This window comes from Dunckerocampus dactyliophorus, chromosome 21 (assembly GCF_027744805.1).
Source record: "Dunckerocampus dactyliophorus isolate RoL2022-P2 chromosome 21, RoL_Ddac_1.1, whole genome shotgun sequence".
NCBI lineage: Eukaryota > Metazoa > Chordata > Actinopteri > Syngnathiformes > Syngnathidae > Dunckerocampus > Dunckerocampus dactyliophorus.
This window is the reverse complement of record NC_072839.1, coordinates 8,274,527-8,523,941: the sequence shown is the minus strand read 5'-3', so window position 1 is coordinate 8,523,941 and position 249,415 is coordinate 8,274,527. Positions and strand designations below refer to the sequence as shown.

The window sequence follows — 249,415 nt, the reverse complement described above, 5'->3', positions numbered from 1 at the left end:
TTCTAAATGAGCCCGCCGTCATGAGACGGTGGAGGGGGCAACTTTAGGTACACAGGTTGGTTTACAAGTTGGACCGGAAGCTGCGCTGCTTCCGTAGAACCGGAGAAGATTTTTAAAAATAACATTTAAAATATGGGAAACTATTAAAACGGTAGGGTTGACATGTATCCTCTAGTGCAGGGGGTAACCAAAGTGCAGCCCAGATGTCATTTGCGGCCAGCAGCTCATTTTTTATTGGCGCTTGGCACATTATAGAATAACACCAAACAGCAAAAATGGCAAAAAATACAGCAGAAAGGAACAAGAGAAAAGGCTGAAATCTTCTTTATAATAACTAATAATAACACAAAGCTTTGACTTTAAATATCCTGTATACTTATATACTCATGTTCTCCTAATGCGTGTGTGGGTTTGCAGGCTTCCTCCCACATTCTGAAAACATGCATGTTAGGCTAATTGGAGAACCTAAAAAGTGTGAATGTGAGTGTGAATGCTTGTTTGTCTACGTAAATGTGCCATGGGATTGGCTGGGAACCAGTCCAGGGTGTACCCCGCCTAGGCCTGTCACGATAATGGATATAAAAAACAGGTAGATAATTATGATCCCTCGATAAATTGACATTTACGTGTGTGCGTGTCTGCTCCATCTGCTAGTCTCTCTGTGGTACACAGGCTGGATGACAAGAGGGTTCACTCTGCTTGTGTCTGTGCGCATTGGCTCAATGTGAAATCAACACAGAAGAGAGCGAGCATCTTCTCAGCGATTAAGCCTCTTTTTCCCAGCAGTGGTGGCTGGGGCTACGTACATGGAGTGCGAGCAGTAACAAGCAGACGCAAATATGAATGAAGGCACAAAAGTAATTGTTTCTAAGCCGAATGCCACAGTTCCAGTGTGGATGTGAAGCAAAACCTTCTTCAGTCAACGCTTACTGAGGCGTTTGATTGGCGGAGTAAGGAAACAGTGCAAAATGGTGCGCGTTCACAGTGTTGCTCGCTACATTGCAAAAGAAATGCAACCTTTTAATACGGTGGAAAAGCCAACAGTAGGAATTGGGAGATATCAGCAACATTGCATTTTAGCTCACTGCCTTGTCTGTTTTTATCCACCTATTGCGTTGCTGTATGTAGTTCTTTTGACACCATGAGTAGGATTGGTCTGTGAAATGGTGTTCAAGTAGGCGTCTTCTGTGCCACAGGTACATGACGCTTGAGTGCCATCTAGTGATGCAAATGTGACATGACACAATGATAATTAAATAATAAGAAACCAAATGATATCGATTATCGTCGATAAATTTGACCACAATTATCGACAAGCAAAATTTGTTTATTGTGACAGGCCTAACCCCGCCTCTTGTAATCTGGGATAGGCTCTAGCGTACTCGTGACCCAAATGAGGACAACCAGTATAGTCTGTGATGCTCTGAGTGGTCTGTGCTGAACAGAACCTGTTATGAAACATAAAACAAGGCAGATCTGAGCATTTCATGGGCAAAGCAGCGTGATGTCTTTCAATAAGCCGCCTTAAACACCCAGACAGCTGCACACTCAGGCTTTATCATCTCTGAGGTATTTAGGCGCGCGTCAACAGGGTAAATCCCAATTGAACAGCAGAGAGAAGACATGGCCTTCTTCCTCTCTCATCATCAGTCGAAGAGCGGGGAGGAGTGCTTGTGATGCCATCAATTACTCGTCTGATCGTCAATGGGAAGCCGCTCGCTTTGCTCTCTGCGAAACAGACGGACATGTTGTTAATCATGTGACTTTGTCCACTGAGCCAAATTAAAACCCCAGAGAGTAAATGGTTGTTATTTTTGTTTCACACAGCAACCACCTACTTGTCATTTTACCAGTCATCCTTGTAATACAGCATATCATTGTTCAAGTGCGGTCTTGTGGATCATTTGTTGGGCGAATACACAACTGTCACAATTCTTACTCTCAACTTCTCCTTACATGTGGTTTTGGTTTTCTGGGAGGATTGATGTGATGATGTGTAGCAGGAGGAAACAGAAATAGCCATGTCAATAGATGATGATAGGCAGAAAATAGAGTATAATATTTGGTGTTTAAGCGGCTACTTTTTCCGCACACTTTGAACTCTGTGGCTTATACATGTACAGTGATGCGGCTAATTCATTTTGTGACATCTTGTATGCTTCAGAACAGTCATTTTGCGCTTCATGCACACACCTTCATCATGGAATACACAACGAAATGCATATAAGGCAGCTTTCAAGTTCAAGGTGCTCGATCTAGAAACCTTTGCTCGACTGCCAGTGGATCTTGACAGCGTGGAGCAATCCACCAAGGGGTTTTGAAAGGCTGGGCTACCGCATGATGAAGAGGACAGCACAAGCTCAATGGCTAATTTGCCTTGAGACGAAAGTGACACTGAGAGCTACAACGAAAGAGACAAACTGACAAGTGTGTGACGAAGGAATTATGAGTGTTCAATTCCAACACTGAAGAATCAAATCTAGTGAACTGCAGTACACTTGGAGTACTTTCAACGATAGTGTCTGCTTGTGTACAAGTGAAGTGAGGTGATGTCCACTCAGCGCAGGTGTGAAATGTGGTGTTTGTCCAACTGAGGACACAGTGGACAGACACTTGAGACGGTGGAGACACTAAACATCTGTTTCTATGCTGTATTAAGAGTGTGTCTCTTAAGGGCTCTTAAGTTGTCGCCATTGTAAAGTGCAATGTTTCAACAGCTCAGCGTGGCCTTCCCCTCCCTGACAGCAGAATGCTGTTGTTTTGCTTGCTCTCAGATAAAAAGCAATGACCTTGAAGTGACTTTGCGTTTATTGTCGCTTGAACACTGCAGCTCACTTTGAGGAGCGAGACTTGAGTGTCAAGTTTGTCAGTTCCTTTTAGTTTTTTTTGTCAGTGTTCTACCAGCTCCAGTCTTCATCCACTTTTCCACTGTTTTAGTCTCGACTTGCTTTTGTGATGAAGTTGTCATTGAATATTTACGTCTGCCATTGCTAGTGCAGTGGTTCACATATTCGACTTTGATGCAGCTGAAGTCTCGCTGAATGCATCCTTCACAATCGCTTGTAATCCTTTCGACTTGAAGTCTTTCCTGCTGGGACGTTGAGAGACACTAGATGCCTTTGTCTTTTTCACACGTTATGTCTTCCCCGAGTGTTTCCTGCTCTCTCACACAAACACATGCAGAAGATTCAAAGCGGTGTCAGGGAGCGGAGAAATAATGAAGCTCACTTGTTTAGCAGCAAAAGAGACACATAGACCTCTCAGCGGCGGCTGACACTTAAGGCTCGTTATCAGCCGAGGGCAATTCCGTCACTGCAGTCCTGCTGCCTGTGGGATCAGCAGAGGAGTAAACACTTATATCATGTTTACGCTGACCTCAAGTCAGGAGGAATCCAAAGCCTGCTAATACACAGAGGGGGGATGCTCCGTGATAGATCGCAACGAGCTGTCGTTCATCTGCCCCCGAGTGGTGGTCCTGAAATATCTCAGCTGCCTTATTAGCAATTAGAGACGACCTGGCTGTATTTCTCTGCTCCTACCAGAGTTAGAACATTCTCTGCATGCTCTCCCAAAGCACTAATGAGACATGCTGTCAGCTGTGGTGTCATTGTTGCAATTGATGTGGACACAGAGGAGTGAAAAGTCAAACGGTCTGATGCTGCAGTGAGGTCACGTTCAAGGGAAAAAAGCAAGTAGGCCTATAAGTGGGAGGAGCTATACTGATGTCCCATATTTATGGGTGGATATTTGATAACAAGGCCTGTGTTTGGCATGTCGTCAAACACCACGCTGACGAGCACAGTGCCCACCAACTGAGATTTTAATGACTTTCCAAATCAATGAAAAGATCTGGGTTGCTGCCGCAGAGTTCGGCTGGCACAAACACAAACGTGTACAAACGAACCCCAGCATCTGCACTAATCATTGTTTTCCTGGTCAAAGCTTGTTTTAATGCCACTTTCTGCCTGTCGCAGATTTAGAGTGACTTTTCTTGTGTGTTGCGTTCATGCCACCGAGGACCATGTTTTCGCCATTACAGCAGACATGTTCCATTTTTGGCCCACAGCTCATTTTTTTTATACTGGCAGTCGGCATATTCTAAAATAAAATTCATTAATTACTATTTTATTAAATATTATCCTAATTTGCTTTGTCACCTACAGTCTTGGCCCAACATATTGGCACGCAAAGATGCCAATATGTTTGGCCATGGCTGTGTAAATTAGGCCAAAAACATTGGCATCTTTGGTGTGCCAATATTTTTGGCCGTGACTGTTTAACATCAGGTGTGCTGATGGACGTCAGTTAAACGATACAAGCAGTTTCTTTAGCCAATCACATTTCATATTTGCCCGCAATAACGTCAGCATTTTTCCAGCCTCTGACTGGTTGATCAGTGCAATATTTTTCGACAAGCCAGGTTACACTCATGGCTGGCAGAGGAGAAACTGACTGCTCAGGTGAGTAGATGTATTTTGTTGAAAAGTTTGATGTTTTTGCACATTTTTAGACATGCACTCAACAAAAATATAAACGCAACACTTTTGTTTTTGCTCCCATTTTTTATGAGATGAACTCAGAGATCTAAAACCTTTCCCACATACACAATATCACCATTTCTCTCAAATATTGTTCACAAATCTGTCTAAATCTGTAATAGTGTGCACTTTTGCTTTGCTGAGATAATCCATCCCACCTCACAGGGGTGCCATATCAATATGCTGATTAGACACCATGATTAGTGCACAGGTGTGCCTTAGACTGCGCACTCCCTGTCCTGTGCTCTTATTTTGGTGGGCTGTACTTCCTGCAGGGAGGAAGAGGCAGCCCCTTCACTGCTGGTGGCTGCGCAGCTGCCGGCAATTAACATTAGTGGCAGTTAAAAGGCTGGTTCATTGTTGTTATTCCTCGCTGTTACCTAGACATTCTCCTTACCTGTTGCGACCACCTTGGACGGTCCTATATTGTTTTTTCCACAGAGCCTTCCACTATGTTGCCTTTTGTTCTCGTGCTTTTGAGTATCTGCACCATTAAAGATCCTTTATTTTTGCACGCCATCGCCTCGTCTCTGCATACTGGGGGTCAAACATTCGACAGCTGCAACTGGATCCGTGACACAATAAAGAGATAGCTGATGGACATCATCCTTCTCATCCTTGGAACATCGGGGCAGATGTTTCAGTATTCATCCCCAACTTGCAAAATGCCTCTCGTATTGTTATATTGCACTTTTGTATGTTATTGATGGTTTGTATAATCGTGGTGTTCTAGCGGTTGTATTAAGAGGTGGATTAAGTCTGTTTTGTCCCTACTGAAGGCCCAGGTACCAAATACCCTGCATGCCACTGCTTTCTAGCGATTGTATAAATATGCATTTGAAATGACACAACACAGACATTTGATACGCTAAAGACTCTTGCGGTCATTGACAGCAAGCAACTGTTCTGTCAGTGCAACGGGGAGGTTGAGCATGAGGAAGCCAGGGGATGTTGATAAGGGGAAGGAGCGCTGCAGAGTGTGTGGGAATGCGAGTACACATGTCTACTTTCTATTTCACTGTGAGAAAAACACCTTCAAGCCCAGCAGTGGTGCATTCCAACTTCCGTTTTTATTTTTCGTGACAAACGTGAGTGCTGCGTCACTGACATGTGAAAATGAGGAGAGAAAGTCACTTTTTTTGGCACTTCCTGCAAAAGCCCCTAGGTTACTTTGGGTTAATCCACTGTGTGCCTGGGAAAGTCTGCTAATTAGCAGCATGCCGATGACCGCTGAGCCCTCACTCCTGACTGTAATCTGAAGACAAAGAATCTTTTTGTACCGTATCCAATTTAAAACAAGTCAGTCCATTTTTTAATTTGACTTGCGTGACAACATACTATTTACTTACAGTATGAGCCACTTCATTGTAGGTACACCTGCACCATCTAATAAGAGCTGCATCAGGGTAGTAATGTTTGTTTTAGATATACGCTGTTCATACTGGTAAGAGCTTTCAGTATGATGCAGTATAGTTGTACACTGCAAACTACTGCTAACTTGGGGTCACACACATCTCTGCCTGCTATACGTTGCACTTCTAACAGATTGTATTAGTCGGTTGACCTTTAGGACCCAAATGGCCCCCAGCGCCAGCCTCAGAACTTGACACTAAGGGGTACTGTAGGGTTTTAGCATCATGGGGATTGTGGGTGCTCCTGAGTGATAGGTTTGCGGTTGGTCTTTGATGTTCTTGGCGCTTCTTAATGAGGATCAGACTCGCCGGATTTGGGCCAAAGCATCCCCTGGAAGAGGAGCAGTAGAGAGCTCAGCAGAAGCGGACTTCACCTCCCTCGCTTTCATACTTTATCTCCTTCTCCGCCTCGTCTTTCTTCAATCAGCCTTCTTGGCACACACCGCTGCTGTGCGTCATTGAGCCACTTCATCAGTTGGATAAGGACCTCTCGGCCCAGATGAATCACCCCTCTCAAGTCTTTTCATCAGCACCTCCAGGATGCACTGAGGCCAGGTCCGGGAATAACACACCATGGGGGGGCTGAGTTTGGACTGGACACAGACCCTGAAACATGTGTGTACACACATCTGTGATGAGGTCAGAGGTCAGAGCAGATGTCAGATGAGGGGTATGCCAGACTAACCGTTGACCCAGGTTTTGAAATTGAAGTGGAATCAGTAACATATGTGTTCTACTTTTCTACTTGGGTCACTATCCCTGGTGAAGAGACATGTATTGATGTATTAGCGCAGCCAACAAGGAGCTTCTGTGGGTGAAGTGCAGATGTACCGAACTAATGGATGTTATTGTGGTTGGAAGTTTAACAAAACAGACCGAAAAACATGTTTGCTATGAGATGAGTCAACATCGTGGACTTTACTGAAGAATTTTGGCTTTAGTGATTGCCATAATAGTCAACTAGGCAATGAGTACGAGTACGTCTAGAGTTATGGTCATAATTCTCATACAGTGGAACCATGGTTAGCGTCATTAAGCTGTTCCAGAAGGTCCGACTCACACTGAAGCGTACGTGACTTTTGGTATAAGAAATAATGTAAATCCAATTAATCTCTTCCAGAAAGCCAAAAATATTAACACAAGACATGTCTTTATAGTTTTACATGTAGAAAACAATTAGAAATACATATAAATGACGAATGAAAGGGACAAATGAACATTTAAGGTTACTTTTACCTTCAATGATATGTGACTGTTGACAAAGACAGCAATGAGGCAACACCAATAGTGTTTCTCACCTCAAATTTGTTATTCTTTTGTTCACAGCTGCAAAATAACCCACAAAAAGAAAGAAAAGTAAGTTGCAAGTGCCATCATTTGATAAAGAAGGTGAGAAACTGAATTCTAGAAAAAAAACAATAGAAAAACACGAAAGTGGTGTCCGTGTCTCGCTGCCACAATCAAGGTAAAAGTAACCTTAAATGTTCATTTGTCCCTTTCATTCGTCATTTATATGCATTTTGAATTGTTTTCTGCATGAAAAACTTTAATTGTAAAACTGTAAAACGTGTTTGTGTTAACATTTTTGAGGCTTGTGGCCATTCGTTGGCAAAAAACTACCGAGTCAGCTGTTTATGACATCATAAACGGGCAACAGAGCTGACATCCAATTCCTGTTTCCACTCTTTACAAGGTATTAGGCTTCTCACAAGGATGTTTTGTGATTTAAAAGAACACGGTTGGCCTCACGCAGTGTATTAATAACACGACAAGAAACCCGCCATATTGTACGCTAACCGTGAAATGTACGCGAACAAGCTAAATTTGGCAGAAATTTTGGACGTAAACCGAAAAACACACTAACTGGGGCGTACGCTAACTGAGGTTTCACTGTATTATTATTTTATTTGCCCTAATAGTTCTTTGTATAAAATATGTCCATTGCTTGTACAACATTTCAATAACTTAGTAAACTTCCTTTTATTCCAACAAGCCAGTCAGAGATGCTGCAGTGTGAAAATTCACTCAGACTTTGGGTTTCCCCCACCATGCTGCAAAACAAGAGCCTGCAGCTGTTTCTTGTGCCATTTATCACAATCAGCCTCCAGTCAGCGCCATTTCTGGAGCAGGGAAGCGCTCTGTTAATTCCTTTCATTGCCATAAAAGAAAGCCATAAAGGCTGGATCTCATAATTCCTGTTGCAGAACTAGATCATCGCATAATGAAGAGAAGGAAAGTATCTTTTTGTCTCCAGACCAGACCCAAAAAGGCCGGCTTCATATTTTGGCTCACTGGTCCTCCCCACTCAAGTTGCTCATATGTTCCCCTCTGTCTATTAGAGCCTTTTAACCTTGATTTATTTTAGAAGCAGCTTTAAATCTAGTGCTGCGCTGTGTGTCCATCTCCATCAGATGATTATCTGTGTCCCGTGTTGGCCCCGGCCCACACTGTTTGCTCAGCACATCTGAGCTGCTGACCTGTGCGTGTATGTGTGTGTGTGTGTGTGTGCGTGTGTGTATGTGTGTGTGGCTGACTGCTGGCTTGCACTGATTCATACACTTCCTGTCCTGTATTGTGACACTGATGCCCGTGTTTGCTGCCACTGCACTTCACATGTTATTGTATTTGCACTGTTGCTTGTCAGCCGCTGGGAGTTTGGCTTTATCCTTGTTTTTTTTTCCTACCATGCCACGATATGTCTCAACACAACCATTTTCTTTATTTGAACACAGTAATGGTCCCACGCAGGCCTTGTCTAGGATGCTCACTGTTCAAATTTGAAAGAAATTCAACCTCTTGAAGACATTTCATTTGTGGATTTTTGGTCAAAACAGGAATTTTTTTAATTTTTAATTTTTTCTTGGCCATTTTTTCAGCAGAAAACACATCTCATTCACACTGATCCAGTTACGTGATACGTGGTAATACTGGTCAAATGTACAGCATACATGTACTACTGTTAGAAAAGCCCACAATTTTTACATTACATACACTCATCAAAAATATAAACGCAACACTTTTGTTTTTGCTCCCATTTTTTATGAGATGAACTCAAAGATGTAAAATTTATTCCACTTACACAATATCACCATTTCTCTCAAATATTGTTCACAAATCTGTCTAAATCTGTGATAGTGAGCACTTTTCCCTTGCTGACATAATCCATCCCACCTCACAGGTGTGCCATATCAAGATGCTGATTAGACACCATGATTACTGCACAGGTGTGCCTTAGACTGCCAACAATAAAAGGCCACTCTGAAATGTGCAGTTTTATCACACAGCACAATCGCAAGATTTGAGGGAGATTTTGGCATGCTGACAGCAGGAATGTCAACCAGAGCTGTTGCTCGTGTATTGAATGTTCATTTCTCTACCATAAGCCGTCTCCAAAGGCGTTTCAGAGAATTTGGAAGTACATCCAACCAGCCTCACAACCGCAGACCACCTGTAGCCACACCAGCCCAGGACCTCCACATCCAACTTGTTCACCTCCAAGATCGTCTGAGACCAGCCAGTGAAACAATCGGTTTGCATAACCAAAGAATTTCTGCACAAACTGTCAGAAACCGTCTCAAGGAAGCTCATCTGCATGCTTGTCGTCCTCATCGGGGTCTCGACCTGACTCCAGCTTGTCGTCGTAACTGACTTGAGTCAGCAAATGCTCACATTCAATGGCGTCTGGCACTTGGAGAGGTGTTCTCTTCACAGATGAATCCTGGTTTACACTGTTCAGGGAAGATGGCAGACAGCATGTGTGGCGTCGTGTGGGTTAGCGGTTTTCTGATGTCAATGTTGTGGATCGAGTGGCCCATGGTGGCAGTGGGGTTATGGTATGGGTAGGCGTATGTTATGGACGAAGAACACAGGTGCATTTTATTGATGGCATTTTGAATGCACAGAGATACCGTGACGAGATCCTGAGGCCCATCGTTGTGCCATACATCCAAGAACATCACCTCATGTTGCAGCAAGATAATGCACGGCCCCATGTTGCAAGGATCTGTACACAATGCTTGGAAGCTGAAAACGTCCCAGTTCTTGCATGGCCAACATACCCACCGGACATGTCGCCCATTGAGCATGTTTGGGACGCTCTGGATTGGCGTGTACCAGTTCCCACCAGTATCCCGCAACTCCGCACAGCCATTGAAGAGGCGTGGACCAACATTCCACAGGCCACAATCGACAACCTGATCAACTCTATGCGAAGGAGATGTGTTGCACTGCATGAGGCACATGGTGGTCACACCAGATACTGACTGGTTTTCTGAGTCCCCAGACCCCTCCAATGAAACAAAACTGCACATTTCAGAGTGGCCTTTTATTGTGGGCAGTCTAAGGCACACCTGTGCAGTAATCATGGTGTCTAATCAGCATCTTGATATGGCACACCTGTGAGGTGGGATGGATTATGTCAGCAAAGCAGAAGTGCTCACTATCACAGATTTAGACAGATTTGTGAACGATATTTTAGATGAATTGTGATATTGTGTATGTGGAAAAATGGGAGCAAGAACAAAAGTGTTGTGTTTATATTTTTGTTGAGGGTATTTTTATGTCCTTATGCTTCACTGATCATGTTTTTTCCTCAAATGCACTTTTTTGGCAGTCTTTCAATGCACCATAGTTGCTGTGAGACGCAAACGTTAACCGTATATATAGCATGTATACCATACACCATGACTCTGATTCCATCTGTTCATGGATCGTCTTACATTATCATTCCTACCGATACGTTGTATAATTTAAAATGCGCCAAATAAGTGTGGGAGACATATTGAAGATAAAATGGGAAAGGGTTCTGGCACAAAATCTAAATTAATAATTCCAACAGATTTTTGGACGTTTGTCACACTTAAATGTTTCAGATCATCAAACACATTTAAATGTTATTCAATGACAAGACAACTGAACACAAAATGCAGTTTTTAAATGAAACTTTTTATTATGTGTGGAAAAAGTGATTGCCCCCTAAACGTAATAACTGGTTGGGCCACCCTTAGCAGCAACAACTGCAATCAAGCGTTTGTGATAACTTGCAATGAGTCTCTTACAGCGCTGTGGAGGAATTTTAGCCCACTCATCTTTGCAGAATTGTTGTAATTCAGCCACATTAGAGGGTTTTCCAGCATGAAGCGTCTTTTTAAGGTCATGCCACAGCATCTCAATAGGATTGAGGTCAGGACTTTGACTAGGCCACTCCAAAGTCTTCATTTGGTTTTCTTCAGCCATTCAGAGGTGGACTTGCTGGTGTGTTTTGGATCATTGTCCTGCTGCAGAACCCAAGTTGGTTTCAGCTTGAGGTCACCAACAGATGGCCGAAAATTCTCCTTCAGGATTTTTTGGTAGACAGCAGAATTCATGGTTCCATTTCAGGGTTACCCCGAGGATTTTATGAAGCTGTGGGGCTGGGCTGCATGGGACAGCCGCTGCTGTGTGGTTCCACTGCTGCGTCTGAATTTTTTTTTATATGACAAATAACAATTTCCATGACTTAAGTGAGAGTCAAAAAAATTGTTACCTGACCTATTTAGTCCAATAGTACTATGTGACTAGTACAAAAGTACATGTTGTATGATTTGACACAACCCTACATTTAATTTGATGCCTGTTATAGAGTAAAACTAATACATGGGGAATTAATTGTTTCCATAATATATTTTTTTCTTCAAAATAACACAATTAAGAACATTAAATAATTAAAATGTTTGTTGTAGAAATCTGTCCTGTATGAAGAGTACATTAAGAGGCCAGGGTTACGACAGCACAGGTGTATCCAATTTGCAGCATCATGTCTCACTTTATTTCTCCTAAGGCATTTTTTAGGAGAAACATATGAGAAACATTTTACACAAAATGTAATTTACACAAAAAAGTAAGTTAGCATGAAGCCCCTTCTAGCTCACCCTTGATCTATCTAGCTACCGCCAGAGAGGCAGTACAAAATGGGTAAAAGACGCCAGAAAGTGGAATGAGATTTAAAGGTGAGCGATCACACACGCTGGCGTAGATAGGCTTCACATGTGACAAGCTGTCGTCAATTGACTACACATTTTAAAGAGGAGATAATGGCTCTCACTGTGGTTCCCTGGAATCCCAAAGCTTTAGAAATGGCTTTATCACCTTTTCCAGACTGATAGATCTCAATTAATCTCAGTTAAGTTATGTTTTAACAGGGTAGCAATCACTTTTTCACACACGGCCATGTAGGTTTGGATTGTTTTTTCTCCCTGAATAATAAAAAGTTTCATCTAAAAACTCAATTTTGTGTTCAGGTGTGTTGTCATTGACTAATATTTAAATTTGCTTGATGATCTGAAACATTTAAGTCTGACAAACTAAACTAACTAAACTAAACTGCTAAAAATAATAAATCAGTAAGGGGTCAAACACTTTTTCCAACCACTGTATACTGTTTATTTTTTCTCCGTATCAGTTTCAATGGTAAAAACCTTGAGCATATCGGTATGTGAAGTAAATGTTTGGAACAAATTGAGTAAGGAATTCAAACAATGTATTAATATGAGTCAGTTTAGGAAGCAGTACAATATATTACAACGATCCACAACATCAAATAAGAGAAAAACCGAGGACCATACTGAATGATATGATTTAATTAATTAAACTTAATTGATTTAATTAATTAATTAATTTCATTTACCTATCATTACTTATCAGTTTATTGCTTAGTCAAGGGGTGTTCAAACTATTTCCACCGAGGGCCACATACTGAAAAATGAAAGGATGCAAGGGCCACTTTGATATTTGTAAACCAACACATGTAGATATGCTAAGAAGTTATAGGTAGGCCAATAAAATGTTACCACTTTTTAATCATACACAAGTTTTTCAAATGAGAAATCAAAAATTGTACTTACAGATTTGTAACAGAAATATCAAATTAACATTTGATAGCAAAGGTTTCCCGGTTTGGGTTGTTGCAGTACACTCTCTCCTTAAGGTATCCCCACAGGAAGTAGTCTGCGGGAGAAAGATAAGGAGAGTGGGCAGGCCATGGGTTATCCGTGCGCCGTAAGATGAGCCAAGAAAGTACCCGTTGAGGAAACATTTGAGCAATGTTGAGGTGCACCATCCTGCTGGTAAATGACAGTATTCATGTTGGTTCCCTGTTTAACATTTTATTGGCCCACACTGTGTATATACTGTATATATAAAAAAAACAGCTCAGCTCTATGATACAAGTGCAAATTTGTATTATTAATTTGAACTTTGCTCTTTTTTTCCCCATTATATATTTTGTATTTTTTATATTTATTTTTTATTAGATTTTTTTTCAAATATTCCAAATACTTCAACTTTCTTCTGAAGTAAAGTAAATTTTCTTCTCGTAATATTATGCCTTTATTCCCATAATATTTTGACTTTATTCCCGTATTAACTTTTATTACCTACCTAGTTAAAAAAAAAAAAATTAGTTTATTGTTTCTTATATTACGATGTAATTTTTTTTTTATATATTTCAACTTTATGGTACTAAAATGACACTATTTTTCTTTATCTTATGAAGTTATTCTCGTAAAATTACGACTTTTTCTTGTTAGATTGCAACTTTTTCTTTTAATATTTTGACTTTATTCTTGTAAAATTACTGCGGATTTTTCCATTTTTGCTGTTGCGATATTTATTTATTTTTCTTGTTAAAATATATTTTTAGAATGTGCTGCGAGCCAATAAAAACCACCGTGTCGCACTTTGGACACCCCTTGCGTAGCCTGTATTTATTTATACATTATGCAATATTTTGTCATTTTTACTGCTGTATTTATTCATAAATGTGTCTTTAATCACCTTATTTATATTATATTTATTAATTTATCTATTATTTAACACAAACTCAGGAAGTAAACACTCTGTTAGTGATTGTTGGGTAGGTTTAAATAAGCTCTGCTTCTTCCTACTCGGACATGTTGAATTCTATGATGTTCCTAAATGTAACTTGTTGAGAATGTCCAAACAATAAACCATTAACACTGCCATTAAACACATTAAAAAAACACTTTTAGAAATATTTGTAATGAATAAAAATAACTAAGTCAAGAGATGAGTCATAATAAAGTCAAGCTGAATAATTATTTTGATCAAGTTTACGTCAAACCAGTGCATGGCAAACTTGAGGAAGTGGGGTTAATTATGTTGATGTTGTGTGTTCTGTTTAGTTTGGGGGGGCTTGTGTCCATATCTAATGAGGGTAGAAAGCAAGAATGACTCATCAGGCCACATGAGGGCCCCAGAGAGAAAACAACCAGGAGGAAAGGAAGGCACCTCAGTCACTCAGTCTAATTCATTAGAGTTCATGCATTATTCACTGGTTCAAGTAAACACTGTCTCGAATAATAGTGGGGAAAAATATGCCCCTTTATTCGGATCTGCACAAAAATGCAATGGATTCTTCTTGCTTGTCGTAAGAGACCCATTGGTCCAAGTTCAGATGCAGACGCTGTTGTTTACCCGCCCAAAAAATTCCACAGGTCTTATCACTGAGAGTCATGCATTATTTGACTCACTTCTTGCTTCTGGCTTTCATTTTCTTTTCATTCATGACACTTGGAGAATCCCCTCAGACTTATCATTTATCTGGTTTTTGTTCCAGTTTCTGCTCAACTGGCAGGAAGTCACCATCACAAGATTTACATGGAGTGCTTTTCACTTTTAATGTAATGTACTGGCTTTTATTGCTTAATTTAGAGGATTTGACAGTGAATAGCACCACAACAGTTTTTAAGTACACTCCTGAGCAACAATTTTAAGAACAGTTGAAAAATTGCAAGAATTAACATTTTGCAAAAAGAAGAAATGGGTGTGAGAGAACAAAGATTTTGAGTAAGCAATTTGTCGCAAACAACCATTAAAGTGAAATCAGCTGTTCATCAGATGATCAAACGTTTAAGACCATAGCTCAAAAAAACAATAAAACAACCCCCCCCTAAAATAGAAAGAACATTTTCAAAAAAAGGACTTGGTTGTGAGTAGCTGCGCCATTGTTGTAAATCACCTCAAAAATTGTTTTGGGTTTTCTTGATGCAACTAGAAGGCTAGTGGGAATGTTGTTCCAAGCATCCACTGTCTGGAACTGATGTGCATTTTTGTAAACTTCCCTTACCACCCATCCCCAAATGTTCTCAATTGGATTTAGATCATGGGAACATGCAACATGGTCCAAAGAGTAACGTTATTCCTATGGGGAAGAAGTCCTTTGTCAGGGCGACATTGTGAACTGCAGCGTTGTCCTGTTGAAAAAGACCACACAGAGGAGGGCCTTCAGTCATGAGGGATGCCCCCGCAACATCTCCACATAGCCAGCTGCCATTTGACGCCCCTGCACAACCTGAAGCTCCATTGTTCGATTGAAGGAACAATGGAAGGAAAGGTGGGATCTCCTAATCATGCCAGCAACGTTGGAAGAAAGATAATGACAGTGTGAATGCCTGACAGAAAATCCACATTTTTGCCAAGATTTTGGCTTTTAAAGGCTGTGGTCTTAAACTTTTGATCAGTTGATGAACAGCCTATTTCGCTTTAATGGTTGTTTGTAATAAATTGCTTACTCAAAAATGTTCACATTTTTTTCTTTTTGCATTTTGCGGCTCTACTTAGAATCTCCTTAAGATCCAACAGTGCATCATGTCAATTCTTGCAAATTTTCTACTGGTCTTAAAATTTTGATCAGGAGTGTATCAGTGATAGGCAAAGGAGAATGATGTCATGGTGTAATTTGCATAATCAAATAGTCGGCGTTTGTGGGTGTGTCGCTCCTGACTCTCCTGACCTGCAGAAGGAGTTTACTTTTAAGAACAAGTATCTGGGTTTAATTAGCACCATAACCACTTTCTGGACATGTACAGTACTTTGGAGTTTTCTCCTCCTTCATATGCTAGCATTCCTATTGGAAAAGCAGTTACAAAGAGTTGCAGTGATGGGGAGTTTTTAGGCGTGCACTACATTACGAAGCTGCTGATAGAATATTGATTGCTCGTTCTGGTGACAAATTGTTGTTGCTTTGAGGAGTTTGACCGCTCTTGGTGACTATGTTTGCCTTTTGGTGTTACACACCAATGCATAAAATCAACTAACTTGTTTCCTGATGCAGCAATTTCACATAACCTGTACATTCAACATTGTATGGATTTTGTGCTATAATGTGTCACAGAGACTATAACAGTTGCTTTATATTGTGAACACACATGTTGTCTTACGTCTGCGCTGGCCTTGCAGGGTTCCTTCAGTGGCTGATTTGTTGGTGACTGCTGGTGAGTAATGACTAATGATATGATGGGGAGAGAGCCCTTCCATGGAATGTCTGGGAGAAAACCCCCGGTGCCTTGAAAGACACCTTTAATCCCCAGCAGGGCGGTACACCCCCAACACCCCCAGCTGCTTACTTGATGCCCCACACTCAAACTGTTACCTTGGAGTCTCATAGTATTCGTACTTTATAGCATAACTCTGTCTGACTGATGACAACCATGTATGTTACATCTCTTTTACAGCAAAGTATTTCACAAAAACACACTAAAAACAACTAATGATCATGAAGTTTACTTAAGCGTTTCAAGTTGGATAGTGGCCATATTGTACATACCTTGAGAGACCTCGGGCTGTTTTTTGGCTTCATTCTTTCACACAACAATACTTCTTTATATGACGAGTCAGCCACGAGGCGCTCCCCAATCCTAATGCTTATCTTGGCTATTAATCTGGCACTTTCATCATGTAGCATTTTCCCTCTTTGTGTGTACAAACACGAGGTTCGAAGAGTTGATTGGTGTTGTCTGTGGGATTGAGTCACTTGGAAGTGGTCGCCATAATAACTCACAGACTGAAAGGTCAATTACAGAAATACCACAGTGGCACTCTTGACAGCACACAAGCACGTCACCCTAATTAAATATCTCAGTTGCCCTTCTCTTTTTACATCATAAGTATCTAGAAACGAGCTTTGGGGTTTGCTTGTACCATTCCATGCTGTACGTTTTGTATGATTACATATTATGTACAATAAAACAAAACCGCGGCATCTTTTCACAGCTTTTCTAATTGAAAATCCTTGGTGTTACTTTTTTGTACCTGTTCTTGATGTTAAAATCAGCTTTGTTATTTTGTGTGAGATGCATTTCATAATCCATCACAGTGTGCACAAACAATCTTAAGTAGAAAAATGAAATTATAACCTTTGCTAAACTATGCTATTTAAAGCCTTTGAACGGAGATCTGTCTCTGTACTCTAAGAAGTGGCTTAAAGGCGGGGAGGCTTCCAGTCCAGTCCCAACACAGCGCTTTCATTTACTCCTAAATATATACAGTCCAACCATACTGACAGACTTTCAGTAAAACCTATATGCAGTCCTGGTCGTCCTTGTTTGACGTAATCTCTGGTAGCATGTTGCTAGAACAGCAGAACTGAGCCTCACCGGTGACGCACGCCTACAATCCAAAATGTTCCGATATCCAATCACACGCTAATGTCGCTCTCTATCCTCTTCTCGTTTCTCTCGCTTTCCAAAATCCGTCAGACATGCAGCAACTCCCATGCGGTCCATTCGAATCCGAATTTGTCATCAGTGGGAAATTATGTAGGTCAATCTGCTTTGCTTCATCTAAAGCCATTGAGATATGTGGCCATCATATTAATATTTCATATCCATACAGTCCTGATGCTTGTCGTCACTGTGTTGGGCAAGCTGCTAAAATGAGGAGGAGTAATGTGGAAACTGGATCAATCATGCACTCACAAGAGTGCATCTTTTTAATCTTCACATCCTCTCTTTACATTCGTCTTCAGTCACTGGGAATTTTCCCAATGTGGGATAAAAAGTTGATCTTATCTTTTCTTATCTGTGTTGAGAATACAAAGTTTTGAAGTTGAGCAACATCCACGGGGAAACCAAGGTCCACTTGGACTATTACTCTTTTGTAACGTGTTGCGTGGCCACGCTTGATCCCTTGGCAATCTATAATCCATTTTCTGGTGTCCAGTCCGTGAGCACGCAATGGTGACCCCGCGCAATGTGTCACATGCAGCATATTACACAAGTGTCAGTGGCATGGCGATGAAAAAGCTTCTGTCATGACCTGTGTGACCAGAGTTCATGAATTAGAGCCTCGGCAAAATGCACGTTTCCAATCCAGCGTTGGCCACAAAATCCTCTTTGGGGTGGAAAGTTGCCCGACTAGCGACATACTTTGTTGCGCTTGTTTGGCACTGATCACTGCGGTTTTGTGTGTAGGCCAAGTGTTCGCTCCTAGCAATTTGTCAAAGGAGCAATGGAGAAGAAGTCTGTGATCTTCTCTTCCTTGCCGCCTCTCCAACTTCTGCTTCCCCCTCCTTTTTTTTTTCTTGTCACAGCTGATGTTTTTGGGGCAGCAAATCACAGACGCACACAGCACACACGCATGGGCTCTCCTTTTGCGCTCTTTAATCCTCTGTAAATTCCACCCGCTAGTGAGGGGCATACAATTCCTGACTCGGCTAGCCGGATCGTCAGCTGATATGTGAGGAAAAGAGAGCACACTAAGCGGACTACAGGGACGAGAGACGGAGTGAAAGAAAATGATGAATGGAGAGAAGAGGGGGAGTGGAAGCAGCACAAGAACAACCCTGGGGATTGAACTGAAGCGACACCAAGCGTAGCGCTCACATCTGGAACAGCTTGAGCAGCTGCACCTGAAGGAGGACCTTCTCGTCTACCATTTTTTTTGTGTGACCTCTTTAAATTTCTATCTCTCTGGACGTCTGGAATGGTTACTTGCTGAGCAAAGACGAAGCGAAAGAAGAGTAAGTAGAAGAACAATACATTAACATGGAAACCAAACACACAAGGTAGGAATGACAAGCCTACACCCTTATCAGAATGTCAGTCAAGCAGTGCCAAAAGTTAGTTCCTTGAAACTTAGATTCTGTTAGTTTTGGCACAGCTTGTTCTGCCACTCCACAGGTTTATACATACACACACAGTTTGTTTTGGAGGAAGATCCCAGGAGGCCACGCCAGGAGAGGAGAACACCTTCAAAAGAGCTAATCATACCCCACCCCCTCCCCTTCACTCCTAAGGCTCGCCTTCCCAAAAGTGCCCTCCCTCCTTTGGCCTCCCAGCCTACCTGCACCAGTCACAACACGCTGGAGAGCCACCGAGAGCTGAGGGGATCTACAGGACACAGCCGCAGTCGCACCGACTGACCTCTACCTGGCTGCTCCGACGCAGGATGTCAAAAGCCTCCAGGCTGACACGGCCTCCATCAGCCGGGGCCGTATCCAAGCTGCCCTCCCCCAGAAAGGAATGCCCTGGCACAGCTGCTTTGACTGGTCAGGCCCGACTGCTTAGCGTGGGCGAGAAGCTGATGAGGGCGGGCACTGACAGTATGTTGACCAGACAGAAATCGCTACCGGCTGCCGGGCCTCAGGACAAAGCACAGAGCGATGCACTGGGCCCAGGTGAGGCGGGCCCCACCATGGAGTGCAACCCTCCTAAGAGCAGAATCAGCCTACCCAAAGCATCAAGACAGGAACAAGGCTCTGGACAGAGTAAGTCATTTTTGAAATATAACTTGTTTCTACTCATCATGGCACCAGTCCTCGCTAGAGTAGATACAGGTCAGATATTGTGTATGCTGAGAACAGTGACGTGGGTGAGGTTCATGGCTGGTGAGGCACAGCACTCCTTTGGAGTTTTTTAAAGGTTGACACAGGTTGCTCATTAGGAGGATAACAGAAAAAGAAGAGAATAAATAACTTTGGTTAAAAATGTTTTCAAATTGTTTTTAAATACCTCTTAATCCCATGTATTTATTTTTTATTAACTGAAATGATTACCTTTTACCTGCATATGAAGTATGTACCCTATACTTCTTCAGGAAAAGCTCTGTGATACTTTGTTGTAAAGATCTGATCACCTCCTGGTGAGCTTGGATATATAACCCTCCATTTTGGCAGTTACGTTCATTCAGTCATTCAGCAAGGCATGAAAATATCATCATTTGATTTGCTGTCCTGCTGGTGCTGGTGTTGTCTATGGAATGGCGGCAGCGACAAGCACCTTCCAGCTCACGCACACCCCCCCCTTTAGGATGTCGCGAGTATTGCAAGTACCTCCCATGTGACATTTCTGTGTATTTTATTGTCTGTTTAGCAAGAATTAGAAAGTCATGGAAGAAGTAGAAAGTCATGGTGTACAATAAATGATTCTTAAACATTATGTTATTGGCGACATGCTGGCAAACAGAAACAGAGAGGCGCCATGATCCAACTCAGCCGGTAAGCAGGCTTGTGCACTAAGCCGAGAAGAGACACCCGCGGCAGCCTTACTTAGGTTTCCGCCCTGTATTTCATCAGCAAATCAAGAAATTCATTGATTTTTACTTAAGAAAATGTTATTCTTTTTTTTCCGTCATCATGTCACCTGCTTCCCCTGACTGCATGTCACTGGCTGAGAAAATGTCAGCAACATTCTGGGAAAAGGTCTTGTAGCTCTCACTGTTGGTTGTTCAAGGTATTCCCTGCAGGGAAGGAAATGCATTTGTCAAGTATCTATTGTGTCATTATTAGCCTCAAAAACCACACTGGCACTTGTTGCTTCAGGCCCTCCTAAGATACTAATTATAATGGCAAGAGTAGTGTTTTGTTGAGTCTGCAGTCACAAAAATGGCATTACAGCTACTCAGCTAAAGGTCTAAAATGTCTTGTCAGGGGCAGTACAACTACCCCATTCATAAATGACTTCATTAAAATTTATGACGGAGTTTATTCTCTGGTAGAGGCTTATTCATTAGTGTCTCCTGCAGCCCTGTGTATGTTTCCCTGTGTTGCCATGGCACGGGTCTAACAACTGAGAGAGAAGTATTTGTCTCAAAATCTCTCTGCTCAGTGCTGTACTAAGGCTATAGCTGCGCTTGTGCCTCATTGGGACCCTGATTACAAAATTAGGGGGCTGTAAGATGCTGAAGAAAAGAGTCGTATTATTCCCTCTTGGCACTCTCACCAGACTACCAGCTCTGCAGGGTGCCAGGTTTTATGGTTGTGTCGGGTCGCACTCACATCAGGAATTTCAGCAAGTCTGCGTGTCGTATGGTCAGTTGATGTTACAAGTTTGACTGAAAGATTGGCCTTTTTTCACATCGTCCTGTCAGTCACTCTGAAAGAAAGCAGTCATGGAAGGCAGGTGGGTTTGGGCGTTAGGCAGTTGGAGTTGCAGGCGACAGAAAGGGGGTGAAGTAAAAGAGTGACAGAAGGAGGTCAGGAATGCGAGCAAGGCATGCTGGGAAATCAACAGGTCTTGAGCCGTGCCTGTGCATCAAACCCTCCCTGCGTAAAAGTGTGCTTGTGGGTTACAAGGGGGCATGTTTGTACTGGAAACCAGATGTTAGTTGTCTCCTCATGAATGCAAATAAGGACTGTGTCTCTTGGTAAAGGTCTTCACGGAGTACAGTGTTCCCACGTTTATCGCGGGGGATAGGTTCCCAAAATAGCTTGCAATAAGTGACATCTGCGAAATAGCCAACTTTATTTGTTTCGGTTTGGTTTGCTTTAGTTTTATTTGAACACGCATGAAGGTTACAATGGAATATATGAATCATCCTTTCACAGTTCCACATGTCCAAAACTCCACATGTCAATTATATTTGTTTTAAGGCTGTAACACCCCTCACAATACATTTTATGCACTTTTCTCAGACACCAATTAACATTTTCTCACATTTCTCTCCTGTTTAAACACTCAAAGTTCTCAGACTGTGCCGTGTCCTGGCGCCATTTGGCTGTAGCGTTTTTGTATCCTTGTTAAAATGTATTGCTCCTGCCGTCGTATTTTCCTCCTCCTGTACTACTCCTTGAACCGAAGATACATTTATTCCATAATGGCGGCCTAAATCCGGTCAGCTTCTCAGCTGTTTATTGGCAGTTAGCAAGCAGGTAGTTAGTTTGCTAGTGACCATTGACCAAAACAGGAAACAGCACAAAAGAGATTGATTGACAATTGTCAATCATTTGACAGTTATTGTTCCTAATGTAGAGACACATAAACACATACTGAGGCGAGGTGAAGCTGCGCACGTCTTCAACTTGCAGGAGTATACAACACCCTCTACTGGTAGCAGTAGTAAATACAATAATAGACACATACAACAGAGCGATGATAGATTGCTTGAATACACCACAAAGACGCAGAACACAATGCACATTCATACACTGTTAAAAAAATTGTCCTTTTAAAAATGAAGAGAAACTAGACATCAGGGACCAAAGATAAAGACACAAAGTTATTCAATCTGCTTTGTTGTCATTGTGCCATTTTTACAAAAGTCTAGTCCCTGTTCTTTGTCTTGTTGTATTTTGTCAGAATGCACATATGATCAAAACCAGTCACTCTGAATGGGATAAGTGGGATAGAAACTGAATGGACTGGATATGCTTTGGACATTGCCTGCAAATGCACTTCTCCGGTCCAGTTATGACAATCCCCCAGAGTGGGGCGTCTCTTCAAGGTGATGCCAGTTACAGGGCATGATGGCAGCTGAAGAAAAGAACTGCAGGTTCATGTAAAGGCAAAGACAATAAGTGCATGTGACAGGTGACATTTCCACTGTGTGAAAGCTTGCCAGAGGGCACAATTTCATACTTTACAGGAATTTTCCATCCTTAGGAAGTCAAATGAAAGGAGTCTAGGTCTCACAGGGAGAAGTTCATCATGCTTTGGTACATTTGAAACTACATTTCCAAAAGGCCTTATAGATTTACGTTATATGGACCTTGACCAGACATGCTGTTTCAGTATGACTTTTGTTCTTGCTCAACCTGAAAGTAACTTACCTAATGTATCATTATGCGGGCCCTCAGGTTATCGTGCCCCATCATGCAAGGATTTGCTCTCAACCCTGTTTCTTAAATGAACTCATCTTTTGCTGAGTGACTGATATTGTGAGTCAACTAAAGCAGCTGAGAACTTGCTCGTTTCTTACATAGCAAGATTCGTCACAAAGCAAGTCTTGGCACGATTTCATTAGAAGAGTCTTGCCGTTAGGCTGCAGAAGTGCTTCTTTGAAAAAGAAAAGGCCCGTCAGTTTCGCGTAATGGAATCAGTTAAGTATTGGAATACAATCACCAATTTCGTTGGGGTTGAAGTCAGGGGTCGGGATTACAGTAACTACAGCCTCCCTTTAACTTTTATGGTGTCATCCCTTTTAATGGCTCTGACATAACAACAGCTATCAAGAGTATCTTTCTTCAGCCTTGCTGGAAAAGTACAACAAAAGAGACCTTTTCAGACCTTTTTTTCCAAGAGAAGCTCAGTGAGTCATTAGAGAAATGAGATATGTGGCTTAATCGTGCCTTTGTGAACGTGCAGTCTGTGAGTTGATGTGACTCATCCCTCCAAAAAGAAACAAGACATTGGGCCACTGAGCAAGAAGAAAGAGCTTTGCTTGATGATTACTCGTGAGTGTCTACTGTAACGCCCCCCACGATTGTGTCTGCGCTTCCGGGGGTGTAATTTGGGGGAGGTATTTATTCACCAGTAGAGGTGATTGGCTGCAGCTGGATGGTAAAGTAAAAATGTAATTTAAGATCACCTTAGTGTTGACGTTTCACTTTTGAACTGAATTCGTATTTTCCAGTCTGAAACCAAAGTAAAAGGTCTCTGCAAGTGTAAGAAGCCTTAGACTCAGTCTTAGGTGACCATGTCTATCACTTTGCGTCTATGTTGCAGTATAAATTAGGGGCCCTCGATTACATTTGTCCAACGGCCAGAATTTTTCTCAGCAGACACTATTGGGATATTGGATTTTATATTTTAGCCTTTGTCATTGTTAACAGACTTACCTAATTACCTGTCCTGCAGCAAACCAGTAAAGTCTTGTCAGTAGAGTCTTGCATGCGTCATCTGAAAGTGCCTCCTTGGATTATATTCCTTGGAAAGAGTGTTTACTTCGGCTTGAAATGCTTTGGCAGGCCGGTTGTGGCCCATGTGCAGCCAATTGAGCACTTCTGGTATAAATCACCTTTAAAGGGGTCGTTGTGATTTTGGTACATGAAACTGTATGACATCCCCGTTAGCAACAGCGACTTACCCCGCACTTGGTCTATGTGGTGTATGTGAGGAACACACTCGCGGTAATACCGCTCTCCTTCTGCGACGGAGCACCGCGACCTTCTTGTTTACGTATGTGTTCCACAGCGGAAGAAGATGCGAGTGTCTTCATCACACACGGCAAAAGACAAACACAACATCCAGTGTTTTGTGAGACCAGATGTTTTTGAGAAGGCATTTTTGCGATGCAAATGTATTAATTTTTTGAACACATATTGTTTTGAGAAGCCAAACTCTTTACTTAAATGTCCTCAGCAACTAAGTGGAACTCTGTTGTTCATCACCAAAATCCGACTAGGACTGGATTTAGGAGACCAAGTGGGGGGTAAGTCTCTGTTGATGGACTACACTGCTGATGGGGATGTCATACAACTTCATGTCAAAAAATTTGAACTATCCCTTTAAAACACTTTGATGCAGCAGAACATTCTTTGCTTGTCATCTCAAGGTCTGCGTAACATTACTTTTCTTTTCGCTGTGGCCTTTTGAAATGTTAAGATCTGCAATCGCAGATGGAGACTAAAAATGAGCTCGGTGTTCCACTGGGATCCTCACATTAACCTTTTATTTTTGCAAAGGACTTTCGTCTGTGAACATTATTCATGCGTCATATCAAAGCTCAATGATGCACATGGGCTTTTCCATCTTTTCCGGGGGGGAAAAAATGTAAAATGTGTTCATATCACTCTCTGCTTGTGCATCACTTTGCTCCACTTTATGCAGATCCAGCGTGTATCCATTGACGCACAGCTTTCTCATCCAGAGCTTTCACACAAGCAGGATGCATGAAACCAGGTGTGTGTGTCAAGATTTATCCCTGTCGCATTGCACTTTTACCGACAACAAATAAAAGCGACTTTCTGCCCACCTTTGAGTCTCTCAAGTGTGTGACAGCGAGCAGGCTTCTCCGCTGCTTCAGACAATGTTTCCAGCTTGTTTCTTCTACTCATCATTGTGGAGCTCAATAGCGCCCCCCAGCTGTGCAGGTGAAAGAATTTCACACTGCTGATTTGACTTTAATATACTGTATGCTCGGTTGGGTGTTCTCGTCAGCGCATCATGTGACGTCCATTCGTTTTATCCCTCTGGGTACGACTTGTTCAATTAGGCCGTGACTAAGAACTTCACTTTACTAACTTTTACAACTTTTAAACACTAACATGGTTTTGATTCGCTACTTGTCGATCGCTTGGGCGATGTTAAGACACGAATGCTTGTCAACGAGACAGCCGAGACGCATCAGTGACGCAGCAGTTCAGCTCGGCTGCAGCGCTAAGCTGCATGGGAGAGAATGTCACAGCATTTGGGATTACTGCTGTGCTGATGTTAATAGACGGAGATTTAATGCTTTGAGAAAACTGGGATATACACAGCAGTGCACACATTCATTTATTTGTGGCAGCCACAGATAGATTTCACGCTACATATGCAGAAATCACTGCAGATGGGAGTTTTCTAAGACTTTGATATTAGGGCTGGGGATCTCACGGTACCTCACGATACAACACGCTTACTGATACATGGCTCACGATAACAGTGTCTCGATATGGCAACAGGGTGAAACAAAACCAAAAATCGTTTCACACTTTATATTTTGCAACATAATTTCACCATTGGGGGGCGGCATGGTGGTGGGGTGGTCGTCTCCCAACCTGAAGGTTGCAGGTTCGATCCTCTGTCCTCCCGTGATGGTGTCGAAGTGTCACGGCTGTGTCATCAGTAGGTAAATGTGCTAGCGGTGTCAAAGCGCCTTGGAGATGGAAAAGCGCTTACAGTGTTCCCTCGTTCTATCGCGGTTCACCATTCGCTGTTTCGTGGAATGTTTTTAGTGCTTCCTTTTTTTATTACAGCGTATGAACGCTATCACAGGCCTAGCATGGCCCTTTGAGAAGAATTGCATTGTGGGAAGTTGAGTGTCTATCTCTTCCCTCTCTCGTCTGTCTGCACCGCCCATTGTTTTCTGTGTCCTGATTGGCTGCAGACCATTGTCAGTCAATCTCCTTCCTGCTGTCCTGCCATGTCTCCTGTGTCATCGCTAGCTCGCTTGCTTGCGAGCTTGTAAATGAATCTTTGTTTCGTCTGCAGCAATATGTTTCAACAAGGATACAAAAACGCTACAGTACAGCGGAACGGCGCCAGGAAAAAGGCACGGTCACAGGAGTGAAATATAAGTGAGTGACTTCATTGTTTCTTGTGTTGATCATTAAGGTTGATCATTAAAATTCAAACAAAGGTTTGAACATTTTTTAGAGTGTTTAAACAGGAGATAAATGTGAGAAAATGTTAATGCCTGTCGTAGAAAAGTGTATAAAGTGTATGGTGAGGGGTTTTACAGCCTTGTAAAAGTTTGTAAGTTGACTACTTTGCGGATTTCACTTATTGCGGGCTATTTGGGGAATCTGTCCCCCGTGATAAACAAGGGGACACTGCACATGTGAAAGGCCATTTAAAAACAACAATTGTGCTGTTTTAGTGCAACATAACTGTAAACTCTGAATGCGCAGTCTTTTTTTTCAAGTCGATACTGACAACTTTTTGCTTCGAAAGACCGATAACCGATAACTTTTTATATTTATATTTAAAAAATTTTGATTTAACTGTAGTTTGTGCAAACCTGGAGGTAAGAAGGACTCAAAAAAAAGTTGGATTTGACAAACCGAACCTGTAGGTTTGTTGTTACCAAATATGATGACTTCACTATTATTAAGTGAAATAACGGCAGCTCAAAAGCGCCCAAACGCTAACCCACCCACAGCACAGCACAGGTAACCTCACCTCATTGGAGCTTTTTTTTAATGTTATCCCAGTCTTACTGTGCACCCTTACTGTAAGCAGGATATTTTTGTGACACTATTTCAGAAAGCACAGCATCTCATGTCTCTGTCTCTCAAGCAGATCAACTCTATGAAGTAGAAGTTTCCTTTAAGAAGTAAAAAAATATTTAACGTGGTATCGTAGAAGTGACGTAATCACCGTAAAGAGATAGAAAGTGACCCGGATGGGGTTGAGCTGCGTGAGGACAATGTTGACAATAAAAGAAGTAACCTAAACACACGTCTCTTGAATGAACAACACAACATTTTGCATTTGAATAGAAACATGGAGATTTATGGTATTCTCTGAGAGGCTGGTGACGAACGAGGTGGTTGTGCATGTCCGTCGTGCCGCTGTGAGACACTTCTTACATACTGCAAAGTTCTTATCCGGTCCCGTCCACACTGTAAAGCCAAAGTGAGTCCACACTTTTAATTTAAACCATACTGGTGCATCTTTCAGTTGAACGTCCAGCAAACTTCACAGCCTGAGTCCACCGTGGTGCCACATTGTTTCGTGTTATTTTTCTTCTGTGCCTGCGCCAAATTTTCTCCCACTTTCGCGAGGAGCACATCATGGATGACAAGTAAAACGAGGACCGGTGAAAGAAGTTTATACGGGCAAACGGCAAGAGCGTATCGATAATCCATCATAAGGTTAAATATCACGATAGTTCGATATCGATATTTCAGCACACTCCTAATGATGTTTTATGGATGTTCTGATTGTTACGATTGGCGGTTAATGCGGAAGTTGGACCCCAAAGCTTTTAACCATGAAAGTGGAAATCACATAAAACACAGATGACAGAAATGTTGCTGGGAAAAAAAATAACGTCTTTGTTTCCTCCAAGTCTTTCTTGCTGTGTGTGTGCTGAGCTATTCCTCGTCCTCCAGGCCTCCAGGGATAATGATACGTGTAAGAAATGTAGTGTATTTGCCACCATAAAGGCGAGGATTTAGTAAGTCAGAGGAGCAGCTCAGCACCGTGAAGGACATACTTTAGCCGCGCAGCTTGTTGCTCAAATTTGCGTGACAGGCCGGATCCCTTCATCGAAATACGTTCCTGTAGGCCACATTTATGTCGTATATGGTTTAATTCTAGTGAGCAAATGGTGCCAAATCTTTAAAAAAAAGTGCCAAACTGTGTTGAATTTTTTTTTTTTTTTGTAGTGGCACAACACAGATAAATAAATAACTGGGAGACCCTGCTAAATCTTTATTTTATTTTGCCCATCATCCACAATCCTCATGTGAGACATGCACACACATCTTCCTCTTTTCTGTGCTTTCTAAACAGAGAAAAACTAACAAGGCACATTATGGGATTCACTTATTTTGACTAAAGTCCTCTATTAAAACACCTCCAAAAACCTCTAACAAAGTTTTATATACATTCTGGGACCGTGTAGTAACAGGCACATTCATGATAACATTTAACATTGACAGTATTTTGCCTTATTTTGGTCCTTTTAACATGACCAGAACTTTCATCCTGGACCCATTGATTTCACAGAGCCTATAGCAACGATTGCTACTTCCATCAACAACAGTAGTCACTTACAATGTCACTGGGATGCCAACAGATGGGATGCTTTATCTTTCAAGATTTGTGCTCCCTGTTGAACTGGTAAATTCAGCATAGTAATGCCGAACCCAAACAAGCATCTAGCTGAGTCTTCCTCGCTATGTTGAGAGCCAGTATCCACTGCTTCAGTCTGTCCGGATGTTTAGTTGGTAGCGTGTGGAATCTCAAAGTTGACCAACTTTTCAGCTAATTGATGAATTATTCGTTATTGATTTCATAACCTAGCATTAACTTTTCCAAACTCACCGTTGATGCATCAGCAGATCCAGTAGCTAACAGTATCTCTGGGTAGTGGCCAAAGGTGTTGTGAGTAGCGTTGTGAGCGAGGTGCTGTGTCACTACGCCAGAAAAGTAGTTATTCGGTTTTCGCGCTTACGATAACAATGTAATGTCGTTGTAGCTTGGTTAATCTGCAGGTCACTTTATGTAAATGGGACTTTTTTTTTTTGAGGACTTTATAGTCGAAATAGGGGAGTCCTTTTCCGTGCGTTGTTAGCTGCCTCGCGCTAGCTGTTTTTCTCTCTTTAGATTGCCCAGAAAATGGAAAGACGTGTCTTCATGTCTCATATAAGGATTGTGGATGAAACTTGTAAAATGCAGGATGGAAGTAAAATGTTGACACAATTCTTGTACCGAGTGTGTCATTTTAAAGTGCATGTAAAGGTAAACAACTTGACTGTACAGTAATCTTTATTGCAGATCAGCTCGTCTTCTTTTTGCACTCTTTGCGCTGCCAAGGAGAAAATACTGGAGGTGTTTCTCCGCTCTGCATATTTCAAAAGACATTTGTTTGTTGTGGTGTGATTACAATGAGCGTTACTCCCATCAGGAGCGAGTCATGAGGGGCAGCCTGCTGATTGAAGCGACAGCTGGCTGGTAATTTGACGAGCAACCACAATTTGATCAATTATTCATGGCTGAAACATTCTCCGGAGAAGCAATAAAGGGAGTTATTGTTAATCCACTAGTGACTTAATTCTTTATATGCAACCGACATCTGAGTTAGCCATCGCCATAGCAACAGTACGCCATCGCCTATGGAGACAGCTACTATGTTTTAATACATTATCTAAGGCATTCAATAAATGGCTCATTATTTTATGTCACTCTAAATCCATTCTACTAAAACCCGTAACTCTTAAAATGCCCTAGAAAGCACTGAAATCTGCTGATGAAGCAACCTAAATTAGACTAAACATGCTATTTTGCTTAATAGACCACACATCTCTATGACAGCGTCAGTACACTTATTGCCTGCTGGGTTAAAGCAGCAGCCAGCTCGATGAGACTGTGTGATGATTTCTGTACAGTTTATGAACCATTGCCAGATCATCCTCACAGTGCTAAAGTAATTGAAGAGTTTATGTGACATTTTTGTCATATTTGTATAGTAGCTCCGTTGCCGTCAGCTTAAACTTTCCAGTCTCCCAGAGAAAAGATTTTGAAAGTGGCTTTTGAAGCAGGGAGGTGCTGCTCTCCAGGGCTTTGGATGATTTGTAATGATTATGCAAAGGCAGCATTCTCTATAGCAGGGGTCTCAAACTCAATTTCACTGGGGGCCAGTGGAGGTAGAGTCTGGGTGAGGCTGGGCCGCATCAATTATTGGGAGTAGGGCAGGGAATCCCAGGGTACCTCACGATACGATACAATTCACAATACATCCATGTGATAACACCAGTTAGTTCAGTGTTGGTGTTTACTTGCCCCTGTAAGTATGGAAGTAACACTGAGCTTGTTGCGGGCTGCAGTTGCACTACTCTTTGATGTCCAGTCATAGGCCGCAAGATACGATTGATGGGCCGCTAATGGGCTGCGAGTTTGAGACCCCTGCTCTTTAGCAAGGGTCCCCAACCACAGGACGCTTTCAGGTGCAATGATAAAAAAAAAACACTTAAAAAAATACATTTGTAAATAACTACATTGAATTTAATGTAAATGCATATCAATATTGGAAATATGGGCCATTTTTTATTTAAAAAATAATATACAGTCCCATTACTTTTTGCATGTATATGTTGTTTGTTGTGAGTGGCGCCCCGTCCCACTTTGTTCGATGGTCCTTGAACGCTCGGCTTTGTAACAGCATTTATACACTGTAAAAAAAAAAAAAGCACTCAAAATTGCACTAAAAAAATCTGCGAAACAGCAAGTCCGTGAAAGGTGACCCGCAATGGAGCGAGGGAACCCTGCAATCTTCTCTCTGAAACACAAACTCCAGGTTCCCACTGGTGGATGGTGGGTCTGTATTCATTTTGTGCCTGTAATTTGATGCTACTGTCTTAGTTTTACACAATACATACTAAATAAGACACATTAGATCACTACAATGTTGGAGGCTCCGCTCCCAGACCACTGCTCTATGGGGGGGGGGGGGGGGGGGGATCTAGGTGGATGCCAGCCAAGGCATTTTAGGGCTTTTTCTCCCTTCTCACTCGCTTCATATCAGTTGGATCAGTTTACCCTACAAGCCAAAACTAACAAGGTCCAAAACAAATTTGGAAATCCTTTTTGTTGCCATCTTCATGCATGATTTAACTATACACTGCAGACGTTATACAGTCGCGTACCCCTTCAGACATTTGACTTGAAGCCGTGTACCCCCGACGGTGGCCTAGTGGTTAGCATGTTGGCCACGCAGTCAGGAGATCGGGAAGATCTGGGTTCGAATCTCCGTTGGGCATCTCTTTGTGGAGTTCTCCCCATGCGTGGGTTTTCTCTGGGTCCTCTGGTTTCCTCCCACGTTCCAAAAACATGCATATTAGGAATTGGCGACTCTAAATTGTATAGGTATGAATGTGTGAGTGAATGGTTGTTTGTCTATATGTGAGACAGTCCAGGGTCTACCACGCCTGTCGCCCGAAGTCAGCTAGGATAGGCTCCAGCATACCCGCGACCCGAGTGAGGATACGTGGGATAGAAGATGGATGAAATATTAAACATGATTAATTGGTTAATTAATTTTATAGTAAGTAATTCTGGTTAAAAAGTATTAAGTAAGTATTGGTCCTACATATCTTTTATTTCAGACGGTTGTTGGGATCCTTCCCTATGAATGGGTTAACTTGAGCTTCACTTTTGTCATTTGCAATCGCTGTGATTCAAATCTGCATATTAATTTGGTACCAAATTGAAAGAGAAAGTTGAACAAACATGATAAGTAGTACAAAAGTACAAAAATACATACAATCGGCCATAAAACCTCATTTTCAGGGGACTCTCTACTCTCCCATCCTGACACGCACATACTGTACATTGACAGGTTTTCACAGTGCAGGGATTGACCAAGCATTAAAAGTTAAACCTTCAACACTCGTAATGCGCAACATCATCTTCAAACTTACTTACTTATTCATATAACTCACACAATGAAGAGCTTCATGCCGTGTCTCATTCCTTCTTTCTGCTATGCCGTTCGCTTGTGCTATGAGGCGTTCAGGTGCGCTCGTAATTGTGAGTGTCACGTACCCAGAATGACAATTGACGTACCCCACTTTGGGAACATAGTAAGACAATTATACGTTCTTTCATTGTAGACATTATTAAGCATCTTAACATTGATTTGAGTTGCCTTCACCATCATGCTCAGATGACGGTTGAAGCGTCTTCTATTAAGTTTTTATAACCGCCATCTTTGACAGCATGAACCTGCTGTGCTTCGTTCCCTTTTCAGTCTGCTGACATTTGTGTCGCTGAAAGGCAGCCATCTGTCAGTCGTCACAGCCTTCTCAGTGAAATGAGTACGGTTTTGTCTCCTCCAGTGGGCACAGGTGGCTCTTTGACAGCGTGGCTCCCTCAAAAGGCACACTTGGCAGAGGCTGAGGCACCGAAGTGAAGAGCGAGAGGTGTACAGTAATCAGCACCTGCTCAAACCCAAATATGTTGATTGGCTTCGTTGTTTTCATTGTATGAGAGGATTAACTGGATAACTTGTACCTGTTTATTGCTCATGCAGGAAGAAAGTGATGCTGCTGCATTTCCTTCAAGACCACGCAAATATTGTACCCACATCCCTTTTATGGGCTCAGTGCTCTGGGGCGCCATATTTCTCTATTGTGTTATCATAAGAGCATATGCAGAAAGCCTCCACAGGCGCGCTCAACCCACAGAGGGAGTGACAGCGCATATTTCTTCTTTTCATGTTGCTGCTGCTTTATGGTGTTGTGTGCATCTGAGCCCCCAAAACAATGAAGCACATTTACAACAGTCCACATTGCGTCTGTCATTGCGCCTGTGTGCACCAGAGGAGAAGGTCTCTGCTGCTCCGACATGTGGTGCCCAGACTAAACAGCAAGATGAATGTTTCCTCAGTGCGACCTGGCAAAAGAGGCACTGCCGTCAAACGAGTGGCTCTACTGACTCACATTCAGGGGACAATCAGAGACTGTTTCTGGAAAAAAAAGATGACATGTGGATAAAAAAGATAATGTGAGTGGCTTTTTTGGTTTTCCATTATGGCCATTACCACCAGGATAATTTTGGTTCATTTCACGAGGCCTTATTTTCACTGTTAAGCACATTTTCTGAAAGTCTACCTGCGGCCTATTCTTTTCCATTGGCAAAAGGGTACTAGCACGTACTATTTCTAGCAAGTGGCTGCCAAGTGTGCACACACATTCTGTATTTTTATCTATTATTAAAATGAGTGGGTATTATTTTTAGAACTGCCATCAATTAAAAAAATAAGCCTTTGCCCCCTTGAGGGCACATCCACTTCACACTTTTCACACATACTACATTCTCAAAGGTCACACAAGCACACACACACACACACACACACACACACACACACGCACGTACAACATAATCGCTTGGATATTAATGGGTAGATGCTTTTCTAATAACCTAAAATATCTGCTAGTTACATTACTAGTATATGACCAACATTGCCTTTCTTTTTGTACAACATTATTATGAGAACCTGTTCTAAATATGACACAGTTGTCATAGGGTCAAAAGTTTAAGACCAGTTGAAAAATTGAAAGAAATTATATTTTGCGGTGTTGGATCTTAAGGAGGTTCTAAATAGAGCTTTAAGATCCGTGACAAGGAACGCAGTTCCACTTAGTTGCTGGGGCCATTTAAGTAAAAAGTTTGGCTTCTCAAAACCATATGCGTTCAAAAGAGTACTACATTTGCATCACAAAAACAGCTCTTCAAAAAAATCAGACCTCACAAATCGCTTGGCGTTATATTTATACCTCCCGCCGTATCCCTGCACACTGCTGCCCGTGCATTCTTGTGTATGTGATGAAGACACTATCATCTTCTTCTGCAACGGCGCGCCGCAGCCATCTTCTTTACGTGCGTGCTCCACAGCAGAAGAAGATGCATGTAAGCGGAACTATGTTCCTCATCACGGATCTCTGATTAGAACTGGGCTCACGGGACCAATTGGGGGGGGGGGGGGGGGGGGGGGGGGGGGGGGTAAGTCACTGTTGTTGCACTACACTGCTGGATGTCATATGACGTCATGTCAAAAAATCTGAACTATCCCTTTAAGATAGGGGTGTGCATTGCCTATTATCTGGCGATTCGATTCGTATTGCGATTCTTAGGTGATGATTCGATTCAATTTCAATATATCCCGATACTTAAGTGCAAGACAATTATTGCGATTTTTTAAAAAATATATGATTCTGGAAACAACTAATGACTAAACTAGTACACATTCAAAATAAAATTTGTATGAAATATTTTAATATCTGAAATGAACTGTATTTGAACGAACTGTATTTAACAAGGTGCGGACAGTGTTTTAGGTTTCAGTGTTGGGAGAATTGTCAGTAACTACCACAGGATTTTTTGCGCTTACGCCCCAATCAGCCACAACTTCACGCGGCAAAGCCGCAATATTCTCTCCCATGTGACTGTCATACATTGGACGTGTTTGCAACACATGAGAACACATCTTCCACATGTCGTCGATGTGATGCGCTGTTACTGTCATGTATGACTCGGTGGCCCTGGAATTCCAGACATCACATGTTAATGCAACTCCCTCCGCAAATTGATGATCATCCAGCACATCGTTTTTTACTTCTTTGTACAATCGGGGCAAAGCAACGTCAGTGAAGTGTTGGCGGGACGGTATGGAATAACGGGGCTGAATACAGTAAATGAATACAGTGCAATGAATACAGTACCCCCAAAATACATCTTACGTCTTTTGAATCGTGCGACGTAATTTCGCGATATATCGCTGAATCGATTTTTTTTAAACACACCTGCTTTAACAGTGCAAAATGTATATTCTTGCAATTTTTCAACTGGTCTTAAAATTTTGATCAGGAGTGTACTGGCAAGAGAAGTAAAAGCCACAGAGGTGAGTGTCTTGAGGTTGTTCTACAGGTCACAAGGTGTTAGCATGGTGCATTGATGAAGGTGTTGACAACGCCAACAAAAGCTCAGTGTGCTCCTGTCAAAACCCCCCCTCCCACACGTCACCTCTCACCCCGTCTTTCTGCACCCTCACGTCTCACCTCCATCCCCCTTTTTGCCAGGAAAGAGGGGTCTGGTTGTTGAGGTTTTGGCGAAGAGATGGCGGTAAAGGCACTATGTGTTTGGAGCCTGAGGGCCACCACGGCTTGAGCCTCACTGTGGTTTGTAACAACAAGCCCCCGCCCCTAACTCCTGCTCATTTTTGCATGTGGTTTACTTCTTCATTACTCTGCTGATACGTAATGTGCACACACACAGCAGGCATGTACATGTGACAATCCTTTCCCAACAATGGCTGAGCAAAGCATCAGGAGGGAGGGGGGCACAGCGTGTTGGATGACCTGATTGGAGCATAAACAGCAGCCCAGGAAGTGCTGAAGTGAGAGCTGAGAGAGAAAGGGGGAGGGAAAGAGGGAGTGGAAGTTGGGAAAGTGTGCAGTTCTGCCGGGAGAGAGCGAAAAAGTTTTTGGGACTGCCGCTGTGTCATCAAGTTGCTGTCACCGTGTTTGCTTGACCTGCTTTTTAAAAAGGAAACAGAATCCTAGAAAGCAAAGGTGAGTGCTGTCTCTCTGCTGCATTAGTACGTGTACAGTATCTACATCCACTTTAGAATCTTTGGGCTGGAAGTTGTGCAGACTCCAGTGCCTTTGCTGTCATTTTAAACAGCATTCCCTTTGTAGTTTGTTGTGGTCTTTACTGGTGCGTAGCTTCCATCTGCCTCTGAAAGCTTGTTTTGCATCGCTGTTTTTTTGCCCTGAACTGAACTGCAGCCAACCATTCAGTAAAGCACTAGACTGGGGCCGTCTAATGTGTGTGTGGCTGTGTCTAATTAAGCTAAAGGGGCTGGGGAGGGGGCAATGAGGCTCTCAAAGCTGTGTGCACGTCCTTTTAACAGCGTGTATTTCTGTCCCTTCTGTTGCATTCATCATCTTATATGACACATAATCATCACCATCATCATCATCACCATCACTCGGTCTGACAGTAATGGGTGACTGCGAGTCAGGCTTGCATGAGACTTGGTCGTGTGTAAACAGACAGCAACATTTTCCCATGGGGAGATGCACACCTTCTTGCAAACAGGTTTATTGCAGGCTCGAAGACATCAGTCCTAACAGGTGAACATATGAGGAGCTTGTGATGTCCTTACCTGAGCGCTTTGCTGCTACAGTTGTTGGTGAACTAGCTGGAAATATCAAAATCTGCTTTAATTTCTGCATCTAGAAGACTGCACTGTAGATCAAATGTCATTACTAGGGATGTCCGATAATATCTGACTCCCAATATTGGCATAAAAATGTAATATCGGTCAACATCGGTATTGTTTTTTTTCCCTATAATGAAAGCCAATATAGCCATGATAGATACCTGAATACTTTTCACCAGGAGATGGCGGACATCTCTGTAACTTCAATCTGAGCGGCATTTCTGGGTGTGTTTCTGTACAGAGTTTGGGAGTTTGAGGCCCCGTGTGCAAGCGGCAGCGAGTGCGCTCGCCGTCGCAGTTCGTACCCGGCGCGTGCTTAAGCCCTTGCTTTGCTTGTTCGCGTTCAGGGTGGCAGGGCGTGGTGAGTTTTCGGGGTACTGCTGGTGGTGGGGGGTGGGATGGCGGTAATGCGGAGGGGCGCAGAGGTGGCGGCGGGTGGACGCGGTGCTGGACTCATCGGCGGAGGGTTTTGGCATGCCCAGTCGCGGGTCATTTTCGGCTGTTTGCTTGCACAAGTTGTGCAGTGTTGCTTGCGCCCACGTCGACAAGCTAATTGTTGATCCTGTATCCATTGGCTTTGCAGCAGATGTGTGTTGAGATGGATAGATAGATAGATAGATAGATAGATAGATAGATAGATAGATAGATTTGTTTATGCTCTGAATTCAAGGTACCTCCACATTACTGAGCTACTGCTTATTCCTTGCTGACTAATTCTTCCACCGCAGACGCTGTTGCTTCGACTGCAACCGCCGAGCTTCTGCTCCGCCCCTCCTCCGCTCCGCAAATTCAGTGTGTATTGATATCAACAATATGGCTGGTTTTGATATCGTGCTTGTAATAAATATTGATATTTTTAAAATATCGATAGATAGATACTTTATTCACTTCCAAGAGGAATTCACATTTCCAGCAGCTCTGCAAAAATGTCATAATTAGCTTAATCACAAAATAAAACAACCAAGCGAAGGCATTAGAGATTAGAAAAATAAGAAAATAGAATAAGAATAAATAAATACGGAACATATCACGTAAAATTTGTAGTGCAATAATACATAATAAATACTAATAATGCATAATAATAATAATACATAGACCAGTCCAGGGTGTACCCCGCCTCTCGCCTGAAGTCAGCTGGGATAGGCTCCAGCATACCATCGTGACCCTAGTGAGGATAAGCGGCATCGGGAATGGATGGATAGAATAATAATACATATTAAGGTAATAAGTCCAGTCCTGTCCAGTGCAGTCCTTCCACAACAGGAGATATGTGATGTTACACATATCGGAATTGGTATCGGTTGATATTGGAATTGGAAATTTAGAGTTGGACAATATCGGCATATCGGATATCGGCAAAAAAGCCAATATTGGACATCCCTAGTTATTACTGATGGAAATGTCAGTGATGCCAACTACTGTCCAACTTGATTTAAATATTCTTATGACACTGACAGGCTCACACTGGAAAGTCCAATAGGCTTCTAATAAGTCTAAGCTTACATAACCAGTAAGTACTTTAACAATCGCACTGAAGCTCATCCTTCATCATTCTGGTTGTCTCTCACAAGTTTCCTGTACACTTTGCCCAGTGCTGATGTAGCAAGATGTCTGCAAGGAGACCAGAGGAAGCTCTTATTAAGTGGAAGGTGCTGGCTGCCAGTTGCCAGTTCAGCCAAGCCATTTTTCTTAAGTGCTAGCATATGAGCTGCTGGCTTTTTACAAGTAAAGGCAGACACCATATTTCTCACATTGTGACATGATCAGCTTCTGTCTGGACCACTCTATTACCTGCCTGATGACAACGCTGACTTTGGCCATGCAAGTGGAGATTGATGGCTGACACAGATCATTAAGATCAGGTGGAAAGACACCTGGGGTTGTGGCATGTAGCAAAAGTGGGGGTTGGGGGGTGCTTCCAGGTGTAACCGGGTGTTTTTCCACTGAGCTCTCTGAGCCGTCATCCCTCATTGGGCCATGAGCCAACTCACATCGCATCACTGCAGCGTTTTATCATACTTTTCATTTAAATTCTCGATTCTCCAAAAGTTGGCTTCGTCAATGGCAGACTTCATGACACTACCATGAAGCTATTTGTTCCAGTTTCACATTTTTATTAGGTAGCGTTTGTGCAAACGTACCCTACTACTTCAGATATGTGATGGGATTGCAACATTTGAATGTGGTGGCCAGCCAAGAGTAGTGCAATAACACCCCTTTAAGACCCCAATAACACTTCCTTCTTTTCCCGTAATTTTAATTTGATATCCATAATTGGTCTGAACACTCTCTGGGCACACTTCAAAGCTGTGGTGACAAAACAAAAGTTTCCACCTCCAAAAAAAACACATTTGCAGTAAAGAAAAGCAGGCAGCAAACACAGAAGATGTTTTTTGTTATGTTTTGGTATTTAGTGCTTCGAGAAAGAAACGTGGTACCTTCAAAGTTAAAAAGCCACTATCGCATCGTCATTCCTTAGCTTCCTCTCGATGTTTGTGGTTTGGCCACATACTTGAGGACTCCACCTATTTGATGAAGTCACTTCTCTGTCCAGCTTGCTCATTGTCTGACACTGGTGGGAGGGCAGGCCAAGAGAGATGTTCCACACCCACAGGCAAGAGACACTGCCCTGACGCTCTTGTGGTGCTATTAAACCCCTGAGCTCCTTTCTTCCAGTGTAAACATCAGCCTTCCTCTCCCATCCATCCACTCTTTTAGAGGCTTGGAGCACAACATCCCACAAGTCACAGGAAAATAACAAGGCTGTTCGTAGTTGTCTTTGGGTGACTGAAAGATCAAGGAGTGATGTGATGAATAATGAATAACGAATGAATGATTATCAACCTTGCAAAGCTTCCTTTACTTCCAAACCCTTTCAAGATTCCACCACTGTAAATGAAGGAAGTCTTAAAAGTGGATTATCGCCATAAAACTCTATGAGAGCAGTGAAACAACCTGCTGCCCCTTCTTTCTTTTTTATGCTTTCTCTGGACCGTAGTGGGCCACACGCTGGTGAGTCATTATGATGACAAGATTCCACAATTAGTCCTCTGCCTGACAAACTGGCTCTCATCCAGACACAGTCCCGATTATAATAATGAAAATGTTCCTTGTGCAAATCCTGTGACACACAGGATGTTTTTGTTAGGGCGAGCTATTCTTGGAGCGGCCGCCACGTTAGCTCGCCATCAAGTATAGGTTAGGAGGAAGCCTGCTTTGTGTCTATGCATGGTGTGTTTGGAGAAGTCGTTCCTGCTCTGACTGATAAGCAGACAGGACCAGGTAAATACTGCAGTGCATGCTGGGAGAGAAGTTTAATAATGTAAAGGCGTGCATATTGACTTAAGTCAATATGCTATAAGCTTTAAATCCATTCGGGAAAGATTGTAACTCTGTGATCATGGGCCAAGAACTTGAAGGCAATATTTTCCCTTCTTGTTAAAAGTCATTAAAAAACACTAAACTAAGCAAAGGACCTCAGATGTTTAGTCCATGCAGTAAAAAGCAAACATGGCTTTCTGTGTTTCAATGATTGTCGGCGTTCCGATGGGTGCCTTGTTACCAACATAACAACATCAGCACTGATGCTGTAAATTCATGACAGAAAATAAAAATAAAACAGTCAACTTTACCCCTGATTGTTAAAAGTGCAGAACTATTTCATATATTGGTGGTGGAAATGACAAAGTAGCTCACCAGTGCAACAGTCATAGTATTGTGTCGCGATACAGCAGTGGTGCGATAACCAGTATAGTGGAAGACAAGACCGACCTACCATACACCACATCGTCCAAATTCAAACTGTGTTCAAAATGTGTTTTTTGGTTGCTTTCCATACACATTTTCCCAGTCTAGACTTCATCATATCTTTGCTTTCCTCTTCCACCTCAGAAATCTAGTGTTACCGATGTTAATAAAAGATAATAAGAACGTTTCCCCAGTGTCAAAATATTTAATAATATTTTTTCAGGCTTGAACTCATAACAGGTTCTTGTTTAATTTCCCTCACAAGACATTTTGGGAGACAATTTTGTTTTTGAGTGTTTTTCGTGATTAGTCGTAGAGAGTAATTATTATTGCAGGGCAGGTGTGGTGTTTATGTTACGGTTTGGCTGGTGCTGTCGGAAGCTTGACCCCCAATGTGCGATGGAGTGCAAAAATAAATGTTCTTTAAAAACGGGAGCAAACAAAAGGCGACAGAGAAAAGGCTCTGTGACAAAAAATGCAGGTTAGTCCAGGTGAGTGGATAGTTGAAGTTACAGCAGTGGTTAGGAGACGAGGTGCATAGGAAGCACAGACAATGGCAATGAACCAGCGCCGCACGTACGACAGCGCTTGCCTTTTAACCGCCGTTAATAACAATTGGCCGCAGCTGTGCGGCCACCACGCGTGACGCGGCTGTCTCCTCCACCATGCAGGAAGTACAGCTCGCCAAAATAAAGGCAGGACAGGAAGAACTCGCTCCTGTCCTGCGAAACATAACAGTTTATCAGGCTATCACTACATTCCTTATAGAAATAGTTTTCCATTCCCCAAGATCCCACTACCTTTAAATTCAGTATCACAGAACATTCCATGCAGCACTGAATGAACATTTCCATTCTTTTTTGTAATTGCGGAAATTGGGGTGGGGTACACATGCACACGCCATGTCGTGTGTGTACTTTATCACCTTTGTTATCACTCGTCAGGTTTACTTTTTGCCACAGTGTCTTCGTCTTGGCAGGAGCACAACAATTCCCCGTTCTCGTTCAACCCCTCTGAGGTCTGAGACTGCTGGAGCCAGCGGGCAACTAAACACATGTTAAAGCCATTTTGTGGTGGAGGAGAGAAATTGACAAAGTCTATGAAGACCTTGTGAGGGAGTTGGTATCGTGTCATCGAGCTGATTGGAATCTCAGCCTAAACGCAGAAGTTCTTGCGGAAGGAATGTGATTAGCTCAGCTTGTTTACATGACAGCATGTATTACAGCAGTGGAACTTTGGTTTTCATACACTCCAGTTTTCGTAGGATTTGTTTTTTGGAAAAAAGTATTGCTAAAAATATGTCTCTGTTTTTGTACAGTGTCCGTCTTATTGTACAGCCAAACAGGGCGCCTAACAAACGAGTCAAGTGCCCAAACAAAGCATCCACGTGTTGGTGACTGAGTCTCTGTGAAGAATGGGTACTGGTTCTTTTAGAGTTGGTCAGTTTACAGCCAGGGAATCCTTTAATCATCTTTAGTATGTGTGTGTGGATGGTGTATTTCTTCATAGAATGCACACAGAACAATGCACGACTACACATGTCTCCTTCCTTCCTCCTAACATGCACAATGTGTTGCAGGCGGATGGTTGAACTGAGGCACGTAACAGATAGTAAGCCAGGCCAGCGTGTGTAATGATGACTTGACCTGCTGCTGAAGTTTACAATAAAGTTCAAGTGAGCAAGTATACAGCTAACCGCCCACGCTGAAGTTTGGAACGGACTAGGGTGAAATAGCGCACACGTGGCTCTTCCATCCACTCCCCTCCACCCGCTACTCATCTCTGTGTTCACCAACAATTTTCAATGAAAGAAAAAGTGATGTTAAAAGTTCATTCTTCCATTTCCTTCGTCATTTAAAATGTGTCTGGGAGGGGTGTCACGAGACTGGGTGTATGAGAACGGGACGAGATGAGATTTTAACATTACTTTTTAGAAAAGTACAATGAAAAAATATAAAAATATTAACAATGTATTGCAATCTACTAATTTAATTTCTACTACGTTACACTCTTCTGCATTCTGTGTGTATATGCCAGCTGCCCCGCCTCCACCCACCGAGACAAAGAGCCTGTATGACTGACAAAGGGCTCACTCTGGATCAAATGCGCCGAGGTGATGAAACCAGTACACAGAGTGAACCCTTTTCCTGCCTGGAGGCGAGAAACGAGGAAAACAGACATGCATGCCCGTGGCAATATGTTCATTTGCATTTATTGTGTGATTAATTATTGTCCCAGGCCTCGTGCCCACGAGGCATTGTTTTCTGAACGAGAAACGTTTTAATCTTTTTAATGTTTATGACTTTCTAAATACGGGTTTTAACATTATTAGAGCCCCGTAGACATGAAATAACACCCCGACCGTCTTTGTTTACCTCACATTGCTCAGGCTACGGGATCATCGCATGGACATAACAGACGGCCGCCGCTAGCATACATTTCTGGGATTCTAGAAGCTAGCTCGCTAGCTAGCAAGCCTCATTTCCAAACCCTACGTGGGACATTGCTGGACGTTCTTCCACGTGGCGGCATTTCTCATTTTCGAGTTCCAACAATGTTTTAACTTAGATTTCAGTATAAATTGCGCTTCTTTCTGCTCACTGTGAACTGGAGCATGTCGACAAGAGCAACAGCTGGTTAGCACACATCGAAAATGGTGGCTTCTCAGCGTTTCCTGAACTTTTTTCCAGTTATGATGGACTATCTTAGTAAAAGTGTTTTCTGAACTACATATTTGAACAAATTCCACATGCTAGAACGGGGCATCTATGCGGTATTTTTGCTTTGTTTTTACATGACTTCAAGGTCTGGTTGGCTCAAAATTTTTTAAAGCTCAATGAGGGGAAGACAGAAGTTATCATCCTTAATAATAATGACCCCCACTTGGACTTGGGTCCCATGAAAAACCATGTCAGTCCCACAGCCACCAGCCTTGGCGTCATCATTGATAGTGATTTTAAACTTAATAAACAAATCAATGCCGTTGTAAAATCTTGTTTTTATCATCTTCGGCTTTTATCCAAAGTCAAATCATTTTTATCATTGCAACATTTCGAACAAGCCATGCACGCTTTTATCTCGTCACGTCTGGACTACTGTAATGCGCTTTACTCTGGAATAAGCCATAAATTACTCTCTCGCTTACAGTTAGTCCAGAACTCTGCAGCACGGCTTTTAACAGCAACCAAAAAGAGGGAGCATATTACCCCAATTTTAGCTTCCCTGCACTGGTTGCCTGTGCGTTTTAGAAGTGATTTTAAGATTTTATTGTTTGTTTTTAAAGCTTTGAATGGGCTGGCCCCTCAGTACATCTCAGACCTCATCCAAATTTACACTCCAGCGCGCACTTTGAGGTCCGAAGGCCAGCTCCAACTGGTGGTGCCTAAGACCAGACTTAAGACCAGGGGAGACCGGGCCTTTTCTGTTGTCGGCCCAAAGCTGTGGAACACTCTCCCCCCTCATGTAAAAACGGCCCCCACAATTGAAAGCTTTAAGTCTCGTCTTAAAACCCACTTTTATTCTCTGGCTTTTAACTCGGCGTGAGTCGTGTGGTCCTCTGTGTCTTTTATTATTTTTTTTAAAGTTTTTATTGGTTCTATTTATTTTATTTTTTTTTTATTAAATTTTCTTATTTATTTTTTACCTACTTGTTGGACTTTTGGTTTTTATTGTTTCGATTTCTTGTTTTAAATATTTTATATTTTATTGTTGTACGTTTCTTTGTTTCTATTTGATCTTTTAGTTTTTATTGTCGTAATTTTTATTTATTATGTACATTTACATTCCTTTATTTACTTATTATTTATGGTTTTGCTAGTCTGTGCAGCACTTTGGAAACAGTGTTTATAAAATGTGCTATATAAATAAAGTGGATTGGATTGGATTGGATTGGATGACTTCTAGTTACGAATATGCTTGTTTGCCTCATCTCTTCACGCGTCATGTGAAACCCAGCAATTTCTCCCATAAGAATGAATGTAAATTATTGCATCTGTTCCAGAAACCAAAATGCATATAAATACATATAAATGATGAATGAAAAGGATAAATGAACATTTAACGTTATTTAAGACGTGATTCTTGATGTGATTGTTCCCAAAGACACGATGTGGCAACGAGATAAACGAGCACCATCTTATTTTTAAATTATATCACATATTTTACGAATGAATTCAAGAAATAACTCAGCAAAACAGGAAGGTAAATTTAACCTTGCATGTTCATTTGTGCCTTTCATTCATCATTTACATGCATTTAGAAGTGTTTTATACATGGAAAACTATAATTGTAAAACTATAAAAAACATGTTTTGTGTCAACCGCTGATGACATCATAGACGGGCGACGTAGCGTAGCTGACTTCTGGTTCCGGTTGCCATTTTGTAAGCTAGCTAATAGGATGCTAACAAGGTAGGACGTTTTGTGATAAAAAATACAGGAAGAACACAGTTGAACTCACACAGTGTATTAATAACACGTCAAGACGTGTGCCATAATATACGCTAACTGGAGAATGCACGCAAGCCGAGGCTAAATTGTGGCATACATTTTGTTAACTGAAAAACATGCTAACCAGAGCAGACGCTAACCAAGGTTCCACTGTAATTGGATTTGCATTATTTCTAATGGGAAAGATTGATTTGGTTTTTGTATGTTTTGTTTTTTTGTCTGACCTTTTGGAACGGATTATTGACGTTCACGTTTCCACTGAACGAATGAGTGAATTAGCCCCATTATTCCTGATATCGTCTTGGTTTGTTGAAGGAGCTTTTTATGATTAAACCCAGAGACACCCCATTTAGTTACGATGCAGGACTGTAGAGCAGGGGAATGACTAATTACAGTCACTATCTCAGTCGGAATTTACTGCCAGGAGTGCATTGGTTTGCCTTACCAAAGTTTGAGTCGTCCTTGGTTCTTTCAGTTGCAACTCATTGACCGCATAGAAACCTGCCAACCCTGCCGGTAATTACAGACTGTTTAGTCTCAGTATAAATTGTCTCAACAATGCATGGCACTAAGCTAAAACATTATATCCCAAATGGAAACCTCGTTTGTCCTCCAGAAGATGTGCATGGATAATATTTTTTTATAATTGAGTTGAACGCATATATTTGTCTTAGGTTCCTAAATACATTTTGTAGCATGCTGCTTTTTTTGCCTGCTGCTTGTTGCAGCTGGGAAGGCTTAATGAGAGCACGTTTTAGAGCAAACCAAACAGTAACATTGTGGCTTGTAAAGACCAAACAATGAGCAGAAAGATACTAAAGTGCTGTGTTAAAACAGAAGGGTGCCATAAAGGCGGGTGATAACCTCTGCTGGATGTGTGACCGCAAACAAACCCATTCACAGATTGCATGTACTGTAAATCTAGCCATTGTTAGAATACAATCATTATGACTGCAAAGCTTTTTGCCTATCAGGTATTCATAATTGAGGAAGAAATAACCTGCCAAACAAACCCAGCAGAAGACAGTAAGATGGCGATAAATAATGCTTTAACTGCTCGAGCAGTGTCTTAAAACCAAACCATTTTTATTGCTAGCATTACCTTACAGCTGGGTTGTCCACAATGTTTCCATCCGGGGCCACATACTAAAAAAGGCTTTGTGACATGTAAAAAGGGTATTATTAGTACAAACTTCGGTCTTTGCTCGTTTTCTCATTTTTACTGTTGTTTTTTTTTTTTTTTTTTTTTTAAATTTTCCAAATATTTAAAATTTCTTCCTAAATTATCAAAATTTTTCCCGTAATATTAGGACTTATTTCCCATAATATTTGGACTTTACTCCTATAATATTTGGACTTTTTCCCCTAACATAATTTTTCAAAAATGAAAACTTTATTTTGTTTTGTACAGTATGTGTCCCATAGTACAACTTAAAAAAATAACGTATTTTTTCTTTAATACAGGTCTTTTAACTTTATACAACTAAAATGACAATATTTCCTCATAATATTACAGTTCATTCTCATAAAATTGCGACTTTTTTCTCGTTAGAATACAACTTTTTTCTCTTAATATTTTGATTTGATAAAATTGTTTGAGTTTTTTGCCATTTCTACTAAAGGGTGTAACAATTTGTTTTAATAACAAAAATTCGATTTGTCTCACATTCTGTCGTTGCCGATACGATTCAGGGAAGATATTGGTTCATTTAGAACGATCCGATCCGAAATGATTCAGTAACTTTAAATCAATTCAGTAACTTTTCAGCCAAAAATTCAACTAGTGTGACTGTGAAATAAATACCTGGATGTCGGACAGGAGGTGAAGTTTCCTAGATTCCCGTTGTTTTTTTTTGTAAGGGAATCGGGTATTATTTCATTATGGATATAAACAAACAAGTAAATAACAATTAATGGCATATGCATTTGCATTTTATTTGAATAAAGTTGTATCTTGTCCTGAAGCTCCGATTCATGCGTTTGAAAGGCTTAAAGTTGGACTCAATGTGGTCCAACACTATATAAATATAAAGTATATTAGTATAAATCAAGTACGAGGCGTGGCGATGACATCACAGGCAGACTGAATCGAGTGTAGTGTCCAAGGTGTAGGGCGTCTAGAGTCACTCTTTACAGGACAAAAACTCACAAACTTGCGCTCTTTGGAGGGGACGTGTCGGCTTCGTTTATTCCACTGCACATGTGCCAGCCACACTGTAACCCTTGGCAACCGCAACAGTTGCCTTTAAATGACATCATCCGTGCGTCCCTCTCAACAGGCATGACTAATCAACTAACGTCAAATGATTTTAGCAGTTTGAATATTTACTAAATCAGCGAATTTTAATATCTGTGATTTTAAAAATAAAAAATAAATGTTCTCTATACTTGGCTTTATGAATGATCCTCACCGATCTGTTTTGCAGTCCAGTGAGTGAGTGAAGATTGCTTTTATAATTATTTCCCCATATCTCCACACAATACGTTAAATATGCTAATACCAAGGAACAGTAAAGAGTGTAGAGTGATTTTTGATCAAGAACACATTTTGCTTTATTCAATATTGAAGTATTCCTCTCCACCTTGTGTTGTATATTTTTGATATGAGAGTTCCAACTAGTTTTTTTTTACTATTATGAAGTGCAGAAATTAATTTTTTTTCACTCTTTCAATATCCACTCCGTCTATTTGTATTTGATCGTACGCATCCTTTCTGCTATTTCCAAATAGCATTATTTTAGTTTTACTTAAATTCAAGGATAATCTGTTTTTATAAAACCATGTCTTTAATATGACCATTTCATCCTTGACCTTTTTAATTATGTGCTTTCCCCAGAACAAAAGGCAGTGGTATCATCTGCAAATAATGCCAACTTTAGGTCCTTTGTCACTTTACAAATGTCGTTGATATACAAACAGTTTTGGTCCCAATATTGACCCCTGGGGTACTCCGCACGTGATAGTTAAACTCACAGATGTGTATTCTCCCAGCTTTACAAATTGCTTCCTGTTTGCTAGGTAACTTTTAGCCCAATTCAAAACTAATCCTCTGGTAATGTTATAACTTTTTCTGCAACCTAATTTTCCAAAAATTGCAACTTTCCACCAATTGCAACTTGTTTTGTTTGTTTCTCACATTACCCCTTTAAAAAGATTATCTTTCTTTTCAAGTTTTCCTCATATTATGCTATTCTTGTAAGCATTTTAACTTTTCCTCAATAAATTGCAACTTTTTCCTCTTAATATTTTGACTTTTCTCACATAAAATTACACTTGGGTTTGTTGTTTTTAGTTTCCTTGTTAAATTGTAGTTTTAGAATGTGCCGTGGGCCAACTAAAAAGCAGCCACAGGTTGTAAACGGCCCTCGGGCCCACTTTGGACACACCTGCATTACAATTTTCTCTTCTCTAAAACTCCTAGCCTTGCTAAATTGCACAGTAATTATTCTGGTTATACTCTAGCATTCTTTATTTGCCAGCCATCTGGTGTTGAATTCATGTTCCACATTCTCATGTGTGGTTGCTACAGTGCACCGCTGCTACTACTACAGTATTACTACAGTGTTGCTTAACAAGTTAGTGTGGAGGTTGTGTCCCAGTAAGCTGGATTCACTGCTGCTTTGATCAAGAGTTCCATTGCTAATCCGCTTGAGCTCTGAATGTTTGCCCGGGACGCACACACTCTCAAATTGTGATTAAAAAACAGATGTGAAGGCCTGGCCCCAAAAATAATGTCTGAATAAATGCAATGGGAAGTGACATAATGCTGAGATGTCAAACGTTTTATGTTGCACAGTGTGCGGTGGCTCTTTTGGTGGCGTGAAAGTTTGATCTGATGGATCTGATCTCACCCTTTCATGACTTGTGGTTTATGATAGCTAGTGTATGCACACGTTTTAGCAGAATCATCTGTAATCCATATTTTAATTACAGCTAGGGATGAGGAAATGTAAATACTGTCACCTAGTCATTACCCCTCATCTTTTTCTTTTTTTTGTACCTCCAAATGACTGCGGGCTTAGCTGCAAATCTCTGTGCGCTTGCTTTGAGTGCTAATAAACAAGCGGATGGGCTTTTCATCACGATGCCTTTGGAGGGCGGAAAGATGGCGAGAGGGAGAAAAGAGGGGAAGGAAGGAAGAAAAGAAACACCACTCCAATGTTAGTCGTGGCCCACCCCGCCACATTACATCACTGAAATGCTTCGCCACTGATGACATTGTCAAATTGGGGAGGGGGCTGTCCCTGGGGATGATGTCATTGATAGCCAATCAGGCTACACCAAAGTGGCATGGTAATGTCTTAGCTCGGTTGTGGATCTGTGGAGCCTTTATGTGTTAGTGCCTAATCGTGAACATTAGCACTTATGAGTTTGAGTTATGGTTAAAACTAAAACGCTTGACTCAGTGTGCAACTCATCCTGCATAATAGGCGGGTAAAAGGCTGGCACACATTTAAATCTGGGCTGTTAAATGAGTAAACATTTTATTGAGTTGAACTAATCATGATCAATCACCATTTGCAACTATGAGTGAAATATGCCCTTTTTACTGTATTTTATGAACAAAAATATAAATGACAGGACACAATTTCATATATTTGTACAGTCTGTATTAACAGCTCAATGAATTGAACATTTAAATCATGCTAAAAGATAGCCCACATGTCTGAAAATGTAAAACACCAGTGTCTTTAATAGTAACAGAACATATGACTCACACTTCAACCGTGTTATTAGGAGCCATGAGGGGTTGCCTTCAAAGACAACACATCATTTTTTTTTAAGTTGAATTCACTGTTTTGAGTGTAGATTGTATTTTGTGGGATTTCCGAGCATACTTAAATGCAGCAAATTGGACTTCCGCAGTAAGAGTTAGGTTAGTGAGCGATAAGCATATCCACTTACTGTTTTTCTTTGTCTTTCTGTTTATTTAAACCACACAAACGCGCCTAATAGAGACGTTGTGGCGATGTTTGGAGTGTCCCTGAATGCACCCCACTGTAGTCTAGTGACAATGAGGAAGTGTCACTCAGAGGAAATGTGTTTGAGACTTGGAGGTACGTATATGGTGTTGGAATTGCACTGCTGTTGATGTGTTCAGGTCAGAATGAAGTTAGAAATAAAATAAAAACACATACATTAGTGTGAAAAAGAGTTTTTTGTGCATGTTTGTCACATTTAAATGTTTCAGATCATCAAACAAATTTAAACATTAGTCAATGACAACACAAAATGCGTTTTTTAAAAGAAACCTGGCCCCACTTAGCAGCAACAATATTAGCAGCAACAACTGCAATCAAGCGTTTGCACTGAGTCTCTTAAAGCGCTGTGGAGACATTTTCTGTGGAGGGTTTTCCAGCATGAAGCGCCTTTTTAAGGCCACATGTGCCACATGCCACATGCCACATGTCATGCCACAGCATCTCAATAGGATTCAGGTCAGGACTTTGACTAGGCCACTCCAAAGTCTTCATTTTGTTTTTCTTAAGCCATTCAGAGGTGGACTTGCTGGTGTGCTGTGGATCATTGTCCTGCTGCAGAACCCAAGTTGGTTTCAGCTTGAGGTCACCAACAGATGGCCGGACATTCTCCCACAGGACTTTTTGGTAGACAGCAGAATTCATGGTTCCACTTATTACAGGAAGTCTTCCAGGTCCAGAAGCAGCAAAACCGCCCCAGACCATCACACTACCACCACCATATTTTACTATTGGTATGATGTTCTTTTTCTGAAATGCAGTTGTTAGTGGCAGTTGTCTTGGGAGAGAGGGACACGTAACATAAAAGGACGGACACGTAACATAAAAGGACGGACATGATGGATGATTTGGAGTGATTTTATTTTACAAACTAAAAATGAGGTTTCGCAAGTTAGCCTGAGTCCACTAATGAAAGAAGAGCGCTTGAAAACCAGTAGTAGTACTACTAGTATTTTTATGTTTGTTGCAAGCGGCGGCCCGTCCCACTTTGGTCGATGATCCCTGAACGCACCATGGTGCGTACGCTAACGTTCTCTCATGCCGCACAGATAGACTACTACTGCATTTTTACCCCTTTTTCTTTCACTTCATATTTGGTGTCAAATGCTGATACTGTGTGGGAATGCATTAAGGTAAGTTTGGATGACTTAATGAGGGCTAATGTGCACATTTGTCTCCAGTTAATTCATGCTAGCGCTCTGCCATTTAGCACACACGTCAAACAGCGATGTAATAATCTCTCTGAAAAACAAACCCCAGGCTTGTACTGGTGGATGGTGGGTCTGCATTCCTTTTGTGCCTTTAATTTGTTGTTGTTCGTTTCTTAGTTTGACACAATGCATCGTAAATAAGATCATTAGATGGCTATAAGGTACGAACTCCCCCCTGGTCCGAGGGAGATTTGTGGGAACACCAGCCGGTCCGTGGGTCGAAAAAGGTTGGGGACCACTGCGGTAGAGGACGGCAATCAGGCTAAATGATGATATTCACTTTGCGGAAGTTGGTAAAAAAAAACGGTCTGAACCGTCTGATTTTGTAGCAAGAAGACAAGGTGAACTACACAAGTTTATACTTCGCTCCAGAATGTGATGTCAACCTGTTGTTGAACGCTTTTCCGGATTGACACGGTACTGGTGCTGTTTAATCTGTGCGTTGTCACCGATGTCGATGTCAAGACTAAGCACGAATGTTCATTTATGAGTTTGACAATGTCAGCACATTGTGAGTCTGTTCGGTGCGTAAGACAAGTCTCCAGTTCGGCAAGTATGTCCAAGGTTTTAACCGGCCTTGAACTGTAGTGAGCGAAGGTTTGTCGATGTCATAGTCGCCTTCAGGGCTGCAAGTCAGACAAGGAAGTTTCAGCACCGGACAGCGGCAAAGCACAGGACAAAGGAAACATACATCAGACAAAGCCAGAACAGTGTCCACCAAAGTAGGACTTTTGTCGGGTTGTTCACGCTCAGAGTAGGGTTTTATGATGTCGATGTGGTACAGTCTGCTGTGGCGAGCACGATCGGGTTGCGACTACATAATCCCTGTCAGTGACTTTTGCTTTAATTATAAAGGGTCCACTGTAATGTGCCTGTAGACTGGAACCAGGAATAGGACATTTGCACTGAGCAATTGACAGGTTTTGTTTTGCTAATTTGCAAGCTTGTTGTAATTTGTGGCGAAGAGAGCCGACATAATCCAGTGTATTACAACGGCTTCAATTGTCCAGCCAGCTTTGCCTAAGTCCGGGTCTACCATAAAGCTATGCTCCAACCCATCACATGATGTATGCTTGTTAGCTTTAGCCACCGCACGCGTGATAGCACACACGGGAGACAATTTGGTTGATTTCCTCTGCAATTTACTTGCATGTTTGGGTACAAGGGGCACGGTAGTCACCTATTTTTTACCCAAAGCCAAGTCATTCCTCTGGGACAAGTTCATATGACCGTAAGAGTTTTCACCTCGTCATAATTTAATGAGAGGGAAGCATAAGCTTGGTTTGGTTTAGTTTTATTTGAACATGCATGAAGGTTACAATGGAATACATCTCATGAATCATCCTTTCCTGGGCTTGACCCGTAAAGACGCACTGCAGTAATAGTGGCCAAATTTCTTTAGGCCACTTTAAGGTCGTCGCCACCCGCTCAAATAATATAAAGTATTTGTCCACATCTCTCTCTGAAAAAGGCTGGATAAGGCGTATGCACTTACAGTATTTACCTCAAAATCCGTCTTGGACTCGCTTCTTGACCGTCTTATGCTATGGCGAGCAGATTGACGTCTAATAGCCTCCTCCATTTCAAACCCACATAAGTCGTACTCGTGCTGGAGTTCTTTTTCTGTTAACTCCAACCGCCTCATTTCCACTTGCAGCTCTAGTCGATGCTTTATAGTTTGTTTTTTGTCTTGTTTAGACACATTTTTAAATGAGTAGCAATCGAGAACAGATTAGCTTTAGTGCATTTATTTATCTTGGGGATCATCAAGATGTTTTCTGGGAAAATTGAGATGAGCCTTAATGTTCTTTTTGTTCAGCAGTGGTTTTGGTCTTAGAACTTGCAGGCCCATGCAGGCCGTTTTTACCCAGTGTTTTTCTTATGGTGGTGTCATGAACACTGACTTTAACTGAGCAAAATGAGGCCTGCAGTTCTTTGTATGTTGTTGTGGGGTCTTTTGTGACCTTTTGGGTGAGTCGTCACTGTGCTCTTAGGGTAATTTTGGTTGGCCGGCCACTCCTGGGAAGGTTTACAACTGTTCCATGTTTTCATCTTTTGTGGATAATGGCTCTCACATTGGTTCGCTGGAGTCCCAAAGCTTTAGAAATGTCTTTAGAACCTTTTCCACACTGATAGACCTCAATTGATCTCAGTTAAGTTATTTTTTAACGGGGGGGCAATCACTTTTTCACACAGGGCCATTTAGGTTTGGATTTTTTTCTCCCTTAATAATAAACAGTTTCATTTAAAAACTGCATTTTGTGTTCAGTTGTGTTGTCATTGACTAATATTGACATGTGAAACATTTAAGTGTGCCAAACACTTAAATGGGGCCAACAGTATTTCACACCTCTTTAACTTCTTAGCATGGCCCTTCCATCCTTTCATTTTTCAGTATGTGGCCCTTGCTGGACAATTTTGGACACCTGTACTACCAAGTAAAAGGTTGTCATCAACAATACACAGTGGACAGCCTCGAGAGTTAATACAAAGTTGTTTAGAAATGAATATAGGATCTCTGTAGCATACATAAACAAAGCTTTGAGTTGGTCTACAATCAAGGCAGATTCTGGTGGAGCTCTCAAAGCACTTGCTCTCTGTATACGGAGGAGTTGGGTCACGTTGCTAAGATGCGTGTCATTGTTAATAAGCTTCCATATGAGCTGAGGGAGAGGTGGAGGAGTGTTGCTTATGAAATCCAGCAGAAACAAACTAAAAGACACAAGTTTAAAGACCTTGCCAAGTTTATCAACACACGAGCTAAAATTGCACTACATCCGTTGTTTGGAGATATAAAGGACAACAGGAAAGGGCAAGGAAGACTCCAGTAAACCTCACAACAGAAAGAAAGAGTGCTAAAACAATTTTCACCACAACATTAACACAAGCAAGCAACCCACCAAGTGCCAGTACAGACTTAAAGTCAAGTCAAAAGAGTTCTCCAGGTCCTGCCTATGCTTACACCAAGCCAAGGTCAACACAGCATGGTGAAATGTAAGAAAATTAGAAAGGCTCTGCACAAGAGAAGATAGACTTCCTTCGTGGAAAAGAAGAGCACATGAGCAAGTTCTGTGAAGACAAATTAAACTGTGAAGTCTGCTCAATGACTCATCCCAGTGTGTTGCACATTAACAGCAAAGACAAGATTACGCCGAAGGAAGGATCATCAGATGATGGAGAGAAGCAGTCTGAGATCAGCGGATTTGTGGACACGATAAACAAAATATGTTCCTGCACTGGGGCCGGGGAAACGGACAATATTCTTGCCATCGTACCAGTCCAAGCAAAAGCAAAGAACGGCGGCAAAGTTGTAAATTCATATGCCTTCTTGGATCCAGACGGCACTGCAATCTTTTGCACTGAAGGCTGATGAATGAATGAAAGAAGATCAACATTTTATTAACAATTATGGGAGAACAAAAGACTGTTCATAGCCATGTTGTAACCAACTTGGAGGTGAGAGCAACGTTGTAGACCTGCAGGACGTGTTCTCTTAAAAGACCATTCCAACAAACAAAAGGAACATTCCAATGCCTCATCTGGAGCAAGTGCGGATTCCCCACATTGACGCAGAAATGTGCCAAAGGCTATGAACCACAAGAGGTAATCAGGAGTGTGGATGATGGACCTTATGCAGTCAAAATTGCACTGGGATGGACAGTCAATGGACCATTGAGAGAAGGCAACTGTGAACAATTGGAGATGTAACGTGTTACAAACCGAATAACTGTGGCCAAACTGGGTAAGCTATGGAACCAACAGTTCAAATATGACTTCCCTGAAGGCAGCCAAGAGGAGAAGATGGAAATGTCCCAAGAAGACCTCCAATTCATGGAAAGTGTGTCACAGTCTACCAGATTGAAACAGGTGCTTTATTGTGTTGGTTTGCCACTAAAAAATAAAATGTTTAAAATGCAAAAAAACAACCGTGGTATTGTAGAACAGCGAATTTTGAACTTGAAGAAAAGATTCCTGAAGAATCCCATATTTCAAGAGGAGTACATCACCTTTATGCGTGATATGACTACCAAAGGCTGTGCAACCAAGTTGGCTGAAGAAGACTTTAGTGGTAATGATGGAATGGTTTGGTACATTCCACACCCTGGTGTGTATCATCCCGAAAAACACAAGCTTCGTGTTGTATTGGACTGTGGTGCCTGTTATCAAGGAACTTCTCTGAATGCGCAGCTTCTCCAGGGCCCAGACCTCACAAGTACCTTGATTGGAGACGCCACAAAATTTCGCGAAGAACGGGTGCCTATAGTGGCTGACGCAGAAGCCATGTTCCACCATGTAAAAGTGCCAGTAGAACATGCTGACCTACTTAGGTTTCTATGGTGGCCTGAGATGGTTGTGAGCTGAAGACAACAAGAACCTGTTTGATGGTTCAGTAGTCAGCACAGTACTGCACAATGTTGATGTGCATGACTGCCTCAAGTCAGTCAGCTCTGAGGGCAAAGCTGTGTTGCTATGCCACACTCTGAAAATTATCTGTCAGAAAGGAGGCTTCCATTTAACAAAATGGATTAGGAACAGCAGAGTGGTGCTCGCAGCCATACCTGAAAAGGAAAGGGCAGTTGAAGTGAAAGACCTTGACCTGGCTCAAGATTGACTTCCTATTGGGAGAGCTTTGGGAGTACAGTGGTGTGTTGAGTCTGATCAATTCAGATTCAGAGTTGTCATCCCACACTGAAGAAACATTCTCTCCAAGGTGAGCTCCACATACGATCCATTGGGGATCTTGGCTCCGGTGGTGCTGTCAGCCAAGAATATCTTGCAAGAGCTATGCAGGATGCAGCTCGGCTGGGATGAAATGATTCCAAATTGTCTTGCACAGCAGTGGCTAGACTGGATTAAGGAACTGCAGGTACTCAGTGACTTTGGAGTTGACGGATGTTACAAGCCAGCAGACTTTGGAGAGTCTACATTCGCTCAGCTTCATCATTTCTGTGATGCTAGCTAAGATGGCTACAGAACAGTCACCTACTTAGTCCAGCAGAACAACAAAAGTCAACCCACTTAAGCCCAACCACCATCCCACGCCTGGAATTGACCGCCGCAGCTATGGCAGGGCGCATGGACAGGATGTTGAAGAAGGAACTGGAGCTGCAGACCGTGGACTCAATGTTTTGGACGGATAGCACAGCTGTGCTTATGTACATTAACAACGAGACAACAGGATTCCACACATTCGTAGCTAACAGAGTAACACAGCGATACGAAAAGTGTCTATAGTAAGTCAGTGGAGACATGTCGAGACATTTAAATCCAGCTGATTGTGCCTCAAGCGGGCAGAAAGTGGAGTTTTTTGTACAGAACAGAAAAGCCTGGATCTCTGGACCCAGCTTCCTCACCCAATCAACTGACAACCGGCCAGAGAACCCTGATCATTTAAAAGACCTCACTACAGGAGATCCTAGGGCCATCATTGGAGGAGGTAGCTGCAATGCAGCAACTATCAACTACTACTCATGGATGCACCTTAAAAGAGCAGTGGCATGGATTCCTAAGGTTACGAACACATTGCTGAGTCTGCTTGAACAAAGAAAGGAGCAGAGTAAAGGTCTGCTGCTGATGAGGATCAACAGAAAAGACTGCAACACAAACCCAAGTTGACAGACAAAACAAACCTGAGCAAAAGAACCCTCATTGTAGATGAGCTGAAAGAGGCTGAGCTGGAAGTCATTCGCCACCGTCATCGAAAGAAATTCCAAACTGAGTTTAAGTCTGTAGAAAAGGAGAGACTGTCGGAAGAAACAGCCACACGTACAAACCCAACCTCGTCCTTCAGGATGGAATCCTGAGCATAAAGCATAACGCAAACAGTAATCTGCTGCTTTAAAATGTCACACAGTTCTTCTTGACAAGACAGGAGAAATATGACCTCAGGGAAAAATGTAATTTAAAACATTTACTTTTGACTAGTTTGTCTACTATTTATTACTCGTACATTATTACATCATCTCATTTATCTTTGATGTATTCAACTAGAAGTGTATTTGGAATACAGGAGGTAAACACATGTATTGCGATGATGTAAAAGGGATGGGGGGTAGGATTAAATAACCTTGGCTTCTTCCTACTCCTTTCGGACGTGTGGAACTGTGAAATGTAATATGTGATGTATTCCAACGTAACTTGTATGCATGTTCAAATAAATTCAACCATTTTATGTAAAAATGTATGCTCAGCAGCAGCCGTGGACACCCCCATGTAGTCAGAATGGTACAGTCTGATCACATGTCATTTTCATATGATTCACAGCGAGTCAGACTCCTCCGACACACTCCTGATTTTCAAAAAAACAGTTGAAAAATTGCAAGAAAAAAGAAGAAATGGGAGTGGGACAAAAACAGTTTTGAGCAAGCAATTTATTGCAAGCATTAAGCTGAAATACAGTATGCTGTTTCATCAGTGGTCAAAAGATAAGACCACAGCCTTTAAAAGCCAAAATACTGGCAAAATGTCATTTTTTGTCAGGTCATCTTGATGGCAAAGGCAACAAAGCTTTCTCTCAGCACTGACTTAGTAGTGGCTGGGGTTTTGGGGTGGAGCCGACCCCTGACCAATTGCAACAGAGTAGGCGTGTTTGCCAAGAGGAGAAGGATGCAGATTTACCGTGCACACAATTTGAGATTTAAGGATTATTTTATTAAAAGAAACGTACTATTGTGCCCCACTGGGGTCCAGTATCACTTTAAAAGCTTTAATGAGCAAGATAGGACAACACTCACATACTGTACCTGTACACACATAACAAGCAACCTTTCCTTTGAAGTCATTTGTAAAGTTTGTATAAGCTTCAAAAGTCATGCTCCACTTCACCCTCTAATGCAGGGTGGAGGAAAACGAGAGGAAGCGACACCACAATGGAGACGGGAAAGTGACTGACAAAGTCTGAGCCCTAAGCTGCTTATATCAATGGAAGTGATGGGTCAGCTCTGTAGCCGAGTAGTGGAGGTGCTCTTTTTTTTTTTTTTTTTTTTTTTTTTTTTTTTTTTTTTTTAGAACTTTCCCCTTTTGTCTTCGTCTTTACCAGTAAGTCTTGCAAAAAAGTCTTGCGGTAGTAAATAGATGGTATAGTTTTACTGTGCAGGACGTAGACCTCTGCAGTATGACTCACTGCTGAAAGTGTCACGACTTCATGACTGCATTAAAAAGTAATTTTTGCCCTAGTTCACTTTTATAAATCCAGGGATCAAGAGTTAGGAGTCAATCTCTTCAGGACTCTGCAGCCTTCCATCCTGAATGGCTTAACTTCCTATGAGCAAAAGTTCTTCACAGGCGGGAGGAGAACCTCTTGTCTCTGGTTCCGGGATGGATTTCCTCCACCCGGCTGCAGCTGTTCCCTGCATTTGACCGTCCATCCTCCTACCCCCTTCCTAGATGCCAGCAGCCTCACTGTAAGGGCCTAGAGACTGTTGTCACGGGAGAGCGGCAGACATCCGAGCCAAAGTCTAGGCTGACATGCACCTCCGCTGGCCATGAGTTAATGAAGTGCACACACGCTTAGGGAGAAGCAACAGGCAGCACTTAGTGTCTCTATTAATCAACAACACAGAAAAGCATCAAGTGATTTGCTCAGCAAGATTACCCATCAGTGCAGCGCTCCTTCCTGATCACTGCACATGATGCTGGCAGCATGTTCAGCAGCACCCCCCGCTGTGGGAAAGATGTAATGCACCTGAACTCGAGCAACAACTTCTCTAATGAAAATACGTTAGATTGATGTGGTGCAGGAGACTGTGGTGTGTTTGTGCTGAAGACTGGCACTGGCCAATAAATAAAGATGTTTGTTTCAAAGGGAGGCCTTCTCTGCTCTAAAATGTTTGGATGACATCAAATTGAGAAAAGAGGAGCAAAAGGAGGCACAGGACTATGATTGTGCTTGTAGTTTGCATATTACTGAGAACACTTTGCAATATTTTGTTGTGGCTAAACAAGATGAACATGTGCTCTTCCATGAAATTATCCACCATCCTTTCAAAGCTTTGAGTTCAGACCCACTGAACTTGTGGTACACTTAGTGAGACATTACCTTAAGTTAAAGATCAACCTTATTTCATAATAAGTAACTCCACTTGTTGGCTTAGCAGCAGTGATTGCATAATTCTGACAGCTTACTAACACCTGCTGCACATTTATCTGCAAAACGATCTTTTATTTACATAATTGGAAGATAAGTCCCAAGTGGGACACAAAGGCAATGACTACAGAAAACAATGGCTAAAGTTACTCTCAAACAAAGAAACACTTTTTGATGCAGTAGGCTGTGTATACACAACAGGAAGTAGATTTAATTGACGCTAGGATTTGAGGGGGTAAAGGTCACCCAGTTTAAGTGATAATGCACATTAAGGCCCCACTGGAGGTTAACTTCCTGTCGGGTATGAAAGCTCTCTAATGTTTCACAAGAAAACACAAGTTCTTTCCGTGTTTACAGTCTTGTCTGGAAAGTGTACTTCTTATTTTATTACACTGAACACACAGGAAGGGAACCAGAAACCCAGATCGGAAGCGTGATTATTTCCCTTCATGAGGAGTGAAAAATGTGGCCCGGCTGCATTGTGCACAGCTTTGCAACAAGTCTGGTGGTATCAGTTACCTGTGAAAAATGGCAGATGAGCCATCACTGAGAAGCACGAGCAGACAAACCCCAAATAGATGCAGTAAAGACGAGATTTCTTGTTTAGAAAAAAATGTGCTGTGGGCACGAGGCCAAAAAAGAAACAATATTTTTGCTGGCCTCGATATACTGTATTGCCAAGTGCTTGCACATTTGTTTCCTCGTCTCTCGCTTCCAAATAAGGATTCCCTCGTTGGTTTCAGGACCTTGGAGCGTTCAGTGGAACGACTGCATGAATGGAGTGAACCTTCTTGTCAGTCATACGGTCTCTTTGTCTCTGTGAGTGGAGGTTGGGCCGCTAGCATCCACAGTGAAGATGGGCAAAAGGTGGGCTGCACTGGGTTGCACTGGCTGGTCACCAGCCAATCACAGAGCACATATAGACAATCTCCAATTAACCTAGCATGCATATTTTTGTGCTGACACACAGTAGTAGGCTGCGTCATAACTGCCGATATTTCTGTTCTTCAGCTGCGAGGATTTCCTGCTCGTCTGCCATTTTTTTCCGCTTGTCACAGTCCACGTAAATTTGGAGGTGCACGGAGTGGGAATTTTCGGCATGAAAAGGGCCACTCGAGGAAGCTCGGGTGCAAATATTACGTCCGCAGGGAGCCGCGCGGACCTCACAGATGCGGAAAGCATAAAACAGGCATAAGGCCAACATGCTAACCACTAGGTCACCGTGTGGCCCGCAATCATCTTTTTTTCCTCCTAATTTTTACTGTTACCTTGCATTGCTCCTCACGAGGCTCCCTTGGTGCACTGTGTGTGTGCGTGTGTACGCTAGCGAACCCCCCGCCCCCCACAGAGCGAAAGCGACTGTATGACTGACAAGAGGTCTCACTCTGTTGTTCTGTATGGAACACCGTTGTTCTATGAAGAGTCTAGGTCCTGAACCAGGGCACAGAGTGAATGCTCTTCCTGATATATGGAGGCCGGCAAAATTATTGAGTTCATTTTCATTTATCGTGTGATGAATTAATTTATGTATTATTGCGAGACAGTTTTTTTCTGAGCAAGAAATTTTGTCACGTTTCTCATTGTGACACACCTAATTAAGTTAAGATAAGATAAGATATGCCTTTATGAGTCCCACAAGGGGCAATTCCAGCTTTACAGCAGCAAAGTACAAAAGCACACAAGAGCATAGAAAGTGCAAAATCAAGGTAATACAAATCAAGAAGTTACAATTAGTTATTTACAGCTGTTACATGTTGATCAAGCCACAGATTTATTGCACCGTTATTGCACGGTTTATTGCATGGTTATTGCACAGTTTATTGCACAGTTTCAATGCACATTTATTGCATGGTTATTGTACAGGATTTTGGGAACAGTTCATGTTATGGAGTCTGACAGCTATTAATTATTATGAAATTTATTTATATATTTTTCTGTGTGTAAGTATATAAATGAAAATGGCCAAGAGTACTAATTTTTGCAACATTTATTTTCATAGCTTATTTCAACCCAAACAAAGCGAATCTGCTTGTTTTACCAGAACATTAACAAGATGCTGGTATCAACAACATTTCTTTCCAAAAGCTCAGTTTGTATTGTATCACTTTGTATTTTTTTCTCGTGTTCTCCCATTATTAACTGAAAACCTGAATGAAAAGCACGCTTGCAGGCGCCTCGTGGTCGTAGGGGGCTCCCTGGTGCCCGCGGGCACCATGCACAGTGTTGACCCCTGGGCTGTATGATATGAAAGGGGGACCATAAAATTTACAAAAACATATTTGACTTACTTTTTCAAAGCCACCGGTCAAACTCAGAAGATCAGGCGCCTTCTTTAAGGAGAATTTGGATGCAGGATCACTTGATTGCGCTCCAGCAGGACCCCCAGGCAGTCCGACGAATCCAATATTTTTTTTCGGGCTATCAGCCTTATGGGCGCCACACACGGGAGGCAACAGCAGGCGACTGTCGCCAGCTGCAACGGTGGGCAACGCATTCACATCCAGAGCGAATTATCAACACAGGCTGCTTTTCTTCCTCTGAACTACTTTGATATCCCCAAATTCCCTCCACATCTGACAGCCAATCTAAACCATGGAAGACAATACAATTCATACAAATAGTTCTGGATGTTGGTGCGTCGCTCGCTGGTGTGGCTGGTCACAGAGCGTGAAGCGTCAGAGTTTCCTGCTTGGTTTCTATCGACAACTTTTCCCTTTTTTCTTATCACTTACACTTGGTTTAGGGCCCATGATTACGGTACTTTTAACACAAAGAAAAGTAAAAACATTAAGAAGAGAATTCAATGCTTGCAAACTAGTTTAAGGGTGACTACAATGAGGAAGAGAGGTTGAAGGGAGCAGCATGTCTCTCACACAAACACGCAGATGCGTTGGATAAGTCAGCCAATGAGATGAGAGCGTAGGCGGTGCCCTGATAATCAGCCAATGAGATGAGAGCGGAGGCGGTGCCCACCATAATCAGCCAATGAGAGCGTGAAACGTTAGAAGGCGTCACCAAGCGCTAAACAAATCGAATTTCTGAACTTGCACCGACTTGACGCTTTACGTTATATGGAATTTCTTACGTAATATGATGCAAAAACTTAAACATAAATTCTTTACGTTCAGTGGAATTTACGTAAAAGGAGGTTTACATTATGCGAGGTACTACTATGTATATATATATATACACAATACACACATATACAGTATATAGGTACACACATGGTTAAAAAATATATATATAGATTTTCTTTTTTCTCCTTTTCCTTTCCTTTTCCCTTTTCCTTTTCTATTTATCCTATCTTTTCTCTCCTGTCGATATCCACATCCTCTTCGGTATTGCACTGCGAGTGACGCTGGGTTTGGATACAAGAGTTCCTTTTATTAATTATATCGAGGTTATTGCTATGGAATGTAGTCCTTCTATTTGCATTGGTCTGTCTTGTGGGGCGTTTCCTCCATTAAGCTTATTGTCATAGTAATATGATGTTTAATACCAGATCGCTGATATCTTGGACAACAAGCACTCTTGCGACTCCTGGACCTCCTTTTAGTTTGATGTAGATTTTCCCGTTGGTGCTCCAAGTGCTTTGTATCTTTCCCTGCTTCCTCAAGTCTCGTGCTTTCTTGCCGATGTGGGCATTGGGTTTTGTCAGATGCTCATTCATGTAGACATTTGTGCCTCTGAGCTTCTTTCCCTGTTTCAGCAGTGCAGTTTTGAATTCCCTGTTGGTGAACTTAATGATGACAGGTGTGGTGTTGTTTCCGCCATGTAGTGGCACCTGTGGTTACACATCCACCGCTACGTTTCCTCAAACTACAGTGTGGGTCCAACAGGACGTGCACACGTTAATTGGTCATTAAAAAAATAAAAGAAAAGAAAATGGATTTTCTAACCCGTTAACTTTGACAGCTCTGATATATATTTTTTTAATTATATGTATTTATTTCTTTATTATTATGATATATTATCATAACCCTCTTGCCCGAAGTCAGCTGGGATAGGCTCCAGCATTCCCCCACAACCCTAGGGAGGTTAAGCAGCATAGAAGAAGAAAGAATGAATGAATTATCATAACATTAGTGGCTAATTTGGTATCTCTGACAATAATATTGTTATTTGTTGGATAATAAACATTTCAAAATGGACCTGCATTGTTTTGTGACTCAGTTAAATTTAAAAAGTCTGTGTGTCCAGTCATGTATTTATTCATTGTACGTATCTTTGTTAAATAATGTTAAAACCTCATCTCATCTTCATCTTGTAGAGCCAATCTTGTGTGTCTCGTGACGCCCATAATAAATATGTATTATTATATTCAGATTAATTCTGGTCACGAAACCAAAACGCATGTCAGAATCAAGTTGCTTTGTGTGACATGACTGATTCCTCCGTGCACCGAGCAGGAGGACACTTCCCAAGCCGGATGTTTTTAGGCACAGTAATTCACAATTCACTTTCCTCAAAAAAAAAAAAAAAAAAAAAGGTAATTTTGTAATCTGGAATGCTGACATTAAATGTGCAGCGCGGTTTTAGATTCCAGACTGTAATTTTTGGTTTCAGTAAAACGTTTTGTGGGGGAAGCTGTGATGAATGTTATGCAACAACACCTCTGACACAGTGACAGACTGTAGGAAAGAAAACTCTGATATTTTAACAGTCTTTGTCTGTAAAAGTCTTCCAGATGTCCCAGAATTGAGGCGTGTCAAATATTCCAGTAAACTCTGAATTAGTATACAGCCTATAAATTTAGGCCCAAGCTGTAAATGTGTGCCTTTACAATGGGTATGGGTATGGGTATGGGTATTTTTGAGGTTTCTCTACAGTTTTTCTGTTGCTAAATGTATCAAACGAGAGCGAAGAGAGTTGTAGCATGCCAGTTATGCACCATCTGCTCCTCGCTGCTGAAAGCAACAGGTTGGAGCGTGTTCTCTGGAGGTTGCTTCCTGTTACATTTCAGGGGATTGTAAGAGGCCAACACACTAGAAATGGGTCAGGTTTCCTTATGTAAAGTTTTTACTCCAGTAAAACTTGTTAAAGTGTCTCTTGTGTGGGTGACATGTCCTCTTGGGCCTCCACATTAACCATCAGCTGCTGAGTTGCATTTGCCAGCGCACTCAGCCCACTGTTTGCAATTACATGGCCCACAAACTCCCCTATTGATCTTCCTCCCCCCACCAGCGTGAAGGTGCGCCAATGTCGCGCCTTCTCATTGCACCTTTTGGATCGATCCGGCTAATGCCACAAGCCAGTGAACTTGTGTGCTTTGGCAGTCGCCACCCTCGCCTTAAGGAGAATGATGTGTGCATAATGAACAGCAGTGTGTTTCTTCATCTGAGGACACACACTGTACAAACTAAGCAGAACATACTGGATGTTATTATAACATTTTATGCTGGAAACATTCTTTTTCTCAGTCATACTGACATAATCATGTTATGTGTCATTTTGAGGATATTTTCTGCATTCATTTGTTAAAAAAATGTAACTCATTTGATCAAATTGAATGCCAAGTTGATGCATGCTGGGGAAGAAGGCACGTGTGCTTTCCAGCATGCCTTGTGTTTGTTGATTGTGTGTTGTACATGTTGCATGCTCGTACTGCAGCAGTCAGGGTTGTACTACTTATCACATACAGTCAATTAAAGGTTTAAATTTAGTGTCCAGCGATGGGCCGGATATGGCATGCTGTAGTTTGCTCACCCCTGATTCATGCTCAGCTGCACCGGAGTTTGTTTGAATCAAACCAGAGTTCAGGTAAACAACATTCCCAATTTGTTGATGTTAGTTCCAGAGTTTGATCAGAAGAAATGATTTTTTTTTGCTGTTGTTACTATCCTCCACTACAGTACTGACTTGTGGATTTGTTGCCACTCATTGCATGCTCGCAGTAGATCTCACAGCCCGAGGGCGAGAGAGGCCAGTCGCACTTTGTCCTGGAATGCAGTTGACTTTCTAAATCCCCCAGCAGTCTATCCTGGGGTGGCGGGGGCCGGGCCTATCTCGAGCCCCCCTCTTCTTTTTTTCCATGTGAGCTGCGCCTGGAATCTCTAAGCCAGCGGGCAGGCAGGCAGGCAGGCAGTGGGTCAGCCGCAGATTCTCCCCACTCGCCAACTGGCCTTACGCTTTCTTGCTGGGCGCTGCACGTCCACGCAGAAGGTGGAGGAAGAAATGGCAGATGAGGATTGTTCCTGTGTGGAAGGTAATGAATTATTTCTTCTGACACGCCACCCCGCCAGCGCAGTTCATAGTTCATAAGTTAGTTTAGTCTTGTGTTTAGTTTGGAGAGTGGTGAGGGGCTGTTTGGGAGTTAAAAATAGGCTGCAAGTACATGAGACATGCTGTGGAATTAGAGCAGGGTGTAGTGGGGGGGGTGGTTGGGACTACATCATTATGCACCACCTTAAAAACGCCTGATTTTTGTGTTGAGCCATCAAAGCAGGTTTTCCTCAAAATATCTGCAAATGGGACTCCAAAAAGAGAAAAAGAAGCCTTGTGACATTTGCATAAAGTTTCTTGCAATTAGCCTTCTTGTCCCCACTTGGTGCAGAAGTAACATCAGTGATTTAGATGGATTTGGATGGATTTACTGGCTGTGATTACAGGCTCATACTTTATAGCATCAAAGCCATATTTAAGCACCTCTTCAACTGCGCTCCTTCAACCGCTCAAGAAGAGGTCATCCCTTTAGGCCATGTCCACACGAACGCGGATATTTTAAAAACACACACTTTTCAATGCGTTTGGGCCTCTCGTCCACATGCAAACGTAGGTTTTTAAAACTGATCTTTTAAAAAACACTGGCTTCAGTGTGTGTGTGTGTGTGTGTGGACAGGTAAAACCGAGCTTTTTGGTTTGTGTCATAAGAAATGTCAAACATTGCCTCATATTTTTAAACCTTATTGAACAACAGAGCATAAAGTTATCGTCCTATGGGTGTTTCATAACGCGTGTGTGTGCCTTATAACACACGGGCAATAAAAAAACAAAAAAAAACATTATTTTTCCTTGGCTTCCATGTAAGTGAGCGCTGATTTTAAAGTTGATGAACAAATGTGTTGTCATGTGTGACCAAGTCACTTTGTGGCTGCTTTTTCAGGCCTCTGATTGGCCAAAATGCACATGACAGCCGGTGAATGTGTTTTTATGTGTTTTTTTTAACTACACTTGTATGGATTATGATTTTTTAAATATGGGAGTGGGGGAAATGTGCGTTAAAAATATCAGCTTTTGTCTGAACATAGCCTCAATCTCAGCCTTACCAAATCACATTATTCTCTCATTTTCTTCATGTGTGCTCAAATGCAAGAAGTATTTTTGGAGAAGTGGTTCGTGATGATGGGTTTCTTGTGCCGTCATGCGCAGGCTTTGTTTATGTGTGCAGCCAGTTTGGGCTACTGTGACAAAGCAAGGTTCAAGCACGGGAAGCCTGGCCACTTCTCTGTAGAAACTCTGTCTTAAATAGAAACAAAAAGAAAATATTTGTCATATTTTATTCCGATGTTATTATTTATTTTATTTCTTAACATGTGTACCCTGAGAACTGTTTCAAAATAAACACTGATGCAGTCCAGTTCTGCAAAACTGTAAACATATTGGATGGTATAATTGTGCAGGTGTACCTAATGTTGTGGGCCGCTGAGTACTTCCGGCAGTAACACACCCTCTCCACGACCTATGCAGCATGCGCAGCCTCCATGTTGATGACAGAACATCAGCACTGCACATGTGTCTTCTTGACCCCGTGTGTTTTTTGTGACCCCCCCCCATTCAGAGCAAACCAAGAGCAACCTGAGGGTCACGTCCCCCGGAGACACAGAAAACGTCACACGCAGACAGGGCTCACCAAATGGGACTCCGGCTTCCAGGAGCGACGCTAAAGTCGTCCGCAGTGTCCCGCGCAGGCACACGCTAGGGGGGGCACGCAGCAGCCGAGAAATCCTGGCTATGCAGCCCCCTGACATGGACAAGAAGAGGGAGGCCTTCCTGGAGCACCTCAAGCACAAGTACCCCCACCATGCCACCGCCATCATGGGACACCAGGAGAGGCTGCGAGAGCAGGTAAGATTGAACCTGGATGATTTTGGCTAACATGTTGTGTGATTCCTTACATACAGTACATGTTAGTAGCTTTTTGGGGGGAATCTTCACATTCAGCTGCATTTTCTCCGATCTCATCTTTTCGAAGTGTTTTTATTGCGGTCCACAGAGTGTGTGACGGTGTGCGCACTGCAGATACTTGAAATTGCTCTTGATTGTCATCATTTAGACGTGACACTGCAGTGACCAATGTGTACCACAGTACAGGCGGTCCTTGGGTTACGAATGAGCTTTGTGCCTGAACTGTGATGGTAGTCGAGTTGCCGTGTAAGTCGGAACACATACCTAAATGATACTTAACTCCTCCGTCACTGTACACAAAACACATGGAGTAATAAAAAGATGAAATACAAGAAATAAATGAAACTAGGGGTGGCGGTTTTTTCCAGCGAGGGCCACATATGGAAAAGTCAAAGGATGCAGGGGCTATTTTCATATTTTTTTATTTGGTAAAGAGCATAAAAGACGTTTTAAAAGGATTTAGCGTGACAAAATGTATTATTACTAGGGCTGTCAAAAAATAGCGAGCTAACGGCGGTAACTAATATATTTCATTAATTACGTTAATTTTTTTTGCGTAATTAACGCACACGAATCATGGCAAGCCAAGACTCTCTATTGTGACGACAGACGGCGGCACAGTGTTGCTCCCCACAGAGTCATACAGTTTCTGACACTCTTTTATAACTTTATTCTAATCTGAACACATCAACAACAATGTAATTCCAACACCATATATGCACCTCCTACTCCAAACAAACACGTCTCTAGTCCATTCATTGCAACGGCACTTCCTCATTGTCCCTAGACACACCGCGAGATGCACTCACGGACACTCCGAACATCACAACAACGTCTTTATTATGCATGTATGTGTGGTCTAAATAAACAGAAATGCAATGAAAATCAATAAGTGGATATTCTTATCACTCACTTTGTAACTTTTCATGCACAAGTACAATTTGCTGCATTTAAGTGTGCTCGGAATTCCCAGAAAATTCACTCAAAACATGTGAAATTAAATGACGTGGTGTCTTTGAACTCCTCAATGCTCATAATAACACAGTTAAAAGTTTGATTCAAATATTCTGCTATGAAAGAAACCAGTGTTAGGTAAATAGATTTTCAGACATGTGTGCCATCTCTTAACTTGATTTACATTTGAAGTTAATCTGGCGTTGCTAATACATACAAATATATATATATATATATATATATTTATATTTATCTTTCTTTCAATAAAATACAGTAAAAATGGGCATATTTCAGACATGGTTATGGTAATTGTTTAATTAATTTTGAACATGCATACAAGTTACATTGGAATACATCACATAGTAAAATTTACTGTTCTACATGTCGAAAAAGGAGTAGGAAGAAGCAGAGCTTATTTAATCCTACCCCCCCACTCCCCCACACACATACATTTGTTTCACCTGTATTCCAAATGTTTGCTAGTTTAAAATACATGAGGTAAAATAATAAGGTCATATAAGGTAACATAGTGTGACATGGTGATTAATCTTGATTAATTAATTTGAAAACCACGATTAATCTGATTGAAATTGTCATTTGACAGCCCTACTTATTACTAATTATTAGTATCAGCATTTCAGCTTTTCTTCATTACATTACACCTTTTTAAAATTTGTTGTCATTGTTGCTGTGGTTTTTTTAAAAAGATAAACAAATGTTACAGTGCCTGACAAAAGTTTTGTTGCTTATCCGGACCGTAGGAAAAATAAACACAGTAGTACCACGCATAACGTAAACCTCCTTTTACGTAAATTCCACTGAACGTAAAGAATTTATGTAAAGTTTTTGCATCATATTACGGAATAAATTCCATATAACGTAAAGCATCAAGTCGGTGCAAGTTCAGAAATTCGATTTGTTTAGCGCCTTCCGATGCTTCACGCTCTCATTGGCTAATTATAAGGGCACCGCCTTCGTTCTCATCTCATTGGCTGATTATCAGGGCACCGCCTACGCTCTTATCTCATTGGCTGACTTATCCAGCGCATCTGTGTGTTTGTGTGAGAGACATGCTGCTCCCTTCAACCTCTCTTCCTCAGCGTAGTCGCCCTTAAACTAGTTTGCACGCATCGAAATTTCTTCTTAATGTTTTTACTTTTCTTTGTGTTAAAATTACCGTAATCATGAGCCCTAAACCAAGTGTAAGTGATAAGAAAAAAAGGGAAAAGTTGTCGATAGAAACCAAGCAGGAAATGATCCAGAAATTCTGACGCTTCACGCTTTCATTGGCTGATTATCGGGGCACCGCCTCCACTCTAATCTCATTGGCTGATTATCAGGGCACCGCCTACGCTCTCATCTCATTGGCTGATTATCAGGGCACCACCTACGCTCTCATCTCATTGGCTGACTTATCCAGCACGTCTGTGTGAGAGACATGCTGCTCCCTTCAGATTGTGCTTGGACAAAAAAAGTCTTGTATGTACGGTAGAAATTATATTGTCCTTTGAAAACACAAACATGCTACAAAAACATCAGAACATAAAGTCAGGGTGCCTCGGTAAGAAGAATTCATATTGTGTATGACGTCCATGAGCTTGGAGGACTTAATCGATACTTCTCAGCAATGACTCATAACTAATTGATAAAATGATCTGGAATGGCAAAGGACGCAGTCTTGCACGACTCCCAGACTTCATGAAGATTCTTCAGTTTGGTCTTCCAAACCTCCTCCTTCATTTAACCCCAAACATGCTGGATAATGTTCATGTCTGCTGACTGGGCTGGCCAATCCTGGAGCATCTTGACGTTCTTCACCATCGGGAACGTTGATGTGGAGACTAAAGTGTGACAATGAGCGCCATCTTGCTGAAGAATGTACCCTCTCTTGTAATTTGGAAGGTAATGGGCAACAATCATTTCGAGAGAACTAAACAATGGTGTTGCGTTTGCCAAGGCTCACAGCTTGTAGAAAGGATGGACAGTGGAAAAGTGGCAGAAGGTTGATTTTTCTGATGAATCATTCATTAAACTGCATCCCAATCACCGCAAATACTGCAAAAGACCTGTTGGAACCCACATGAACCCACGAGTCACCCAGAAAACAGTCAAGTTTGGTGGAGGAATATCATGGCTTGCGGTTACATCCAGTATGGGGGTGAGCAAGAGATCTGCAGAGTGGATGGTAACATCTCTTATAGCAGTGCTCAGAATCCATGACGCCTCTTGCATTCATTAGCAAACAATCATCTTTAATCTGGATGATGGTTGAGACCGTCAAGCGGTTGGGACCCCAAAGAATGTCCAATATTGGTGGCGTGGAAGAGTACGTGCCACGTTACTAGCTCTCAAGCAAGTATCGTTTTTACGAACCAAAATTAGTATTTTAATTCATTTATTGGATTGTGTTCGGAAGCACAAAACAGCGTAACACAGAACGGCGTAAACCAAGGACTACTTGGAAACATTTCCAAGGGGGAACAGATTGTAATCTTGACGGGTGGATAAAAGGGACTTTAGCCCCAACTACTCACATTGTGTGTTTGTTTGTTACGGCTCACACGAAACAAAAGTCACCCTGTAGCCAAAACAATCGAGGTAATGGCGAGTTTGGCAATCAGCCACGAGGGACGCTCCGAGCGATGCCGCTGGGGCATCCTGCAAGGGAGGAGGAGGGAGTGTTTTTTGTGCAGCTAACATGAGAAATAAAGCCTTTTAAGTGATCATAGCTAATGGTAATGACATGTTTGCACCTCCCATTTGTTAGCAGGTAAAAAAGTGCAATGTTATCAGTGCATCAGAATAATCCTAATGGCAATTCCTGAATTTTGCACTTAAGTTTGGGCGTTATAAACAGAGAAATAAAGAAAGAAGCCACTTGTTAAGTGTTAAGAAAAGATGTAGTTTTATCCAACTAGTTTTTTTGCATGGAGCACGAGGTAAAGATGACAGCAGAATGCTGAGTTTGTTGTGAGACTGAGCTCGTCAGACAGGTAGGTTCAGCTCCAGCCTGGCGGGGTGGAGTCATAGTTGCCATGGTGATGTGTGATGTCACCGCTGGAGGGGGCTCTTTATTTGACTTGTAGGAAAGGGAGGAAACAAGCAATGGTGGCAGGAGCGCTCGGCTGCATGGCTGAGCTTGCACATGGATTACATATTTGACTTTAAAAAGACAACGTTGCCCTCAACTTCTGGAGCTGAGTGTCCAACATTGAGGTAGGTTGTTGCTTGAACATTCTCCTAGTCTGGAGCTTGGAAGTGCTTGAAATGTCAACTGGCAGGTGCAAAAAGTTGTATGTTTTTTTTATATGAGGGGATAAGTGTCGAGTTGAATGCACTTTAACAACTTTTTCTGCTGCGTGTAGCTGGCCATGCACGTGTTAATGTTGAGTGCACTGATAATTGCTTCACTTAGTATTTTTTTTATGTAAATAGTTGTTATTTCCCGCTGTTTTTGTATTGTGTTACGTTTTCTGCTGGTTTTAATGGAGACGCTTGTGTATGTGAAGGGTTTTGAACAACTGGTATCAGCCTGGCTTTGTGTTTGACTTTAAATAGTGTTTTTTAGTTGAATGATGATATGATGCAGCCTAATGCCTCTGTGCTTTTTACGAGGACACTTTGTACCCTGAGCCGATAATTCTAAAAAAAAAATTGGAGTAATGGGAGTGCAGGAGTTTTTATTTAGTATTTCATCAAATTCATTTGAGAAAATATTTTGTGCAATCACAGGAGAAATGAAATGCAATGAATATACAAGCCTCTACCACTGAGTTGGGTGGAAATCGTGTTTTGATAATAATAATACTGTCTAACCTCCTTTGGCCGACAATGTTTTGGTAGAGAGACCCCTGGCGGCACAAATGAAACACTGTCATTTTAAATTAGGTGTGTAATTAGTATTACATTATCATCTTATTTATTGTTCACAGTTTTATATTATTTGTTGTATTCATTATTTCAAGTACATAATTTCAAAATGGCAGCTTTGACCTTCATGGCGGTTTTCTTGTGGATGTAGCTCCATAGCTTCTGAAGATAAAACAAATCCGTTGGCACACTCCAGATTCCACAGTGTCTTGGCCATACATAATGGTGTTTGTTGCATGTTTATAGCTTCATTTGTTGTCTGCCTGTGATGAAAATTCCAAAGATCCCCCATTTGTTCATATTCTGGATCATAGTATCTGGAATTATTTCATTATATGGATCAGTCTTTGATATTTTGTAGAATCTGTTGGAAACTTGACCTGTATTTTTTTTCCAAGTGGTCTGACTAATTATTATTATTATTATTATTATTATTATTATTATTATTATTATTATTATCAGTAGTAGTATTATTATTAGTGGAGTTATATGCACAAATGCTGAAAGATTTCCTATTTAGCAATGTTTAAGAATCCTTTAAAAAAAATCCAGACAGTGATCCGGATCACTCCCAAAATTTAATCAGTTCTTCCATATCCCATGTCTGACAATTCCTGAAAATTTCATCCAAATTCATTCAGAACTTTTCAAGTTATTTTGAACACAAACAAACACAAACTCTGGCAAAAACATGAGCTCCTTGGCGTAGGTAAATATAAGTAGACATGTCCGTGAGTGTCACGGTGCAAAAACATGGTGATTCATAACTTGGTAGGGATGCAAGTTTTCTCACGCCGACGTCAGCATGCCGACCTTACAGGCAGAGCGAGCTCGCTGGCAGCGATGCGTGCCTCGCAGGCAAGAAGATGCAAAGAGTCTCAGGAGGTTTGAGTTACAAAGGTGGGGATTGTTTCATGTCAATTCTCAAATACTCGCTAAGAAGTGTTTTATTTATTCATCTTGCTCACACTCTGTGATCCTTAAAGCCGGGCAACAAAAGCCAGTAGTTTCATTTCCTCTGGTCCTCAGCCAGTCATGAAAGACTTGGATCAGCGCAATGAGATAACATCCCACTGGGCCCACCACCACACACACCCACCCTCTCTACCCAGAGGCCTCCAGCAATGAACCGCCTAGCCGCTCACAAACATACAATCCCCCCTTCCGCCTGTGTGTTTGTGTGTCTGTGTGTGATGAGCCGTGAATTCCGAGGTGAATAGTTTTTGTTCGACACAGTTGAGCGGCCATTTTAGGGCGGCTGTCTGCAGCTGTGGCCAGACGGACCAACGTGATCAGGAGATAGACACATTGATGATATTTAGATAGGTGCAGGCCGACAGGTGAAGCTGAGCTGGACGTCTCTGTAGTGCCTTTAAGTGCAGCCTTTTCAAGATTCAAGAGATTCAAGATTCAAGAGAGTTTTATTGTCATGTGCATGGTAAAACAGCAGTTATACCATGCAATGAAAATCTTATTCTGTTCATTCTCCCAAGGAAAAGAAAGAAAAACACAAGAAAGAATAAGAACATTTTTGGCCAGGAAGTAGGCAATACAACTACAAGTGGTCCTCGGGTTACGAAAAAGTTCAGTTCCTACGGCATGTAGTAAGTTGAATTTTTGTGTAAGTCGGAAGTCGTACCTACCGTGATATCCTATTGAGTCCACCTGAATATAAGCCGCTCCCACTAAATTTAAAAAGAAAAAAAAGATTTGTACATTTTTAGGTCGCACCCGTCTATAAGCCGCAGGTGTCCATGAACAGTGTGCAAGGTCGCATTATTTACCAATAGTGCCGTGATTTCATCCTGTATAATCTTCATATCATTGCATAATGCTCTGTTCTCTTCCATAGTTGTTGTTTTTCTTCCATAGGGTTTTTTGTCATACTTTTTACACAAACAGAGCGTGTAATACGGCTGGTTAAACAGTGGCCTACCAGAAAAGTCATTCATCGCTGTCATCTTCCTTCTGCCTCTTCTTCAGTGTCGGAATTGAAGAGCCTCGCATTTCCTTTGTCACACACTTTTATTGTGTTGTCGTATCTCGCTGTCTTTCGTTGTCGCTCTCAGTGTCACTTTTGTCTCGAGACAAATTAGCCCTTGAGCTTGTGCTGTCCTCTTCATCATGCAGTAGTCCAGCCTTTCGAAACTTGCTTGTGATAGTGGATTCTTTGACACTACTCCACGCTGTCAGGATCCACTGGCGGACTTGAGCAAAAGTTGCTAGATCGATCGCCTTTAACTTGAAAGCTGCATCATATGCATTTCTTTGTGTGTTTTCCATGATGAGGGTGATGAGGGATTAATGCGAATTAAGCGCAAAATGACTGTTTTGAAGATTAAAAGATGTTGGGAGATTAGAACATGACCGTAAATTAGCTGTACCACCGAATAAGGTTCAAGGTTCAAAGCGTGAGAACAAAGTTGCCGCTTATACACCGAAAATTATGGTAAATTAACACATCTGTTTACAGAACACATGAAGGACGTAAAATACATGAAACAGTAATAAAAAACGAGAGAACAAAAAAACCACTATGCTGCTTAGTTATTATCGCAGGGCTTTTAACATGCTCAAGCATACTGATACTGTCGCGAGAGTACATATTATAATATGATCTTCGTCCTTAATGATGGTTGCGACAGTCAAGCGATTGAGCGATTGAGTTTATTCTTCCTCCACTGCCGCGCCCTGTCATGTTTCGAGAGCAAGTCTCATGTTTATGGACCAAATTTGTAACCACGAAACATCGTAGCACAGAATGCCATAAAGTGAGGACCACCTGTCCAAGCTTTCCTTGTACATTCGCTTGTAGAGGCTGCTTCTTCTTTTGGAATAAGTGGCGCCAAAAAAATGCAGTTAATCCTTTAATGCGGTCCGAACTCGGGTCTGCTCAGGTTTCAGACAATATACTGACTTCAGAAATGATGGTGCTGGCAAAGTCTTCTCTCTAAATAAAATGGTCGGAGTAAATGAACTACATTCATGGAGTTCAGTGCGTTTGGTGAAAAAGAAAAAGTGCATCCTTCCAATACTTCAAGGTTGACTAAAAGTACACCATCATAATGGACAGTAGGGGATCTGTGCTGTGAGTCTTTTTGATGCATTGCCCCGCAGGCCCCCCCAATTCTTCTTTGTGAGGACTGTAAGCCTTGTTAATTCTCATCATCATCAAGGTCAGCAAGATAGCCGAGCTAAGCGTCAACTCCCTGCAAGAAATCTGAGGATGAGATACAACTATGGAGGGAAGCATCATTTATTGTCCTCCTTTGCAGAGACTGTGATCAAAGCAAAGCATCTGTTTGAAATCATCACAATTCCTCACCAAAAATCAGTCGCTCAAATTGAGACATTTTAATGAGAGCTGCACTAAGGATCTCAAACAACCATGTCAGAGTTAACTGAGGGTATGCTTTGACCCCCTGGCTTAACGGTCGGGTGAGGGTTGCAGGTTGTAGCGCGACAGCACCCCAACTGAGGGGGACAAGCTGTGCGTGTAGTGGCGCCGATGCTGCGTCTAATCCCACGTGTCTCCGGGGTAAGCCCCTTGGACAGAAGGCCCGATGATTGGCCTGCATCTGATCACAGCTGAGAATGAGTCAAGTCAGACTGAGTTTTGCACACTGTCTCAAGCACAATGCGAGTGTCTTAATCAGAGCAGCTAATCGCTTCTAAGCTCTTTGCACTGTGCACTTTTTGGAGCCTTGTTAGTCCGAGCTTAGCTTCATAACACAAATCAGGATTATCTTGTGTTCTAGCTTGCTTAGCAGGCCGGCTAGCCACACGCAGCTCTTGCAAAGTTTGGACCATTTGCTGGTAGAGCAGTTGCAGCCTGCGGAAGTGTTTCCTGAGGATCGAACCTTTGACACATTTCAACACCACTCATAGGGCCCTATAATTTCCGCGTTAATCTAATAGCGGACTGAATTGCGGAGCCAATAAACTGTTAGACTGTTAAACGCGAATCTCACGGAAATTGTCATAATGTGAATGAAATGCTATCATTGCGAGGAGAAGGAATGTTTGTGTGGTTGTGTGGTATTTTCCCGGCGGACCGCTCAATCATGTTGGAATGTCATTACAAACACTAGCCCGCTCCCTCGTGAATTAAATATGTCGAAACAGTGACCTGAAACACCAGCGAAAGTTGTCGAAAAAACTTTGAAACTGACCTCTTATGGAGTGTGAATGTAAGCTAGCTAGGTTAGCGTTGTTTAGCAGAGCATGCTAGTGTGGCTGTGCGTGTGCTACTCAGCCTGTATGTGTGTCTACACGGTGTTGTTTTACCGCTTCATAATGCATACGAGCCTTTTGCAAAGCCCGTTCTCAGTGAAATAAGGACGAGAGGCACTTTTATTCTTGCTCCTTGCTCTCTCCTAACCGTCAACAGACATTCTCAACACACACAACACACTTTCAGCCTTCAAAATAAGGTTGCTGTTCACCACATCCAAATAAGGGTATCATAAAAAATATATGACATGTTCAATAATGTAATAATAGTAACAAAAGTACACACTCAGTGCTGGTAAAATAAGTGTAAAAGGTAAAAAAAAAAAAAAAAAAAAAAAACTGATTTTGAATATTTAAAAAAAAAAGGGATTTGGAAAAAAATGAAATGGAATATGTGCAAAAACAAAACAAATTTCATAAGGCCCTACACTCACCCACTAATTATATAAGACAGCATGTTGAGTATCTTTTTGTTCATAAATACTGTCATACAGGCACAACGATCCATCATAAGTCTTGTCTTTGACCAGTTCTTTATGTGTAATCTGTACAAGACTAGCATAAAAAAAACAGTTAAGTAGTTGTGACATCGTCTGTCAACCAGTTATAGAGCTTCTACTAAGGTAGCCAGAGGCAACTTGAAAATACATTATGATGACACTGCTGCTAAAGCCTCTCAAATACCGTATGTGGGCGTTTGCATTTGAAGTCAAACGGGGAGCAAGCAAGAGTTTTCATGGCTGCGTATCTTTGATTTGCAAGTCATCGCATGCAGCCCACATCTGGACTCCACCTTGGGCTCAAGGTATTGGCTCTCTTCAAATGGCAAAGGGCAGAGAGAGACATGTCGAGAAGGTTCTACGCAGACTGGTCCAGCTCAGGGCACCTTGATCGAACCCTTGTTTCATCTCTGCGTCTTTAAGAAACACACAGCAGCGACTTGGCAGAGTTTTTAGAAATGTTTGAGGTGCACTTGTTTTATGGTGCTGGGTGACGTTGATGAGGGGGAACACCTGGAAGTTGGTAAGTAATATATATTCAGGTATGTACAGCCAATAGTCATAAATAAGAGCACTTGACAACATGTACTGGAGTTCATCATAGTGTGGCTCATTTGTCTTTTACAAATATTCACCTTCGAGACACTCTTGCGTAGATTGTTGAGAGTTTAGTGCTGAGTACATGATGGTTTAGGACCGAGGGCTGATGCTGCTTGTCCATTTTATTCATGGAAAAGGTCTTGTAGTTAGTAAAAAGGTGTTCTCTGGAGACATTCCAGTTTCATGCCAGTGGACCTGTTCACACAAACAAAACCGTGTGAAATATGAGCTTGATCCAGTCTGAGTGAATGGATGGCTGTGCTCTTTGTGTTCCATGCCGGTGCCCAGCTAATCAGCCATTTGTTGCGTTACTGTGGGATGTGGAAATAGTCTTGCATGTTATTCTGGAAGTGATATTAAAGAGCAAGTCAGGACAGATCAGAACTCTGCCACCCCGTCAGCAAATATTTCTCAGTTAAACGGGAGGCATTGAGAAATTGTGTACGAAATGTTCAGAATTGTATAAGCGCATCGGCACCAAAGTCCTTCAGTATGCAGTATCCTATTTAACGACATGAAGGAAGACAAATGAAGTCAATTGTTATCATGTTGGAAAGGCAACATTACTGATACATTTTGTTGGATCACATTATGTTGCACAGATATTTCACAGACTGCTGTTATTCCTTAATACTTCAGACCGGCACTATCCTTTGACTGTGTCGATTCCGGCAAACACCTGCTGAGTGTCCTGCGCAGACTACGGTCTTATCTCCGTGGGATACAAGTATCTCTTTATGTTCAGACACAGCGGATCAGAGCTGAAGAAGGACAGGAGCATGGGTGCTAAAAATGTAAGGGGGTTAGGGGGTAAGAGGCAGGAACAGGGCAGCTGCACAGAGAGAGAGAGTACTAGAAGATCTAAAACAACACCACAGGAAGAACCTGGTTTCCTTTGGACCAGGGACTTTCCATGCTCACATGGAGGAGCTGCTGGAAGGCCACATTTGTATAATGGTAAATATTTCAATATATTTATGCGCTTGTTTGATGTGTGGTGTGACTTTCGGTGTTTGTGTGCAAAATGGCACATTTTGGATGTTTCATCCATCCTGAAGGGCTAAAGTGTTAGTTATTAAACAGCCATGTTGCTTTAAGAATACAAACCGGTGCACTGATGACTTTGCAAAGTTGACCCTTGAACCCTCTCACTCGGCGGAGGGAGTGATGTCTGCCGATGATAACCACGACTAATCTGTGTATGCACGAGTGCGTAACATCGATTGGGCGATGTTTGCCCAGACGTTGGAAATGTCAACTGGTGGAGGAGAGTCACTGAGTCTGTTGACTTCTTGTGCGCGTGAATGCCAGCAGATGATGGATAGACAGCTTTTAGGCAACCCAAAAAGTCTGGTTTGCACTGTTGTCATGAGTCCATTCTATAATATATATATCATGTATAATAATCAGAATTAGGGGCGCACAGTGGCCTAGTGGTTAGCATGGTGGCCACATAGTCAGGAGATCGGGACGAGTGATTTGAATCTCCGTTTTGGCATCTCTATGTGGAGTTTGCATGTTCTCCGGGTACTCCGGCTTCCTCCCACATTCCAAAAACATGCATGTTAGGTTAACTGGAGACTCTAAATTGTCCATAGGTATGAATGTGAGTGTGATGATTGTTTGTCTGTATGTGATTAGCTGGCGACCACTCTAGGGTGTACAACTGCCTCTTGCCCAAAGTCAGCTGGGATAGGCTCCAGCATACCCGCAACCTTAGCAGGTATAGAAGATGGATGGATGGATAATAATAATTTGATTAATTCATTATTCACTGAAAAAGTAGCTTCAGTGATAAATTAGAGAAAGTACCCTAATCTACCCCCTCATTTAGGGCCCTATGAGTTCTACGTGAACTGAATCGCAGATGGAATCGCGGAATTGACCAATAAAAACGGAATCTACTGTTTAAAAATGTAATCTCGCGGAAATGGATATAATGTGAGTGAAATGCTGTCATCATGAGGAGAAGGAACGTTTGTGCGGGGAAGTGGTCCCCCGGCGGACCGATCAATCGTGGCGGAATGTCATCACAAACGGCGACCTGAAACATCGGCAAAAGTTGGCGAAACAACTCTTCTCTTACGGAGCGTGAATGCAAGCTAGCAGGGTTAGCTTAGTTTAGCAGTGCATGCTAGTGCAGCGGTGTGTATGCGAGTGTGTTTACACATTGTTGCGGTTTATCGCTCGTTAATGCAAACGAGCATTTTACGACGCCCGCTGACGTTGTGCAAGTTCTGAGTCAAATAAGGATGAGAGGCGCGTTTATTCTCGCACCCAGCTGGTCTTAACCGTCAACAGACATTCTCAACGCACACAACACACTTCCAGCCTTCAAAATAAGATCGCTGTTGGCCACGTACTGTCTAATTGTGTAAACAAAATAAGGGTGTCATAAAAAAGATCTTACATTAATAATGCAACTGGAATTGCATTGATGGCTACCTCTTGCTTAGCCGCAAGCATGGAGATTACAGTTAGTGTAAAAAAATAAAAAGCAGAGTTTAAAAAATTAAAGAAGGGATTTTGAAAAAGATCAAACGGAATTTTGTAAAAAAATCAAATGGATTTCAAAGGGCCCAACACATTGTGTTTATTGGTTAATTAAGTCTCTTCTTAGATTCTTAGGATTCTGAAGTCAGACGCTGCGCTCACGTTGCTGAAGTTTGTTTTTATTGCTACATGCCTCCAATCTCACTGTCAACACTGTCACGTTCGCTAGCAGAGGAAATGGAACTCGTTTCTCAGGTTCGCCGAGTGTTGGTGTGTTGGTTGTGTTTGGTTACATGAGTGATGATGCATGAATGAGTACCCACTAACACGTAGCAGCTACTGGTGTAGTGCTATAGTTGTTACCCTTACACTTGTTGTTATACAGTAATAACACTGATTATACCAAATTCTATGGTGTTAAGCAATAAATTCCAATCATTGATGATCATCAATAAGATATTAGTGATGAGCGAGTACATCACTATCTGTATCTGTATCCCTATCTGTTCACACATCTAAGCATCCAGCCGCTGAGGTGGTCACTAACGGCTGAGCAAAGTTAGCCTCGTCAGCATTGCCGTCAGTTCATTATATTGTTAGCATGCTATTTCAGTGTGATTAGTGTGCTGCTGATAGCTGGGATGTTATGTTGCTATTTATTTGTGCTTATATGCGGTCGCTGTGTGTGATAGCCAGTCACAGAGCGTGAAGAGTGAATACATAATGAGGATTTTCCGTCATCACGATGACAGATAATGATGAGCTGCACTCATTTCATGCTCGTACTCGGCAAAAATGCATTATCCGTAATGGATACTCATCTACAACGGGCTCATTCCTATAAGATATTGCTAAATTTATGTACAGAAATTTCTTGGAAATTGTGCTATTCAGTCAAAATTGTTTGATCCAGTTTATATATTTATTCTGAATGTCTTTGCTTTACTTTAATGTCTTCCCTTATGTGAACTTATTTATTTTATATTTGTTATTAACAATTTATTCCTCTTTTATTCCTTTCTTTTCCTTAACACCACACAATATACTGTAGTCCCTTGTTTTTCCACAAAGTAGGATTCCGTATTTACAAATCGAATATTTTCATAGTTAGAGCATAGAAAACTTATTGGCAACCTTCTAAATTCAGTTTTAACACGTCTAGACATGAAATAACGACCCTAGTCACCTTTACAAACGTATTACCAATATAGTAGACCTAATCAGAGACAATAAGCCATTTAAGACATACAGTAAATAAGACTCATGCTCGTGTGTATTGCATTAAATGTGTTCTGGATGTGTGGAGGACAGGAAGTGACGTTGGGGGTTCAGTTGAGTTTTAGCTTAAAATGGAATGCCGCAACAGTTGTTATTATTATTATTATGATTATTGCTGTGAGATAATTCAATCCTGTCATCCAGAGATCAAGTCCAGGGTTTACGCTACATGGAATTGATCGTGGCAGGTGCGCCACAGACAAGAAGGCTGCAACACCTTGGATTTTTTTTTTTTTTTTACATGAAAACAATGTTAAGTAATACAGTGTATGAATGGACATACATGCTATATCAGGGGTGCCCATTACGGCGATCATGTTGGTCGCCTGTCACCTACATCATAACCGTCACTTCATAGATGTCATATGACATCCGTCAGCTGACATTAAGCCCCCTCCTGATTCGCTCTTGTGCTGCAGCGGCGGCATAAAATAAAGTGGAGAACAGATGTTGGCAGCCACACACGGATAATGCACATTTCGTCTTAATTATTCCGATGACGGATAAACTAACTCAGTTAGCAGAGGTTATCTGTTCACTTGTAGTGGCTGCTTATGTAGAACAAAAAAAGTCAGTTGTTTATAACATATATGTTGCCTCGAATTCGGCTGCATTGTCTTTGGCATAACCCTTTTCATTTCTCGTATACAGTATCTGTAATGTTGTATAGCAAATGCTAACTGGGCGTAATACATGATGACCACTACGTGGCTATTTTCACTGACTTATTACTCAGATTATGTACACAACTATTGAGGAATTATGTGTAATTATCTTTATTGCCGTATTGATTTGAATTGTGAATTACTGAACGATATCAACTATTATGATGACCTGTAAACTTTGAAACTGTGAATTTGAAATACTAATCATTAGTATTTAGTATCGTAGTTGCAAAGTTTACCGGTGAGATTTGATATGTTTTATAGTAAGAGGTATCATTTTGATTGTGTGCAGCCCTGATATACATGTACAATGTACATAAATACTCATATTTATAAATAAAATACACAAGTATATACTGTGTATTCTCTATTTTTATAGTAGGATGTAGTGTGAGCACTCCATTATTTACATGTTGACCACAATTAATTTGAAATAAAGTATCTATCAAATATAATAAAAAAACGTTTCACTACACTTTATTTTGGAAAACATGCACTGTAATCACATGTCTGCCCTGTTGGCATTTGAGAGAGTGGAAGAAAAGGCTGAGAGAAAGGCATTGAAAGTTAATTAATGCGTGTGTTGTTCAAGCCTGTGAAAACGACCCTAATGTTGACATTATTACCCATCCATCCATTTTCTCGCGGGGGCATGCTGGAGCCTATCCCAGCTGACTTCGGGCGACAGGCGGGGTACAACCTGGACTGGTCGCCAGCCAATCGCAGGGCACATACGGACAAACAACCATTCACACTCACATTCATACCTTTGGACAATTTAGAGTCACCAATTAATCTAACATGCATGTTTTTGGATGTGGGAGGAAACTGGAGTACCCCAAAAAACCCACGCACACGGAGAACATGCAAACTCCACACAGAAATGCCCAGGGCAGAATCGAACCCAGGTCTTCCTGATCTCCAGGCTGTTACTGTGTTGGTCAACATGCTAACCACTAGACCACCGTGCAGCCCGACATTATTACCAACAAATTTAAATTTAAATATAAAAATGTATATATCCAGTCCGCCTCCCATGCAGCCCACCACCACAGCTTCAAAAAACCCTGACGTCTAACGCTTGTGTGCCTCAACAAACATTACAGGAACATTGCTCATTGCTGACCCCTCGTTTGAATGCACCTTCTGAATGTTTATGAATGCATTCATTTTTGTTCATTAAGCCTTAATTTAAGCAAAATAATATGTGAAATTTGCTTAAATATGCAATTTGTTGGATTAATAATAAGCCGTAAAACAACCACAAAACAATAGGATTTATTAATTCATATGGTTTTCAAAGACGGTGATAGCATGAAGCTACGAAATTTGAACCACAATTTGGCGAGGGGCGACTTTACTGTCATTTTTTGAGCTTCATTTGCTTGATTTTTTTCCCACACCTTCCCTCCTTTCTTTACACAGGAAGTGAACAACATTTGAATGACAAAACATGTAAAAAAAAAAAAAATGAAATGAATCATCAGCAATGGATTTGGACTTTACATGAACTCTGCTTCTTCCTACTCCTTTTCAGTCATGTTAAATTGTGCACATGTAACCATGTGATGTTCCTTAATGTAACTTATGAAGCATGTCTGAAACAAATTAACCATACCATCCTAATATTCGTAAACAACACCTGTCTTAAACCAAGTCATAAAAACACTGCAAGCCATATAAAAAGCGAAAGGATTGCATTTAAAAAGTAGACGGCAACTTGCAGTATGTTGATTATGAAAGGGCGGTGATCAGTTGGCTTTATGCAGCCTGTCAGCATTTTCTCCATAAACTACGGTAACTACTACAGGCTCCTGATGACAGCCTCCTTTACTCCCAAGCATCGTCATTTTCTTTGTCCCATCTTGGCTCCACACGCCAGCCTGCTGACGGTCGTTGGCTTTAAAGGTTTTTTTTATCCAAAATAGCTCACAATATGTCATTTAGAATTTTTGCAGCACACACATAAGACCTGAGCTGCCTCTCTGATGAATGTGTTGCATAAATGTTGCCAGGATGTCCTGGGTTGGGGTCAGATATTCTAGAACAATGGACTTCCTTACTCATGCGTGTCTCTCTTTGTGATGTCCTCACACCAAAACACACACATGGCAGTGGCCACACTGCAAAACACACATTAAGCCCTCTTTTCCCAGTTTGTCTGTCGGCACCATTAGTTTTCTTTTGATCTGACAGAGCACTCCAAAACGCAAAACCTTTAACTTAATATCTTGTCACATTGTGTGTGTAGCCACCCTTTTCAGACACACATTGGTCATCGCGCATGTGATGCACATTCCATACGCTTTGGGCCGGAGTTGAAGAAATCAACCATGTGGAATTTGCATTCGGTGTGAGCGGGCTGGAGCAGGTTTTATTGCTTCGACCAATGCTTTCCACATTTGCAGCCCCAAGCAAGATGTGCTCATCTAGGACAGCTTGGGCAACCCCGTATTATCTTGTGCATAACGTCATTGTGGGTGTATGTGTGTGCGTGTGAGCGAGAGAAATGAAAAAAACACTGTTGAACTGTTGACCTTTGCAGGGACACCTCATACATCAGACCGTGTACACTCCTTCAACTTTATTAGCATTTCATTTCCTCAAAGAGACAGAAGAGTGTCTTCTGTTATTTTATATGGATGGACGGATGCATGGACAGAAAAATGCAACGATGAATGCATTATGTTGTTGATGTCCATGTTTTTTTCTATAAAAAGACAGCTACTCTACAAATGTGTAGTCCAGTACACAGCTTGTTCATCATTTGCTGATATGATGAGCATCTTCAGTGATCTCGCCCAGAACATTGCAAGATGCCAACAGGTGACATAGAAGGGCATGAGAAGATGGAGTGACTGCGCACACATAAATGTTTCAAGTGCTGCCATGGTGTTTGGCCATGTGTGGTTTCGAGTGACGCATCAACGTGTGACCTGTGAGCACGGAGGCGACATCATGTCATCACGGGATACATTTTATTCATGTGTTTGTAATCCTGCGGGTGTGAAGTCATCAAATAAAGCCTGGTGCCTGGTGATTTATTGGATTATTTAAAGTTCCTAATTCTAAAATAGGACCACCTCCTATACCAGCGTGCTTTCGCCACATGTCTTTTGTTTACTCTTAGTTGTTGTTTCCCTGTCTTGCCCTCCAGCGACATAGCTTTGCCATTTCCTGTTCCTCTCCTCTTTTCCTCCCATCAGTCTCTGCAGGGCATGCTCTCCTCCCTTCAGTCTGAGCTTGACATTCAGAGGTACTTGATGACAATCCAGTCTCACCGCACAGTTAGTTGGCTTTCCTCTCCTATCGTGCATCTTGTCATGGTGTTTGTGTGTGTTTGCATCTTAAAAGTACTATAAAAGTACTATACCGTAGTAGTTTTCCTTTACCTTTCAACATCATTGAAAATGCTAACAAATGTTTGTTTTATGTCTGACTGAGTGTGAGCATGCAGCTTGCAGTTGAGCATTCTGTCAGAGAAGAAGGTCATTGCATAAAGAGCTCAGTGTTCCGTGACCCCCCCGGCTTTCGGTCCCCACCAGGTCCCTGTGGTGCAGATCATCTTACCGTCACCTCACAAAAGCCTACTGGGCTGCTTAGTGTTGTTTTATTGAAGCCTTGCCTGCTTGGAGGCCTGTTCTGATTACAGCTGATGTTCACCTTACATAACTGTAATGACTAGTCGAAACATTTTAGAGCTTTGTGTGATCGTTCTCACTGCGTCTGAACTCTTAACTTATTGAATCAAGTTCCAAATGTGCAGAATCAATGTTAACACCACTGTGTATATTTGCTTGTCTTGCAGTAGCTGACTTCAAAGTAGTAGCATTTAACCCCCCCATGTGAATTCAAATGACATGTTCTTAAACATATGGTCCACATCATCCAGAGACTCACCCTGCATATTTTGTGTCTCCCCCTTCTCCAGAGTAGAAGCCCAAAGCACAGCCCCAGCCCCCAGCCTGGCATCGGCGACCAAGTTGACCACCTCTCCTTGACCTCGCTGGACTCGCTGGAGGCCATGTCTGAGGTCGATTCGCCCACGGGATTCACCCGGGGCAGCCGGATACGCGCCAGCCTGCCCGTGGTGCGATCCACCAACCAGACAAAGGACCGCTCGCTTGGTAAGTTGGACATCAGGCTGTTGTTTATGATGATGACAGTTCTAAGATCTTAACATGGGCTAAATACAGTAAGAAATATTCCTCTATTTTCATGATGTTACAATCTTTTTTTCAATTAGCATTATTTTTTTATTGCCTTAATCATAAACCATTGGAATATATAAACCTACTGGGATACATTGTGGTTTTCTACAAAGGCAGCATTTTCTTTTATGTAGGTGAGTTTACTGTAGGTGCTCCAATTCCACATGTGGACAAAACATTTAGGGTAAAGGGGAGGAGTGAAATGGGGCACCGTCTTCACTCCTTGTCCCTCCCACAACAACACACACGCACACACACACACACGCTTTCACTCATTTCACGTTCAGGACAACTAAAGTTTGTACTACTTTTCTGTGAGAGATGATCATCAGCCTTTTTCAAGCTTGAATGAATGTGAGTATTGCCATCTGCCATGGTTTCAAATCGCCACATCACCGTTATATTGACTTTGTTTCAAATCTCTCACGCTGGTGAATGCAAGCGTTGTAAAGACACTCAGCTGGGATGCAGCCAAATTGTGGCCATTTGCCTCCCGTCCTGATTGGGAGCAGCCCGCTGGGGACCACAAAGAAGACTCTATTCATCTTTGTTCGGACTGATGTTGCGTATTTATTCGCTGCATGTTCAGTCAATGGCGCTCTTGTCACTTCACTCATCCACCTCACTTTCAAACATCTGGATGAAAGTGCTACCAGAACAGCTCTCGGGGGAAAGGCTGCAACGTTATTCAAGTCATTGTGCGAAGTTATGACTGCAAAGGTACCCACTCACCAGAAGGGGCGACTCTTATCCAGTCAGCACTTTTAATTCTCACCCTTTCCCCCTTCTCTACTTTCGCCTGCTTCATGGAGCTTGTTGGACTTTGTGTTAACTTTCACCAACATCTGCTAGCTTTTACTGGCCTGCTCCTTTAATCAGCTCACACCAAGTAAAACCACCTTAAGTTTGACGTTCTTTCCATCAATGAACACGAACTGGCTTTTATCTCAGCACTTCATCATGTTCTCATCTTGAAATATCATACAACAAACTGCTTTATCGTCTTTGTTTTCCACTTACTAATTAATTGCGCTAACAAATCTGCTGCAGACAAGCAGAACTTTCCAGCGATATGGATCTAAAATAGAAGTGGAGCATTTTGTTTTGTCTCCTATTGTTTATACAAGGGCTGTGTGGGCGTGCCCAGACATTCTGTGGAGACATCTGGTTTTTCTAAATCACAGAGCTCAGGACACACCCAGCTCTGGAGCCTGAGAGCACACAGCCCTATTTGGCCAATATGTATTCATAAATATCACTTGCTGAATCACACATGCGCTTTGTACACCATTTTTAAGAACAATTAGAACAGCTACAGTCGATACCTGGTGAATGAAAGGTGAAAGAATGAATGGTGAACAGAAAGCCACCCAAAGCTAGCAATTTAGTAGCACTTTATCCACAGCGTTCAGGTCCTTTGTGGCTAACCGCCTACTCTCCTTGCAGGGGTGCTGTACCTGCAGTACGGAGACGAAACTAAACAGATCCGCATGCCCAACGAGGTCACCAGCATCGACACGGTCCGAGCCCTGTTCGTCAGTGCCTTCCCGCAAATGCTTACCATGAAGATGCTGGAGTCACCCAGCGTGGCCGTATATGTCAAAGATGACATGAGGAACATGTACTACGAGCTGAGTGATGTCAGGTAAGCAGGGATATAATGTCTGCGTGTGTGCAGGAGGAATAAACACGAAGGCGTGGTCTCAAGCACATTTATTTGCTCTAGTTGTATAAATGATAAGCAGCTTTGAGTTCCTCTCCAATGTGATGTGTACTTTGTGACTCTTTATCAGGGCTGTAAAAATGGTCTTGTGGTTGCTGAATGTTGGCACAAGCCTCCTGCCCTCAAATCCCATATAGCGAGAGAACAGCTCAGATAATGTGGTAGGAGTACTTCCAGTAGACAATACTGGTGTAAAAATTTAAAGATTTTAGAGAGAAGATGGCAACAAATGGAAGACTATCAGCGCCAGTGTCGGGATATGTGTCCTTGGCTAGTCTGCTCAGGAGAAGCAGGCTGATGCAACATCGACCGTATTCTGATGGCGACACCTGGGCTGCATTCTTACCTCTGGTCACCTCTTCCCCCTACAGGAACATCACAGACCACTCCTGTCTGAAGGTGTACCACAAAGACCCGGCACAAGCGTTCAACCACGGGCCCAGACCAACCAATGGTGATGCCAGGGTGAGTACTGCCGCAAACACAACACAAAGGAGGAACATCTCATTAAGAGCAAACAGCTGCACTTCCAATGGCGATACCAGCCCCTCATTTAATTCTTCTCACCCTCACATCCTGTTTCCTCTTAAGGAAAGGAATGTGCTCCCCCACCACCTCTTCTTAATCGTCTGTCGGAAGCTCATATTGTCCTCCTCCTCCACTGCAGCTTACTTGAGGGACAATTAAAGTTCATTCTCCTTTTCTTCCTTATTTCTAATCTTTTTTTCTTTGTATTTTAGCGTGTTGTTTTCTGCTGATGGAACAAAAGTAAAACCCTTTCCTCAAATGTTTGACCGTTTAGCTAACCTGCAGTGTTACAGACCCCCAAAGGTCTCAATTGTGTAATTGTGACATAAGCAAAGAGTGACAGTGTAAAGGAAATGTAAAGCCGTTTAAGAGGTCTCAGTTCAGCTTGCATGGTGACCGTAATGATGAATAATTTAAAAAGTGACAGAAATTCAAATCTTATGGCAGACTTGGGCCACCTGAACATGTGCAGGCTTCATGATTAGCTTTGTCACTGTTTAACCCAGCTGCACTTGACACAGATACAAAGGTTGAGTGTGTGCGCGTGTGCGTATGTGTGTGCGCGTGCTGACGTGTGTGTGTTGATGAAACACACAAGATGTCACCTTCAAAATAGATGTACGGCATCTTTCAAATGTGTCTGGTCCGATGGCAAGCTGTCATTTTTATTACACCTGGTGCAGTAGGTCCAGTTGTTACGTTGCTCCACAGATGTTTGACTCCAAAAGAAGGTAAACTCATAATGAAGTGGAATTCAGCAGTAAAAGGGCAATGTGACCTAATGGTCTGTACACCTGTTCAAACATTTTAAAGTGACATTTGTTTGGACTTGGATCTTCTTGTCTTGGTGCCCATGTTAGAAGAGTCCAATGCAAGTCCCACTAATTTGTCACGCTTTGCAAATGTGTCAGACGAGCCGTAGTGTTGCGAAAATCCTTCTTCAAATGCATGGTGTGGTTGGTCGTATTTCCCCGGTTCTGTGTTATCACGGGAAAGATGTGCATGACATGTTCATGAAGTTTTGCACTCAGCTGCAATGTCTATTTTGGACTTGAACGAAGCACACAGCCACACGGCTGACATCACTCCTGCTCTTTGCTAAATGCGCTAGCACACGCTGTAGTTTGTGATCACGTGGGTTCTGCATGCTCAGTAGAAGTGCTGCTGATGGATAGAAGTGTTGGTACGAAGTCTGGAATGGACTGCTTGTATCGGAGGGCCAATATTAGAGATTTTAGATGCAGCCCGATATGATCCGATACTGTTTTTTTGGCAGATATTGGACGGATGTTAGCATCGGATTGGATGAACACCCCTTGTTCCAGATTGAAATGAAATTCACAGTAGGTAGAATAACAAGCAAACACATGCACACACAAAGTGTCACCAAAATTCGCTCTTCTACAGTTACATGATGTGAACTTTCACCAGAGAGAGCAAAGACTGCTAACTAAAGGCACGCCATTTAATGAATACAATGGCCTCTCTGCACATGATACAGACATGATACAGATCATAAATTGTAAACACGAGCATGTAGACACAGAAATGACACGCTGTTATGTAAATAAGGTAAGACTAGTTTGTTTCATAAAAGAACATGCTATAGACCTGTTCCATGTCAAAGGTATCCTTGAAATACTTCTGTTGTTATCTGGTGCTATTTTTAAAGTCAAGTTAGTCAAGTTGGTCCCCACATCCCCAATAAAATGGTGGGGGTATAAATATACAGTATGTTTTCATGTGAGGTTGATAACCACAACATGTTGTGTGCAGTCAGCCGGCGGACATGTGTTGACACGCTTGTAAACATGGCTGCTACAGCACAACGGCTTTCTGAAGCGCTGCCGTTTGCTGCTTCTCGCCGTCACTAAGAGCAGAGGAACATCGAAGAGAAGTCCACTTAAATTTAAACCAAATGTTGTCCACGCAGCCAACACATGAATGTTTGCGTGCTTACTGGCCAAGTCTTAGCTCCTTTCTTTGGTCTCCAAGCAGAGATTGTGCAGACAAGTGGTCAAACATGGCATACAATGCTGCAGCAATTAGTGCACAAATATTAAAGAAATCCCTTTGTTGCCTTTTTATGTGAGCAAACATCACAGTCATGAGAGTCAATGGCTGCTTGCAGTGGTTATTCTATTATGTGCTGTATTGTTTGGTTTGCCTCCCTGCAAGTCTTTGTTACAACTTGAACTCTATGAGTTGTTGTCTGGCAGCACAAACACACCCAACACAACTCTGTATTGTGCTCCTCCCTATATTAATCTGTACAGCTCGTTGAAAATGAACACACTCAGAATGGAGAAAGAAAAGATACCTGAAGCTTTTTTTGAATCACGAATGAAGTTTGCAAGAGGCTTTAACTTCCCCTGTGAGTCATTGTGTACCATGTGGACAACAGCGTGTTTGTTTGTCAAGGAGCAGATATGGCAGTGTGACACTCTTCTGGTGGTTGTATAACTATTTTGGTTGGCACTCCACCATGGCTGTCTTCGAAGGATTTCCATAGTTGATCTGATTTGTTAGATGTTGTCCGCTGTGGACTGATCGTCGAATGTTTTTGTTTTTTTGTTTTGTTAGAGCGCAGCTAATGGGAGTTCGTACAAACAGATCTCATGTGTAACTTTTTCCACCTCAAAGTTGTTAATGTGTTAGAGAGTGTCAGACGTGTGTCTGTGAAAATGTACAGGAGCTAACATTAGTTGGATATTTGAGTTGACCCCCTACTACTCGTATAATTCGTTTGCTGCCTCAATGTTGGCATAAGACAGACGTAATTTATTGTTTTACTGACCTCATTCTGGCTGGTTAGTGGCCGTCCGGCGTAGCTCGTCAAAGATGGGGTCACTCTTACAGTATTTCTACACCAGAATCTGGAGGTGTTTAATCATGTTGCTTGTGCACCATACTTTGCACGGTATAATTGTGTTGCAAATGTTGCACTGAGCCAGCTGGTCTTGTTTGATCATTTTTAATGAAGTTCAGCCAAACTTTTAAGTTGCTTTTTTTACTTCATTGGCGTTTGCAGCTATTTCCACCAGTTGGTAGGCTGGGGATGAAACAAGGAATCAGAATGAAAGAATTTGAACGCTCCAGGAGAATCGGAATGCTAGCCTGGTTACCATCGATGCTCGAGGCTCGATGCGCAACCCTAATCAGCAGCAGTCGTGGCCCCCCCATATAGTCAGAATGGTACAATCTCTATCACATGGCATTTTCATACGATTCGACTGTAAGGTTGATACTCCAATCAGACTCCTCTGAATCAAATTGTTGAATATTATCATTGATAATATAGTATTAATATAATGTTCTTCATTATTCTAAGTCTTGCCATTGCTATGAGAGAGGCTTGCAACACATTGGATTAGCGTGCTGGAAATTGTTTCATTCATTGCAGGCAAGATCTTTCCACTATGCAGTATTCACAATCAACCTCCTTCATTTGGAATTGTTTTTTTTTTTTACTGCCAGCCCGATCATTGGGTTAGATTTATTGCACTCTGATAGCCTTCACAGGTTATCGCAGCTCACTGCAGCAGCCCAGATTAGCTGACAGTTGAAATGCAATGTTGCTGATTAACCTCTCAATGTGGTCCTCATGCAGTGGCGTATTGCTTGGCTGGGGCCTGTGTGTGTCGGGGAGGGGGGGGGGGTTCATGAATGTGTGTGTGTGCCCGCCAATAGGCGCTCTGCCAGCGTGTCTGTAAAATTTGCTGACAGCAGCGTTTTTGTTGAAAAAGCAACAGTGTCAAATGAGCTAGATGGATGTTTTTGTTTCAAGGGCACTTTCCAGAAATACTGAAATGATACAAAACTAGAATGGCAACAACACATTCTGTATACGCCTTCGGTTTATCAGCAAGACTCTTCTACAGTTTGATTCACCGAATTGAAAGAAAATACTCATGATGTTAGCAAATGTGGGAAAAATTGTTGTTGCTGCCATTTTTCCGATTTGTTTGAATATTGAAACTGTTCTTCTCATTGGAAATAGAAATAATCAGTTCCAGTGTTAAACTGTCACCTGAGACCTTTTCCACTACAGGAACCTTTTTAGAAACCTTCCTATTTACCCTGGTATTTTAAAATCCCTGCGTTTCCAACAAAAACTACCCAGGTAGGTACAGTAGGTGCCAGCAATCGTTCCAGACAGCCACTCGGGTCTTTTTTCAGTAGTACTTTTGTGGGGCTTCTGTGTGCTGAAGAATGCTGATTAGTGGAACACGTGCAGTGTTTCTACTCAGCCATCATATTTAAGCGTGTGTGACTGGAAACGTGCATTCGTTTTTACAAGCTTCATTTCAGTATGCGAAGCTGTGGAAAGAGTCTTTTGAACGTATTTACAGAGGAATGTATTCAGATGGAATTTGAGGCGGCAACGCAAAACAACCGAGTCTGTGGAAGAATAGCAGACAGGCTCGTAAATCTAAATGTAGGCTGCACGATCAAACAAATTCGTGAAAAGCCGAAGAATCTTTAGCAAGATTATAAGAAGAGGAACAACAGTCGCGGTGGATCCGACTACCGTACCAAGAAGTCTTATGATCAGCTCAGCGTACTGCAGCAGCAAAGGACCCGGGAAGCTTGTTGCTAGAGGCATACCTGTCAAAATTTGCATGTGAAAATAAGGAAACATTTCCAGAAAATAAGGTAGAAAAGAGGCTCTTGCGTAAATACACAGTATGTGACATATTGATGTAAAATTAGTGTCGGTTTCCAAATTAAACGTCTTTTGTGTCTTTTCCAGATGCACAGTGAGATGGTGAGTCCTCTGAGACAGCACCCCATGGGTCCGCCAGCTCACCATCCATTGCAGGCAGGACTCCCCCCGTCGCCACACTCCATGCCCCCTTCCCGAATACCGTTCAGCCCACGGCAGGGCTCCCTGCCCGGCAACGGCACCATGCCCAGGGAGCGACTGTCTACCGCCAACCCTCCGGCCCGCTCTATCTCCCCGTGTCCCAGTGCCATCCTGGAGAGGCGGGATGTGAAGCCGGACGGGGACATGGGTGGGAAAAGTCACAGTCTCAGCAGAGGAAATGAGGGCTTGTACGCAGATCCTTACCTTCTCCAGGAAGGAAGAATGGGCATGGCGACTGCCCACGGGCCTGGGCATGATGGTCCAGAGCACAGCATGCCTGGATTCCACCGAGCCTCTGTCCGCTCCACAAGCTCTTACAGTGGGCCCAGCCCCACAGACTCCATTGACCACCCTTCCCTGTACAGGCAGAAGTCCAGAAACAGCCAACTGCCCACACTGGGGTCCAAGACCCCTCCCCCATCACCTCACCGCAGGGCTGATGTACGGATCGTTGACATCCATGGCAGTGTGCCCATAGAGAGGAGCTCTCCTGTCCGCCAGTCCTTCAAGAAGGAGGACGTGACGGGAACCAAGCCCAGAAACAACATGGCATCATCCGATCTCCAAGCTCACCTTCAAGGGTCCATCCCGCCTTCAAGTGACAACCAGACACGGTAGGAGATTAGAAGTATCTGTTTGGATTATGCAAATAGGAATGAAAAGACTGCATCAGAGCATGAACTAACTCTGCATCCCAGTTTCACCCTAACCAACATGTCTCCTCCCTTTTGTGAGCATCCAGATGTGCGAGTACGGCCAACTAATGCACAGGATTACTTCAGCATCACACTGGTTTATGTGTACTACTGGTTCTGCTTGTCTTGCGGTTGAGTTCAGTCTCTTTGGATTTTGGTGCTTATTATTGAGGCCAATGAGCCACAATTGAAACAGCATCAATAAGAGAAGTCCAGCGTAGCCACTGTATATTTTGGTTTGACTGCAGCTCTCTAGCCGATATTGCTTAGCAAGGAAAACCAAAGAAAACATGAAACAAGTTGAAATAAACTTAATCAGTAAAATCCATCAGGCTAGACCATCTGTGTGACCCCAAACTCACTTTTAGAAATGCCAAGGGAGTCTGGGAAAATACGAGAGGAATTCTGATGGGGAGAAAATACTGTAGTTTCAAAATCCAGTCTAATCCAAGCTGTCGTATGCTAAACACGACATACTGCGCTGATGTTGGACATAGTGGTTGCACATGGGATGTGATGTCTGGTGTCCTTCCTCAGAATCATTTGGAAAAATACAGACAAGCACTAAAAACAGAAACGTCATCTCGATAATTCCAGGACAGAGTTACAAGAATATTCCCAAAAATATCACAGCTCGTTTTCATAAGATGGTCATAGTAGGGCTCAGTGCTGAAAGTAGAATGTTCTGCTGTTTCTGCAGAGAGCGAATGAAGGCAATGGAGCAACAGATTGCCAGCTTGACTGGCCTTGTTCAGGATGCACTTTTAAAGGGGCCTCCCAGGTAAGCAACCATAGTTTAGGTCAGTACAGTCAGAAATCAGGACATAATCACAGGCTATAATAGTCATAGGCAACTACAAGACAAAACAAACGTTCTTCCTTTTTAAAAGTCTACAGCTTGTCTGACTACTTTCTAACTTCTGTGGAGTTTTGTACCAATGTTTGCTTCCAAAAAGGTTTTGTGACTTCAGTAAGTTTGTAATGTGTCAGAAGTTTAACATTATTAACATCATTTTAACCTGTGTTTGTCCACTATTCCCATCACCCTTAGTCACAACGTGTCTGTCCTAATTAACCCTAACCTGAGTTAAATATCAACGTTAGTATTCTTCCACAAATATTCTGATGCTTGTCTTTTGTGACTGCAGTGAGAGACTTTCAAAGACGTCATCTCCAGCCCACAGTGCACAAAGCTCAGGTGAGTAAACTTCTCCTTTATGCCTTGGACAGGGACAGAACAGGAAGTGTTACTTTCTCACTTGTCATTGGTCCATGAAGCCCCTCAGAACTGCACGTGTGGTAAAACAAGACGCTACCACTGCCGAATAAGTCAACAGTGGTCGGATGTAGTGTTATCTCATTGGTTGCAGAACAGCAAACGCATCGGATTCAGTGATTTTGCGCTTGCTGGCTGCTTAATCTCGCAACTCTTTGACTGCTTGCTGTAAGCTCACGTCGCGGACTTGGCTGTCACATTTGGACAACCTCTTTTTGGTATCACTCATTTGCTTAAACAGCCTGAACTTTCATTGACATTCGGACGCCAGCAGTTGTGTACACTGTAACCTGCACTTCAAGTTGGGGCGGCTGTCAGTCAGCCGGGAAGATAAGCAGGCGTCTTTGTGCTTTTAGCATTGTGAAGACATTAGTTTATTTTCCCAGAGACAGAGCGTGTTTGTGAACGTATGCCGAACACTTCCTGAAGCCCTGTGTTGCCTCTGGGGAGGGAGATAACATTGTTTCATGGGCCTCATTAGTGGTGCAGCTTTTGAAAGTAAAATATTATTGCTGTAGCATGTTGAGAGACTTTGGATATGCAGTAATCCCTCGATTAGCGCGGTTACAGTCGTCCCTCGCCACATTGCGGTTCAAATTTCATGGCTTCCCGCTATCACGGGTTTTCAAACACATATTAATTCATAAATCATGCTGTTTTGGGGTTGAATATGGTCTATTATTTGTCAAAAAAATATGCATATTTAAGCTTTTTTTTGCTTAAATTAAGCATTTTAATTAATTAAGCATAAAAATGGCGAAATGAACTAAAATACAAATATAAGCCATTTAGATTCTGATTGTGAATGTAGTATTCTGCATTGGTCACTAGTTGTCAGTAATTGTTTGGTGAGACAAGCACCAGACTTGGTCACCGGAACAACAGGCTTTTATTGCAGGTTTAAATGATCACACTACAGGCAATCATAATAACAGAATAGTAATAATATTAATAAACCTCATAACACAGGCTACTGTTGCGGCCATAAACCACTACAAGCTAAAACCCGATTCTGAACCCCAGACGTCACTTCCTGTCCGCCACCGGTTCTCCTCCCCTGCACCGGATGTCATTTACTGCAACGCACATGTCTTAAATGGCTTATTTTTTGTAATTATGTCTACTATATTGGGTAAAGGTGACTATATTGGTGTTATTTCATGTCTAGTCGGCTGTAATGATGTTAAAAAAAGCATATCACAAGATTGTAAACAGGTGTTCTATACTCTAAATATGAAAATATTCCATTTATAAATAAAGAATCCTATTTAGCAGAAATTCACTCACCACAGCCGGGTCTGGAACCAATTCACCGCGATGAACGATTTGATAAATGAAAGTGAAGTAGGATATATAAATGGAATATTTTTGTAGAGCATAGAAAACCTGTTTTTTTAACATTATTAGAACCCTCTCGACATGAACTAAGAGCCATATAGTTCACCTTTGCACTCATATTACCTAAAATAGTAGACATAATAAGAGAAAATACACCATTTAAGACATAAATAAGACTTGTGCTCATGTGTGTTGCTATAAATGTGTTCCCCTCAGGGGAGCTCAGTGGCGGGTGAACAGGAAGTGACATTGGGGGTTCAGAGTTGAGTTTTAGCTTGGTGTGGGTTACTGCAGAAACAGTAGCCCATGTTTATATTGGGGATTAAAGGGACAACCACACCTAGTGTCCAGTGTAGAATACTACATATTCACAGCATCTTTGAATGCATCTTACAGTATATATATGTATTTGAGTTCATTTAGCCAATGTTTTGCTAAAAAATGCTTAATATAGAGATGCGGCGAGGGAAGACCGTATAGTCATTGTAGAGATGCCACACAGGTCGTACTTTTATTATTGTCTGTTTATAATAGTACTAGGGAAAAAATATATATTTACTGTATGTAGATGTCCTTCATGACATTCTTTAATCATTGAGATTAATTAAACAATTTCCCCACTATCTCAATTACACTCATCCACTTTCCTATTAGAAAGCATGAGAAAATCCAGGTGACAAAGTGGGATACATTGTAGTTCTGCCGTGCATCTCAGGTGGCTCACCAGTGCTGCCTGCCAAGGGTAGTACGTCCAATGCGGTTCTACCAGACAAGAACCAGGTTCCTCTCAAAGCCAACTTGCTGCAGTTCAGGAAGAATGTTTCTGACCTCAGGATGCAGCTTCATCAGATGAGACAACTGCAGGTAAAGTGCTCATCTCCATTGGTAACAGCCTTAGCTTAGCATGTCCTGCATTATGCTTTATGCTAATGTCCCCTTCCCTTTTGGCCACCCAGCTCCAGAACCAGGAGGTACTGCGAGGCCAACTGAAGCAAGCCGAACAGGAAATTGGCGTGAAACTTGCAGAGGCCATGCGACGTCTGGACGACCCGGTCCAGAAGCAGAGAGCTTTGGTAGAAGAGGACCGGCAAAAGTATTTGAGCCTTGAGGAGCGTGTGCTGGTGCAGCTCGGGTAAGGCTGCTGACAAATCACTGTTGGTGTCATTAACTTGAGTTGGTACTTCTTTGGTGGGCCTGCCTGTGTGAACAGCCCCTTTTGTTAAACACCCATGCTGCCTGCTTCCATCAAGATATGCACATCTTCATTTAGATCAACTCTTTACCAAGCTAGTACCTCTGCATATTACAAGCCACATGCATGTACAGGCAAGTTACGTCAGAGACTGAGGGCATGCTCACACTTGGTCATTCATACCGTGACTGGGCCCACTTAACACCGAAAGCAAGTTTGGCTAGTGTGAGCAGTGGCACCCACTTCTTCTCTTTTGGAAGCATTAGAAGGAGTACGTCAGGTTCCATGCAAGTCAGATTCCATGCACACACACCTGCACGCATGAACATAATGCAATCGTTTCTTGCCAAGTAATAATGATCATCGCCACAATTCATAGTATAAATAAAATACAAAAAACCCAAATGATCCAAAAGTCAAACCCACAGCACATTCGCTCACCCTCGACTACATTTATGTGCGTAATTAAGACATGTAATTTAATTAATGTGATCACCCCTCTCTCACTTTCCACAGCAGAAGTAATTCGAATAAGGCTGGAAATAATCCACAATGTCAGGGACATCGCAGTTAAACAGCTGAATAGAAATGATGGGAAATTTGCTTCTTCCGCTAAGTAACGCTTGCTAATTAGGCATAAATAAAGCATACTCATTATGTAGAATGTTGACCTATGTCATCTTGTAGCTTTTTATAAATACCTTATAACTTGCAGTCTGACAAAGAGAATTGTCACTTGTGTACAGCAGCTGTTAGTGTAGCTGCATATTGAATACACTCTCCGTATTGTTTGGTCCATGCCCTTCAGAGACTTGATATAAAAGAGTGTTTCTCAAGGGTGAACATGGCCACATTGAATTACACTGCCAGCCTCTTCTATGCAAATCCAACATGTCACACAATGTTATCACACGGTGCTTTCTCCCTTAGAGGAGCTCATTGTCTCAAGAGCTGGTTAAGCAGCTTAAAGTCAGTGTGAGGAAGAATTCTTATTGGCGTTTTCAGCGTGCAAACATTTGTTTGCAGGATGAGCTGCAGAAACGGGTTCAAGGAGACACAACAGAGTGAGAATCTTATTGTTGTGGTGCAAACACTTGGTCACTCCTAGTGCCTCCTACTGTTTGTACAGACTAAATACAAGGTTAGGAGTTTTTATCCAGCTCTTCATTCAAACTCAAAAGTGTCCGCCATGTCCATCCATCATTCTGTGATGGGTTAAAAGCACAGGTCAGATTCATTGTGGGCATGTCCCTTGAGAGGGAGGTTCATTTGTAAATGTGTTAGAATAAAATGTATTCAGGATTTCTTCTGTGCTGAAGTCTTTGTGTTTTCCGTCTGTAACGCCTTGGCGTCCTGCAGGGATCTGGAGCAGTACGTGGTCTCTCTGCAGAAGGACTCATCAGGGACTCACAGAGCGGTGACCCTAAAGGACGTGGAAGAGGGGGCTGTGACCCTGAGGAAGGTTGGAGAATCTTTGGCAGGGCTCAAAGGTAAGACCATACCGAGTATACTGTACTTGCTGGTGCTATTTCTTCAGCCAACTGCAGTGGAACCTTGGTTTTTGTCATTAATCCAGTCCAAAATGTCTGACAAAAACCAAAACTATTGTTTCCATAGGAAATAATGTAAATCCAATTAATCTGTTTAAGGCACCCATAAATATGAACAAAAACATACAATGCTCCAAAAATTTAGAGGAACACTTTGAACACATATCAGATCTAAACTGGGGGAAAAATGATCTTGAATGTCTTTCCTGATAATAAGTGGGTGATGTATTAGTAACAAAATGATGCCACATAATTTGATAGAAATGAAAATGATCACCCTATAGAGGGGGGAAATCAAAGACACCCCAAAAATGAAAGTGAAAAAATGATGCAGCACACTGGTCCATTTTGCCAAAATGTCATTGTAGCAACTCAAAATGATTCTCAGTAGTTTGTGTGGCCCCCACGTGCTTGTACGCGTGCCTGACAACGTCGGGGCATGCTCCTAATGAGACTACGGATGGTGTCCTGGGGGATCTCCTCCCAGATCTGGACCAGGGCATCACTGCGGTACCTGGACGCATGGAGGAGATTCCAGGAGACAGGTAGTTACTCCAGGAGAGCTGGACAGGGCCATAGTAGGCCCTTCAACCCTCCGCAGGATCAGTATCGGCTCCTTTGTGCAAGGAGGAACAGGATGAGCACTGCCAGAGCCCTACAAAATGACCTCCAGCAGGCCACTGGTGTGAATGTTTCTGACCAAACAATCAGAAACAGGCTCCATGAGGGTGGCGTGAGGGCCAGACGTCCTGTAGTGGGCCCTGTGCTCCCTGCCCAGCACCGTAGAGCTCGATTGGCATTTGCCATAGACCACCAGAATTGGCAACTACACCACTGGTGCCCTGTGCTCTTCCCTGATGAGAGCAAGTTCAACCTGAGCACATGCGACAGACGTGAAAGGGTCTGGAGATGCCGTGGAGAACGTTATGCTGCCTGCAACATCATTCAGCATGACCGGTTTGGTGGTGGGTCAGTGATGGTCTGGGGAGGCATATCCCTGGAAGGACGTACAGACCTCTACAGGTTAGATAATGGCACCCTGACTGCTATTAGGTATCAGGATGAAATCCTTGGACCCATTGTCAGAACCTACGCTGGTGCAGTGGGACCTGGGTTCCTCCTGGTCCACGACAATGCCTGACCTCATGTGGCTAGTGTATGCAGGTAGTTCCTGGAGGATGAAGGAATTGATACCATTGACTGGCCCCCACGTTCACCTGACCTAAACCCAATAGAACACCTCTGGGACATTATGTTTAGGTCCATCCGGTGACGCCAGGTTGCTCCTCAGACTGTCCAGGAGCTCATGGATGCCCTGGTCCAGATCTGGGAGGAGATCCCCCAGGACACCATCCGTAGTCTCATTAGGAGCATGCCCCGACGTTGTCAGGCATGCGTACAAGCACGCGGGGGCCACACAAACTACTGAGAATCATTTTGAGTTGCTACAATGACATTTTAGCCAAATGGACCAGTGTGCTGCATCATTTTTTCACTTTCATTTTTGGGGTGTCTTTGATTTCCCCCCTCTATAGGGTGATCATTTTCATTTCTATCAAATTATGTGGCATCATTTTGTTACTAATACATCACCCACTTATTATCAGGAAAGACATTCAAGATCATTTTCCCCCCAGTTTAGATCTGATGTGTTTTTGAAGTGTTCCTCTAATTTTTTTAGCAGTATATTTTATCGAAAATAATCTTAGTTTTACACACAGAAAACATTACTTTTACCTTTATCTAAGACACTTGTTAGTGAACACGGTGATGAGTGGAGGGCGGATGGGAGGGAATGCTGTGTATTTGCTGACTTGAACTTTATTGTAAACTTCAGCAGCAGATAAAATCATCTTTACACACACTGGCTCACTTTCTGTAATGTGCATAGATGCTTTGCTCGGGCGCTGTTTGGCTGTACAATAGCTGGGACATATTTTTGATAATAATTTTCATTCTAAACCAAATCCTATGAAAAACAGGTTCTACTGCTTCTTGATGGTAGAATGTGTTTGTGTGCAGGAGAGTTTCCGGCCCTGCAGAGTAGGATGCGCTCTGTCCTCAGAGTGGAGGTGGAAGCTGTCAAGTTTTTGAAGGAAGAACCTCATAAGCTGGACAGCATGCTGAAAAGAGTCAAGAGCCTGACAGACACACTCAGCAACCTGAGAAGGTAGGAGAATCAATTCAAGAAGATAGGATGGACGTAAGGGGAGGAGATATTTTGCAGCATGAAAGTTAGAAATATGGAATAGAAGGCAGCAGGATTGCCTCTGTTCTGTCTTAAGAAGACAGACACAAAGGCTGATGTCGAACTTGATTTGTCACCATCATCTCCACTGAAGCGATAAGTGAATTCATTTGGCGGACACAGCAGGACTTAATTTATATTGCATGTGTAAAAGACAGTAATTAGACTCTCACATTGTGCTCTCTGACATTTTACTTAAAACTAAATGGAAATCTCTTCGCATTTACAAAGGATTTGCTAAACAGTTTTGTAGTGGTCTTTACTAGTCACTCTCATCCCACCAGATGTGCCACTGAGGGCCCTCAGAGAGCAGCTGATCCTTCTTCTAACATCCCAGTGGACAGCAGCCCATCTCTAGCAGAGGCCACTGTGGTGGAATCCCCGCCAGCATCAGTTACATCTGGCTCCACAGCGCACCCACTGGACTCCCAGAGCTCCGCTGTTAAATCAGAGCCTGCCTCTCCGGTGGTCATTCATCATGTCGAGAGCTCCTTGGTCCACATGCAACAGTCCCAGCAGTCTGCCAGTTTGTCAGCCGCTCAGCCCAGTCCCTCTCTTACTCTCAGCCCCACTCACTTCAACACCGCCAATCCCAGCAAGATCCAAGGCCGGGAGTCCCCCAAAGTGGTGGCCGTTGATCCCCCCAGTCCAGCCCACCATAAGAAGGCGCGTGGCAGCCCGGTGAACCACAACAACAGGACTGCCAGCCAAGACCTTGTGGTTGAAGAACTGCAGAATAGTGAAGACAAACGCAAGAACATAGCCATGTCCATAGAGGTATGTATAGTCAGGAGGCAAGTTTGACAATACCATTCTAAATAAAATACACATTGTTTGTTGGTTGGATTACACATTTTAAAACCTTTTTCACTTTTGTATGCATTTTTGTACATTTGGTACTGCATGAACCTTAATGAGGCAAAATTCCAAAGGCAGTCAGTTACATTCAGCCTTGGCTGAGGTTCTAAGTATAATTAATAAAAAGCTACTTTCAACTTTCTTTCTGTTCTTTTTATCTCCACAGGCAGCAGAGAAGGAGTGGGAGGAGAAGAGGCAGAACATAGGTCAGTATGATGAAAAAGAGTTTGAGAAAATCATCCAGGAGGCCGAAGCCAACATGATAAAAGGCCTTCCCAGTCCGGATGCGGCAGCTAACCCAGGACAGCTCCCTGCAAACACCCATAGCCCCCTCCAGTCAACAGCAGGTCTCTTCAATCATAGTGTCTTATCCACATGTGCTGGGTGAGCTTAATTAACACGTTTCTGTCATGTGTTAGAGACCCAGCGAGAGTCTCAGTTGGACAAAGAACCCAAGAAGGTCCCGGAGAAATTCCCAAAGCCAGTCATGGAGAAACCTGCCAAGCCAGTGCTGGAAAGACCCTCCAAGATGGCCCCCAAACCTGCATCCCCTGACAGTTTTAACAAGCTGGCATCTGAAAAGGCCACCAAGTCCCCACCACCACCCCCTCCCAGGAAGACCTTCGCCAGCTCCAGCACAGGCATGACCACAACGCGGTCCGGAGAGGTGGTCTACACCAACAGGAAGGACTCCGTATCAGCTCAGGTCAGTCTGGCATTGAGATGTCTGTTGCTAATGTTGAAATATTCCTTCAGTGCAGGGGTCTTCCATTAAAATTGAGTAATATTGCTGTCCCACAGTGGGGGCATGACAGAAAATAATTGAGAACCATTGTCCCCAACACACAGGACCAAATTTCACATAAATAATAAATGTTTGACTGTACAAACAATGAATGAACACAAGACGCTTATTTTTAGTTCAATAAAACTGCACCAGTTTGTCTGAAAAAAATAATGTTCATGATAAACAATTTAATAAGTGTCTGTTTAACAGAAAAGCTGCAACAGGGCATTTTCCTAAAGTTTCACATGTTGTTGTTACTTCTGTAACTGACATTGCTTGAATTTGCCTAAATTTGTCACACAATTTCTCTTTTTGTTACCTTTGAGTAAGATCTCTGCAGCAGAAGCCCTCCACAACTCTCCCGTCGGCGAAAGATGTTTTGTTTTTCTCCAATATCCATACAATCCTTCGTGAAGACTCATTTGCATGTCGCTGTGCTGTAAATGAACGTGTTATGACTCTTGTAGATTTTTTCATACTGGGCTCTACAGTTTCAGAGCATTTGAGACACAGCGGTTTGGCACTGGATTCTGGAAGAATGAACGTATATTGCTCCGTCCGTTCACTTTTAAATGTTCGCTTTTCTCGATCTTTTCAGAGAGCGATGGTTCGCTAGGCAAGTAAACAAACAATTTCATTGGCTCATTTTGAGTGGCGTCACCGCGTTTGCTGTCACGTTAACCGTAATAACTGAAGTAATTACGCCCGCAAACTGCCGCTGCAATCGGTCCGCGAGTATAATTATGCTATTATATTTCCCATTCACTTTTATTGATCACCAAAGGGACATCACTGGGTCCGCCATTTGGTGATGGCTGCTTTCGTGATTGCTATCATCTGTTCTTTCAGGACGATGAAGAGGAGGGTCCATTACCTGCTGCCCAAATCAAGCCCACCAAAACTGCATCACCAGAACCGAAGAAGCCTGCGACGCCCCCTCCTGTTGTTGCCTCTGCTGTCAGGGAAGAGGAGGACGAAGGTGACAAGATCATGGCAGAACTCCAGGTGGGCTGCACACACACACACACACACACACACACACACACACACATTGCTGTATTTTTGGTTGGAGATCTGCTGGATTGATTCTGCACTGTGGTAGTGGGTGGTCTTTCTTTCCCTGGTGGTTCACCCCTCCTCACAAGTGACAACAGATGGGCGCTGGCAGCTGAAAAAGAAACAATTCTCAATTCTGTTTGTTGTCACACTAAGCCCATTCCTCAAAGTCCTTGTCCCCAATTCTTCCCCCTGCTCCTCTCTGCACGTCTCCAGGTTTTCCAGAAGTGCACAGTTCAGGAAGTAGGGGCGCAAAATGTGGTGGACCCCACCACTCGAATTGAAGCTCAAATAAGAGAACTAAGAGCAGGGGCCATGTTGCCCGTCAAAGAGAAGAAGGTAACACCTGTGTTGTCCACGGCTGCCTGCTGCCTGCCTCTGCAAACTATCTGAGCCACCTCATGGCTGCTTCCTAATACTGAAACTTTTAACCTCCGAGCTGTTCCTCTGTCTCCTTCCTGCTTTGGATGCCCCCGCTTGAAACTTTCTCAGGAATAAGTCTGCATTAAAGGAATCCTCTGGACAAGATGGACACCACAATGTTGTGTTTTGTTCTCACTCTTACACACAAATAAAAACTCTTGCACTATCTTCCAACAGGCAGTTGAAGTGTCTTTATTTGGTGTCTCTTTTTAAAAAAAAAAAAATTGCCGATTGGCTATTAAAGTCATAATCAACGAAAAAGTGTGCAGACAGCCTGTTTTGCAGACTTGGTTCAAAGAAGAAGCTAGCCAGTGTGGCCCAATGTGCATGCTTCTCTCCTCACTTCACTTGTCTTTTTTTTCTTAACGGCTCTGCTGAACTTTCTCCTCTCCATTTTCACTTCTTTGCATCATATCAATCCACTAGATGGATGGATGGATGGATGGATGGATGGATGGATAGATAGATGGATGGATAGATAGATAGATAGATCAATAGATAGATAGATGGATAGATGGATAGATGGATAGATGGATAGATCGATAGAGTGGTCATTTTAAGAACATTTTAAGTTAAAGCAATATATATAATGTGCAAATGACAGTGACGTTTTCATAGTGGTTTATAGGATGTGACTTTCATACCGGGAATTAAGAACTACTGGTATCTCGATGTTCATAGTTTAAAAGTAAATAAAGTCAGCCATAAAAGCATTGAAAACAAACATTCAGCTGACATGCGCACATTACTGAAAAATGCGATAGACGTAGAGGCAGTTCAGTTAGTCCACAGAGGCCTGACCTAGTAGTTACACAGTAATATTATTTCCTACACATTTTTAGCACAACTCAGAGCCCAATCGTGATGGGAAAGATCCGGACACGGATGAAAACGGAAACACAACTGTGCGGCAAAGCCAAGGGGTACGTACCGTATTATTTTTGTGTCTATCTGCTTGACTTAAGCTTCTGATGTTTGGTTTATTCCAAATTTTGAGGTTTTAAACAGCCAATTTCAACTTTGCAGGTAATTTACTACGTGACTGGAAAGATTCCAAAAGAGCCTCCACCCTATTCAGGAACAGAGGAAACCCATGAACACCGGGACTCCGCCCAGTCTCCATCACAGGTGTCAAATGTCACTGTTAATGACAATTCTCCAGGCCAACTACTGTCACAGCCTCCCAAGTCACCGCCATCCAAATCTCCACCACCTATTTCGCCCAAGCCTGTGGGACTGAATGGATTCAAACTGCCCAGGAAGCCCATGAAACGCTCCATGTCCCTGAAGACCAGCGCAGAGATGGAAAAGGGGAAGAACCTGACCAGAGTCAACACAGAAAAGAAGAGTCAGTTCGTTCAGGATTCTGTTTCTTCCACTAAGAATGTAAAATTGGAGCCTGTAGCAGCCACCGTAGTAAGAGTGGCGTCTAAAGGTCCTGCTCCACCCCCACCCCCCAGGAGGTCTTCAAGTGAGGACAGTCCACCTAACGAGAGCTTGGAGGAGGGAAGCGAAGAGGCAAGCCTGAGTCCTGACTTACCAGGAGAAGAAGCACCACCTCCCCCTGATAACATCGCCTTTATGATCACTAATTCTAAAGTTCAGGCACTGTCTTGTGGCGAGTACCAGGAACTGGTCAGTGCAAAGAAAGATAGCGTCCAGACTGTGACTGTAGGTGGCGCCACAAGCCGAGGGAGCACCACAGCAGATCCCGACGTGCCTCTACATAACGACTTCCACAAGAAGCCCGTCATCATCATTTTTGATGAACCCATGGACATCCGCTCGGCCTACAAACGCCTGTCCACCATCTTTGAGTGCGAGGAGGAGCTGGACAGGATGCTAGCAGAGGAGCGCATCGATGAGGAGAGCGAGGAATCGGACACAGACAGGAGCAGCGGGCTGCACATGAAAGCTGAGGGATCTGTGGTGATTGACGGCAAAAAGGTCAGTTCTTCTCAAGAAGACCACACCAGCTTGTCGTCGTCCTCGTCATCATTAGTCTCAGAATCAACAGACGGAGTGTCCAATGGAGACGGCAAGCAGGACGGCAAGAAGAAGTTCAAGTTCAAGTTCCCTAAGAAACAGCTGGCGGCACTGACCCAAGCCATTCGCAATGGCACCAAGTCTGGCAAGAAGACGCTGCAGGTGGTTGTCTATGAGGATGAGGAGGAATCAGATGGGACTGTAAAGCAGCACAAAGAAGCCAAGAGATTTGAGATCTCACGCTCAAAGTCCTCAGCGGACGACGTCAAAACACAGAGTCCGACCCCACTAAAAAGGCAGAACTCGGACTCCGTCTGCAGGACCAACGAAATCCGTAAAAACACGTACAAGACCCTGGACAGCCTGGAACAGACCATCAAGCAGCTGGAGACCACCATAAATGAGATGGGACCTTGCTCCCCTGAGGACCCCATTTATGCCGAGGTGAAAAAGGGAGAAAATGGGAAAGTCTCTGAAGGCGTCGGGTTGAGGAGGTCCGCTTCTCTGCCTACCTCCAGAGGGTCCGCCCTGAAGCTGGCTGGGAAGAGTTCATTCCAGAAGAAGACTAAACCTGTGCTCCTCCCACGCCCTGTAGTCATCCCCAGCACCACCATCACTGACCCCAGTGCCCCCAACATCATCCAGCAGGTCTCTCTCTAGCTGTTGTCACTCCACAAGGCTTGGGGTCTTTCTCTTTCCAACCTGCTTTACCCTCAAATGACCAAACCATTAATCCACTCTGCAGGTATTTGGAAGCATAAAAAAGTCCACCTTGGCCTACTCCTTCTGTGAAAATCATGTTGGCATCATTTTGTCAACATGACATCTTGCGGGGTTCCTGCCTCCCACCTAACTCTTCATTTCATTGCTGAAAGGTTTTCAGTCAATGACAATCAGAGACTGTCGTGATGATTAATCTTAATTAATCTTTATCTTGTTTGCATGTTGAGTGTTCAGTTGATGACTGAATGATCTTTCTCTGGTGTTTCATAATGGAGGTGTCTTCACTTTTCACTCTTCCTATGTGCTGTTGTTCTTTCCTTTCTTTTGTTTTATTTTTTTGTTTTGTCTTTTTCGTTTGGATCCCCCTGCAGAACACCAGTGTCGCTTCCCCCACTAGTCGGATGCCCGTCCCTTTGTCGGCGAAGTCCAGGCAGTCGCCGGCTACGACTGACAAAGCAGCAAAACAACAAAAACTGCAGGAAGCTCAAAGGCAGTTCCGACAGGTAGTTTTACTGTAGGGCCTTACCGCAGACTGGAGGACTTTGACTTGTAGGCATAGGCGGGGGAAACTACCAAAGTTGTGGATCTGTATCAAGAAGGCATGATGACTGTTAGGCGTAACATGACTGTACTGTACAGTACTATTTGCTTGTGCATGTCCACACTGCTCATGGTCTTCACTGTGTTGGTGACTAAACATAACAACTACAAACAATGGCAGAGAAAAGCCCGAGCCATCTGAGTTGTCATCACATCTCCAGTTCCCATCACAGCTGAGTTCCTAAACAGTGTTGCCGACCCCTCCCCGCTCCCACCCCCACCCCTGGATGCTTCTGTTTCAAACCTCCCTGACAACTGCCGCAGCTGCTTTTTAACCCCACTGAAACATGTTTCCTCACCATCAGCAGATAAATGCTGGCCCACATTCCCCTGCCTGCTCTCACGTCTCACACACCCCCTAACCTTGTAATGTCCTCCAAAACCTTACCTGCATCTTCTGCAATAAGGGAGGCTCTGATGGTCCCACTAACAGGAGAAGCTGAAGCGATGTTCTTCCTATCTAACCTTTGCTGCATCCTGTTTCCTGGTAACACGTCTATGTTCAATAGGGGTGGGACAAAGTAGCGATGATGATACATGATTAATTTATAAGGTTGAATCAAAGGTAACTGGACATCTTCCATGCTATTCAAGTTGCTACATAATTCTTTTGTCTTCTGAGGGACCAGCCTGAAGAATACTTGACACTTTTGGACTTACTGTCACTTAAGCCCCGTTTCGCTCTTTCTGATACTCCTCAAACAATGACTCCAACACATGATTTCAAGCTGTTTGTGGTTGATGTTTACAGACAATGTGTCGCTGGACCATATCACCTACTTCGAGTGATGTCACACTGGTTTTGTAGCTGATGCGCACAAGCAGCTCAGGTTTCCAAATTGTCCCGCTGTAAGTGTCAGAAAGAAGAGTATCGTCAGTGTGAACTTCTTCACCCACATGGAAGGCACTTAGTGTGGAGTCCAGTTGCCCAGGATTGAGCCGTCGTTGTTGTTCAATTCCCACCCCTACTTGACTTGTCTTTCTCGTCATGTAAGCCAGTAGAAACATTGTGCTCATTTTGTATCTCCAGCGTTTGTGCAGTCACTGTTATTTGTATGTGTGTAACATGTAGACTTCTGTTGTCTTTTTTGTGTATTTTTTTTTGTTTGACAACCACTATCTGTTTTGGCATCTGTGTTTGCAGGCTAACGGAAGTACTAAAAGAGTGGGAGGGGATCATAAAACGACTTCCCCCACTGTACCCGTCTCTAAAATCCCTGCTTTTTATCCTAGCACTACTAAGAGCACCTCAGACGCCTTTAATCCCACTAACCCTCCCTCCTCCAAGCCCTCCTTGCTGTCCCCTCACAGTGCTCGTCCCACTGCCCCCCCCTCCTCCCACATCCCCTCCCTGTCTAACGGATGCCTCAAACCCCCCTCACAGCACGCAGGTAAAGCTCTGTCGTTCTCCTCGCAGACCCAGAATGGTCGAGTGCACTCCTCCTCCTCCTTTTCATCTTCCTCCTCCTCCTCAACCTCCCCCTCCCCTCTGTCGCCCACACCTTTGGGCCCAGGTGGAAAGAGCATCCGCACCATACACACCCCCAGCTTCACCAGCTACAGGGTCCACAACGGCAGCAGCAGCAAATCCTGCATCCCAACAACCTCGGTGGCTAAGGACGCTATTTAGACCCGCTTTGGCCCCCCTGGCCTCCTCTCTTGTAGCAGGTGGTCAAGCGGTGTTGTCTGTGTTTATTTTTTAAGTTTGAAGTGAGGCACGCCCCCACTTCATGTTTTATTTTACACTGACGCTTGCTCGCCATCACGTTTAATAGTTTTCCTCTCAAAGTCTATTTTTATTCTTTTTTTGTAGCTAAGTTCATGTATTATATCTCACAGTGTACAGATTGTGTCTTATTTTTCATACCAGAGCTTTGGATAAGCATAGTATATTTAATGTGTGGGTGTTTATGTACACAGCCCTTGTAAATGCCTTATAAAGACACTTTAACGACTACTTTCTCATCAAGTTTCAACTGCCAAGATTAAAAAAGAAAAGAGACACTGACTAATAACAAGAGTGCCTATTTGCCAAAGCTGTCCAAGCCTGACTCAGCCGCACCCTTTAGGGGACTTTTGGGGGGAACATGCACTCGTATTGTAGTCTCTAATGTCATGTAAAACACTCCGACGTGTACATACAGTAAATGCCTCCACTAAGACGATAAGTAGTTTTCTTAACATACCAAAGTTTATTTGTATGCATGCCTATCAGATATTTTAGGAGAGTGCTGTTAAAAATAAAAAGAATAACGTTTGCACAAAGTGACAATGTAAATATTTGTTGGGTTTTTTTGTAAAGCTTTAAGTCATATCGCCATGTGGTAAAAAAAAAAAAAAAGTGCATGCTTATAAAGCATCAAGCTTCCGTTTTGGATTTTCTGATTAAAAGGCTTCTTGTGGTGAAAACGTGTGTGTGTGTGCATTTTTAATATGCAGCACAAATGAAAGAAAACCATCAATAACACATGAACAAGTTGTATTATGTTGAAAAATGATTTTATTGTATATTTGTGTCCTATACAATGTGTTTTGCTCCTATTTAAATGTGTTGTTGTAGTTTGCAGTGGTTTGTCATTGCGTCACACTGAGAACTGTTGCGAATATTTTGCCCCACTTGTCACTAAATGAGGGAACCAAAAATTATAGAATTATATTATTATTAAGAATTCTGAGAGTTCTAGTGGAAAATGTGTGTTTTACAGTATGTATTTTCTTTTATGTACGCATTTAAGTCGCGCATTTATGGGATGTCATGTGTTTACATGTCTCTCAATGGCTAAAGGACTCATCTACTTTTGCTTTGATGTGCATGTTAATGTTGAGATTGCCATGTGTCATATGAGGTCCATTTCTCATTATGGCCACCGAGAACACGTCCAAAGAGGGAGACTATAACCTTAGCAACATTTTACATCTTGGGTTTTATGTTTGCCATATGCCCGGAACGTCTTAGCACTGTGGGTCGTCTTTCAGCAGACCACCAACTCGTCCTTCAATGTCTTCCTCAAGCATCTTTACAAAGCAGACCTCTCCCACGCCCTCCTGCTACCCATGTGGGGGGGTCTTCACATGCCCAGAGGTGCTGGCCCTTTGAACATGTGCTGTGTCCAGTGGTGTACTGCGGCCTCTACCTGATGACGTTCATCAGACTGGCTCTACCGCTTCCTTCCAAGTCACATTTGCTAAGAAAGGCGTTGTACACCAAGGTACTGGTGAGTCTTCTCTGGGTGATGGTGGTGCCACGTCATGCACTTCCTGTTTGCTTTTGTTCCCTACCACGAGCAAATCTACATTGGAAGCCACGGTCGAGGTCACATGGCCCCTGCTCCGGAGCGAGCCAATTGGGTCACGTCAGCACAGATGTGTGTCAGCGGTGTCTTGTATTCCCGTCATCCATTCCTGAATCTGATTCCAGCCGACTGGGATACACTGATGCAGTGGCTCTGTTGGCGAGCAAAGTGATCAGTCAGCTGACAAAGGTTGACTTTCAATCAATCTATTTTCTATACCGCTTGTCCTCACTCGGCTTGCGGACATGCTGGAGCCTTTCCGAGCTGTCTTCGGGCGAGAGGCGGGGTACACCCTGGACCGGTTGGTCTTTCAGTCCAATTGCAACATTTAGATAGTTATATATTTCTGAACACGTCAGCACACCACTTTCAAGGACGACCGCAAAGATCAGTGATTACAAAGTCGCCATTATTTCAGTGTTTTGGTTCAACCTTACAACAAATTAAAAAGAATTTCAAAACCTCTTTAGCCCCATATCAGCAACGTCCAAAAAATATGGTTTAATTGTCCAACACATTATATTAAGGGGTAATTCCAGGGCCCCTGACAGGGAGATGGTGAAGTTAAGTATAGATATGGATATGGTAAGATGGTAAGACAACATCTGTGCGGGGAGGCCCAATGTCATTTTTATTCATGGGATCCGGAATTCCTGGTAGCCTCTAGTATACAGTATTGCTATATTTGGTTGTACTGTTGTAGTATTGTGCATTTCAGACACTATTGTTATCCACGTAACTAGTGATGTAACTAGTTACTCTTAGCAGTGATGAAGTCAAATACGCCATTACTTTTTTAAATAATTAGTACTGTTTAATAATTAGTTCTTTACGACTGCAACACTGGATTGATTATTCTTTGTGTTCATACATACTGATATTTTTATTTGTATTATTATTATGGAAAGTATTTGACAAGTTTCCTTAGCTATAATATGATTAAAAGGATGTGAGTGTGGATTGTTGTTTGTGTTATATGTGCCGTGCAAATGGCTGGAAATAAAAGTGATGGGTAGTTAATTTGATTAAAAGCGGCATAACCGATCTTTATTGCCTTTATTTTTCATTTACCATTTTGCCTTTGCGGGCTTCCGTAGAGGCTCCTTGTTACCAAGGCAGCCAGGAAAAGCTGTGTTAAGTAAGTCAATGACACTTCTTTATTCTTAACCTTTTTTGTGCATGAAAAGTTTCCGAATTCTAGCAGATGTACCACCGTCTTATCATCATTTAAAATACGTCTCCCCACCCCAGTAAGGTTACCGTAGTATAGCTAGTCATCGCTATGTCCGTGATGCTAACATGCTATAGCTAAACGCGCAACAGGTTGTTTTGATTGGTAATTAGGTTAATGTAGCTTGTTTAAACAGTGTCTGCTGCTTTCACGATAGTTTTGCTTTAGAGAAGGCATTTTAAGGCTACAGCTGTCATTTGCCAGGAGAAGCTATGAGCCCCCAAAACGGCTGACTGGGCCCCTGCCATCATGGGCACGGCGTCCTCCCTGGTCAGCCCAGGCGAGGTGATCGAGGACGGCTACGGGGGTGACGGCGGGGAGGCCTGTGAGATCCCCGTGGAGGTGAAGCCCAAAGCCCGGCTCCTCCGCAGCTCCTTCCGCAGAGGGCCTCGGGCGATCGGAGCCAGTTTCAAGTCAACGGGATCCGTGGACCTGGAGTACGCCGCCGAATATGAACGCCTCCGGAAAGAGTACGATATCTTCCGTGTGAGCAAGAACAACGAGATCACATCCATGCAAAAGAAGGAGGCCAAGCTGGATGAGGAGAACAAGAGGCTGAGAGCTGAGCTACAGGTCGAACGCTCTAATCATTTCATCTCATTCAATGTGGAGACCTGATGTTATCTTCTATGTGGCTGCAGGCTTTGCAGAAGACCTACCAAAAGATCCTGAGGGAGAAAGACAGCGCTTTGGAGACAAAGTACCAGGCCATGGAAAGAGCTTCCACCTTTGAACACGACAGGGACAAAGTGAAAAGACAATTTAAGGTAAACAGTAACATTAAGTTCATACTGTACTGTGCTCTCTCATCAAGCTGTGCACCTTCAGATCTTTCGGGAGACGAAGGAGAAGGAAATTCAGGATCTCCTTCGTGCTAAGAGGGACTTGGAATCCAAACTGCAACAGCTGCAAGCTCAGGGCATCCAGGTTTACTATCCCAATGATTCGGATTCAGACGACAACCAAACGACGGTGACTGGTAAATACCACAAACTCATGGAATACAGTGGGACCTTCAAGGCCCTCACATTTCCTCACATTTGTTTTACAATTTCGTATCTATTTGATACTATTTGACTTGCTGGTCCTACCCGATCATCCCTTTCCACCGCAGGAACTTTATGTGGAACTTTCCTATTTACCCCGGTAGTTTAAACTTAGTAAATACAAAAACCTGAATGATTTGTTTGGTTTGGTTTAGTTTATTTGAACATGAAGGTTACAATGGAATACATCTCATGAATCATTTTTTGACAGTTCCACATGTCCAAAAGGAGTAGGAAGAAGCAAAGCTTATTTAATCCTACCCCCCATCCATTCTACATCTAGTACAGTACATGTAGTTCACTTCCTGCATTCCATATCATGTTTTCAGTGATAGTCAGGATAACACATAATAGATAACGGTGAGATAACCCTCCCCCCAAAAAAAGAGAGAACATTCATAATAATGATAATAATGATGACAATACTAAATAAATAAATAAGAACAAAGCTTTTTTTTTTTCCTTTCCTTTCCTTTTTTTTTTTTTTTTTTTAAACACAACAAAGAAAATTATAAAAAAATAAATAAATAAATAAATAGAAATAAATAAATAAAAAATAAAATTTAAATAAATAAATAAATAAAATAAAATAAAATAAAATAAAATAGAAAATAAAAAAATAAATAAATAAAATAAAATAACAAACCTGACAGAACAATCAGGACTCTTCTGCCTTGTATTTAGCAAACATCAACTGCTTGTATTGTTTTTTGAATTTGCTCATCTCTGTACATTGTTTGAGTTCTTTACTCAATCCGTTCCATAATTTAATTCCACACACGGAAATGCTGTGGGTTTTCAGCGTTGTTCTCGCATATAAATGTTTTAGGTTTAATTTTCCTCTAAGATCATATTTCTCCTCTCTGATTGAGAAATACTTGATTAGATTTTTGGGTAACGAGTTATTATTAACTTTATACATTATTCTAGCGGTTTGAAAGTGTACTAAATCTGCGAATTTTAATATCTGTGATTTTAAAAATAAAGGGTTTGTATGTTCTCTATACTTGGCATTATGAATTATCCTCAGATCTTTTTGGCAATACAGTGAGTGAGTGAAGATTGCTTTTGTAATTATTTCCCCATATCTCCACACAATACGTTAGATATGGAAATACTAAGGAACAGTACAGAGTGTGGAGTGATTTTTGATCAAGAAGATATTTTGCTTTATTCAACATAGAGATATTTCTCGCCACCTTTTGTTGTATATATTTAATATGAGATTTCCAACTCATTTTTTCATCTATTACAACCCCAAGGAATTTATATTCTTCCACTTTTTCAATATGATGCATGTCTAATATACCATGTACAGGTGTACTTTGGTTAGCGTTAATTTATTCCAGATGGTCTGACTCTAAGCAAAAAGTACGCAAACCGAATCAATTTTTCCATATTGGATAATGGAAATCCAATTAATCCATTCAAGAAAGCCAAAAATGTTAACACAAAACACATTTTTATAGTTTTACAGTTGTAGTTTGACATACAGAAAACAATTGCAAATGCATACAAATACATATAAATGGTGAACGAAAGGGTAACGTAAGGTTACTTTTACTTTCATTGAAGACGTGATTGTTGATGTGGCAGCGAGATCAACTGCCACCACCTTCCTGTTATGACGTGAGTTGTTTCTTGAATTCAATACGGTTTCTTATCTCAATACTGTAATCCAGAATAGAGCCAAAGAAAGCTGCAAGTGGCAGCATTTTGATAAAGGAGGTGCGAAACACTGTTGAATTCCAAGTAACTCGTGACAAAAGAGGAAGATGGGGTTTGTGTGGTGTCTTACTGTCATATTGTGTCTTGGGAACAATGAAGGTAAAATTAACCTTAAATGTTCATTTATTTCTCTCATTCGTCATTTATAAGCATTTAGAATTGTTTTATGCATGTAAAACTATAATTATGAAACTCTAAAAATGTGTTTTGTGTTAACATTTTTTGAGAGTCAACCACTGATGACATCTTAGACGGGCGACGTAACGTCCAGTTCTGGTTAGCTAGCTAATACCATGCAAACAAGGAAGGACATTTTCGGATTAAAAAATATATTAAGAACACTGATGGAGTCATGCAGTGTGTTAATAACGACAAGAGCGCGCCATATTGTACGCTAAAACCAAAAAACACACTAACAGAGTCGGGCACTAACTGAAGTTCCATTGTATTTTATTCTGAAATGCATAGTAGATACAACTTTATTGTCATTGGAGGGAAATGTTGACTAGCAGATGGAAAGAATCAGTAAACTTTAATATGACATGTGGAAATGCTAAGTTATGATGTTAATAGCAATGTGTAATAATGTGTTAGCCAGTTAATAATGATATAAGATATAAATATAACATAACAAGATATAAATACAACAAATGACAAAATGTATTTTAGGCGAATGTAGACGCCTATTGAGTAGTTTTATTCTCTACAAATGATTCACTGATCTCTAACTGCTCATAGAGATGTGACATTTGTGAACAAGAGCTCTCAGGGCATTGAATTGATGATGAACTGTTCAGGTTGTCTTAGGAACATTATCACTTCTTATGATAACGCCCACTTTGTGTTCAAGTGTGTGGTGTGCAGGCTTGCGGTGAGGTTCATGGCTGGTGAGGCAATGCACTGCTTTGGAGTTTGTTTGTTTTTTCTGTTACTACAGGATGCTCATTAAGAGGATACAAGAAAAAGAAGGGAATCATTCACTTTGGTTTAAAATGGGAAAAGGCTTCTTGAGACGTCATCTGTACTTCTGTGAAGAAGGTGTCGGATGTTTCGCTCCTCATCCGAAGAGTTTCGTCAGCGAACTAATAAGTGCTGGTAGCCTAGGCCTTAAATACAGTAAGAGTGGGCGGAATTGGTGTGCCAACACCCTCCTCCTATTGGTTCCTTACACTAAGCCTGGGCGGAGTAGTGGTATAATCCTATCCTGCTATTAACACCTCCGATAAAAGGGAAGTGTCGCTCCCTGAGTTGGGTATGAACGACTCTGATCCTGGCTCGTTGGTTTAAATGTTTTCCAATTGTTTTCAAATACTTCTTAGTCCTGTTTATTTTTTTTTTTTTATTAACTGAAAAACATTTGTGTTCTTACCTTTTATCTGTATATGAAAGTACATCCACAAGGGATGTCCGGATCCACTTTTTTTTTTTTTTTATGGCCTTGTCAATCCGAACCGGTACTGATCCTTTTTTTTTTTTTAATAATAAGCTTTTGTTACAAACATGAATTTGTGGAATTGACTATGGTTATGAAAATAGCTCTTCAAAGCATTAAGAATAATGCATCCAAAGTATTGCTGAATTGACTTTTTTTTAACACACTATGACCAACAGTATTCTTTGGATTTTGGTCCCTAATCCAATAAAAGACACATCCAATAAAAAAAAGTCCATCCAATAAAGGATAAAATTGGAAAAAACGGGTGTGAAGATACTTTTAGGGTAGGACTAATCATTTGACATGGTTATACATCAATTTGTGGTGTGATTTTAGAATATATGACATTTTTTAACAAACTGTCTTCAGCGCAGTAGTAATTTATTGACGGCCCCTAGTGTAAACAACCAGCTGTTAGAGCAGCACGAGCAGTGGCGGAGCCATTTTTCATTTTGGCGGCCAAGATGAGACCATTTCTCGCCTAGGGGTGGCAATAAGTTGATACCTGAAATGTGTCGATGGCCAGTAGGGTGGGCGGAGAGTGACATTTTCAAGCAGCATTTTCACGGTCTCCACGGAATCTTCATAATTTATCGTGTTAGATTTTACACTCGCTTACTTCCGGGAATTGTAACATTCCTACAAGTGAGGATAAACGGCATAAAAAATGCATGGAAAGGAAGGAGTGAGTTAGCTTGCTACTAGCCACCCACGGTTGTTTCCACACTTCAGAGGTGGTTTGATGAGGTCCTCATATGTGCACCAGAAATACGGGAGCCTGTAGGCCTATAAAAACATTGTTTATTATCGGTTTTCATTATAGGGGAAAATGCATTTTTATGCCAATATCGGTGGGCCGATTATTATAGAATCAAATATTAATAAATTGAATACTTTTGTAGTAGAGCATAGAAAACCTGTTTATGACTTTCTTAGTACGACTTTTACCATTATTAGAGGCCTGTAGACATGTAATCAAACCCCTATAGTCACCTCTTCGCTCCTACTATTCTTTGTTTATCACACATTGCTCAACTGTAAAAGGAGACCTTTTTTCCTCCCTATTGTGCCATGGCTGAATCCATGCAGTGTGAAGGTAATGTAATATAATGTCAAGTCTCATCAATGTAACATTACTGATGCCTAGTGACCAGAATACTACATATAATTTGTCTTTCAATATTTTTGGACTAACAATAGTCCATAGTCAACAACAAAACAGCAGTCATTTATTAATTAACTTTTCCAAAAAAGCGATAGAAGTGATAGAAGTAATTTGCTCAACACTGCATATGAATTTCTTGTGTGTCCAGCTGCAGGTACCCAATGTGAGTACTGGACGGGGGGCGTGCTGGGAAGTGAGCCCTCCATGGGCAGCATGATGCAACTGCAGCAGACCTTCAGAGGACCAGAGTTGGCACACAGCCTCATCGACGTTGAGGGCCCCTTTGCCAATGTGAGCAGAGGTGAGTCAGCAGAGTGATGTGTTGAAGTCACATTAAGAATGATGACTTCCTGTGGTTTTGACAGACGACTGGGATGCTGCGGTGGCTAGTCTGCTGCAGGTGTCCCCTCATGTGCCTCAGGCCTTGTGGAGCAACACGGTGCGCTGCTACTTCATCTCCACCCCAGAGACCAAAGCGGAAGTGGACATTTTTAGCAAGGTCTTCCCTGTCATTGTTTGCTTTTACATGACTTCATTTAAATATGTATTGTAGGTGTGTCACGAGATCTCGCGAGTTCAAAACATGACTATATTTGTCGTTTAGAGAAAAACAGGAACGGCACAGCCAGAAGTCTGAACGGTGACATTGCTACTGTCAATACACACGGAAGTGGCAGTGCAAGAGGCAGGATTGAAACTGCACATTAAGTGCTTTACGCACACTATAAGACTTCCAATCCAACCTGCACACAGCGTTCCTAGCATCACACCCTCACGACGTGTGGCTTTTCGTCTGAGTTCAAGAGCTGCGGTGTTAATGTCCAAGCAGAAGCTATAGCATTTCTACATTTGATCAAACTTAGTTACGATTTGTGAGATCAAAACACAAACACCGCATATGACTTCTATCAAAACATGTGAGATACTATTGAGAATTCAGTAATTCCTGGTAGCATCATACTTCTAAGCATCATGGGAACTGTCGTTCTTTTAGCATAAACGTAAAGCTACTCTATGCACTCTCCAATCTATTTCACATGTGTTTTTACATACAGTATGTACACATCAGCATGAATGATTAGTAGTAGCTAAACTGCTGTCGTTATTATAACTGTTAGAATATTTAGTTTTCATTTAAATTTGTGGAAAAAAGTTCAACAGTTAAAAGCATCACGCTTAGGTCATGCATGCAAAGTTATAAAACATTTCAACATGTATCTGCTTTATTTTGTGACTCAGTGAAATAAAATAGTCTGTTTGTCCAGTCCCAGTTTGTGGGGGTGTCCTGGTTCGATATTGAAATTGAATATCGGGTCGATATCAGTAAAAAAAAAAAAAATCAGATTTTTGGCTGTCTTTGAGACCCAAAGATGTCATTTCTCTGAAAGATCAACCCGTTTATGTCGACATGTGGTGCAGCAATTTGTGGTGATGTCAAAATCAATACAAACAAAAGAAGAGTGGGAGGGGCAACAGGAAAGGAAATGGAGGAAAACTCCTGTAGGTTAAAAAGTATTTTCTCCTTGTGTCAAAATCACATGTAACCGCTAGGGTGTCCCCATCTGATATTGATATCGGATATTAGGCCGATTTAAAAAAAAAAAAAAAAAAAAAAAAAAAAGACAATTTCATTATATCGTCTGAACCTAAACTCTCCGATATTAGCACTCTGATACAAGCAGTCGATACCAGACTCTGCCCTTCAACGTCTATCCAGCTGCGGATAGACGTTGGGGTGATGTCATCGCAACAACAGAGTTTGCTCAAGTGATGTCGGCTGTGTGTATTTTTTTCCCCCCAAAAAAACGTTGCGGCTGAGTGCAACACTTGTCATGCACAAGTTGTCATGGACAGAACCGGGAAACAAACGCATCGCACATTGAAAGCAGTATTACAAGGGAAACTACCACGGGATAACAAGAAGTCATTAGCTATAACAGAAAAGATGACCAGCCACTGTTGGTGGTGAGTAAAGGGTTTAAATGCTTAATTTAGCACCTCAAGCCACGCTATATTAGCCACTGCAACAGTGTGGATAAAGCTATACTCCACATGCATAAAGAAGTAAATGGATCAGTTTTTCTCATAGCTATTGTTGCTGACTATTGTTCTCTGTTTGAGTAATATCACTTGAAGCGTTTTCCAACATTCCACACCACAAAATAAATATGTAAAAGTATGTATGATTAGTGCTGATATTGGATTAATGTTGGTATGGGCCGATACTCAAGGCTGCAATATGCAATATCGGCTCGGAAGTGAAAAAGTGAAAATCAGGACACCCCTGATATTTTGTCATTGTATTTTTCTTAAATGTACTGTTAAAATCGTCATCTCGTTATCATGAACCCAATATCGTTGTATCGTCTTATTTTGTGAGTGTATCATGACACCCCTAATGTATTACTATTAGTGAATGTTGATTAATATTGTATGTTTCATGCTGTGGTTGTAGAAACACTCTCCTGTGCTGAGGAGGCTGTGTGAGGCTCTGGGACATTTCTATCTGAACATCTGCTTTCCAGAAGACGACGCTGCCTCATACGCTTTAGTCCGAAAGCAGGAGATAGAGAGGAGCTCGGTGTGTGTGCTTCTTATCAAATCCACTATCAGCAGGTAACATTGATCAACATTTACAACCAAAGCTAGCACTGCATGGCTCTACGGTGAATAACTTTGTTGTGATGTGAAAGCTCTGTGGTGGAGGACTGCCAGGAGGCGTTTGTGAAGAATCCGGATGGCCATCCTTTAATACTCTACCTCGGGACTCCAGAAGATGCTGACCTGTCTGGACCTACAAGGGCACTTCTGGAGAGACTCAACGCTGCAGACAAGGCTGCTAAAATAAAGGTGTAGTACATTCTCAAGCTGTAAAAACACAACACAGTTTCTGACTTTCGTGTCTCAGAAGGTAGCCATTCACAATGTAAACATTCACTTTAAGCCAGCATTTAGCCAGGGTATGAATTACTTGCTTGTTCACATGCTTATGTCAGTGGTAGAAAGCAGAGATTAGATGAACAGAACTCAAACAAGCATAGGGAGAGCATGCAAACTTCACACGGATAGAGAAGAAGCCCAGAATGTTCCTGCTGTGAGGTCACAGTGCTAAACACCAGAGAGAATAGCTGGCTCATTTAGGATGGACTTAGGTTCGATTCCCCCTCCATCTCCTAGCCACTGCTGGCCTGTGCTCATACCGAGCATTTCTGCAACGGCTTTGTTCGCTTGTCCCGTCACTTTCGTCACACAGCTGTCTTTAATTGATTGCGAAAGGAGAGATCACATTAATGAAATGAAGTGTCACGAGACACTCAATTGACGGGACGGTTGGGTTCACAAGAACGAGATGAGACAAGATTTTAATGTTTCTTTTAAGAAAAGTACAATGAAAAAATATAAAAAATATGTTTATATATTGTAATTTACTAATTTAATTTCTACTACAGTATGTTCCATAACATTGCTCCTCATGAGGCTACACTCTTCTGCACTCTAGTGACCCCGCCTCCACCCACCAAGACAAAGAGACTGTATGACTGACAAAAGGGCTCACTCCATTCCTGCTGTTGTTCTATGGAACAAACTCGGGAATGAAACCAATGCACAGAGTGAACCCTTCCCCTGCTTGGAGGTGGGAGATGAAGAAGACAGACATGCGTGCACATGGCAGTATATTGAGGCCGGCAAAATTATTGAGTTCATTTTCATTTATTGTGTGATGAATGAATTATTTATTACCGTCCAAGTCCTAGAGCCCACGAGACACTGAACGAGAAAACGTTTTTCTGAATGAGAAATTTTGTCACTTTTTAGTCCCGCGAGATCTTGTTACAACCCCAGAAATGATACATATTAATTTAGTACGGGAAATGTGGGTTTGACATTTGATTCATTTTGAGTCTTTGTACCGTATTATCCGGACTACAAGTCGCTCCGGAAATATAATAAGTCACACCAGCCAAAAATGTAGAAGAATGAAGAAAAAAGTATTTATAAGTCACACTGGACTATAAGGTGTATATTAACAGTTATTCAGATAACTATAGCCTAAATAACATAATGTAACTAGTTTACTTGCAGCTTGTAATCTGTAGAATATGATTTTCTTTTTTGGGGGCATTTGTGTTCCGTCTCTCTCAGTTGTCTTTATAAGTGGATGTTTGCACTGTAAATTTTGAGCGGTAAAGGAGTCAAAGGAGTAGCAGATACTGGCACACATGCCTAGAGCGCCCTCTCATGGCTGTCAGTGTGAAAAAAAAACGTGTATAAGTTGCAGGACCAGCCAAACCATGAAAAAAAGTGTGACGTGTAGTCTGGAAAATACAGTATACACTGTTCCCTCGCTAGAACGTGGTCCACTTTACACGGCCTCGCTATTACACGGATTTTTTTTTTTGTGTGTGTGTGTGTGCAATTTTTTACAGTGTCGCATGTTTTTTGTTTTTGTTGGGGGTTTTTTTGTACACCGAATGAACGCATTGTGTTCTGCCTGATTCACTAAGGGAGAACCCGCAATGTCTTCTGCGATTGGTTAAGGGACTATAGCCCATCAATCAGTCTCCTCCATGCCATGTGTCCTGTACAGCAGTGGTCCCCAACTTTTTTTGACCCACAGACCGGCTTTTGTTCCCACAAATGTCCCGCGGACCGGGGGTTTGGGGTTGGGGTTGGGGTTGGGGTTCGTTCATGGGGTTATCTTCATTATATCTCTAGAGTTTTTCCAAAGAGATTATTACATCGCTGTTTGACGTCTGTGGTAGTGGCAGTGTGCTAGCATGAATTAACTTGAGACATTGAGACAAATGTGCACATTAGCACTCAAAAAGTCATCAAAACTTACCTTTATGCATCCCCACATAGTATCAGCATTTGAGACCAAATATGAGGTGAAAGAAAAATGCTAAAAATACAGTAGTAGTCTATCTGTGCGGCGAGAGATAAAGTTAGCACACGCACAATGGACATGCGTCAAGTGAGACGGATGTAACAGAGAGAAACCGGCCACCTTTCAAAATAAAACATCATGAAAATATTTTTTTCTTTCTGTGCGGCCCGGTATCAAATAACCCATGGCCCGGTACCGGGCCGCGGCCCAGGGGTTGGGGATCACTGCTGTACAGTACAGAAAGCGTTCAGCTTGCCTAATTTACATAATTGTTTTTGATCACTCGCAGTGTGGCTCTTTAGTGCTGTATGTTTGCAAGTTTTCTCCCCGACAAAACTCACAATGTCGACTAAATGCTCTGCACCGACAAACAAAGGCACCTGCGGTTGCACCCAAAAGGCAGAGGAAGATGCTAACCATTGCACAAAAAGTTAGAATTCTGGACATGCTAAAGGAAGGTAGAACTCGCGCAGCTGTAGGGCGCCATGACAGAATAAATGAATCTTTGGTTCGTACCATAAAGAAGGAGGAAAATAACATAAAGACGACAGCAGCAATCAATTTTAAAAAGGATGCAAAAAGGGCTTTAACTGTCCGCATCTGCCTCTGCGGATGCCGGGGCAGAGGCATACGTGAACAAATTTAAAGCCATCATCAAGGAAGGGGGATATAAGCCTGAACAAGTTTTTAATATGGATGAGACAGGCTTATTTTGGAAACACCATATTGCTGATTCAACCCATGGACCAAAGCATGATCCTCGCTTTCAAGGCCCTCTATTTGCGCAACATACAGCATATATTTTCTCATTTCTGAGAAAAGTGTATAAAGTGTGTGGTGAGGGGTTTTACAGCCTTAAAACATGTATAATGAACGAAAATCATTTACTGTAAACGAAAAAAGCATATGTAATAAACAAAAAACATAACCTGTAAGTGAAAAAACATGCACTGCAAACAAAAAAAACATATATAATAAATGAAAAAACATATCCTGCAAACAAAAATATATATAATGAATGAAAAAACATATAAAAAACGAAAAATAATTCAACTTCTACTACACTGATTCCACTTAAGACTGGTATTATTTTTAACCTAACCCCCGCGATAAACGAGAGAACACTGTATTGTTTCTCTTATGAATTGTCAGTTATTAATTAATAAAGATAATGAATAAAATAAGAATAACCTACAAGAATCGATTGCATTACATTAGTTCTTTTACACGTCTAGGTTGTCCGCATGCATGAGAAGTGTGCAGCACTCGGGCGCATATCAGTGCGCTCACACTAGTCATACGTGCCTGATTTTAGGTGTGAAGTATACCCAGGCACAGTACGTTTGCCCAAGTGTGAGTACCCCCCCTACTCAGAATTAGACTGTTGTACATTTTAAGACAGTTTGTGGTACCTTTGGACCTGGGGAGTCTGCCCTCTGCTGGTCGTTAGATGCAATGCAGCGCTCATGTTGAACATTTATGCAGGTGTTGGATCACAGCGGATCTGCTGAGGACGGGGCTGCCCTCATTTCTGCTCAGTTGGAGAAAGTCATCAAACAGGTACTTCCTGTCCACCTAGTTGTAGTTATAGATTTTTTATTTTTTGTATTTATTTTTTTAATCACTGCCTACCCTACCTTTCAGGAGTTGCTCGGCCTCGAAGGAGCAGACGCCGACCCAAAGGACTCTGGAATTGACGAGGGCCGCGAGGAAGACTTGGGCGATGTCCTGTGGGACCTTCATGATGAGCAGGAGCAGATGGAGTCCTACCAACAGGCTTGCAGCAGCACCAGCTCTCAGCTGGGCTTCCAGAAGGTGGGCTTCACTTCAGCATCCTTCTCAATGGTGGTGGTGTTCTTCACCCTCCTCATTGTCCTCTCAGTATGTGGAGCGTCTCAATGACATGATCGCTGCCCCCCCTCCCACGCCCCCTCTGCTGGTGTCGGGTGGGCCAGGCTCTGGGAAGTCCCTCCTTCTCGCCAAATGGTCAGAACTCCTCAAGTCCATCCTTTTTCCTCCAAGCAGAACATTGAGTGTGTGGCGTGTCCTCTGCAGGATTGAACTGCAGCAGAAGCAGACCCCCAACACCTTGTTCCTATATCATTTTGTTGGGCGGCCCTTTTCCTCCAGCTCAGAGCCCGTCCTCATCATCAAGCGCCTCACAGTCAAAGTAAGATTTCTTTATACTTTTTATTACTGCTTCATAACTTTAGGAAAAGCATGTTGTCTCACTGACATGCTGTAGCTGCTTCAACACTTCTGGTCCATTTCGGGCTTGTCCATGGAGCCCAGTAAGATCCTGGAGGAGTTCCCACGCTGGTTGGAGAGGCTTTCAGCGCGTCACCAAGGCAATATCATCATCATCATTGACTCCATTGACCAAATACAGGTGAAGGCCCGCCCACTCAATCCAAAATGAATCATTTTGTTACCGCGCCCGTATTTCACAATGACATGTTTGCCTTTTTTCTTTGTTCATTTAGCAAGCAGAAAGACACATGAAGTGGCTGATTGACCCGCTGCCCGTCAACGTCAGAGTGGTCGTATCTGTTAACGTGGAGACATGTCCTCAAGCCTGGAGGTCAGTCGCAACTCCTTAACGTCACACGGAAATGTAGCTGAATCATGTGACCGTGTTTCCAGACTGTGGCCCACTCTCCACTTGGATCCACTGAGTGTCAGGGAGGTCAGGAATGTGGTGACTGCAGAGTGCCAAAGCGTGGATCTCCAACTATCCAAGGATCAGGTGGACGCACATCCCAACACGCGTCCATCTTGAAGATGTGGGAACATATTTAACTTTTTTTTTTTTTTCTTTTTCTAGGAGAAGAAGCTGGAAAGACATTGCCGTTCTGCATCAACCTGCAATGCTCTATACGTCACACTGCTAGCAAGGATGAGCACCAGGTTGCACATATCATATCATATATATGTATAGATAAATGCATAGATATACCGTAGATACATTTCTTTTGGAGAAAAGGAGAGCAAAATCGGACCGCACGGTGGATGAGTGGTTAGCATGTTGGCCACACAGTCAGGAGATTGGGAAGATCTGGGTACGAATCTCCGTTGCGTATCTCTGTGTGGAGTTTGCATCTTCTCCCCGTGCGTGCGTGGGTTTTCTCTGGGACCTCTGGTTTCCTCCCGCATTCCAAAAACATGCATATTAGGGTAATTGGTGACTCAATTGTCCATATGAATATGAGCGTGAATGGTTTGCTTGTCTGTATGTGCCCTGCAATTGGCAGATGACCACTCCAGGGTGTACCCCTCCTCTTGCCCGAAGTCAGCTGGGATAGGCTCCAGCATACCCTAATTAGGATAAGCGGCATAGAAAATGGATGGGTGTATAGATGGTGACCAAAAGCTTTCCATAACTTTTTTTCTTTTTTTAACAGTAGCTGGTGCTGGTCACTGGAGAAAAGCCTTGAGCAGTGTCTCCAGTGTCAGGACACCTTGGCACTCTACCGCCTTGCACTCAAAATGATGCTGGACTCTCTCAGGTCAGACAGAGAGCAATACTTCATGAGAGAGGTAGGACACCACACTACATTGTTTTATGGAGGTCATTTTTGCTACCCTGAACTGTTTTTTTTCCTTGTTGTAGATACTCTGCCTTGTGTATTCCAGCCATAATGGAGTGAGCGAATCAGAGGTGCTAGATCTTTTCCCAGAAATGGAATTTGTCGTACTGTCGTCACTGCTGTACCATCTGAGCAGAGTCTGCATCGTCACCCTACGCTGTGGTCTCATCAGGTTCCAGCACCTGCAGGTACGTTCAAATGTTAATAACTATTTTACTGTCCAAATAAATCTGGACCTAACTGTTTGTGTATGTGTTGTGTTGCCAGGCTTGGGAAGCAGTGAGGTTGGAGTTCCTGAGTGGTGGACGCAGCTCTGGTATCTACAGAGACAAACTGATCCAGTACTTCAGCCAACACCTCAGGTTCTGCGGGACGTCCATCTTTCCCCAGTTTATTCGCCCATCCTTTCTTCTGTCACTTAATTTTGTTTGTGTGTGTGTGTCTGTGTGTTTGTAGTCATGATGGTGTGACCTGGCGTGTTGCAGACGAGTTGCCCTGGTTGCTGCAGCAACAGGAGGAAAGAAGCAAACTCCAGCTCAGCCTCCTGAACCTGTTTGTGTCCCAGAACTTGTACAAGAGGTTAATGTGTTGATTTGACTGACACCCACACACACACCAATGCACTTAGAATCATGGAAGGTGTGTGTGTGTGTGCTGCTGTCTTTAGGGGTCATTTCTCTGAGTTGCTGGCCTACTGGCAGTACGTGGGTAAGGACAAGAACTCCATGGCGACAGAGTACTTTGACTCTCTGAAACACTATGAGAAGAACTGTGAGAGTGAGGACAGCATGACCAACCTGGCCAACTTGTATGAGACTTTAGGGCGCTTTCTCAAAGATTTGGGCCTCCCCAGTCAGGTGTTTGCCATGTGTATTAGAAAAACACATTTTTTGACAAGTTAATGCTCTATCTATAAACAACCTACCTTTTTCTGCCTGCCCCGTGTAGGCTGTGGCTCCTCTACAACGGTCACTTGAGATCAGAGAGACTGCCCTGGACCCAGACCACCCTAGCGTGGCACGCTCCTTGCACCAGCTGGCAGGGGTGTACGTCCAGTGGAAAAAGTACGGCAATGCAGAGCAGCTCTACAAGCAGGCGCTGGAGATAAGTGAGAACGCCTACGGGGCTGAACACGCCAGTGTGGCACGAGAGTTGGAGTCCCTCGCAGTGCTGTACCAGAAACAGAACAAGTATCTTGGCACCGTTATTGAGTAGCACTTGTTCATTGATCATCCACCTTAGCAATGCTCTCATCATCTTCATCAGGTATGAACAAGCGGAGAAGCTCAAGAAGAGGTCCATGAAGATAAGGCAGAAAACAGCTCGCCAGAAAGGTCACATGGTGAGTAATCCATACAAACCGAAGTGCAATAATTTTTTTCAAAAGTAAAGCATACCCAATAGTAAAAAGTCATGTTGGGCCTCCAGTATGGCTTCACTTTGTTGCGTCGCCGAGCCCTCCAGCTTGAAGAGCTCACCCTAGGGACAGACTCTGCGGACTGTGCCAAGACTCTCAATGAACTGGGCGTCCTCTACTACCTCCAAAACAACCTGGAGTAAGACTCATTTTCCACGTTGAGACACTTCACAACATTCCGGCACATGCCTTGTGTGTCGTCTCCAGCGCAGCTAAGGTGTTCCTGACCCGGTCTCTGGAGATGCGTCAACGTGTCCTGGGTCCCAGTCACCCGGACTGTGCTCAGTCCCTCAACAATCTGGCGGCATTGCACACAGAGAGGCGGGACTACGAGGCGGCTGAGGACATGTATGAGAGGGCGCTAGACATCCGCAAGAGGGCCTTGTCCCCGGACCACCCCTCGCTGGCCTACACGCTCAAACACCTGGCCATGCTGTACAAGCGCAGGGTGAGGTGGATCACACTTTCATGTTGTGATGCAAAAGCTGATGCCGTTTATTATGTCACAGGGGAAGCTGGAGAAGGCGGTGCCCCTCTATGAGCTCTCGTTAGACATCAGAGAAAAGAGCTTTGGGCCCAAACACCCCAGTGTGGCCACAGCACTGGTGAACCTGGCAGTGATCTACTGTCAGCTGGTAACTCCTCCCCTCCTTTTATTTTAGTTGTGTTTTGTTGTCTTTTTTTCACACTATCATGTGTGTTTGTGTGTCAGAAGAAGCACAGTGAAGCCTTGCCTCTCTACGAGCGAGCACTCAAAGTGTATGAGGACACTTTGGGACGCTCACATCCTCGCGTTGGAGAGACACTAAAGAATCTGGCCGTGCTCAGGTACACAACCCTTCACTGCACTCATTTGTGCGAGATGTTATGATACAGCAGACAACGCTGCAGCAAAGAAACCGCTTGCTGTGTGTACCAGTTGGCACCCACTTTGAAATGTGAATTATTGCCACCTACAAGACTGGAGGGGAACTGCACGCCCTCTCTTGTCAGACATATTTCAGAATGTTTGGCCTTGGCGGATGTCTTCACTCTTTTTATTCATGTTCTGTCGTCCTCCATTTTCTCCATGCAGCTACGAAGAAGGTGACTTTGAGAAGGCGGCCGAGCTTTACAAGCGTGCCATGGAGATCAAGGAGGCGGAGCCGTCACTGGTGTGTGGAAATGCGGCGTCGCGTCACTCATCCAGCGCTGACACCTTCAGCCTAAGGGGACCTGCCCCCCTCCCTCAAGGCCCGAGGTGACTTCTGGATGGAGGTACTCTGTGAAGATTTGCAAATGATGCCTTGAGATAATGAGGATTGTTATGAAGTATATACCTCTTTGACAGCATATACTAATGACAGTTACAATACCGTGAAAATAACAATGCTACACGTGCCAATATTGTTCTACATTTGTATTTGTGAAACACGAGACTTTGCCAAATAGTATTTTAACACAATGCATCTCAAGTCCTTTTAAGGGCAGTTGTTTTCTAATGAAGAATTTCAGTCTTAATTTAAACATGACTGTAAGAGAAAAGCTACAAAATGTTGTCTTACTTGATAGACGGTGCATACATTGTGTCAGAAAATTGATTACACCCCCCACATTTCTGCGAGTATTTTATTGTATCTTTTCATGGGACAACACTAAAGAAACAACACTTAAATACAATGTAAAGTAGTCAGTACAGCTTGGATAACGAGGTAAATTTGCTGTCTCCTCAAAGTAACTCAACATATAATCAATGTCTAAACCGCTGGCAACAAAGTGAGTACAATAATCCCTTGTTTATCACGGTTAATTGGTTCCAGACCCAGCCATGATAAGTGAATTTTTGCGAAGTAGAATTCCTGATTTATAAATGGAATTTTTTTGCATTTAGACCATAGAACACCTGTATTATGGATGTTTTTAAACATTATTAGAGCCCTCTAGACATGAAATAACACCCCTATAATCACCTTTACACTTGTATTACTCAGTATAGTATACATAACAGAAAATAAGCCATTTAAGGCCTAAATAATACTTGTGTGTGTTGATATAAATGTGTTCCAATGCTAGGAGAGCAGACTGGCGGACAGACTGGCGGGGGTTCAGATTTGAGTTTTAGCTTGGTGTGGATTACACGCTTGCCAATGTTTTTATCAGGGCTTTTTATTCAGTATTATTGTGCCTGTTGTGAGATAATTAAAACCAGTTGTTCCGGCTATGAAGTCTGGCTCTTGGGTGTTTTGCCAAACATTACAGTAACATTACTGACACCGAGTGACCAGTGTAAAATAGTACATGTCATTGACGACTATACACCCTGTTACACTGTCCAAATTTGGCCCAATTAGCCATTTTTTGCTCCTGTTGTTAGTGTTACAAGGTCTTGGGTGTGAATGGGGAGCAGGGATATTAAATTTGGTGTTATCGTGCTCACATTCTCTCATAATGGTCACTGGAAGTCATGATGGTTAGTGAATGGTCACCAGCTAGAACCAGCTGGTAAGCTACACAAAGCTTTCCCCAACAGCAATACAGAGAAACACATCTGTGGTATGTTTTGCCTCTAAAACTGTCTTTCATGTTAGTACATTCCAGACCAGGGGCCTCATCTATTAGGCTTGCGTCACAAAACCGTGCCAAAAAGTTGCGTATTACCTATAAAAACACAACTTGACGTGAGAATGTGCGCACCGGTATGCACCCTATGGTTGGCCTACGCACTTTTTGGAGACATGCCAATGTGGAGACACATTTTAAGTGGTTAAGTGAAATGTAAACGAAAGTAAAGTGAAATCCATTCATTTTCTATGCCGCTTTTCCTAATTAGGTCGTAGGGGTATGCTGGAGCCTATCCCAGCTGACTTCGTGTGAGAGGTGGGGTACACCCTGGACTGGTCACCAGCCAATCGCAGGGCACATAGAGACAATCATTCACTTCACACCTCTCACTCTCACTCACATTCACACCTATGGACAATTTAGAGTAGCCAATTAACCTAACCTATTGTTTTTGGAATGTGGGAGGAAACCAGAGTACCTGGAGAAAACCCGCGCACGCACAGGGAGAACATGCAAACTCCACACAGAGATGCCCAACGGAGATTTTCGAATGCAGGTCTTCCCAATCTCCTGACTGTGTGGCCAACATGCTCACCACTCATCCACTGTGCGGCCCGTGAAGTGAAACCATATGTTAGAAATAAAGTCAATAAAGATTTATCCATCATTGCATGAAAACATCATGCCATTATTGACTTAAAACATTTGTGGAAAGTGTTGTTACTTGACATGACACTGATGGATATCATTTGTCATTTATCAAACACCATTACGCACTAAAAGATATATGCAAAACACAACGCAGAGCTTGAATAATTCATCATTTTATTTTATCATCATGATAATATTATGTGTTCGATTCATATTATAACAAACATCAGGTTGTCAATTAAATAATTGGAGAAACAGGGCTAATATGTCCTCAGTGCTCTTTGTGGCTTTTCTTTGGACAGTTTATCAAATAATAAGACAGTTTTTCGTTGCATATGTCAAATGTGTCATCAATAGCAACATTTATTTACCGCAGCCTTTGTGTGGACAATGTCTGGGCCGTGTGTGTAAACTTACTCCAAATATGATACTTTTTCCTGTATTTCCACCTCCATTTCCGTGAAAGCTTGTCTCCTTCCTCGTCGTCTTCTCACCTGCTGTGATTCCAATGCAATCAAGGCCCTTTTAAATATGGACGCCACATTCATGAGTTACTTTGCATTGACTTTCTGTGGTGAAGTGGAGGCGTGGAAAGGGTGTAACTTGAGACGGAGTTGCGTTCGCACACTTCTCCTCAAGGTGGAATCTATGAACCACAAATTGCATTAATGTGTGCGTACGCCACTTTTTTATGGTCTGAATATTTTTGTCCATACACGCATTTTGGGTTTTCTGGAGTACTCAGACTTTTAGTCAGATTTCCACACACAGTTTTATAGATGAGGCCCCAGATCACTTTCCAACTGAATAAACACAAATATAAAACTTAGTCAACAATTATAGAACATACTCAGTCACGTTTAAACATCCCTAAGACAAATCCGGTTATAAAAAAGACCAATCAGTATGTTGCCTGTTATATCTAAAATGATAGAAAAATGGGTCACAAAACAATTGATAAATCCTCTGCATGCTATGCAGTTTGGTTTTCGTGCAAATTATTCAACTCAAACAGCAATCACTGTTCTTTCCATACTTCTCTTGTTGGTGCTGTTTTTCTTGATCTGAAAAAGGGTGTTTGATAGGGTTGACCACCAAAAACTGGCCAACCAAAACTAGTCAGGCCAGAGTAACCCAAGGCTCCATACTTGAATCAATTTTATATCCATTATATATTAAGGATTTAACAAAATGTGTTCCTCAATATTATATTATATTATATGCAGATGATGATGTGATTTTTACAAATGCAAATTCCCACACAGAAGCGAAGTCTTGTTGACATGTCTTTCTGAAAGATGAGCTCCAGTTTGTCCATGAATTGAAATATCTTGGTGCTGCATTTACCTTTTAATTTATCTTTTCAAAAGCATATCCAAAAATGTATATTTTTAATAGTCAGAATTTTAGGCAAATCAGCTCATCATTGCCAGAAATTTCTGCTAAAATGTTTCTCAATTCTGTTGTTTTTTTTTTCATTTTGAATAATGCATTACTAACTGGTCACTGACAAGCTTGACAACCTTAAAATCAATGGAATCACTTTTTAAAAGGTCAGCCTGCCAGTGCTCTGCATCAAATTGATCTGCATAGCTGTCATCTCAAGAGATGCACAAGAAAGCTGGCAAACTGTTTGCTGAAGACAATCAGACTAAGGCTAAGGATTGCTGGGACCATGGCCTGTGGTCTGATGAGACCAGCATAAACTTGTTTGCTTCAGATGGTGTCAAGCGTGTGTCCAGGAGTACATACTGTGTATCTTGTCTACAGTCAAGCATGGTGGTGGGAGTGTCATAGCCTGGAGCTGCATGAGTGCTGCCGCCACTGGAGAGCGCAGTACATTGAGGGAAACATGAATGCAAACATGTAGTGACATACACATGCTTCAGAAACTGAGCCACAGTGCAGTACTGTAACATAGAAACCTCAACACACCTCCATGATGACCATTGTTTTGGTAGAGAAGCTGAGGCTTAAGGTGATGGACCTAATCTCGCTCAAGAGAGTTAAGGCAGTGTAGGAAAATAATGGTATCCACACTAAATGTTGAGACTTGGGGCACAATTTGGACATTTTGTACTAATTTTGCTACTGGCAGTTTAGACATGAATGGCTGTGTGTCGCATTACTTTTAGGAGAAAGTACATTTACACTGCTATCCAAGCTGTACACTTACTAACGTACTTTACATTGTATTGTTTCTCAGTGTTCTTTAGTGTTTTTCGTAAGTGTTGTCCCATGGAAAGATATAATAAATATTTGCTGCAACGTGAGAGGTGTACTCTTGGATAAAAATATATAACATAAAAAGGTGACCACGTTACAAAACTCCTAGTTTAAATATACTGGTGTGTTTATTTCAGTCTGTTATTCTATTTATGTTTTCACGTAAGTTCTGTAAAAGCTGTTGGGAAAAAATATATAATGCAATATTTCACACATTCTGCTAATAAATACTTTATTCAGACAAGATTGTTATTTTTTTAGAGTTGTTTCAGGAAGTCCAAATGTTCTCCTCTTTCTTGTTTTCATTCAGTGTTCATGCATTCACTTCCTTTCTTTCTTGATTAACGATCAGTTGTGGAATGTCATTAATGACTGCAATGATAATGACAGTATTTGTTTTATTTTGGTGGCCATGCAGTCTACAACTTTCTCATCTGAGCCATCAAGTCCTCCAGGCTCTGTTCGATCTCTTCTACCGTCTCCCCGTCATCTGTATTCTGCATCAGAAGAAAATGATTTAGGTTTCTTAAAAAGGTTTCTTAAAAATGTTATCAATAATGAGTGTAAACATGACGACTGACCACATCTGGAATGGTGTATGCCACAGTGATGCCTTCAGGAAGGCCCGCTACAGTGGCTGCTGCTGCCTGCGTGTCCTCGTTTGCCTCCTCTGACACCAGTTCAATCCCTGTGGGGTGGCATGATGACCTTTTAACACATGGCAACATTTCAACACGACTCTTGTGGCATGGTTTACCCCATTCATTATCCTCATGCACCACCTCCTCCTCCTCCTCTTCCTGGACCACCTCCACCTTCGGCCGCTCTGCTTCTCGCTTCTGTAGACACATTAAAAGGGCCGCGCGGGCACTGTTAAGGTCAGCGGACATTCAAGATTACAGCAGGTAATTATTTCATCTTCACCTTGTACTCCTCTTGCTGTCTCCTGCAGTGGCGGTCGTTGCACTGGGGGTTGGCTTTCATTGCCATGCTGGGGAAGAAGTCCTGCATGGCGTTGTAGCCCAGGTAATAACTCACGCTACCGAACTTCAACAAATACCTGCAATGCCATCACAATCAACCTGATTGATAAGAATTTATTTCCATAATTAACCATAGTGTCTAAAAAATGTTGACATACACTGAATCCCAGCAGAGCCGTGTGTCGAAAAAGGACATCATTATGTGTAAAATTTTTGACTAGCTTTGGGTGAGTACATACTTGAGGACATTTTGGACCAGGACGCCTGCCACCACGCCCATTGTTGTGGGCAGGCTGGCAGCACACACACCTTCCCTCTTGAGGGTCTTCTCGTCAATGTTAGCGGCTACCACCAGAGGAGGGGCACACTGAGTAAGAAGAAGTAAAATACAGGGTTCATCTGAGGATAGATGTTGAAATTGCTTAAATTTGAATGTTGTGTTTTAAAGGTTTGAAAAGTACACTAAATTAGAACTTTGTCTTTAACTATCTGAAGTGACTAGTTTGCTTTTTAAATGTGTTATTGCATTGTACAGCAAAGCAGGCCGTCTCTCCAGGGATGATGAGCTGGATGTGTCCGGACACGGCGTTCTCACTAACTCCAGACTCCATCCAGATCTGGCCGAGCTCATTACAAGCCTGAGGGAAAGGACGGTGGAAATGTCAGTGCAAAGGTCTAACGCTCTGTGTTGTTTGTCACACTTACTGCATTGATAGCCATGCGGGCCTCGAAGTTGTCCACACAGCTCAGGACTAAATCTACTGGCTTTCCCTCCGCCAAACCTCCATGACTGAGAAGAGAGGATAACTTAGGAAGGTTCCACTGAGGGAGGAGCAAAACAAGCAGGGAAAACCCACCTGAGACGTTCCATAAAGTGAGTGAAGTTCTCCAGAGTGGTGATATTGTAGTTGTGGGTCTCGAACGACACATCCGGATTGATGTTTCTTGGTGAGGGGAAAGAGAAGAACAGGCCAGTGAGAAGGACAAACTATTGTCTTACGAAGTGGACCTGAAATGTACCTGAGTGTGTGTTGGGCTGCATCAACCTTGCTGAGGCCGGCCTGGTGAGGCTGGAAGAACAGTCTGTTCATGTTGGCCAGCTCCACTTTGTCGTAGTCGAAGAGCAGCAGCTGGCAACACATGAGCCACTTGAGCATGCACATCTTGTACGGTATCAAAAATGCCGTCAGCTTTACAGATGCCACATCTTTTGTTGTAAAGATGTTTACAGTAACACATTGGTGTGTCAGCTGCCAGTGTAAAGGCCCCGTAGTGGCACCAGGTCTACCTAGTTTGCCGTAAAGATATTAGAAGAAGAGCTTGTGTTATTACCTTACCAATGCCACATCTAGTGAGCATTTCAGCTGTCACACTGCCCACTCCACCAACACCCACCACAGCAACTGTGAATGTCCGGATGTTCTGTCAACACATTGGAAGAAAGCAATGTAAATTAAAAAGGCTGTAGCTGTAATGGCTTCAAGCGGAGAAGTGGACAAATAAAGAAAACAACTTGCCTCATAATTATCCACAATGCCCATTCTCTTAAGAGCCATCAGGCGACTGCAATGACAGCAAAGCAGCACACAATGGGCGGACTCTCCTTAGGGTGGGGGCCACCCAAATAAACCCGACAATGAATAAAATAAAACCTTACCTATAGGGATTGGAATCCACGACTTCTGCGCTCATTTTGTCAATTTTGGGTCTCTGTGTCTCCTGCAGCCTGCGCGCATCCTCCATGGCGCTCTGTTGCTGCTTACACTTGATCAATTCATTCTCCAACTCCCTCACACGAAGCTTCAGCTCCTCCACCGTCGCCATGACAAAAAGCGAATCTAATAATTAAAAATGGAAATGTAACACAAAGGGATGAAGACGCCAAGTTGAAAATAAGACTGCAATGATGGACACAGAAAAGTACACGTCTTCACAACTCTAATCAGCTGTCAGGATGTGTGTTACAGGAAACAATGTCCGGGTGGAATTGTGAAACGCTTTGAAATCGTTCTTACATGTTGTTTGAGCTCATTTGTGCCAACGAATTTGTAAAAACACGTTTTTTTTCAGTTGTCATTAATCCGACTATCTAGATTTTATAAATATTCAAAATGATTTTAAATTTAGTTGGATAAGCGGCGCCGTAAAGAGTCAACATTGGTAGATAGCGTTACAACAGTTGGAAAATAATTATTAATCTAGTCTTATCATGGCAGACATGGGAGAGTTGACGACTCCAGTGCGACATCATCATCATTTCAATGTCGGCAGACTTCAAAAGTATCTGTCTGCCAAGTCCCATGTGTCTAACAACGACACACTGTCAGTCAGACAGTACAGGTGAGCGTGTTGTTGCAACCTGACAACTTTTTTAGCTAGCAGCTAGCGCGCTAACAGTCTTCTCGTTTGTTGTTGTTGGTTGTGACTATTTTCCAGTGCCGGACAGTCCAACCCTACATTCCTCATCCAAACACCTTCTACAAGTTATGTCCTCAGGAAGAAGCCCCCTGGTGCGCTGTTACCGGGTGCTCATAAGGTAAAGTTACCAAATATAAACACTTTGTCATGTTGAGTGTAGTGTTGTTATTTCTTCAGCAGGGGGAGACACGGCATTCGTGTTGCACAAGTCGCACTTTAATTCACTTCACTGAAGTATTCGTCGCTATTTAGTATAGTGGATTGATCTGCTTTGACCCCCGAATAGCAAATAAACTCAAGTAATTGAGCCGCTCAAAAAATATATTTTGACACTCTAATAACGTCTAGCCTATGGTGCTTAATACATGTTATCATAAGCCTGAATAAGAGCATAAATGAACATGCATGTGTGGATATCATGTTTAAGTCTAGAATGTGTTTAACAAAAAGTTGATCGATATTATATTATTTTGTTGTTAGGTGGATAGGGAATATCGTGTCCAAAAGGCCCTGTATTCCGCTGGTTTTCCTGTGCCAAAGCCCCTTCTCCACTGCACTGAAGTTGATGTCATTGGAACAGAGTTCTACCTGATGGAGCACGTTGAGGTATGTTTATTAACACTTATTGCACTGCTGTATTTGCATTAATATATTGCCATTGTCATGATTACATTTTATAATCATTATAATTGGTCAGGGCCGGATATTTCGGGACCTACGTCTGCCTGGAGTGAGCCCAGCAGAGAGAGCAGCTCTATATGTGGCTGCAATGGAGGTCCTGGCCAAACTGCATTCACTGGACCTGGCAGCATTGAAGCTTGACGGCTATGGCAAAGGAGCAGGCTACTGTAGGAGACAGGTGACTTCACATACTCTTATCACCTCCAAGATCAGATGTGTGACGTTCACAAATGTTGCTTTGTCCTTAAAGGTGTCCACTTGGACCAAGCAGTACACAGCATCCGCTCACAGGGACATCCCAGCTATGAATGAGCTGTCCGAGTGGTTAATGAGCAATTTTCCAGCCAATGATGATGAGGTCACACTCGTCCATGGGGATTTCAGAGTGGACAACTTGATCTTCCATCCCACTGAGGTTCTGAGCTTCTTATTATTACTGCTGTTAAATGTGTGTTGACATTGTGACTGTCTTGCCTTGGCCCCTTTAGCCCCGTGTTCTGGCAGTGTTGGACTGGGAGCTGTCCACCACTGGACAGCCCCTAGCAGACCTGGCCTACTTCCTCATGCCTCACTACTGGCCCTCAGAACTCACACTACTGAGCACTATGGGCAGCCTAAAAGGAATACAAGGTCAGAATAAATAAAGCACAACTAAGAATATAACTAACCTTACATCTTTTCTTTTTTGTAAGCATTTGTGTCTTCTGATGGACCAGGTATTCCCACGGTGGATCACCTGATCTCTGTTTACAAGCGCTGCCGAGGGATCCCGTCTGCTTTCCCACAGTTGAATTTTTATTTGGCTCTGTCCTTCTTCAAGATGGCAGGAATAGCTCAGGTTGCTGTCTTCTATTTTCTTTTATTCTTGCACTTTGTCTTCACTGCCAAGTGAAGATAATATGACTAAATGAATGTGTTACTATTATTATTTATCTGATTTGTGTTTTTCACTATCAGGGAGTCTATGCACGCCACCTACTGGGCAATGCCAGCTCTGCCAATGCTGCTGAGTTCGGTCATTGTGTGGAGCCCCTGGCGGTGTCTGCCCTGCAGCTCATACAGAGGTCTGATTTATCCCTTTACACTTATTGAGTTTACATGACGTTTACTCCAGTCAAATAATTTACTCTTATCTACTCTGAAAGCTGTCACAGACATCGTTTTATTTTCATCGATGTTACTCAAAGAATTCAAAGTATTTCATAAAGTCAACATCAAGTCCATAAACCATCTAGTATTATTATCTTGAGTCAGTTAAAGGGCAGATTTCGTTCATCTGCTCTGTCAAGCTAGCAAACATTGGAACCAAACTTTGAACTTCCAGTTGTGACTTTTCTGGTATGTCTTCTATCAGCAGGCCTCTGGCGGCTCCACAGGAAGCCAGGTTGTTTCTGCAGACGCCCAAAGGTCAGGCAGTGCTCCAGCAGGTGAAGGACTTCATGAGACAGTTCGTGCTTCCAGCTCAGAAGGTCAGTGCTGAGACAAAACCACTCTTTGTCCCCCCTCAAACCTTTGAACTTGCACATGAGCAGAGATGTTCATTAACACTGAAAGCAAGAACAAGGCCTCCATTGATTACAAAAACATGCCCAATAATCACCTTTTGGCCAGGCACCATCACTCTCTCAGAGCTGATGATAGACCATGAATAAAAAGACTGTTTGTTTCTCTTTGACACTTTTGTCAATGCAGGAAGTTGCAGACTACTACATCAAACATGCTCACTCCCCTCTAAGGTGGAGCACCCCCCAAATAATAGAAGACTTAAAGGTAGGAGGCACACCCACGCTATGTGCAATCAGCACACAGCACATACATTCAGCATACTGAATCTAAGAATGTGTGTGTGGAAGGTGAAAGCCAGGGAGGCAGGGCTATGGAACCTCTTCCTGCCAGCTGCCAGTGGACTCACTCAGCTGGACTATGCGTTCATTGCAGAGGAGACTGGGCGTTGCCTCTTTGCACCAGAAGTCTTTAACTGCCAGGCGCCTGGTAAACATCCTGCATGCCCCCCGCATAGGTCAAAGGTTGTCAATGTGTGTGACATAGAGCCTGAGCAACACTGACTCATTAAGATGTCCAGAATGATGGATTGTGTTCATTATCAGGGTGGTGTAGAAGTGAACATATAACATTTTATATTTTTTATCATTTTTATTGGCGTTATTTCATCATCATTTTAGTCATTTTTTCTTATAATTACTGATTATAAAGACACTCATTTTTTACCATGTTGTCATTCAGGTTCTGGGGTTGGACTGTAGTTTCCTTGACATCGTAGCACAAAACACACGCACAGCGTTGCTAACTGCAATGTGATCGCGCTTCTATATTTACAGGTGGGGTGCAGGTGGGTAGATGTGTGGATTGCGAGGATATAAGGATTATGACTGTTTTGCGATCGCTACTCCACATTCATAACAACAATACAAAACTGTCAGTTCACAAAATGAAAATTATGATGTGTCACTTAATGAATGTGATCACTCCTCCGTACATGACAGCAGGTTAGAAATTGTAAACGCGACCAAGTACTGAAGTACAGAAATGACATGCTGCGATGTAAATAACATAAATACGATCAGACTATTTAGTTTATTTAATTTAACAAATCAGTTTTAAGAGAAGATTACAAACCTCTTGTGTCTGGAATATCGGGCAATCGGAGTAAATGTATGTCAGGAGTTTTTCCAGCCTGTGTTGGGACAAGCTCAGACCCATAGGAGTGCTGTATAAACCTGTTCTATATTAAATTATCCTTAAAATAAGATAATTACATCCTGGGGAGTGCGGTGGTTGAGGAAGCAGAAACACTGAACATCGACAGTGTTGCTGAAAGTGTAACAAGACTTTGTAGGGCAAACGATAAAACTCTGGACAAATACAATCAGTGAAATTATAAACTGGGCTCATTCAGGACTGCTTTTGTCGCTTATTATTATTATTGCCGCCTCACAGCACTTTGTAGTCCTTGCAAATTGCATATTTACAATCCGAAGACCACACTTTGAAATAATTCCTCACCTTGGACATGCGAGCTAACAAGCTCGTTGCTGTGTGGAGCACGATGTCATCACTCGTGTGCCGATTTATCATCAACCGGAGAAAAAACACCCCAATATGAACAAATATGTTATTTTTATGATGATATTGTCAAATATTATCTACATCCCTCTTTTTATTTACTGCTGGCTTTGTGTAGACACAGGGAATATGGAGGTGCTCCACATGTTTGGCACAGAGGAGCAAAAGAAGAAGTGGCTGGAACCTCTGCTGAGAGGAGAGATGCGCTCGTGCTTCTGTATGACAGGTAACTTCAAAGCAGCTCCACCACTCAGAAGGCTACATGTGCGGAATGTCGCAGGAAGTCAAGCAAACACTGTTGCTGTGGAAACACTTTGTTTTCTGCTGCTTTTGAGCATTCATCCACTGTGAGTAATTTCTCCCAGTATTCCTTCCATTTGGTTCCTCAGCTGGAAAGAGTGGCCGCAGGCCAGCGGTGATGACGGTGGGCGTCAACCTCCCCCAAGCTTTCCTATTTCTACGTCATGACTTTGAGATTTAGCTTTTGCTTGATCTGTTGTGCTGGATAATGAGGAAGGAATGTAATGTATTCATAAGTCAGAAGTTATACAGTTTGTAAGTAGATGGTGTTTTAACAATGTTATCAGGACCATTTCTAATTATTTGAAACTGAAGAAAATCCTAAAAACATATTTGTATTGTATGTATGATGTGCTGGTATATAGGCGATATCAAAATGTATTGTTGCTTTACATAAAATGTATCACCTGGCAAGTATCTAACACAGAATACCTGATTTCTTATTGTACTTATACCAGGTGTCACCACCGACCACATGAGGCGCCCACAAGCCTGCTTTTCATTCAGGTTTTCAGTTAATAATGTGAGAACACTAGAATGCATTCTGAAATACAAAATGTGAGCTGTGGATACCAGGATTTTGTTCATGTTCTGGTAAAACAAGCTTTGTTTGGGTTGAAATAAGCTATGAAAATAACTGTTACAGAAATGAGCTTTTGACCATTTTCATTTTGTAAAAGTAGCTCTCACTAGAAACAACGTTGGTGACCCCTGACTTACACGCTACTTATACAGTATGTCCCAATGAATGCTCAAGAAAAACAAATATTTTAATCATTCAGGGTTTCTGGTCTCACCCTTAGAGCCAGGTGTGGCCTCCAGTGATGCAACCAACATGGAGTGCAGTCTTCATCAGGAGGAAGACCACTTTGTCATCAACGGAGAGAAGTGGTGGAGTAGCGGTGAGTCCATTTTTTTTTTTTTTTTTGGCCACAGAATGCGACAACGCTGTCACACGCTTTCAGCCAAACAATGACGTCCTAGATGTGTTTATTTTATGGACAATTCAATTTCACGGTCTTCCAGTTGTTTAGGTCACTTTGGAGTGAAGGGCTAACACCCAAAACTCTTATAAGTGTTTAAGATTCTGATCAAACTTTGTACATTTCTTTGCTCTGATCGACGCCTCGATGTGACCCGAGATGTTCCTCTTAGTTTGTTTGCTTGTGTTTTCACATGCCGGCCTTGTTTCTGGGAATGTCTTTTAGCACGGGTGACTGAGAAATATCCTCTGGAGAAGGCAATATTGTGCTCAGCCACAAATTTCTCAGCAAGGAAAGAATGTTGACAGTTTTCTCATATGCCGTGATCTCTGCCGGGAATCATAACATCTCAATCTCTGTGCAATCACTGAAACAAAAGCAGAGCTTGATGTTGTTGACAAGGACTGAGTGTCGCCTTACCGGTGTTTCCTCTTGGGTTGTATTTCTAAATGACATCTCATGTGTTCCTTCAATCGAACTTTCTTTTCCTGTAAACATCATACGGGATGCTGTGTTCTTTCCCAAATATCTGCGGTGTAACCACAAGTTTATCCAATGCAGCGGAAAGAGGATGACTAAGTCAGGTACTGAGGATGGAAACAATGATAAACACTACAATGTCATTATGGCTGAAAGACTGGATGAGAGTCTCATGAGGTTTTCTTTAACTCACTGGAAATGTCAGCTACTAAGAGACACTTGTCAGTATGATGGAGTGCAGTACTGTGTGTGACATCATAGCAGAGCAGTACAAACTCACGTCTGTTTTTTTGTGCAAGGACTCGGGGGTACAAGTTTGTGAAAATACTGAATTTAATTCAACAAAACACAGAAGGTTTACAAAATACTTACAGTAGCTTAGCCCATGGGTGTCCAATTGCCCACAGTTTTTTATTGGCCCTTGCTATTTTATAATAATACAATTATAGTGACATATAATGTAATTATAATATAATATGATATAATTACATGTAATGTAATTATATAATTACATGTAATGTAATGTAATTATAGTCAGTTTTGGGAGTAACAGCGTTACCAGTAAAGTGAAATATAATTTATTGCTATTCGAACACTGTTACTGTTACCGACAGTAAAATTCGGTGCATTATTATGCACTGATAACTATAGCAATGATCTGAATGTCGCTTCAGTCGCCAGTTTTCACTACTATTGAACAGGAAGCTAAATAGCTCGTCAACAAGGGCTGTGGTTGCACACTCTTAGGAAAAACACTGCCCCCTCGCATTTTGGTAGAGATTTGCAAGTCACAAACTCAGCCCTCAACTTAATTCCATGAAACATCTCTCAATGGCACACGCAAATCTCAATTCTTTTTACATATTTGAAGATTTTTCAAAAAAGCAACGCAATAATTACTTTCTCTTGTAACTAATTGCATTTATGTAATTCATTACAGTTATGTAATTATGTAATTCCTTTGCTAATTCAATTACCTTTTTTGGGAACGCAATTTGTAACTATAACTAACTACTTTTTCAAGTTGCCCAACACCAATAATAATATAATATAATAACATATACTTTAAGATATCACACTAATAAACCATTTCCTTTGTTTACTACAACATGAAACAAAGCTGTCCATGCTTTCTTCAAATAGCTGACCATATATGGACCTATATTGGATTGGCTTTACCCTAGTGGCCTCCCGCATCTTTAGATTTTTCTGGATGCAGCCCTCACTGGAAAAAGTTTGGACACCCCTGGGTTAGCACATGCTTACAAAGTCTTTAAGGACAAGACTCAGTCAATCATCATTTCATTTCCTTCAATGTCAGAAACTGAAAGAGATGTTTACTCCTCGCTTTGATTCCCTAAATCTTATCTTCTTCTCTCCAAAAGTAAAATAGCGTGCCAAGCTGAACTAGTGAGTTGCTAGGTAACTGCAGTTTTGCATACACTCTATAATCGTTACAGTACCAGTGGATGCTCCATGAGGCTATGGAGCGGTTCTGTGTCCTACACTGTAACGTGACACACCTCAATCATGTTGATGCTTTTTTGTTGAGGACTAAAACTATTGTTGTTTCTCCACGTTGTTGACATGTCAAGTGTGCACTTCACATGGTAAACGTGCTGGTGTCTGGTTCCTCTGATCCAGACTGTGATTGGTTTTTATTTCGAGCAGTGAGTGCGATCTCTACCGCCGGCTCTCCAGCCTCTCGTTCGGAGTGCTGCCCGAGGTGCTGACCAAGACGCTTGGCAGCTTTGAGGACGTGTCCCCTGAAGGAGGAGCCGACAAATGCGTAGAGGAGTGGGTTGATGCAGGCGTGGGTCAGCGCTAGGCTCTCGGTCACTTGCAGGGCGTGATCCAAGCCCTTACTGACTTCACAGTCAGTCACCAGGATGTAGATGATGTCCATCGCCCTGCATAGTTTCACCACGTTGTAGGGAAGTTGAGTCAGCAGGAAAACCGCCACCACCGCTAATAGAACCCGCAGGGCCCGCCACTTCCGGTTCCTTTTCACGCCTGCTGCCCGGCCCAGGGCCCGGCCCACCAAGCAGTAGCAGACCACCATGACCAGGAAAGGCAGCACAAACCTGAGGCTGACCTCCAGCAGCTCTACTGTAGCCTTGGCGGGTCGACCCATGCTGAGGGGGTACACGGCCGTGCAGTACATTCTGTGATGGGAATGCTTGACCGTGGAGAAGACGAGCTCAGGGAGACCCAGGAAGATGGCCACTGTCCACAATACCAAGCACACCACGAGCCACTGTATTCGCACGTGGGGCCCCCTCCCAGCCCTGCCCGCCGTGCTCTGTGCTACAGCCCTGTAGCGGTCCACGCTGATGCACGCCAGCAGCAGCATCCCACAGCTGAAATTGGCGCTGTAGAGGAAGGAAGTGAGCTTGCAGGCGGCTGAGCCCAACCTCCAGCCGTGCACCGCATCCGCCGCCCAGAAGGGCAGTGTGACGAGCAGGAGCAGATCTGAGATGGCCAGGTTTAGGATGCACACGTCCGTCAAGGTGCGCAGTCGTGCATGTGACGCATAGACCACTACTACCAGAGCATTCCCCGCCAGGCCCACCACCAAAGCCAGTGAGTAGATGGCTGGGAGGAAGATGCCCGCAAAGGACCGCACCGCTTCCTTGTCGCACACTGAGTGGTCGTAGCTGTAGTCGTAGGTGTCGTTGAGGCTGGGGTCCTCATCGTCATGGTAATAGTAGTCCTCCATTTTGCTGCATGGGCAAAAAGAGGCAAAGTTGTTGTTGTTGTTATTTCAGTGGAATCTCTCCTGCATGGCTTCCCTAATGGTTTAATCCTTGTCTGTCCGCACCCTGCGTGGACCTGAACACATCACTGACTCCCCCTTTTTAACTCCATCTGGAGTTTCTCCTCTTTGTCCCAAAGATGTAAACTATTATTAAACCCTGCTGCTGCTCTGCTGCTTCTACGTAAAGCAATGACCATCCAGTGACAACAGCCATGTACTTTCTTAAATAAATAAAACAGATGTAACATTCCAAAATATCTCAAGTATTTCCACTGCTGTCACATACTTAAGGCTGGAAGTGAAGGCATTTATTATTTTTGTCAACAGTATCTCACCACATGGAAAACTTTGAATTCTTAAAATGGCTGATTTGACATTTGTTCATCCATCACCATTTTAAATGCATAAAAAATGGAAGAAAATCACTTTAAGATGAATAAAGTACTTCTGCCTTCACAAAGATAATAATGATCTTGTGTAACGTTATGTTGTGATTGAGAAGGTCAAAATGTTGGAAACATCTCTCAGAATGACGCAGTACAACCTCACTGACATGAACATAACGTTATGTTGATTTTACAGAAGTTCGCTGTCTTAATCCTTATCGCTAAGTGTGGTTATAAACACAGTTTAAGCAGGACTTTAACTCTAGAGGGGAAAACAACAACAAGAAGGAGGTGTAGGATAAAATAAATACTGAACATTGTGCACCTTTAGTTGATTTCTTATAATTAGTGAGAAAGTTCTTACCTTTTAGTCTGCTGCTGGTAATTCAAACGTTCCAGCGCTTGTTGTGTCTGTACAGCCGAGTTGTCAGCAAAGAACATGCACTCCTCCCCCTCTTCACTGCACTGCTGCCCTCCCATTCACCACTCCACATGCACATGTATGCCTTTGTGTGTGTTTTTGTGCCTTTCTAAGGGCGTGCCAGACTGCTGCCATCATTTAATACTCCTTCACTTTCTGAGAAACACTGTTTTTATTTTAAAACTGTCTGACATCACGTAGGCGCTTGTTGATTTTTATTTTGCTCTCTGAAGCAGCACGTAAAGGAATAGATTAGATGAAATACAACTTTATTGAGCCCTTTAGCATGTGCTCCCAGGGAAATAGTTGCAATAAGAGTAACATATATGCAGTATGCAGTACAAGAGAACACAACATGCAGAGTAAAATTGAATAATAAAGTAAGAATAAAAACACAGCTATGAAAATACAATAAATAAAAAAAATATCTGAGGCAAAAGCCAAATTATTGCACATTGTCAAGTTAAAAAAAAAGGATATATCTATATACAGTATACGGGTCATTCCTATAATTTGATGCCATTTCAGCATTGTGACTTAAATAAAGAAGTTTTACTTTGCAAGAATTGCTCTCATTTGAATGAGGGCTTATTAAACAACAAGAAAAATATGTTGTCAAAATCAGGACGGTAAATTGTAATAACTGTGACCAAATGATTTGCATGTAACATAGTCCAAATGTCCACTCTGTTACAGGACATTTTCATCTTTATTTAAAAGTGTTCTTAATGCATAGTCATTGTGTTTTTTACATGTTTGAAGACCTAAAATGCCGTATTTGAGCCATAAAGTATTTAAAAAATATATAAATAAATACACATTAGTTGGGGAAAAAAAGCATGCTTTATTTTAGAGCAAAATGCCGATTCTACACATTTGCACATTTGCAATAAAAAGAAAATTCAGTGGACATGTGCCCTGTTTTTAACTGATATCAGTTGTTCAATTCATTCACAATGTTAATGACAACAAAGACAATCAAAATATTATTACATTTATGTAATCAATGTAAAAAATACAAGGGTAACAGGGTGGACACAGCAGTAGTAGTGTGGACATATGACATTGTATAATCATGCATTTCAGTGCATTAAAAGAAAAGAAGAAAAGGCCATTCATTTATCGTAATTTCCGGACCATAGAGCGCACCAGTATATTAGCCACACCCAGTAAATTTAAAGAGAGAAAAAAGATTTGTACATATATAGGTGTCCATGTCGTAACATAGGATACTTAGTACACGGAAAGATGTTACAGCGAATGATTTTTTTTTTTTTTTTTTTTACATTTGATTAAATAAATGTTTTTTCCCCAAACTGTGCCAAACCATGTGTGTAATAAGGCTGCTTAAACTGTAGCCTACCAGGAAAGTCATTAATCGCTGTCTTCATCCTCCTCCTGAGCAGTAAAACCACTAAAGTTGTCCTCTTCTTTACATTTGAACAGCCTCATAATTCCTTCGCCACATACTTTTGTCAGTCTCTCTCTTTCGTTGTCGCTCTTGGCGTCTTTCATAACGACGCAAATTAGCCCTTTAGCTTGAGTTGTCCTTTTCATCATGCAGGAGTCCAGCCTTTCGAAACTTGTTGAGATAGTATAGCGTCTGTGGTGTATTGTGTCTAAAGTCACCTGTACTCTTTAGGAGCAGACATGCTGGCTCCATTCTTCTTCAGATAGTGTACCATTCCTTGATATATACATGCATGTTGTTTTAATAATTCATTTTAAAGTAAGCATATGAACCTAATGTATAAATAAACAGTTATGGAGAGAAATTAAAACTACCAATAAATGCTGAAAATAGTTAATCGTCTCCATTTGAAGTCCACACTGTTGTTGTGTGTCCAACCTGTTGGTAACAACAGGGTGGACAGTAACAGAATGGACATTTTAGGCAAAAGTTAGCCTTCACTGCTCTTGGGATGAGTAACATGCTAGTACCGGGTGACCGCAGAGGAGGTTTACAACATATTTATTAACCACATTTTAAAATTTGCAACCGGGTTATGCCTTACCACATGCCTTACCAGGAGTTATGCCTTACCACATCAGAGAGACATTATCAAAGTTAAAAAAAAGAGTAAAAAGTGACTTCCTCTGTTTCTTGTATAGCATTTCTCTGAAATATATTTAGTTAATTCCTGAAGATCTCGTGACTAGAGGAATGGTCATGGGGTGTGTTTTAACGGGATATTCGTCACAGTGTTGTATGTAATTAATTAATGTAAAAAATACAAGGGGAACAGGGTGGACACAGCAGTAACAGTGTGGACATACAGTATTACACTGTATAACCAGACATTTCAATGCATTAAAAGAAAAGAAAAGGCTATTAATTTACCGTAATTTCCGGACTGTAGAGGGCACGGGTATATTAGCCGCATCCACTAAATTTAAAGAGAAAAAAAACATGTGTACATTTATACAGGTAGGTGTCCAAGATGTAACATAGGCTATTTAGTACACAGAAAGATGTTACAGAGAAAGATTTTTTTTAACTTTTGATCAAAAAAATAATTTTTTCCAAACAGTGACGAACCATGTTACACAGGCTAGTTAAACAGTAGCCTACCAAAAAGTCAATCACCATCCTGATCCTCCTCCCGGGAACTAAAACCACTAACGTTGTCCTCTTTGTCACAATTGAACAGCCTCATAATTCCTTCGTCACACACCTATGTCAGTCTCTCTCCCTTTCATTTTACTCTCAGCGTCTTGAGTCATCACGCAGTAGTCCAGCCTTTCGAAACCCGTTGAGATAGTGTAGCGTCCAAGGTGTAAGGTGTCTAAAGTCACTCTTTGACAAGACAAAAACTCACAAACTTGTACTGTTTGGAGCAGACGTGCTGGCTCCATTTATTCAACTCAACATGTGAGACAGCGTAACACAACACAATACAACACAACACAACAGTCGCCCTGATATGACATCATCCATGCAACCCCACTTTCCAGGCATGACCAATCATGCCTAGTGAATTTTTGTCAAACTTTTTCTTGTAATATTACAAAAAAATTTTTTATCCGAATTCCAAGTATTTTTTTTTGTAAAATGATCAATTTTATTCTTGCAAAATGTATCATTTTTCTTATAATATTACACATGTATTCTTGTACAATTACAACTGTACAATTACAACTTTTTTTTTTGCCTTTTTAAGGTCAGTGGTACAAAAGTCTTAGGTAGGAGTGGCCAAACATTTTCGAACATAGGCCACATACACAAAAATGGAAGAATGTGGCGGACGCTTTCATATTCTTCGCTGTTGACTTACACATAAAAGCCAAGGTCAGTATGTTCACAATGAAATATACTGTAGTTAAAGAAAAGAACAGCCTACAGCCTGTTTTATAAGTGACAAAGTAGAAAGGTGTTTGAACATTTTCTTGTAACTTCTTTCCTTTCTTTGGAATGTGTTGATGTGGGCCATGTTTTTTTTATTTTAAGAATAAGCTACAGGCCAATAAACAAAAAAAAATAAGTATCAGTAATTGTTTGTCAGTTTCTTACTGTAATTTAAGTAGACAATGCAAAAATAGCAGGACCCTTCCTTAAAGCCATCATTGCTGCTGTGCTGCTTCTTTCTCATTCTGTCATTTAATGAGAGTGAGGAATGGTAATGGTATACCCTCACTCAGGGTGTGGATTAGAGACACAGGAGTGTAAACGGCCACAACGTAGGGAGGTGCCACACACATGCCTGGTCAGCCACGTAAAAGAGGATTCAAGAGTTTGAGTTTGACAAACTATGCTGGAAGACACGCAACTGAGCTGGGAGGGTTTTCTTTCCATTCCAGTGGTGTCGGAACATGTTTGGACTTGACAGCTTGTATTATGAAACCAACATACCTCAGTCCTGAAAGCAAACACCACTCTAAAGTATATGCACCACTGTACTGTACATGCACCCCTTTACTAGCCGTACCTGAAGTCAAAGTATTGGGATGCTTTAAAGTTGTTCCTCCTCTGCAGTTAAAACAGCTTCCACTCTTCTGGGAAGACCAGGTTTTTCAATGTGACAATGTTCTGTTGCTAGTTTCCATGTCATTTAAGAGTGAACATGTTGCACAGTGTCTGCTTCTCCTACTGTCATTATTGCACATGTGCGTCTGGCCTCCACATGTCCTGTCCTCAGGTCTTCCGAGGCCAGCATGGCAATAAAAACAGGAAGGCTGGCTTTTCTCTCGCCATGACTTTGCAGAGGACTTCTGAGGCCTCGTGAGACAAAGTAGCCACAAGTCAACATAAAAGAGGGCCTCCAGCTGGGCAGAAACATCTGCGTCAAAGTGCTTCATCACTGTTATTTGTTTAATGTTGCTGAAGTGTCCACCCTGGTGGTGACTAAATGTAACTTCATGGGAACATGAAATGGGCATGTGGTCTGCCCAGCTCGACTTCTCATGGGTCACATGGCAATTAGAATAGTTTAAAAACTCACAATAAGTTGGTGTGTCGTCCTCACAGGTGCAGGAAATCCTCGATGCAAAGTGGCCATTGTCATGTGCACCAGCAGCACCACCAGCACCAACACCAGGTCAGTGGACGCTTTGTCTCAGTGCTGCAGTGGACCCATGTGTGAGCTCATTCAAATCTTGAGATTCATGCTTAAATTTGAGGTGAAACAATATTCAGGAACCAGATGAAAAAAAGATGAAATGAGGAAAGTTAACCACGTCGTGTGGGGACAGTCAAGTCGATCAATTGTATTTGAATTTCCACAGTTATGGTCTCCAGTTTTTTCTGCATGTTGCCATTGTGTGTGTGTGTGTGTGTGTGTGTGTGTGTGTGTTTATGACAGTTTTTATTTGACATTTCAACATGGATCAACATTAGGGATGCTCCGATCAGGGTTTTATGCTGCCGATTCCGATACTGATCATTCATGAGTGAGATATACCGATACCGATCACATTAATTAACTGTACATTTTTCAATTTATTTATGATCAGTGCTATTGGTCAGGGGTGCTGTTGGACAATTTCAAGAGACCGGTAATTATTAAAAACGGTAATTATTAAAAAATAAACTCTTGGGTGTATTGTCGGTTTTTTGCCTTTTATTTGTGTGAAACAATTTTTGTACAATTTGACACAAACCTGAATTTAATTTGATGCATGTTGTGGAGTAATACGAATATGGGAAATAAACTGTTCAACAAAATATCCTTTATTAAATAGAAAACAGTCCTGCTTAACTTAAAACAGAATAAACTGAGTGTGCAGGTTGCAGGGTCTCCAACTTTCATCACTATTAGAGCTGGCAACTGTTTGTCTTTTATTTATTCTTGGCAACATTTAAATTGTACACGACTATTTACCAAGCAGATCTCCACTCAAACAGTGTGGCCATTGTCTGTATGCTATTTTGTGCTTATATAGAAAGGCATCAAGTCTGAATTGAACAGTTATGATAAACTGCTAAGAGATGAAGCAAACATTCTTTGACCCTTTATGAGCTATTCAAAATCAGCTGGCGAGCTAGGAGACCTCTGTCATAGTATGACCATCATAAGGCTGGGCACAATATGTGTTTATGTTCATTAAACAACCACACACAAATAGTGTTTTGATGACAAGATATAATTAGTATAATGACAACATGATAGTAAAGTTGTTCAGTGACACTTGAAAAAGTTAGCATGTACCCCTTAAATGTAATATCCACTTCCCCGTGAGACAAAAACAAGCTCCAAACTAACCACATTGCTTGTTTGTTTTAAAAACAAAATGTCACTGTGGTAAAAAGTCACATTTGGAGTCTGAAGACGAGAAGCCAGCAGATAATTCTAGCTAGGTAATGTAGTTAGCTGCGGCCATTGACAGCCAGGCAAAGCGTGAAAGGAATATGGATGAGCCGGATACGTGTTACGGATAATGCATTTTTCCTGAGGACGAGCATTAAACAAGTACATCTCGTCCTTATCCGTAATCGTGATGAAAGAAAATCCTCATTATGTATTAACTTTTCACGCTCTGTGATTGATTGTGATTGTGATCGAACTTGTTTAATAACGTACACGGTGCATTTCACAAGACAGCTCATGCTTTTTTGCTTGCTTATAATTTGGCTGGTGATATAAAGTCAGTTGGGAAACTTTGTTCATAGTACTGAACGTGGTGCTTTTGAGAAAAATTCAGTGAACAAGGCTGACAGATTATTTCCCCTTTCGCCATGTCAATTTCAGACTTAAAATAATGTACCGATTTAAGTCCCACTCATTTCTGGTCAAATCAGGCCCACTTCTGGTTTATGCCCTGGCCACTCCCAAGTACAGATACAGATACAGCTCATTTAGATCCCTAGGAAAGAAAGATGCAAGAGAAGTCGAACACCAATAGGATTGATAAGGGAGTGATCAAACACTCTGGCATCGATTGGCATAGCCTGTGTGAAGCTGTCGAACTGAAACCGTTGAGGTTTTACAGACTAGTGTTGATTCTCGCTGCAATACGGGACAAAGTGCGTTCCTTGTTAGCTCAATACGGGTGTTGGCAACGCTACGTGACACCGCACACATGCATGCACACTCATGTCATGTTTGTGTTTGTGTCGCCAACGTACGGTGATGGGTTTTTGTGATCGGCTTTCAATGGCATTTATCGGCATTTGCCGATCACGTGTTTTTTACAGAAATTGGCCGATAATAATCTGTGGCCGATCGGAGTATCCCTAATCAACATCTCTCCACTCGTTTGTTAGAATGCACAATGTCTGGTGGGATATGTTGTTGTCGTGTGCTTCCATGCAACTCTATTTTTTTTTTCCTGTTCCACTTAAGATTTACCGTTGATGCCAAATGATTTTACAATCGTGGACTTTGGCAAGGAAATAACCGTTGTGTTCATTTGGTACTTGGCGGTTAAATTTCATTGCAGGGTGTTTACAATAACCACTCCCAAGATATACACCAACCAGTACAACGCTTCCTTTCTCATATTAAATGTCATACAGTAGCTGTTTTATGTTTGTAGACATGGCCGACACAGTATGGTCTTGGTGCCTTTGGACACTGCTGGTGTCAAGCTGGTCAGGCCACTCACTGTCTTTGGACAAGATGGTATGTCCACCTCTATCTTTGTTCTACACTCACAACACTGGGTACACTAACAGAGCCTAATTGTTCGGGGTGTAACGGTACGCCATACTCACATAAAAAACTGCTGGCAGGTGATTCTCCAATAAATAGAATACATAAATAAAAAGATAAAAATATTTATTTAAAAAAAAAAATATATATATATATATATGATAGGTTTCTTTATAGGAAAATGCAAGGATGCAGACAAGTGCAAGAAAGACTTTTAAGAGTGTGAATAATGAAAAGTTTCTTATTGGTTGAAGTGCAGTATTAATAGCTCCATCTTGTAATCCCATTCCCCATCTCTACTGAACTTTTCAAGCCCTGGCTTATCCTTGGCACTTTCGCTATCAGTGTTGGACTAATTACTTGTTGTCGTATTAATACGCTATGTGAGTCCATCTGTTTTCTTCATGTTTTTTTTTTTTTATCACAAATGTCGTTTTTAGCAGCCTATTAGCTTGCTAATACAAGGAAACGGGAATCGGATGCCAGTTCTCTGTGATGTCATCAGCAGTGGACTGTAGTTTTTTGTGGGTTTTTTTCAACTAACACAGTTACACCACAAGTCTCTGCTTTTCTTTTGAAGACGGAGGACGTTACAGTTTCTCGAGAATCCTCCCACCTAAAACCTACCCACGGAATACATTGGTTTCTATATTGTTGTGTTGCAGTTTTGGTCAAATTTCTGTCATGTGTTATATATTTTTTATATTCTGCCCACTCATTATGTGGAAGGCTTTTGCTTGAACACCCGAGCAGACCAAGTAAGCCTGTTCACGGCATTCGCCATCAGCTGTCAATCAGCTATCTTTCTTCGAGCCAGACCGGGGGAACACAACACACAACACAACACAACAATGACGCAGATTGAAATAAAAAGTCAAAAACCCAGAAGACATTTGACCTTGGAAAAGCACGCCGAGGTGGCAGTAAGTAAATCTGCATTGTTTTGTTGTTGTTCATTGGCGGATAACAACTCGGCAAAAACATTTTATCAAGTGACTTCTTTCATTTTGTAATTGTTTTTTTTCAAACTTTTTTTGGTGACATGAGCACTTTAAATGCTCATTTATCACCATCATTCATCATTTATATGCATTTTGAAGTGTTTTCTGCATGTAAATCTGTCATTGTAACACTAAAAACATGTTTTGTGTTACATTTTTGGAACTGAATTATTGAATTTACATTATTTCTTATGAGAAGAATTGAGACTGTTAGAATATGTTTCGTTTGGAATCGTACTTTCTGGAGTGACTCAAGTGGTCCCTCGTTTATTGCAGGTGATCGATTCCAAACACAACCACGATAAGTGAATTTCCGTGAAGTAGGATTCAATATTAATGAACTGAATATTTTTGTGGTTAGAGCATAGAAAATACATTTTTTCCTCATTGTTAGAGCTCTGTGGACATGAAATAGTCACCTTTACACTAATATTATTGTTTGTTTACACTACATTGCGCAACACTGATGTGCAGGTTACGGGATCATGCATAAGAGACAGCTGCTGCTCATAGCTTATAGCAAGCTAACTAGTTAGCTTCCAATTTATTTGTTCTAAACTTAAAGTGTTTCAAGCGGAGTGCAAAAGAAGACAAAGTAAGAAGTACCACTTCCACACGGAATGGGAGACGTTTTTATTCACTCTTATGTCTGGCTACGTGCAGTGTTGTGTCTTCCAATATTTTTGACTAATAATAGGCCATAGTCAACCATGAAACAGCGGTCATTTATTAATGAATTTTTGAAAATCCACAATAGAGTAAGGGAGCGATGTAGGGAGGGACGACTGTAATCATGCTAACCAAGGTTCCACTGTAATTTAATTTGTAACAGAATTACTTTCATAAATGTAATTAGTTACCATGGAAAGTAATGATTGCGCTGTGATTAACTCCACAGACCGCTTCGGGCTTTATTGTTGCATGAGTTCGCTTGTTCACCTTTAAGGTGCTCACATACTCTACTGTGAGCAGAGTATGTTTGGGCCTTTTATAGAGTGGAATTTCATTTTTCCAACGCCCCAATTTTTGTATATTTTGGTTTTCTGCAAAAAAATATGTGCAAAAATGTTCCCCCAGTTTTTGTACAGTGTTATCGTGCAACACTGCACGTAAAAAAACTAGTCCGTTTGCCCTGTACTGTATCATTCTGCAGAGCGGAGTCCCTCAGCAAAGAGCCATATGTGTTGGTGACTCACTGTCTGTGCATTTTTTTATTGAATGAGTTTGCTAAATAACGTGAGAATAACTCAGAGAAGGGGATTAACTTGTAAATAGCGTTTTAACTTGTTTATTGTCCTGTCAGCTTAGACACCTTCCTGCTGTTTGCCTAAGTCAGTCGTGTCCAAAGTGCAGCCCAGAGGCCATTCACGGCCCACAGCTCAATTTTTTTTTTTTTTTTGTCGGCCTCTGGCACACTCAAACATAAAAAAAAAAGAAGCATAATGTAACTAAATGTCACCACTATTACTAATCATAATAATACACTTTATACAGGGGGCTAACTCCAATGGTGCCCGGCATTACTCCATATGTCAGCTGCTCTTCTCAATGGGTGGGTCCCTCCATCTTGTAGTCATTCATAAAACAACTCAGACACACCCCGGTGTATCCACAAAATCTCCCGTAAAAGGCTTGTAAAAGGTGCAGCTAACCCCGCCAGCCACCCCCAACCCCCGCCTCTGCAACGTCTGTGTTTTGTTTGCCGTAATGCATGTGATTCTATCCGTTGATGTAAATAAAGGCACCTTTTTGTTTTTGTTCATGTTCATGTTTTTCGTTGTCTGCAACGGATTCATTGGATTTACATTACTTCTCTTTACGTGCGTTTCGTTTTTTGTTGGACCTGTTGAAGCAAATTAATGATGAAAATCAAGGTTCCACTGTATCTGTGAATCACAATGAGCAAGTTGGCATGCGGACAACAGCCGTTAGAAATCAGTGTATAATATCTCACTGCATTTCACGCCAGTAGCAGCCTTGTAATGTTAGAAATAGTAATGAATTAGATTACTTATTACTGGAAAACAGTATCACCGTCACCCCTAACACTGATTGCTATCCAGAATTCCCACTAGCCCAAGGCTGGGTTGCACTGTATTATTTTACCGAGTAGACGTGTGATGCAAGTACTTCCTGTACACCTCTGCCCCAAATCGAGTTCCATACTGAAAAATGTGATTGTGAATAACGTACCGTTACACCCCTATTAATTACAATAACACTGACATGCTAGTGAAGTGTCCACTGATTAAGCTTTTTAAATAAATGTTTCATGTCTTTGCTCAGATGCCATCCATGGTGGACACTTTGAGGTCCACTTTGAAAACGTGCGAGTCCCTGCCTCCAACATCATTCTGGGTAACCGAGAACACTTCAGTGTTTTTTTCCGCAAGACACACATGAGACCTTTCTTTGTGTTGTTTCAAGGCGAGGGCCGAGGCTTTGAGATTGCTCAGGCTCGTCTGGGAGCAGGTCGGCTGCATCACTGCATGAGAGCTGTGGGTCTGGCTGAGCTGGCGCTGGAGCTGCTGTGTCAGCGTGCCGCCTCCAGGAGAACCTTTGGCAAGAAACTGTACCAACATGTAGGCTCCTCAACTCACATTTTCCACTCCCAGCTACTGCGGGACCCCTAGTGGACGGATGATGACATGCAGCTTGCTGTGTTGCAGGAGGTGGTGGCTCACTGGATAGCGGAGTGCAGACTCATGATAGAGCAGAGCCGCCTGCTGACGCTTTGTGCTGCACACACTCTTGACACGCTGGGAGGACGTGCTGCTCGTAAACAGGTAAGACTGTGCTCTTGAAGTTGTTTTGTCTTTATTGTGTTCTTGCTGAGTGAAGTGATGCATGCAGATAGCGATGGTGAAGGTGGCAGCAGCCAGGATGGCGTGCAAGGTGCTGGACTGTGCTATACAAGTCCATGGAGGTGCAGGCGTATCTGGAGACTTCCCCTTGGCACACATGTAAGTCTTGAGTGGCCTCAAGTCATATTAACCCTGTACCTGACCAAAGAAATAATGGATAGAATTGTTTTTTGTTGTTTTTTTCACTGAAGTCTTTATATGACCCTTTAACCAAATGTAAAGTAATTTATGTGTAGTATTTGATACTAACACGATATGCAATTCTGGCAATAGCAAGAACATTTCTCTTTGTCTCTTTGGGCATCTTTAACATTGTCATCTATATCTTTTCAAACAGTTGCGTTTTACTTTTCTAAGTCAAAAGAAACATACGTGTACTAGAGGCAATAACAATTACAGCGTGCCAAGCGTGTGGACGTTGTCGCCAGTGTGAGACAATGCCTTCAAATATACAGGAACAGTATTCCCTCATTTTTATAAGTGTGTTTCCTTTTCACAGAGTGTAGAAAACCTGTTTAAGACCTTCTAAATATGTTTTTTTAACATTAGTTGAGCCCTCTAAACCTGAGCTAACACCCCCATAGTCACCTTTACATTTGTATTATCCAATATAGTAGAAATACGTCATTTAAGACATAAATAAGACCCTTGCTTGTGTGTGTTGCTATAAATATGTTCCTTAGGAGTGCAGAATGAGTGGCGGACAGGAAGTGACATTGAGAGAGCTGCAACAGTACCCCATATTTTTATTAGGGATTATTGTGCCTGTTGTGGGATAATTCCAACCTGCAATAAGCCTGTCCTTCTGGTGAGTTTGTGTCTCACTGAACATTACAGTAACATTACACCTGGTGACTAGCGTCGAATACTAGCGCCTTTGATGTGTCTTTTGAATGCCTTATATTTAGTTCATTTAGCCATGTTTATGCTTGAAAATGCTTAATTTATATAAAATATATTTATATTTTGGAAAAACCGTGATAGAGTGAAGCAACAAAATTTGAACCATGAAGTGCTATGTCAGTGGTGTCCAAAGTTTGTCCACCATGGGCCACATACTGAAAAGTGAAAGGATGCAAGGGCCACTTAGATATATGTTTATTTCAAGAAAAAACTCAGCTTTATGATATAGGTGAGAAATCATATGATTAGTATGAACTTCAGTCTTTGCTCTTCTTTTTCTCCCATTTTTGATTTTTTTTTTCTCCAAATATTTCAACTTTCTTCTTAAAATGTCTTTGTAAATTTTCTTCTCATAATATTATGATTTTATTCCCATAATATTTTGACTTCATTCGCAAATAATAACTTTTTCTCAGTCAAATTTCCCAAAAATGACAACTTTGTTTTGTTTTGTGTGTTTCTCATAATTTTCCGACTTTTAAAAGAGAACATATTTTCTTTAACATTTCAACTCTATGCAACTAAAATGACATCATTTTCCTCATATTACGAGTTTATATTTGTAAAACTGTGACTTTTCTCTTGATATTTTCACTTTATTCTTGGAAAGTTATAGCTGTTTTTTGCATTTCTGCTGTTTTTTCTTAATTTTTCAACTTTCCTCTTGTACATTTTTCTCGTAATTATGACTTTATTCCCATGATATTTTGATATACTCGTAGTATTGTAACTTTTTTCGCAACCAGATTTTCCCCCAAAATTCCAACTTTATTCATTGTTTTGTTTGTTTCTCACAATATTACAACTTCAAAAAATTTTTTTTTCTTTAATGTTTCAACTTTATGCTACTAAAATGATGTTATTTTCCTCATGATATTACAGTTATTCAAGTTATTCTCGTTAGAATTGTGACTTTTTCTTGTTTGATTAAAAAAAATCTGTCTTCGTATTTTGGCTTTATAAAAAAATGTAAAATTACTGCTTATTTTCCCATTTTTGCTGCTGCTGTTTGATATTTTTTGAATGTGTAAAAAAAAAAAAAAAAAAAAAAAAACAGTCCCCTGCGCCGCACTTCGGACACCCCTGTGTCAGATGTCACATGTCAGAATTATTGTAGTGCAAAACATGAACCTCAAAGGGGGCAGAAGGCAAGCACACAGATGTGTACAACAGGGTTTTGAGCAACGTTTCTACCATTTGCTAATGTAATTAAGTCTTGGAAATGTATGTATCTAAGTTGATATAGGGTTAAAAACACAATGCCACATTTTTGTTTTGCAGGTATGCCTATGCCAGGACTTTACGAATCGCTGATGGACCAGATGAGGTGCACTTGTCCTCCATTGCTGGTCTGGAACTGAGGGATCAAATGGCCAAGGCCAAACTGTGACATCATCACATCAGGTAAGCTTTTTTTGCAATCTTTACAACACAGTAGCACGCCTGATTAGGAATGTTTTTTATTAGGAATCATTTTTGATGAGGACTAGAAGGTGGGTGGCTGTGATGACACGAGTATAATTTGTCGCCATCATCATCATCTTTGTCAGTGTTTGCTCTTCTTGGACTTTTGGTGAGATCTGTGAATTGATCTTGACTCGGAGTGAGACTTTTTTGCGTCCTTGAACGCAACCGCCTAGACCAGGGGTGGCCATTACGTCGATCGCGAGCTACCGGTAGCTCACCAAGGTAGTTTGGGTCGATCGCGTAAACGTCACTTTGTAGTTGTCATATGACATCAGTCAGCTGACATTAAGCTCCCCTCCTGATTCACGCTTGCTCCCCTGCAGCGTTTCAAGCTACACACAAAGATGCGACTTTCATCTTTATTATTGTGATTATGGATGAACTAACTCAGCGCTAAGATGTCTATATCTATATCTATATTTATAACAAAAGCTCTCTGTTCACTTGTAGTGGCTAGTAACGTAGAAAAAGTGTATTGTTTACTGCTTTGCTTCGCGTCATGAACGCACCTACAGAAACCAGTGTTTTCTACGCGTTCACTTCTTAAATTATTATTTCATGATGAAATTAAAAATGTGCCCATTGGTGAAACCTTTCAATATGTTGCCTTGAATTCGGTTACATTGTCTTTTGCATAATCATTTTTAATTCTTGGACCTCTTTGAGGACTTTTTGTTGAGGGGTGGAGAATAGTCTTTTTCTTTAGATTACGACCGTTCAGACCTCTCAGAGCCGTGGTTCTCTATTTTCTGTCATGCCGCGCCTCGGGGACAGAAACCCGCATTGAAATCCTATTGAGAACCCCATAGAATGTATTTATTTATCTGTACAAACAACTGTATGAGTTGCTGCCCCAGTCACTTGATCATTCAAATAAAATGAGCTGAGATAACATCTGCAGCAACTTAAAACTATTTTCAAGTTAAGTTTAATACTCAGTTTGTTACATTTAAAGAAGACTACACAGTGTGTGTGGTTCTCAATACAGAGAAAAAGTGCACGTGATTCGCAAGGACTTGTTTCTTTATTATAGGCTTTCTTTAACATAAACTTTCATAGGCTTTTTAAAACTGCAAACATTTGTCACTTGCCAGCTTACTATTATCCCTAATACTACTATTACTCCTTTTCAAGAACGTACATGACTTTAACATTTGTTTTTGTTTTTTTGGCAGCTGTGTTTGACGGACCTGATGAATGGACAAATCCAATCCTTATTAGCAAGAGTTGTCATTATTGTTAATTGTTATTCATTAACGAAATCTAATCTACTTATGCAATAAAATTGACACTATAAAAATAAAAAAAACACCGTTTGAGGTCTTTTATCACACAACATCGACAGACAGGTTGACGAGGCCCAGAAAGATGTGCAGTTTGAGGGCCCAATCCTCCCATGCTCGGAAGCGTGGCTTCACACGTCGCTGTCATCATGCAGAGTCAACTGAGTCATCCATCTTCAATCGCTCACCTTAACCTTCTCAGTCTGATGGTGACTTTGGATGGTTTTGTAGGTGGTGTTAAGGTCAGCCATGTGGACAGGCAAGGACGGACAATGTCATGTGATAACAAGGTGAGTGTTTTCTACAGTAGGACATGCACTTTGGAAGATGAGTTGTAAGAGCACATCGTACACACCGCCTGAATATTTGGCGTGACCACCCGTCACCCGTGCAGACTAAATACAGCACTCTTCACCAAACTTAAACCTGTCTATACAATAGATTATGCTGTTTTCTGGCTGAATACTTACTATTAGTCAAAACATGCATATTTAGGCAAATGTATTTTCAAGCATAAAAATTGCTGGATGAACTGAAATACAATACAAATACAAATTAAGGCATTCAAAAACGCATTTAAAGACATTGATAATATTTGGTGTTCTAAACTGTTCACTAGGTGTCAGTAATGTGACTGGAATATTTGGTGAGACACACAAGCACCAGACTTGTACCAGCAATGGTACAAAAAGAATGAGGATATTTTAGCAACATACGTGTAAACAGGATTTAAGTTTCGGTGTCTGAAAAAGAGTAAAGCTATTTTAAACTCATTCAGACAACACAACATCTCATGTCTCTCAAGTAGATCAATGCTATAAAGTACAATCATATCAAAAAGAAATATTTTTTATAACATTTACACTACTCCTCCATGTCTAGTCGCGGGCCGCAAAATATGACCCGTGAGTTTGAGACCCCTGTTTTATGGTGTTTGTTTTCGGATAATTTCTGTGTTTGATGTGTTTGCCCTTGTTGGCCACTGTACTAAATGCATATACAGATCAAAATCTTAAGACCAGTTGAAAAATTGCTAGAATTATCATTTTGCACATTTGGATCTTAATGAGGTTTTAAGTAGAGCTACAATATGCAAAAACAAGAAGGAGGAGTGAGACAAAAAAAACATTTGGAACAAAAACTATGAAATAGGTTGTTTTTCTCCTGATCAAAAGTTTAAGACCACAGGCTATAAAATTTTGCTCAAACTGTTCATTTTCTGTCAGGCATTCACACTGTCATGCCCTCCTGATGGCTAAAGCTAAGAAGCTTTCTCTTTTTGAACGTGGTTGGATTGTGGAGCTGCATAAGCAAGGCCTCTCGCAGCGTGCCATCGTTGCTGAGGTTGGGTGCAGTCAGACAGTCGTTCTACATTTTTTTGAAAGATCCTGAGCATTATGAAAGAAAAAAGTCAAGTGGTAGACTAAAAAAAATCACACCTGCGCTGAGCCAGAGGATCCGATTGGCTGTCCATCAATCACAGGGCGGTCTTCGACTCAAATTAAGACCCTTACTGGTGCCGACTGCAGCGCAATAACCATCAGACGGTGGCTGCTTACGTGCAGATGTTGCAGCGGGCATCCCTCATGACTGAGGGCCCTCGTCTGTGTGGTAACAGCTGGGTTTTTCAACAGGACAACGCTGCAGTTCACAATGCTCGCTTGACCAAGGACTTCTTCAGGGAGAAGAACATCACTCTTTTGGACCATCCTGCATCTTCCCATCATTTAAATCCCATAGAGAACATTTGGGGATGGATGGCAAGGGAAGTTTATAAAAATGGCCATCAGTTCCAGACAGTTGATGCCCTTCATGAAGCCATCTTCACCACTTGGAGCAATGTTCCCACTAGCCTCCTGGAAACACTCCCATCAAGCACCAAACCAATTTTTTAAGTGATTAACAAGAACGGTGGAGCTGCTCATTACTGAGTCCTACAGAGAACATTTTTTGTTCTGGTTTGGAGAGTTTTTTGTTATTTTTTGAGCAATGGTCTTAAACTTTTAATCAGCTGATAAACAGCCTATTTGACTTAATTGTTGTTTTCAATGAATTATTTTTTCAAAGTGCCTTTTGTCTCACTCCTCCTTGCTTTTGCATATTGTAGCTCTACTTAAAACCTAATTTTAGCAATTTTTCAGCTGGTCTTAAGATTTTGATCAGGAGTGTATGAACTACCTGCAACAGAAATGCTACGGCAACTTGGACAGTGCCTCTTCAAATAACACCCTTGCAACAGCAGCACATTCAGTTGACCAACTGAATAAAAAGAGCCTCTGTATTTATTTTAAACCAACCAATCCAGTCGTTGCAATTGACACAGACCTCCAGTGTTTACTGACACGCTGCATCGATCTGCTGACTGACATTACTTGCTCGGGCTGAGCAAACACATTTGTAGAGCGAGAACAAAAACATACACATATGTAGTCCATTTATTATTTGTTCTGGTACAATGATTTATTTGAAAATACAATAGCTTTGAGCTTCTGTTACTACAGTTCAGATTTTCCCATCTGGGAACGCACTAACAATAACTGACAACATACAGTAGAAGCGCAGATGATCACTGGCACCAGCAGGTGGCAGTTATACCGCTAAACTCCAAGGTAGAAGAAGAATTAAAAAAAACTCACTTCCGGTGTATTGAACGCTATATCCTTTTATGGTATGTTTGGTTTTATATACAAGACAGGCGCAACCCGATCTTGAAGCCATCATTTTTCACTCCCTTTAATAAGGTAAGAGTCGTAATAACTATACTTTCACATTTTTACTTTGTAAGAAATTGTGGTTGGCGTTGCTTTCACATGAGCTACGGCGTATATGTGAGTTTTAACATATTTTCTCACTTTGCCCTCAGAAAATGTCGAAGTCAATGAAGAAAATTGTAGATGAGACTCGGGAGAAGAACCTTCCAGAAGTGGAAATGTGCGACAGAGGCATTTCGAACATGTTGGATATACCAGGATTGTGTAAGAATGCATGAGTTAATTTACTTCCCAAACTCTTCCGTTTAAGTGTATGCCTCAGAACATTGTACAGTACTGAACACGCCCCTGCATTTGAGAAAAAGTGACAAAAATACATCAGGAACGTATTGTCATTTTAGGCAAACTTTAGTAATTCTGAAATAATCTCAAATCATCCTTGGTTTTGGTTGGAGTACAGTTACGGTCCCATACTAGACTATTTTTCAACACTTTGAAATAAGTCAACACATCCCTCAATAGTTTATTTCAAATGTGTTTCCCACAATCAAGTCTTGATGCTGGAATTAGATTATTTTAAAAGTGCTTTTAGAACAAGCTGTTGTAGCTTTAAGGCTAATGACCGTGATATTGTGCAAATTATCCACTGTTTACATAATAGTGTGCAGTGGGTCCCAAACTCTTCACAGTCCCGTAACCCTTCAGACATTTGACCTGACTGCATGATGATGATATAATTATTGGGGGAAAGGCAGTCTTTACAGAAGCATTCCCACACGTACATTATAGCAATGTAATTGATTTATTATGTATTGTGTAAAAAACTAAAGACAGGACCAACATCAAATTAAAAGCACTAAATGAATACAGACCCACCATCCACCAGTATGAGCCTGGACTTTGTTTTTCAGAGAAGTTGTGCACCAAACAAAGCAAATATGCACATTAGCCCTCAATAAGGTCATCAAATCTTACCGTTATGCATTCCCACATAGTATCAGCATTTGGGACCAAATATGAGGTGAAAGAAAAAGGGGCCAAATACAGTATGGTAGTCTTTATCTGTGCTGTGTGAGAGAAAGTTACATGGTGCGTTCAAGGACCATCCAACAAAGTGGGATGAGCTCACAAAAAAACATGCAAAAATGTTGGGATTTCAAACTGTATTATTTTTTAAATAAAGTAATGGTTATTTTTCCAAAATTTATGTGCATTTACATAAAAGTTGAAGTAGTTTTTTTAAGTGCTTTTTTCCCCCGCGGACCAGTTCAGTCCCACCCACGGGCCGGTACTGGGCTGCGGCCTGGTGGTTGGGGACCCCTCTTATAGGTGACAAAGCAAATTAGTGTATTATGTAATAATATAGTAATTAGGGTTACTGTCACTGGCTTGACTTGAGTTGGCCCATCCATCTCCTGTGGGAATGACACATATCCATAATAGATGGGGTACAACTCTTATAGTCGTAGTAGTAAAGTAATAGTGTGCTAAAAAGAGGATGTTTCGCCTCTCATCCAAGCAGCCTTCATCAGTTCATGCTCAATGAGTAGCGGGACAAACACTGACTGACTAAGTAGGACAGCCCTGATACTAAGATAATAGTTCTGCTTTCATGGATGACTGAGGAAATAAAACAAATATTCAGGCTGAGATTAGAGGATATTTACACTTTTAAATCAAAAAACAATGAATCGGATAGGAAAATATTTGTCATTTAATTGGATAATCGATTAATCATCAGTTAAATTAATTGTTGGAGCTTAGTCTGGGAAAAGGAATTTTGAAATGTTAAATCTGTAAGAAACCTATAACAGGAGGTTCTATAAAAGGACAGGAGTCCACAGCAGGGAGGCTTGCCTTGCTATTGTAATTAATTCCTTAATGTATGCTTTGTAAAAGAAACACTGTCAGTAATGCAAAACATTTTTTGAATGTGTTTGTAATGTTTTCAATTACATTTTTTGTTTCGTTGTCTCTTCAGTCACCTTGTCCAACATTACTCAATTGGTCCTCAGCCACAACAAGCTCACCGGTAAGCCACCTAAAATGTTTGTTATTTGATTGTTTTTTTGTTTTCTGTTGTTCTTGCAATGTTGTTTTCCTTTATTTTGTTGTCAGTGTTGTTTTTCCTGCTTTTATGGGGCTGCTTGCTATGGAATAGCAGATTGCAATACAACAATAGAGCCTGCTATTGCATTGCAATGCTGCCGATCTCATATGTCATTGTACTTTATATTTGATCTCATTCTGCTGTTTTGTAACATTCTGTGTAACCATGGCGACACAATTTACAAAATAGAACACAGTAAGCAAATAGATTAGGTACCCACCAAATGAATGGGGGAAAACCTAAGAAATGATATGTTGTGCCTCATTTCTCAGGCCCTGTCAGTCAGGCATATGGTCACTTTTGTTCATTTTGTTCATAATGAGCTCCAGTAAGAGCTCAGGAAGCTGAAAGAGAGTTTATTTTGTGATTTTATCTTCCTGGCTACATCGTAAAAGTTCACGTCCTTTGGTGAAAATCCAGTACAGTCGTCCCTCGCAAAACCGCGGATTGAACATCGTAAGTTGGGACACTCGTATACCAAGATAGCGTTGTATAAATGACAATTAAAAAAAATATGACTCCTCCTTGTGTCTGGTAGTCGACGTCCGTACTTGGTGACAATTCAACTCAGGATGACAGTAGATACAAATAACTTTGGTGTTGTTGCGACAGCCATCAGCCAGAGCTTTGAAGCGAAACTTACCATTCAAAATACCCTTTTCTCTGTCCGTTTCTCTTCAATATGTGGCTTCACATCCACCACTGCGTTTCTACAAACTACGGTGTGGGCCGAGTCTCAAACAGGACGTGCGCACGTTAATTCCACATAAAAAATAGTGCAGTTAAAGGAGCTGTCCGTGACACCTTATTAATGTGTTTACTTTAAAAACCCATCATATAGATATTTACAAGTGGTGTGAAATAGCATTTGCCACCTTCCTGATTTCACGTTTCAAATTTAAAATATGAGTCAATGACAACACGACTGAACACAAAATGTGTTTAAATGAAACGTTTTATTATTAAGGGAGAAAACAAATCATGGATGGCCCTGTGTGGAAAAGTGCATCTGTTAAAGTCTGTTAAAAACAATAAATTACTATCAAGCCCCTTTTTGTTACATATCAATCTTTTGATCTGCCACAATAATGTAAACATTTTAAATGAAAATATCTCAAAATGAGGGCTTTTCTCTGGATTTTTTTTATAGGCGAAATTAAGAAATTCATTAGATCAATTAATTAAAGATCATAAATAATTAAAGTTTTTTTATCTCTTGACAGCCCCAATCACATTTAAAGGCAGGAAAATTGCCTTAAATGTCCAACATGTTGAGTTCTTAAATACAGTAGATGAAGCAATTTCCGTAGAATATTCCTATTTGTATTTATTACATTTATTTACAGGTTGTTGACATTGGGGAAAAGGCATTTCTATTGTATTTCAGATTTTTTGTATTTATTTGTAATTTGTTAAATATGTAAATTGGGTGACAGGTTATCTTACAAATTATAAACAATGCCATTCAATTTCTTTTGACCCACTGACTGGCATATAAAATCTCACCTTAGTACGGACCAGCTCTGATCATCTTTTTGTAAATTAGGAAAAAATGAAGTAAGCAATTAGTTTTTTCTTTCTGTCCTTCTTTCTCAGTAGTGATGTGCCAAAAACTTCCTATTTGCAGCTTTGTCAGCTTCCCGATGTCAGCTGGCAGGACTTCAAAGTCATTGTCAGTCAGATGCAGAGCATGAAGTGTTGCTGCAAAACAGGCATCCTCATTAGTGTGTGTCAATGAAAATAGGTTACAGTTTTGGGGTTTACATTTCCTGCACCATTCCTAAAAGGCTTAAATACTGTATAAAGATTGCAATTGGTAAATCAATATAAAAACATTACCCTCCAAAACAATACAACAAGATGAGTGGGCCAAAATTCCTCCACAACGCTGTAAGAGACTCATTGCAAGTTATCACAAATGCTTGATTGCAGTTGTTGCTGCTAAGGGTGGCCCAACCAGTTATTAGGTTTAGGGGGCAATCACTTTTTCCACACAGGGCCATGTAGGTTTGGATTCTTTTCTCCCTTAATAATAAAAAGTTTCATTTAAAAACTGCATTTTGTGTTCATTTTGTGACTATTTCCTCATTGTCATTACAAGAACGTGAGATGCATTCAGGGACACTCCGAACATCACAAAAACAGATTTATAATGCACGTCTGCGTAAATAAACAGGAAGCTAAAGAAAAACATGAAGTGGATATTCACTCTTAATTCGGATGTTCGATTTGCTACATTTAAGTATGCTGGAAAATGTAAATTAAAATGCAACGCAACCCCTCATTGCTCATAATAACACAATTTAAAGAGCGATTCAAATGTTCTGCTACTATTAAAGAGACGAGACAAATAGATTTGGGTGGTATCTTTTCCCATGATTGACATATTCAGTTCATTTGGAGCTGCTAATACATACAAATATATATAATCCTGTCCTGTCATTTATCTTTCTGTTAATTAAATACAGTAAAAATGGACATATTTCAGACATAGTTGCTAATGGTGATTAATCATTAAAAACTGTGATTAATCTCACTAAAATGTTTAAGCATTTGACAGGAGCTTAATGAGTTTTTAAGTAGAGCTACAATATGCAAAAACAAGAAGGGGGAGTGAGACAGAGCCCTTTGAAAAAGTAATTTATTGAAAACAACAATTAAACTGAAATAGGCTGTTTATCAGCTGATCAAAAGTTGAAGACCATTGCTCAAAAAATAACAAAAAACTCTCCAAACCAGAAAAAAAATGTTCTCTGTAGGACTCAGTAATGAGTAGCTCCACCATCCTGCCGTTTGACGACCCTGCACCACCTGAAGCTCCAGTGTTCCACTGAATGAAAAAGCACCCCAGAATATGATGGACCCCCTCCACTGTGCCGGGTAGAAAACATCTCAGGTTGGATCTCCTTGTCATGCCATAACGTCGGAAGCCATCTGGACCATCAAGATTGCATTTTTTCTCATCAGAGAATACATTTTTTCCACCTTTCAATGTCCCATGTTTGATGCTCCCTGGCAAAGTCTAAACGGGCAGTTTTGTGGCGTTGAAGGAGACGAGGTTTTTGAATTCCTCTTTTGTTTTTTAAACCCTTTTCCCGCAGATGCCGACTGATGTAAGGGCCTTAATGTGGGTCGAAGACCACCCTGTGTCTTGATGGTCAACCAATCGGATCTTCCGGCTCGGCGCAGGTGTGATTTTTTTTGGGTCTGACTTTTTTGTTCCATAATGCTCAGGATCTTTCAAAAAAAATTTTGAATGACTGATTTACTGCACTCAACCTCAGCAGCAATGGTACGCTGCGAGAGGCCTTGCTTATGCAGCTCGACAATCTGACCACATTCAAAAAGAGAAAGCTTCTTAACTTTAGCCAAAACGAAAATTTGGAGCAGATTTTGACTTTTAAAGCCTGTGGTCTTAAACTTTTGATCAGCTGATTAACAGCCTATTTCAGTTTAATTGTTGTTTCCCGTAAATTACTTTTTCAAAATCCTTTTTGTCTCACTCCCCCTTCTTGTTTTTGCATATTGTAGCTCAACTTAAAACCTCATTAAGATCCAAATGTGCGAAATGCAAATACTAGCAATTTTTCAGCTGGTATTAAGATTTTGATCAGGAGTGTATATATAGATAGATAAAAGGATATGTGGCACTATTTTGCAGGAAACAACAGCTGAATTTGCTGCAGTTGTGATTGTAACATTGTTAAATTCTGCAAAAATATGAATTGAGTTTGTTTCATTGATAATGGATTCAGATGGACTACATTCAGCAGCTGTTTTGAACATAAAGAATTGCATGTCTGTGTAACTGATAACATTTATTCATGTTTTCTCACCTGTTTTTCTTTTCTAGTGGTGCCTGCTAATATCTCAGAGCTGAAAAATCTGGAGGTCCTTAACATGTTCAACAACCAGATTGAAGAACTGCCAACTCAAATTAGCAGTCTTCAGAAGCTGAAGCACCTTAATCTTGGGTATACCACATTGCCAAAAACCACACTTTAACATTCTCAACTGGTTTAGCTGGTCTCTTAGTGACAAGTGGCGACCCAAATTGCGGAAATTTTTCATCTAAAACTTTAACTTAAATCGCTTATATTTTCAGGCCTGTTTTCCACAATTACGTGCCTGCCCAGAGGGCGATACATTTTTTACATGCTTCTAACATCCACAAATTCAAATATTATTTGAACAAAAAGTGTGTGTAAAGGTTTTCAGTACATGTTATTTCCGAGGAGTTGAATGAAACCATCTGGACTTGGACCTGGATGAGGGGTGAAAAATCTTTAAGAAAATAAAAAGTACAATTCCCAACGATTTTATATATGCAAATGTAACTGTTTTTCAGGTTAACCCAGCAAGTAAGTTTAACAATAATAGGAGGTCAAGTTCTTCTGTAGACCACCCTGGTCAATAAATCTAACTGGGCACAAAACTGCCAGTGTTCATTATGGGCGGATTTCCCCCATCTAACACAAAGTGAGCTGGAGCTGTGAGACGCTTGTCTCTTTGTAGCGTGCTCATCCCCAGCAGATATAAATGCGATCTAGCAGTGTGTCGGATGGACGGCACGTTAAGTTCACGCTCAAAGTCCTTCCCCTCCTGCTCAAGCTTGCCCATAAACATGACATGCATCTCATGGTGACGTGAGGTGCATTCACAGACGTCGTACCATTTTTAATTTTTGGCCAGACTGGCAACCCACTGAAAATGGGTCACAACATACCAGTAGATAATCACTGCTTTAGATTTGAATGACTGTGAATAATTGGATATGTGCGTAATATGAGATGAAATGATATATAATATAATAACAGTAGTATATCAGTGGAATTTTTTGGGCCCCGTTGGGGAAAAAAAAGTACACACACATGGTAAAATGTGTTCACATTACATGGGTTGCGCTGAAAATGCTTTGGAAGACATGCTAGCATACATGTACAGGTAATACTAATATCCTCAGTGTTTTATCACCATTGGACCAGGTTGATCGCAAAGGTAGTTTGGGTCGATTGCATAAACGTCACTTTGTATCTGTCACATGACATCCATCAGCTGACATTAAGCTGATTCGCTCTTGCTCCCCCGCGGCAAAGCTGAACATCATGTCTCAAACTACACACAGAGATGCAACTTTATTATTCCGATTATGGATAAACTAACTCAGTAAGATGCCTGTGTGTATATAACAAAAGGTATCCGTTAACTTGTAGGTAGTTATGTAGAAAAAAAGTCAATTGTTTGACGGCTTTGCTTCGCGTCATGAACGCCACGATAGAAATGCGTGTTTTTCTACTCTTCCGTTTCTTAAATTATTATTTCATGATGAATTGGAAAATGTGCCCCTTTCTGAAACCTTTTTAATATGTTGCATTTGGCTGCATTGTCCTTTGCATAATCATTTTAATTTCTTGTATATTGGTAATGTTTCATAGCAAATGCTAACTGGACTAGCATGTCCAGTGGTGTCTAATGAGCCCTATGTAGCTATAAAATATAAAAGTAAAATATAGTTTCTATATTTATAGTAGGAAGTAGATCTTTGGGTAAAAGTAGCTCACAGGCTGAAAAGTGTGAGCACCTTGTATTAGACAAATGGTCAATAACTTCTGGGCAATTACTTCCTAAGTGTAAGTTGTTTTCCTTAATGGTGGCATGTTTTTCAACCAGTCTTGCTCAAATTTTGCATACTTGCATGTCAGTCCCTAAACGTGTGTACTACATTTTGTGGTAAAAATAATCAAGTCAAATATCAAAATATCAAGTCGACTTGACTTACGAGGTCCAATTTTGGGGTTTAAGTATTTCTCCGAAAAATAATAGCACAAGCTCAATACACTCCTGCACTTTTTTGGAGTTTTGTCCATCATCCACAATCCACATCCACAAGAGAAAAACATGTGGGTGCTAACAATGCAAGTAATGGGACACACCTATTTCAACTATAAAGCCCTAAAAAAAACCTTCCAAAAACACCAATAATGTTTTATTTACATAACTAACCTGTATATAAACCAAGCCACAGCAACATTGTTATTGTGGCAGCTAACACAAACAACTATTTGTGCAGCACCTCACGCCACTGTCGAGCGCTGTTCAAAACAATGTGATAGGACACCAATCTGTACTGAACAGGAAACAAGAACAAGTACAGTGTATATGTACAACTACGAATAGACAAATAGCCACATGTTGGGATATCATGTGCTACAGTATGTGCTGCATGTAACACAATCACGGTGACTTACTCGATGGACAGTTGTCTGTCTGGTCCAGCTGGTCTGGGGCGTCTCTTCCAGTTTATTTTGGGAAGGTGGAAAAAAAGTTTCTATCACTGCAGGGTTTGTTTGTGCTAACAATTCTTTGTTTGTTGTGATGCAGTCTCTTGGAGCAATGTTTTCCTCGCCATTCACTCGAAGCCTTTCCATCGATGCCACAGGCCATTTCTCTTGGCATGGCTTGACAAGCTCCACATTTACACCACCAAGTCACGCTCATAAAGATAAGGTTCTGGATCCTCTTTTGTACACGCGCTTGACACACTGCTGTTGTTGATGAAAGTAGCACTAGATGTGAAATCAATGCGGCCAGGAAAGAAGTTCCGGTCATGTTGAAAATACGGCAAAATACTGTAAGTTCTGCATGTTGTCATGAATGTACCTGTTAGCGCATGGTCACAGCATGTATATAAAACGGTAAAATGTTTTTGGAAGTTTATTATAGGGCTTTGTAGTGGAAATACTGTAGGTGTGTCCCATGGCATGCATTGTTAGCTCCCTCATGCTAACTGTTTTTGTCTCTTTTAGAATGCACAGAAAAGGGAAAGACGTGTCCTCGTGTTTCTCTTAAGGATTGTGGATGATGGGCAAAAGTCCCAAGGAGGTTCTATGTAGAGCTTCAAAATGCAAAAAGAGGAAATGGGAGTGAGACAAAAAAATGTAGTAAATCATTTGGAGACCACAGCCTTTAAAAAGCCAAAATCTTGGCAAAAATGTGGATTTAATGTCATTTTCTATCAGGTATTCACACTGTCATGATCTCATGATGACAAAGGCAAAAAAGCTTTCTCTTTTTGAACTCTGTCGGATTGTTAAGCTGCATAAGCAAGGCCTCTCCCAGCACACTATTGCTGCTGAGGTTGGACGCAGCAAGACAGGAGTGTAGTAAGGTTTCATGTTTTGCCAAATTTTCACCCTTTGTGTGTAGCGGTTCAGGAGTAGAAAAGTTATTTAAGAGTTTATTTGTGCTTGGGTTGTTTGCTGTCTGTGTTAAAACACTGGCTGATTTTTGGATATTGATTTCTGCACAGAATGAACCGCCTTTGCAACTTGCCCAGAGGCTTTGGTTCTTTGCCAGCGCTGGAAGTTTTGGACCTTACCTACAATAATATGAACCAAAACTCCCTGCCTGGAAATTTCTTCTACCTTAGTGAGTATATACCCACACATACACACACACACACACACATGTATATATACACTGCTCAAAAAAATTAGAGGAACACTTTGAAAAAATTATTGGGTCGAAACTGGCATAAAAACGTGATATCGGCCAACATGTTTTTAGCAAGCACAATGTTTTTCTTTTGTTTTTCACATGGCTTTTGGCTGACGAGTGGTCATCACACATTTTTACATTTCCAGTCAACAGTAGAAATTTTCAACAGTAGAAATCAGTAGAAATCAGTCAAATTTTGCAGAATTTGCAAAAACACATATAACCTGACATGTAAAAGTAATTTTGGAAGTGTTTGGGTCTGTATTTTGGAGTATAAGATGAGCTTCAGAGTTTTTTTGCGGTGTAGGCCGGTGTTTCATTGACACACTCTTGTTTTGCAGCAACACTTCGTGCTCTGTATCTGAGTGACAATGACTTTGAAGTTCTGCCAGCTGACATCGGGAAGCTGACAAAGCTGCAAATAGTAAGTTTTTGGCACATCACTACTGAGAAACTGACATGGACAGAAAGAAAAAACAAATTGCTTAGTTCTTACGTTTCTACTTTACAAAAAGGTGATCAGTGCTGGTCATAATAAGGCGTGATTTGATATGCCATTCACTCTATCGGCGGGTCAAAAGAAATTGAATGGCATTGTGTTTACCATTGTCTTTAATTTGTAAGATAACGTGTCACACAATTTACATATTTAACAAATTACAAATACAGACAAAAAATCTGAAAAACAATAGAAATGCCCTGACCGCAATATATACAACCTGTAAATAAATGTAATAAATACAAATAGTAATAGTAATTAATCGCTTCATCTATTTAATAATTCAACATGTTGGACGTTTTACTGTAAATGTGATTAATGCTGACAAGAGATATGAAAAAAAAAGATCTTTGTTGATCTGTATTAATGAATTTCTTAATTTCACCTAAAAATTCCTGAGAAAAGATTGACATATGACAAAAAAAGTGGCTTGATTGTTTTTAACAGAGTTCAACAGATGCAGTCCGAGCCATTTCCATTCCACTGTATTTGAGACTAGTCCCAAGTGCTGCCTGCAACCTTTTGTTTCCACCACCAGGTGGAATATTGCTTATACTGTCAATAACTGTTTTTCACAAAACGAGAAATATTGTCACGTTTTAATCATCCTATACCTATCATATGGATTAACTGTAAATAATTTATTTATAATTTTTTAAATATTTATTATTTAGTGCTATTGGTATGGGGGGGATTTGGGACAATTCCAAGGACCCCTGGGGCCAAATGGATGGGTAATTATTAAAAAAATGAAAAGGCTGAGGCCCAACATGGGGGCCAGAATTCCTGGCTGCACCCCTACTATTGGCTATATGATCTGAAAAAGGGAACCATAAAATCTTTATAAATAATAGTAATATTGATATATTAATAATGCCTTAGTATTTATGCAGTTTAACTGTATTGGGAGTGGTACGGAGGGGCCAAAATCCAGTCAGTGTCTTATGATGATCATTTGCCTCAAATACCGGAGCATCCCAAACATGCTCAGTGGGTGACATGTCGGGTGCAAATGCGGGCCATGCAAGTACTGGGATGTTTTCAGCTTCCAGGAATTGTGTGCAGATCCTTGCAACATGGGTCCGTGTATTATCATGCTGCAATATGAGGTGATGCTTATGGATGAATGACACAACAATGGGACTCATGCTCTCGTAATAGTATCTCTGTGCATTCAAGATCTGGATTTGTATCTCCATTCGGGCATCTCTGTGTGGAGTTTGTATGTTCTTGGGGTACTCCGGCTTCCGGCATTTTTGGGATGCTCTGGATCAGTGTATCCAACATTTGAAGCAAATGATGGTCATACCAGATACTTACTGGTTTTCGGACAGACACCCACTAACTCCCACGGACCACCCCCAGATAGAAACTGCATCAAATCGAGTTCAAATCTAAAATGAAATGATTTCTCATTTTGTTTCTTATCCAGTTGAGCCTTCGGGACAATGATCTCATCTCGTTGCCAAAGGAGATTGGGGAATTGGTACAACTTAAGGAGCTTCACATCCAGGGCAATAGACTGACAGTCCTGCCCCCTGAACTTGGTACTGACCAGACTCTAAGCAGACCTATGAGGTTCAATATTTTCAATATAATATATTCAATACTTCTAAAAACTTGGTTGATAAAAATGGATGACATTGAATGTGGTTGATTGATCAATGGAATTAAGAAACGTCCTGTTCCCATTCGTCATATAACCCTCATATGCACTTCAGTGTAACGACAAGAGACAATGTGACTTCATGAATATGGATAAAGTAGAGGCTTCAATAACTATTTTGTTCACAAAATTTGTACCAAAATGTGGAAGAAAAGAGCCCCAATTCCTGGTCAAGACTGGAATGATACCACAGACAGGAATCCCAGAGCGATGTACCTCACTGATGCGACCGAAGAAGAAAAAATTGATATTGTGCACAAATGTAAATCCAAAACATCATCTGGAACAGAATCAATAAAACAATTATTAAAGAGATCTCAGAAGCATTAAAGTACATCTGTAATTTATCATTTCAATCAGGTAATTACCCAGGCAAAACGAAAATAGCGAAGTTATACTGTATGACTTGCTAGATTTATCGACTTTTCAGACACTGGTAAACCTTAGCTTTTACAGATAAAACCAGCGACTCTATAGGCCTGTCATGATAGCAAATTTTGCTGGACGCAATTGTAAAAAAAAATATTATTGTCAACAATCAATATTATTTATTTTTTTTTTATTCATTATAGGGCATAATAATGAGCATATACGGGTATCAAAAGCAATAAACTAATTTCTCAAGGGTATTTAACATTGTAAATTAAACAACATAATAATACATTAAACAAAAGACAACTCAACTCAATGAAAATACTCAATGAAAATAAAATGGAGAGACGAGGAAAACAAAGACGCATGCATGCACATGTCAATTTATCGAGGCCAGCAAAAAATCGACTTCTTTTTTTTTTTTTAATCATTTCATTAATCGATTTATCGGTTATCGTGACAGGCCTACGACGAGTTGAAAAGTGTGGCTATTGTTAGTTTTTTCCTCTCACGCAGCCACAGGCCTTTGTCCTGTGTTGAGTGTCAAGCAGAGGATCTCGTGGTTCCCAAACTTTTTGCACTGGTGTCCCCCTTTAGACATTTGACTTGAAGCCATGTACCCCCTACTCTTGCACACTTAAAAAACATAAACCTTTTTTTTATCATCATTAACTTGAAATATTGAACATGATTAATTAGTTTTATAGTAAGCAATTCTGGTTAAAAAAAATATCATATAGCATGGCCAATTTTGAGAAAAGCATGAGCACTAATATTGAAGTATATGAAATATTCGTCCTATATCTTTTATTATTGATGGATTTTGGGATCCTTCCATTTGAATGCGTTGAACTTTGAAACTTTACTTTTGTCCTCAATCGCTATGATTTAAGTCTGCATATTAATTTGATACCAAATTGAAAGGGAAAGTTTACTAACATGATAAAGCACAAAATAGGCTTTATCGCTGGTTCAATGTATTTTTGTACTTTGGTACAAAAATATATAGAACCAGCGATAAAGCCTCATTTGCGGGGCGAATCCCCACTGTCTCATCCTAACACGCACATACAATGACAGGTTTTCACAATGCGGGGATGGGAACACCAACATAAATGAAATCTTCAAGATTAAACACTCTTAATGCACAACATAATCATCAAACTTATTTGTTGATAAAACTCTCACAGGGCAATGACAACTTCATTCCTTCTTTCTGATCTAACTGTGCACTTTGCACTGTGATGCTCAGGTGCACTCGTAATTTTGATTGTTAAATGCTAATTGTTTTTCATTTTCATTCACGTACCCCATGGCAATTGGCGTACACATGAGGGTATGCATACCCCACTTTGGGAACCCATGATCTACTGGGTGTGTAGGTTACGCTGCGCACTCAGTGATGCAGCATATCTCTAATTACAGTTAACAGGTCATCTTTTTGGGCCACGTTTCACTTAGTATTTTACGATGAAAAGCTTAGCAACGTCCAAACGCCAAATTTATCCAAAAACAAAAATACACAAATAGCATAAAGCACATGCAACGGTTTCTCATTGCATGTGCTTTTACAGCTTTGAATTAAAAATGATGCAGGATACACAACAAATGCAAAAAATACTGAAAATGCCAAACACACACATAATAATACTACATAAAAATAGGCCTACTTTAAATACTTAAAATTTATAAGGTATCTTTGAGTACGTAAGTATAATTTGAGTATCTCTTCTGAGTATCTCTTCTGAGTCTTTTTATTTATATTGATATATATATATACAGTATATATGTATTTACAGTATATAGCACCAAATCACAAAAACAGTTGACACTTTACACATGAAGGTCACCCTCATAGATGAAAACAGAGAACCAAGAGACTTAGGTCATCAAAATGCGGTCACCCTATTCTATGATACATTTGTTCTAATTATTTTTCATAGATAAATTATTGCCATAGACTGTGCATCAAAACATCCAAGTAATATACAAATATTCTGGGTGTATACAAGGTACAACTGTAGAAAAGAACAATGACAATGAGAGGGACAGGGGAATCTATTCACTTATGACACAATAATTTGTCTCTGTAGCGTCTGAAAATGTCCTGGAAAATCATTTCAAGGTAACACTGGTAACCCTGAATAAAATGAATCATATCTTAGCAACGATATGGCATCAGAGGGGTGTTTTGAACTTGGTGAAAGGCTACCTAGCAATATGTGAAGCTTAGAGAATTTACTGTACATCTGCATGTCTGTCAGGAGTCAACGTTGGCATTTTTGGCATGCTGAAATTTTGGGCCATGACTTATGTGTCTGAAAAAAGTATATGAAATATAACTGAGACGAAGTGAACAGAATAACTTATGCAAAAATTAAACCGTATATGCTTTCTGTATTCATCTTTAGGTAATCTGGATCTGACTGGACCAAAGCAGGTCTTCAAAGCAGAGAACAATCCCTGGGTCACTCCCATTGCAGATCAGTTCCAACTCGGAGTCTCCCATGTGTTTGAATATGTTCGCTCCGAGACCTACAAGTAGTATGTACTATCACACTCACACATATACAGTCATGTGAAAAATCATGTTTTACTCTAACCCTTGTCCCCCACGAGTCAGATCAGCCAATACTGATTAACTGTAAATAACTTTATTAACTGTAATTTATAAATGTAAATCATACGTAATCATATTTTTGATGAGCCACTGGCCCCCCAAAAATAAATTATTACAAAATAAAAATGGGGTTCCCAACAGAACTGGGTGATATGACCTCAAATCAATATCACGATAATTTGGGCAGTTTTACCTCGATTCCAATATCTCCTCCTCCACCACAACGACGTATGCTCGACCACTCCTCTTCAAAGGTAAATAACATTTATCATTACGTATTATTATATCATTTTTATTATTGCTTTTTCATTAATTATCCTCGTTTAATATTACTACTACATCCAAACTCATATTTACACACATACGCATATACTGTATATGTATACACGTACATGTAGTACCTATATCATTGGTGATATTACCTTTTCCCCTACTTAAGAACAATGCGACTTAAGAACGGTCATCTGGAACCAATTGTGTTTGTTAGTTGGGGACTTAGTGTACACTCCTGATCAAAATCAGTTGAAAAATTGCTAGAATTAGCATTTTGCACATTTGGATCTTAATTAGGTTTTACGTTGAGCTACAATATGCAAAAACAAGAAGGGGGAGTGAGACAAAAAGAATTTTGAAAAAGTAATTTATTGAAAACAACAATTAAACTGAAATAGGCTGTTTATTCAAGATTCCAGAGTTTTATTGTCATATGCGCAGTAAAACAGGCAGTTATACTATGTAATGAAATTCTTATTCTGTTCATTCTCCCAAGAAAAGAAAGAAAACAAATGAAAGAATAAGAACATAAGAAACATAAACACATAAACATATATACCAATAAATTAAGCAACAACAACAGAAGAGACGTTAATACAAATAAATGAATAAATAAATAAGTAAATAAATAAAAGTGCTATGAGTGTGTGCGTGTGTTGCGTGTGGCGTGTGTGAGTGCTTCGTTGAGAAGCCTGATGACCTGTGGGTAAAAGCTGTTCGCCAGTCTTGTGGTCCTGGACTTCAAACTCCTGTAGCGTCTGCCTGACGGTAGGAGTGTGAATAATGAGTGTTGTGGATGTGTGCTGTCCTTGATGAGGTTGTGTGTTCTGCATAGGACTAGATTTATAAATGTCTTGCAGGGAGGGGAGGGCTGCCCCAACAATGTTCTGTGAGGTCTTGATCACCCGCTGGAGTGCCTTCCTATCACGTGTTGTACAGTTACCGTACCAAACAGTGATGGAGGCGGTAAGGACACTTTCCATAGTGCATCTGTAGAAGACACTAAGGAGTTTGGTGGACATGACAAATTTCCTCAGTCTTCTCAGGAAGTACAGTCTCCTTTGGGACTTCTTCATAATTTGTTGGGTGTTGTGAGACCAGGTGAGGTCCTCGCTGATGTGTGTGCCAAGGTTTATATCAGCTAATCAAAAGTTTAAGACAATTGCTCAAGAAATAACAAAAAACTCTCTAAACTAGAACAAAAAATGTTCTCAGTAGGACTCAGTAATGAGAAGCTCCACCGTTCTTGTTAATCACTTCAAAAATTGGTTTGGTGCTTGATGGGAGTGTTTCCAGGAGGCTAGTGGGAACATTGCTCCAAGTGGTGAAGATGGCTTCACGAAGGGCATCAACTGTCTGGAACTGATGGCCATTTTCATAAACTTCCCTTGCCATCCATCCCCAAATATGGGATTTAAATGAGGGGAACATGCAGGATGGTCCAAAAGAGTGATGTTCTTCTCCCTGAAGAAGTCCTTGGTCAAGCGAGCATTGTGAACTGCAGCGTTGTCCTGTTGAAAAACCCAGCTGTTACCACACAGACGAGGGCCCTCAGTCATGAGGGATGCACGCTGCAACATCTGCATGTAAGTAGAACTGAATGAAAAAGCACCCCAGATCATGATGGACCCCCTCCACTGTGCCGGGTAGAAAACATCTCAGGTGGGATCTCCTTGTCATGCCAGTAACGTTGGAAGCCATCTGGACCGTCAAGATTACATTTTTTCTCATCTGAGAATAAAACTTTTTTCCACCTTTCAGTGTCCCATGTTTGATGCTCCCTGGCAAAGTCTAAACGGGCAGTTTTGTGGCGTTGAAGGAGACGAAGCCTTTGAATTAGTTTTATGTTTTTAAAAGCCTTTTCCCGCAGATGCCGTCTGATGGTTATTGCACTGCAGTTGGCACCAGTAAGGGCCTTCATTTGGGTGGAAGACGCCCTGTGTCTTGATGGACAGCCAATCGGATCCTCCGGGTCAACGCAGGTGTGATTTTTTTTGGGGTCTACCACTTCATTTTTTTGTTCCAAAATACTCAGGATCTTTCAAAAAAATGTAGAATGACTGATTTACTGCACCCAACGTCAGCAGCAACGGCACGCTGCGAGAGGCCTTGTTGACGCAGCTCGACAACCCGACCACGTTCAAAAAGAGAAAGCTTCTTTTTTTTTTCATGGGACCCAGAATTCCTGGCTGCTATTGGCTATGTGATCTGAATAAAGGAACAATAAAACCTTCATGTAGACAAAATCAGTTATTTTTCAGGTTATTTGCTTAGCCTCCTGACTGCCACGCACATACGGGTGAGTGATGACTATGTTAGCTGCTCACTTTACTCCATCAAGTGTTCTTCAAATGGCGTATTGAATTAAACCTATTTAACGTGCTAGCGCTGCAAGCTATTTTATGTGGCATGTGTTGCAGGATACAAACTTGGTGCGCCTAACGTTTTTCTAATAATTGTCCCTTTTAAGATAAAAGTTATCCACAAAGCATTTAGGCCTTAAGTGAGCTCCTAATGACAAACTGTTTAGAGGAGGAAGGAGGACTTTAAGAAGCCTAAGAGTGTCTTTACAAGATGGTTGAAAGACAGAGAGGAAGTACGGCACATGTCCTTGAAATGATTTGCTCCAATTGGGGTGATGCATGAAGACAAAATAGTTGAAAACGAGGACGATCGAACAGCAGTGAAAGTTTATGGGGAGTGGAGAGTGGTCAGGGACACCTCACCTGTCTGACTTTGAGGCATCATGGACAGCAGAGCCAGGGAGGCAAGCCAAGGTGGATGCAGGGCTGTGGAAAAAAAAAAAATCTAACAGAAAGTAAGTATTTACAACAATAATAGACAAGTGAGGGGAGGGTTATAGTATGGGCATACTTGTCACAACCAACAGACAGAGAGTGTGTGTGCGTGCAGAGTGGTAATAGCAGTACAGTAGTGAAGAGGAAGCAGAGAGGAAAACAGACAAATAAATAAAACGAATTGAAAAGAGAAAATAATAATTCTGCTTAATCTGTGGAATTGAGATCAGTATATCAATAAATGTGGAAACGGGGGTGTGCTGTGATTAATTGATGGTGACATTTTCTATTGAAAGTTGATCAGTTGAAAGATTCTTCCAGTGTGTTATAGTTACTTGATTTGTTGTTTTCCAGTGTAGAAGGACTGTTTTCTTGGCGAGCTAGGCTAGTTATAGTGTAATTATGTAATTGTACTGATGAGGCCTTTGTAATCTTGGCTGTTTATTCAGTAATTGGGCAGTTTGATTTGATTTTTGACTTTGATTTTAATATAAATTTAGCTTGTTGTTGGTCACTGCATGCTGGAGCGTGTTCATACTCAACGAGAGCGACAGGGTTGGGTTACAAACGCTGAGGAAAGTGGCTTTGCTACTTTTTTTAGTTGTTTCCTCAACCTTTTTTTTAAATGTTTTTTTATATGTTTTTTGAAATACACATTTTAACGCTTTCCGCATGTATGCAGCGCATGTATGTGGCATTTTGACATCTAGTTAGAAATTTGTCCCCCACCTCTTCGAGGCAGGGCCGATAGCAACCAGATGTGACGTCACGTGAAACCCAGCAATAAGGATGAAAAGCCCTGCACTAGAAAGTAATGCATACAGAAATACAAGATGAACATTTTCTGCTGTTTTAATACAAAATGTGATTTGTGGATACCAATATCTTGTTAATGTTCTGGAAAAGCAAGCCTAGTCAGTTTGTTTGGGTTGAAATAAGGTATGAAAATAAACATTACAAAAATGTGTAGCTCTTGGCTATTTTCATTTAATATCAAAGGAGATCAAACCATGAAATTCATCTGTAGAAGGAGCTTAAACTTGAAGTTGCCAAGCAAGGATCTCAGAATTTTTAGGGGGTTCTCAACACCAAGTAATAATAAGTAATCACATTTTGCTTGTGGATCTTATTTCACTCCATGAAACAGACAGTAACTTATAGCCGTTATTCAATATTTTTCTTTTTCCTTTCTTTTTCTTTCCTCAGTCTCTATGGCAGGCACATGCAGGCCAACCCGGAACCTCCAAAGAAGAGCAACGACAAAAGTAAGAAGATCAGCCGCAAACCACTATCGGCAAAAAACAAATGAAGAAATAGAAATGTTGATTTCCAAACCATTTGTATGAAATGAAATGTATGTCACATCTTGCCCGATGTCACGTGTAGTCACAAACCAAAATAATACAATCTCTTGCTTGTATGCTTTTATTTGCGCTGAGCATGTGTTCTGTACGTTTTTCTGAGAATTACCGCATATCAATGGATTTTTTTTTTTTTTTTTTTTTTTTTTTTTTTTTTATACTCTTGGCAATAGAATAAACACTTCCACTGTCCATCTTGGTATCATCATGGAATATTTTTTGTCCATACTCTTTGTTTACTCTTGTGCAAAAATGTTATGAAAATGCAATACAATAGATTACAATATTGATTGTCTGCTTTTAACCCCATCATTGTAGTTGTTAGAGATAAAATGGTATGAAAATTTCATATGGCCTGTTTTTGTGAGCAAAACAATCAGAGTTTAGGATATTATCCCAGTATTGGTAAAATATGCCAAAAGCTGTAACACTTTTTCGATGTACACAAAGGCATATTTCTCTAAATCTGTGATAGTGAGCACTTCTCCTTTTCTCCTTTCTAGTCCATCCACCTCACAGCTGTGGCATAACAAAATGCCAGGTACAACTGTCACGATTGCACTTAGTGCCTTAGGCTGGCCACAATAAAAGGCCATTCCAAAATGGTGCAGTTGTATCACAGGACAATGATGGCAGTGCTGGGGGAGTGTGCAATTGGCATGCTGACTAGAATGTTCATTTCTCGACCATAACACGTCTCCAAAGGCTGAGGCAGAGAACTGGCCTCACAAATGCAGACCACTTGCCATGTCCAGGACCTCCACAGATAGCATCTTCACCTCCAAGATCATTTTGAGACCAGCCACCTTGACAGCTGTTGTAACAATTGGTTTGCATAACCAAACATTTTCTGCATAAACTGTCAGAAAATGTCTCGGGGAATTTGGGAGCTCCACTGGACTGCGGTTTGTCATCATAACAGTCAGGCATGTGTGTGGAAGCAATGAACCACAACCGCACCAAACCGCATAAAACAGGGTATTTGAAGCTCCACCAAACACATTTTGAATGGACTATCTAGCACAGGGTGGTCAAACTACTCTTTTTTCTTTAATGATCAACTACTGCTTCAGTTTGAAAGAAGGGGTTCATCAATCCAATGCTGGAGAAACATTCACTCCAAAAGTGAAGGGTTTTGCTTGTTGTTATGTTTACAAGTACTTCCTGCCCAAGACGCAACATTACTTTTGAATAGAACATGCGCAGAACACAAATTAATTTGACTATGGATCAAGATATCCCGATAAGCGTTTTTTAGAAAAGGAGTAACCCAGGGCTAATGTTCGGGTTTTGAAAAGACGGAATATGAGCATATTCCGGTTTTTCAAAAGGATAATGGTGTTTACATGGCTGTGCGCAACTGGGTTTTTGCTAATATTTCGGTTATGATAGCGTTATTTGACTGAGTCAGTGTCAATAAAGTTCTTATCTTAGCCATCTGAGAAGATCAAATACATTGTTTTTGGTGCCTAACTGTTTCCCAAGTATATTAGTGCTTGTGTGAATGTATAAACGAGAGGCATTAACTTAAATGTCTTTGTTGAATGGCGCTTTATGAAGTACTTTACTTCTATTCACTTACAATGCAGCCTTGCCACATCCAATATGGCAGCGACGTTGACGTACGGCTCAGCAATGCGGCCCACGTAAACAGTGCTTCCTGTTTCCCAGTGTTCTTTGCTGTACTGCTGTTGTAAATAGCTGCTAAGTTACATGTTTAGGTCTCACATAGTTGTTGATTATTCAGAATTATTCGTTGGTAGTGTCTTGTTTGTTGTTATCTACCTATTATGTTGATACTATTTTAGCTCTTTCTTTTTAAAGACATTGTGAATATGAATGGTACAGGCCCGTAACCAAGGGGGGTTGGGGGAGTTCGAAGGAACCCCCCCCCCCCCCGCGCGGGCGACCAAAGGTCCGCTTGGTTAAGGAAAAAAAAAAGTTGCTATCAAGGTGTGCAATTGTAAGGGAGTGTAGATTTGCTGTGATAAATGATTGCAGAAGTGTTGCAACAGCGCCTGTTGCTGGTGAATAGTGGCATGTGAAAATTGCTGCAGGAAGTTGTTAACTGTTTGGAATGAGCGTTTATATGTGTGTTTATATTTTGTCATATACAATGTAATGTGCATTTGATAGTGTTCACTGATTGGAAAGAGCCAGTCTGCGCTTTTGAGTGAAGTTTTATAGACTTTAATGCAGTTTCTTTGTTGAACTAACTTGGAATCATTTACTGTATTTGCAATGTAGATTATCCCGTGACCAGAGTCGACGCTCACCTGTCATTCTTCTGTAAAACTGTTGTTACAGGTAATATTCTATGTCATTGTGACTATGTTGTTTTCAATATGCTGTTTCTACTTGTTGCTACTTTGCTAATGCTAATTACTGGGCCTCATTTAGTATTGCACGCTGTGCAGCAGCAGCCATGTTGGCCACGTGAGATGTGTTCAGGGACATCATGCAAAAGAAGTCTGAATGTGTTAACTTGTCCTGTATTGTAAATTGGATTACAAAATATTTCATTGTATCAATATCAGCGCACCTGTGAGACAAATTATAAAATGTAAAGATAATAATTTTAAGGGGAATTAGAAAGGGTTAGCCAACCAATATAATATACCATCACAACCAATTGAAACACTTATTGTTTTGTAAAATGGAATCCAAATTGCTGTAGAAAGTGCTCAGAACTGTTAGGAATGAGACATGATTATCCCGTGACCAAAGTCGACGCTCACCTGTCATTCCTCTGTAAAAGTGTTGTTACAGGACACACTGCCATGAAAAGAAGTCCATAATCCACCTGGCTGGATGTGATGCATTCAAGCAACAGCATTGTGGAGCTGCATTCCCCCACATCAAGTTGTGGACCGTCACACAATCCCGTTCACTTCCCCAACATCAGGGTCCTCCTTCAGTTGGCCTGTTGGTACATCGTGTGAATGTGAGCGAAGTGCCAGTACCTTGAAGCGTCTGAACACCTACATGAGGGCCAGTGTGACGCAACAGCGGCTGACCTCGCTGGCACTTCTCCACATTCACTACAAAAAGGTTATCAACCTGGAGGAAGTGGTGGACATATTTTTCACGACACATCCAAGAAAGATGATGCTGAATTTGCGATAGGTACGGCTGAAACACATTGTAGTGATTCATATTGTGTAGGCCTGTGGAAATAGCATCCACCACTGAAGCCATGGCGTGCTCATCGCCCAGTAAACTGATGAACTTATCTAAATAGGGCAAGCTTGATGTTGTCATTTTGCCCTTAAGCTTGTAATTTGGAGGAAATAACATTGTTGTTATGTCTGTCCAAAATATGCATCAGAAAACTGTATTTTCGGGCTCCAAATGCAAAATTTTCCTCCCACACCCTCCCCCGGCTCGGTCACTTTGCTCCCTTGCAAAAGGTCCGTTCACTCAGATTTTTGCACCCCCCTCAAAAATATCTGGTTATGGGCCTGTGGTATGTGGAATTATAACCCCCCTGCAATTTCTAAAAATGTGGGAAGTTTGATGTGAACTCGATTGTTACTCTCCTTGCTAGCGATACTTCTTTTGCACAGACTTGTGAGCGAAACTTTGTGATTCAGCAATATTGCGACGTTGTGGCTTAAACCTCTATATCGGCTTACAATGTAGGGAAAAAACAGATAGCGATGTTGGCCGATATCACATTTTTATGCCAATACCGGGCCGATAATTATCAGTGGCCGATATTATCGGACAACCCTACTCTTTTTATTGCTTTAAAATGCGTTTCAGACCGAATGGAGTGCATTTACGCATGCCCCCCACAACTGTCCAGCAATGAACCACAGCTGCACCAAACCACCTAAAACATGCTCACGCCAAATAGGGCACTTTTTCTCACTTGAAGATATACACCACAGATCCACCAAACCACATTCACCATGCAGGAGGTGCAAACCCACACAAAACACACTTTGAATGGAGTGTCTTGCACCTTCCGTTGGCTTGCAGTGGCTAAATGTAACTTGTTATTGCTTTAAAATGCTTTTCAGCCCGAGTGGAGTGCATTTAAACACTCTGCTCACAACTACACAGCAATGAACATGCTGATCAATATATGTGGATAAGGAACTGCCAAATTCATAACATACTACGATATAGCTCCGGATGCAAAGTTCTTTTCACATATCAGAAATGACTTCTTTTACTATTCAGAGGAACAATTCGATAATAACCTTCTTATAGGCAATAAGTTGTCAATCATTCACATCAACAGCAGAAGTATGGATGCAAATTACAACAAATCAGACAATACTTCAGTCAGTTTAAGGAACCTGGATCAACGCCGACAAGGGCATGGAATTTGACCTTGTGACATCCATCCATCCATTTTCTATACCGCTTCTCCTCATTAGGGTCGCGGGGGCATGCTGGAGCCTATCCCAGCTGACTTTGGGCAACAAACGGACTGGTCTGGTCGCCAGCCAATCACAGGGCACATATAGACAAACAACCATTCACACTCACATTCATACCTATGGACAATTTAGAGTCTCCAACTAACCTTTTGGAATGTGGGAGGAACCCGGAGAAAACCCACGCACGCACTCCACACAGAAATGCCCAAGGGAGAATCTTCCCGATCTCCCGACTGTTTCTGTGTTGGCCAACATGCTAACCACAAGACCACCGTGCGGCCACAACAAAGGTGGAGGAGGAGTGGCCATGTACAGTCAAACCTGTCTTAGCGGCCACCTGCCTATAGCAGCCACTGAAAAATCCCCCCCAGCAAATTTACATGTTATAGACTCTGTGTATAGCAGTCACCTGTCTAACACAGCCAGCGGCCACCCATTTTGTCTCCCTTGGTCAATATCTGACTGCATATAGCGGCCAAATTACCAACTCAAGTAGAAGCTTCATGCACGAAAAAGTTTTGTTTTTCAATCAATGAAGCCGTCGTGTGTAGACTTTAATTACTGAGTCCTAGCTCAGTCACAATCATTCACAAGATCCACACAAACTGTCAGTTGTTCAACATGAAAAGCCGTCTTCTTTTGAGCTTGCTATTTCCTGGTCAAACATGTAACTTTAAGAGCATTTGCACCAAAACGTTACCGCAAAGTAGGCTGGGAACAGGACGTGCTCCCAGCGACGCTACAATAAAAAAAAAAAAAAAACATATGCTAGCATGCATGCGGTAGCGGGAGCAAAACTGAGTTCAGTTGTACTTAATTGAAGTATTTTAGAATGTACTCACGTTATTTTTCATCAATCCTCATCCACAAATCCATCAAAGTCCTCATCTTTTGTATTCGACACAAACAAAGCCGTCTTCTTTTCCGTTTGCTACTAGTCTGTTAACTTGTCAGTGTTATTCAGCTCCGAAGCAAAGAAGGAAACTTCTCCTGTTGCTTCTGCTAACTTTGTTTATTGAACGCGGCCACCAGACAGCAGCTCAGAACACACACACATCTCTCAGCATCGTCTCTCCTTCCTGCTTGCCCACAAGGCAAAGGTTAAACAAGCCCCACTACATAGCTGTCCAGCCAATGCCTGTAAGAAATGATACCGTTTATTTCCTGGTGTGCACTGATCAATACTGTAATGCCGCTTGTTGTGGGGAAGGAGAGACTCACGTCGCCGATGCACTTTAATGGCTTTATTAACAGCGGAGAACACTGCAGGACTTTACATCCACGCCAACCTAAACACACTTCCCAACTCTCTCCAAACTCACACCTGGCACTGAGCCTAGCTCTCCTGCTCAGGACGCCCACCGTCACTTCCTGTCACTTCCTGATGAACTAAAGCTGTAATGACACTCTGCCGTATAAAAAGTAAAATATTAAAAACAAGCGTAAGACATTACTAGCACAGCTTTGTTCTGTGGGTCGTGGATATATTCTATCAGTTATTATTAAGCCTCTAGCTTCCTTTTAGTAAGTAAAAACCTTGGCTATGATTGCACTACATTGTCATGTAGACCTACAAAGTACACTTGGAAGAACAAGAGGTGAATAAATGTATTGCAACTGATGTGAAACTGATGAGGGGTAGGATTAAATAAGCTTTGCTTCTTCCTACTCCTTTTTGGACATGCAAAATTGTGAATTGTACTATGTGATGTGCCACTGTTTGACTCATGCATGTTCAGGATTAAAACCATGAACCATGATAATAACAAGCCTCGTAGTGCTGTACAACCTTTATCCGCAGTCCGCAGTGCCCAACATTATTATTATTATTATTTTCCCTTTTTTTTTTCTTCTTTTTTTTCCTCTACTGGTCAACATTCAAACTGGACGCCAACCTGTCTATAGAGGCCACCTGTCTATAGAGGCCACTTTTGCAGACTCCCTCTAGTGGCCGCTATAGACAAGTTTGACTTGTATGTGGATAAACATCTGAACTACAAAGTGGTAAAGAACTTGTTCTCTGCTATTGATAACATTTTTAGAAACTGTTGAAATTAGTAAAGAAAAGAGCAGTTGTATATTATAGGACACCTAAATAAAGTATTGAAACATTCAAGGGCTGGATCAAAGCAATATTTACAGATATCAGTCAAAAAATAATTTTTGTATGTGGAGATTTCAATATTGATCTTCTGAATTCAAATAAGCAAAACAGAATAGATTGACTTTACAGATACAACGCACAGTCTATATCCTAAAATCACCAGGCCTAGTCGAATTACAGATCATTGTGCAACATGAATTGAAAATATCTTCACCAATGGTTTTGATAACAACAAAACTAGAGTCTGTGTCAACTATTTCATCAGTTATCAATTTATTACCATCATAAAGTTGGTTGTACATTGAACAATATTGCAACTGGCGTGAAACGGATGAGAGGGAAGGAATAAATGAGCTTGCTTCTTCCTGCTCCTTTTTGGACATGTGGAATTGTGAATTGTGTAATGTGATATTCTCCAGTGTAATTTGTGTCCGTGTACAATGAAACACAGATGCACCAAACCACCTAAAACACTCACGCCGAATGGGGCACTTTTCCTCATTTTACCTATAACTACCCAGCAATAGACCCTAGCTACACCGAACCACATTCACCATACAGGGGGTGCAATCTTACACAATACACACTTTGAATGGAGCTTCTAGCAGTGCTTCTTCCAGTGGTGGTTGAATGTAACTGTTATTGCTTAAAAATGTGTTTCAGACCGAATGGAGTGCATTTATGCACATTGCCCATAAGTGCTCAGCAGCACCAAACCACATTCACCATGCAGGGGGTGCGAAGCTACACCACATACGGTACATGAGTTGGCTTTCAGCAGCTGAATGTAACTTTTATTGCTTAAAAACGTGTTTCGGACCGAATTGCCCGTAACTGCTCAGCAATGAACCAAGGCTGCACCAATACACCTAAAACATGCTTTAAACACCTGCTCATGCCGAATGAGTTACTTTTCCTCATTTGGCCGTCATTGATATGGCCGCCATTGCGTTTTCAGATCATTTTGGGTGCAAATTGTCACTTTGTCAGCAAAAGCAGTGCAATTCCGGTGGGGGGAGCGTCGAGGGGGACACAGACTAAAACCGAATAAAGTTGCAAGGGCTCGTCCATCTCCTGCGGCTTTCTTAAACTTGCTGAGTGTTGCTAATGATATGGCCGCAATGGGGTTTTCAGCTCATTTTGGGCACAAATTGTCAGTTTTTCAGCAAATGCACATGGCACATGGGGTTATGGGGGGGGTCACCAAAGGGGTGTACAGACTAAAACCGAATAAAGTTGCAATAGCTGGCCAATATCCTGCGGCCTTCTTAAACTGGCTGAGTGTTCCTAATGATATGGCCGCCTTTGGGTTTTCAGCTCATTTTGGGTGCGAATGTGACAGATTGAATAATATGCACTATGTGGGTGTAGCAGTAGTGTTTAATAATTTCCTTAATTCACAATTGTCTTAATACTCATATGGTAAATATTTCATGCTTAAAATGTTGTTAGTTGCAGCAGTAAGAGTACAGTAAAATGTTTTTGGCTTAATGTTATTGTTATAGAAAAAGCGATAGTTATTGTAGTACTGGAGGGCTCCAGCAGGGGGCGCTTAGGGCTTTTGGGTCATACTAAGGACACCTCACTTCCTCCTCCTCAGTCATTACAAACGTGGCTTGAGGAAAGGTAGTGTCCATTTGTCCTGATTCAATAATTCCCCTTTTCAGGTATTTGTTCTTCCAAATAAGTACTTTATGCTTATGAATGTGTCATTGAATGTTTAAACGTGTTATGGAATGTGTATGTGTTACGGTGTATGTGTGTATTTCAAGTTAATGAGGTCTAAACGAGCTAATGCTAATGCTGAAGCTAATGTTCAGAGAACCGCCATGTTTATGATGTAATACTGTGAAGAGGAACATGCAAAATGGCGTTGTTGTCTCCTTGTATATATGTATGTATCAGATGTGTGTGCTATCAGTTTAAGTGTGCAAATAAGTAGGTTTTAAAAAGTAGGTTTTATGAACCTACTTTTAATAAGTAGGTTTTAATAAGTAGGTTGTATAATACATTATTATAATAGGAATATTTTGGCAATTGCTGTGTGTGTTGTTGAAACATTTTTTCACAAATCCTGTCACTCTATGTTGAAGCTGCTAATGTATGTAAAATGTGTCAGTTTTCAGTCATTACTAACGTGGCTTGAGGAAAGATCGTGTCCGTCTGCCCTGATTCAATAATTACCCTTTCCAGGGGGGCTACCTTTTGGAGGCACCGCTGGGATTGTGAGAAGTGAGGCTGGCATCCCAACACCAGGGAGGACATTGATCATTCCATAAAACGAACCCAGGTGGCAGAGAGTGCAAACTATGGTAGGAGTGGAAGCTTTGCCAAGGAAAGAGCGTGCGCCCTGACGTGCATCGTGTCCACTAGGGAGCAGCAAAGTCTACGGTAACAAGCAAAACATCAAACCCACAGCTCTCCTTGTCACTCACTTGCCAAGATGGAGTTAGAAATTGAACAGCTTCAAATTGAAATCAAAGGAATTCTTTTTCAACTAAACCTGGAACAGTTAATACAAATAAGTGACTTTCTTCAAATCTCAGGGACAGACAGGGAGAGAATAGTTGGCAAAACTCGCAACGCTCTTGTCGCAAATGTCCTCCGCCATGTTGAACGTGACAAACTGCGTGAACTTGAAGATGAAGGCATGTCAGAAATGTTGAGCCTTATGGACAAAATAGGAACCCTGCAATATGCAAGCAAAAGTGACGCACTTGAAAAAGCGGAAAATAACGAACAAGAACAATTAAAGAGAGAGCTGGAACAGCTTAAACTTATGGTGCAGCAAAAAGAGAACGAAATGCAGGAACTGGCGAACAAAGCTACACAGAATAAAGTCGACAATGACACAGTGCACATTCACGCAGCTCCTGCTCGTGCAAATAGCCCACCCTAGCAAAAAGACTATAAAATATCAGGCCAAATTGGTGAACCCGTTCAGAAAAACAAATTGACGTTCTCCAGTCTTGCCCGCTAAATTAAGAATGGCCTTAGCAAGAGTTATACTGAATCAGAGCTAGTGGATGCTGTCATCAGAGCCATATCACCTGGCCTGCAGCTGCGAGGCTACCTGGAAGATAAAGGCGACCTTGTCCCTGCCCACCCTTCGTAGAATACTTCGCTCACACTATCAAGAGAGGAGTGCAACTGAGTTGTACAAACAGCTGACCACGGAGGTACAGAACAATCAAGAAACACCACATAATTTCCTGATTAGAGCAATGGACTTGAGGCAGAAAATGCTGTTTGCATCAAAAGAAGCTGAGTCTTTTTCTCATATGACCCGGCACTAGTGCAGAGTATGTTTATGCACACAGTCCTCACAGGTCTACAAAATGACAACATCAAGAGTGACCTGCAACCTTACCTCCTAACACCAACCACCTCAGATGAATTGCTATTGGAGAGGCTTAACATGGCGTGTGCTCACGAGAAAGAGACACAGGAGAAAAAGAGGCAGGTTGCACCACAGCGACACACAGCTGTCCATGCTGTCCAGTCTACTGAGGTGAGTGGTGAAAATAAAGGCACAGCTCAACACCGCGCCACCTTTCCCCCAGAGGTACTGTCAGACCTGAAGGAGATCAAAGCAGATATACCTGTAGTGTAGAACCTGCACAAAATCTGTATCCCCCAGCTAGCCAAGAGACAGATTTGGTGGCGACCCCTCACCCAGCTTATGTCCAGCCATATTTCACACCCGTGAATGCAGAGAGCACTGCAATCTTTCAACAGCCAGGCAGACCACTGCAAGACTACCAAGCTGCTGGTGGCCCAATGTTAATGAGTGGAACTGCACAGTTTCAGCAGAGGTTTGCACCACAAAGATACCCAATGCCACGTCCCTGACCAAGATGTTTCATGTGTCAGCAGAGAGGCGAAGAGTACTGCCAGCATTGCTCCAAATGCGGTAGTAGCGAGCACTTCCATGCAGGCTGTAGAGGATTTAAAGGAAAGCCGGGTGCAGCGAAAAGGACCCCTTTAAATGACGGCCGGTTGCCCCCGAGGGACAGGGAGTGACCGAATTACTTAATGTCCAGAAAGCGCATGAACTGTGGACCAAAAGAGCAATGTGAGACTCATAATTGGGCAGAACACAACCCTAACACCAGCCACTCACGCACCCAGAGCCGAAAACATGAAACATATTCATGCAACTCCACAACTGGCACAAGAAGGAACACAGTGATAAAAGAACATTACACAGTCACAGATCTGGTTGGAAAAAAAATGTCTTGTCAGCTGTTACCTGCAGGGGATGAAAACTCAAGTGCTTTGGGACACAGGCTCACAGGTGTCGGCGATTGATGAGATGTGGAAAGCAGATAACTTACCTGACACCAGAGTGAGAGACATTGCCGAGGTCATTGATTCAAACGGCCCCTTGCAAGTAGAGGCGGCTAACGGTACAGAAATTCCATATGTGGGGTGGGTAGAAATAACCTTTTAACAAGCAGCTGACTCTGAAAAGATCCATGTCCCTGTGCTTGTTATGAGAGGTAGCCAACAGACCCACCTGATAATAGGCTACAATGTAATTGAACGTGTTGTTGTCAATAACCAGGGAAACAAGACAAACAGTGTAGAGGAAGTGACATTGATGCAAACTGTTCACATGGCATTTCCCAAACTAAAGCAAAAAGACGGTGATTCATTGAAGCAGTAAGCGTTGAGAGAACAAGTGAGTACCTTGTGAAAACTGCTTGTCAGAGAGTGAGCATGCCAAGCCACAGCAGTGTCCAGGTAAAATGCAGGTGCAGTGCCCTACCTTTTAGAGAAGACACCACCTTAATCTTTGAACCTGATGGTAATCCTCAGTGGCCCGAACAACGTGAATTTTGTAACACACTAGTACAGGTGAAGAAAGGGGTACCGGTACATATCATCCTTAAGCTTAATAAAATATAATATTTATATTATACTTAAAAAAAAAAAAAAAAAAGCAAACTTGTTTCCTCACAAAAACTAACTTTTGTTAACTTAGATGAATTACATAGGATTTACTTAATTATTGTGAGTGGCAGTAATTAAATTATAGTACATAACTGGATTATAGTAACTTGCGTATTTTGAGTTTGCAGTACTCAAAATATCTTAAATAATTGGGTTACAGTAATTTGTTTATTTTGAGTTTGCAGTAGTCTTATCATCTTAAATACTTGGATTATAGTAACTTGCTTATTTTGAGTTTGCAGTACTCAAAATATCTTAAATAATTGGGTTACAGTAACTTGTTTATTTTGAGTTTGCAGTAGTCATATTATCTTAAATAATTGGATTATAGTAACTTGCTTATTTTGAGTTTGCAGTTGTCAGGGAAATCCTTGTAGATAACCAAGACAAGTACTGGACTGTATAACTACTCAAAGGAACAGACTCACACCAGACAAGATTGTCTTTTCACTCGAGTGGGACAGCAGATACACCTTCATGTTTGCTCCTCCACACTGTCGACATTCTGCTGTCCCCGCCCGCTTTTAATAAGTAAGAAGCAAAGTCACACACATACTGGAAAATCACTGGAACAGGGTGAGGAGGGGGTCAAACTACTGGAGTAGGGTGAGGAGGCGGTGCTGACTCATAGCCTGTGACCTTGGTCAGGTGCTCAGCTCAGCTCTTATCACAAGGGAACTGCGTGGGTGTTTTAGCACATTTTCATAACTGCACAAGATAGCTCTAACAAAGACTTCTTTCACAGTAGTACTCAAATTATCTTAAATATTTGGATTACAGTAACTTGTTTATTTTGAGTATGGTGTACTCAAATTAACTTGAATGAATTAGATGACAGTAACTTATTTGTGAGCTTCCAGTACTCAAGTGATAGTTAAATTCACTTTAGTGTTTCTCATCCATCATATTCATGTAAACTTAATGTAATCTAACTTTGTGTGAGACACACTTGGCCACTCAGGTTCAACTCAAGGAGCGAGAGATAGATTAGTGTAAAAAGTAAACACATGAGCCTGGTTTTGGTGTTGACGAGGCTAGTTCAGCTAGTTGGCTGAGGTCATAAGGCATTTGTTTCTCAAAACAATATTATGCAGTTCAAGAATGAAACATTTGAGCACAAAACCATTGTCCATGAAAAAGTCTGACCTCACAATCGCTTGGCACGATTTTTCTCCCTTAGAATGGGCGGAGAGAGAGGTGGTCCAAGCTGAGGTTGGACACAACTGTCTCTCACGGATACAGCTGGGGGTCCAACTTCAGCTTGGACCACTTCTCTCTCTTGCTTTCTGCCCATTCCACTTCCATCTGATGAAGTTCTGTCTGCCGTCTGTTTATTCAGGTTCATAAAGGTATCCCTGGCTCTGTGCTAAGTTTCTTGACCTAAAAGAATTACAACGGCACTTGCTAATTTAATTTAAAAAAACAACAAAAAAACACAATGACTGGAGAACACTTAAACTCAGTGGAATTCAAATTTATTTAACGAAAAAATCGTTCCTGACCTGGGAACATGGTCCAGTTTTAGACAAGAAAACATATCAAAGAAACACCCTCTCAACAAAAATGCACAACATATTAAAAAATATGTTCCTCATAATTGCTTGGAAGAATATTATTAAGACCTAAACCCTTTCAGAGAATCTTTCTGAACTAATCATTTTTAGTTCTGTAGCTTAGGGTTATGTTGGGTGCATATACTTTTTGAAAAGCAAAGTAACAACTTGAAACATAATGACAAATGCACATTAACAACAAATATTTACTATTAATCTTCTCTTCAAAATAAGAGTCCTGGAAGTTTTTGCATTACTTGTACAAAAGCATATACATTTATTTAAAAAAAAAAAGGTTACAATTCTTTTTTTGGTATGAGACACAGGAAAATATTGGGGGGGGGGGGGGGGGGGGCTATTGTCGTTGCTAAAGATGTTGCTAAAATATTAATATTGGTGTGTCAACTATGTACGCATTTTAAATTATTGGGATTATTATCTTGCAGTAAAGATAATGAAGTGAGATGCTGTGAAGTGAGATGTCTGTGCAGTGTGGACATGCTAATTGCTGATATTTCCTTGTCACTTATTGAGAATGAAATATAATCTTTTTGTTAAGTTGCTCACACTAAATGGGTTTGGGTAAAATTTAAGTGAATTTTTTTTCATACAGGTAATGCTGGGACATCTGGGACTTTATTTTAAAGAGGAGAAAAGTTGGCACTGCCTACCCCAGTAGTTTGTTTTTCAAAGAAAGCATTTCGGATTGAGTATTTTGCTTCCCAGTCCAAGCACCCCAACAGTCCTGTTCACGGTTTGGAATTTGTTCCCCCCTGCATATTCACAGATTTTTTTTCTCAAGATAATATATTTTATTATTTTTAAACAATAAATGATTAATACACGTTAATATTATTTTTATTTGTGAGAAAACCCACCCACTCATTCATTCTTTTTTTTTTTTTTGCAGAAAACCCATCTCATTTACCCTAAATACGGCATACTGTACGTTACAATGTAACAGAAGTGTAAGATGCACTTTAACTTTGTTACATTCTCGCCTTAAAAAATGCAGTGAGGTGTACACAAGTTAATATATGACTGGAAGTCCTGATTGGAATTACAACAGACAAGCAGTCTGCAATATGTAAACGTAGCACCGGAGGAAGGCCTGCATCATCTCGGGCTGGTAGCAGGGAGGACCCACTGGGTACCACCACTACAGAGGAACATGGAGGCATTTAATAATAAGTTGATTCAGTGTGTGAGGCATATAGGTTTCAACAATAAGCATTTAAAGGCCTTGTGTGGGTGCATCCATTGTGAGCACAATGATAAATATCTCGGAACATCTACTCTACTGACTCTACTCTATATGACAAGTTCAGTACTTTGCAGATGAGTTTGACAGGTCAAATCACAAAGAATGAAGGGAATCACATTTTATCCAGAGGTGACTGGCGGCTTAGTCTCGGCTGGAAAGGACGAGGAGCCGCGGCGGACGAAGGCTTGCTCTCGGTCGCAGGGGAAACCAGAGTCAGAGGTGATCCAACCTCGGCCCCTCGCGGGCGCCGGAGGTAACCTGAACTCGCTCAGATGAATCTTCGTCCCTGCGGCTGGCTCCGGAAGCAGCTGTCCGGCTGGGGGCGCATAGCGCATAGCCCCCCCTCCTCAAGAGACTGATTCCAGACGTCCCCAGAAAGGTAGCGATGGGGCTGGAAGTGAACCTTGCGTCCAGACACCTTTTTGAGCTGGGCGATACGGTCCCTCATCTCCCGCAACATCTCCATGAGCCCGCCAGGTGCCTCATAGCTAGCGGCCATCTCCGCGAAGCTGCGGGGAACTGTCTCTGCGGGGGTCAGGTCTGGAGCAGGTCTGACGCCACTAATTGTGATCTTCCGCAGCTGAGCTGCCACCAGGCTAGACGCGGCTGCCACTTCCTCCCCGGAGAAAGTGCAACCCACCAAAATAAGAGCGCAGGACAAGAAGCACTAGCTCCTGTCCTGCAAAACGTGACACAAAGGGTCCACCAGAGTCTCTAGGACTGCGCCTGATAATCGGTTGACAAAGCCAGTCAAGGCATTTATCAGATCTTCGACCACGACGCCACGACGACGGTGCACTGCGTGTCTCAAAGGAACCTCGGTGTACCAGAAGTGGGCTTCGAGGTTGTCATGCTCCCTCAGAGTCAGATGGATGGTGTCCAAGTTGTCTATTCCAAGTACTTGGAATGAATTCATGAAGTTTCTGCGAGGGCTGTCGTAAAAAGTCGCTCTATTTGGTTGAATTCGCAGCAGGTCTGCTAGTGTGGTGGTCAGAATGTACTGGATGCATTCTGAAATGGTGTTGACAAAGCCCTCACTGGGATTGCGTCCACTCCGGATACAAATGACTTCATCCACCACCTCGTCCTCAGGCACTAACAGCACATTTAAAACAGATGGCGGCTCGGGAATGACAAATAAACAAACAAACCCTGGCAGGTAATAACCCTCTGAACCTTTACTACAGCTTTTACAACGACAAAAAAAAGAAAAACCTTACCTTTGAAAGCCTTGGTCTTATCCTCGGTCGATTTCATCCTTTTTCCTATAAAATAATAAAACACATTAATCAATACTAGTTGCATTTGTATCCTCCTAAAGTTTGATTCGCAAAGTAGTAACTAATGATTGTCTTATTTTGATACAGTCTGGATCAGGGGTCACCAATGTGGTGCCCGCGGGCCTGCTTTTCATTCAGGTTTTCAGTTAATAATGAAAGAACAGTAGAAAGAAATACATTCTGAAATACAAAATGTGAGTTGTGGACACCAGCATTTTGTTAATGTTCTGGTAAAACAAGCATATTTGCTTTGTTTGGGTTTAAAATAAGCTCTGAATATAAATGTTTACAAAAATGAGTAGCTCTTGGCCATTTTCATTTTTGTAAAAGTAGCTCTCACAAGGAAAAACGTTGGTGACCCCTGGTCTGGATTCCTCTGAACAGTTGCGGCAAATTTAATTAAAAATGAACATATCCTGGGTATGTTAAAGTCCCTTCTTCATACAGACCCCACGATACACTTAATCTACAGTATCAGGGCTATTTCCAAGCATTTCTACAAAATTCATGGAAATATGTCCATAACTTTTTCAAGTTATGTTGCTAACTAAAAGAAGGACGAATGAACAAACAAACAAACCCTGGCAAAAACATAACCTCCTGGTGGAGGTAATAACCCTCTGAACCTTTACTACAGCTTTTAAAAGGGGAAAAAAAGAAAGCCTGTAATATAACTCTAAAAGCTTGCCTTTTGCTCCTGTGCTGAGGTGGACTACTTTTTCTCTGACTACATGGTTCTTTACAGTGTTCCTGCAAATGAAAATGCAAGTCATTTTCAAATGTCTACGAATTGTTACGTTCTGTCAAGTGCATGACCAGAGAAGAGGCGGCGGCTTGCAAAAATAATTCTTTAATGGTGAACAAAAGATTAAACAAAAGGCGACAGAGAAGAAGGCTCTGCGATACAAGTACAAAAAAGTCCAGGTGAGTAAATCTAGGAGATGAGGAACAAGTGTAACATAGGCAACAGTAATGGCAATGAACCAGCGCCGTACGTCGACGCTGGTCTTTTAAGCACCACTAATTGTGATCTTCTGCAGCTGCGCTGCCACCAGGCTAGACGCGGCTGCCACTTCCTCCCCGAAGAAAGTGTGACCCGCCAAAATAAGAGCGCAGGTCAGGAAGCACTAGCACTAGCAAAACGTGACACGAATGTCTGTACAACAGGTATGAAGGTTTCTCAAAGTGGCGCCTGTGGTTTGCTCATATATAGGAACAGTGTGGCAACAAAATAGGAGCAACATTAGAACTCTGTCTGCAGTTTCTTGTAAGGAAAAGGAGCGAGGGTGTTAACACAGTTAACAGTTAACTTGCCTACGCCTTTTCAAACACCAATAACATCTCCATGACCACTCAAAACGTGGAACGTTGACAATATTATGTTATGTAAACACTGATTATAAGAAAATATAAGAACCTGAACTCACCTTTGAACGCCATGGCCAAGTGGGATTCACCATAGTTATGGGTTATTTCTTCGCCTGGAAATATTTCTTTCAAAGCAAACAGGCACAAGTGTGGCCTTCCTTTTACCACTATTTTTTTCATTTTGCAGTTCGCCCAAGCGTTCCATCTTCTTTCAAAGCATCTACGCTGTGAGACAAATAGACCAGACAAAACTTAAAATTTTTGCATCGGATTAAATTATTCAAAATGTCATGAGGGATAAAACTTCAGCGTTTTTCCTTAGTTTCATGTAAAACATTAATAGCATTTTGTTTTGTTACAAAGCTATAGTCTTTTTAACATGTTCATTTAGCCTACCACAAAATAGACAATTTTGAGAGCGAAGTGAGATGACCGAATAAGTTGCACATCCATTCTGCTATGTCCAAGTACAGTTGTACTCATAGGTTCACATACTCTGGTCGTTTTTCAGAGCATATGAATGATAAGAGAAACTGCATCGAGACAAGCCTTAAAACGAACAAAGTTCTAAAAACATGGTTTTAGCCCTGAAGTTGATCTGGCCCAGCTTTAGAACAGTTGAACATGTAGTGGTTAACAAGCAGCAAACTTACCAATAGTTCAACTTGAAATCAAACAAATAGTTGTTGTTTTTGTCATCGTGGCCTTTACTCAGAGACAAAACTCCACGGTACTCCACCACAAAACTTTTTGAAGAGAAGAATGAAAACTCAACTACTAAGAAGCAAACACTATTTATGTAACAATAAAAAGAACGAGAACAACATATAAACATATTTAAAATACGTAAGTACATAAGTGCTCAGGGTTGTGCTGCAGCTGTGTAGACAGTGCTGTCAGTAGAGCACTGCCTCTACTGCAGGTAGTACAGATAGATGAGCATTACTCATAAAAAAAAAAAGTGATCCCCCAGGACACCATCCGTAGTCTCATTAGGAGCATGCACTGACGTTGTCAGGCATGCGTACAAGCACGCGGGGGCCACACAAACTACTGAGAATCATTTTGAGTTGCTACAATGACATTTTAGCAAAATGGACCAGTGTGCTGCATCATTTTTTCCCTTTCATTTTTGGGGTGTCTTTGATTTCCCCCCTCTATAGGGTGATCATTTTCATTTCTATCAAATTATGTGGCATCATTTTGTTACTAATACATCACCCACTTATTATCAGGAAAGACATTCAAGATCATTTTCCCCCCAGTTTAGGTCTGATGTGTTTTCCAAGTGTTCCTTTAATTTTTTTGAGCAGTATATATATAATTAGGATTAACTAGAGTTACTGTAATGAGACTATGATGAACACCTACGTTTTAAATGTGTTGATAAATAAATAAATGTTCCCTCTAGGAAGGGTTTGTCTCTTCCTTGCAGGACATGATCCACAGCATCCTGCTCAGGACTCTTTCTCCTCCTCCTCGTCCTTCTTTCTGTCATTTTTGCTATAGACAAGACAACACCACGCAATTTCAGTCAGGATGTTTAAAATGTCACATGCCTGTCCTCTGGACAACTATTACCAAACCTATATATCAAGGCAAATCATGTTACTCAGCCTTTACATTTGAATACATTAATTACACATCAAGTAATTTCCCCTAGGGGATTATTAAAGCATTTCTGATTCTGGTTTAACAAGTTCATACAAATAAAATGATAATTGATGTTAGAAACAAATAAACTGTAAAAACCTTGAAAATAAAGTTTGAACACACTTTCTCATTCAATGCATAGGTAGTGTAGTAGTGTAGATATGACTAAAACTCTTTGAGTGTGAAGTTAAGATTTGAGATTCACAGTATGAGAGAAAACATTACTTTACATTGTCATACAGCTCTAAAACAATTTTGCAGAAATGTTAACAGCATGTTTCTTAACTCTCCTGATGACAGTGTCAGTAAGTAGATCGTTTTAGGTAGCTTGGCCCGTCATGTCTGTCTGCTCCACTGCCTCAACAGTGAAGAGTGAACAGACCGCTGGTATGGCGGACCTCAGGCATAGCAATGAATATCGGGGCTACCACTGGCAAAACCCTGCATCGGTGTTGGACCTTGTTGGACCCATTGTGTAAAAATAGTCAATGTCACCAATTAAATCCACGTAAAATTTGTCTACCGTAATAAAGAGCGGAGAGCCGAAGGTGTACTGTAAAATCCCCCAAATACATTTCGCTGAACCTAAATATTGTGCATTGTCACTTACTGTACCTTCACATTAACTGTGCTCTGTGCTCATTTCCTCACAATGAAGCCACACTGTTTGAGGGACTTCCAGCTCAGCCAATCGCCGATCAGAACTCGAAGCTGACGCTGACTGACGTCCAGCTCAGCCAATCAGTGACCGTGGGTGGTTAGCCAATGAGTGGAGCTCATTTGGTGTGTGAAAGGCGTGAAAACATGTGTGGAAGCGGCCCGTTGTTGGGAATCCGGAATATGGAGACTTTTTATCGGTATACGTACTTACTTTATGGGGACAGTACCGAATTATGAGAACACCCATGGTGTGCACTTAGGAGGTCTTTGTAAACCACATCTCTCTCTTTCTTGGTATGTCCTCACAACCCGGTAAACCTGACATTTTGTGTGTCCAGCGACTCACCCATATACACAAGGTACACAAAAGGTACCTTGTCAACCGGCGTGGAGAAATGAGCCTGGTGTGAGCTGGAGGGCAGCAGCTAGCAAGCGATTTTCGAGGGCGAGCAGCTTCGCAGCGCTTCGACGTCCGGTGTAAACTGAGACTAACTTCCCTGTGTGGGTTGGAACATCATGATCCCAGCACCGAAGCTCCGCCACACACACAACGGCTGACCGCTCCCACACTCGCCCCTGTCGCCGACACAACACACACACGCACGCAAAGTGCCAAAAAAGTCTACTATAAACTCTTATACATGTCTACATGTGTCTTAAAAAATGGTGCCGTTACTGTGCTAGCGGTGATATTTGAATTTGATTGTGTTTACTCCTCCCTGGCGAGCACATAATACTACGTACACAACAAGACAACGCAACGGTTTACAAAAGAGTAAAAATATTCACTTACCTTAATCTGCTAAACACAAGTAGGCCACTTCACCTGGCCTACTTGTGTTGAAGGTGAAAATGTGCTGAAAGTTTTGGTCGCTCAAAGTAGATGAGCCAGGTCTGAGCATTTTCAAAAAACTCCCAAATTTTTTCTAATTTGACTTAACTGGGATACATAAAGTTAAGCATGTTTTCCAACCCTGAATTACTAAATACTTATTTAAAATGACTGTTCATAACAAGTTGATGAAAACTGAGTTTGGTTCACCATTTTAATAAATTAACCTGGATGTTTGCATTTACAGTGTAGTGTCCAAAATCCCACTGACTAACATGAAAAGTAGCTATTAGTAGCTAGTAGCTAGTACAGCCCAAACAGTGACACTCTTGGTGTATTTAAGGAGGTGTACTCACCTGTTGATGTAAACAATATTCATGCTCAACACACCAAAGGTCGGGGAACTAGTCAAGAACCCCATTGATCTCAGCAACTTAGATGAAAGTCAGAGGCAGGTAGTATGTGCCATGCTGCGAGAGGAATCAGATTCCTTCTCTCAATCGGACAGTGACATAGGCTGTATTGAGAAGCTCCAGCTGAAAATTGATCATGAGCCTGTAGCGCAAACTTACATGTCTGTTCCTAAGCCTCTTTATGAGGAAATCAAAGACTATTTGCGAGACTTGATTGCACAGGTGTGGGTAGAGAAGTCCCATTCATCATATGCTTCACCCGTTGTTTGTGTCAGGAAGAAGTGTGGTTCTTTGCGCTTGTGTATAGATTATAGGGAGCTAAACCGAAAGACTCACCCTGATAGGCAGCCGATCCTCAGAGTGCAGGATATCATGGATGGCCTTGGAGGAAATACCATGTTCTCACTGTTAGACCAGGGAAGGCCTATCATCAGGGATTCATGGCGAAAGGAAGCAAGCACCTGACAGCCTTTGTGACACCTTGGGGGGGTCAGAATAAATGGGTCAGAATTCCCTTCGGATTGATGAATGCTCCAGCGGCCTTCTAACGCTGCATGGAGGAGTGTTTAGAGGGCCGCCTCCTATGTGTACCAAAAAAAAAAAGATATGTGATATGTGTATGACACTTTTGTGTTCAGCAGAACCTTTGAAAATTATGTCAATGATGTAAGAAAACTATTGCAAAGACTGAGGCAGCATGGAATCAAACTGAAACCCAGCCAAGTGCGAGTTATTCAAAACTGAAATCCGCTATCTTGGGAGGATAGTATCAGTGGAAGGGAACGAAATGGATCCTGCTGACATAGCTGCTGTAAAAGCTCTCAAAGACAAGAAAGTGGTGAGTTGAGACAGATTATGGGACTGTTGAGTTACTATCGCCAGTATATAAAGGACTTTTCTTATATCTATGACCGAACTAAGGGACCAGTGATGGATGAAGGTCCACAACCCAAGAAAAGCAATTGGCCAAAAAAGAGAATTGCAAAAGTGGTGCCATCTCATGGAATGGAAAGACTCCCATCAACTGATCGACTGCTTGGTTCAACCACCTACAATTCCCGGATTTTTCCCAGCCGTTTGTGCTTCCCACGGACACTTCCAACAAGGGGCTAGGAGCCGTGCTGTATCAGAATCAGGAGGGAAAACTGCATGTGAATGCATATGGTTCACGGACCCTGTCTGCAGCAGAGAGGAACTACCACTTCCATTCCTCGCTTTGAAGTGGGCGATCACAAAATGTTTCCGTGACTATTTTTATAAAAAGATAGTCACGGAACACTTCTTCACAGTTTACTGTGACAACAATCCCTTGGTTTATGTACTGTCTACCAGGAATGCCACCTGGAGCAGATGGGTCGCAGAATTAGCTGACTTCACCATTAAGTATCGCCCTGGCAAAGAGAACATTGATGCTGATAGTTTGTCTAGAATGCCAATGGACTTGGAAATGATGAGCGAGTACACAGAAGAGATGTTCTGTGATACTGTTGGAGCGATTGCTCAGGTGGATACACAGCCCGATTCAAATGCTTCGTGGTCAATGGCCATATCTGTTGTCAACCTGCTGTATGCTCAAGAGAGCTAAACTGTGTCATTAACACCACCACTGATATGCCAGGATCAGAAAGATGATTCACATATTGGACCAGTATTGCAATACAAGGAATCTGGAGTGAGACCCACGTGACAAGAACTGAGATAATTCAGTGTCAAAAGCCGTTGCTTCTTCAGAGAGTGGGATAAACTGGAGACTGATGAAAGTGGAACCTTATGGACGAAACTGCCAATAGGAAACAACTGGTATTACCTGACAAACACAAAACAACAGTATTGACAGAGCTACATAATCAAATGGGACATCAAGGGACTGTCCTTAGTGAGAGACCGCTTTTTCTGGCCTTACATGAAGCGGGAAGTAGAACATTATGTAATGGGCTGTACTTGGCTAAAACAGAAAAAACCTAGTCGTGAGACAAGGGCCCCTCTCACCAACATTGTCACCACGCAGCCATTTGAACTTGTTTCAATAGACGTCCTTCATCCTTATAGGTGCAAAGGTGGCTATGAATATGTATTGGTAGTTGTAGACCACTTTACCCGCTTCAAGCAAGCTTACCCCACAACAACAACAAATCAGGAAAAATTGTGGCTGACAAAATATGTAATAATTACGCCCTTAAATTTGGATTTCCAAACCGCATTCATCACGATCAGGGGGGCGCGTTCGAAAACCAACTCTTCTCACAACTAAGCGAGATGTGTGGCTGGATCGAGAACTACCCCATACCACACACATGGGAATGGCCAAGTTGAGCGTTTCAATCGCACACTGATGCAGATGCTCAAAACTCTCACAGACAAAGACAAGACCAACTGGAAAGACTCATTGAATAAGTTAATATTCGCTTATAACTTGCACACGTACAGTTATAAGCTTGTTATATGGCCGACATGTTGTTTAACTTGCCCACAGAAACAGGGAATGGTAGTCATAGTGAATATGTTATCCAGTGGAAGCAGGGAATACAAGAGACATACAATATTGCATGGCAAAATGCACACAAGTCTGCCCAGAAAAACAAGAGACTGTATGATGGCAACTTGAGGAGTTGAGTGTTATATCCTGGTGATCGTGTGGAACTGGGAAACTGAGAAATCACCGGGAAGACACTGTTCACACCGTGGTTCAGAAAGTGGGAGAGGATGTTCCTGTTTATGAGCTGAGACCCGAAGTTGGGAAAGGAAAGTCAAGGATTCTGCACCGAAACCTCCTCTTACCATGTGATCACCTGCACCTTGAAGTTGAAGTGCGTCACCCTGTGAAACCAAAAAGGTAAGATTCTACACCACATACATGAGATTTGAGCCTATAGCACCTTCTGCTGGCTTGCAGTGACTAAATCTAACAGTTATTGCTTAAAAACGCATTTCAGACGGAATAGAGTGCATTTATGAACATTGCCCACAACTGCCCTACAATGAACCACATATGCACCAAACCACCTAAAAAGTGTTTTAAACCGCTTCTCAGGCCGAATGAGTTACTTTTTCTCATTTTGCCTGTACCCAACAGTACATCCCAGCAGCACCAAACCACCTTCACCATGCAGGGGGTGAGATGCTACACCACATATATGAGATTTGAGCTTCTAGTATCTTCTGCTGGTTTGCAGTCACTAAATCTAACAAGCCAGCAGAAGGTGCTATAGGCCTAAATCTCATGTATGTGGTGTAGCTTCTCACCCCCTGCATGTGACTGTGGTTTGGTGATGCTGGGATGTACTGCTGGGCAGTTACAGGCAAAATGAGAAAAAGTAACTCATTCGGCCTGGGAAGCTGTTTAAAGCACTTTTTAGGTGGTTTGGTGCATATGTGGTTCATTGTTGTGCAGTTGTGGGCAATGTTCATAAATGCACTCTATTCCGTCTGAAACGGGTTTTTAAGCAACAACTGTTAGATTTAGTGATTGCAAGCCAGCAGAACGTGCTAGAGGCCTAAATCTCATATATGTGGCTTCTCACCCCCTGCATGTGAATGTGGTTCGGTTGTGCTGGGATGTACTGCTAGGCAGTTACAGGCAGAATGAGAAAAAGTAACTCATTCGGCCTGAGAAGCTGTTTAAAGCACTTTTTAGGTGGTTTGGTTAATTGTTGGGCAGTTGTGGGCAATGTTCATAAATGCACTCTATTCTGCCTTTTTTTTTTTTTTTTTTTTTTTTTTAACCCCAGTCCTGTCCATCCTTTAAAGCAGATAGAATTGTACATCTAAATGTCGTCAAGTGCTCAACAGATTTATTCTGCCAGGGAGAAGTGTGATATACAATTCCCCTGTTATACAGAATTTATTTGACTTTGATGCTTGTTATTAAGCAAATTTGGAGCGACCGGACCGGAGCAGGAGGGGACGATGATGATGAGAAGAGGGGGACAAAAAAAAGGAGATACAAGAGACAAGGACAACAGCAGCAACAACAACAATTGTGACAACAAAAACAGAACAACAGAAACATACAGAACGACATCAGCAAATAAATGTCTGTGACAACTATAAAAACGAACAAGGACATAAGGACAAAGGACAAAACAATATCAACAACCACAATGACAATGCTGTCAATGACAATCACGCATAATAGTAGTAATGAAATGATGAACTATGATAGTGATCACAATGACAATACTGCATCGAAACAGTCACATAATTGTAGTAACGAAATGATTATCCATGATAGTGAACAGAATGATAATTACTGTAATGCACATCATTGTAAAAAAAACCAAAAAACTATAGTCTTACTGCTGATATCACCGTCGCTGTAATGAAACCAACAACATAACAACACCCTGGTTAACTCAGTGAATAATGTGGGGAAGTACGTATGTACTGTGAGTGTGCATATGTACAGGTATCTCTGTACGTGGGGAAGACTTCATACTGTATATATAAAGGTGCAAGAATGTGTGGGCGTGTAATTGTCACTGAGAATGCGTGAAAGGAAAGGGGCCGCCCTCCACCTCCCAGAGAGCCCCGCCCCAAATTGCCAGGCCGAGCCCCTGCCGCCAGAAGGCCACCAGGCCCACAGGGGCAGGCAGCACAAAGATCAGTGCCCCAAGAGCCAGCCCAGAGAGCCCTCCCCCCCGGGAAGACCAGCAAGGGGCCGAAGAGGTAATCCCAGCCAAAGACAGGGCGCTGGCGGGCCGGAGGACAGCCAACCCAAACAGTTGGCCCAAACAGTTAAAAAGGTCATTAAACAGTTAAAAAGGTCATTAATGAGATCACAGACCCGTTAACATACATTGGTAACTTATCATTTCAGACTGGAATATTTCCAAGCAAAATGAAAACAGCCAAGGTGGTTCCAATTTTCAAAAAAGGAGACAAACACCAATTTACAAATTATTGGCCAGTTTCCTTGTTACCACAATTCTCTAAAATTGTGGAAAAGTTATTTAATAATAGGTTGGACAAATTTATTAATAAGAATGAATTACTCACTAGCAGTCAATATGGTTTCAGAGCCAACATTTCAACTTCTATGGCACTGATGGACGGAGGAAATTACGACTGCTATAGACAACAGAAGATGCGCAGCAGCAGTATTCATGGATCTGACAAAAGCTTTCGATACAATTAACCACAATATCTTAATTTTAAAATTAGAAAGGTACGGAATTAGAGGATTAGTTTTGAATTGGGTTAAAAGCTACCTAGCAAAAAGGAAACAATTTGTAAAGCAAGGAGAATACACATCTGGGAGTTTACACACCATGTGTGGAGTACCCCAGGGGTCCATACTGGGACCAAAACTATTTAATTTGTATATCAACGACATTTGTAAAGTAACTAAGGACTCAAAATTGGTTTTATTCGCGGATGATACCACCGCTTTTTGTTCTGGTGAAAGTACACAACAACTCATTAAAAAGGTCAAGTATGAAATGGTAATACAGTATAAAAGTCATGGTTTGACAGGAACAGATTATCCCTGAACATAAGTAAAACTAAAATAATGCTATTTGGAAATAGCAGAAGGGAGATGTACGAGCAAATACAAATTAATGGAGTGGATATTGAAAAAGTGGAAGATTATAAATTCCTCGGGGTTATAATAGATGAAAAAATGAGTTGGAAATCTCATATTAAATATATACAACAAAAGATGGTGAGAAATATCTCTATATTGAATAAAGCAAAATATGTCCTTGATCAAAAATCACTCCACACTCTGTACTGTTCCTTAGTATTACCATATTTAACGTATTGTGTGGAGATATGGGTAATAATTACAAAAGTAATCTTCACTCACTCACTGTATTGCCAAAAAGATCGATGAGGATTATTCATAATGCCAAGTATAGAGAACATACAAACCCTTTATTTTTAAAATCACAGATATTAAAATTTGCAGATCTAGTTCATTTTCAAACCGCTAGAATAATGCATAAAGTTAATAACTCATTACCCAAAAACCTCATACAGTATTTCTCAATCAGAGAGGAGAAATATGATCTTAAAGGAAAACTAAAAACATTTATATGCGAGAACTATGCTGAAAACCCACAGCTTTTCCGTGTGTGGAATTAAACTATGGAATGGATTGAGTAAGGAACTCAATGTACAGAGATGAGCAAATTCAAAAAACAATACAAACAGTTGGTGTTTGCTAAATACAAGGCAGAAGAGTCTTGATTATCAGAATGATGTTCTGTCAGGTTTGTTGTTTTGTTTTGTTTAAAGAAAAAAAAATTCTTTACTCATATTTATCTAATTATTTATTTATTATCACTTATTATTACTATTATTAGTTATTTACTTATTTTTTGGGACTTACCGATATGGATTATGTATTATTCTGACTATCACAGAAAACATGATATGGAATGCAGGAAGTGAACAATATGTACTGTACTAGATGTAGAATAGATGGGGGGGTAGGATTAAATAAGCTCTGCTTCTTCCTACTCCTTTTGGACATGTGGAACTGTGAAAATGATTCATGAGATGTATTCCATTGTAACCTTCATGTTCAAATAAACTAAACTAAACTAAACCCCTGAGACCAGCGAGAGATCACACCCCACAAAGGCAGACGAGTACCGGGGGCCACAAACCTGCAGGCCCAGAGACACCCCCACAACCGGAAAGAAGCCCGCCCACGCCGGACATACAATCCAGAACCCAGGCGCGGAGAACGCCGGGGAGCAGGAAGACACCAGGCCACACCCTCCCAACGGTAGGACGCCGCCAGCAAGGCAAACAGAGGAGCCAGCGAGGAGGAAAGCGGGAAACTGAGCAAGCGGGCAGGAAAACGGGCGAGCAGCCAGGCGAACCACCACACAGCACCAACCGACACCTGCGGGCCAGCAAACCCCGAAGAGGGAGCGGGAGAACCGCACCCTAAGCTGCAGGGAGGCCAAGCAGCAGAGCCGAGAAGGCGAGACCAGCAGCAGACCAGCCGACGGACCCCACCAACCACCAGAAGCCAGACTAGCCACATGACACCAGAGCCGACAGCGCACCACCCGCGCACCGCAGCCCCACCCCTGACAAGCCCGCAGACAGACCGGGGGAGGCAAGCACACAGCACAAAGCAGAGCAGAGCACAAAGCACAACAGCAACAAACGCCCAAGCAAAGCACAACCCCCCCCCAGCAGGCCCGGCCCCAGGGCACACGCCCCCCCACCCCGCCACCCAGGCCCACAGTACCCGCAAGCATGACCAAGCCCCAACCCACCAGCCAGCCCGGCGCCCCAGCAGCCACCGCAGCGCAGCAACCACAAGCCCCCGCGGCAGCACATGGGCCACCCGCAGCACCGGCACCGCCCCCCGGAGACCACCGAACCCGCCCCAACAGCGCAGAGGCGCCCGCAGCACATGACAGTCCAGGGGAAGCACCGCAAGCCGCCACCCCCCCGGCGCAAGCCCTGACATCAACAGGCCCGAGGGGGCCACCCCAGGGAAAGGCAGGTGAACCAGACAAAGGCATCCCACAAGCCAGGCCACCGCGACGGCCAGGCCCCCGGCCACACCGCCGACCCTGGCGGGCAGGCGCCGTGGAACAGGCACGAGGCACCCCAATCCAGCCCGCCCCACCCGTGTATGTGATAAGGTGTGATTGTGTCTATAATGCAATTAAAAAAATAATAAATAAATAAAATAAAATAAAATAAAAGTGGACAGCTATGAAGAGTTGGTCTCTGTGTCCCTGAGGGGTGTATCTGTGTGCATGTATATGATAGGGTTTTTTGGGAATGATAGCTAATGATGCAATTAAAATCCCAAGGCAGATCCGACCGCCACCAGGACAGCGGGAACCACGCCCACACGCCCCCTGCATACCACCACGGCCGGCAAGGGAGCAACACTACGACGACCACAAGAGCACCGGACCCCACATAGAGCGGAGCACGGCCACACCCACGAAGCACGCAAGCCAGAGGCGCCAGGGAGGGACAGAGAAGTAAGCACTGCACGACAGGGCCCACGAGAGGAGCGGCCCGGCGCCCAAGCAGAAGCCCCCGCCCGCTACGCCGCAGATCGGCCACCACTCCACCCCCCGCCCATCCACCAACACGCCAAGGGAGAAACCCCGGAGGGAGGGAGACAACCGCCGGCCAGGAAGCAGAGACCAGCCAGACACCAGCAGGTAACAGGGACCGCCCGCCAGCCCCACCCCCAAGCCCCCGGCCAAAGCCACCCCCGACCACCCCACCCCGAAGCAAGCATCACCCCGCCGATCCCGGCCAGAAGAACACCACGGCGCCGCCCCCACGCGCACCCACACGCCCACCTGCCCGCGGCCCCCACACACCCCGCCCACCAAGCCACAGCGGGCCCCGTCCCTGAAGGGAGAAAGCAAGGGATCCCCCCCACCCCAGCATCACACACCCCCCACCCCGAGCCCAAACCGCACATTTGCGACTCCCACCTCCGCGCTCCCAGTCACCCGGGGGACAGCCACTGGCGCCGGAGGACAACAAGCAGCTCCCACTTGTCACACATACACCACACACATAAATCAGTAAAATTAAATTAAATTAAATTAATAAATAAAATAAAATAAAAAAATAAAATACCACCAGGGGGAGAGGCCGGCCCCCACGCCAGACGACCCCACACGGCAGCCGAGCAGGAAGGCCCAGGGCAGACACCGCCCAGAGGCAAAGGAGGTGAGGGAGAGCCAGCGCCACCAGCCGCACACGGGCCCCCCCCCCCGGCAGCAGTAGGCGCCCGGCACCCGCAGGATGTAGCACCCCGCCCACACACCACCCCGGAGGTGAGCCAACGCAGCCCCCTGGACGGCCCCCCCGACCCCGCCCCATCACCCGATCCGGACCCCTCCCCACCCCCACCCACCAGCCTCCCCAGGCAGGCAGCCCAGCAAAGAAGACCGGGGAAGCTACACCACGTATATGAGATTTAGGGCTCTAGCACGTTCTGCTGGCTTGCAATCACTAAATCTAACAGTTATTGCTTAAAAAGTTGTTTCAGGCCTAATAGAGTGCAATTGTGAACTATGCCCACAACTGCCCTACAATGAACAACATATGCACCAAACCACCTAAAAAGTGCTTTAAACAGCTTGTCAGGCCGAATGAGTTACTTTTTCTCATTTTGCCTGTAACTTCCCAGCAGTACATCCCAGCATCACCAAACCACATTCACATGCAGGGGGTGAGAAGCTACACCACATATATGAGATTTAGGCCTCTAGCACGTTCTGCTGGCTTGCAATCACTAAATCTAACAGTTATTGCTTAAAAAGGCGTTTCAGGCCGAATAGAGTGCAATTGTGAACATTGCCCACAACTGCCCTACAATGAACCACATGTGCACCAAACCACCTAAAAAGTGCTTTAAACAGCTTGTCAGGCCGAATGAGTTACTTTTTCTCATTTTGCCTGTAACTGCCCAGCAGTACATCCCAGCATCACCAAACCACATTCACATGCAGGGGGTGAGAAGCTACACCACATATATGAGATTCAGGCCTCTAGCACGTTCTGCTGGCTTGCAATCACTAAATCTAACAGTTATTGCTTAAAAAGTTGTTTCAGGCCGAATAGAGTGCAATTGTGAACATTGCCCACAACTGACCTACAATGAACCACATGTGCACCAAACCACCTAAAAAGTGCTTTAAACAGCTTGTCAGGCCGAATGAGTTACTTTTTCTCATTTTGCCTGTAACTGCCCAGCAGTACATCCCAGCATCACCAAACCACATTCACATGCAGGGGGTGAGAAGCTACACCACATATATGAGATTCAGGCCTCTAGCACGTTCTGCTGGCTTGCAATCACTAAATCTAACAGTTATTGCTTAAAAAGGCGTTTCAGGCCGAATAGAGTGCAATTGTGAACATTGCCCACAACTGCCCTACAATGAACCACATATGCACCAAACCACCTAAAAAGTGCTTTAAACAGCTTGTCAGGCCGAATGAGTTACTTTTTCTCATTTTGCCTGTAACTGCCCAGCAGTACATCCCAGCATCACCAAACCACATTCACATGCAGGGGGTGAGAAGCTACACCACATATATGAGATTCAGGCCTCTAGCACGTTCTGCTGGCTTGCAATCACTAAATCTAACAGTTATTGCTTAAAAAGTTGTTTCAGGCCGAATAGAGTGCAATTGTGAACATTGCCCACAACTGCCCTACAATGAACCACATATGCACCAAACCACCTAAAAAGTGCTTTAAACAGCTTGTCAGGCCGAATGAGTTACTTTTTCTCATTTTGCCTGTAACTGCCCAGCAGTACATCCCAGCATCACCAAACCACATTCACATGCAGGGGGTGAGAAGCTACACCACATATATGAGATTCAGGCCTCTAGCACGTTCTGCTGGCTTGCAATCACTAAATCTAACAGTTATTGCTTAAAAAGGCGTTTCAGGCCGAATAGAGTGCAATTGTGAACATTGCCCACAACTGCCCTACAATGAACCACATATGCACCAAACCACCTAAAAAGTGCTTTAAACAGCTTGTCAGGCCGAATGAGTTACTTTTTCTCATTTTGCCTCTAACTGCCCAGCAGTACATCCCAGCATCACCAAACCACATTCACATGCAGGGGGTGAGAAGCTACACCACATATATGAGATTCAGGCCTCTGGCACGTTCTGCTGGCTTGCAATCACTAAATTTAACAGTTATTGCTTAAAAAGTTAATTCAGACCGAATAGAGTGCAATTGTGAACATTGCCCACAACTGCCCTACAATGAACCACATATGCACCAAACCACCTAAAAAGTGCTTTAAACAGCTTGTCAGGCCGAATGAGTTACTTTTTCTCATTTTGCCTGTAACTGCCCAGCAGTACATCCCAGCATCACCAAACCACATTCACATGCAGGGGGTGAGAAGCTACACCACATATATGAGATTCAGGCCTCTAGCACGTTCTGCTGGCTTGCAATCACTAAATCTAACAGTTATTGCTTAAAAAGTTGTTTCAGGCCGAATAGAGTGCAATTGTGAACATTGCCCACAACTGCCCTACAATGAACCACATATGCACCAAACCACCTAAAAAGTGCTTTAAACAGCTTGTCAGGCCGAATGAGTTACTTTTTCTCATTTTGCCTGTAACTGCCCAGCAGTACATCCCAGCATCACCAAACCACATTCACATGCAGGGGGTGAGAAGCTACACCACATATATGAGATTCAGGCCTCTAGCACATTCTGCTGGCTTGCAATCACTAAATCTAACAGTTATTGCTTAAAAAGGCGTTTCAGGCCGAATAGAGTGCAATTGTGAACATTGCCCACAACTGCCCTACAATGAACCACATATGCACCAAACCACCTAAAAAGTGCTTTAAACAGCTTGTCAGGCCGAATGAGTTACTTTTTCTCATTTTGCCTGTAACTGCCCAGCAGTACATCCCAGTATCACCAAACCACATTCACATGCAGGGGGTGAGAAGCTACACCACATATATGAGATTCAGGCCTCTAGCACGTTCTGCTGGCTTGCAATCACTAAATCTAACAGTTATTGCTTAAAAAGTTGTTTCAGGCCGAATAGAGTGCAATTGTGAACATTGCCCACAACTGCCCTACAATGAACCACATATGCACCAAACCACCTAAAAAGTGCTTTAAACAGCTTGTCAGGCCGAATGAGTTATTTTTCTCATTTTGCCTCTAACTGCCCAGCAGTACATCCCAGCATCACCAAACCACATTCACATGCAGGGGGTGAGAAGCTACACCACATATATGAGATTCAGGCCTCTGGCACGTTCTGCTGGCTTGCAATCACTAAATTTAACAGTTATTGCTTAAAAAGTTAATTCAGACCGAATAGAGTGCAATTGTGAACATTGCCCACAACTGCCCTACAATGAACCACATATGCACCAAACCACCTAAAAAGTGCTTTAAACAGCTTGTCAGGCCGAATGAGTTACTTTTTCTCATTTTGCCTGTAACTGCCCAGCAGTACATCCCAGCATCACCAAACCACATTCACATGCAGGGGGTGAGAAGCTACACCACATATATGAGATTCAGGCCTCTAGCACGTTCTGCTGGCTTGCAATCACTAAATCTAACAGTTATTGCTTAAAAAGGCGTTTCAGGCCGAATAGAGTGCAATTGTGAACATTGCCCACAACTGCCCTACAATGAACCACATATGCACCAAACCACCTAAAAAGTGCTTTAAACAGCTTGTCAGGCCGAATGAGTTACTTTTTCTCATTTTGCCTGTAACTGCCCAGCAGTACATCCCAGCATCACCAAACCACATTCACATGCAGGGGGTGAGAAGCTACACCACATATATGAGATTCAGGCCTCTAGCACGTTCTGCTGGCTTGCAATCTAACAGTTATTGCTTAAAAAGGCGTTTCAGGCCGAATAGAGTGCAATTGTGAACATTGCCCACAACTGCCCTACAATGAACCACATATGCACCAAACCACCTAAAAAGTGCTTTAAACAGCTTGTCAGGCCGAATGAGTTACTTTTTCTCATTTTGCCTGTAACTGCCCAGCAGTACATCCCAGCATCACCAAACCACATTCCCATGCAGGGGGTGAGAAGCTACACCACATATATGAGATTCAGGCCTCTAGCACGTTCTGCTGGCTTGCAATCACTAAATCTAACAGTTATTGCTTAAAAAGGCGTTTCAGGCCGAATAGAGTGCAATTGTGAACATTGCCCACAACTGCCCTACAATGAACCACATATGCACCAAACCACCTAAAAAGTGCTTTAAACAGCTTGTCAGGCCGAATGAGTTACTTTTTCTCATTTTGCCTGTAACTGCCCAGCAGTACATCCCAGCATCACCAAACCACATTCCCATGCAGGGGGTGAGAAGCTACACCACATATATGAGATTCAGGCCTCTAGCACGTTCTGCTGGCTTGCAATCACTAAATCTAACAGTTATTGCTTAAAAAGTTAATTCAGACCGAATAGAGTGCAATTGTGAACATTGCCCACAACTGCCCTACAATGAACCACATATGCACCAAACCACCTAAAAAGTGCTTTAAACAGCTTGTCAGGCCGAATGAGTTACTTTTTCTCATTTTGCCTGTAACTGCCCAGCAGTACATCCCAGCATCACCAAACCACATTCACATGCAGGGGGTGAGAAGCTACACCACATATATGAGATTCAGGCCTCTAGCACGTTCTGCTGGCTTGCAATCACTAAATCTAACAGTTATTGCTTAAAAAGTTGTTTCAGGCCGAATAGAGTGCAATTGTGAACATTGCCCACAACTGCCCTACAATGAACCACATATGCACCAAACCACCTAAAAAGTGCTTTAAACAGCTTGTCAGGCCGAATGAGTTACTTTTTCTCATTTTGCCTGTAACTGCCCAGCAGTACATCCCAGCATCACCAAACCACATTCACATGCAGGGGGTGAGAAGCTACACCACATATATGAGATTCAGGCCTCTAGCACGTTCTGCTGGCTTGCAATCACTAAATTTAACAGTTATTGCTTAAAAAGTTAATTCAGACCGAATAGAGTGCAATTGTGAACATTGCCCACAACTGCCCTACAATGAACCACATATGCACCAAACCACCTAAAAAGTGCTTTAAACAGCTTGTCAGGCCGAATGAGTTACTTTTTCTCATTTTGCCTGTAACTGCCCAGCAGTACATCCCAGCATCACCAAACCACATTCACATGCAGGGGGTGAGAAGCTACACCACATATATGAGATTCAGGCCTCTAGCACGTTCTGCTGGCTTGCAATCACTAAATCTAACAGTTATTGCTTAAAAAGGCGTTTCAGGCCGAATAGAGTGCAATTGTGAACATTGCCCACAACTGCCCTACAATGAACCACATATGCACCAAACCACCTAAAAAGTGCTTTAAACAGCTTGTCAGGCCGAATGAGTTACTTTTTCTCATTTTGCCTGTAACTGCCCAGCAGTACATCCCAGCATCACCAAACCACATTCCCATGCAGGGGGTGAGAAGCTACACCACATATATGAGATTCAGGCCTCTAGCACGTTCTGCTGGCTTGCAATCACTAAATCTAACAGTTATTGCTTAAAAAGTTGTTTCAGGCCGAATAGAGTGCAATTGTGAACATTGCCCACAACTGCCCTACAATGAACCACATATGCACCAAACCACCTAAAAAGTGCTTTAAACAGCTTGTCAGGCCGAATGAGTTACTTTTTCTCATTTTGCCTGTAACTGCCCAGCAGTACATCCCAGCATCACCAAACCACATTCACATGCAGGGGGTGAGAAGCTACACCACATATATGAGATTCAGGCCTCTAGCACGTTCTGCTGGCTTGCAATCACTAAATCTAACAGTTATTGCTTAAAAAGGCGTTTCAGGCCGAATAGAGTGCAATTGTGAACATTGCCCACAACTGCCCTACAATGAACCACATATGCACCAAACCACCTAAAAAGTGCTTTAAACAGCTTGTCAGGCCGAATGAGTTACTTTTTCTCATTTTGCCTGTAACTGCCCAGCAGTACATCCCAGCATCACCAAACCACATTCACATGCAGGGGGTGAGAAGCTACACCACATATATGAGATTCAGGCCTCTAGCACGTTCTGCTGGCTTGCAATCACTAAATCTAACAGTTATTGCTTAAAAAGTTAATTCAGGCCGAATAGAGTGCAATTGTGAACATTGCCCACAACTGCCCTACAATGAACCACATATGCACCAAACCACCTAAAAAGTGCTTTAAACAGCTTGTCAGGCCGAATGAGTTACTTTTTCTCATTTTGCCTCTAACTGCCCAGCAGTACATCCCAGCATCACCAAACCACATTCACATGCAGGGGGTGAGAAGCTACACCACATATATGAGATTCAGGCCTCTGGCACGTTCTGCTGGCTTGCAATCACTAAATTTAACAGTTATTGCTTAAAAAGTTAATTCAGACCGAATAGAGTGCAATTGTGAACATTGCCCACAACTGCCCTACAATGAACCACATATGCACCAAACCACCTAAAAAGTGCTTTAAACAGCTTGTCAGGCCGAATGAGTTACTTTTTCTCATTTTGCCTGTAACTGCCCAGCAGTACATCCCAGCATCACCAAACCACATTCACATGCAGGGGGTGAGAAGCTACACCACATATATGAGATTCAGGCCTCTAGCACGTTCTGCTGGCTTGCAATCACTAAATCTAACAGTTATTGCTTAAAAAGGCGTTTCAGGCCGAATAGAGTGCAATTGTGAACATTGCCCACAACTGCCCTACAATGAACCACATATGCACCAAACCACCTAAAAAGTGCTTTAAACAGCTTGTCAGGCCGAATGAGTTACTTTTTCTCATTTTGCCTCTAACTGCCCAGCAGTACATCCCAGCATCACCAAACCACATTCACATGCAGGGGGTGAGAAGCTACACCACATATATGAGATTCAGGCCTCTGGCACGTTCTGCTGGCTTGCAATCACTAAATTTAACAGTTATTGCTTAAAAAGTTAATTCAGACCGAATAGAGTGCAATTGTGAACATTGCCCACAACTGCCCTACAATGAACCACATATGCACCAAACCACCTAAAAAGTGCTTTAAACAGCTTGTCAGGCCGAATGAGTTACTTTTTCTCATTTTGCCTGTAACTGCCCAGCAGTACATCCCAGCATCACCAAACCACATTCACATGCAGGGGGTGAGAAGCTACACCACATATATGAGATTCAGGCCTCTAGCACATTCTGCTGGCTTGCAATCACTAAATCTAACAGTTATTGCTTAAAAAGGCGTTTCAGGCCGAATAGAGTGCAATTGTGAACATTGCCCACAACTGCCCTACAATGAACCACATATGCACCAAACCACCTAAAAAGTGCTTTAAACAGCTTGTCAGGCCGAATGAGTTACTTTTTCTCATTTTGCCTGTAACTGCCCAGCAGTACATCCCAGTATCACCAAACCACATTCACATGCAGGGGGTGAGAAGCTACACCACATATATGAGATTCAGGCCTCTAGCACGTTCTGCTGGCTTGCAATCACTAAATCTAACAGTTATTGCTTAAAAAGTTGTTTCAGGCCGAATAGAGTGCAATTGTGAACATTGCCCACAACTGCCCTACAATGAACCACATATGCACCAAACCACCTAAAAAGTGCTTTAAACAGCTTGTCAGGCCGAATGAGTTACTTTTTCTCATTTTGCCTGTAACTGCCCAGCAGTACATCCCAGCATCACCAAACCACATTCACATGCAGGGGGTGAGAAGCTACACCACATATATGAGATTCAGGCCTCTGGCACGTTCTGCTGGCTTGCAATCACTAAATTTAACAGTTATTGCTTAAAAAGTTAATTCAGACCGAATAGAGTGCAATTGTGAACATTGCCCACAACTGCCCTACAATGAACCACATATGCACCAAACCACCTAAAAAGTGCTTTAAACAGCTTGTCAGGCCGAATGAGTTACTTTTTCTCATTTTGCCTGTAACTGCCCAGCAGTACATCCCAGCATCACCAAACCACATTCACATGCAGGGGGTGAGAAGCTACACCACATATATGAGATTCAGGCCTCTAGCACGTTCTGCTGGCTTGCAATCACTAAATCTAACAGTTATTGCTTAAAAAGTTGTTTCAGGCCGAATAGAGTGCAATTGTGAACATTGCCCACAACTGCCCTACAATGAACCACATATGCACCAAACCACCTAAAAAGTGCTTTAAACAGCTTGTCAGGCCGAATGAGTTACTTTTTCTCATTTTGCCTGTAACTGCCCAGCAGTACATCCCAGCATCACCAAACCACATTCACATGCAGGGGGTGAGAAGCTACACCACATATATGAGATTCAGGCCTCTAGCACGTTCTGCTGGCTTGCAATCACTAAATCTAACAGTTATTGCTTAAAAAGGCGTTTCAGGCCGAATAGAGTGCAATTGTGAACATTGCCCACAACTGCCCTACAATGAACCACATATGCACCAAACCACCTAAAAAGTGCTTTAAACAGCTTGTCAGGCCGAATGAGTTACTTTTTCTCATTTTGCCTGTAACTGCCCAGCAGTACATCCCAGCATCACCAAACCACATTCACATGCAGGGGGTGAGAAGCTACACCACATATATGAGATTCAGGCCTCTAGCACGTTCTGCTGGCTTGCAATCACTAAATCTAACAGTTATTGCTTAAAAAGTTAATTCAGGCTGAATAGAGTGCAATTGTGAACATTGCCCACAACTGCCCTACAATGAACCACATATGCACCAAACCACCTAAAAAGTGCTTTAAACAGCTTGTCAGGCCGAATGAGTTATTTTTCTCATTTTGCCTCTAACTGCCCAGCAGTACATCCCAGCATCACCAAACCACATTCACATGCAGGGGGTGAGAAGCTACACCACATATATGAGATTCAGGCCTCTGGCACGTTCTGCTGGCTTGCAATCACTAAATTTAACAGTTATTGCTTAAAAAGTTAATTCAGACCGAATAGAGTGCAATTGTGAACATTGCCCACAACTGCCCTACAATGAACCACATATGCACCAAACCACCTAAAAAGTGCTTTAAACAGCTTGTCAGGCCGAATGAGTTACTTTTTCTCATTTTGCCTGTAACTGCCCAGCAGTACATCCCAGCATCACCAAACCACATTCACATGCAGGGGGTGAGAAGCTACACCACATATATGAGATTCAGGCCTCTAGCACGTTCTGCTGGCTTGCAATCACTAAATCTAACAGTTATTGCTTAAAAAGGCGTTTCAGGCCGAATAGAGTGCAATTGTGAACATTGCCCACAACTGCCCTACAATGAACCACATATGCACCAAACCACCTAAAAAGTGCTTTAAACAGCTTGTCAGGCCGAATGAGTTACTTTTTCTCATTTTGCCTGTAACTGCCCAGCAGTACATCCCAGCATCACCAAACCACATTCACATGCAGGGGGTGAGAAGCTACACCACATATATGAGATTCAGGCCTCTAGCACGTTCTGCTGGCTTGCAATCACTAAATCTAACAGTTATTGCTTAAAAAGGCGTTTCAGGCCGAATAGAGTGCAATTGTGAACATTGCCCACAACTGCCCTACAATGAACCACATATGCACCAAACCACCTAAAAAGTGCTTTAAACAGCTTGTCAGGCCGAATGAGTTACTTTTTCTCATTTTGCCTGTAACTGCCCAGCAGTACATCCCAGCATCACCAAACCACATTCCCATGCAGGGGGTGAGAAGCTACACCACATATATGAGATTCAGGCCTCTAGCACGTTCTGCTGGCTTGCAATCACTAAATCTAACAGTTATTGCTTAAAAAGGCGTTTCAGGCCGAATAGAGTGCAATTGTGAACATTGCCCACAACTGCCCTACAATGAACCACATATGCACCAAACCACCTAAAAAGTGCTTTAAACAGCTTGTCAGGCCGAATGAGTTACTTTTTCTCATTTTGCCTGTAACTGCCCAGCAGTACATCCCAGCATCACCAAACCACATTCCCATGCAGGGGGTGAGAAGCTACACCACATATATGAGATTCAGGCCTCTAGCACGTTCTGCTGGCTTGCAATCACTAAATTTAACAGTTATTGCTTAAAAAGTTAATTCAGACCGAATAGAGTGCAATTGTGAACATTGCCCACAACTGCCCTACAATGAACCACATATGCACCAAACCACCTAAAAAGTGCTTTAAACAGCTTGTCAGGCCGAATGAGTTACTTTTTCTCATTTTGCCTGTAACTGCCCAGCAGTACATCCCAGCATCACCAAACCACATTCACATGCAGGGGGTGAGAAGCTACACCACATATATGAGATTCAGGCCTCTAGCACGTTCTGCTGGCTTGCAATCACTAAATCTAACAGTTATTGCTTAAAAAGTTGTTTCAGGCCGAATAGAGTGCAATTGTGAACATTGCCCACAACTGCCCTACAATGAACCACATATGCACCAAACCACCTAAAAAGTGCTTTAAACAGCTTGTCAGGCCGAATGAGTTACTTTTTCTCATTTTGCCTGTAACTGCCCAGCAGTACATCCCAGCATCACCAAACCACATTCACATGCAGGGGGTGAGAAGCTACACCACATATATGAGATTCAGGCCTCTAGCACGTTCTGCTGGCTTGCAATCACTAAATCTAACAGTTATTGCTTAAAAAGTTGTTTCAGGCCGAATAGAGTGCAATTGTGAACATTGCCCACAACTGCCCTACAATGAACCACATATGCACCAAACCACCTAAAAAGTGCTTTAAACAGCTTGTCAGGCCGAATGAGTTACTTTTTCTCATTTTGCCTGTAACTGCCCAGCAGTACATCCCAGCATCACCAAACCACATTCACATGCAGGGGGTGAGAAGCTACACCACATATATGAGATTCAGGCCTCTAGCACATTCTGCTGGCTTGCAATCACTAAATCTAACAGTTATTGCTTAAAAAGGCGTTTCAGGCCGAATAGAGTGCAATTGTGAACATTGCCCACAACTGCCCTACAATGAACCACATATGCACCAAACCACCTAAAAAGTGCTTTAAACAGCTTGTCAGGCCGAATGAGTTACTTTTTCTCATTTTGCCTGTAACTGCCCAGCAGTACATCCCAGCATCACCAAACCACATTCACATGCAGGGGGTGAGAAGCTACACCACATATATGAGATTCAGGCCTCTAGCACGTTCTGCTGGCTTGCAATCACTAAATCTAACAGTTATTGCTTAAAAAGGCGTTTCAGGCCGAATAGAGTGCAATTGTGAACATTGCCCACAACTGCCCTACAATGAACCACATATGCACCAAACCACCTAAAAAGTGCTTTAAACAGCTTGTCAGGCCGAATGAGTTACTTTTTCTCATTTTGCCTGTAACTGCCCAGCAGTACATCCCAGCATCACCAAACCACATTCACATGCAGGGGGTGAGAAGCTACACCACATATATGAGATTCAGGCCTCTAGCACGTTCTGCTGGCTTGCAATCACTAAATCTAACAGTTATTGCTTAAAAAGTTAATTCAGGCTGAATAGAGTGCAATTGTGAACATTGCCCACAACTGCCCTACAATGAACCACATATGCACCAAACCACCTAAAAAGTGCTTTAAACAGCTTGTCAGGCCGAATGAGTTATTTTTCTCATTTTGCCTCTAACTGCCCAGCAGTACATCCCAGCATCACCAAACCACATTCACATGCAGGGGGTGAGAAGCTACACCACATATATGAGATTCAGGCCTCTGGCACGTTCTGCTGGCTTGCAATCACTAAATTTAACAGTTATTGCTTAAAAAGTTAATTCAGACCGAATAGAGTGCAATTGTGAACATTGCCCACAACTGCCCTACAATGAACCACATATGCACCAAACCACCTAAAAAGTGCTTTAAACAGCTTGTCAGGCCGAATGAGTTACTTTTTCTCATTTTGCCTGTAACTGCCCAGCAGTACATCCCAGCATCACCAAACCACATTCACATGCAGGGGGTGAGAAGCTACACCACATATATGAGATTCAGGCCTCTAGCACGTTCTGCTGGCTTGCAATCACTAAATCTAACAGTTATTGCTTAAAAAGGCGTTTCAGGCCGAATAGAGTGCAATTGTGAACATTGCCCACAACTGCCCTACAATGAACCACATATGCACCAAACCACCTAAAAAGTGCTTTAAACAGCTTGTCAGGCCGAATGAGTTACTTTTTCTCATTTTGCCTGTAACTGCCCAGCAGTACATCCCAGCATCACCAAACCACATTCACATGCAGGGGGTGAGAAGCTACACCACATATATGAGATTCAGGCCTCTAGCACGTTCTGCTGGCTTGCAATCACTAAATCTAACAGTTATTGCTTAAAAAGGCGTTTCAGGCCGAATAGAGTGCAATTGTGAACATTGCCCACAACTGCCCTACAATGAACCACATATGCACCAAACCACCTAAAAAGTGCTTTAAACAGCTTGTCAGGCCGAATGAGTTACTTTTTCTCATTTTGCCTGTAACTGCCCAGCAGTACATCCCAGCATCACCAAACCACATTCCCATGCAGGGGGTGAGAAGCTACACCACATATATGAGATTCAGGCCTCTGGCACGTTCTGCTGGCTTGCAATCACTAAATTTAACAGTTATTGCTTAAAAAGTTAATTCAGACCGAATAGAGTGCAATTGTGAACATTGCCCACAACTGCCCTACAATGAACCACATATGCACCAAACCACCTAAAAAGTGCTTTAAACAGCTTGTCAGGCCGAATGAGTTACTTTTTCTCATTTTGCCTGTAACTGCCCAGCAGTACATCCCAGCATCACCAAACCACATTCACATGCAGGGGGTGAGAAGCTACACCACATATATGAGATTCAGGCCTCTAAGCACATTCTGCTGGCTTGCAATCACTAAATCTAACAGTTATTGCTTAAAAAGGCGTTTCAGGCCGAATAGAGTGCAATTGTGAACATTGCCCACAACTGCCCTACAATGAACCACATATGCACCAAACCACCTAAAAAGTGCTTTAAACAGCTTGTCAGGCCGAATGAGTTACTTTTTCTCATTTTGCCTGTAACTGCCCAGCAGTACATCCCAGCATCACCAAACCACATTCACATGCAGGGGGTGAGAAGCTACACCACATATAGGAGATTCAGGCCTCTAGCACATTCTGCTGGCTTGCAATCACTAAATCTAACAGTTATTGCTTAAAAAGGCGTTTCAGGCCGAATAGAGTGCAATTGTGAACATTGCCCACAACTGCCCTACAATGAACCACATATGCACCAAACCACCTAAAAAGTGCTTTAAACAGCTTGTCAGGCCGAATGAGTTACTTTTTCTCATTTTGCCTGTAACTGCCCAGCAGTACATCCCAGCATCACCAAACCACATTCACATGCAGGGGGTGAGAAGCTACACCACATATATGAGATTCAGGCCTCTAGCACGTTCTGCTGGCTTGCAATCACTAAATCTAACAGTTATTGCTTAAAAAGGCGTTTCAGGCCGAATAGAGTGCAATTGTGAACATTGCCCACAACTGCCCTACAATGAACCACATATGCACCAAACCACCTAAAAAGTGCTTTAAACAGCTTGTCAGGCCGAATGAGTTACTTTTTCTCATTTTGCCTGTAACTGCCCAGCAGTACATCCCAGCATCACCAAACCACATTCACATGCAGGGGGTGAGAAGCTACACCACATATATGAGATTCAGGCCTCTAGCACGTTCTGCTGGCTTGCAATCACTAAATCTAACAGTTATTGCTTAAAAAGTTGTTTCAGGCCGAATAGAGTGCAATTGTGAACATTGCCCACAACTGCCCTACAATGAACCACATATGCACCAAACCACCTAAAAAGTGCTTTAAACAGCTTGTCAGGCCGAATGAGTTACTTTTTCTCATTTTGCCTGTAACTGCCCAGCAGTACATCCCAGCATCACCAAACCACATTCACATGCAGGGGGTGAGAAGCTACACCACATATATGAGATTCAGGCCTCTAGCACGTTCTGCTGGCTTGCAATCACTAAATCTAACAGTTATTGCTTAAAAAGGCGTTTCAGGCCGAATAGAGTGCAATTGTGAACATTGCCCACAACTGCCCTACAATGAACCACATATGCACCAAACCACCTAAAAAGTGCTTTAAACAGCTTGTCAGGCCGAATGAGTTACTTTTTCTCATTTTGCCTGTAACTGCCCAGCAGTACATCCCAGCATCACCAAACCACATTCACATGCAGGGGGTGAGAAGCTACACCACATATATGAGATTCAGGCCTCTAGCACGTTCTGCTGGCTTGCAATCACTAAATCTAACAGTTATTGCTTAAAAAGGCGTTTCAGGCCGAATAGAGTGCAATTGTGAACATTGCCCACAACTGCCCTACAATGAACCACATATGCACCAAACCACCTAAAAAGTGCTTTAAACAGCTTGTCAGGCCGAATGAGTTACTTTTTCTCATTTTGCCTGTAACTGCCCAGCAGTACATCCCAGCATCACCAAACCACATTCACATGCAGGGGGTGAGAAGCTACACCACATATATGAGATTCAGGCCTCTAGCACGTTCTGCTGGCTTGCAATCACTAAATCTAACAGTTATTGCTTAAAAAGGCGTTTCAGGCCGAATAGAGTGCAATTGTGAACATTGCCCACAACTGCCCTACAATGAACCACATATGCACCAAACCACCTAAAAAGTGCTTTAAACAGCTTGTCAGGCCGAATGAGTTACTTTTTCTCATTTTGCCTCTAACTGCCCAGCAGTACATCCCAGCATCACCAAACCACATTCACATGCAGGGGGTGAGAAGCTACACCACATATATGAGATTCAGGCCTCTGGCACGTTCTGCTGGCTTGCAATCACTAAATTTAACAGTTATTGCTTAAAAAGTTAATTCAGACCGAATAGAGTGCAATTGTGAACATTGCCCACAACTGCCCTACAATGAACCACATATGCACCAAACCACCTAAAAAGTGCTTTAAACAGCTTGTCAGGCCGAATGAGTTACTTTTTCTCATTTTGCCTGTAACTGCCCAGCAGTACATCCCAGCATCACCAAACCACATTCACATGCAGGGGGTGAGAAGCTACACCACATATATGAGATTCAGGCCTCTAGCACGTTCTGCTGGCTTGCAATCACTAAATCTAACAGTTATTGCTTAAAAAGTTGTTTCAGGCCGAATAGAGTGCAATTGTGAACATTGCCCACAACTGCCCTACAATGAACCACATATGCACCAAACCACCTAAAAAGTGCTTTAAACAGCTTGTCAGGCCGAATGAGTTACTTTTTCTCATTTTGCCTGTAACTGCCCAGCAGTACATCCCAGCATCACCAAACCACATTCACATGCAGGGGGTGAGAAGCTACACCACATATATGAGATTCAGGCCTCTAGCACATTCTGCTGGCTTGCAATCACTAAATCTAACAGTTATTGCTTAAAAAGGCGTTTCAGGCCGAATAGAGTGCAATTGTGAACATTGCCCACAACTGCCCTACAATGAACCACATATGCACCAAACCACCTAAAAAGTGCTTTAAACAGCTTGTCAGGCCGAATGAGTTACTTTTTCTCATTTTGCCTGTAACTGCCCAGCAGTACATCCCAGCATCACCAAACCACATTCACATGCAGGGGGTGAGAAGCTACACCACATATAGGAGATTCAGGCCTCTAGCACATTCTGCTGGCTTGCAATCACTAAATCTAACAGTTATTGCTTAAAAAGGCGTTTCAGGCCGAATAGAGTGCAATTGTGAACATTGCCCACAACTGCCCTACAATGAACCACATATGCACCAAACCACCTAAAAAGTGCTTTAAACAGCTTGTCAGGCCGAATGAGTTACTTTTTCTCATTTTGCCTGTAACTGCCCAGCAGTACATCCCAGCATCACCAAACCACATTCACATGCAGGGGGTGAGAAGCTACACCACATATATGAGATTCAGGCCTCTAGCACGTTCTGCTGGCTTGCAATCACTAAATCTAACAGTTATTGCTTAAAAAGTTAATTCAGGCCGAATAGAGTGCAATTGTGAACATTGCCCACAACTGCCCTACAATGAACCACATATGCACCAAACCACCTAAAAAGTGCTTTAAACAGCTTGTCAGGCCGAATGAGTTATTTTTCTCATTTTGCCTCTAACTGCCCAGCAGTACATCCCAGCATCACCAAACCACATTCACATGCAGGGGGTGAGAAGCTACACCACATATATGAGATTCAGGCCTCTGGCACGTTCTGCTGGCTTGCAATCACTAAATTTAACAGTTATTGCTTAAAAAGTTAATTCAGACCGAATAGAGTGCAATTGTGAACATTGCCCACAACTGCCCTACAATGAACCACATATGCACCAAACCACCTAAAAAGTGCTTTAAACAGCTTGTCAGGCCGAATGAGTTACTTTTTCTCATTTTGCCTGTAACTGCCCAGCAGTACATCCCAGCATCACCAAACCACATTCACATGCAGGGGGTGAGAAGCTACACCACATATATGAGATTCAGGCCTCTAGCACGTTCTGCTGGCTTGCAATCACTAAATCTAACAGTTATTGCTTAAAAAGTTGTTTCAGGCCGAATAGAGTGCAATTGTGAACATTGCCCACAACTGCCCTACAATGAACCACATATGCACCAAACCACCTAAAAAGTGCTTTAAACAGCTTGTCAGGCCGAATGAGTTACTTTTTCTCATTTTGCCTGTAACTGCCCAGCAGTACATCCCAGCATCACCAAACCACATTCACATGCAGGGGGTGAGAAGCTACACCACATATATGAGATTCAGGCCTCTAGCACGTTCTGCTGGCTTGCAATCACTAAATCTAACAGTTATTGCTTAAAAAGTTAATTCAGACCGAATAGAGTGCAATTGTGAACATTGCCCACAACTGCCCTACAATGAACCACATATGCACCAAACCACCTAAAAAGTGCTTTAAACAGCTTGTCAGGCCGAATGAGTTACTTTTTCTCATTTTGCCTGTAACTGCCCAGCAGTACATCCCAGCATCACCAAACCACATTCACATGCAGGGGGTGAGAAGCTACACCACATATATGAGATTCAGGCCTCTAGCACGTTCTGCTGGCTTGCAATCACTAAATCTAACAGTTATTGCTTAAAAAGGCGTTTCAGGCCGAATAGAGTGCAATTGTGAACATTGCCCACAACTGCCCTACAATGAACCACATATGCACCAAACCACCTAAAAAGTGCTTTAAACAGCTTGTCAGGCCGAATGAGTTACTTTTTCTCATTTTGCCTCTAACTGCCCAGCAGTACATCCCAGCATCACCAAACCACATTCACATGCAGGGGGTGAGAAGCTACACCACATATATGAGATTCAGGCCTCTGGCACGTTCTGCTGGCTTGCAATCACTAAATTTAACAGTTATTGCTTAAAAAGTTAATTCAGACCGAATAGAGTGCAATTGTGAACATTGCCCACAACTGCCCTACAATGAACCACATATGCACCAAACCACCTAAAAAGTGCTTTAAACAGCTTGTCAGGCCGAATGAGTTACTTTTTCTCATTTTGCCTGTAACTGCCCAGCAGTACATCCCAGCATCACCAAACCACATTCACATGCAGGGGGTGAGAAGCTACACCACATATATGAGATTCAGGCCTCTAGCACGTTCTGCTGGCTTGCAATCACTAAATCTAACAGTTATTGCTTAAAAAGTTGTTTCAGGCCGAATAGAGTGCAATTGTGAACATTGCCCACAACTGCCCTACAATGAACCACATATGCACCAAACCACCTAAAAAGTGCTTTAAACAGCTTGTCAGGCCGAATGAGTTACTTTTTCTCATTTTGCCTGTAACTGCCCAGCAGTACATCCCAGCATCACCAAACCACATTCACATGCAGGGGGTGAGAAGCTACACCACATATATGAGATTCAGGCCTCTAGCACATTCTGCTGGCTTGCAATCACTAAATCTAACAGTTATTGCTTAAAAAGGCGTTTCAGGCCGAATAGAGTGCAATTGTGAACATTGCCCACAACTGCCCTACAATGAACCACATATGCACCAAACCACCTAAAAAGTGCTTTAAACAGCTTGTCAGGCCGAATGAGTTACTTTTTCTCATTTTGCCTGTAACTGCCCAGCAGTACATCCCAGTATCACCAAACCACATTCACATGCAGGGGGTGAGAAGCTACACCACATATATGAGATTCAGGCCTCTAGCACGTTCTGCTGGCTTGCAATCACTAAATCTAACAGTTATTGCTTAAAAAGTTGTTTCAGGCCGAATAGAGTGCAATTGTGAACATTGCCCACAACTGCCCTACAATGAACCACATATGCACCAAACCACCTAAAAAGTGCTTTAAACAGCTTGTCAGGCCGAATGAGTTACTTTTTCTCATTTTGCCTGTAACTGCCCAGCAGTACATCCCAGCATCACCAAACCACATTCACATGCAGGGGGTGAGAAGCTACACCACATATATGAGATTCAGGCCTCTAAGCACATTCTGCTGGCTTGCAATCACTAAATCTAACAGTTATTGCTTAAAAAGGCGTTTCAGGCCGAATAGAGTGCAATTGTGAACATTGCCCACAACTGCCCTACAATGAACCACATATGCACCAAACCACCTAAAAAGTGCTTTAAACAGCTTGTCAGGCCGAATGAGTTACTTTTTCTCATTTTGCCTGTAACTGCCCAGCAGTACATCCCAGCATCACCAAACCACATTCACATGCAGGGGGTGAGAAGCTACACCACATATATGAGATTCAGGCCTCTAGCACGTTCTGCTGGCTTGCAATCACTAAATCTAACAGTTATTGCTTAAAAAGTTAATTCAGGCCGAATAGAGTGCAATTGTGAACATTGCCCACAACTGCCCTACAATGAACCACATATGCACCAAACCACCTAAAAAGTGCTTTAAACAGCTTGTCAGGCCGAATGAGTTATTTTTCTCATTTTGCCTCTAACTGCCCAGCAGTACATCCCAGCATCACCAAACCACATTCACATGCAGGGGGTGAGAAGCTACACCACATATATGAGATTCAGGCCTCTGGCACGTTCTGCTGGCTTGCAATCACTAAATTTAACAGTTATTGCTTAAAAAGTTAATTCAGACCGAATAGAGTGCAATTGTGAACATTGCCCACAACTGCCCTACAATGAACCACATATGCACCAAACCACCTAAAAAGTGCTTTAAACAGCTTGTCAGGCCGAATGAGTTACTTTTTCTCATTTTGCCTGTAACTGCCCAGCAGTACATCCCAGCATCACCAAACCACATTCACATGCAGGGGGTGAGAAGCTACACCACATATAGGAGATTCAGGCCTCTAGCACATTCTGCTGGCTTGCAATCACTAAATCTAACAGTTATTGCTTAAAAAGGCGTTTCAGGCCGAATAGAGTGCAATTGTGAACATTGCCCACAACTGCCCTACAATGAACCACATATGCACCAAACCACCTAAAAAGTGCTTTAAACAGCTTGTCAGGCCGAATGAGTTACTTTTTCTCATTTTGCCTGTAACTGCCCAGCAGTACATCCCAGCATCACCAAACCACATTCACATGCAGGGGGTGAGAAGCTACACCACATATATGAGATTCAGGCCTCTAGCACGTTCTGCTGGCTTGCAATCACTAAATCTAACAGTTATTGCTTAAAAAGGCGTTTCAGGCCGAATAGAGTGCAATTGTGAACATTGCCCACAACTGCCCTACAATGAACCACATATGCACCAAACCACCTAAAAAGTGCTTTAAACAGCTTGTCAGGCCGAATGAGTTACTTTTTCTCATTTTGCCTCTAACTGCCCAGCAGTACATCCCAGCATCACCAAACCACATTCACATGCAGGGGGTGAGAAGCTACACCACATATATGAGATTCAGGCCTCTGGCACGTTCTGCTGGCTTGCAATCACTAAATTTAACAGTTATTGCTTAAAAAGTTAATTCAGACCGAATAGAGTGCAATTGTGAACATTGCCCACAACTGCCCTACAATGAACCACATATGCACCAAACCACCTAAAAAGTGCTTTAAACAGCTTGTCAGGCCGAATGAGTTACTTTTTCTCATTTTGCCTGTAACTGCCCAGCAGTACATCCCAGCATCACCAAACCACATTCACATGCAGGGGGTGAGAAGCTACACCACATATATGAGATTCAGGCCTCTAGCACATTCTGCTGGCTTGCAATCACTAAATCTAACAGTTATTGCTTAAAAAGGCGTTTCAGGCCGAATAGAGTGCAATTGTGAACATTGCCCACAACTGCCCTACAATGAACCACATATGCACCAAACCACCTAAAAAGTGCTTTAAACAGCTTGTCAGGCCGAATGAGTTACTTTTTCTCATTTTGCCTGTAACTGCCCAGCAGTACATCCCAGTATCACCAAACCACATTCACATGCAGGGGGTGAGAAGCTACACCACATATATGAGATTCAGGCCTCTAGCACGTTCTGCTGGCTTGCAATCACTAAATCTAACAGTTATTGCTTAAAAAGTTGTTTCAGGCCGAATAGAGTGCAATTGTGAACATTGCCCACAACTGCCCTACAATGAACCACATATGCACCAAACCACCTAAAAAGTGCTTTAAACAGCTTGTCAGGCCGAATGAGTTACTTTTTCTCATTTTGCCTGTAACTGCCCAGCAGTACATCCCAGCATCACCAAACCACATTCACATGCAGGGGGTGAGAAGCTACACCACATATATGAGATTCAGGCCTCTAGCACGTTCTGCTGGCTTGCAATCACTAAATCTAACAGTTATTGCTTAAAAAGTTGTTTCAGGCCGAATAGAGTGCAATTGTGAACATTGCCCACAACTGCCCTACAATGAACCACATATGCACCAAACCACCTAAAAAGTGCTTTAAACAGCTTGTCAGGCCGAATGAGTTACTTTTTCTCATTTTGCCTGTAACTGCCCAGCAGTACATCCCAGCATCACCAAACCACATTCACATGCAGGGGGTGAGAAGCTACACCACATATATGAGATTCAGGCCTCTAGCACATTCTGCTGGCTTGCAATCACTAAATCTAACAGTTATTGCTTAAAAAGGCGTTTCAGGCCGAATAGAGTGCAATTGTGAACATTGCCCACAACTGCCCTACAATGAACCACATATGCACCAAACCACCTAAAAAGTGCTTTAAACAGCTTGTCAGGCCGAATGAGTTACTTTTTCTCATTTTGCCTGTAACTGCCCAGCAGTACATCCCAGCATCACCAAACCACATTCACATGCAGGGGGTGAGAAGCTACACCACATATATGAGATTCAGGCCTCTAGCACGTTCTGCTGGCTTGCAATCACTAAATCTAACAGTTATTGCTTAAAAAGGCGTTTCAGGCCGAATAGAGTGCAATTGTGAACATTGCCCACAACTGCCCTACAATGAACCACATATGCACCAAACCACCTAAAAAGTGCTTTAAACAGCTTGTCAGGCCGAATGAGTTACTTTTTCTCATTTTGCCTGTAACTGCCCAGCAGTACATCCCAGCATCACCAAACCACATTCACATGCAGGGGGTGAGAAGCTACACCACATATATGAGATTCAGGCCTCTAGCACGTTCTGCTGGCTTGCAATCACTAAATCTAACAGTTATTGCTTAAAAAGTTAATTCAGGCTGAATAGAGTGCAATTGTGAACATTGCCCACAACTGCCCTACAATGAACCACATATGCACCAAACCACCTAAAAAGTGCTTTAAACAGCTTGTCAGGCCGAATGAGTTATTTTTCTCATTTTGCCTCTAACTGCCCAGCAGTACATCCCAGCATCACCAAACCACATTCACATGCAGGGGGTGAGAAGCTACACCACATATATGAGATTCAGGCCTCTGGCACGTTCTGCTGGCTTGCAATCACTAAATTTAACAGTTATTGCTTAAAAAGTTAATTCAGACCGAATAGAGTGCAATTGTGAACATTGCCCACAACTGCCCTACAATGAACCACATATGCACCAAACCACCTAAAAAGTGCTTTAAACAGCTTGTCAGGCCGAATGAGTTACTTTTTCTCATTTTGCCTGTAACTGCCCAGCAGTACATCCCAGCATCACCAAACCACATTCACATGCAGGGGGTGAGAAGCTACACCACATATATGAGATTCAGGCCTCTAGCACGTTCTGCTGGCTTGCAATCACTAAATCTAACAGTTATTGCTTAAAAAGGCGTTTCAGGCCGAATAGAGTGCAATTGTGAACATTGCCCACAACTGCCCTACAATGAACCACATATGCACCAAACCACCTAAAAAGTGCTTTAAACAGCTTGTCAGGCCGAATGAGTTACTTTTTCTCATTTTGCCTGTAACTGCCCAGCAGTACATCCCAGCATCACCAAACCACATTCACATGCAGGGGGTGAGAAGCTACACCACATATATGAGATTCAGGCCTCTAGCACGTTCTGCTGGCTTGCAATCACTAAATCTAACAGTTATTGCTTAAAAAGGCGTTTCAGGCCGAATAGAGTGCAATTGTGAACATTGCCCACAACTGCCCTACAATGAACCACATATGCACCAAACCACCTAAAAAGTGCTTTAAACAGCTTGTCAGGCCGAATGAGTTACTTTTTCTCATTTTGCCTGTAACTGCCCAGCAGTACATCCCAGCATCACCAAACCACATTCCCATGCAGGGGGTGAGAAGCTACACCACATATATGAGATTCAGGCCTCTAGCACGTTCTGCTGGCTTGCAATCACTAAATCTAACAGTTATTGCTTAAAAAGGCGTTTCAGGCCGAATAGAGTGCAATTGTGAACATTGCCCACAACTGCCCTACAATGAACCACATATGCACCAAACCACCTAAAAAGTGCTTTAAACAGCTTGTCAGGCCGAATGAGTTACTTTTTCTCATTTTGCCTGTAACTGCCCAGCAGTACATCCCAGCATCACCAAACCACATTCCCATGCAGGGGGTGAGAAGCTACACCACATATATGAGATTCAGGCCTCTAGCACGTTCTGCTGGCTTGCAATCACTAAATCTAACAGTTATTGCTTAAAAAGTTAATTCAGACCGAATAGAGTGCAATTGTGAACATTGCCCACAACTGCCCTACAATGAACCACATATGCACCAAACCACCTAAAAAGTGCTTTAAACAGCTTGTCAGGCCGAATGAGTTACTTTTTCTCATTTTGCCTGTAACTGCCCAGCAGTACATCCCAGCATCACCAAACCACATTCACATGCAGGGGGTGAGAAGCTACACCACATATATGAGATTCAGGCCTCTAGCACGTTCTGCTGGCTTGCAATCACTAAATCTAACAGTTATTGCTTAAAAAGGCGTTTCAGGCCGAATAGAGTGCAATTGTGAACATTGCCCACAACTGCCCTACAATGAACCACATATGCACCAAACCACCTAAAAAGTGCTTTAAACAGCTTGTCAGGCCGAATGAGTTACTTTTTCTCATTTTGCCTGTAACTGCCCAGCAGTACATCCCAGCATCACCAAACCACATTCACATGCAGGGGGTGAGAAGCTACACCACATATATGAGATTCAGGCCTCTAGCACGTTCTGCTGGCTTGCAATCACTAAATCTAACAGTTATTGCTTAAAAAGGCGTTTCAGGCCGAATAGAGTGCAATTGTGAACATTGCCCACAACTGCCCTACAATGAACCACATATGCACCAAACCACCTAAAAAGTGCTTTAAACAGCTTGTCAGGCCGAATGAGTTACTTTTTCTCATTTTGCCTGTAACTGCCCAGCAGTACATCCCAGCATCACCAAACCACATTCACATGCAGGGGGTGAGAAGCTACACCACATATATGAGATTCAGGCCTCTAGCACGTTCTGCTGGCTTGCAATCACTAAATCTAACAGTTATTGCTTAAAAAGTTGTTTCAGGCCGAATAGAGTGCAATTGTGAACATTGCCCACAACTGCCCTACAATGAACCACATATGCACCAAACCACCTAAAAAGTGCTTTAAACAGCTTGTCAGGCCGAATGAGTTACTTTTTCTCATTTTGCCTGTAACTGCCCAGCAGTACATCCCAGCATCACCAAACCACATTCACATGCAGGGGGTGAGAAGCTACACCACATATATGAGATTCAGGCCTCTAGCACGTTCTGCTGGCTTGCAATCACTAAATCTAACAGTTATTGCTTAAAAAGGCGTTTCAGGCCGAATAGAGTGCAATTGTGAACATTGCCCACAACTGCCCTACAATGAACCACATATGCACCAAACCACCTAAAAAGTGCTTTAAACAGCTTGTCAGGCCGAATGAGTTACTTTTTCTCATTTTGCCTGTAACTGCCCAGCAGTACATCCCAGCATCACCAAACCACATTCACATGCAGGGGGTGAGAAGCTACACCACATATATGAGATTCAGGCCTCTAGCACGTTCTGCTGGCTTGCAATCACTAAATCTAACAGTTATTGCTTAAAAAGGCGTTTCAGGCCGAATAGAGTGCAATTGTGAACATTGCCCACAACTGCCCTACAATGAACCACATATGCACCAAACCACCTAAAAAGTGCTTTAAACAGCTTGTCAGGCCGAATGAGTTACTTTTTCTCATTTTGCCTGTAACTGCCCAGCAGTACATCCCAGCATCACCAAACCACATTCACATGCAGGGGGTGAGAAGCTACACCACATATATGAGATTCAGGCCTCTAGCACGTTCTGCTGGCTTGCAATCACTAAATCTAACAGTTATTGCTTAAAAAGTTAATTCAGGCCGAATAGAGTGCAATTGTGAACATTGCCCACAACTGCCCTACAATGAACCACATATGCACCAAACCACCTAAAAAGTGCTTTAAACAGCTTGTCAGGCCGAATGAGTTACTTTTTCTCATTTTGCCTCTAACTGCCCAGCAGTACATCCCAGCATCACCAAACCACATTCACATGCAGGGGGTGAGAAGCTACACCACATATATGAGATTCAGGCCTCTGGCACGTTCTGCTGGCTTGCAATCACTAAATTTAACAGTTATTGCTTAAAAAGTTAATTCAGACCGAATAGAGTGCAATTGTGAACATTGCCCACAACTGCCCTACAATGAACCACATATGCACCAAACCACCTAAAAAGTGCTTTAAACAGCTTGTCAGGCCGAATGAGTTACTTTTTCTCATTTTGCCTGTAACTGCCCAGCAGTACATCCCAGCATCACCAAACCACATTCACATGCAGGGGGTGAGAAGCTACACCACATATATGAGATTCAGGCCTCTAGCACGTTCTGCTGGCTTGCAATCACTAAATCTAACAGTTATTGCTTAAAAAGGCGTTTCAGGCCGAATAGAGTGCAATTGTGAACATTGCCCACAACTGCCCTACAATGAACCACATATGCACCAAACCACCTAAAAAGTGCTTTAAACAGCTTGTCAGGCCGAATGAGTTACTTTTTCTCATTTTGCCTCTAACTGCCCAGCAGTACATCCCAGCATCACCAAACCACATTCACATGCAGGGGGTGAGAAGCTACACCACATATATGAGATTCAGGCCTCTGGCACGTTCTGCTGGCTTGCAATCACTAAATTTAACAGTTATTGCTTAAAAAGTTAATTCAGACCGAATAGAGTGCAATTGTGAACATTGCCCACAACTGCCCTACAATGAACCACATATGCACCAAACCACCTAAAAAGTGCTTTAAACAGCTTGTCAGGCCGAATGAGTTACTTTTTCTCATTTTGCCTGTAACTGCCCAGCAGTACATCCCAGCATCACCAAACCACATTCACATGCAGGGGGTGAGAAGCTACACCACATATATGAGATTCAGGCCTCTAGCACGTTCTGCTGGCTTGCAATCACTAAATCTAACAGTTATTGCTTAAAAAGTTGTTTCAGGCCGAATAGAGTGCAATTGTGAACATTGCCCACAACTGCCCTACAATGAACCACATATGCACCAAACCACCTAAAAAGTGCTTTAAACAGCTTGTCAGGCCGAATGAGTTACTTTTTCTCATTTTGCCTGTAACTGCCCAGCAGTACATCCCAGCATCACCAAACCACATTCACATGCAGGGGGTGAGAAGCTACACCACATATATGAGATTCAGGCCTCTAGCACATTCTGCTGGCTTGCAATCACTAAATCTAACAGTTATTGCTTAAAAAGGCGTTTCAGGCCGAATAGAGTGCAATTGTGAACATTGCCCACAACTGCCCTACAATGAACCACATATGCACCAAACCACCTAAAAAGTGCTTTAAACAGCTTGTCAGGCCGAATGAGTTACTTTTTCTCATTTTGCCTGTAACTGCCCAGCAGTACATCCCAGTATCACCAAACCACATTCACATGCAGGGGGTGAGAAGCTACACCACATATATGAGATTCAGGCCTCTAGCACGTTCTGCTGGCTTGCAATCACTAAATCTAACAGTTATTGCTTAAAAAGTTGTTTCAGGCCGAATAGAGTGCAATTGTGAACATTGCCCACAACTGCCCTACAATGAACCACATATGCACCAAACCACCTAAAAAGTGCTTTAAACAGCTTGTCAGGCCGAATGAGTTACTTTTTCTCATTTTGCCTGTAACTGCCCAGCAGTACATCCCAGCATCACCAAACCACATTCACATGCAGGGGGTGAGAAGCTACACCACATATATGAGATTCAGGCCTCTAGCACGTTCTGCTGGCTTGCAATCACTAAATCTAACAGTTATTGCTTAAAAAGTTAATTCAGGCCGAATAGAGTGCAATTGTGAACATTGCCCACAACTGCCCTACAATGAACCACATATGCACCAAACCACCTAAAAAGTGCTTTAAACAGCTTGTCAGGCCGAATGAGTTATTTTTCTCATTTTGCCTCTAACTGCCCAGCAGTACATCCCAGCATCACCAAACCACATTCACATGCAGGGGGTGAGAAGCTACACCACATATATGAGATTCAGGCCTCTAGCACGTTCTGCTGGCTTGCAATCACTAAATCTAACAGTTATTGCTTAAAAAGTTAATTCAGACCGAATAGAGTGCAATTGTGAACATTGCCCACAACTGCCCTACAATGAACCACATATGCACCAAACCACCTAAAAAGTGCTTTAAACAGCTTGTCAGGCCGAATGAGTTACTTTTTCTCATTTTGCCTGTAACTGCCCAGCAGTACATCCCAGCATCACCAAACCACATTCACATGCAGGGGGTGAGAAGCTACACCACATATATGAGATTCAGGCCTCTAGCACGTTCTGCTGGCTTGCAATCACTAAATCTAACAGTTATTGCTTAAAAAGGCGTTTCAGGCCGAATAGAGTGCAATTGTGAACATTGCCCACAACTGCCCTACAATGAACCACATATGCACCAAACCACCTAAAAAGTGCTTTAAACAGCTTGTCAGGCCGAATGAGTTACTTTTTCTCATTTTGCCTCTAACTGCCCAGCAGTACATCCCAGCATCACCAAACCACATTCACATGCAGGGGGTGAGAAGCTACACCACATATATGAGATTCAGGCCTCTGGCACGTTCTGCTGGCTTGCAATCACTAAATTTAACAGTTATTGCTTAAAAAGTTAATTCAGACCGAATAGAGTGCAATTGTGAACATTGCCCACAACTGCCCTACAATGAACCACATATGCACCAAACCACCTAAAAAGTGCTTTAAACAGCTTGTCAGGCCGAATGAGTTACTTTTTCTCATTTTGCCTGTAACTGCCCAGCAGTACATCCCAGCATCACCAAACCACATTCACATGCAGGGGGTGAGAAGCTACACCACATATATGAGATTCAGGCCTCTAGCACATTCTGCTGGCTTGCAATCACTAAATCTAACAGTTATTGCTTAAAAAGGCGTTTCAGGCCGAATAGAGTGCAATTGTGAACATTGCCCACAACTGCCCTACAATGAACCACATATGCACCAAACCACCTAAAAAGTGCTTTAAACAGCTTGTCAGGCCGAATGAGTTACTTTTTCTCATTTTGCCTGTAACTGCCCAGCAGTACATCCCAGTATCACCAAACCACATTCACATGCAGGGGGTGAGAAGCTACACCACATATATGAGATTCAGGCCTCTAGCACGTTCTGCTGGCTTGCAATCACTAAATCTAACAGTTATTGCTTAAAAAGTTGTTTCAGGCCGAATAGAGTGCAATTGTGAACATTGCCCACAACTGCCCTACAATGAACCACATATGCACCAAACCACCTAAAAAGTGCTTTAAACAGCTTGTCAGGCCGAATGAGTTACTTTTTCTCATTTTGCCTGTAACTGCCCAGCAGTACATCCCAGCATCACCAAACCACATTCACATGCAGGGGGTGAGAAGCTACACCACATATATGAGATTCAGGCCTCTAAGCACATTCTGCTGGCTTGCAATCACTAAATCTAACAGTTATTGCTTAAAAAGGCGTTTCAGGCCGAATAGAGTGCAATTGTGAACATTGCCCACAACTGCCCTACAATGAACCACATATGCACCAAACCACCTAAAAAGTGCTTTAAACAGCTTGTCAGGCCGAATGAGTTACTTTTTCTCATTTTGCCTGTAACTGCCCAGCAGTACATCCCAGCATCACCAAACCACATTCACATGCAGGGGGTGAGAAGCTACACCACATATATGAGATTCAGGCCTCTAGCACGTTCTGCTGGCTTGCAATCACTAAATCTAACAGTTATTGCTTAAAAAGTTAATTCAGGCCGAATAGAGTGCAATTGTGAACATTGCCCACAACTGCCCTACAATGAACCACATATGCACCAAACCACCTAAAAAGTGCTTTAAACAGCTTGTCAGGCCGAATGAGTTATTTTTCTCATTTTGCCTCTAACTGCCCAGCAGTACATCCCAGCATCACCAAACCACATTCACATGCAGGGGGTGAGAAGCTACACCACATATATGAGATTCAGGCCTCTGGCACGTTCTGCTGGCTTGCAATCACTAAATTTAACAGTTATTGCTTAAAAAGTTAATTCAGACCGAATAGAGTGCAATTGTGAACATTGCCCACAACTGCCCTACAATGAACCACATATGCACCAAACCACCTAAAAAGTGCTTTAAACAGCTTGTCAGGCCGAATGAGTTACTTTTTCTCATTTTGCCTGTAACTGCCCAGCAGTACATCCCAGCATCACCAAACCACATTCACATGCAGGGGGTGAGAAGCTACACCACATATATGAGATTCAGGCCTCTAGCACGTTCTGCTGGCTTGCAATCACTAAATCTAACAGTTATTGCTTAAAAAGGCGTTTCAGGCCGAATAGAGTGCAATTGTGAACATTGCCCACAACTGCCCTACAATGAACCACATATGCACCAAACCACCTAAAAAGTGCTTTAAACAGCTTGTCAGGCCGAATGAGTTACTTTTTCTCATTTTGCCTGTAACTGCCCAGCAGTACATCCCAGCATCACCAAACCACATTCACATGCAGGGGGTGAGAAGCTACACCACATATATGAGATTCAGGCCTCTAGCACGTTCTGCTGGCTTGCAATCACTAAATCTAACAGTTATTGCTTAAAAAGGCGTTTCAGGCCGAATAGAGTGCAATTGTGAACATTGCCCACAACTGCCCTACAATGAACCACATATGCACCAAACCACCTAAAAAGTGCTTTAAACAGCTTGTCAGGCCGAATGAGTTACTTTTTCTCATTTTGCCTGTAACTGCCCAGCAGTACATCCCAGCATCACCAAACCACATTCACATGCAGGGGGTGAGAAGCTACACCACATATATGAGATTCAGGCCTCTAGCACGTTCTGCTGGCTTGCAATCACTAAATCTAACAGTTATTGCTTAAAAAGGCGTTTCAGGCCGAATAGAGTGCAATTGTGAACATTGCCCACAACTGCCCTACAATGAACCACATATGCACCAAACCACCTAAAAAGTGCTTTAAACAGCTTGTCAGGCCGAATGAGTTACTTTTTCTCATTTTGCCTGTAACTGCCCAGCAGTACATCCCAGCATCACCAAACCACATTCACATGCAGGGGGTGAGAAGCTACACCACATATATGAGATTCAGGCCTCTAGCACGTTCTGCTGGCTTGCAATCACTAAATCTAACAGTTATTGCTTAAAAAGTTAATTCAGACCGAATAGAGTGCAATTGTGAACATTGCCCACAACTGCCCTACAATGAACCACATATGCACCAAACCACCTAAAAAGTGCTTTAAACAGCTTGTCAGGCCGAATGAGTTACTTTTTCTCATTTTGCCTGTAACTGCCCAGCAGTACATCCCAGCATCACCAAACCACATTCACATGCAGGGGGTGAGAAGCTACACCACATATATGAGATTCAGGCCTCTAGCACGTTCTGCTGGCTTGCAATCACTAAATCTAACAGTTATTGCTTAAAAAGTTGTTTCAGGCCGAATAGAGTGCAATTGTGAACATTGCCCACAACTGCCCTACAATGAACCACATATGCACCAAACCACCTAAAAAGTGCTTTAAACAGCTTGTCAGGCCGAATGAGTTATTTTTCTCATTTTGCCTGTAACTGCCCAGCAGTACATCCCAGCATCACCAAACCACATTCACATGCAGGGGGTGAGAAGCTACACCACATATATGAGATTCAGGCCTCTAGCACGTTCTGCTGGCTTGCAATCACTAAATCTAACAGTTATTGCTTAAAAAGGCGTTTCAGGCCGAATAGAGTGCAATTGTGAACATTGCCCACAACTGCCCTACAATGAACCACATATGCACCAAACCACCTAAAAAGTGCTTTAAACAGCTTGTCAGGCCGAATGAGTTACTTTTTCTCATTTTGCCTGTAACTGCCCAGCAGTACATCCCAGCATCACCAAACCACATTCCCATGCAGGGGGTGAGAAGCTACACCACATATATGAGATTCAGGCCTCTAGCACGTTCTGCTGGCTTGCAATCACTAAATCTAACAGTTATTGCTTAAAAAGTTAATTCAGACCGAATAGAGTGCAATTGTGAACATTGCCCACAACTGCCCTACAATGAACCACATATGCACCAAACCACCTAAAAAGTGCTTTAAACAGCTTGTCAGGCCGAATGAGTTACTTTTTCTCATTTTGCCTGTAACTGCCCAGCAGTACATCCCAGCATCACCAAACCACATTCACATGCAGGGGGTGAGAAGCTACACCACATATATGAGATTCAGGCCTCTAGCACGTTCTGCTGGCTTGCAATCACTAAATCTAACAGTTATTGCTTAAAAAGTTGTTTCAGGCCGAATAGAGTGCAATTGTGAACATTGCCCACAACTGCCCTACAATGAACCACATATGCACCAAACCACCTAAAAAGTGCTTTAAACAGCTTGTCAGGCCGAATGAGTTATTTTTCTCATTTTGCCTGTAACTGCCCAGCAGTACATCCCAGCATCACCAAACCACATTCACATGCAGGGGGTGAGAAGCTACACCACATATATGAGATTCAGGCCTCTAGCACGTTCTGCTGGCTTGCAATCACTAAATCTAACAGTTATTGCTTAAAAAGGCGTTTCAGGCCGAATAGAGTGCAATTGTGAACATTGCCCACAACTGCCCTACAATGAACCACATATGCACCAAACCACCTAAAAAGTGCTTTAAACAGCTTGTCAGGCCGAATGAGTTACTTTTTCTCATTTTGCCTGTAACTGCCCAGCAGTACATCCCAGCATCACCAAACCACATTCCCATGCAGGGGGTGAGAAGCTACACCACATATATGAGATTCAGGCCTCTAGCACGTTCTGCTGGCTTGCAATCACTAAATCTAACAGTTATTGCTTAAAAAGTTAATTCAGACCGAATAGAGTGCAATTGTGAACATTGCCCACAACTGCCCTACAATGAACCACATATGCACCAAACCACCTAAAAAGTGCTTTAAACAGCTTGTCAGGCCGAATGAGTTACTTTTTCTCATTTTGCCTGTAACTGCCCAGCAGTACATCCCAGCATCACCAAACCACATTCACATGCAGGGGGTGAGAAGCTACACCACATATATGAGATTCAGGCCTCTAGCACGTTCTGCTGGCTTGCAATCACTAAATCTAACAGTTATTGCTTAAAAAGTTAATTCAGACCGAATAGAGTGCAATTGTGAACATTGCCCACAACTGCCCTACAATGAACCACATATGCACCAAACCACCTAAAAAGTGCTTTAAACAGCTTGTCAGGCCGAATGAGTTACTTTTTCTCATTTTGCCTGTAACTGCCCAGCAGTACATCCCAGCATCACCAAACCACATTCACATGCAGGGGGTGAGAAGCTACACCACATATATGAGATTCAGGCCTCTAGCACGTTCTGCTGGCTTGCAATCACTAAATCTAACAGTTATTGCTTAAAAAGGCGTTTCAGGCCGAATAGAGTGCAATTGTGAACATTGCCCACAACTGCCCTACAATGAACCACATATGCACCAAACCACCTAAAAAGTGCTTTAAACAGCTTGTCAGGCCGAATGAGTTACTTTTTCTCATTTTGCCTGTAACTGCCCAGCAGTACATCCCAGCATCACCAAACCACATTCCCATGCAGGGGGTGAGAAGCTACACCACATATATGAGATTCAGGCCTCTAGCACGTTCTGCTGGCTTGCAATCACTAAATCTAACAGTTATTGCTTAAAAAGTTAATTCAGACCGAATAGAGTGCAATTGTGAACATTGCCCACAACTGCCCTACAATGAACCACATATGCACCAAACCACCTAAAAAGTGCTTTAAACAGCTTGTCAGGCCGAATGAGTTACTTTTTCTCATTTTGCCTGTAACTGCCCAGCAGTACATCCCAGCATCACCAAACCACATTCACATGCAGGGGGTGAGAAGCTACACCACATATATGAGATTCAGGCCTCTAGCACGTTCTGCTGGCTTGCAATCACTAAATCTAACAGTTATTGCTTAAAAAGGCGTTTCAGGCCGAATAGAGTGCAATTGTGAACATTGCCCACAACTGCCCTACAATGAACCACATATGCACCAAACCACCTAAAAAGTGCTTTAAACAGCTTGTCAGGCCGAATGAGTTACTTTTTCTCATTTTGCCTGTAACTGCCCAGCAGTACATCCCAGCATCACCAAACCACATTCCCATGCAGGGGGTGAGAAGCTACACCACATATATGAGATTCAGGCCTCTAGCACGTTCTGCTGGCTTGCAATCACTAAATCTAACAGTTATTGCTTAAAAAGTTAATTCAGACCGAATAGAGTGCAATTGTGAACATTGCCCACAACTGCCCTACAATGAACCACATATGCACCAAACCACCTAAAAAGTGCTTTAAACAGCTTGTCAGGCCGAATGAGTTACTTTTTCTCATTTTGCCTGTAACTGCCCAGCAGTACATCCCAGCATCACCAAACCACATTCACATGCAGGGGGTGAGAAGCTACACCACATATATGAGATTCAGGCCTCTAGCACGTTCTGCTGGCTTGCAATCACTAAATCTAACAGTTATTGCTTAAAAAGGCGTTTCAGGCCGAATAGAGTGCAATTGTGAACATTGCCCACAACTGCCCTACAATGAACCACATATGCACCAAACCACCTAAAAAGTGCTTTAAACAGCTTGTCAGGCCGAATGAGTTACTTTTTCTCATTTTGCCTGTAACTGCCCAGCAGTACATCCCAGCATCACCAAACCACATTCACATGCAGGGGGTGAGAAGCTACACCACATATATGAGATTCAGGCCTCTAGCACGTTCTGCTGGCTTGCAATCACTAAATCTAACAGTTATTGCTTAAAAAGGCGTTTCAGGCCGAATAGAGTGCAATTGTGAACATTGCCCACAACTGCCCTACAATGAACCACATATGCACCAAACCACCTAAAAAGTGCTTTAAACAGCTTGTCAGGCCGAATGAGTTACTTTTTCTCATTTTGCCTGTAACTGCCCAGCAGTACATCCCAGCATCACCAAACCACATTCACATGCAGGGGGTGAGAAGCTACACCACATATATGAGATTCAGGCCTCTAGCACGTTCTGCTGGCTTGCAATCACTAAATCTAACAGTTATTGCTTAAAAAGGCGTTTCAGGCCGAATAGAGTGCAATTGTGAACATTGCCCACAACTGCCCTACAATGAACCACATATGCACCAAACCACCTAAAAAGTGCTTTAAACAGCTTGTCAGGCCGAATGAGTTACTTTTTCTCATTTTGCCTGTAACTGCCCAGCAGTACATCCCAGCATCACCAAACCACATTCACATGCAGGGGGTGAGAAGCTACACCACATATATGAGATTCAGGCCTCTAGCACGTTCTGCTGGCTTGCAATCACTAAATCTAACAGTTATTGCTTAAAAAGGCGTTTCAGGCCGAATAGAGTGCAATTGTGAACATTGCCCACAACTGCCCTACAATGAACCACATATGCACCAAACCACCTAAAAAGTGCTTTAAACAGCTTGTCAGGCCGAATGAGTTACTTTTTCTCATTTTGCCTGTAACTGCCCAGCAGTACATCCCAGCATCACCAAACCACATTCCCATGCAGGGGGTGAGAAGCTACACCACATATATGAGATTCAGGCCTCTAGCACGTTCTGCTGGCTTGCAATCACTAAATCTAACAGTTATTGCTTAAAAAGTTAATTCAGACCGAATAGAGTGCAATTGTGAACATTGCCCACAACTGCCCTACAATGAACCACATATGCACCAAACCACCTAAAAAGTGCTTTAAACAGCTTGTCAGGCCGAATGAGTTACTTTTTCTCATTTTGCCTGTAACTGCCCAGCAGTACATCCCAGCATCACCAAACCACATTCACATGCAGGGGGTGAGAAGCTACACCACATATATGAGATTCAGGCCTCTAGCACGTTCTGCTGGCTTGCAATCACTAAATCTAACAGTTATTGCTTAAAAAGTTAATTCAGACCGAATAGAGTGCAATTGTGAACATTGCCCACAACTGCCCTACAATGAACCACATATGCACCAAACCACCTAAAAAGTGCTTTAAACAGCTTGTCAGGCCGAATGAGTTACTTTTTCTCATTTTGCCTGTAACTGCCCAGCCCAGTAACTGCCCAGCATCACCAAACCACATTCACATGCAGGGGGTGAGAAGCTACACCACATATATGAGATTCAGGCCTCTAGCACGTTCTGCTGGCTTGCAATCACTAAATCTAACAGTTATTGCTTAAAAAGGCGTTTCAGGCCGAATAGAGTGCAATTGTGAACATTGCCCACAACTGCCCTACAATGAACCACATATGCACCAAACCACCTAAAAAGTGCTTTAAACAGCTTGTCAGGCCGAATGAGTTACTTTTTCTCATTTTGCCTGTAACTGCCCAGCAGTACATCCCAGCATCACCAAACCACATTCCCATGCAGGGGGTGAGAAGCTACACCACATATATGAGATTCAGGCCTCTAGCACGTTCTGCTGGCTTGCAATCACTAAATCTAACAGTTATTGCTTAAAAAGTTAATTCAGACCGAATAGAGTGCAATTGTGAACATTGCCCACAACTGCCCTACAATGAACCACATATGCACCAAACCACCTAAAAAGTGCTTTAAACAGCTTGTCAGGCCGAATGAGTTACTTTTTCTCATTTTGCCTGTAACTGCCCAGCAGTACATCCCAGCATCACCAAACCACATTCACATGCAGGGGGTGAGAAGCTACACCACATATATGAGATTCAGGCCTCTAGCACGTTCTGCTGGCTTGCAATCACTAAATCTAACAGTTATTGCTTAAAAAGGCGTTTCAGGCCGAATAGAGTGCAATTGTGAACATTGCCCACAACTGCCCTACAATGAACCACATATGCACCAAACCACCTAAAAAGTGCTTTAAACAGCTTGTCAGGCCGAATGAGTTACTTTTTCTCATTTTGCCTGTAACTGCCCAGCAGTACATCCCAGCATCACCAAACCACATTCACATGCAGGGGGTGAGAAGCTACACCACATATATGAGATTCAGGCCTCTAGCACGTTCTGCTGGCTTGCAATCACTAAATCTAACAGTTATTGCTTAAAAAGGCGTTTCAGGCCGAATAGAGTGCAATTGTGAACATTGCCCACAACTGCCCTACAATGAACCACATATGCACCAAACCACCTAAAAAGTGCTTTAAACAGCTTGTCAGGCCGAATGAGTTACTTTTTCTCATTTTGCCTGTAACTGCCCAGCAGTACATCCCAGCATCACCAAACCACATTCCCATGCAGGGGGTGAGAAGCTACACCACATATATGAGATTCAGGCCTCTAGCACGTTCTGCTGGCTTGCAATCACTAAATCTAACAGTTATTGCTTAAAAAGTTAATTCAGACCGAATAGAGTGCAATTGTGAACATTGCCCACAACTGCCCTACAATGAACCACATATGCACCAAACCACCTAAAAAGTGCTTTAAACAGCTTGTCAGGCCGAATGAGTTACTTTTTCTCATTTTGCCTGTAACTGCCCAGCAGTACATCCCAGCATCACCAAACCACATTCACATGCAGGGGGTGAGAAGCTACACCACATATATGAGATTCAGGCCTCTAGCACGTTCTGCTGGCTTGCAATCACTAAATCTAACAGTTATTGCTTAAAAAGGCGTTTCAGGCCGAATAGAGTGCAATTGTGAACATTGCCCACAACTGCCCTACAATGAACCACATATGCACCAAACCACCTAAAAAGTGCTTTAAACAGCTTGTCAGGCCGAATGAGTTACTTTTTCTCATTTTGCCTGTAACTGCCCAGCAGTACATCCCAGCATCACCAAACCACATTCCCATGCAGGGGGTGAGAAGCTACACCACATATATGAGATTCAGGCCTCTAGCACGTTCTGCTGGCTTGCAATCACTAAATCTAACAGTTATTGCTTAAAAAGTTAATTCAGACCGAATAGAGTGCAATTGTGAACATTGCCCACAACTGCCCTACAATGAACCACATATGCACCAAACCACCTAAAAAGTGCTTTAAACAGCTTGTCAGGCCGAATGAGTTACTTTTTCTCATTTTGCCTGTAACTGCCCAGCAGTACATCCCAGCATCACCAAACCACATTCACATGCAGGGGGTGAGAAGCTACACCACATATATGAGATTCAGGCCTCTAGCACGTTCTGCTGGCTTGCAATCACTAAATCTAACAGTTATTGCTTAAAAAGTTAATTCAGACCGAATAGAGTGCAATTGTGAACATTGCCCACAACTGCCCTACAATGAACCACATATGCACCAAACCACCTAAAAAGTGCTTTAAACAGCTTGTCAGGCCGAATGAGTTACTTTTTCTCATTTTGCCTGTAACTGCCCAGCAGTACATCCCAGCATCACCAAACCACATTCACATGCAGGGGGTGAGAAGCTACACCACATATATGAGATTCAGGCCTCTAGCACGTTCTGCTGGCTTGCAATCACTAAATCTAACAGTTATTGCTTAAAAAGGCGTTTCAGGCCGAATAGAGTGCAATTGTGAACATTGCCCACAACTGCCCTACAATGAACCACATATGCACCAAACCACCTAAAAAGTGCTTTAAACAGCTTGTCAGGCCGAATGAGTTACTTTTTCTCATTTTGCCTGTAACTGCCCAGCAGTACATCCCAGCATCACCAAACCACATTCCCATGCAGGGGGTGAGAAGCTACACCACATATATGAGATTCAGGCCTCTAGCACGTTCTGCTGGCTTGCAATCACTAAATCTAACAGTTATTGCTTAAAAAGTTAATTCAGACCGAATAGAGTGCAATTGTGAACATTGCCCACAACTGCCCTACAATGAACCACATATGCACCAAACCACCTAAAAAGTGCTTTAAACAGCTTGTCAGGCCGAATGAGTTACTTTTTCTCATTTTGCCTGTAACTGCCCAGCAGTACATCCCAGCATCACCAAACCACATTCACATGCAGGGGGTGAGAAGCTACACCACATATATGAGATTCAGGCCTCTAGCACGTTCTGCTGGCTTGCAATCACTAAATCTAACAGTTATTGCTTAAAAAGGCGTTTCAGGCCGAATAGAGTGCAATTGTGAACATTGCCCACAACTGCCCTACAATGAACCACATATGCACCAAACCACCTAAAAAGTGCTTTAAACAGCTTGTCAGGCCGAATGAGTTACTTTTTCTCATTTTGCCTGTAACTGCCCAGCAGTACATCCCAGCATCACCAAACCACATTCACATGCAGGGGGTGAGAAGCTACACCACATATATGAGATTCAGGCCTCTAGCACGTTCTGCTGGCTTGCAATCACTAAATCTAACAGTTATTGCTTAAAAAGGCGTTTCAGGCCGAATAGAGTGCAATTGTGAACATTGCCCACAACTGCCCTACAATGAACCACATATGCACCAAACCACCTAAAAAGTGCTTTAAACAGCTTGTCAGGCCGAATGAGTTACTTTTTCTCATTTTGCCTGTAACTGCCCAGCAGTACATCCCAGCATCACCAAACCACATTCACATGCAGGGGGTGAGAAGCTACACCACATATATGAGATTCAGGCCTCTAGCACGTTCTGCTGGCTTGCAATCACTAAATCTAACAGTTATTGCTTAAAAAGGCGTTTCAGGCCGAATAGAGTGCAATTGTGAACATTGCCCACAACTGCCCTACAATGAACCACATATGCACCAAACCACCTAAAAAGTGCTTTAAACAGCTTGTCAGGCCGAATGAGTTACTTTTTCTCATTTTGCCTGTAACTGCCCAGCAGTACATCCCAGCATCACCAAACCACATTCACATGCAGGGGGTGAGAAGCTACACC

The 249,415-nt window shown here is 42.1% G+C and overlaps 5 protein-coding genes across 17 annotated transcripts; 3 read left to right on the top strand and 2 right to left on the bottom strand.

Annotated features, from left to right (window-relative positions):
- Positions 1-18,434: 18,434 nt before the first annotated feature.
- Positions 18,435-109,734, top strand: si:ch211-285f17.1 (sickle tail protein homolog). 10 transcript variants are annotated; one of them, XM_054766323.1, is made up of 21 exons: positions 18,435-19,493; positions 66,343-66,629; positions 85,214-85,409; positions 86,940-87,138; positions 87,588-87,681; positions 92,498-93,225; positions 94,007-94,087; positions 94,455-94,504; positions 96,636-96,784; positions 96,877-97,052; positions 98,472-98,602; positions 100,685-100,832; positions 101,195-101,687; positions 101,935-102,115; positions 102,188-102,474; positions 103,405-103,560; positions 103,828-103,950; positions 104,880-104,957; positions 105,061-106,668; positions 107,115-107,246; positions 108,488-109,734. In XM_054766323.1, the coding sequence occupies exons 1-21, from the start codon at positions 19,175-19,177 to the stop codon at positions 108,971-108,973; spliced, it is 6,102 nt and encodes a 2,033-aa protein (XP_054622298.1). In that variant the 5' UTR covers positions 18,435-19,174; the 3' UTR covers positions 108,974-109,734. The 10 variants fall into 10 exon arrangements, with proteins under 10 accessions (XP_054622298.1, XP_054622299.1, XP_054622301.1 ...); XM_054766322.1 differs by having other exon boundaries at positions 18,436-19,493; positions 104,877-104,957; XM_054766329.1 differs by having other exon boundaries at positions 18,442-19,493; positions 104,877-104,957; positions 105,061-105,162; positions 107,103-107,246; positions 108,488-109,732.
- A 1,930-nt stretch (positions 109,735-111,664) lies between these two features.
- On the top strand, positions 111,665-159,901 carry LOC129174368 (nephrocystin-3-like). Of its 3 annotated transcripts, XM_054766336.1 has the most exons (48): positions 111,665-111,774; positions 112,072-112,440; positions 112,509-112,634; positions 112,696-112,846; positions 117,390-117,542; positions 117,607-117,740; positions 119,697-119,857; positions 119,935-120,091; positions 123,615-123,689; positions 123,774-123,944; positions 124,012-124,115; positions 124,185-124,299; positions 124,375-124,518; positions 124,613-124,710; positions 124,773-124,875; positions 124,954-125,036; positions 125,531-125,666; positions 125,740-125,904; positions 125,984-126,078; positions 126,173-126,295; positions 126,384-126,573; positions 126,665-126,906; positions 126,983-127,058; positions 127,145-127,272; positions 127,341-127,581; positions 127,643-127,768; positions 127,846-127,961; positions 128,209-128,373; positions 135,971-136,070; positions 136,433-136,558; positions 136,650-136,811; positions 136,884-137,048; positions 137,122-137,263; positions 137,350-137,471; positions 137,591-137,697; positions 137,988-138,102; positions 138,326-138,403; positions 138,487-138,625; positions 139,836-139,943; positions 140,821-140,919; positions 149,511-149,580; positions 152,018-152,103; positions 155,421-155,492; positions 155,562-155,716; positions 155,804-155,920; positions 155,988-156,097; positions 158,183-158,305; positions 159,544-159,675. In XM_054766336.1, the coding sequence occupies exons 2-47, from the start codon at positions 112,117-112,119 to the stop codon at positions 158,289-158,291; spliced, it is 6,084 nt and encodes a 2,027-aa protein (XP_054622311.1). In that variant the 5' UTR covers positions 111,665-111,774; positions 112,072-112,116; the 3' UTR covers positions 158,292-158,305; positions 159,544-159,675. The 3 variants fall into 3 exon arrangements, with proteins under 3 accessions (XP_054622311.1, XP_054622310.1, XP_054622309.1); XM_054766335.1 differs by lacking the exons at positions 111,665-111,774; positions 112,072-112,440; positions 112,509-112,634; ... (24 more) ...; positions 128,209-128,373; positions 159,544-159,675 and adding exons at positions 135,518-135,874; positions 159,883-159,901; XM_054766334.1 differs by lacking the exons at positions 111,665-111,774; positions 112,072-112,440; positions 112,509-112,634; ... (23 more) ...; positions 127,846-127,961; positions 128,209-128,373 and adding an exon at positions 135,518-135,874.
- Positions 132,662-135,521, bottom strand: uba5 (ubiquitin-like modifier activating enzyme 5). 2 transcript variants are annotated; one of them, XM_054766341.1, is made up of 12 exons: positions 135,192-135,521; positions 135,052-135,097; positions 134,867-134,956; positions 134,555-134,664; positions 134,392-134,478; positions 134,240-134,324; positions 134,068-134,172; positions 133,774-133,901; positions 133,476-133,611; positions 133,309-133,390; positions 133,133-133,239; positions 132,665-133,048 (listed from the first exon to the last, which is right to left on the bottom strand). In XM_054766341.1, exons 1-12 carry the CDS (start codon positions 135,356-135,358, stop codon positions 132,971-132,973), a joined length of 1,221 nt encoding a protein of 406 aa, XP_054622316.1. In that variant the 5' UTR covers positions 135,359-135,521; the 3' UTR covers positions 132,665-132,970. The 2 variants fall into 2 exon arrangements, with proteins under 2 accessions (XP_054622317.1, XP_054622316.1); XM_054766342.1 differs by lacking the exons at positions 135,052-135,097; positions 135,192-135,521 and having other exon boundaries at positions 132,662-133,048; positions 134,872-134,956.
- On the bottom strand, positions 141,814-145,096 carry ackr4b (atypical chemokine receptor 4b). Its single transcript, XM_054766343.1, has 2 exons — positions 144,989-145,096; positions 141,814-144,203 (listed from the first exon to the last, which is right to left on the bottom strand). Exons 1-2 carry the CDS (start codon positions 145,063-145,065, stop codon positions 143,084-143,086), a joined length of 1,197 nt encoding a protein of 398 aa, XP_054622318.1. The 5' UTR covers positions 145,066-145,096; the 3' UTR covers positions 141,814-143,083.
- Positions 159,902-162,199: 2,298 nt separating the features above from the next.
- rsu1 (Ras suppressor protein 1) lies at positions 162,200-181,712 on the top strand. Its single transcript, XM_054766020.1, has 9 exons — positions 162,200-162,392; positions 162,515-162,626; positions 164,344-164,394; positions 168,326-168,446; positions 171,782-171,900; positions 172,311-172,393; positions 173,901-174,015; positions 176,918-177,050; positions 181,404-181,712. The coding sequence occupies exons 2-9, from the start codon at positions 162,518-162,520 to the stop codon at positions 181,504-181,506; spliced, it is 834 nt and encodes a 277-aa protein (XP_054621995.1). The 5' UTR covers positions 162,200-162,392; positions 162,515-162,517; the 3' UTR covers positions 181,507-181,712.
- Positions 181,713-249,415: the final 67,703 nt, after the last annotated feature.

Excerpts from the sequence above, each read along its gene's own strand:
- si:ch211-285f17.1 (XM_054766322.1), top strand. The coding sequence starts at position 19,175 with ATGTCAAAAGCCTCCAGGCTGACACGGCCTCCATCAGCCGGGGCCGTA. Across the intron at positions 66,630-85,213 it reads AGGAGAGGCTGCGAGAGCAG|AGTAGAAGCCCAAAGCACAG; the intron begins GTAAGATTGAAC and ends CCCCTTCTCCAG. Across the intron at positions 98,603-100,684 it reads ATCTTTGGCAGGGCTCAAAG|GAGAGTTTCCGGCCCTGCAG; the intron begins GTAAGACCATAC and ends GTTTGTGTGCAG.
- LOC129174368 (XM_054766336.1), top strand. The coding sequence starts at position 112,117 with ATGGGCACGGCGTCCTCCCTGGTCAGCCCAGGCGAGGTGATCGAGGAC. Across the intron at positions 117,543-117,606 it reads CTTTGCCAATGTGAGCAGAG|ACGACTGGGATGCTGCGGTG; the intron begins GTGAGTCAGCAG and ends TGGTTTTGACAG. Across the intron at positions 125,667-125,739 it reads AGCAATACTTCATGAGAGAG|ATACTCTGCCTTGTGTATTC; the intron begins GTAGGACACCAC and ends TCCTTGTTGTAG.
- uba5 (XM_054766341.1), bottom strand. The coding sequence starts at position 135,358 with ATGGCGACGGTGGAGGAGCTGAAGCTTCGTGTGAGGGAGTTGGAGAAT. Across the intron at positions 134,173-134,239 it reads CCCGCATGGCTATCAATGCA|GCTTGTAATGAGCTCGGCCA; the intron begins GTAAGTGTGACA and ends CCTTTCCCTCAG. Across the intron at positions 133,391-133,475 it reads GACAGCAAGAGGAGTACAAG|AAGCGAGAAGCAGAGCGGCC; the intron begins GTGAAGATGAAA and ends ATGTGTCTACAG.
- ackr4b (XM_054766343.1), bottom strand. The coding sequence starts at position 145,065 with ATGTTCTTTGCTGACAACTCGGCTGTACAGACACAACAAGCGCTGGAA. Across the intron at positions 144,204-144,988 it reads TACCAGCAGCAGACTAAAAG|CAAAATGGAGGACTACTATT; the intron begins GTAAGAACTTTC and ends TTGCCCATGCAG.
- rsu1 (XM_054766020.1), top strand. The coding sequence starts at position 162,518 with ATGTCGAAGTCAATGAAGAAAATTGTAGATGAGACTCGGGAGAAGAAC. Across the intron at positions 162,627-164,343 it reads GTTGGATATACCAGGATTGT|TCACCTTGTCCAACATTACT; the intron begins GTAAGAATGCAT and ends TTGTCTCTTCAG. Across the intron at positions 177,051-181,403 it reads CGCTCCGAGACCTACAAGTA|TCTCTATGGCAGGCACATGC; the intron begins GTATGTACTATC and ends TTCTTTCCTCAG.